At 39.7% G+C, this 288,358-nt stretch overlaps 13 protein-coding genes across 30 annotated transcripts; 8 read left to right on the plus strand and 5 right to left on the minus strand.

The window, feature by feature from the left end:
• Positions 1-10,323: 10,323 nt before the first annotated feature.
• On the minus strand, positions 10,324-38,905 carry mical2a (microtubule associated monooxygenase, calponin and LIM domain containing 2a). Of its 7 annotated transcripts, none has more exons than XM_029497669.1 (24): positions 38,614-38,905; positions 30,341-30,709; positions 26,493-26,700; positions 25,965-26,081; positions 24,642-24,743; positions 23,462-23,617; positions 23,136-23,236; positions 22,593-22,850; positions 22,233-22,348; positions 22,026-22,152; positions 21,826-21,916; positions 21,524-21,671; positions 20,194-20,393; positions 19,341-19,444; positions 19,116-19,184; positions 18,894-19,028; positions 18,333-18,440; positions 17,406-17,672; positions 15,965-16,072; positions 13,921-14,101; positions 13,755-13,831; positions 13,588-13,672; positions 11,737-11,797; positions 10,324-10,465 (listed from the first exon to the last, which is right to left on the minus strand). In XM_029497669.1, exons 2-23 carry the CDS (start codon positions 30,599-30,601, stop codon positions 11,739-11,741), a joined length of 3,078 nt encoding a protein of 1,025 aa, XP_029353529.1. In that variant the 5' UTR covers positions 30,602-30,709; positions 38,614-38,905; the 3' UTR covers positions 10,324-10,465; positions 11,737-11,738. The 7 variants fall into 7 exon arrangements, with proteins under 7 accessions (XP_029353529.1, XP_029353528.1, XP_029353527.1 ...); XM_029497668.1 differs by lacking the exon at positions 10,324-10,465 and adding an exon at positions 10,487-10,884; XM_029497667.1 differs by lacking the exon at positions 10,324-10,465 and having other exon boundaries at positions 11,073-11,797.
• On the plus strand, positions 32,006-41,925 carry dkk3a (dickkopf WNT signaling pathway inhibitor 3a). Its single transcript, XM_029498470.1, has 9 exons — positions 32,006-32,100; positions 32,169-32,246; positions 39,402-39,609; positions 39,825-39,911; positions 39,999-40,061; positions 40,527-40,607; positions 41,270-41,414; positions 41,570-41,726; positions 41,838-41,925. Exons 1-9 carry the CDS (start codon positions 32,006-32,008, stop codon positions 41,923-41,925), a joined length of 1,002 nt encoding a protein of 333 aa, XP_029354330.1.
• Positions 41,926-46,549: 4,624 nt separating this feature from the next.
• On the minus strand, positions 46,550-62,274 carry usp47 (ubiquitin specific peptidase 47). Of its 3 annotated transcripts, none has more exons than XM_029497717.1 (28): positions 61,978-62,273; positions 57,479-57,673; positions 56,602-56,718; positions 56,284-56,437; positions 56,102-56,198; positions 55,862-56,007; positions 55,665-55,744; positions 54,439-54,588; positions 54,156-54,251; positions 53,916-54,068; positions 53,300-53,458; positions 52,647-52,778; positions 52,393-52,469; positions 52,059-52,114; positions 51,847-51,959; positions 51,653-51,754; positions 51,102-51,309; positions 50,894-51,009; positions 50,634-50,753; positions 49,702-50,500; positions 49,314-49,489; positions 49,141-49,221; positions 48,916-49,031; positions 48,641-48,759; positions 47,812-47,942; positions 47,576-47,623; positions 47,345-47,475; positions 46,550-46,724 (listed from the first exon to the last, which is right to left on the minus strand). In XM_029497717.1, exons 1-28 carry the CDS (start codon positions 62,020-62,022, stop codon positions 46,550-46,552), a joined length of 4,092 nt encoding a protein of 1,363 aa, XP_029353577.1. In that variant the 5' UTR covers positions 62,023-62,273. The 3 variants fall into 3 exon arrangements, with proteins under 3 accessions (XP_029353577.1, XP_029353579.1, XP_029353580.1); XM_029497719.1 differs by having other exon boundaries at positions 56,284-56,421; positions 56,598-56,718; XM_029497720.1 differs by lacking the exon at positions 57,479-57,673 and having other exon boundaries at positions 56,284-56,421; positions 56,598-56,718; positions 61,978-62,274.
• Positions 62,275-64,071: 1,797 nt separating this feature from the next.
• On the minus strand, positions 64,072-65,826 carry clec3a (C-type lectin domain family 3, member A). Its single transcript, XM_029497721.1, has 3 exons — positions 65,585-65,826; positions 65,405-65,491; positions 64,072-64,786 (listed from the first exon to the last, which is right to left on the minus strand). The coding sequence occupies exons 1-3, from the start codon at positions 65,694-65,696 to the stop codon at positions 64,389-64,391; spliced, it is 597 nt and encodes a 198-aa protein (XP_029353581.1). The 5' UTR covers positions 65,697-65,826; the 3' UTR covers positions 64,072-64,388.
• A 3,243-nt stretch (positions 65,827-69,069) lies between these two features.
• On the minus strand, positions 69,070-79,262 carry vat1l (vesicle amine transport 1-like). Its single transcript, XM_029498846.1, has 9 exons — positions 79,048-79,262; positions 78,376-78,505; positions 77,913-78,128; positions 77,436-77,578; positions 75,746-75,849; positions 74,555-74,610; positions 74,207-74,401; positions 69,956-70,039; positions 69,070-69,168 (listed from the first exon to the last, which is right to left on the minus strand). Exons 1-9 carry the CDS (start codon positions 79,260-79,262, stop codon positions 69,070-69,072), a joined length of 1,242 nt encoding a protein of 413 aa, XP_029354706.1.
• Positions 79,263-79,881: 619 nt separating this feature from the next.
• bola3 (bolA family member 3) lies at positions 79,882-81,987 on the minus strand. The gene is made up of 4 exons (XM_029498624.1): positions 81,845-81,987; positions 81,630-81,753; positions 80,632-80,720; positions 79,882-80,427 (listed from the first exon to the last, which is right to left on the minus strand). Exons 1-4 carry the CDS (start codon positions 81,911-81,913, stop codon positions 80,362-80,364), a joined length of 348 nt encoding a protein of 115 aa, XP_029354484.1. The 5' UTR covers positions 81,914-81,987; the 3' UTR covers positions 79,882-80,361.
• Positions 81,988-83,312: 1,325 nt separating this feature from the next.
• On the plus strand, positions 83,313-110,836 carry dennd5a (DENN/MADD domain containing 5A). 4 transcript variants are annotated; one of them, XM_029498322.1, is made up of 24 exons: positions 83,313-83,544; positions 91,694-91,765; positions 92,561-92,670; positions 93,121-93,364; positions 93,407-93,805; positions 97,280-97,467; positions 97,980-98,291; positions 99,372-99,587; positions 99,694-99,928; positions 101,163-101,313; positions 101,445-101,538; positions 102,608-102,739; positions 103,061-103,213; positions 103,304-103,391; positions 103,466-103,553; positions 105,671-105,799; positions 106,332-106,453; positions 106,554-106,699; positions 107,039-107,157; positions 107,244-107,425; positions 107,730-107,812; positions 109,033-109,156; positions 109,301-109,469; positions 110,055-110,238. In XM_029498322.1, the coding sequence occupies exons 1-24, from the start codon at positions 83,445-83,447 to the stop codon at positions 110,236-110,238; spliced, it is 3,840 nt and encodes a 1,279-aa protein (XP_029354182.1). In that variant the 5' UTR covers positions 83,313-83,444. The 4 variants fall into 4 exon arrangements, with proteins under 4 accessions (XP_029354182.1, XP_029354185.1, XP_029354184.1 ...); XM_029498325.1 differs by lacking the exon at positions 91,694-91,765 and adding an exon at positions 107,491-107,493 and having other exon boundaries at positions 93,121-93,805; positions 99,378-99,587; positions 101,424-101,538; positions 110,055-110,836; XM_029498324.1 differs by lacking the exon at positions 91,694-91,765.
• A 1,524-nt stretch (positions 110,837-112,360) lies between these two features.
• sinhcafl (SIN3-HDAC complex associated factor, like) lies at positions 112,361-116,794 on the plus strand. 2 transcript variants are annotated; one of them, XM_029498272.1, is made up of 6 exons: positions 112,361-112,408; positions 113,505-113,673; positions 113,840-113,939; positions 114,033-114,147; positions 114,365-114,518; positions 114,652-116,794. In XM_029498272.1, the coding sequence occupies exons 2-6, from the start codon at positions 113,546-113,548 to the stop codon at positions 114,833-114,835; spliced, it is 681 nt and encodes a 226-aa protein (XP_029354132.1). In that variant the 5' UTR covers positions 112,361-112,408; positions 113,505-113,545; the 3' UTR covers positions 114,836-116,794. The 2 variants fall into 2 exon arrangements, with proteins under 2 accessions (XP_029354132.1, XP_029354133.1); XM_029498273.1 differs by having other exon boundaries at positions 114,368-114,518.
• Positions 116,795-117,411: 617 nt separating this feature from the next.
• scube2 (signal peptide, CUB domain, EGF-like 2) lies at positions 117,412-135,392 on the plus strand. Of its 3 annotated transcripts, none has more exons than XM_029497702.1 (23): positions 117,412-117,690; positions 118,169-118,288; positions 118,593-118,718; positions 119,087-119,221; positions 120,096-120,221; positions 120,320-120,436; positions 121,273-121,362; positions 122,069-122,185; positions 122,300-122,422; positions 122,925-123,041; positions 123,209-123,331; positions 123,659-123,775; positions 124,503-124,592; positions 124,718-124,840; positions 125,466-125,633; positions 125,997-126,203; positions 131,122-131,292; positions 132,361-132,528; positions 133,027-133,188; positions 133,310-133,507; positions 133,614-133,766; positions 133,873-133,952; positions 134,155-135,392. In XM_029497702.1, exons 1-23 carry the CDS (start codon positions 117,612-117,614, stop codon positions 134,299-134,301), a joined length of 3,057 nt encoding a protein of 1,018 aa, XP_029353562.1. In that variant the 5' UTR covers positions 117,412-117,611; the 3' UTR covers positions 134,302-135,392. The 3 variants fall into 3 exon arrangements, with proteins under 3 accessions (XP_029353562.1, XP_029353564.1, XP_029353563.1); XM_029497704.1 differs by having other exon boundaries at positions 126,000-126,203; XM_029497703.1 differs by having other exon boundaries at positions 117,413-117,690; positions 118,172-118,288.
• Positions 135,393-135,975: 583 nt separating this feature from the next.
• tmem9b (TMEM9 domain family, member B) lies at positions 135,976-141,310 on the plus strand. The gene is made up of 5 exons (XM_029498035.1): positions 135,976-136,385; positions 137,177-137,268; positions 137,391-137,499; positions 137,693-137,827; positions 139,963-141,310. The coding sequence occupies exons 1-5, from the start codon at positions 136,314-136,316 to the stop codon at positions 140,116-140,118; spliced, it is 564 nt and encodes a 187-aa protein (XP_029353895.1). The 5' UTR covers positions 135,976-136,313; the 3' UTR covers positions 140,119-141,310.
• A 580-nt stretch (positions 141,311-141,890) lies between these two features.
• On the plus strand, positions 141,891-182,261 carry dennd2b (DENN domain containing 2B). Of its 3 annotated transcripts, XM_029497650.1 has the most exons (21): positions 146,119-146,267; positions 154,780-154,878; positions 158,559-159,842; positions 161,006-161,151; positions 163,219-163,227; positions 163,839-163,960; positions 164,673-164,888; positions 165,276-165,372; positions 165,545-165,589; positions 165,943-166,127; positions 167,086-167,195; positions 167,699-167,768; positions 170,387-170,464; positions 172,291-172,431; positions 172,567-172,715; positions 178,126-178,303; positions 178,687-178,728; positions 179,118-179,229; positions 180,556-180,795; positions 181,028-181,114; positions 181,781-182,261. In XM_029497650.1, exons 2-21 carry the CDS (start codon positions 154,805-154,807, stop codon positions 181,813-181,815), a joined length of 3,420 nt encoding a protein of 1,139 aa, XP_029353510.1. In that variant the 5' UTR covers positions 146,119-146,267; positions 154,780-154,804; the 3' UTR covers positions 181,816-182,261. The 3 variants fall into 3 exon arrangements, with proteins under 3 accessions (XP_029353509.1, XP_029353510.1, XP_029353508.1); XM_029497649.1 differs by lacking the exons at positions 146,119-146,267; positions 163,219-163,227 and adding an exon at positions 141,891-142,024; XM_029497648.1 differs by lacking the exon at positions 163,219-163,227.
• A 1,114-nt stretch (positions 182,262-183,375) lies between these two features.
• Positions 183,376-198,517, plus strand: trim66 (tripartite motif containing 66). 2 transcript variants are annotated; one of them, XM_029498828.1, is made up of 19 exons: positions 183,376-183,824; positions 185,785-186,000; positions 186,773-186,986; positions 188,138-188,267; positions 188,590-188,706; positions 188,849-188,963; positions 189,234-189,380; positions 190,033-190,150; positions 190,396-191,222; positions 192,412-192,450; positions 193,047-193,253; positions 193,774-193,900; positions 193,983-194,064; positions 194,146-194,332; positions 194,515-195,428; positions 195,548-195,671; positions 195,779-195,853; positions 196,586-196,738; positions 196,882-198,517. In XM_029498828.1, exons 2-19 carry the CDS (start codon positions 185,992-185,994, stop codon positions 197,116-197,118), a joined length of 3,822 nt encoding a protein of 1,273 aa, XP_029354688.1. In that variant the 5' UTR covers positions 183,376-183,824; positions 185,785-185,991; the 3' UTR covers positions 197,119-198,517. The 2 variants fall into 2 exon arrangements, with proteins under 2 accessions (XP_029354688.1, XP_029354689.1); XM_029498829.1 differs by lacking the exon at positions 192,412-192,450 and having other exon boundaries at positions 183,378-183,824.
• Positions 198,518-203,586: 5,069 nt separating this feature from the next.
• On the plus strand, positions 203,587-216,424 carry stk33 (serine/threonine kinase 33). The gene is made up of 13 exons (XM_029498471.1): positions 203,587-203,695; positions 209,963-210,078; positions 210,626-210,739; positions 210,854-210,958; positions 211,135-211,273; positions 212,894-212,979; positions 213,561-213,648; positions 214,098-214,173; positions 214,297-214,409; positions 214,541-214,626; positions 214,713-214,785; positions 215,106-215,269; positions 216,242-216,424. Exons 1-13 carry the CDS (start codon positions 203,587-203,589, stop codon positions 216,422-216,424), a joined length of 1,452 nt encoding a protein of 483 aa, XP_029354331.1.
• Positions 216,425-288,358: the final 71,934 nt, after the last annotated feature.

Consider the following 288,358-nt stretch of genomic DNA (forward strand, 5'->3'; position numbering starts at 1 on the left):
TGGGTTAGGGAAAGTTGTAAAGTTACAACAAGCTTTATCTTGATACTTTGTATCAAGGTATGTTTACACACACATCAGATCAGAAAATGTTAGTAATTTGTGTGTATATCTCCCATGGAAAATCTGTCTAATCAGCAATCTGACGTCTTTACACACAGCCAATTTGGAGGACTCAAAATATTAAAAACACAAGTTATATTGCATAAAAAAAATAATAACTCAGTACTTTTTCCTGAATTAAAATAATGTGTGGAATATGGGATGCCAGCATTTTACAGTAGGTGCTTAAATGGTGACAGAGGACTGATTTACCTTCTGCTGCAGCTATGACTGGACAATCCATCAGTACTGGTAGTTATCTACAGGTGTATGGTGGAGAGTACAGTCACCTCCTCCATCACCACATAGGATGGGAGTTGCTATATATATATATATATATATATATATATATATATATTATAGACATTTTTTCTTTTCATTTTTTTAAATTTATTATTATATACAGTTCAAGCACAGCACAGCGGTGTAGTGGTTAGTTCCTGGCAGGTTCAGTTCCTGGCCTGAAGCCTTTCTGTGTGGTGTTTGCATGTTCTCCCTGTGCCTGTGTGGGTTTCCTCCAGGTACTCCGGTTTCCTCCCACCATCCAAAGACATTGTGTTTGGGTTAACTGGTAACTCTAAACTGTCTGTAGGTCTGAGTGTGAGTGTGAGTGGTTGTTGGTCTCTGTCTGTCTCTGTGTGTTGGCCCTGTGATGGACTGCTGACCTGTCCAGGGTGACCCCTGCCCTCCCCCTGTGTGAGCTGGGACTGGCTCCAGCACAACGGTGACCTGGAAATGGATAAGTGGTAGAAGTTGGATGGATGGGTATATAGACTTCCTGACCTGAGAACAAATTTAATTTAACATGCATACATATAAATAATAAATGCCTTTAACCACAAACCTTGAACCTCGATAAGCATAATCTTGCTATATACTGAGACCACATTTTGTCAGCTACTGATCCCAATGATGTCTGCTAAATTACAGATTTGTTCATTTTTGGCATTCTTGTTCCTGTGCTCACTGACATCACTGTATTTGATCTTTTTTCCAAATGGTATAGGAGAAAAGCTACCAAAATGTTTGTGCCACAATGGCTCACCCATCACGCCACCCATTGATACATGCTCCAGGAGGGAATCAATGGCAGGAATACAAGCATAATTTTGTGTCATGGTAACATCAATAAAAACACCCCAGCTTCCTCAAATGCAGACCAACAACAGTGTAACAATGAAGCATAACTATGGGTCTTAATAAGATGCTTGCACTAATGGAATATGGTTGCTGTTTTTGTTTTTTTCTTGTTTTTTCAGGGGAGTCTTCTGTGAATGCTCTGATGCTCAGCGGTTTTGCAACAGGCTGTGTTGTTCAACAATGTGAATGGCCTCATATGTAAGATGGTTAATCATATGTTCATATTATATGTTTCCCTTATTAGATAGGTAGTTGCAGTCATTTTGCATATTCGACATGTAATTGGAATGAGTTTAATCATTAGTGTTTTTTTTAACCGTGCAAATAAGTTCAACTACAGTGAGCTTGACCTTTGGCATTTCATTTTTTCCTTATTTTGGTTATGAAACATATTGTAATATCAAGCTGATAACTACACTGTGCCTAGTTTGTGGATTGGAGTTGAAGGATTTGTGGCCCAGTTTACCTTTATTCTTCCCCAACCGACCCAAACCCCTGATTTATCATTTGGTCAATTCATTAAGGAACTTGCCTCAGGGAGCCTGAAAACTAGAGTAGAAAGCTTGTAATCTTTTTTCATTTGCATCTGTTTGTGTGTGCAGAACTACCTAACCTATACTTTTACTCTGCTGTGTCACATTAAACATCCATGCTATTATCAGCTGAGATAAAATATGTCATTTCATTAGCCAATTTAGGAGCTTGGGGACACTGTAGATATTAAGAGCTTAATCACTGAATGCATGCTTCAGAGAACACCAATCAGCTCTTCTGAACCAGCGAAGCTACAGTCTCTACACTGCAGTCCTCATTCCTGACTCCTGGCTTGATAAGGTTGGTCTGTGCAATGGCATTACTTTGATTTGAACCTGCTGCTCCCAGCCTCTAAGGGAGCCTACGGTGCAGTGGAATTAGCCCTGTTTAGTTCATTTCACTCCAGACCTGCCCTGCTGCCTCTGCCTGCCCTGGTCTGGTTCAGCATGGCCTGTAACGTCTCCTAATCAGATAGCTGCGTAAGAGCAGGTGCCTTCTTGGCTCTCTGCTTTGACTGCTTAGCTGGCCACAGTGATTCACTTGATTCAGAGATTAGAAGAAGGACTAGCAAGGGCCACTACTGGTTGAACTAATAGGAGTAGGGGAGCCCACATCCCAATTAGCAGCGTCTGATTATTTCAAAAGCTGTGTCTCATTATAGATTATCTATAGTGTGGCATATTTTATCATTCTGCATATAAATCATACCATCATGTGTCCTGCTCAGATGTTGTAATCCTTTTGATGAATTTAACAAATCATTTAAATATATTGGGCACAAGGGCTTCCAAACAGCCCTGGGCACTTCTTCATTGTCCCCACTGCCTCGCTGAGCACTGATCATGAAACATGTATTTCAACCATTTCTTCACCATCCTCAAACACACTGCCTTTAAAATAAAGTTAAAATTGACACAAAGATCGGTTTCAGGGTGCTATGCTTTTTTTTTTTTGATGATAGAAGGATAGAATAAATTTCTGTACCACAACCAGTCACCAACCACTCTGGCTATTTAACAGGACTCCATTAATCCTATTAAATATCCTGTTAAAATAATAGCAAACAGGTCTGTGGTTGACCATCAATAGTCCTAATGGATGAAAATTAGCGTTGCATAGTGCATTATGCAGACTTGTATGAATAACTGGTCAGTGTACCCTGGCATGTTTATATATTCATATACATTTCACATATTTGAATATATATATTTAGGGTCTTGTCTTTTAATATCCTGGAAGCATTGTCATCTGCACATGTATTCACATTTTGTGTTTGTTTTTTTTTTGTTTGTTTGTTTGTTTGTTTGGGTTTTTTTTATTTCATTTTAGGCTTTACGTAATGACAAATAATGGTTTGTTTTTCCTGGTGTCACAAAAAGCTTTTTTTTTTTTTTGTATGGTCTCCAGAATGTGTCTGTGACACGGTACTTAATCTAAAAAATTAAAGAGTACCTTGTATCACACCTGCATTCTTTTTTTCTTTTTTTTTTTACATTATTATGACTTAAATGAGAGTGAATTATCAATTTCATTTATTGTAGTAAAGCGCTGCATTTTTCATTTGAAGGAGTGGAGTGCGAGTGTGTGTAGTTTATATCGACAAGTCTTCTATCATCACTGGACATCATGCAGAACAAAAATACTTAGAAACTCATTTTTATTTCAAGAACCATCATTCTCATGCTATACAACCACAATGGACAATGAGCAAGGTGCCACTTGACGCAAGCTTCTTCTCCCAAAATCATCACCCAGTTTGAAATGTTTCAGTATGCTGCTGCAGTTGTTTGTTTTTCATAATAGCAGTTTGCATACCTGCTGGTTGCTTATAAAGCTCTTTATCTCTGTGACAGCTCACTTTCCTGCTCTGTGGAGACCACTGCCAGTATGGCACAGACTTTAAAGGCAGATTATTGTATAACCAATGTTTAAAATGTGATTATGACCAGATGTACTTGCAGATAGTATCTGAGGCAGAGGATTTTGTGATATCACACAGATGCATGTTTTTAGAACAGTGCTCTATGTCCTGCCATCAAAAAGAATCAGTGCACCATCGAATCTCGGCCATCTGGCAAAAATAGTTGGACCAATGGTATGATACAAAAAGATCAGAGGGAATTATTCCTAAACCATGGGTTTGGCTACTTTTTCTGTATATATTTCTTAATAAGGCATATGGCTAAAAAGAATGCAAAATCTAATTTCTGGCACACAAACCCAGAAATACATGTTCAAATAAAACTGACTATTACTAATCACATTTGTGCATCTTCAAATACAGAAAGAGGAGTGATAATACTGGAAAATAGATAATATGTGATAGACTCTCCTGTTCTGAGGCCTTAACACAAATCAATAACAAACATATACGTGTTCCCGAACCTCTAATAGACCTAAACTGCTCTGCCACAGTGTCAGTCTCTCCAAGCTCACCATTTTGTGTTTTTATCAGGTGTTTTTCTTAACCGTTGTCAGAACTGCTGTTGGCCTATATAAAGAACACACAGGAGTCTGGCGTTACACTCTTGGTGCAAAGAGGCTTATTTGATATGAATACTGTGGCATATAAAGGCAGATACAGGAGAGTAATTACATCTAATGGCTGGAAATACGCCTGTTCAAGACATCTTGGTGTATGATGTCTGATTAGGGGGTGATCATTTTCTGCTTTTGGTGAAAAAGCAGAGCTCCCAGGTCTGAGGTTTTACTGATGATAGTGGTTCAGGACAATGGGCTGCTGAAATGCATTGTCACTATCCCCACTTAAATGTCAGGGGATAATGCCGCAAAGAAATTCAGAGCTCAGTTTACAGTAGCATCCTCAACCAAAACTAAACACAGTTGATATTAAGCTATGAGCAGGAACAACCTTTCGAGTAGCATTACATCATTGACTTAAACATGAAATATATATATGTTCTAAATAAACATGAGCACAAGTTTAATATTCAAAGAGGTAAATGTTGTGAGCTGTGAAAGGGAGGTGCACGGGGAAAAAATGCTGCAAACCTTATGAGCAGAAATGCACTTCTGTATATTACAGGAGAGCTGCACTCTATTGTGCAATGATACGGTACTGCAGTGAAAGAAATATTCTGATCAAAGTAAGCGGTATTGAAAAAAAAAATCAGGTGAGTAGACAGTGACAGTGACAGGTGAGTAGAAGTATGTTGGCCAAACACCAGTAAGTACTAAAGTCTCAGCACTCAAACCTCTAATCGACCTAAACTGTGTAGAACTCCAGTTCTATGCCCATTTTGCCCACTGTGGATGTAATTAGGTGAAGACCAACAGTCTCAATCCCAAAGTGAGACGAGCAGTGGCTAGCAGTGGCCGAAAAGCCCACTCTGACCATTATTGATAAACTTACATTTGTTTTTATTCGCAGTCTAAGATCTTCATTTCAAAAACTTCAGATGTCTGTTCTTCTTATTTCACCAAGTGGGAGATGTCATTATACATCGCCTCCTTGTGGAAACTAATAAACTAAATAAATAAGTTATCTAATAACAAGTTAGTTAAAAAAAATACATTTGTAACAACAATTTTTTTTAGATGAAGAGATCCCGATAACAATGATTTTACTGAAAGCAATATTAGTTTCATTATTAAAAAAAAGCTATGCCCCCTCTGTTGGTTACGTGCATTCATCCATTCATCCATTCATCTTCAACCGTTTATCCGTTTCCAGGTCACGGGGGTTGGCTGCCTGCATGTGGAAAGTTATCAAAGTTCTGATCTTTGACAATTTTAGATAAATTGATTTCTAACTAATTTATCAGAATGAGGATTTAAGCCTTACCACTTCCTTTTTCTTTGACATATGATTGCATTATATATAAGTTCATGCTGCTTTTTCCTGGAAGAAATCTTCAAATTCCAATCTAAAACATTTACAAATACTATGTGTATAAGACCAACAGTGTTTCCATTCCTTGACATTACGTAGGCTGGTACATTACACTGCTTGATTCAGCTGTACCTTCAAGTGTTTCTTCATTTTTGCTCACTGGTGAGTTTGGTTTCCAGATATATAGAATAACACACTAATACAACACTGCCAGAGCCCCAGACAATATCTGGTCACGGTATCTGAATAGGATGATATCTGGATATATGGATACATAAACTGTGATCCCTTTAAATGGTCAGTTCACCCAAATTACAAAAAAATACCCACATAGTATCTGGCTATGAAATTAGTTTAACAATCGCTACAATTTAAAACGTACCTATACAATTTCAGCGCAGTATGATGAAGATGGACTAAATTTCTGACAGTAAAAGTTATAAATATATTCACAACATGTTGTAAATGTAACAAAAGAAATCAGTAGAAGTTAACACCAAGTGATTATCACACATTATAAACATGTAATTAAGAATCTCACGTAATGTGTAAACATCACATATCAATTAGCGGCATATTTAGCATTGACAGACAAGCTGCAGACTCAATTTGCGTGAGTTGTTGGAATTTGGTAGTTCGGATAAAAGAAAAAAATTAACAATTTTGCTTGTGTTGAAGGTTGTTGTTTTTATACTTAAATTTAGATTAGATTACATTCTTCTTCCCTGGCTTTTAAGGAATGCAATTTCAAGAGTTTGTATTATGCTCTGAGTTCCCAGTTAAACACCACACAGAAAGGGCGCAATTTGTTCAAGGATGTTCAACAACATTCTTCATTTAATACTTTTAGTCAATAAAATGTACACTGTAGGTTTAACTGAATACTTTGTGGCATGGCATTCAGTTCAAGATCCTCCTCACCTACTAAAAAAAACCCTCCACATCACGGCCCCCTCAAAGTTTGACCACCACTCTAAGTGAAACTTTCCTCCACTGATTCAAACCCCTTTTTCTGTCCCTTGAGAGGCAAACACTGGTGGTGATAATATGTGGTGACAGAGCCTGTGAAGGTCTCTTCGTGCATGCGGAACATTCACACAAAACCTCTAAATGCACTCATATAAAGTAACACTAAAGTTTAACTGACTCACTGGCACTGATACCTTTCAGAGAAATATATCAATATTTTTCTCTTTAGACTGATTGTGTACCTACTTTTTATACTGTCTTCCATTACCATCATAATTTACTTCGCAATTTTCCTCAAACATTTTCAATTTTCCCCAGACATTTGCAATTTGCCTCACCTGTCCCATGATGATTATGACTGAATGAATATATTTAAAAAAGACATCTCCGATGTTGTTGCTGCCTGGATAAACAGGACCTTGATGTGGCTGAAAGAGCCTCTTCAATCAGTTCAGGACAACAGCAGGATCTCCAAAATGTGTGCCTCACTTATTTTGTTTGACCTACTCACATAAGATTTGAGCGATTCGTGATTGGAGGCAGATTAAGTAGATTTTTTTAATTTATCAGAGTGAAACAGATCAACACTTTGTGTGGTAGGTGTCTGTCTCCACCAGCATTTTTGCTTTCTAACTTTAATCTATTATGTTTGAATATAAGCTTGCAATGACTTCTTAATAGTCCAAATTCAAACAAATAAAATATGAGGAAAATCTACTAATTGGTGTTTGTGTGTTTGCTGTCTGCTGTAAAGAGGAATATTTTTCTCCTGAGTGGAAATGTAAATGTTCAGAATGCTGAGCACATCTCTTGATCCTTTTGAAGATTTGTCTTTGCCTGTTTAACCCTCGTGCAGTCTTCACTTTTTCTATAGACCCCGTGTCCTCAGGGTCAAAAATCACCCGCCTTCACTAAACCCCTAAAATACAGCAGCTTCATTGAATTTTAAGTCTCAAATCTATTTTGCATGATGAAACAACCTGTCATTCACCACAAACTTCTGGAATATCTGCATTTTGCCTTTTTAATCAGTGGATACCATTATTACAAAACACCTGTCATAATAAGCACAGGTTGATTATTATTATTCTTGCTACTGAAGGTGAACAATAACAGCTGAATTTGAAAAAAATGACAAAATACTTTTCTCATTTCTTCACCACACCCCCACCCATGTCTGCCCATGGTCCTTGCAGACATACTTATAGCATAGCACATTTATAGCAATTGTTTTGTAGTCCTTCTTTGAGGGGCAGAGTTGACCCCTCCTCCTCTTGGGTGCCCCGGCACCTAATACCATCTCCCATTAGTGGTTATTTATTTTATTTTATTGTTATGTTGATGTAATTTTCACAAGAATAATTTGGCAAAAAAGTTTAATCTTGTCCTATTTTAGTAAGCAACTGGAAATATTAAATTATTTAGAAAAAATTTAATTAATTAGAAAATGTCAAGAAATTTTGTTTTTTCCATGAACTTGAGTCATGTGGGGTCATTGGAGGGGAGATGCTGCACATGAAAGTGATAGTTTTGTCTGAGTTCAGTCAGTAGCACACGTTATCTCAATTTCTCATTGTATGTATATGTGTGTGTGTGTGTGTGTGTGTGCTTTTGTGTTTATTGTGGTGTGTAAAATGATTGTATAACTGCCAGATCAAAAATGGCCCCTAGGACAATCCTTTTACCCTTTGTTGTGTACAGCTGTCATGGAAATACGAACAAAGGCAACATTTCACTTTTTCACCAAATTTCAAGATGAAAAAAGATGATTTGGGGGTTTTCTGTGCGGTTAAACATGGACTCGGCTCATTTTTGACCCGAAGACAACGCAAGGGTTAAAACAGTGATTTGCGTAGAAGTGCTAAAATAATGACATTACATTTTTAGATTCATCTCACCCCCTTTCACAGCTTATGTAATTTCAATGCAATTTCCCCCTTTGATTGTACTGTTGCTTGAAAGCTAATCATTGTTGCTGTATAACTTGTTTTGCGCTCTGCTCTTTCTGCATGTTAGGAAAGGTCATTTCACTAAAAACAAAAAAAAAAAAAAAAAAGAAGAAAAAGATAAAGATAAAGATAAAAATGTCAATATACAGATTTTCACTCTTGAGAAATTCATGTACAACATAGTGTAAGCTTCTGGTTTCATATTTCTGTGTTTTATAAAACACAACTTACTTCATGACTATGTCAGAGTGGAACTGTGAGACTAAACTATGGCTCATTGGTCATTCTACCCTTCAACTGAGAAAATATTATTTGTCTTCATGACTGTTATTTTGTCTGAAATTAGCCAGAGCATCTTTGTGTTGAAATTCCCCCAAACACGATTATTTAATGAATAATCAGATAAAGAGAAAGACAAAGATAAGCTCTGTCACCAAACCATACAACTCACTTAGGTTCATTCATTTTATTATAATACTTGTCTATCTGTGTTTATGTTCTGTAAATGTTTTTTTTTACCACTTGAAACAAAGCAAACCTTTTCAGACTTTTCACCTTTGAAAATGACACTTAGAAAAAATTTAGAGAAAACACAAGAAACTTGCGTGACAAAAAATGGACCAGACTCAGTGATTACCTTCCTAGCAACAAACTTTCACCCTGCTCTATGTGCCCTACAGATAATATCCAACTAGGCCAGTGAGCGGTGATAACCATCATGTCTTTGGGGTCATCAGGTGGGAACCTCCTTTCGTCTGTGTTGATTTCTCTAGGCTTGAAAAACGTAAGGGAACATTTGAGATAATTGAAGGGTACAACTTAAAATATATAACAGAGGCCTGGTTCAAACTTAAAAATTTTAATGACAAAATCCTAAACCTTACATTAAGCATTAAGCCAAAGGTTCAAAGGACCTTAAAATAACATTTTCCAAGAATAATTTACAGTTTGTCAGAGAGTCAGAGAAGCAACTTGTATACTACATTACAGATATAGGAACTACCTTGTTTTTGTTTTTTTATCTCAAAACGGACTGCACTCACACTCTTACGCCTATTTTCAATCTTTTTTATCCAGGCTTTTTTATCCACTTCAAAACCTGAAAGTTTAATTGACCAAGCCGTCTGATTCAGAACATGAACCAGCTCTTTAGGCTCAAGGTCTTTTTTTACTTCTATCATCCGACCTCCATTGCATTTTACTGAACATTCTTCAAAGTCAAAGAAGGCTTTAGCCTGTGCTCCCACCAGTAAGTGCATTCCTCAACAGTTTTTAACACAACATGTGAGTTTTCTTTGAAGAGAATTATGTACTTTAAGCAGAAGGTTTTATTCCAGTTGTACCACAGAGCTACATAGGTTGGTGTGCGCACATTGATATTGATTTCTCTTCTGAGGATATCCATGAACTGCTGATGGTGCTATCAATAATTTGGACACAGACAAGCAGTGGATCTTTAAACCTTAGAGATAAAAAAGAAAAACATTTTGAGGAAACTCATACTTAAGTTTCTTAGCTGTAGCTTTGAACGTTTTCTTTAACAACTGTCACTGGCACTGTCGACTTACAGCTTTGATGTTACCAGTTATTGTTTAGTTATTTAGGGGATTGAGAAAAGGAGATTTCTAATTTGTTATTCTTTGGTCAACAAAACTGTTATTTTTACAATTTTTGTAAACTCTATTTTCAAGGTAACACAATAAACCTGAACCATTAAGGTCTCTTTACATCTAATAAGCAAACATAAGACAAAGTTCAGTGACAACATTTATTCGTTTAAAAGCAAAACAGTAGCACAAAAAGCGATGCAGGAACATATTTACTATAAAAATCTTGCATGATCACATCATTAATAATGTTCAGTACAAAAGTTGTACTGCGGTTCTCAGTCCATAAAGCAACCTGTATTGTGCAGCAGCTTCTGAATGAAAAAAAAAAAAAAAAAAAAACATTAGACAAGAAATCTGAATATTTCTGGGGATGTGCTCTATCCATAGTTCTACATGGTGAGTGTTATTATTTAAGTTATTAAGGATCTTTGAGATTAATATTATTATGATCACTATTGCAGCAGGAGTAGATGTGACCTCATACAGTAGAACTATCCATTAGCTGGAATTGTCTCTGTGAACTTTCATTAACAATCAATATGTGTTCTCTCATAGCTGAAAATGTACATTGTGTCAGTATAAACTAGAACTTTCTTAAAGAGATATCGGTCTTCCAGAAAATGGTTTAAATTTAGGTTCTCTGTTGATTTTGCATCGCAACATTGTCAGTCACAGATGTCTTCTCATCTTGTCTTCATCGAACGGGCTATCCAGATTCAGACAGTCCTTTCTGTAGACACAAAATGCTTTACATTCCTCTTTTCACATGGTGTTCTTGTAAAAAAACTGGATTTGTAACAGGAACTCCCCTTCAATTTAAAACTGTGTTATTACACAGGTAATTAAAGATCCTATTGGCAAGTTGTTAAATTAATTAATTACCAATTAACAATTAATAACAGAATAACCGTTGTGTAGCTTTTTTCACTGTATTTTCTGAGGAAGCTGAATTGCTGATGTTTAAAATACTTTTTTTTTTTTTTTACATTTGAAGGATAACTCAAGCATGGAGGCGCTGAATTTAAGATTGGACCCTTTTCACTTGAGCTTGAAAATTGTAGTTTATTAAATTGAATGGAATACTGGAAGAAATCTAATCCACAGAAGCGTGACAACTCAGCAACTCCCGCTGCTGAGGCGGAATTTATTCTACAACCAAAAGCTACTTTATGGCCTTTGTCATGATTTGTTCAAAATTAACAAGATCATTTTTTTAATTGAATTAAAAAGTTGATGTTTATAGAGACATATAACAATAACATTTGAAATCTCATCACTAGTTTCATTAAGCCCTATCGTTAAGTTCCACTTCATTGTTCTTTTACTAAATGATCACTCAAACTAATGACTCTGAAGTTAGTATGTGTTAATGTCCATAGCAGATGATGAAAATCAGTTACAAAGGCTGAGTTTATTTAGTTTAGTTTAGCAAAACCTAAGTGTCACTTCAAAAGAAAACCTTCAATTATTGCAGCACTGTAAATGTTAAGTCATTTGTTCCTTTGGGTCAGTTATTCATCATCAGCATCTGCAGCCACGTCACAGTTATGAAACACAACCATGTGACCATGCAGGTGATCACCTTCAAAAGCTCATTTCTCCTAACCATCCAGTTGTCTCACACACTTCATAAAAGGCTCCAGCTGATGGGAGGAAAAGAGAGACATCATCTAAAGCACACAGCTCATGCAGACAGAAATAAAAACAACAGCAGAAGTCGCATAAAGTGGAGAATGTTTATAAAAACAAAACAAACACTGACATTCATAATGAGAAAGATATTGTTTCTTGCCAGCATTGTACATGTTACAGTTTGCATGGCTGTTGTTGAATCGTATATCTTGAATGCCATACAAGTCCAGTCCGTGTGTATGAAAATAGTTCTTTGGTATTTTGAAACAGAGGTTTTCCACCTATTCTGCACTGTAAACAAAACATTGAGCTCATATCACACGTCAGCCCTTTCAAAAATTACAATATGAAAAATTAGGCAGCAGACAAAAAACTCACATCCATATTGTAGATATCATGTCGTAAACACGTGACATAATGCCTGAAGTTAATACAAATATTGTAAAATGTCATCACAGTTAAACTCTCTGCAACTCTGAAGCGCTCCAGAGGCGTCATTGGATAGTGAATATGAACTGGAAGAAACTGTGTCTTCAAGTCTGAGAGGTTTGCCGTAGATCTTCCAACATGCTTTCAAAAGCTTGCTTTAAAAGCAGCGAGCACATTCAGAACCATAACAGCAAGAGACCCAACTACTACTGTCGACACTTTCATAAATCAGTCATTTAAAAATGTTATAAAGGGAGTGGAGTCAGATTTTTCTTTTTGCCATGAGTTTTTTGGGATTCAACTGTAGGTGGCAGCAACGTAGAAGTAAATGGTCCACACTCCATGCATCAATTGTGTCTGTTAGTTTTAGTGTCACCCATGAAAATAATAAAAAATTCAATAGTTCATTAAAGTAAACAAGGCAGTCCAGAGTCTAAAACGGAAGAGTCAATTGTTAACCTCAGTGTAAATTACATATATTTGCACATATTTAATAAAAGAAAACAAATTTGTAGAAAATCTGTGGTCAAAGCTAATATGTGGCACTTTCCTGCGACATCCACAAGGCAGTTTCCAAAGATAAAGTGCATCAAGTTAATCAGTCATGACCCAAGTTAAACTATTTTAACAGCAGGTTCCACTTTCTAAGATGTTTTTTGAAAGGTTTAATTATACAGCAATGGTTATCGGACGTTTCAGCAGTCTCAAGTCTGTAAGGCACTGGCTGTTCCTTATTTTTGATTTTATTTGCATTTTAACTACTATGAATCTATTTTAGCCCTAAATGTAGTGTACAGTTTCATATCCAACCACAGTTTTCCTTGTCTGTCTCTGTAATGAACTAAAAGCAATTGTATAATGCCTCTTCTTTAGTTACAGCCAACACAGTTAGAGCCAATCAAAATCCCGTATCATCAGGTAAGTAAACTTCAAGAAGGTGCTTGTGCCCAGCAACAAATGACAGCATGAGAACACTTTAACTAATGTGGACCTCAGCCTCTGGTTTAATGCCATGCTGAGCATTGTTCAGAGGCAAATATTAAGAGCTGAGGTCTGCTCAGAGTCTATATGAGCCTTTGCCCAATGTTTTCCTGCAGCCACAGCAGCAGAGGCTGGAGAGAGCTCGGCTCATCGGGCACAGCCTCTGTGTATATCTGCAGGAGTACCTCTTGTAAAACAAACAGCAGAGGCAAGCTCATGCTCAGTAGCTCATACAGCAATGTATAGTCCTGGGCGTTTCCCCTCAGGTGGGCGACGAAGGCCTGTGCTGCACCGCGCACACAGCGGGACAGGTACCAGGGGGCGTTACACACAGTACGAGTCACACTCAGCGGCCAGCTCAGCTGTTTCCTTATGAATAAGCTGAAGGTACCTGCTGCAGGTTGGCTCTGCAGGCCAGCCATGCACGAGTCTCCATCAGCAGGACTTTGCTCCTGATTTCCAACGCCACAACGATTCTAAGACAGAGGATGTGATGGAGAGACATTAGGATTGTAGCCAAAAAAGGACTGGTGGGATCATGAAGTTCAAGATACTCACTGAGCGCAGAGAAAAGTTCCTCCTTGGGTTTGTCCCGTTGTTTCTTTGATCAAAATGAAGTTTGCAGTACAATTTCCCTGTATGATTACAACAGATGTCAGGAGAAGGTACAGCCAGAAAAGAAAATGATTTAAATGCTGATCTTATGTAACATGACAACACAAACCCTGTTCAGAGTCAAAGGCGTGCGCTCCCTGTCGCAGAGCCGAGCTGCAGGTTGAGCAGCGAAAGCACTCCCTGTGGAAGTAGAGCCCCTCAGCACAGACCTTTTCCACCATATAAACACGCCTCCCGCATGAGTGGCACTTGTCACCTGACTGGGAGAAGGTCCGTCGCACTGAGCCGCCCTGGGGAACAGAGGAAAGTCAGTGACAAAGGTGCAAAACAAAAAAGAGAAAGAAATCTTAAAAGCAGATGGTGATAGGCTTTGATGTGACACACCGTGTTATAATACATGCACTATAGTGGGCATATTTCTAATGCACACAGTATTAGAAATTCTTCTGGATTTATTTTCTTCTACGTTTTTCTCAGTAACAAGTCTTTGTGAATGTTCAATGTTGAATCGGGTCTCGATCTTTCTCAGGTTTTTGTCTAGTTTTTGATTTTTCATTTACTTTAAGTGTTTTCTTAATTTCAGTGGAAAGGAATGAAAATTTCACATTATTGTCATTTCTTCTTGCCTCAAGGCCCGCATAGCAGCTTTTCTTTCTTTTTTTATGATTTTTATTCAACCTTGATGATGCTGATATGACATCTTAAAATATAATAACATCATATTTTTAGTTGTCCGCCCATCTAATTATCGCAGTATCTTGGAAACACCTTGACCGAACTTCTTCAAATTTGGCACAAAGGTCCACTTGAAGTAAAAAAAAAAACTGAGTTTGGTGATTAAATATTAAGGTCACTAACATCTCATAATATCTGCTTTTGGGCATAATTTTCAAATTCATAAGAAAATAATGATGAAGTCTATTTTGCAGGTCTTGTGTTGATGACTTTGTGATATTTACCTTGAATTTGCTTCAGTCACTTTTTTGGTTTGTTCGTTTCAGAAGAAATAAAATTTTGTACTTAGTCAGCCCCTTGTGGAGGGCTGCCATGCTCAGTAGAAACAAAAGTGAATATTATGAGCAGGGAGAGCGCTGATGTGAAGCGATGGTGTCAAGATAAGCATCACATTGAGCTGTGTTCATGAATTTTCTTGCTTCGTGCTTAGCTACTATATCATGTTGAGTATATCTTGAGTCACAGAGGTATGGGGCTCCAAAAGCAAACAATATATATCTGCAGACGTTTACTAGGGAACACAAAGTTCTAGAAAGCAAGTGACATAATTATAGAAAGAGGAGAATCACCACATTATACTGTTCATGGTTCTAAATAAAATCCCGGTTGCTCATCAGCAATTGGATTTGCACTAAATTTAAAATAAACACACTGTATATTAAAATAGTCCAAGTCCTGCTCTAACATCTGGTTACTGAGATGGAGCGGGCTGTTTCGGAAGGGTGGAGCAGAGAAACCCACAAAGTGCCACCACAAGAACACACACTTCAGCTCTGTGAGCACTGCTGCTAATTAAAAGCATAAGAGGCAGAAGCAGCAGTCAGTAGCAAAACTCTCATGCAAAGCGCTGATTTTTTTTTTTTTTTTTTTTTTTTTGCTTCAACGAATAAATATAATCTACAATACCCATCTATCAGTACTACATCCAAAACCGTATATCAATAGTGATAATAACGGTGGCTGGTGATAAAGACAGGCTGTAAGCAGCCTGTGGCGAGGACTCACTGTGTTTCATCTGGTCTGGTGAGAAACGGCTCTTACTGTGATTATTAAAAACGTATAGCTCCTTCAACTCAACACTCAGGTGATTTACAGTGTGGTGAGAATGTTATCATCCGGGGACCAATCTTATTTTTATTATTTTACTGGATTTGCTGGATTGGACCAAATAGTGGTTTTGACATTTGGTGCTAACATTGATTAGTAAAGACTGAAATGTTGTGACTAAACTATACTATACTATACTGTTCTCTGCTGCACAACATAATGGATGAATGATATAAGTGGCAACATGCAACCCGTGATCCCAAATGAGTTTATTTGCATATGGAAATATACAAATAAACAAACTGCAGAGGAGCAGGTGGTGCAAAGCAGAGGACCAGGGCGAGGTCACAGATCAAGCTTAAGATAGTCACCTTCACTACAGCAGAGCCGTCTCCTGAGAACAACCCACTAAGGTGAACACCTTTTTCCTTTATACTCTTTGTGTAAAACTCTTTAGTCTGTTGTGCCTGAGCTTTTTTCTGCAGGATGACACAGAGCACAGGTACAAAAGAAAAACCATCACTCTCACCTCCTTAGTGCAGCAAGTTCTCACACATATGTAGCGCTCTCCGTGTGCAGACATAATTAGGTAGATTAATATCTGAATAAGTCCTGCACAGTTAAATGATGAAAGAGCTTTCTGTTCTGCTCCTCCAATGAGACGCAGGATTTGATAGCTATGTGTGCATTTCCAGGAGGACATCAATGACGTAGCCATGTGAAATGAAGGCAGCACGATTACATTTCACATCCCACTTGATGTAGTTACTCATACTGTACTGGGACAGGACTCAATGAATCAAAGTGAAATTTCACAGCACAACAATTACACTGAAGGTTAGGTAACCCTAACCCTACATACTGATAATATAACATTGTGAAAAAAAATGTTCACCCATTCATTATGTTATCAGTAGAGTTAAAGGGTTGGTATCATATCTGAAGGTGGCGACTCTACTTTATCACATAAACAGTGGAGACTGAGGGGGCACAACTACCCTGCCTCTGTCCAAAGTTCCCTCTCTGACCAAAATATCTCACCAAAATAGGAGCAGCAGCACATAAATCTCCCACAAACTGTCTTTCATAAAATGAACTGCGCAGATGAGACCGATTTGGGTGATGTGCAGTATATTTGAATTTTATACAAAGCCAGTCTGCTGCAAATTTTTTTAAACTAATTGTGTTCTGCTTTCAGCTCTATGTGTGAATTTACTAATCTATCCAAACTGCACCTTCAGTAAACGCTGTTGGACTACAAGATGCATTATATAACAATCAGAAGCATGAAAGCAGCAACAGAAGGGGAAAGAGCTGAAAACACCATGGAAAGTTTTCCAGCTTCAGAAAGCGAATTCAGTCATAAGATTAAAGGATGAGCTCAAAAAACACTGACAGGTATCAGATATGTAAGGAGAAGTTGTCCAACAAATGAAACTGCTATTGAAACCACACACATTACCTATTCTCCTCATTTAGTTCTACAGTAAATGACTTGTCAGCATGAAGAATTTTGCAGGCTGGCTCTGACCAGACTCCACACAGACTGGCCAGTAATCAGACGTCTGCCTCAGCTTGTGCCAGGTCTGTAGGCCTGCTCTTTCCATTTTTGTCAGGTTGGATAATTAGGGGCTGACTTCACCATCTGACTACACATTACACAAACCTAAAATGTATAATCAGACCATAATATATAATCAACATTTTATCTGAGGCCTTTTTGGAGATCAGAACATGCAGCAGTAACAGCAGGGTTAGCAGACACTGAGGAAGACAGCAGACAGAAGTTAAAGATATGACAGCAGAGTTCACCTCAGAGATGTGTTCATCCACCTCCCTGAGGCGCTGGAGGACTCTTGACATGAATTGGATAGCTGAGAGGCAGGAGGAAGAAGCAGCAGGAGGGTCTAGACACTCAGGCTGAGCCTGGGACTTCCTCTCAGTGTCATTTTCAGCAACATGTCTGAGCTTCACTACAGAAAATGGATGCTGGGATTGAGGCTGGGTGTGGGTTTTCTGCAGAGTCTTTGGTGGCACAGAGGCTAACTGCTGTGCTGCTTTTCTAATTGTGATTTCAAACTGAAAGGGATGAAATAGAGCAGTGAAAATATGAGCCCTGGCATGTTTGATTGTTCATCAGTAACCAAATAATGAGGAAGGAATGAGGGGTGTAGATAACCTATGTAACAATACAGTTTATTTTATATGTTTCAGTCCATTAACTAGGAATTAGCCATTGAGATTGATCTTCTCATCACAGTTGTGAGCAGGTACTGAGTTGAAAATATTGACCTTGCAAATCAACAGCCAAAAGCTCAATTCAAATTAAAATCACATTATTAACCTTTTTGTCCCTCAGGATCCCTTTAGTTTCTGTTGTGGGTTAGATTTTCCAAAGAATTAGCTCATGAACACAATGCTCTTAATGCAGCACTTTGTGTCAGGTGGGACTGGATTGTGTTGCTACATAAGTTAAGTAAGTTTCGTTCTAGAATTAGACTCTGAGTGAGTCATCACTAAAGAATGTCAAAATAGCAGTATGATCTGTTGAATGTCTATAGGTAATGGTATTTTCCTGCGCCTTACACATGGCTAGGGTGTGCTATTCAAGGACGTGTACATACAGTGTATGGAATGTCCTTCCAAGTGTGTTTGTTTTGGTGTTAAGTGTTTTTTGTGAATTATACATAAGGACCCAATAGAGCTGGTGTTTTTTCAAGCCTAGCTGTTCCTGGCTACCTGTATCTCAGGAGGAGGTCTAGGTAGGACTGGAGGCCTGAGTTTTTTGTGCAGACTCTTGGGCAGATCAGGAGTTTGCTGCAGTAGTGGTGCCGTCTGATAGTCTGACTGTGATTTTACAGAAAATGTGAGAAAGATGGTTAATACAGAAGCACAAACAGAGCAAAGGCTGAGAGATTTAAATGCTGGAAATAACAGACAAGAGAAGACTTTGGTTACATTACAAGAAGGAAAATTTTGTCAGATTAAAACCACAGACCACTGTATGAGTTCCAGCTCACAACAAGCGAAATTTAAAACATATTTATGATCCATGAAAAAGACAGCAAATGGCCCCTTGTAACATTCTGCTGTCAGGAAAAATGTAAAAAGTCTCTATCTGGAGATACGTGACCAGATGAATGGATACATGGAAACTGGCTGAGGAATGGAATGGAAATGGAAACAAAGTATTTTTGTCATACATACATACACATACAGTTTACATCCTTGAAAACAAAGTAGGATAAAACACTAAGAAATATAGAGACTCTTTTAAAACTTGTTTTGTTTTTTCTTTACCTGTGTTCTTCGGATGGTGTGGCTGGGTGTGCTTTCAAATTTGGCCAGTAACTGTGTAGCCATTGAGCGCACTTTATTTTCTTTGGGATCCCGTCCCTCGCGGTCTGAGGGACCTTTACTGGACAAATTAGTGGCCTAAAGAGAAACAAAAGTGTTCTTCAGTGAGTATTATAAGTCTGGATAGCTGTCACTTCTGAAATGTGATATAGTTTATTGACACACCTCCTCCAGATAACATAACTTTCGTCTCCTTTTATAAATGGGATCTGTACCATCTGGCCTCTTTTCTTCCTAAAAGTACAGAGTGCAGATATGATGTAAATCTGAATCCCCTGAAGTCCCAAGACAAACAGTTTCAAACCACCAATAAGATCCTGTCAACTAATGGCGCTGACATTCCATAATATTAATTTCACATGAAAATCAGATTTAAAAATGTGGCGTTACCTTCGGAATCCTTTTCCTGGGCAGCGCAACATTTAGCGCATTATTATTACTTCTGACTTCCTTCGGTGGATAATCCTCATTGTTTTCATCAACTCGTTTGGACCCTGCAGCATAACGTGACCACATTACAGTTTTTACATTTTCCACCGCACGCAGCCGCAAACGTCAGACAATATCAATGCATTGTGTCAGTACAGATTAGGAAAAGACTGGAATGGTCTGGAATAAAAGAGAGTTGCTGCATTTCTGAGGAGGAATGTTCCTGTTAAATAAAAACCATAAAGCCTTGGTTAATCACTCAGCTGTGTGTCAGAGAAGGGTAAGTTGTTATCATAGGACTAATAGCTCTTTTGGTGTTAATGGCGTCTGTTCTTATGTTGTCAAGGATCTCAGACTACTGCAATCCACAGCTATGTTACAACTACACATTCCTCTCATGCCATTATACTTGACAAGTTTTCACAAGAAACCATAAGAGATTTAATATCTTTGACTGAAATCTAAGGTTTTCTTCTTAGTTATAGAACAAAGCCTGAAATAAAAGAAAAATAATATACAAACAACAGGCCTCGGTATGTGCAATTAATGAAACAGAGTAAAAAGAGCTGAGTAGAGCCAAGTAGAGCCAAAAGAGTCAAGTAGAGTCAAGTCAGGTAAAAAAGAGTCCAGATGAATAAAGTTACAATACCATAGATACTGTATATTGAGTGGAACAGAGTCAAGTTGAGTAGAGCAGAGCAGAGCAAAGCTGAGTTGAGTAAAGTCAAGCAGAAAATGGCAAGGTCAGTTAGACAACAGTTCAGTGAAATTAAGTATATCAGAGTTCAGTACAGAGGACAGCCCAGTTCAGTACCTGACACAGGTAGCGGTGTCCCACGGAACAGCTCATAGAACTTGGACAGGTAGGTGATCATCCTGGTCTTATCCAGCTCCTCACCAGAACTCAGCTCCTTCCCAGACACTGATGACTGGATCCCAAATTCCCTCTCACTGATGTCCAGGGCCAGCTGGAGGTTTGTAGCGTGGTCGTCTTCCTTTAATGAATCAAAATCTCTGGCAGAGGCAGGAAAAGTTTTTATTAATCATAATGATTTTTTTTACATACATTTTCTTTTGAAATATTTCAACAGCAAAGCTTTTTTTGTTTAAACTGCAGACTTAATTGATTGACCTTTTTTATTTTTCCATGAATATCAAGACAGGATTCCTACAGTAAGATTTATAGCGAAGACTGTTTGCTATCAGACATTCTCATCTCCAGATGACAGAGTAAGCCACTGATATGAGAACAGCTGGCGTCAGCACGATGGAAAGGCCCCACAGAGAACTATTTCACCCAACTTTCAATGCGACAGAAGAATGGCATTCTGAAACCATAAACCATAAATTACCAATGGGTGAAAAGAAAACAGCTCTGACGTCTTTGCCTGCAGTGACAGCGTGCAGTCAGCATCAGAAATAATGCAGGATGAGAGCAGTGACATAGCAGCAGCACACACAAAAATTGTTGTTGCGCTGTATATTCAGAGACTCCCTCCTCCTTCTCCTTCTTCTCTCTGCAGTTTGCTTATTGAGGAAGGAAGGGGAAAAATGCCAGTGGTTCCTGGAAACTCAAAGCACCACATGAAATCATAGTTGCATGTGGTGAGGTATGAACGCAATGATTGAAGAGAGAGAGGATATAATTAGATGTATATATGTACAAATCTACAGTTGCAATGACAAATTCCAGGCTCTGCAAGTCAGCCTAACCCTAAGGATAGAAACTAACGTATACTTTCTGCTTTTTAGGGAGGATTTTGCTGTGCTCTCAGAGTACACCTGAGGACACTAAGCTCAACATGAGCAGTTTTTCTCCATAGCTCCAGATCAACATTACTTTGAACTACAGTATATGCCACTGAGTAATTAGCATTTTTGGAGCACATTAACGCAGGTACTGTAAAAACAAGTATTCAGAATCGATAACCTCAAAGGAAAGCTGCAATGCAGACATCATTTCACATTCATCAGCACATTTTTTAAAAAACTTTTCCTCAGCCAGTTGTTACGAAAGGTGTACAGACTTCATTCTTCAGTGACGTAGATTTTTTTTTTTTTTCACATGAATGTGGGTGTGCGTTGAAGAGATAAGATAAAGTGAATGAGGTACTGTGTAGCTGTAATCTGATGTGTGTACGCACATCAGCTGAGGGTTGAACCTGTGGATGAGGGCACAGAGGGCCATGCCGCTTTTCCAGGAAGACGTCAGATCTGTGATCATCACATTCCTGTAGCCCTCCGTCTGTTTTTGGCACCATGTAAGAAGCCTTGACGGTCTGATCTCTGACTCTAAAAGAGAACGGATGAAAGTCATGTTATTCATGTAATCTTATGGCATCTTATCAAAAGGGATGCAGGTGTTAAATAATCAGCCATCAGAAAATGAAAGGACCAACAAAGTAAATTAGGTAGCAGCACACAGGACTCTTCCTGTTAAACCCACCTCGTCTGTAGAGATTGACAGGCCGCCGTATGGTAGCAGCACGCTCCAGAGAGCAGGAATTCAGCTCTCCACTAATGTACAAGTGACGCACCTGAAACAAGAAGGTAAGAGGAAAATAATTACACTCAGGACTTTCAAGAATGTGTGCAGATATCTGAAAGAATTAACCAATAACAAAGCCAGGGAGTACTCCTTCCCACCTGATGCGGCCTGACACAGGAGAAGTTGAGGTTAGGGTATCGAGTTCCAGGGTCGATGGTGTACAGCTCAAAATTTTTGGCCATGTTTTCTGGTGTCGTCTGTGGAAGTAGCCTGTAAATGCCCTCCCTGCAGAACAACAAGAAACATATGAACCAGTTTCCTATCATATAATGCTTTTGTGTGTGTGTGTGCGTGTGCGTGTGTACCTTTCTGCCAGCACCTCCAACACTGTCTGACCTTGAGCCCAACTCTTTACCATCCAGGCTGTGTCAAATGCAGCCAGGAAGCCTCTCGCACAGCCTGTCCCCATTGGCCAGAAGGGCTGCGCAGACACGCATCACAAATACACAAAACAATGTCAACACTTAAGTCTAAAAGTGTAAAAAAAAAACAAACAAAAAAAAAAAAACATAATGGAAAATATGCTTGTGAAAACAATTAGTAGCCCAAAAATCATTTTTATTTTGAGGAAGAACCAAGAAATACAAGTGAAATAACACACCAGCAATGCTGAATAACCCTGCTGCCACTCTGAAGTCACATGACTCCAGCGAGCTTCTCCTTACCTCCAGCAGGCTGTCGCCAACCAGCGCTACCAGCAGCTGGTGCCCAAATCTCTCCCTGACTAGAGCAGCGTTCTCTGAGGCATGCATGCTTGTGAAGTCAAACATTGCTACATCTGGCTGCCCGCAGTGGTTCATGGCAAAATCCAGTGTGGGAAGTTGATAGTTGGTGCCAAAGTCAGCTGCCTCTCGGGCGTAGCAAAGAAGAGCTTCCTGGTCAACATTTTCACTGCTCAGCAGCTTCTGGGTGTCTATGTAATCCTGTTGGAGAAGTATGGCAGTCAAGGGGAGTTCAGACAGTGCAAGTCTAACAGACCAAGACTAATTTGTTTATCACCTGTTTCCCTTGAGACTTTTTTTGGGATTGTTGCATACAGTTGTCAAATAAAAGCCCTACAATATATCCTCTGAATAAATGAGTTAAAAAAAGACGCTGAAACACACACAAGTATCCAGGTCTTTGATCTGCAAAGGTCTGCTTCATTTCCAACAATGTTTGGGAATCAAAGATGGACATTTGACCTTTAGACAGCATATTCTGCTTACATTAATGACAACTCCTTTGTCCAGCAGGCTCTGTTTCTTGGCAGTCATCACAAAGTAATGCGTGTTGTCCTTGTAGTACACAATGTTCTCCAGATCAATACCTGCAACAAATGACATGTCTACAACCTTTGAAATGGACCAAGGAAATACCCCCCGTGGTTGACAATACATTTTTTCAGCTGTCTGCTGGAGGTTTGAGAAGTTCCCATGAAAAGTACAGTCAAGTTTACTGATTACAGCAAGAGCAAACACAACAGAAACCCAAAGGATTTCTGAACGTCTGTCTGGAGCACAGACAGCAAAACAGGGCACTGCACATTTCCCACCTGTCTCCTCTTTGAGGTCAAGGAAGAACTTCTGGTTGAAGATGAAGGCCACTCCGCTGATCTCTTCCACTTTGGCCTCTGCAGTTGTGTTCCTGTTGATGAAGTTGGCTGTGATGGCAATTGCCAGTTTACCCCTGAACTCCTTCCTTTTGAAACCTGGGAGAAAAAAAGAAACAGTAAGTGAGAGAAAGACAATAACGTAAAAAAGGGGGATAAGAGAAGACCTTAACTATAATTACAAGACAGTTATTATCGGATAAGACGCAGTTTACCAGAGTGAGTCTTCACAGAACCTCACAACAGCATTTGCCTTCAAAGTTAAAACCAAAACTCCAAGCAGACTTCAAATAGACCGAAATGAAGGTTCATCATTTAACTGCTGGATCACAGATTAGTGCTGTATGCAACAGTAGCAAAGGCTTGAACTGTTGTCACAACCATTGCACACAGTGACAGTAAAATCACAGGGGCGGGCAGGCTCTCTCCCTATTTGTGAGTATTTACAACTGTGTTACCGTAGCTATGCTACGAAAAGCAGACGGACTGCAGGAATAAAATCATCCCCCGAGGTTTCTTCATAATTTGAGAATGAGCTACACGTCCTGTTCGGCCCAAAAATGCCCTTTTTAGGACTAAACATCTGATGTGAATTGGTCATTTGATGACAGCATTTTTAAGAGGCAGACCAAAAACAGTGAGACATAAGCGATGGTTGTAATCATTGAGCCTATTTATGGACAGCACTGGTGTTTTACGTTTCCCATTGGGAAAGGTCAATAGCTTCATACAATTCTAACATTGCAGAAGGTGAATTTTATCTATAGCTCCACAGTAGTACAAGTTATTCAAATGGAAATATCAGCTGTTCAAAAACAGGTCTACCAGATTGTATCTGATTGCACTCCAAAATCCTGAAAGATAAAAACCTAAGAGGATGGTGATGATACTTAAAAATATCTTCAGATGAAACATATATTCAGGTGTATGTCAAAACAGACACATTTACATGTATCTATAAAAATATTTATTTTTTCAGCTATTTTAAATCGTGTCAAACAATGTGGGAGGGATTTAGCGGGAGGGGGGTGACATCATTGCTAATATGAGACTTTGTCATCAGACGTCCTTGAGACATCTGATCACCATACTAATCCTTCCTTTTTTTTTTCGGTCTTCTCACCTTCAAGAGTGTTCCTGCGTCCATCTGCCCCAACAACAACATCAAACTCAAAGTTAGCCACAGGGTGATCACTGGGTCGGATTGCAGCCCTCCACCCAAGCCCTGAGAGGAAAACAAAGACAGAGACGGAGTGAGAGAGGTGAAAATACTCCATAAAATAAATCCAAGGAACCTTGTTTTCCTGAGGCATGTCAGCACATAAGGGTTGGTATTTTGCACAAGTCTCCTTCAAAACACCTTTTCTGCTTCCTGGACCTCTCTGGCATCTGTCATGCTTGGATAATTATTCATTTTTCAGCGCTGACATGATTAATGATGAGAATTCATACTCTCTTTATAGCATTGTCGCTGTTCAAGGTTTCATTGCTGTTGTTCTCGCGTGAGGCCTGCTCTCACTGCGATGCAAAACAAGAGACAGGGCTATGCCCGATCCGTGCCCCAATCAAAATCATCACCCTAATCAACAAAATGCAATGCGAGGAAGCACCTGTGACACAAGAGGAAACGGTGATGGCTGATATTATGCTGATGTACAACAAGAATGGTTCAGATCTGTAACTTCCACTGCATCTGCGCTGGAGAGTGTCAGTGTTGATTGGTGCCCAAATGAAATGTAGCGTGTGTTAACTGTGAGACTAACAATGGCTGGCTCCAGTGTGTGGCGTTTCAGAAGGGCGAGAGCCGCGCAGGAACGGCTCGGAGGTTCGTACGACACACTTTTACCACCATGTGAAAAATGCATTCCATGATGTCAAGGCCTCAGCTAAGTCCGTCAAAGCATAACAGGAGGGAGATTTCTGTGTCTAAACTTAGGCAAGCCTCTCGTTGTTATCAGTGTATTGACATTACAGCCGAAGAGACAACACATGACAACGCTCTGAATGCTTGAGAGTCTCTGTATGCATTTGGGCAGTACGGACATGGAAGTCAAGCAGTACCCTCAACTAACCTCATCTAATATGACGGAAAACTAGCTTGGTGCCAATATTTGTATTGTGTTTATTGGTGAATGTCAAGGAAATTAAATACTCAGGACCAGAAGTCCCTTGCTGCCAAGCCAGCCACAGCCACAGGAGGGTAAATATAGACCCTCCAGGAGGCTAGAGAGTGTACAGTATCTGTCTGACAAACTGACAAAGCAGCCTGATGTTATTTCGAGCATTACGTGTTATAAAACATCTCAGCATCATCCTACTAAATATCTCTGTTGTGCAACTTCCAGCTGTTTCAATCTTCTCACCTCTCTAAAGCGTGCAGGTCAGAAAACAGCTGTCATAGTCTGCTGTCAGTGTTTGCAGCTGAAGTGAATAAGAAGATGAGTACCGTTGTTTGCCTGATCCTCTGGAGGTTCCAGCAGTTTGACAAACTCCACGTTGATGTGAAATTCAACTGCAACGATGAGAGCGACTTTGAGCAGGATCAGCTGCAGCTGCTGGATGCCTAACAGACACACAGGCACACATTAATGTTTGTATACACGCATGAACTCTGCCAAGCTTTTTGTTCTGTTTGCACAAAGGCTTTTTCTGTTGTTGTCATGTTGAACAAATTAAACAGAACCCACCAATGTTCAAATAACACAGATTTAATCTACAGTAGTAGAACCAGAGTGGTGTCCTGTATAATGTGGCTTTTAATCTAGTCATTTTCTGAAAATATATAGTATATTATTTTTCTTTTCTTTGAACTAGTACCTAGTTCAACTATTGTTCAGTGGAAAGACACTCTGTGCAGAAAAAGACTGTGGAATATTTCTCATGCAGAGCACGTCGCTTGTACCATTTTAGTTTCTTGAGGTCTTTAGCCTGTTTTGTCCTCAATAGGACCCATTTTTGTAAGTCCAATACTCACTGATGTGGTCTATGGCCCCGGCACAGAATTTGCCGTGAAATTGTTTGGCTCCAAGGCCCCGAAGATCATGGATGGTGTAGGGCCAAAGGTGCAGCACATTGTTCCTGGAGAAAGAGTCTCTCTTCTCAATCACCACTACTTTGGCGCCCATCAAAGCGAACTCAATGGCTGTCCGTAGGCCACAGGGACCTCCACCAATGACAAGGCACTAAATAAAAGCAAAAGATAGAATGTTACATCTTCGTCAATAAAAACAGAAGGTTGACTTTTCCTGCAGAGCAGTCTGAGCTGATTAATAGTTCATGACCCGCTTGTTTATTAACATACCAGAGAGTATAAAAAGATGGACATACTTTACTACTGGAGAATTTAGCGTCTGAGTGTCTCAATGAAGGACATTCTAGCAGGATACACACTGACTGAGGACCTTTTCGGTCTTGAGACGATTACTCAAGGCCACCCTAGAGAAGGAGTGTGTGGGTGTGAGGGTGAGTGTGTTAGTAAAACATTACAGACGAGGAAGAACTTTTAGAAGCGCAATCAATCAGGAAATTGCCCAAAAGGGATGTTGATGAAGAACTTCCACCCACTAAACCACGATCTCAACCATCACATATCAAAGGGTCTGGTTCACCCAAAAATGCATGAAGTCAGTTGACTGAGGAAACAGCCTCCGTCTGAGAATGTACAGCTCAAACATGACATCATCCTCTTGGATGACGGATGAAAGTAAACCTTCTTCTTCTATACAGATTAAAAGACACAATACAAAATGTGTGTGTGTGTGTGTGTGTGTGTGTGTGTTGGTTCTTTTCATATTGAATCCAGGCCCAAACCACTTCTGAAGGTTGCCCCTGCTGTGCTCAACAAGGTGGACAGTCTCCTGTCTCGAAAGCCTGACCAAATTAGTGCTGAAAATACCCTTTCACTTCTCCAAGAAGGACTTTGATTTCCTGCTCTTCTGCTCCCCCAACAGTTTGTCAGCCAGTTTGTCTGAGGACTGAATCCTTACACGTTTGAGCAGGAGGACTCAGCTCCTGCCACCCCGCGTCCACCAGCAGGTTAACACAGAAGGTTAAACTAGCTCTACCCATGTCCGTTCTGTGAGACAGTCAGACTGGGTGATGTTTACAGAGCGGCCGGTATCAGCTAACAAAACTCCCACATCACAGCCTTACCATCCCTCTGTTTCTGCACCAAAAACAAGACAACTCTGAGTCACTCTATATTCTCCCCCCTCTGAGCGAGTGATGGAGCTTCAGGGAAGTTTCACTGAGCTTGATAACATTGCTTTTCATCATCTTTTGCCAAAGGCAATCAAGATGAGGTATTCTGAGGTGTGAATCACAAACAGGTGGTGGAAGTGCTGCCTGGACAAGCATGCCTGTAGGCCTGTTTTGTTAGTTTTTTGTTTTTTTACATTGAACAAAGGGTGAGTAAGGGTAATTGGTATTTACACAGCCAGAGGCAGAAATACAAGGATGTGGACACTGTCATCATTTATATGCACAATTCAAAAACTGTTTATTCAGAAGTATGTTCACAATGTGCATTTTTATCACCTAAACACATGGAGCGGTTTTTGATCTGTCTATCAGCAATCAGCAGCAATGGCTTGTTTGTCTTAGTACTTTTCCATTGACTGATATATTTTCCAGATATGAGGCTTTTCCTGAGGGTTTGCACCACATCTGCTGAGTCAGGACGAACGCACTTCCTTTCAGTTTCCAACCTGTGATCTTCCTCTCATCCCAGCTCCACCTCATCCTGCTCACATCTGCCCAATGCCTTCATAATGACAGATACCCATCAAAGGTACCTTTTCGGCTCAGCCAGCAGTCAGGCTCTTCAGCATCCACAGCATCTTCAGATAAATTATAAGAAAGTGCTACAAATTCTTATTTCTCATTTCAATTAATTTACTGGTTATTTTCATCTAATACTTTCCCCCAAGAGCCCACATGAGCCTTCATGGTGTTTGTGATGTTTAACCAAAAACCAAAATATATGAAACAACATTTAAATGATTAATTGGTCATGATAATTGTTGGTCTAACCAGCATCTTACCCAGTCATCTGTGTAGAGTACACTATAGCTAGAGCTGTAGAGGTATATTCTGCATACATTTTATTTGATTACAGATTAAAAGTACACTGCGTTGCAAAGTTCTAATAAAGTTTGCTGAGGACAATTTCCAGCTTCATAATAATAGCTCAATCAATAGCTCAATTATTTTTTTTTTGGGGGGGGGCATACCAGATGAGGAAGAAACTGTGTGGTTATGTGTCAGTTCCACTGCTGCCAGCTTTGTCAGGCCATAAAACAGGAATGACCTCACATCCTTTAAAGATTGCTGCTACAGCGGGAATACGAAAACAAGGCGGTCAGTGATATCACATCTGTGACCTCATGGTTCTCCCCGAGAGAGCAAATAAGCAATCAAGTTAAAAAAAAAAAAAACAGATTGTCTTTACTGTGAGTGATTGGAACAGGCTTTATGCTGCGCCCATACAGCACATGTGTGAGCAACTCATTAGATGTCATGGTTTTATGGTTTTTAGTGTTTCTATAACACCCACAAGCCACTGTGAAATTCTTATTGTCAGATTAATGAAATCTGATCTAAAATACTGGGCTCATTGCTTTCAGTCATGTTGTCTTCATAACATTTTAACTTCTTTCCTCTTCCCTATTTTTGACTTAAATTGGGGAGAGAACCTGTAAAACTGAGTTCACACTGAAGACTTTAAAACACAGTTTAATAACAATCCGGGCATGGCTCCAAGCTTTTAGGGTGAGCCTGTAAAGAACACAGCACACCCTCAGTATAACTGCAGCCAAATAATCATAGTTGCTGAGTGATGCTGTCTGTTTCTCTACGCAGTAAAACACTCTCTCAAGCTGGGAGAGTTTCTGACTGAAGGGTAGTCATGCTCCTATGTTTTCTCATCACACAGGACACCATGCAACTGAATATAACCTCTTTGTTCCCCTTCATAGCTCAGTTCAAAAATAGCTCCTCAATAGGGCTCATGTTACATGTGGGAGAGTTTTGCGTGAGAGATATGTTTGTATGCGTATTTTATGTAATTCAGTTGGTTTTATTTGATAATGTGAATATCTGATGTTGAATATCTGCCTGTCTGTATTTCGTTTTTTGGCACATCCACTCTTTGTCAGGACAGATACATATGTGGCGCCAGCATCGGTGGTTCTTTGTGCATTTGTATCATCTATTTATTCATAATGTCGTTTGATTACTGTATTTCATTCTTCACAGATTTTTCCAAGAGCACATGGGCAAAAATGGCAAAACCTGTGCAAATCACAGTATATATCTCCTTAATTTCCTGTCCTGTCTTTTGGGAGCTGCAGAAAGAGTGAGTCATGTGATTGATGGAGTGTGTCCTAGTAGGTTGAAGTTAATGTGATAGCCATGACTGAAAAAAAAGATACTATGAGTCACAACAGACATCTCCTAAATAATGAAATGTCCACCTTTATAATGCATGAACAAACCCTTATAATCTCATTTTACATCTTTTTATACACATATTGTTGATTATAGATTTTGTTTTGAGGTTTCAGTTCTCAATGAAGATTTACTTGCAATAAATAAATAAAATATTGAAAAAAAAGCCGGTCACTGTGATTTTCCTTCAGTTATAACTGTTAAAAACTTCCCCCTGTTGTTGCTGGCAAACAAAAGAAAATTTTCTCTCTCTCTCTCTCTACATATGTACAATGACAATAAAGGCTTTCAATTCAACTCATATGCTTTTTAAATCTCCATCTCTGAAGGCTTTTTTGTGGTATAAACTACAGCTGTACATGTGATTAAACTTACCTTTGTGCCCACACAGGCTTGGCCTTTCTTGTACTCCTTATGGGACATCCTCTTGTCCAGCTTACTCCACAGAGCTTTGGCCTTCCAGGACGTGACCTTTGCCTTCAAGCTGCTGTAAAACGTGGTGTGGTCTGCAGGGTCGAGGTCCAGTTGTCTGCAGAGGACGTTAAAGGCCTGAAGCGTCCCTTTGCAGGTCGAGGCCTGGACAAAGTTCTCAAACAGCTTCCCCATATTATCCCTCTCCTCCTCTGTCTGTCCCATCTTTCCTGCTGGACTGGATGCTTTGGTATGCTGAGGCTCCTGCTCACTTCAGCTCTCCCTACCAGATGTGGCTACACCCTCAGCTTGGCTCGCACCGTCATGCCCAGTCTGAGGAGGCAAGACACATAACAGCTGACATCATTTCATGGCAAAGGATCCCACACAGATGGCTTTGGGCAATGGATGTTTTTCCATATGCTACTATTAAGTTGATAAAACTTGATGAAAATGGCTTCATGTCATTATATATATATATTTTTTTTTTTATTTCTTTTTCCTTTACTGAAACAGTAATTAGAAAGTCACAATCATTTTAATTAGGTATATTATATCTGCCTTCTTGCAACACTTCAAATTAGTGAATTATCAGGAGGGCTCACAGTACCAGTCCTCCATAGGACCAATTATCTACAGTGCAGTTTTGAAACCAAGCGTACACCCACAGTGTTGAGATAACAATTCATGTACAGACAAGGCTGTAAAGATCAAACGTTCCACTCAGTTGTTGTTAAGCACATTTACTTCATGTATTTGTGCGTAGGCACAACAATGTCAGCCTGTAAAAAGAAGCTGTTTTTGGCTCTAAACACAATTTAATGGTTCCATCAAAATGTTCAACAGTTTCAAGGCTTAGTGACGACTTCACCACGAGAAGAGAACCATGCATATATAAACTAAATTACACTGAACTGTTAGACAAGACAAATATAACTCAGTCTTACTAAAACCGAATGTTATTTGAGTCTTAGGCTTTTTCTCCATACATTATGCTCCAGGGAATCAGCAATATACATGATATATTGTTTTATGTTATAAATGGCATGAATAATTAAATACATGTATATACATGGTACGGTTGAGTCCTCATCAATAAATATAATGTATTTAACTGTCCAAACTAAATGTTGAAGTTGTATTTAAAGAGCATCTTTAACACCGGCCAGCGGTAGTTTCCCTAAACCAATGTTTGCTTCTGTTAACCTACTTTTATTTTTGGGGCACAGCACTGAACATGGATGAGTGGCAAAGGTTTACATCTCAGAGAATGTTCACTCCAGCAGAAAAGCCAGACAGCTTTTTCAGCATTAAAAAGGGAGGTCTGTTAAAACACACCAGACTGACACTGGCTGACAGGGTGTGATTGGGTATGCTTGCTTCACAGTCCATCTTCTGCTTCGGTATGTACACTGAGCAAGCTTCCATGTGTGTCTGTGTGAGGGAGACACCGCTACCAAGATACAGGCTCGTGTTGAAGCAGAGATAAACTGGCGGAATTAAATGCAGCATTCTTTTTCTTCCAATCAACCATCAAGCATTTTGAAAACGATGCCAAGAAATATATGCCAGAGCTCAACATCAAAGCAAAATGTGGAAATTTTCTGCATTAAGCATGTGTGTCCTCACATGGGCGGAGACCACAGCTTCCGTGGGATTTGGGAGAAGTCTGTCTTTGATATTCTAATGTCCTATAGAGCAGGATGGGCAGGGTTGGAGGAGAGGTCAGGCTAGCTGTGCAGGATTTAAACAGTGCCCCACTTTAATCCACTGTTACTGTCACACTCCACAGGTGTGACGATGCCATGAAATTGTTCATGCTGTGTTTCAGCCTGGACAAATGCACAGGAGCTGACCATTTCAACGGCCAGTCAGTGTCAGATCACAACACGTTTGCGATTTGAATGCGGTGATATTTTGAATACTGTTCCTACAGCAACAGTGTTTGACTGCAGGCTAAAATTAGCATATAGCATTTACACAAGATCCTGTTTGGTTGTGTTTGCATCCTGTTTTGGAGCTGCTTTTCTTTCACATTTCAGAGAAAGATTCAGGCAGAGAAAAAGAACAGCAGCTACTTCACACCCAGGTAACCCTCGGCCTGATTCATACAGCTTAGCCGTTTCAAAAAGACCTCGTCCTGTGGGGAGATACTATGGGCCACTGAGGCCTTTCACAGTAAACATTCCTCCTGAGACTATGTGAGCTGACATTCCTTTGCCACGTGGCTAATGCAGCTCCGAACTGCTCCATCAGCACGAGTCCAACTTTGCACTAAGCCTCTCGGTGGCTCCACCAGCCACCCAGCAACAGGACCACCTTCATAGTTTCTGGGGAATTTACTCCCTGATTTTCAGTGAGTGAAAGGCAGTGACTGAGACAGCTGTGATATATGATGCAGGTGCTTTCATCTATCATGCATGGCAGGACATTGTGATGGGAAAATTGCTGTGTATTCTTCCATGGGGTATGAGGAGTGTTTGGGGTTAATGTAATGCCTCTGTGGAGTCATTTCTTTCAACAGTTGAGCTAAAAATTTGGGTCTATGAGATAAAGCGATATAAATGTCCTGCCAAAAGAAACACAACTCCATTTTGTTATCAGCAGAGAATTTGTTATATTTTCACAGGCGTGCCTAAAAATAAGTTTATGTTGATATAATTTTATTGCAAACTTTGGTAAGTGTTCAAGAATCTTTCATGGCAATGGTGGAAAGTTCAAATAAAGACATGTTGACTGCACTCATGCTTTCCTATTTCAATCTCAGAAAAGTGCTTAAAAAAAGGTGCAATTATTGGAACCATCTGTTGTATGCAGATGCCTGTGAGGACTAATGAAAAGGTACCATTTACAGTCTCCTCAGCCAGGTCAGCGCTCTACACTCAAACTTCATTGTGTCAGACACAGTCCAAGACTTCACCATTTTAGTCTGACAGAATGGAAAGTCACTTGTGGGCAGACAGATCGAACCCGCAGACCTCCTGTAAAAATACAACTAATGACGGACAAAACAGAAGAAATACCCATGAGCTCTCACAGTCCCAGGCACGCTACACATCACAACCAAACCACGTTACACTTCAGAGGATCACAGAGTTTACTGTGCGTGTTTTTAAGGGCCCATATTGTAGAAAGTGAGATTTCTGTGTCTTTTTCAGTGTAACGCAGGCCAAGCTGTTGGTTTTTGTTTATGTTTACCGTCTCAGTTTAATGAACCACACATGAAAAACTTGTATTTTCTGTGAGTCAGTGTATTCATTGAATGTCAGAAGGAAATCCATTACCAAAAGTTGAACTGGCCACATTCCATTTAGAAGAAATCCAACTGGAAAAGAGGCAGAGAGACAAACACTTAACACCCTGTTCTTCCTGGGGATGAGGAGCAAACCTAGACTTAGATCTACTTTAAAAGCAGAAGTATATATACTCAAGAGCCTAAAAACTAAAATTTTAAAAACATACCTGCCACAAAGGAGCAGATGGGACCTTTATGTATCCTGTCTGCTTAATAAATATGACATGTTTGAGTCAAATGAGGCCAGATTGGAGAATAAATTGCTCAGTAGAGAATTTGTACTGTGGTATAGGTTTTTATTCAAACGATTGTAACTACTGGTAGTTACTGTTACTTTACTTTGACATAGTGCTCAACTTTTTATGCTGTACAGAGCCATATGGGGAAGTTTGGAGGAAAAAAATCTCCGCCTTGTATCAGACACAAAACAAGCCATCACTTTGCAGTATAATAAAGTGGGAATGTTAAGAATGTGAACAATGTACCTGCAACACCTGACAGAAATAAAAAAAATCAAAACATCCACAGACGTGCTTTTAGACACACACATATTGTTTCACGCTCCCTTTTTATGTCAAAATAACTCGTTCTAGTCTACAACCTGAAACAATGAAGTAAATGTCAGGTGTGATAGGGACGATATGATTTCCTAGTCTGTATCAATTGTGGCTGCTGAAGACAGATTATCCACAAATATATAAAAATACAAATACACTGTGCATGAAAGCCACTTGAACTATATATGTGCCAACTTTTTATGAGATTGATGCACTTTCAGTTTTGCAGCTAAATATTTTATTATTTCGGTGCATGTGTGTTGACCATCACCGGCCCTCCCTGGAGGCTAGTTTGTTGGTCTTTATTGAGTGAAATGACTTTTGCGTGGCAGGGAGGGAAGTGCTGCACCTCGGTGAATACGAGGGGGAACAAAGGACAGACAAGTTACAGAAGGATGGCCAGGGGAAGGGAAGCAGGTGGTGCTGGTAGGGACTGGTGGAGTCCTGTGCTTTTCCTGTCACCTCACTCAGGATTAAGAGAGTCCTGAGGGTTTCTGAGTAGATCTTTAGAGTGACGGGAGTTAAGATAGGCGAAGGTGTCTTTAAAAAGGTTACCCAACGCAACGGAGGTCCAACTAACAATTGCTTTAATTATCAGCCAAATTGCTTCCCATTTCTTGAACTCAAGCCATACATTTTTAAATCTAACACAATTCAAATTCTCTAAAGCAAAAATGTTGTACTTTGCCCAACCAACACGCTGAAGATAATTATCTTATTATAACATAAGATGAAGAAAAACAGCAAAATCTCACAATGGAGAAGCTGGAACTAAAGAATTTCTCCTTAAAATTATTAAATGACAAGCAAAGATAGTTGGAAGCAAATTCTTAGCCAATTGACAAATTAGTTAATCAACAGTTTGAACTTTAATGGCAATTATCATCCAAAAATAATACACAGGCAAATTTAATCACCCAAAATAAATATGTTTACCAGAGGCTGCTTGCAACAGACAGTCCCATTAAAAAATTCAGTCTGACAGTGATACAACTGTAAAAGCTCAACTCAGAGTCACGCCAGTGATGTAATGTCTTCATCTTCTTTTTCTTTTTTTTTTTGTTTGGAGAACATATCTTCAGGCTATCAGAGTGAAATAGGAAGCTGACAACAGAGGGAAAACATTGGGAGTGCTGGGAAACGCATATACTGGAGCGTAGTCAACCAGAAACAGTAATTACAGACTGGACTCAGGAAAACCAGGAAGGAACCATCTGTGGGCCTGATAAGGAGGCAGTGTGCCTCAGAAAACAGTGCACTCCTGTGGACTTCAGCCCTGCCAGCTCTGCCCTTGACCAGGCCCCAAAGCTCTGCAGCATTATCTCAACCCTCTGAAGTCTGGCTGCGTGCTCAGGCAGCAGTGCCAAAATACAAAATCTGTCAGGAAAAAGGTAGAAACTCTGGCAGAGTACAGAAAGTGTTAGTCAACTTCAAGGGAAAAAAATCTTTATTTACACAAACAGAGGGAGGCTTTCCAAGCTCCTGAGCTGCTGTCTGATCCACAACATATTAACTACAGTCTGACACCTGCCAGGCCTCACAACGGACTGACTTGAACACTTATTCTGGCCCTGACTACTCTTTCCTACAGGTATACTAAATCAATTTACTAAATCTGTAAGAACGCTGGTTTACATGACTAACTAACTAAAGTTACAACAGACTGACACTAAGGGTCAAAGGTCAAAGGGCATATTTAGCTCTTCCATAACATAGTGAAGGTTTCGATAGTACTGAGTAGCAAGAACAGCAGATTCTGTGAGCCATCAATCAGCAAAGCCAGGCTCAGAATAGAAAAGGGTCATGTTGCAGACAGAAACAGCACATGACATGAAAAGATATCAACATGGTTCGAAACTGTAAACAAGTGAACTTGTGAACAAGACAGTCTCAGATGAGTTCAACTCAATATCAGTCTCACCTTTGTCAAGCTGTTTCTGTTGCTGAAAGCAGCAGACTACAGACCTAAGATGCCTTACAAATATAAAAAATGACTGCTCTATCCAATGCCAGTGTTAAGAAGTCAAAATGAGTCAGCGTGATGCGCTATTTATCATTTCAAAAAGCTGCAACACCGTGTGTGAGCTGCCTCATGTGCCGCCAGTCCAAACTCTTCCTGTGGAGTGTGTCTGGTTTCCTGTCCAGGCCAAAGCCCTGAGCAGGCCTGCCTCTATAAAATTCCTCCTCTGTAATTTTAAAGCTTGACCATGATACGTTTAAAACCCACTTCATGGTGTCCCTGTCTCTGCCTGAGGCAACCCGTTAGTGCAATGCAGGGGTTCATCAGCTAAAGTTTCTCAATCTCCCTCCTCCAGCTTTAACTGTGCTGTTGGTTTAGATGTAATACATTATACAATATCTTTCATTTGTGTTTTGATGCGGTGATAAACTTTTTGCTTAACTACAGACTAGCGAGGAAAATTACCTGCCTGTGAGAGTTCCTATTTCTTTTGTCTAGCTGAGCCATGGGCACATGTGTTCCTTTTTATGCTGTGGAACAAGGAAAGAAACATACTGCAAAGAGGAAGGAGAAAGTTGACAACACCTTCTTGGCAATAACGAGCACAAACTTCCACTCACTGTTAATATATTACATTAGCAGGAGAAGAACATGAATTGGGGTTAAACCTATAAATATCAGATATTTAGAAGAAACAAAAGAGCGTATTTGATAACATGATACATTGTGTCCAATGTTTTTCCATCGATCCATGGACTACTTTTGGTTGGGGGGCTAGAGCCAATCCTAGAGTCGGGATTCTTTCACACAGGCGAAATACAATAAAGCAGCAATAAACATTCACTCACAAGACTATAAACAATATTTGAGTCACCAAGTGACCTACATCGCTTTGGAGCAAACTGGAGTATCTGGGAGGAACCCACACAGAAAGCAAAAGGGGTTCACACCCACAACCTTCTTGTTGTGAGGCAACAGTGCTAACCACTTTATCACCTTGCCACCATGCTATGTCTTTCCATATAATTTAAATCACAGCCAAAGAATAACTCAAAAGAGGCAAACTGAGTGGGAGGAAACCAGTAAGAGGAGACTTATGTGATAGCAGTTGAATGTGTATGTTAATCCCTATGACTAGAAATCACAAAAAGTCCGTTACTGTACGAACAAGTGGCCAGATATCATATATATGAGCCCTGTTAAGATGATAGCATGTTCATGAGCTTGTTTGTGATAAAGTTTGAATCTTAGCGGCTGAATGGCTGTTGCCTGTTTTCAACGGTCGTAAAATACACAGGAAATGATTTCTCACCAATGACTACCACTGTTTATGTGACTCTTTTTACCCTCCTTAAAAATGTTGCTGAATGCTTCTGCATCATCGTGCAAGACATATGAATCACCCCAGACTGAGTGCTCACGCGGTGTGTTGAAACACAGAAAAAAGGACAGACAAAAGTTGTTATGGCGTACTTATTGGTTATAAAATAATTCCTTGTTCCTCACCAGACCAAATTGTGTGTCGGTGCGTCAGTATTTGTGTGTGTGTGTGCGTGTGTGCTTCATGAAGAATGCAGTATTTATTTAAGGTTCAGCCGTGTATTTGATCAGTAGCAGTAGATGCATTAACATGTAACCACAGCAAAAAAAAACAAAACAAAACAGGCAGTTTCTGCAACTCACTGAGTTTCATCAGCAGTCACGCAGTAAAGTCTGTCAGCACCACACCTTCTACTATTATTCAATTTATGTCACTTCAGTCAGAAAAGACTACTGAGCAGGTGGAGTCAGCCTGAGAGGCTGAAAAGAATTAAAACGCCAAGTGGGCTACTGGTGAAAGGCTGCTGGTGGAGGGATTTCAAACTAACCCTCCTTGGGTGAGGGATGATAGTTACATAGCCGTTCACTGTTCCTGCTCTTTAGCCTGCTCCCTCTCATTCCTCAGGACATGTTTGAAAAGCACCTACACAGGCTCCTGTTCAGAAGTAATCTGTGCCATGACATACATACACAACAAAAATTCAGGTTGCATAACTTTTTTTCTGTGTGGGAGTTATCAGGGAGTAGACAAAGAGATCAGGCCGTCTGATTGAACTCAACAATGTTCAATCTACATTTCTATAGTTCTAAACAGATTTAGAAGGTAAAGTCCAAGTCCTCCGTTTTCTCTGAGCCACAAATCTAATTAAAATGATCTCACCCACTAAAGTTCAGTAACTGTCCATGTGACTTCATCATGAGGACCAAAATGTGATTTACATCATTATTTTATCATTTTCCTCTCTGTTGTTTGTTTGTTAGTTTTTTAATGGAAACATCAAAACTGGACTGGACCAACACAGGACTTCTTTCAGGTGTCTCAGCCTCATTCATGCTGCTTGATTGGGAAAAACACACACCAAAGTTGAAGTAAAAGTAAACTCACCTCCTATTCCAGCCCCAGTCCAAACTCTCTCCCTCCCGGTGTTCTCCTGGGCTGAGCCGTGTGAAGTGTGTCGGTCCCCGGGCAGGCTGAGCAGCTGCTTCAGAGTGTGAGGGCGGTGCTGCTCGGTCAGACACATCCCAGACTGACTGGCTGACTCTCAGTCCAACAGTCACCACGAACAGATCACACCTCCTCTGATCACCTGAGTTTGAAGCGCATACACCAAACAGCCCGGCTGAATCTGGGTGGAGTGAAAAGCGCACCCAGCTGGTCAAAGGTGTGAGAATAACCCTCAAGATAACACTAAGATTTAAAAGAATAAATAAAAAATCTGAGTTCAGATAAAGGACGGTTTCTCATTCAGAGCAGAGGTTGATCAGGTGGCCAGGTGATATTCCTCCTTCAGACAACTATTTTTACATTTTCCAGTGTGAGCAGGAGCTACGGTCAAACAGTGAGGGCAGGACGGAGGATGGGCTATTTATTATCAAAAGGAAGTGATGCCATCTTGTGACCAGAGTTAGAAACTACACACAGTCTGAGTTGTGCTGTGCCCACCAAACTGAGACCACTGATCCTAGTTCATAGTTCATAGACACCGCCAGTCATTGAAACTGACTGCTTCAGTTGTACTGAATGAAGTGTGAATCCCATTTGAGTGGGTAAATGCACGTGTGTGTGTGTGTGTGTTGGGGGGGGCTCAGTGATGGGGGGCGGTGTTCAGCACCACCTCCCCGCACCGCACCGCACCGCACCGCACCGCACCGCACCACACCCTGATCTGACAGCAGCAGCAGCATGATGCGGGTCGTCCTGCTCCTTTCGGCTCTCTCTGCGGTCTGCGATGGCATCCTTCCCGAGATTGTGGACTCGGGCATCGGTCACATCCTGCAGGATAACTCGGCTCAGGATCAAACTAAACTGGACCGCATGTTCCTGGAGGTGCAGCAGCTGCCGGAGGATCCGCAGCAGAAGCCCGGCGATACGTTTCACCGAGTAAGCAGCTGCTTTACCTCTCAGCCTGTCTCTATACATGAGCCAGCATTTTCCCCGCTCCCTGCTGAAAACAGCCCTCAGAATAACTTGGTATTGTCGGAATATTTTCAAAGCTCTGGTGTGCTGAAGTCTTAGTGGCAGAGAGCGGAATGAACCAGAAGTTGCCTTCTAATGCGCCCTCTTTTATTTGTTGATTGTGTCTCCGATCCTTTTAGTTGAACGACAACAGCATCAGTCACGACCTTAATCCAGGTCAACACACTGAAACTGGTAATGAACCAGTTCACACCAAAGAGGACCAGGTAGGTTTCTAAGGAGGAAACTCAAATCAGGTAGTCTTTGTGTCCTTTTGGGAATGAAATTTAACAAATGTCCCCCAACTCACACAGGAGACCAACAACATCAGCACCACAGACGACCAATACAGTGACCTCGGAAACAGTATTGATCACGTAAGTTCATACATGGAATGAAATATAACACCTTAAAAAAGAACTCTTGAAGACCTTTCAAACCTATATATGGAAATGAATCATTAGATAGTTAAAATACAGGAGAGGGGAATTATTGATTTCAGGATAACTCTGGAACAACAGTCTGGGTCAGTTAAAGAGGATAAAGATAAAACTGAAGGAGGTCCCTCTTCCATCGTAAACATGTTGCAGGTTTTCTGCCTGTCCAATTAGACTGAGAAGATGCTGATACATTCAGATTGGTTTGACTGGTCTGCAAACTTTCTATATACAAGTAGACCATCAACAGTTCTTGAAAATGAATCAGCACAGCGTTACTAATTTCACACGTTGATCTGACAGCTGGGTGTGTTTGTTAGTGCCCTGATATTTATGGGACCAAAACAATGGAGCTGGAAAAGGCTGAGATACCCCGATGTGAGCCTTCCTCTCTCTTCTGTTTAGCTATGCGTCACTGATGTCGACTGTGGGAAGGGAAGGTACTGCCACGACTCCAAGTGTCTGCCTTGTAAAGTGATCGACATGGTAGGTGATCCCAAGTTACCTTCATGTGGGCGCCTTCACACTCATTTGATTCACTGGCAGTCTTGGGCTTCACTGCAACTGCATTGCAGTGTGTCCACAAGTGTAACACGAGTTTGTTGTTGGTGGACACTGTCCTGCGAGCTTCACATGAAAGAGCAGCACGTGTCAAGGTTGAATGAGAGCTCTTCTTCCTTCTTCTCTTTTTTTCACTCACTGGATGTGAAAAGAAAAGAATATTTCTGTGATGTTTTCATCGGATGAATTGATCTTGGAGCTGCAGAGTAAAAGGTCATACAAAGGGATAAGAAATGGGCAGACTGCCAAAAGGGTACGCTGCAGGGATAATAAATACACGGAGGACAGAGTCTGTGTCTCGTCAGAATCAGCAGGGGCTGGGAGATGATTCATAGGAGAGACCAGTTCTCTGTACCCACCTAGTTAATAATTCATGAAGGACGTAGGAACAGGAACATCTCTCACTGCTGTCACAGACCAGCTGGCCCACTGATTTCATTCATGTTTCTGTTCAATTCAAGACTTTTACATTCATAGACTCATTCATGTCATTGCTGCTCTGCTGAGTTTCTGCCTTGTTAAACTTAAAAAGCATGTTATGTAGATGACGCCTGCTGAAATATAGAAACTCTTTCCTTTCTCCTCAGTCCTGCACTAAAGACAAGGAGTGCTGTGGTGAGCTGCTGTGTGTGTGGGGTCAGTGCACACAAAACGCAACAAAGGGAGAGGCTGGCAGCACTTGTCAGTACCAGACTGACTGCAACACAGACCTCTGCTGTGCTTTCCATAAAGGTAGGCTACAGCACAGCACAGCACGGGACACACTATATGCTCCTTACTCATTCTCTCAAAAGCCTGTGCATAAAGGATAGTGCCCAACGAAATGTCCAATTATTAGGAATTCATGGTTACAAACATGTAAATCTGTGTATTCCATTTGTGTTCAGCCCTGCTCTTCCCAGTCTGCACAGCTAAGCCAATTGAGCGTGAGCGCTGCTTTGGAGCCCCAAATCACCTGATGGACATGTTGTCCTGGAACGCTCAGGACGAGAAACCCAGGAAACATTGCCCCTGTGCGGGAAATCTCCACTGCCAGCACCTGGGGTGAGTAAAGTACATTGCATAGAGCAAAATATGTTACATTCTATGGAAGCTAAACATGCATTTCACTCACCAACTTCCACCCCTGCACTGCTGTCATTTCCTTTTTGGCAGGAGAGGGTCCATGTGCCTTAAAGTAGAAGACTCCAGTGAAGAAGACCTGACAGACACATTATACTCAGAGATTGACTATATAATCTAGACAGCTTGATTTCATTCCCATTGCTCTGGAAATAACTCACCTGGGGTCTCCATAGGCCCTGGAGCTTTGCTACAAAGGTGTAGCACTTTCAGCCTAGTGATGACACTATACAGCATGTAAAATTGTAAACGGTGAATGGACTGAACTACTATAGCCCTTTTCTAGTCATATTGACCTCTCAATGCGCTTTATAATGGCAGCCACATTTACCCTTCACACACATCTATAGAGCACTTTCTACCACCACTGGTACTCACACAGTGCCTCTACCATGCATACCCACACTCCAGCCATCAGAGTCAACACAGGGTTTAGTATCTTGTCTTAGGAAGCTTTGGCATGCTTTTTCCATTAAGGCATCGCTCGCTGTGGTTCCTAAACCACAGCTGCCCCAAATAGACAAAATATATATTTATTTCAATGTAAGTGAGAATCAGGGTTTCTGGGGATGTAGATATAAACATGCTGACAAAATAGAGGAAACACGTTATTTTAAAAAGTCCTGTGGTGATACGCTGGTTACTTGGTTTTTTGCATTTTATTATAACTAGAACGCTCATGTAATACTAATCCCAGCCATGAGGTTCTGTTTAAATCTGTAACCTACATTACATTGCCATCAGCTGCACTGCGGCTCATCCTAACAGACTGATGCTAAAATAAAGTTACCTTTGAATCACCAAATTTGCAGTCTCACTCCATTACCTGTACACTTAGTTTCTAGCAAGGGCATTTACAAATTCTTCACTCTGTCCATGCTAACACAGCAATCCTCCACTCACTGCCCCCACAGGCTCTCCTCATCTCCAGAAGCTTAAATCCCTGTCCTCTACGTCAATTGAATCAATAGTCTGATGAGTCTAATGACTGAAGGGATGTGCTTGCTGAAGTGGGATGTTCTCTGTGAGTTTAAGGCTGAGGGCAGTCTGTATTTCAGGCCACATCAGCTGGATCTGGGCTGAAAAGAGGAGTGCGTTTAAGACGAGGAACAGGGGTGAACTGCGTAGGGAGCACGATTGGGGGGGATGGGGGCGTGAGATTCTGTGACAGGAAGAAGATGGTATTACTGTAAAACCCCCTTTCATTTGAACGATGCACAATACTTTTCTGGTAAACATACTTACAATGTAAATATTGTTTTTTTTTTTAATGTTGATTCTTTCTTGATTTTTTCCTCTACACTTTATCGATGCCCTTATCCATATCCTCCTGCTGTAACTACAAATTCTTCTCTGGGAGACTAATAAAGTTCATCCAATCTTGTCTTGAATACGCTACATTAGTTCAAATGCAACCTAAATATTTATCATTGAAATGGCATACCTTGTTATGCTGAGTGGACACTAATGAAATGTTATGCTGAAGGCACACAACTGTGGATATTTGGTAAAAGAAATGGATAATTTAAACAAAATGAACTATGCGGGCTAAATGTTACATTATAAATGTGTGACCACATTTTTATTAAATTCACTGAAATGGTGGTCACAGAGTTAACAAAATATTAAATTGGCTGAATGTTGTGGTTTATTTAAGTGCCTGAGCTCAACAATGGTATACAGGTGTCGAATTTTCCAAGATTATGTGACAATTGCTCACAGGTTTAGTCAAATATAACTGACCATCACTCACCATCAGCAGTCATTTGTTTATAGAAACTTTTAGAACCCATTTTCAGGCCCCTGCCAGGACAAGTGTCCTCACCAATTAATGGCACTTGGTTGTTCAATTTGGCTGCATTTCAGCCACTTGTGGGCCAATTCTATTTCAATAATATGAATGACAACATGACAAGTGAAAAACAGTGTAGCTTTTCATACCTGTGCCAAATTTGCCCCTGCTTAAGGGATAACAGTGTATTGTACACACAGAAAGGTTCTTCTTTTTCCTTTTTGGGAAATGAAGTTAATTTTGGATCACCTTTTTTCAGTAATACACAATATCAAGTAGTACTTCATATTCTGTGTATATATTTTTTTCAATTCTACTTAAAACTGCATCCCCCGTGGCCACTGAATCATAAAATGGGGCGGATTACTCTCTAGTTTCAAATGACCTCTGAAGATGTAAATATCTCCCATGACAGTGGGGCAAGCGTGGCCTTGCACACTTACACAAGGAGGTGTGTTATCCTGGCTGATCAGTCTTTGACAGGGATGTACAGACATGAGGTCATCAAACTCTCTGTACTGACAGATGATCAATCAACCCAAACACTAAGGTGAAGTGTCAACAAAATTTAAATAGTGATTAAATTATAGATAATGACAAAGTGCATACAAGGTAAACTAATTCAAATTCTTTTCATAATAGTTCTGTTATCTATCAAAAGATGTGGAAGAATGAGATCTTGAGAATTGAGAAATCCAGTATATTTCAAATTTATAGTACTATGGTAAATACATATTAAATTCATTGAAATGATTTTCCATTTGTAGTCAGAGATTTAAATCTTACATTTATCTCTGAAGATATACTTTAAAGATGAAAAATTCTACTTCAAAACTGGAACTATTTAATTAAGAACTTCATGATTAAAAAAAAATATTGCTATTCTTTAACAATCACTTATCAGGCCAAAGTCCCTTTCAGTCAATCGTAGGAAGAATTGTTTTCAGTTTAAGTATTGAATTGTCCCTCCAGCCTATGTTGCACACTCCAATTGTCTGAGCATGACTCTTTCAACACTCCACCTTCTCAGTCACAAAATCGCTTGTATGGGCTCTGAGGTTTTTCCATTTCTGTGAGACTGTGTACGAGAAACAGGGCGACACTGTCCCCATCCAGTGGATATAAGGGGTTACCAAATACTTTAACATTAAAAATAGTGCTGCTCAATTTGTTTGGCCCTCAATCACCAGATCTCAACCCAGTTAAACACCTGAAGGAGCGTTTGGAACGGCATGTTAAACAGCACCCTCCGCCATCAACAACACACCAAATGATGAAACACTTTTAGAAGATTTTGTTCATCCTTCCAGTAGAGTTCAGTAAGTAGCCAGTGCGAAGGAGCAGTGAAGCAACGAAGCAAAACTGTTGGTTCTTCCATCATCTGTACCTAACATCCAGCACTACTGTCTTGTCTACTGCCAGTTCATTGGTTCGTACAACTATTCAAAAAATTGTTTCATAAACACTAAAATAGGAGTTCTTGAAAACGTGCAGTGTATTTGCCATAATTATAATATAGTTAATCTGTTTAAGCTAATTTGACAGTGACTGAAACTTGTTATGGAAAAATGCATTTTAATTCTTCTAAAATCATCTTAAACTATTTTCACACAGGATTTAAATCTTGAAGAAATAAACCACAAAAAAAGAATTTCTTCAGATATTGGCATTTCTACAGTGAATAGCTGGTGACAGCAATGGGAGCCCAGACGGGCTGGAACGCTGGGTTTCAGTCCTCGGAGCAGTTGCCCAGACAGACTGAGAAGTCCAGTGGGCTTTCTACACCTTCTGGTGTCAGTCTATCAAGCAGCAGCAGCAGCAGCAGCAGCAGCAGCAGCTCTACCCCCGAGAGTTCCCGCTCCTCAGTACACCACCGCACACACATACACGGGGATGACACCAGATATATACACCCAGATCACATGTTGCAGAAAACAGACAAAAAAATCCACTTTCTAAATTAAACGTTAATACAGACCACAGATGTGTGCCTTATGCCTCATGAGATCTAATTGAGTGATCAAGTCTGGAGCAAAATAATAATTTACAACAAACAAAAACAAAACAAGGACATTCTTAATATAGTCTACTTGGTTTTGTTTCAGTGTACTTGTATTTAAAGAGCAGAAGCCCATGTCTCACTAAATCTAGTGGAAGTGATATAACAGAGGCAAAGCTCCTATAAAGCACAAAGAGCAGCAGTAAGGACAATCCATGACAACAAATTACTCTGGCATTATAGGAGCATTAGAGGAGCAGAAACAACCTCCCGTTCATAAATTTGCATTTGTTGTTTATCTGATTCATCAAATCTTTGAATGAACAACACCTCAGCTGGTTAAAGTCACCAAGTAAAGTTTGTCTTGCCAGAAGAGGTGAGACTGGGGAAGGCTGAATAAGCAGTTCTTGGTTGTTGTGTACTGTTCAGGGAAGGTGAGCAACGTAAGAATGATTTTTCTATTGGAGTAGTGCTCAGAAGGTGAGAGCATATGGAGTTATGAGATGATCACACATGAATCAGAATCTACATCATTTTCAAATCAGGAAGAGAACCGTAACAGAGAGGAGAGTGACGAGAGATGTAGATAAGACGGGAGAATTAAATACACAGAATGGATGCCTTCCGGCCCAGTTTCACAGTCCTGACATCTCTGCATCCATATCTGGAGCTTTTACTTTCAATTGATTTTTCTATACAGTTCTTGATTCTTTTCTGTATTGAACAGCTTTTGTACTTCCCTTTAGACTTTACAGTACAATACACTATAGTGCACAATAGGATTTTTGAGCCAGTCTTGGGGCTCAGAGTGGAGGCTGAGATAAGATCTCACAGCGCCGCTTCATGTTCGAATCATTATTAGGTCAAACATAGAGACTGAGACCTAAAACCTGGCTGATTATTATTATTTTGCCAGCCAGATGATCCAAATAACCAGAAGTTGTTCACTGGGCCTCAGTCCTGCCCCGGGTCCTTGGCAGGGCCTCCATCCAGGTAGATTTTGAGGGCTTTCTCCTTGCGAGGTGAGTAGCTGACACGGTGTCCAGTCTTGAGCAGACGGCTGCTCTCCTTTTTCATCAGTTCATTGCGCTCATCATCCGAAAGCTCCATAGGCTCTTCAGTACTGTCCCTGCATGGACAAAGATCATAGTAATGTTGATGAACAAATTTAACATTTCATTTTATAAGAGATGGTGATGCACTCCAGTGAGCCTACAAGTAATTTAATGCAATGACTAAATGTGAACTCATTAAGCTGTTCAATTGATATTGAATTGAATGACATATCTGCTTTAGTTTAATTTCAAATAACTTTCCCGGTCTGAGGCCTTTCTGTGTGGAGTTTGCATGTTCTCCCTGTGCCTGTGTGAGTTTCCTCCAGCTACTCCGGTTTCCTCCCACCGTCCAAAGACATCATGTTTGGGTTAACTGGTGACTTTAAACTGTCTGTAGGTCTGAGTGTGAGTTTGAGTGGTTTTTGGTCTCTGTCTGTCTCTGTGTGTTGGCCCTGTGACGGACTGGTGACCCGTTCAGGGTGACCCTGACCTCACCCAATGTGAGCTGGGATTGGCTCCAGCACCCCCATAACCCAGAAATGGATAAAGCGGTTGATGATGAATGAATGAATGAAAGCAACTGAAACACTACTTTCACAGTAAAACATATTGTGGCCAAAGCCACTTATCTTGTGTATTTAGCAAAATCTCTAAGAGAAACATGAATGTGGGGTGTGTTTGAGTTTTGCTTTACCTATAAAAGACAACAGCTCCATCATCACAGATGTACAGAGGCCACACATTAAGAGTTGACACCTTTGGGTTCCAGTCCAAATCCTGATGGATCTCCAACACAGAAATATCACAAGGAAACGTTCCTCTGCCCTGCACACAACAGACAGAAGGCTCACTATTCAAGTTACCCCTTGAATAGAGATGAAAAGATGAAAATTATATCCTGTTACAGATGATTGAATCCACATACCTTTGCAAACTCCAGGTTTTCAAGAGGAATACTACTCATTTCACTGAGCTGCAAAATGAATAAAGGTATTGTAATAAATAGCATCATTAAAATTATGTTATTATTTTTCAGTTTGTTTTTTTTTTCCCCCCAGTTTATGAACCCAAAACTAAGCAAAATTAGGTTAAATTAAATTAATGTAGAAAAGCTAAAGATGGTTAACATGCTTAAGTGTATGAACATAACCAAAACAATACCTTCTCTTTAAGTTCTTCTACGCTGCTGCTCTCCAAAATCACTTCCTGAAATGGCCCTAGTTTCATTGTAGCTGGGCTCCATCGCCGGGTCAGAATAGCCAGCTCCGACATGGACTTCATCTTTTCTGGTTCTGAGAGGCAGATAACAGCAGCATGGATCAGGTTCCACAGTAACTGTACTTTACACCACCTGAAACTTCAGTAGGCAATGGAAGAAGTCAAACACACTCTGGGTGCAATTTCCAGCATATTTATCTGCTGGCATTAACAGTTTTATTCTGAACTTACTTCTGTCAATGTGAGATTGCCTCAAGTTATGGAGGCAACTGATAATTTTTATACTACAAATGCAAGTTGTAGATAATTTGTTGATTGTGTTGTTTAACGATTAATTGATAAGGAGTATTTCTTTTTTTAAAGAGCCTGAATTTTCCTTCCTTTCTAAAACATAAAAAACTAACAATTGCTTACAATATAATCAATAAAAAAAGGCATGTAAATGGAGCAACACTCCGTTTTGATTACGTTATGTTTGTGGGCTGTTACATGTGGATTGCATTTGTGTATGATGGCCATGCAAAATGTTCAACTGAATGAGTTAATTGAATCCCTAACCCATCAACAACGCTATTCTATACATTTTCAACCCTTCAAATTTTTTTTATACGGCTGAATTAATCTATTTGAGGGATGTTATAGCAAGTACACTTAACAAGGGAGTATGTGGCACCACAGCTTTAATTTATAAGCTTTAAGGCGCAAAAAACATTGTAAATAACAGCTGAGTTAATTGTTAGTTAATTGAGAGAATCATCAACACAAATGTTACCATTAAGGACTTCCAGGAAGACTTCCCAATTGGAGGAGATGCTGATGTCTTCTTCATAGACATGGTAATCCAGAAACACTGTCCCTGGATTCTTCCAGGTCTTTTTCCTGAGACGAACCCTGACCACACACATCATTATATAATTTACAAGAATGGTGGTGCCAACTTAACTAAGGATTCTCTACGATGTTAGTAATCAGTAATAAATTATCTGGAACACATTTTTTCCTGAGGATGAATGTAATCTGATTTGTCACTTTTATTCATTATCTTACCTGTCAATGCTGATGTCAAGCTTGCACTGCTCTTTCAACTGAGGAAGCAGCTCCTCTTTGGACTGTCTGACAGTCATGCCCTTGGCAAACACTGTATCCACAAGGAACTTACAGGGCTGATAAACAGCAAAGACTGGATTAATAATTTTCTTCTGCATTCAGGTCATTAAAAAAAAAAAAAAAACTGCGACACTCACTGTGACAAAAAATTCACCCAGGTCTTACCTCTGGTTCATTCACTAGCAGTTGATACACTTTAACTCTGTATTCGCCCTTTTTCAGTGCTCTTCCTAGTCGAATGGTTATCTATGGAAATTTAAAGCACAGTTTAAATATTAGCTGACCTTTCGGGCAAACTGTCAATATCCAATAAAGAATTGTTGCATATTTATCCTGACCTTGTTATCATCAGAGAATGATGAGAGCGTTTCATTCAGCCGTACACTCTCAAACTCCTGGTTGTTGGCATACACCCGAAACACCTTGAACTGGGTTGAGGTTACGCCCACATAGGGCTCCACGTTCAGTTTAAATGCTGCTAATGTTATCCTCTTGTCCACATGAACTACTAAACCTGAAGGAGACCACAACAATCACCAATTTAATATTTTGCCAATTAAGGAAGAATATCTGGTTAATACACTGGTAACGATCCATCCTCTTATCTCTTATATTTAATTTTTAAATGTAGCAAGGAGTTCTAGAAGGAAAAAGTTGAAAATATATCTAAAAGTAAATTTAGTTTTTCAAATCCTTCAAAGTGCATCATAAAGAGAGGAATCCTACATTTCTGTGCGTCCCATGAAGTGTCCTCCTGGGAACAAGGTTCTGCTCTGAAGTAAAGATACTGGGCCTCTGTCTTGCTCTTCCCATTGTCATCGTACTCGCTGTCTGTTCCAGAGTCCTCTTCAGCAGTGTCCCAGGTCTCCTTTTTGCCCTCGTGGGCTTTGGAGCGGCGGCTACTTGTGATGCTGTGTGAGTCCAGACCATTGGCCAACTGTATAGGCCCACTGTCTGCATTACACAGTGTGTCACTACTGTGGCTAGAGCTGAGGATGTCACTATCCACTGAACTGGTGCTGCGGTCATTGTTCACCTCAGAGTCTGAGCGCTCCTCACAGGCAAAGTGGTTCTCCTGGTCAGAGGAGGCCCCACCGCTGCTCCCAGCTGAGGCCCTGATCCGGTTCTCTAACTCTCTGTTGTCTGCAGCCACGCATAGTGAAGAGTTTGAGTCAGCCTCTTGGGTTGGGGACTCAATATGTTCAAAGTCGCTGGCATCAGAGCTTTTCTGGCTGTCGCTGGTGCTGGAGCCCTGCTGTTGCTGCTGCAGAGACAGATTCTTTAATTTTTCTGTGCTCTCCTCGAGAATAGCTTCCACAGATTTCCTGTTGCCCTTTGTTCCATCAAAGATCACATCAGAGTCACCTCTGACTTTTTGAGTTCTGTTGGCCAAGGTACCAGGAGACTGCTCAGGCAGTAAGACCAAGAGACGAATCGTATTACCATGACGATCCAACAGTTTCCACAAAACGGAATCAGTGAAAGCAACCTGATGATCGCTTGACTCAGAGCTCTCTACGAACACCTGATTAAAATAAAATCCAAAGCAGATTCATGGCGTTAATAGTGATCTTTACTCAGTGCTGTGCCAAAATCTGCATAGCCCAATTGTGATTAATGGAATCAGAAGAATTAGAATTTAAACTAAATGTCAAGACCTTGTTACTCCTGAAGAACCCTTCAGCTTTCAGCGTCTTGTTTGGGACATAAAGCAGCCGGAGGTCATTGTAGCAGCGCTCCAGCACCACACGCATGGTTTCTGCAGATAACCCTGTAGCCTGAGAAGGAACACATACATAAGGTTTCAAAGATTTTGTTTCTCTCAAATACAACTTCATGTGTTCACATGTTAAATGGGGAAAAAAAATTAAGTTAAGGGGTGAGGAGAAAGAATAGATGCAATAAAGTTAAGGAGTACCTGTGCAATAAGCTGTTTGAATTCAGTGATCGTCTGGTTCAGGTACGCCCGAACACTGATTGGAGAGGCAATTGCCTCACTCTTCAGATCCACTACATGAACTTTCACCATCACCTCTGTAGGAACCCAAAACACCCACTCAGACACAGAGCAATTATTTCTTGATCTACATGTCTATATCCATCAGGGTTGATCTACTACTACTGACCTCCCGGTTTGTAAGGCTGGAACACTTGCTCCGGTCTGCGCGTCTCTAGTAGCAAGTCGAACATGTATGAAGACTTGACTCCTCCCAGCAGGAGCCCCATCAGTGTGTCCTCCTCACCTTCATAAGAGCGCTCCAGGTACTCGTGGAACTCATCGTACTTGACTAGGCGACAACAGTCCAGAGGGACAATGCCTTCTAGCTCCATCAACTGAGGTGCAGAATATACAAATTAGCGCAACAATACAGTCATGCAATTCATATATAACTAGAGTTAGCCTACAACTATGGATCTCTTTGCCTAATATTACTAATAATTAATATTACTAATATTACAATATAACAATCCTTTACATGCAATATGTATTTTTACAAATGTCACCATAACACCATATCTTTTGGCAGTGTTGGTTGCAAGCAGAAACCTTCTACTTTTTCCTTTGTAAAAATTTAAGGAAACAAAAACATTGAATAATTAATATTTTGCCGCTAAATCACAGTGACCACATTAGCTATGTTTTTAAAAAACAAAACAAAACAGCCAGCTAATAAACCTTGTAAGCCATCTCTGTTGCCTCTCTGAGAGATTTGTCTTTGTGCACTTCCAGTTTGCTCTCCATCATCATCCTTACAGGATGCATGCAGAAAAGCTTGATCTGAAAGTTAAGAGTGCAAGATCATGAAGAGTTTGGGTTGCGGGGGAAAAAAAAAAAAATGCAATGCATTGCAACCAAGATCAACCACGTACCTTGCAGGTATTCCGCTCAATCTCTCTCTGTCGTTTTTCCTGCTCTTCAGACTCTTTCTCCTTTTGAACCAAACTCTTTATGTGCTCTGGGAAGTCATCCACAGCTAAATATTCTGCAGAGAACAAAGGGCACACATAAAAATATAATTACTGGACCTAAGCTCAATACATCATCGTGATCTAAGTTAGATTTAAATTAATCAATTTCTTACTTGCATTCCTTGAGGGATCTTTCAATCTATAAATCAGCATATATGCATTTGTAGAGCTGTTGGGAGAGGAAATGAGGCATGTTGAATGTAGTGGAATATATATAAAGAAATATACAAAGATATAGTTTATTCCATCCCAAGAGTAGCTGCATAATCTTTTAACCCTAAAATGTAAGAACAACAAACACAGAATAAACAAGAATCCTCTTGTTTCCCCCTTGGTACATAAATGGAAATCCCAGGCTCTAGTTCATTACTGTTTCCCAATGCACTGTTAGCATGAGCTATGCGTCAACACACTGAGACATGAAAACATACATGAGAGACAACTGACCTTGCAAAGGCACTGGAATAATAGCCTCTGCTCCCTGAGGACCCCCCATATGTTTTCCTGATATCATCTTGGGTAATCTGTCCAACAGAAATGCACAGAAACATACTGACAATGATGCACCAAATCTTACAATGCTAGTTAGGCAAATGGGAACACAACAAGGCTCTTTGCTTAGATCAGTAAGAGAATTCATTCTGCTCTACATTTGAGTGTTGTAAGGGGACAAAACTAGTAAATCAAAAGCTGAGACTGACCTTGCTCACATGCTGATCATTGAAACTGTACCACTGGCCATCACTGAAAGATTTGATGCAAGCGTAGTAGTGGCCACCCGCAGCGCTCCCAGAATGCACCATGACAGAGAACAGCTCAAAGGTCAACAAACTCTGAGAATAACATGGGAAAATCCTACTGTTCAGATAAAAACAGCCCACAGGTGTTGTTTCACTGTAGTACAACTGATGCGGACAACAGAACGCTATAATACTGAAGCCTTGTGAAATTCGAGAGAGTAACTGTAAATGTGGATTCACACTGAGAAAACACAGTTTGGCATTTAGTTTTATGCAACAATTTCACCATGACCCAAAAAATAGTGGCTACATCATCATCTGTTCACATTAAAAGCCAGAAATCTCTTCTAACAAGCATGACTTTCCAGCTGTCTCTGCCAGCAAGGAAATTTAAAGGTTGGAATTAAGATAACATAATGAAAAGAGCAGTATAGACAACATCGTGCCTCATAACTCATCACATGCAATTTGACATCAGCTGCTGGAATACTTGTTTTTTTATTTTATCTCCTGTTTGTAACTTGTGGTGATGCCTTTTTCACATGCATATAACAAACCAATGTGTGTGAAAAACAATCAAATATATCTGTATGGAGAGTGGTCAAAATAATCACCTTTGGCTTCAAGACCCTCTCTGTGCTGCCGGTGCTGTCCAAGCAGATGCCCTCATCCACACAATCATCAGTGGAAAAATCATTGCTCATCTGATCGCTGTGGCAACTGCCTTCATTCTCTGCTCCACTGTCAGTGCAGCTCTCTGTCTGAGGAGACTTCTAGAGGAGGCCAAAACGACAATCAATGAGGATTTGAAATTAGGGGTAGACTGTGGCAACTGTAATTTATATGAAACATGCATTGTAAGAAGCGTCTGGCAAAAAATATGTCACATGATACAGCTGCACTTATTTTTTTATATGCATAATTTGGTTAGTAAAATACTACCATTACATGCTATCTTTATGGCCTAAAAGGTCACTAAAAGATTACAAAAAAAAAAAAAAATACACTAAGTGAATTCAAGCGAAGATAATGACAAAAACACGCAAGTGGAGTGTGTAGCACATTTCTTTTGTTTTACCAAATTTAACTTCAAGTAATTGGTATTGGTAACTGGTATTAAAAAAAAGAGAAAAACATTTGTGTTAAGGCACAAAATGTTCAATACTTAACATTTAATCTGTTAAAGTCTCAAAGGGTGGAATTGGCAGGAAATGCCATCACTGCTCTTACCTCGTCTTCCACATCAATGAATGGACTCATGTCAAGCTCTTCAGGGAAAGTCATGCGGTCATTCAGTTTGATGCGATGCATAGTGGTGTAGTCAAAATCAAAGCGTTTCAGCTGTAGTGTCAGCAGGTAGGGAAAGTGCAGAAATCTCAGACCCTATACAAAGAAGGATTTATTAGAGGTTCTGATAGCACAACAACTGAACACTTTCTCTGAGTCCCGTGTCACATTTAGTCTGCTCACCTTCCTGGCATCACACTTCTTTTTGCAGCGTTCACAGAAGTACTGGTTGGGCCCATCCAGAGTTTCTGGTTGGATGAATGCCTGCAAAGCCTCTTCCTGTAGCAGTAAAATTTGAGTTTTAGTTACATTTAAAAGTGTGGTCTGAATACTAAATGGTCATAAATGGCCCTAAAATTAGATTCAAGTACTGAATTCAGGGGAGTTTTGAAGAGCCTCTGAATCCTAAATAATGAGCACCAATGTGTAAAATCCTTAAAGGAATGAAATGTGGAGAGAAACACACCACACTGCCATAGGCCTGGCTGGCGCCAAAGGGTCTGATTACAAGGGGGATGTCCAGGTAAGTATCAATCCTCCAGCTCTCGTAACCACACTCCAGACAGTGGACATAATCCTTCAGCTTCCCCTGGTACAGCTGGTTGATCAGGTCAGCCTAAGGGTAGGGAGGCATGAGAGTCAGGCTTCCTCAGATATGTTTCACTACTAACAATACAAGTGTTGTTTAAACTACAAGATTTTTGTTCTTGTAAAGGAGGTAAACTAGTGGAATTATTGCTGTGTGACAGAAAAGTTAGATGGAGTAAACTAAGATAAATTAAATTGTTTAGAATTTGTGGGGTAAACAATAGAAATTTGTACTAAATGAAGACCTTACCATATTGTTATTATAATTCAAAGCGATTATCTCTCATACAGTAGCCATTTTTAGGACAGCTCATATTCCACCAGTACCAGCTCTATGAAATTCAACTTCCATCCATGTCAACTAGATTATGTCAGGTTTATTAACTGTAGGATAGTGGCATACATGTTTCTTTATCGTGTCATGTCTGAACCCACCTTTGCAATGAAGTTATTCCAAGACATTTCCATTCATTTCTTTTTTATACGTAGTTAGTTACTTACTTCCGGCTATACCCGGCTTCAGAGTTGCAGAGGAAATTATGGTTTTGAATGAAGCCAAATGTTTTATATAATTTAATCTCAAAAATCAGTTTGGGATTGCCCAAATGTTTGCTTACAGATGCTGTACTCCATTTGCAGGTGTATACCAGCCTGAGGCTAACCAACAAATGTTTTCACAGGCTTCATGTAGACAAATCATACACTCATAAATTGTAGACTAAGGCCTGTTATCTGAAACTTAATAAAGTTTCATTACCAATTCATCTTAATTTAAAGACACTAACTCTCATGACCGCAGATCAAAAGAAAAAACAAACAATTGTTGTAGTTTATTTATGTCATTTTAAATCACATGCATTGATTTTTGTTAAAACCAAGACCTCATGTGTTCAGACCACATGGCTCTGCATACGCACACGGGACTGAGTGTTTGCAGTTTATCACCGCCTCCTGAGATAAACAGCAGCTAACCCTGAGGCTTACTGGCCCACTTCACTTTCCCCAAAGTAGGTCTCATGTTTCCATTGTGGGGGAAGCTCTCGGACTGGCTGAAGATTTTTGGGGGGGGTTTTTTGCTTAGAAAAACATTTTGCTTTTTCCTACCTGCTCTGTTTGTTTCCACTTTTGCTCCAGGGCATCAAACATGACTCTACACAGCTCCTGGATGTCATGCTGTTGCCAGGCTAAAAACAAGCACAGGAAAAGTGTAATTTAGTACAGATGCAGAGGCACATGGTCTGTCCCTTCAAAACATGCAGGCTAACTGTTAGAGTCAAAGCACACAAAATAAAAATGCTAACCTTCACTACTGTCCCAGCCAAAGCTTCGTGTTACATCAGTGGTCTCAATCGCTCGTTTCTTACTAGTTTGGAGTAGAACAAACAGCCTTTGCAGCTGGTAAGGGATACTAGTGACTGGATCCTCCTCAGACTCCTCAAATTCCCAGCTGAAATTTCACCAAAATTATTGTGAATTTTCAAAAGGTAAAAAAAAAAAATAAAAGGAAAACTCTAAAGATTTTTAAGAGCAGAGTTCCTTACTTGTAGAGTGCATTTCTGAACTCTGGAGTCATGAACAGAGTTTGTAGAAGACTGTTCAAATAACAGGTCATAGCTTGGTTAACTAAGCCCACATAACCTACAGTCAAGGGGGGACAAAAAGCAGAAAGAGGTCAGCTCTTCAAGAAGGGATATCATATATTAAACATTTGACCAAAACACACCTGTATCAGATTTGCTGAGAATGGATGAGTAGGTGTAAGATGGACTACTGTAGTCACCACTGCAGCCTGCAGTGCTTTCTCTAGGAAGGGGCCCAATAAACCGCTCCTGGGAACTGTCATCTACTCCACTGCTATCAGCTGTTCCTGACTCATCCTGTACACACACACACACACACGCCAGGAGAATTCTTTCAATAAAATGTCTTTTGTTTCCAAAACTGTTCTTCTTTCAATATAGTTAACATACAAAAATAAAATCGCAATTTCTTTATTATGAAAAAAATTGAGAAATGTTTCTATAAATTCTTTGCAACTCACTGATGCAATCTGTGGTTGCTCTCCATCCTTGTCTGTAAGATGGAGGAAATTTTTCTTACCACCAGGCTCAAACCCAGATTCTGAGAGGGACATCTCACTGTTATGGTCCAGTGATGCCTTCAGGGAAGCAGAGTGAAAACAAAATCACACAGAGAGCTTTTATACAGAAGTAAACAATCCCTGGAAAATGGTGAATATTAAATCTTCAAAACAGGTAATTGAGAAACAGCAAACCATATGAACTCACAAGAATACTTATACTTCTACTGTATTCATTCTCAGAAAATACCCTGAAATGGCACATATAAGTAAAGTAGTTTGAAACCAGCGTATGAACAATGCTACGTGGTTCTCCTTCTCCTGGACATGCTGAGGACAAGTCAGCAAAGTGCTGCAGTGGAAACATGCACAAGCTTAATCCATTGACCTACTCAGTGAGATAACAACAGATACAGCACCTGGGCTTTGGCCTGGGTCAGCAGCAGGATTAGCCTGGGCTCATTTAAGAAAAGGGAATAGTGTGTACATAAACAAACTACAGAGAACCAACTCAGTCAACACAGAGAGTGCACTGAGAATACATTCATTGTATAGTTTTCTCTTGCTATGCTGTTCTTACCAACTTTGTTTTCTTTGAACTTTTACACTATCAGCTACTTTGATGTGGAGTATTGCAGCCAGTGGACAGTAACTGCTGCAAGCAGGCAATAAACGATACAAAGAACGTCATTATAGTTCACCTAAAATAGCTTTTAAATTGTTTCACATCAGTCCAAAAGGCTCTTGTTCATGTAATAAAATGGCAGGGAAACACGGTTAAACTGAGAACTATTTTCACATGTTGACACAAAGAACCTGACTGAATGAATGTCCTAACCATGTCTGGCATATTTCCCCAGGCAAGGTCAAAGGTTCCATTCACATATCCTGCTTTGTGGGATACATCTTCATAAAGTCTTGAGAGGGTTGTGGAAGCAGGCAGGTTTAGAGTCAGCCTCTCATTGACTGTTTTTGCACTGGTTGTGTCTTGGATTATGCACAGCACTCTGGGCTCTTCAGCTGCATTCTGTATCTGAAATCCAGGAGAAGCAGAAAAAATAAATTATTTTTCTTTTTTTGCATTATTACTCTCTATTTTGTGATTTGTAATTCAATATATATTGGTGAAAATGTAATTGTAATGTAATAGTTCTTATTTTTAGAATTTTAATTAAAATTTATCAACCTTAAATATGTGTGTGGTTGTGTTTACATGTGTATCTTGGAATTGTCTTGATAAATGACCAGACACTAACAATTTGCTGTGAATTTGATCCAAAACAATAGAAATTCCTACTACTGAAATTCATGTGGTGGTTACATGCAGTAAAAGCAGCGTACATCTTCTTTTGTGTCATTGTGGTTCAACAAGATTTACTGGAACAGGGATTCGCTGGAAACAGTGGGAGAGAAAATTGGCCACATCACACAACTGTTATGTTTGTCACTAAAACATCAGCAGGAACTCTGTATACACAAGTGGACAAGCCCGCTTGCTGGGCAGTAGCTCTTTGGTTACATGTACAGAAAATGGAAAGCATCAACAGGCTCTCAAAATTGTTACAAATGTACTACAATATTTCTTAAGTTCTCAACACGCCATGCAATTGCTCTCTAACATTTAATCTTCTTTACAGCACACAAATAGAAATAAAACTTGTTCACCTAGTAGAACAAGCAATTCAACAGGCAGCGAGTCACTTTGTTGCCTGAACACTAGTAGTATATTTTCCAATTTATCTTGCATTTGAACTTATCCAATAAGCATTCAAGCTCAAGTGGTTCACAGACCTACAGTAATCATCCATAGGCCACAGAGGCCACAGCCAGCCTCTTCAAAACAGTGTGCCATTTCTTTTTTTGAGGAAGCTACTTGGTTTTAATCTGGATAAGACACGTGAAAATATTTTACTCTGCTTCTGTTGAATCTGTTCTTTCTTTTCATAGAATGTTTGTTGGTTATCATCTTAAACATCTTAAACTTAGAACAAAAGAAAACAAAACAAAAATACTCAGGCTGCATGTAAGATCTTTTGTGTCAGCCTTAAGAATTCTGGACATGTACATGGGAAAATACCAATTTTCTACATTGTTTTCTTACCCTCATACCTGCCTACCTAAAGCATTAAGTATTAAAAACTGGTAAAAACAAAAAGTCACTATGATTACTTTGTGCCATAAATATTGAATGAAATCTAGACTGGCTTCCAGGAATTATTGTTTTGCACACAACTTCCAGTCTATCATTAACAGCTAAAAATGTTAACTATGGTCCTAATGTTGCTTATTTTGGATAAAAGTGGTACTGAAAGCTGCCCCTTAATTCAAGAATAAATTTTGATCATTGACTGTATGTAATGGTCATCATATTGCTGCTTCATACAAATATTTAACACCATGCTTTATTGGGAGTGCTCTCTCCCACACCATGCATACCGCTACCTAAGAAATCCTCTTCATCGCATCAAAAAAAAAAAACAAAAAAAACTTTGTCTGCAGCTCCAAAACACATCCTAATAATATGTGAAGATAATTTTAGTTATATTAAATATTAAACACACACACACATCAAGTCAAATAAATTGCAAAAAAAGCCAAATCCTACTGCTACATTAGGACTGGGGTGCACTTGAAGGCCAACAACTGGGTGCTGTTTGACTTGCAAATCATTCTCCTGATTGATAACTGGGTAATTGCTACAGAAATGCAAACAAGTTACTCCCATATTTGCAACCATTTTATGTGATTTGTGATCTTGGCAAAATGTGACTGACAGGTCCTATAAAGAAGCTGCAGCTGACACCACACAAGTGTATTATGAGATTAAAGGTTATTTTTACCATGGATATAATCACAAGGCGGTGACATGAAGCCACAAGTTGTGTAAAGCAAAGACAGTATTTCTCTATTGGTGCAAATTATTGCAATGATAATAATAATAATAATAATAATAATAATAATAATAATAATAATAATGCATTTGTACATTAAAACTATTCCTATGCATTTGTATTCCACCTCTAACATTTGGTAAGTAATCAGCCATAAATTTATCTTGACTTTTATTTCCAAAAACTGTAGCAAGAGTGGCTAGTAAATATATGGGTGTCTACTTTCATTCATTCATTCATTTTCAACCGCTTTATTCGTTTCTAGGTTGCGGGGGTTGTTGGAGCCATTCCCAGCTCACATTGGGCGTGGGCAGGGTACACCTAGACAGGTTGCCAGTCAACCACTTACACTCAGACCTACGGACAGTTTAGAGTCACCATTTAACCCAAATATGCATGTCTTTGGACGGCAGGAGGAAACCCATGCAGGCCAGAAACAGAACCCGTGACCTTCATATTGTGGGGCCACAGCACTAACCACTATGATACCTATGACTATGTCATAAACATATAATTGTCAAAATATGAACAGCAAAATCTCTTATTTTTTTACTATCATGTCTCAATTAAATTAACTGGATGCTTAATTTTGGGTTAGGAATTTTTCAGGAACCACTTGCCGCAACTACAAAAGTAAAACTGAAATTAAATAGAAGAATTTATGTATAACTGTCAACTTCAGCTTTCACTTGTGGAAAGATGTTGTGATAAAGCCAAATGTAGCAGAGAAAGAAACAAACTGAAGCAAGATATATATATATATATATATGCGTGTGTGTGCCTTTAAATAGCAGTGGTCAATTCATGAAGATCACAGATCAACATTTAATGTAAAACAATACCAAGCTATGTGATACTATGATTATCATCAATTTTCTCTGCACATGTTTGTAGCTCTGCGTTAATATGCATCCAAACCATTGTGGTTTGAAATCAGACAGAATTTTAAACCAACTCAGAGCAGGAAAGTCAGATAACCACCACTCTCAACCTTTTCTTTATGAGTGCAATGTGGTGTTTGAAGCCCTTTACGGTCTGCTGTTAAAGCAATATGTAAATAATATGAACTTTCCTGCTCATAATTAAATTCCACAAGTTTCAAATAATAAGTAGTGTCACTAAAAATACACAATCACTACATGCACATTACTACAGCGCTTTGTCATCAAATCCCCGTTCCCACCACTCCTTAATATCGTCGAATGACGTCCCATGTTTGACGTGCCTTTGTAGCTGACGTAAGCGCAGACAGCAGAAGTGAAACGAAACAGCCACAATCTAACATAGGTACTCGCGATAGCCAGCATTATGGCTAAAGGCAGAAATAATAAATAAAGACAGAACCGGAATGTGACTAACAAGTTAATAAGAATCCTGTGACCCATTTATGATAAAACTGCAATTACCTTGCAGACAAATTGGAATCTAATCGTCATTACTTGTGTTGACAGCGACCGAGGCCAACTCCTTTCTACTTGTGCGATAAATACGACGGCACAAGACCATCGTGGAATAAAATTTTACAGTTTTTCATACTAAACGTTAACGTTAGCAAACTACCAAGTCAAACATAGCAGAACAAACAAGCGGAAGCTAGCTAACCTCTCATCGTAGATACACGGATTGTCATAAATCCGAAAATTGGAAAGGCAAACTAAATCTAACATGAGAGGCGACCTCATCATTCACATCGACATTAATGTTGTGTATACACGCCAGCACCTGTGAGAACAGCGATAGTTAGCATTAGCTCGCGTGTTTCACAAGCTAACGTTAACGTTTACAGTAAAGCTACAAGTTCCATTCAAAACAACCTGAACTCGGAGAGTACAGGGAACAAAAGCAGGCAAATTTGTACAACTAGTGAGAAGAGTGAATGTCGCTGCAATACAGTCAGGTCCTCCGATGCGGCTGTTTACATAAAGCTTACCAACTTCAAAATATCCAAATTAGCTACAATTGTTGCCGTTTGCCAGACTTAAAAAGCATCCGACATTAGCAACCCAAATCCTGCCAGCTAATGTTACTTGCAAGTTAGCTCACCAATGTTGACAACTGTCGTCTTTGTTTGGTGCGGGATAACATGATGTCGGATACGTCATTTGAAACGGTATTGAGTTATGTAATAGCGGAAAACCACATTAATAGGTTAAATGACTTCATGATAATTATTATAACGCTTTAGCTGCCAACACAAACTCACTTTGTCTGAGATGCAGTCGCTAATCGAAGCTAAAGCTAGTTAGCCTTGTCATGATAGGCCGTTCAAGTCAAGTATAGCTAACTGTTAGCTGCTCGGAGTTCGGCTACAGGCTACAGACTATAATCACAAACTCGTAAAGTGGTGCAAAAGTTTTGCTGTTATTATTTTGAGTAATGTGTTGAGGTGACGGCTGACGGCCGAAGGCTGCTTCTCCGACCTGGGCTGGGTCCGTAACAACCTCACCTCTTTGGGTACGAACTGGTTCTCCTCGCTAGGCACCATTTCCATTTGTGCGACAACTGAGACAAGCGTCTATCCGGACAGGGATGTCAGCGAAAAAACTTTGCGACGGTACACGCAAACATGGTTTGTGTCCTGTTTGTAGCAAGTTTGGATGCTTGGATGACAAAACGAAACTTGTCAGAACTTGTAGGCTTGAAAAAGTGATCTCGTCAACACAGCCCAAGCACAAAGTGTCCTGCTGTAACGGGAGAAAAATGGCCGGTGTTCAGCAGCGCGAGAGTTCACGCACGGAGCTGTGGCGTCACATTCCATTCGGACAGGCGTGCGTGATGTGTGCGGGCAGAATGACGTCGGTAAGTGTCTGTGCGTTTTGGGGTGTGTTTCCCAAAGGTCGGAGATATTGGAAAAACACACACACAAAAAAAAACACAACAACACACGGCATTAATTGTTTAGCTCTTCTGTGACAGCGTCGCTGGTTAGCTGTGGCTCAGGCTGGTGATGTTTTCACTTTTAAAAATGTTCTGCTTTTAGTTTGATCACAAAAATGATGCATTATTCAAAGAAGTTTTCAACGTGGCTGTGATAAATAGTAACACATTTTCATATGCAGTGGACCTTTTTTCTATCCAAATGAGGATGGTAGGTTGAACCCATTTGTTATCTGCGTTTTCTGGTCACAACAATCCTGGTATACAGAGGAGCAGGTGTAGAGATGAAGAAAATTCATTATTGGCTGATTCAACCTTTAAATACTAACTTCTCACAATCAGCCCAGGACTACATAGCTAACAGCAAACTCTGGTGGGCAATTCATTGGTGATTTCAAAAAATCGTACTTCTGTGATATGCAAACAGTATCAACTTACATTGTAAGGACAGGCAGGTGGGTCACCTATTCTAGAGACCCCAGAGCAAAAAGTGAGTTTTTCAACCTTTATAATATTGAGTCTGTGTGTAATCGAATTACCAAAGACCAGTCTTGCCATCCGGTCAATACTGTACACAATGCACAGAGAGAGGGAGGAAATATAAACTGCTCAAGTTTCTCTGGATGATCTGGGTGTCCTCCCATATCCCACAAACAAGTCAGTTGGTCTGACTTTAAACTCCAAATTGCATATAGTTTTGAAGTTACTGTTAAGGCAGCAGTCTTTATATAAATGTGTGATTTGGGGATCAGAGCGGGGAGCTTTATATTCCGAGGTAATAAGGGAGGGTGCAAAGAGCTTGAGAGTGTTGACAAAGGCAGCAAGCAGACAAGTAAATATCAAGGTCCTGTTGTTGACATTGAAATATTTTACGTGCAATGTAGTTAAAATCAGTATCTGCAGATACCTGTTGGAAAAGGCCATGATGAAGTGCAGATCACACATCCCTCCTGATGTCACATTCAATGCAAGGTTTACAGTAACACTTGAGTAGATCGCAATTACTACATTTGAAGAGCAACAAATCTTTCATGAGTCTTGATTTTTTTGTACTGTTTGATATAATACAATGTTTGGGTTTGGAATAATCTTACTTATAAAGAGTGCTGTAATAGAGATGAGACAATAAAGTGAAAGGCAGACACTTTGTTTAGTGCTTCAGAGCAGGGTTTTAACTAAAGGCATCAGTATTATTATAACTTATTTTTTAATTATTTACAGAGATCCAATAAATACAAAAATCCCTGCAAAAAACAGGAGGGAAGACAGAAAGAGAGAGAAGCAAAGGAGAGGTGGGGAGGCAATGGTGGTGGGGGAGGGGGATGGAGAGAGGGGGCACATTCAGCCTGGAGACTCAGGCTGAAAACAAAACAGCTGGAGACATTCGGTGGTTTCAGGAAGATCTCATCGTCAGGACAACCTTAGCTAGACTGAATATGATGATTTTTTGGACTGTTCTCTATTTTTCTGTACTATTTTCATGCTGTTCATCAGCAAACCCATTTGTTCAATGAAATATTCAACTCATCACCAGTTGAGTATTAAACTAAGGAGCTCACTGGTTTATCATTGCATGAATATTGTAAAAGTAAGTTAATCGTATATTCAAAATTGATAAACTTATTACAGAAAAATAATCAACAGACACAATTGAATAGTTGAAAAATATCTGTTTATTTCTGTGTAAATGCATCTATTTCTTACTTTTCAAGCTGTCCGGTTAATACCTCGGGAATTCGGACTTAAAGGTAAGTGAGTAAACACAAACAATAAAGTAAACAACATGTAGCCAGGTACTATTTTGTGTGTTAAATCTAATTAGCAACCAAAATGAATCTATATCAAGACAACTTTTGAGGAGAGAGATCAGGCGTGACCGATAACAAGCCATGTTTCCTCGATGAATTGCCACAGATTTGTCAACACAGTTCTGCACAGTTTTAATGGATGATCAACAAGTTGTCAACAACAACGCGGTATTTAAGGAATGACATATTCACAGATGTACTTCTTGAGGCTGCGACACACCTCATCGTACCATTTTCCCTGTGCAGCCACTGAAAGGGCAACACAGCTTTCCCTCTTCGTTCCTGTGGGCTGCTTTTTGGAGCGGTCCCAGTTGAAATAGCTGACTGGCACGCTGTTGACATCGATATACTGGCCTTCTTTCACAATGTCTGCCACACCGATCCAGAAATCTTTGGATCCTGGAGCGCTCCTTTTCGCGTAGTCGCTCAGCTCACTGTTCTCCATCATGTCTCGTGGTGTTGCAAGAATTCCTCCTTGTGCAATGCAGTCTTCATTTGCTGCATGGTAATGTTTGGGTTCCTCAATTGTAAGATAACACTTCCTGTGAGCTTTGATGCCACGGAGACAAACTGAAAACACAAAGCACTTAATTGATCAGCATCTTAGAAGTAATATGATCTTTAGTTAACACATGGCTTACTAAAATAATCTTTTTTTTTTTTTCAATTGTATATTTGAATTGGTGTATATTTATGCAGCCACGATTTTAAATTCACAACACAAAGAGTTCACAGTCTGACCCGTGAATGACTCAAGTACAAAGGTGGTATGAATAGTAATAAAAAATACTGGGCTGCAATAAAAAAAAAAAAAAACCCACTGAAATGGTTGTTACATGATCAACTAATACAGAAGAATAGACAGGGATGGAGAAGAGCAGACTGATAAAATATAGAGAGTTATATTTTATTTCAAAAGGTAGTATCTTGTTCTCTATAAATTCGTTTCTATCATTCCCCCTCTAATGAATTATAACTTATCTTATTGCGATAAGTGTTGCTGCCCTCTGCTGGAGAATCTACAATTGAGACTGTTTGAAAATCAAGTTGTCAGTGTGTCCAGGAGAGCCCATAGGCCTGCTCAGCACCATAAATTACAGGCAACGCCAATCTTAGGGACATTAAGTATATTAGAATATAACTAAAGTTGCCATGATTGTATTGACCACTAATTTTTAGGCGTTATACCTGTCTGTAACGCTTGCATCTCTTTCAGTGAATTCACCTCCTGCCACAACCTGTCAAGCTGGAACGTCACATCATCTCCCTCTGCAGCTGCATCACCACAAAGAAGCAAAAAAACATATTTCAGATGATCATCTCCAGAGAGCCTGTTATCCTTGAACCATGTGCGGTTTGTGTAGTTACCTCCAGATTGTCGATCTGACACAGCCTTTGTGGTGCGAGAAGGCCGGCTGGAACTGAACTGGAGCAAGGAGAAGCAAACGACAAGGAAGACGGGGAGGGCCAGACGTGCCATGTCAGAGGGCAGTGGATCCTATGGGACAGGACACAGTGGCTCACCTTATGCTGCCGGGAAAGGAAGCAAAAACATTGCAGGCAGCTCAATATATACTACTCATCTGTAGGCCTTTTCTGCCTCTCTCCGTGCATTGGCTCCAGCTCTGTTTGTTTTCGTCCAAGCATCAGGAGGAGGTGAGGGAGGTATAAGGCTGGAGTGAAATAATGATTTACTTGTGTCTGGTTTTTGATAAATATTTACTTGGGACAAGGTGCACCAAGCAGTGTTCCCTTTCACTTCACAAACAAGCTGGAAATTCATTGACGGCTTTGCTATAACAGAGTGCTCTTCATCCATCTTCCCATCCCAGATTTGGATATTCACTCATTTTTTTGCAAGTCAAAAATAATGGGAGACCTTGTTGTAAATCCAGAAAAATTCTGAGCTGTCAAAAGGATAGTTAAAAGATAGCCCACCAACACAACGTATAATCCATTCACACTGGAAGCTTTTATCTTCACTAATAACAGTTTAATTTACAGTTGGCAATGCATGCAAGCAAGTCAATGTTGCTACTGCTTATACACTGCAGATATCTTTACAATGTGTCAGTCACATAGATTCCTACTTACTTAGAAATAAATTTGCTATTAGAGCCAAGTGCAAAGCTTCCAGCTTCCAGCTCTGGTGTGGGCAAAGTTATTTTTAGTGTGAGATGTTGTAAAGGGGAGGCGAAAGCTAAATGAGAAACACCCTCAGGCATATTGGCTGAATATAGAAAAATAACGTCTTAAAGCATTTCTAACAATAATCTTTCAGTTACAGTTGTACATTGAAGTGAGGTGAATTATAAAATTGTGTATTCTGTCCACACAGTGTTGCTAATTCTTTTATTAGTTGAAACATAGACCTACAGTTAAGGCAATATTGTTTTCCAGAAACTTTGAAAGAAAAACACAAGAAGCTAGAAATGAAATAGTGAAATAGTGTTTTTTTTTAAGTATGTAAATGTATGCTATATGTAATATCCATTTAATTTAGACTTTTACTACGGTGGTGTGTCCAGGCTCTGTGTGTAGTTAGCCTGCAAAGAAAACTGTATGACCACATGTTCTTCTAAAGCAATCTGTTCAAACGCTACTCTCCCAACATCTTAAGGCAAAAGGTAAAAGTTGCTTCATTGAAATGTTCCAGATGGCAGAAATAATTTTGCCACCCCCATGTGCAAGACCGATAAAAGGCTGGCCGGTCTTGATGTGCGAGTGATGAGTTCTCAAAGTTCTTAAAATGCTTTTTTATTTATTTATTTTTTTTTTGGTCTTGATTGGAACAATAATAAGAAACACTGCACCTTCATCACAATATCCCATCAGTTGTGGGGCTTTTTTTAATGTCGAAGAATTAAAAACCTACAGGTGGATAAAACTCACGTGAAATAAATTCAGACACTGAACAAAGACCAAACACAATCTCTCATACTTTGAAGATAAATTTAATCAAATAAAGAGAGTTGTACTCAGAGAAAGTACACAACGACAAAAATATACTGTCACAGGTAAACCATAGTCATTTAGTAAATATACTACAATGCCAAACACTATTCTTTTGCAAGGCCATATGTGTGCACACACACACTTAAAACATGCTCACTTGTGCTCATTCACACACACACACACGCACACTCACACAAAAGAACCTGACATCAAAACTGAGATGTCATTTTCAGTGCCTATGCATCATTATCTCTAATTCTAAAAATATTCATTTTAGCACTTCAATAAAACCACTACCATAATCATTCATCTTCCAAGCAGTCAGGTTTTCTGGCTCCAAGCTGACAAATTTTAAATGTCTTGAAACATCAGGATTACTGAACATGTACGCGATTCATTGTGTTTGAGATATGAAGTAGTGTATTAATTGAAGTAGTGAAAATTCAAATCACTTGCACACTGAAGAAGCAAGGCTGAAAAAATGCACAGAATGAAATACAACACTGTTTGTTTTTACTTTTGCTTTACTACAAAATATTGGTTTCTTGTCAGCTGTTGCTCTCTTGCATTACATTTCAAACTGCAGATTCGGAGTAAAGTAGAGGGCATCACACTAAAACAAAGAAACACACAGTGCTGCTCAAAACTACTTCATCTGGACTTTATACAGTAGCTCATAGTAAAAATATTGTATTTTGGGAGTTTCATGGCACTTTTGTTGTGAGGCACCAACAAGAAATCAACTTTGGTCAGACAAGTAAAACAGAGACTCCACAAACCTTGGACTGCAGTCTGACTGATGATTTCATGTCCTTTCTTCAGAAATTTCATAATTTAATCATTTACACACTTGTTCTGAAAAATTTTGGCAGATATAAATTTGATGTTTTTGAACCTGTGAAACAGATTTTTTTTCTGTCACTACAGTGTTTACAAAACTGCCAACTCTATGTAACCTGAAGATAAATGTACCACTATAAAGTGTCAAGTCAAAGCTCTGACTATACAGTTTAGTTTGGAAGTGTGTCCTTACTACAAAATTATATGATCACACGTGGAAGGATTTTAGGTGTATGCATCAGTTTTTGCATTTAAATTACTTGTTCATGTTCATATTGTTCAATATGAATGCCACGCAAGGAAAATGCGTCAAGTATCAAATACTTGTCTGTAGCTCAAAGGCACTGGTGATCCCGTAATACTACAAGGTTGGCACCTATGGATACATTATCATGCAAATATCTACACACTGACTTTTCTACCTCTCCATGCTTACTGCAATATGAGACAGCGATTCACTCCCTTGGTCAGAAGCATCAATACACTGGCGTAATTTCCCTCAAACTTAAGCATCTCTTGTTTGCTTCCATTGTCATCTGGGACCACTGAGGACAGATAAGGACAAAAATAAATCTTTTTTTTTTCCACCCTGTGTGATGCTTGGAAATACCTGTTACGGAATATGACTCTGTTTTGTGCATTTGATTTGAAAGGTACTCATCCTAAGGTCCTGATGGAAAGTCAGCTAATACACAGCAAGTCAATTCTTATTCAGTCTGTTGCTGATTCAGTAAGTTGTAATAGGGCACTAACCTAATCACCTTACCGACTAGCATAATGTTATTCATGATACAGTAAAAAATATAACTATACTATTCTGACAATGGCACTTACACTAGTCGTCTGTGTGACAAACATGTAATTAGACTTCATTTGCCCAATAATTTAGCTTGACCAGCTGACAAACAATAGGTACGATACAAGAGGCACAAACATACACTGTAAATACATACATTCATGCATCCATGCACATAGCACATAATGTACAACACTGGTGTGTGTGGTTGTGTTCCTCTGTGTGAATCTGTGCGTCCTCTGCTCAGAGGCCATTGATCGGTCTAATGGATGAAAGGCATTCGCTCCTTGCTGTCGTTGTCTCCCTCTGGCTCTTCCTCTTCCTCTCCTGCTTCACTGGTCTCTGTGCTGTCACTGGCCATCTAAAGTAGTGATAAAATATTTCTCAGATATTGGTGCGTTTACCGGTGTGGTAAATGTGTAAATGTGTCATTGTTGGCTGATGCGTGGCTGCACACAGGCTACTTCAAATAGTTTGGATTTCAATGTTTTGATGAAAGAAATTTTAAGACTTGGCTGGGCCTGAAACTATTCATCAAAATGTCTTTAGAATTGAACAATTTAACAGGAAATACCAGACTGAAAACTGGCTGTGCGGTTAATACGTTTTAAAATAGCTGTGTAGCTAATTCATCAAAGCATTTCACTGTGAAGCATTTTTACTATAAAGCTTAAAAATGTGCTCTACATAGTTTACAGAAAAAAGGCCAGAGCGACCACAAGGGGGGATGTTTTCTTTACTCCCCAATAATTTGTTGAAACTCTCCCAATATGGTTCTCCACTACATTCTTTTATTGTACATCAACCAATTTATTGCTGATTTATTGACATCCTCCTCCCATGCTTGATGATATACCCTTGATAATCAGTGCTGTTAATTTCATGTTTAGTTTTTTCATTAATAGTTATTTAAATCTTGTATTCAGAGTGAGCAAGTTGGAGGGCATCATCATTCCCTTTGTGTTGAATGTGAGCATATAAAGTGTCTTATTTCCAGTTTTATTCAAAATTTGCATTTTATTTTAATTTTTCCAAAGTTAGCGAAAGCTGTAATCTTTGTAGACTTGCAGTTAAACTTTTAACTCGATGAAGGAATTCTGCTCTCTGATAACTAATTTAACTATGTTAATCGAAGTTATTGTCATTACCAGAGGGGTTGGGGACTTCTCGACATCCAGAATCAATTTTCCTATGTTCCCTCTGTCATGAATTCTCTGCATGGCCTCTTTTACCTGAAAATAAAGTGCAAGAGTCAATATGTTGTAGACAAGCTAGAGGTACAGATATCAACTGTGATACCACCTATCAATTATCATGCAATGCGGACTCATACATTGGATGTCTAAAATTAAATAGCCATTAAAAAAAGGCATAAAACTGTAAAATGTCATCCATTAACATAAACCTTCCAGTGCTGTAACCCTGAAAAAACATTTCCAAAGCGCCAGCTAAAAAAAAAAAAGCCTTGATGTTGACTAGATGATGCCAACTCATCCAGTTGGCCATGTTTGACTTCACACTGAACACCTCATTGCACACAGTAATGATTTAAATGTTTATATTAACCGCAATGATTCAATTTACAGAGGAATTCAAGAGCAGTACAGGTTGTGTTCGCAGTCTTCATTTACCAACATTTGAACAGCAGGGTAAAATGGGCTCTAATAACAATTAACTGACTTGAATAACAAACATTACTGCAGATTCCTGTAGAGCACTACAGTAGAGTGAATCATGTCCTGCCCAAAAAGAATGATTTTGACATTAACATTCTCAAAAAATAAATAAATGAATAAATAAATAAAAAAGCACACACCAACTCTGCAATGACATAATAGCTCTGAATGACTTCCATTCGTATGAAGACGACTGAAACATGGAGCAAGTTTTACAACATGCTCCTCTCCTCTCTTCTTCCTCTAGCTCTTAATAATCACTAGGCCCCCTGTTCCAAATTGGGATGCTGAAAGTTTTAAGGAGCCCAAAAGGAATATTCCATTAGCAAACAAACAAACATACAAAAAATATGGACACTGTTGCTAAATGAACAATAACTGTAAACTCACTTCTGTTATAGTCACATAGGATCAAAATGTTTGATAAATTGAGAACATTTTATCAACATTTTATTCCCTCTCCATAGAGCTTATAAAGTTATTGAACCCTTCTCAGACAAGATAGAGTAATCACAGTCCCTGTCGACGGTAATCGGTTCATGGCTGATTACGTTTCTGAACTAGCCTGTCAGTTCTCTCCATAAGCTTCCTTTGCCGCTCCAGCGCCACAGCCTGCTCTGCCTGCAGCCAACTCAGGTCCCTCTTCGCTATTCCTTCATTCCTATAATACCAACCTGGAAGCCTTTTTGGGGGAACTAGAGAAATACTGAGTATTCCTGCTGTTGTGTGACTGTCCCTACCACTTCCCCCCTCAGAACAGTCTAAAGTATATTACATAACAGGACTGCTAATGGGAAGTGCTTTAGATTGGTCTGAGGCATTCAATACCCGTATGGAGGTTAGTTCACTTTCATTTCCAGATTTTATTAACAGCATCAAAGCTGTGTTTGACCACCTGACTCAAACTGTTAACCCTTCTAATCACCTTATCATCCCACTCCGGATGATTACACCATGAATTTTTGGACCTTGGCACTCAACACTTATTGAAATGAGGAAGGCTCTATAGGGGGCTTTTATCAAAGGGCTACACGATCAAGGATGAGCTAGCTTCTAGAGACAAGCTCATCCATTTATCTCCTCCTTTTGTTGGAATGATGGCTGGAGATGCTATCTCCACCCATTGCGTCACCTGCTAGTACTGTCCTCTCGCTAAAGGTGAAACAGTAAATCTAGCTGGTGTGAATAATTTTTTCATTACAATGGTGTCTGGCGTAAACTCCCATCTGCCTTTGAGACAGCTGAAATTCTCATAAATCAAGTCTTCCGATTACACGGTATCTCCCCAGATATTAATTTCTCACTGTGGACTACAGTTCATCTCACAAGTCGTCTGTCCTCTGGTTTTCACTCCCAGTCTAGTAGTCAGTCTGAGCAGGCAAATCCATATCTGGATCCTGTCCTATCCTGTCCCTGATACTGACCCTTCCACCTGGAGTATCCATTATTTTCAGATTGAGTTTTGTCATAATTCTCATGTTTGCTTTGTCACTGGTTTATCATTTTTTGACGCTTCAGGCTATGAGCTGCCACCTTTTCCTTCTTCTAGCTTCACACTCAACATGGCCTGAAGGTCTGGAGAGCCTTGCCCTCTGATATGGTGTTGTGTGGTGTGGTGCACTAGATAAGAAAAGTGGAACAAGTGAAATAATTTTCATGACTTCCTGTACACTTGAGACCAAATTATTCTTTTGGCCTGCTGTGTTTTAGCTGTCTTCAAAATAACTATAAAATATCAGTGCAACTCGTTACAGCTTGTCTGACACTAAAATGACTCAGGATACCATATCTTTCTTTCCCATTACAATCAACAAAGTTTCAGCTGAATGTGCCCCTTTGTCTGGAAGCCATTGTGTCCCAAGTGTTCATTTGCTAAATGAAATGCTGGAAATAAAGCCAAGAGCAAAATTAGGTCAGAAACTTGTCCAGCACTTGGCTGAGAGGTAGAAAGTTTGCAGATGGGAGGAGACACGTTCTAAAAGCATTTTTGGCTGAATTCAAACTGTGTACAATAACCTATAATAATACAACAACAGGGATGTTAGATCTATTTAACTATTTATCTTGGAACCCCGAGAGATGAAGACAAAATATTATTTTTTTCTCATTGAAATTCCAACTTTTCAATTCCAGAAAAAAAAAAAAAGTTTACCACGGTTAAAGTATAAACTGACACCCTCTGAATTCTTCTCTCTGGCATAGAAACAAATGTGTGCTGTACCCCCGATTGCCATCCTCCCATCTAATGAGATTCTTCATGGGCAATGCTTCAAGTGAAAGGCCCAAGCAATCAGCCAGATTTTACTGACAATACTACAGGGAGAGTTTCCCATGAGAATAAAATCTGAAGACAGTATTCTTGCATCAGCTGTTTCTGACTATAGTTAGAAAGCTAAGAATGAATTATACGCAACTTTCTGCAATGTCGTACCCCCACTGACTTTGTTTTTATTTTTGCAACTTTTGTTTGTGAAACAAAGTCCAAGTCTAAGTAAGGAGATGGATGTTTGTATCACTAATGGGTTAAGGTTAAACACTAATTGTAAGTGTACTGAACTGAACATAGTGTGATGTTGCTGTATTACTAAAATGAAAGCATTCATTGAAAGGTTTTCCCAACACTGTTACAGAATGTGATGCACACCAGTATCCAGCACCCTTCTGGATAATGGGGCTGGTCTTCTATCATGAGCAGCTTCTATCCTGTTGGTCCATTACTTTGCCCTAGGATGAACCCTAGACCTACCAGCCTAACTTCCTTTGTTACTTGGCATTTTCACATATTCTGATATAAGCAGTATATGGCACTACTTTTTGATGTTTTAATAATGAATCATAGTGCATAGTAACACAGTTTGTTCCATTATACTGCCAATATACAGACTTTGGATTTGAACATGATCAATGATTGCATTTAGTTAGGCTTCGTTACTGTCCAAAAATGGAAATCAACCAATTTATTTAATCCCTGACAAGGGCTGTTTTCAGGAATCCAATTTACAAGGTTTTCTATGTTTTGGCGACCTGAACTGTTTCCACCAACAGTATTGTTATGGACAATTTAAACATCCTAAAAGATGATATCCAAAGATATTAGAGACAGATTTGTAGCGTGTCTTCTCTCTGTGGTGCTGTTTGCCATGTAGGTTGAGAGATTAGAGTATCTATCTGAAAAAGTAGCAGCTGTAAAGTGAAGAGCTAAAGTCTCCTCAATTGAAGCATCAAGCACAAATTAAAAAAGAGGAAAACGAAGAAGCAAGTTAGTAAACCTTCAAAGGCAACTGTCAAAACCAATTGTCTCTTTAGTCGTGGTCCCAGATACACAACTACTAATGAGACACTACATTCTGTCTGAAAAAGGTCACAGTTACTGACATCTTTTGAATGTCCCTTAGTATCTCATGTAGGTAACTTTGCCAGTGCTGGGCAAGAAAAGGGGACTTAAAGCAGCATTTAGAAATTGAGAGTGATCAACATTCAGCCCGTCGGGGTTTTGAGTCAGTGTGAAATAAATGTGAAACAAGAAGATGCGACATACCCATCAACTATGAGAAAGTCTCCATGAACGGCTGATAATATTTCAAAGAAAACAGCAGGGGCAAACAAAAGACAATGTGCTGTCCAAGATATTTGCATATTCCTGTTAACACTGATCATATTTTTTTAGAAATCTCACTGACTTCACCATCTGACAGCATCTAATCATTCCGACGAGGCTCTTACCTCCTCCAGTGCCCACAGGGAGTCCACTATCGGCTTGATCTTCTTTTGCTCATAGAGGCACAAAAGTTTGTCCATTACTGATCGCACAAGACTGCTTCTCCCTTGTTTAAAGAGGAGGTTGAGCAGAGAGAATCCAGCTATGACTTTATTCTCCTCATATAGTTTAATAGGATTCACCTTCTCCACCTGCCACCACTGGAGAGAAAAAAAAAAAACCTGGATACATTTATTCTGAATCATTTATTTGTGTGTGGGTGTGTGTGTTTCATTTGCCATAAAATGTTCATTGGGAAATAACAAGACACAATTTCTGATAAATGTTGATGACAGACTGCATCTCTGACTCACAGATTTTGCAAAGCTGAAGAAACTCTTTGTTTCTCCGGTTACCATGTTTGATGCGCCTGAATAAACAGAAAGAAAAGGATTTCTGTATGCTGTGCAAACGGCTAAACAGAAGTGACTGGTCACTAATGGGGAGCCAGAAAGCATGAAGGGTGACATGGAGGAGAAACAGTTGGCACCTTCAGACCCTTAGGTCTGTGCGAGCATGCCTTCGCATATATTCAATTAATGTAAAACTAATGAATTAATGTAATGCTCCTCATTGTTTCATGAGGCTTGGCAGATACTAAATTAATTAACAGAGACCAAGATAAGAGTGGTAGCTTTGAGCATTTCATTTGCAGGCAATAGGGTATTTTATTCAAGTCAGTCTCAGTTAGAGTTAGATATGATATATCGGTACCACTTTTGTGTTTGTCTTTTAACAAGACCATAACAAAATCTTTTATTTATCTGTGCCTGTATGGTAAATGTGCAATATTGAGGCTTTAGCTGAAAACCAAGCAACATACATCATTATATTGTTTTTACTTTCTGCCAGTTTCAGTCCTTCATTTTGCTTCCCTTCCACTTTCTATGCTCACACATACAGTATAATACAGCCAAATCCCCAGTAAAGCTATTCTCATTGACATGTTTTTTCTGCTTAAGCTGTCCAGCTACAAGGAGTATGAAAAATGACGGAAGGCCATTAAGACTACATGTTCACTTCTCATCCATTTTAAAACTGCTGCTCCGCTGCTAAAATCCCAGTTTTATAAGTGCAAGGTCATGTGACAAACTTATCCAACACAAAAATTGAAGACACAGACTGTGCTATGATTTTGGTTATATCCATTGTAAAATTATCACTCAGAGACAATGTGGCCCAGCATATTTTGTATCTTGCATAGTCTTTCACACAGTACACAATCTCACTCTGGGTAAGAAATTCTCTGGAACTGGCTCCGCTTGTCTGCCACTTATTTGAAATTATAAGGCTGGACTTATGTAAGAGTAAAAACAATCTTTCCATTTAATACAGACAAGAACACTTCCCATAGTGTCACTGTATTCCCTTACATAGTAATCGTAACCTGAAGGTTGAAGCACATTGACTAAAATTCAACATATACAATTGGGAGTCTGTTATTTCCACTCTGAAAGTTGCAAATTGATTTCCAGAGATTCAGTTAACATAAATGTTGTTCTCACCATAGAGGATGTAAGTTCCCAGTGGTTTCAACAGACTCAGGCCTTTTCCTGTGTTATCCCCACACAAGCAGTCCAACAAGATGTCAACTCCCTCTGGAGAAACTCTGGAGCATAACAACAAAGAAAAGGTGAATTCAAGCTCCTGTGATGTTTGTATTGCACTTAACCATATTGTGATCCCAATAATATTTTTGATTCATTGTTCAGCCCTGGTCCGAACATTAGATGCAACTAATTGCAATTTTTATCATCAGGTTCTAAAATAAAAAAACATATGACCAATAAAGCTGCCCAGGGGCCAAACCAATGCCTTATTTTGTCTAACCAATAGTCCACACCTGAACGTTATTCCATTTACAATGATACAAAGCTGTGAAAAGCAGAAAGTTCTCACACTGGGAAGGCTAGAATCAGTTCATAGCATTAGTCTCAAAATAGCTTTCGCGGTCATAAAACAGCTTCATTCTCTGCCTATCCACTGATCAGTTAATTATCCAAATGATTCATTTTAACTGTGTTTTAATATGAAGAGTTCCTCCATATGAAATGTGAATGTGTAAAACACATTCTATAAGACCAGATATTCAGCCAAAGATTCATACTATGGAGCAGCAGTATCATGGACTTTTAAAATGAGAACTGATTCTCTGTAGTTTAGTCTGAGGAAAAAGTTACAGCTTGCAGCCCACATTTTACTTTTAACTGCCTACAGTTTTCTTATAAAGAGATTATTGATATTTTGCAGTACTCCCACATTGGTCTTTAGTGATGAGACATTTTATATCATGCTGTGAAAAGTTCATGTGCATTTCACACACAGAATACATTTTAAAAAGTGTTTGGCGTGAGACTCATTAAAAGTATTTATATGAAAGAATGAAAGGCATGTTATTATCAAGGGCACCTTAACTCCTTACTTGTCTGTCTTGTGCCCCTCGACACCAGTTTGGCTAAACTGCTATGTGGTCTTGTGATTCTGGTTTTTGTCTTTTGTAAAAAGATTAATTTAATTGTACTTTGCTCTTGATCCTAAGAAGAATGTGCGGGCCAGAGAGATGAAAGGGATATTAATCCACTACCACTGTTGTTATGTAAGTTGAAAGCATGAAACAAACAGTGCTAATGACCATTTTTCCAATATTTCCTGCAGCATAAATGTAAAGTGGACGGTGCATCTGTCCTGGATTGTATATACACAGATGATAGAAAATGACTGCTAAAGCTTTGTAAAGCACAGGGAGTAGTGTGGTGATGTAGTTTCTCTTTGGAGAAACACACTGTACAGTTCCAGTAAACCTGAGGCAGGTTTTCTGGAGGGTGTTTTCTCAAATGAATGAATTTTGTGGATATCAATCCTCAGCCCTAATTGGCTCAGTTGTTCCACATTGCCGTGCAGACCTCCGCCCTACACAATGTTTCTGCTCTCTTAGATGAGCTGTGAGTTGCCATGAGGACCATGGCCACACAAAACCAAATAAGGCAACGGGTACCAGCTGCAGTCAAAGTCCTCTCTGCTCAGTGAGTTCCACATTATCGCATGTGTTCGCATGTAAAGAAAAGCTGCACCAGCAAAACTGCCTGATGATCACAAAGTCAATCTTACCATTTTCACCATTAACAAATGAGTGTTTCCAGAAGATATCTTGAAGTATTAAATAGACAAAAAAAATCAGCAATATTCTATGCTTACTTTTTGACTTCTTGAGTATAATCGACATTTCTGTCAAATAGGTGAGTCACAGAGTCTCTGATGGCTGCGTGTTTAAAACATGAGGCGATCCCAAACACAGTGACATTGGGAACAGTGGCGCACAGCTGAGCCACAGCTTGACCCTGGAAACAAACAGTTGAAACAATTTATCAGAGTCGAAGAGCCTGCAGAAGTCAACTCTAACTATACCACAAAAACATCACAGTCCCATTAGACACATTGATAGGAAAGCAGTTACACTGATTTGGAGTTGTGTTTTATTAATAAGATATCTCTGTCTAATAATATTAGCTTTAGCTTTAATTCACAATATCAAAATAGTTTTTTTTTTTGTTTTGTTTTTTTTACATTTCTGACTATCATTTCAGATCTTAACAACTCCAACAACTACAGACTTGAATCAATTTGTGTGCCTTTTGTGCCTGTGTTTAGTCATAAAAAAATATAATAACTTACTACACTGCCTCCTGCTGAGTGCACCAACACTGACATCCCCTCACGCAAGTTGGCAACCTCAAAGAGCATCATATAGGCAGCCACAAAGTTCAGGGAGAACGCTGCAGCCTCTGCAAAAGTCATTTCATCTGGCATCTTGTGGACAAAATCCACTGGCGTACAAACTACCTCTGCCCAGGCATTGTAATTCACAAAAGCCATAACTCTGTCACCTATCTGAAAAAAACAACAACAACAACAACAATAAAAACATGTTCATTAAGCAGGATAACTAGCTGACCCTTATGTGAAAAAAAAAGGAGGATCACGTCATTTATGTAGTAGACCACAGATTAATCAAACTAGCATGTCACTTTGGACATGTGTTTTAAAGTAAAGTTCTGCTAATCCAGATTCTGGTTTAATATCTGGAAACATTTAGTTATAGATCATCACAACACTGACAACATGCCATTTCTCTTACCTCAAATCCTTTTGCGTTTTCCCCCACAGCCTCCACTATCCCAGAGCACTCAAACCCAGGGACAAGAGGAGGTTTTGGAGGATTATCAATTGTTCCCTGACGCACCATTAGATCCAGGAAGTTCAAGCCGCTGCAACAGAGAATAAATTTACCCTGATTCAATATCTGGATTGAAACAATGTATTTGAACTGTCTCTGATAATAAATGACAATTTAAAACAAACTACATCTATCCATAATGATTGTTTGTAGATTTATGGATTGCCCAGTGGTATATACTTAATAATTAACAGCGGTGAGTCACTTGCTTTACAGCACCTCAGTGAAAACAAGGCCAGAAAGGAATACACTTTAAATCCCTCTAAACCTGAACAACGCTGACAAAGCCTCCATCTGAAAGGAGCCGATCAATACTACACTGCAAATACAGCTGGTAGAAATTGTACCAAAGCAATGACCGAATCTGCTTGTAAAACAAAAATGCAGCCTGAACTGAGATCAGTTTTGCTTCCATCCATCTTCTCTAGAAAAGGACCTGTGACTTCACGACTACGAATGAAGATGTGAGTCTCTTCATCAACGATCAGACCCGTCAGAAATACTGATGGGACGAGGCGGAGGAGCTCGTCCCTGTTAACATGGTTGTTCTCTTGCTGATCTCGTCATATTCACCATGCTTTGACGCGGATCTTCACTTCACCGCTCAGAGGCTTGGGCATTGCCTTTCTGGTCACCCTGAGTTTGTTAAGACCTCCGAAGCCCGCCAGGATCACCGCTCGCATTTCTTTGGCGTCGCCGGGCGATTCTGCGTTTTCGGCGTCTTTGCCCACGTTTCTGTCTATCATGTACTGTGTTTCCTCTGCCATGTCCGCTCCCTCTTTAGCCATGCCGGAGACCTGCCGCTCGCTCTTCTCCAATCCTCCCCCGGGCTCAGAGTGATGTGGCGAGCTGCCTGCTCACAACTCAGGTGCTGGATGGAGGAGTGGACGGAGAGGAGGGATGGATGGAGGGATGGAAGGATTGTGATCCACAGTGGAACCGTCTCTTGTTTTTATTCAGCCAAGCCAAAATGAACTGGATTTTTTTTTTCCTTGTCATGACGTTGACTGAGATTAATCCAACTAAAGTTTTATTTTGAAACATCATAAATCCGTGTGTATTGTTTTTGCCTACAGCTGGTTTAAGTATAAAGTGCGTCATCTGCTGGAGAAGAGTGCACAAACTTCTCCAGCAGTGTGTGGATGAATTACAGCTTTTTAATACAACTCATACATCACTGACTGGTTTTTTTAAGGGTCCTATTTTCAGCAGATATTGTATACTGTTGAATAACTGCTGCAACTATTATTCTAAAAGTGATTCCAAGCATCTCATGGCTCTTATAGATATTCATTTAACTCGATGTGGTAGTTGATTCCTATATTATCTTGTTCTTTGCAAACTTGATTGTCTATTGATTGTCTTTTCTTTATTAAAAAATATCTGTAGTCAATATATTGAAGCAGCTGCATTTTATTACAACTTCAATCATTGGTGCACAAGCAGTATAAATATATGTTCCATGTACAATCACATGGATTGTAATCATTTTAGATCACCTCTCATATAATACCTTGTACATTGTGATTAAGTGAAATTGGGAGGTTGTACTGAACATTGTGGTTTTATTAATTACGTCCCGAGCTGCTTAATACCAGCATCATTTCAACCCAGAGAAGACCAACATGACTTGACATTTCACTTGCAATTTAGCAAGTTGTTTGTGCGTATTACAGCTTATAACAGTTGCTTATATTCTCTTAAAGGCAAAGATAGCTCATTAATCCAAAAATAATAACAACAGTGTAATCTTACATTCATTACACATCTCATTGTAAATGAGATTAATTTGCTACATAAAATCCTCTTTACAACTGTATGTTCATAGTGGACAGGATGAACTAAAGGAAAAAGATCTGGCTGTACAGTGGAAGGATTTCTAATGCTCTAACGTTTTGGAACATCAGTAAATATTCGCAGCCCATGCATTCCTTGAATTTCATCCTTGAGAGCCTGTGGAGGAAAATGCACAACAATTACTGAATGGTATGAAATATTTTTTTTACAGAATCATCTTCAAATTTCAAGTTTCAGTACTGTTAATAAATAGTATAAAGAGAAACATATTTCTAAAACTGCTATTACAACTAAAAGTTTGGACTATTTTTTTTTTTTTTAAACTGGCACAAGGTAGAATTTGGGATTAATATTATTTACCTGATTTACTAACTGGTGTTGTTGCACTGTCCTTTTTCCTTTGAACTCAGTGGACTCTATGTGGATCTCATACATGGCCCCACAACCACCTAAACACAGCTCAGAACCACAAAAACACTGTCATTTCCCAAATCTGTTGTCTCCATCTGATTTCCATAAAATAATAAGAATAGGTCTGCATAATACCCAATACATTTGTACTTCTTTTAAGATTATATTCACGTTTCCTCAATCTTATGTGATAAGATTAATTGTGTCATGGGCTGTTGGTCACACAAGAAATGGGAGCCTCTCCAAGGATGTCAGCTTTGGTTGTGGAAAGCTGTGATGGGCGTTTTTTTGTTGTTGTTGTTTTTTATTATTCTACAACTATTGAGAAATTAATCAACAAATGAAAAACATTTTTACCAAACCCATAATTACAACCTAAGACTTTATGAGGGCCATAGCAAACAGTAATGTGCAGACAAATATTGTACATACTTAGTTTAGTTTCCAAATTCTAATGCCCAAAGTTTTCCAAGATGCTTTGACTAGTGTTGGCAGAACTGCTCCACTCAGGGATATAGTTTACCGTTTTCACTGAAGCTTATGAGTCCAGAATAGAGTTAAAAATATTATGTGACATATTGATTGGCAAACCAATAAAACAATCATTTAGTAACTAAAAAAATGTTTTGGTGTGCCCTGAAAATAAAAACAATTTGGCTAGAAATAAATATTTTGCTCTGGTGTGTGTTCGGTGTTAACATGAATAACTTTGGGCTTTGTCAAACAATAAAATCTTGCACTCTGAGCTACCAGGGTGGACACTAACTTCTGTAGTCCCATTTTAAAACATTACGATTTAATCGATTCGATGAGAGAACCGTTGCCAGAAATGTTCATCATTTGAATTAATCCTGAATAATCCTGAAGATGTGGCCTGGTTGAATCCTAACACGTGATTGGCTTTAACAGAAAACTACATTTGGCCGGTTGGTTAGGTCAGCCTTCACCTGATATATCCACAACTTTGAGCGACGAGGCTGTCGGAAACTTCTCCTTCAGGATCATGGCTATGCGCTCCTCTCCGTCTGTCTGTGTTGACAGACACCTCCGCGCCGGTGTGCACACAGCGACCTGGGGAGGTGGAGAGGAGGAGCGGTCAGATATGTAGCACTTCCCCGGGACTAACCTCCAGCAAGCTGCGGTGTGAGGAGTGTGAGTTTACCGGGTCAGCGCGAAGGAGCCGAAGGGCGGAGGTCACAGAGATGGTCAGGCCGTATTTACGAGCCAACATGGTGACGATGTTTGTGTTTATTCACCGGAGGCTTGCGTCAACACCGGTCGCTCAACGAAGGATGTCCTCACTGCCTCGTCCCCTGTAAATGACGTCACGCATCCGGGGACGTCACGCATCCGGGGACTTCACGAGTCTCAAACGAGCATGGGTTGGAAGAAGTGTCTGGTTCAAACAAAAATTATATATTAAAAAAACAGCAACTTTCTCTCTTGTGTCTGTACATTTGTCCTCTGATATATTCACAGGACTGAGCATTTATTGTTATTGTGGTAGTCATTAGGAAAAGAACAAACGCATCGGGATACATGGGTCATGAAAATTGAAACATTTTACAAGGATTTCCAGACTTTAGATATTTCTTCTTTCTCACGAAAAGCTGTAAAATAAAAACTTGATGTTACCCAATAAACCATCCCAGCTCATCAGTCATTTCAAAACCGGACGTGTGCTTAAAACACCTGCAGCTTTTACCTCTCAATATGAACATTTATCAATACATTTTCAGTATTCTGTACCATGAGGACACAAAATTGGTCTGAATACGTGAAGACTACATACCGATTTTTATTTATTTATTTATTTGCTATTTGGTAGGGATCATTTCATCTAGGTTAATCACTCATCATCCTCATCAGAGAGCAGGTCCTGAAAGTGGTCTATGCCGTTTTCGTCGTCATCCTCATTTCCCTCTTGCTTGTACTTTATGATATTTTGGCATGAAAAAAAATATTCCAAATGCATAGTAACTGATTTTTTTTTTTTTTTTAACCTTAACTCACTTTCCGTTCTAATTTGTTTGTTGTCCATCCACAGACTTCACATCGGGAAAACGGTGGTTGATCGATCCCTGAGGTGGGTGGCGCTGTAGCGCACGGGCCGAAACCTCCCTCAGCCTCCGGTACTGCAGCTCTGGCTAAGGTTGACAGGAAGGTGTCACTACCTACCGGAGCCACTAGGAGGACCCCGGCCTTACCACTTTCATGAAAAGATCACCATCACTTCTGGTCGTGACTTCCTGTTGTGATGGAAACCTCTGATGAAAGAACTAAAGAACTGAAACAACTGCACATACCTGCATACAAAGACTGCACACACGAATAAATAGTAAACACACATATATACATATTCAAGCAGATAAGATAAGATGATACTTTATACTTTATACAAGGTACATAAATGTAAACATAAATATAAGAAAAACGGAGACACTATAAGACAGTTATTAGTCGGGTGAAATTTCACATAAACAACATGTAAATGTAAGAATTAAATGATCGTGATACTGTTATTACTTAGTTTCTGCTGTTCAGTCTTTCAGTCGGGATCTCTTATTGTGAAGGAGCCTGACCGGAAGTGCACTGACAGTTGCTGTTAGCTTATTAGCAGAGCGTGTTAGCCCTGTGTCGGTTGTGATTTTCGAGCTTTGCAGTGTCGTAGCATCCGTGATGGCAGGGAGAAACCTCATCCCCCGGTTCCTTTAATATGCTCCCTGTTGAGGAGATAAAGGTACCACCGGACCAGTCTCAAAATGACCACCGGCTTCAGCTCCGGTTCCTGCCGGTTCGCGGATTACTTTGTGATCTGCGGACTCGACACCGAAAGCGGACTGGAACCCGACGAACTGTCCGGTAAGAGCGTTAGCCTCCGGGGTGAATATCGGCTGATGATTGAGTAAAGAAGGAAGGGTACGAATGTTCCTGCAACGGCAGATTAACCTTCATATCTTGTTTTTACAGTATCTTAACCTTTGTGTCGCGCCTCCATCGGTGTAAGACACACAGTGTAGGTTATGGAGATTATAAAACAGTATTAGGCCTAGCTCATCTTCCCTGAGCCTGTTTGTTTTTAACGCTAGATGTGAGTCGAGGGGATTACTGGTTTGTTTTTTCTCCTCAACGCACTGACATGCATTTTAATTCAATGTTAACGCTGAAAAACACGCCTCGTTGTGTACATATTACAACCCCCCCCCACACACACACACACCACACACCCTCAGCATCCACCAGGATCTATATTGTGCTTGTAACCATCTTCTCCAAGTAACCTCCTCAAAGGGCCGCCCTTCCCTACACAAACGAGTTCAGTAGGTTGTGTCACACCTGGGACTGTGGCCCTTTCTTCTATAATTTGCCTGCATGAGCATGTGCTTTCAATGAAAAGCAGGACTTGCAAATATATGTGCATGTGAAACCATGGCCTGAGGGTCCCTGGAGAGTCTGGACCTTGAGCATGAATCGTAGGAAATTACAGCATGGCAACTGTGGTGTTTTTTCTCTTATACCACATTTCTGGTCCACAGACATTTTGAATGCATACGTAGAAATATATAGTGCTGTGTTTGTAATATCACGGTAGAGGCAATACTCCCTGGAAAGCCACATAATTTTGTAATAGGAGTGCATGTAAGATAAACGCTTTGTAAATTTATAGTTATTGCTAAATGTTAAGGTACCACTATCTTGGGACTGCTGCTACAGCAGGTTAAGCAATTATGAAGAATACATTTTCAAAAGGTAAAAGAATGAGAGCGAAATATTTACAGAGCTTGAAATTAACCAATGTCGTTGATGGAAATTCATCTGAAAGTTGGTAACAAACTCAGCAATCTTATTTAACGGTCAGAAATATATTTCTAATCCCCTGTAATATGTATCAATCTGTGCTTTTTCTCAAAAACTTTGTATTATAAACACATTAATTGGGGTATTATCCACTTGTTTGTCCTCACGGGCTTCGCTATATCATGGGTGTTGCATATTAAACAGAAGAATACCTCCCTGCTTTGGAGGGTTATTTCCTCTAAACTTTGCCTTTTAGTATTTCCAACACTGAAGGCATTTGGGCCATGACATATAGCTTTACTATCTTTATATTTTTGGATTAGTAAAAATTGAATTGCCGCTGTACAAAGACTCCTATAGATAAGGTGAAACAGTCACTATGAAAATCATCTTGGTTATACATGATGACTGATAGAAGGTGCAGGCATGTGACAGGATATGTTACCATAACTGCAGGTTTCAGCTCTAAAGACTGGGTCAAATAGCCAGGTATTGTTCATGTTTTACATTGCATTTCCTTTGAGGATGGAATCGTGCTACAGACTGAAATATTTTCATGATTACATATTGTCTGATCTGTAGAAGACTGGTTTAGACTTGATGGATATTTTATCATTTTGAGTGTAGGTTAACATTTGACTACAACACTTCCTTCACAATGTCGGGGCATTCCACAGCATCACATATACTCATGAAATATCCCTGGGGCAAACCCTGAATGTTGAAAGGAGCATTAAGGTCAACAAAGACACAAAGTGATAACACTGCATTTGGACTAATCTTGTGTTAATAACAGATAAAGATATAGGAAAGTCCAAATTTTTGTCATTAAAAGGGCAGACTCCTGCTGAAGGTCATGTGTAAATCAAAAGTACCTTTAAGTGTAGTTGCTACTGTTGACCAGATTATTGTTACAACACTCGTATGACAATGAAACATGTCCAGTTTTGTACAGGTTTAAGTGAAGCTCACAGCATTGATTATAGGGATTGACTTTAGACCAATATATGTGTGATTTATTGTGACTCAGGAGGTAGTGAGAGGTTTTTAGAGTTGCTGCTGTGGTTGAAAGAAAGTTTTTTTTTTTTTTTTTTTTTTGTCTTTCCCCCCTCCCTTCTCTAGGTTTTCAAAGACTCAACACCCAAACTTCCTATTTTTACTTCCTCGTATTAATCTTCCTTTTTACAAGACAAGTTCATATATACTTGAATTGTATGACAGAAACAGAAGTCAAGAACATAAATCATGTTTGCTTTAAGCTGAGCACAACCAGATAATATATATATGAAAATGTCAGTCTTACATCACTAAAGGAAAAATACCAGTGTCTACTTCTTCTTCAAAGGGTAATGTGAAAAAATAAAAAGCCAATATATGTTAGCTGATCAGAAGGCTGCCCTGTCTCATTCAACCCAGAGTAAAAAGTTCATAGGTCTGAAAACACCAGGTTTGTTTTTGACTTGGAAAAGACTAAATGCAGACTTTGTAAAACATAGATGTCCCATTAACTAGCCTAACCGTCACCCCTCTTGCCTTCAAAGTACATGAAATTTATTCAGTAGCTATATAATAATGTTCTTAAATAACCAGCATATTTGAAGATTTTTCTCGGCCCATCTGCATTAAAATTTAAATCAATTCAAATGTTGTAAAAACATAAGAGTCTCTGTGGTCAAACATTACCATTGTTGTGCTCCTTACTGTATGTTGCTGCTGTTTACTGCAGAAAGAGGTTAGGGGCTTGCCCTCATTGGCTGTTTCAGTTATGAGACGAAGAGAGGAAACTGTGTGGAAATTCCATTGTTACATATACATAACTCAGTGTAGTACCTGCTATAAGATAATCTAGGTGTTTGCAGGTTTGAAAAAATGCAATAATGTTTCATGTTGTTCATGTTGGTAGGTTGGTGAAATTGTAAATGTACGAAAACCCCATCAGTTCAAAACTCCTAATAAAAATGTTATGGTAAATCAACAGGTAAAGTGCTAATTCTGCTAAATATACCAATACTAGTATATATTATACATATACATGTAGACCATAGCTGGAAAAAACATGACTTAATCATTTAATTAACAGAAGTAAATAATTTGATAATCATTCAATCATTTGGGGTAATAATAATGGTTCACACTCCAATTTGAGGCAATGATGTTGTAATTGTCAGGTAATCAACTGAATATTTTGTCCTGATATTTACATGGGACAAAGAATCTGGAGAAGACACCTTGATGTTGGTGAAATTATAATGGCAAGTTCTCTTAGAGCTATAACAATTGTTGATACAAAACAACTCCTCAAATATTTCCATAGTTCTGTAAGTCAATTTTTTCTTTTCTTGGAAAAAGTGTCCAAAATTAAATTCACTTATTGGTTTAAATTTTCTGCCATAGGGAATTGTGGCAGTGACTTTTACGTACCAAAAATAAATACATTTATTGAGAAAATCCAATATTGTAATAAAATAATAATATTAATTAGCAATAATATAATGAATGGTTAGTTGCCATATAGTTTTATTCTTTTGTTGTTTTTCATTGCCAAAACATTTAATCCACAAGAAAAGGAAATCATTAAAATAAGCACAGTACCGCTTTTAATATAACTAACCTAGTCTGAAACTTTGCACACGATAACAATGGATACAATGAACTGTATCAAACTGAAATTTAAGAGCTTGAGATTTTTAACATGATGTAGAGGTAATTTACGTACAGTGTAACACAAAGAAATGACCAAAACTTCCTTGGAGCACAGTGTTTGGTTGCACAGTGAGGACCTGATTAGCATATGTATTACCCCCCAGCCTCACAGACACTGGAAACACAGGGAGCTGGGGGACAGAAGTACACTTGCACACTGGCTCCAGTCATTCAGATGCTAAATATCCTTTTGAATTTCCCAGGCAGCCTCTCTCCCTCAAACCCTTCTAAGCGAACAGATGAGGATGGATGGCTCAACATGTTAGCTGGCTTTAAATGCCTAATGTGCTTTTTCATATTTTCACACAGGGTGGTTTATCATTTTATATGTTATATATCATTTGTAAAGAGTCTTCTGTCAGTCTTTTAAAAATCAACTTTGTATCAGGAATATTTTGAGTTTGAAGATTCGGTTGAGGATGCACTATATTTTGAGCTGTACACCAAAAATTATTTTAAGCTCAGGACTTGGCTTTAAGTAAGGTCATAGGAAGTGCTTGATGCCGTATCTCTTTCTTTTTCTATTTTTTTTTTTAATCAGTTCGTTATTACGAGGTAGAAGGAGCCATTTCTCATTCCAGAACTGAATGTCCAAGTTTCTTCTATGGGAACATTATGTGGCTCACAGTTGAAGCTGATCTATTGCTTGGATGGAGTTGAATTTGGATGAAACTCTTATGGTTGAAGCATCAGTACAAAAAATAAAAATATATGGTTCTTTGATTAAAAGTCAGATAGAAGCTTGTGGGATTAAGAGCATCAGGGGCCAAAGTTAACAACTCTCCTCATCGTGCTATGCAGCAATAAATATCCAGTCACAGATATTAAAATGCAGTTATGTATGCCACTGATGGTGAGTGGGAGCTGAAAATTACAGTGTTGACAAATCTGGCAGTGCCATCTGCAGTTTAAGTAAATTTTTTAATTCCAGCTAACTATGGATGAATTTATCAACTATGTTGCTTGTCATTTAATTCATAGAAAAATAAAAAAAAAGACATTTTGTTTTCACTGCTTCTCCTTTTAGGCAACGGCAGCTGAAGTGAGAATCTGTACTGTTCAGAACTGTCCAACATAGCAAAATAAAGCAAAACATGATGTCAGCAATTAAGTTGAAATGATTAGAAGGGGGATTATCCTGGGCTAACCTTATTACAGACAATAATGAGCTTGATCCTAATGTTTGTTCTTGGTTCGTTTCCTAACATTTGGTATTTTCATATCCTCACTAAAATTTGTTCCAAGGTTGTTTTGCCCCTTCCAGTAGCATCAGAGGGCTGCTGTATTGAGGGTTGACTTTGCTCTGAATTTTCTCTTTATACAGTGATATTTTTCATTCCCTGTGGAGAAGAAACACTGATCAAGAGCTGGTCCCTATTTGGATTGTAAACTGTGATGTTCTCATTTTAGATCTGCTTTGAACACTTGAGAGTTTGCATTCCATCTGGACATGGTAAAGTGATTAACGTGCACATACTTGTCTGAAAAACTGTGGCTTTCTTATGAGTTACGTTTCTTTGTTGTCCAACCCCGTGGCTGCGAACAGAAGCAGTGTTGTTGGACTGAAATGTCTGGTATTTGTAATTCTATGCTTCGTTTCTTACTAGAAGTTCATGCTTCAAGGCCCAGTCTATGTTTTTCTGAAGAATAATACCCACCATATTCTTTTTTCTTTATTTCTGAATGAGAAGAAGAGGCCTGTTAAGATCATATATAATAGCCAGGTTCAGTGCAATTAAAGTTTGTGTGTTTATTTTCAGTAAATTGGATTTTTTTTTTTTTTTTTTTGTGGATTCTTTTCTTGATGAATCCAATAATCTTGTCTAAAAATGAACATTACAATTTCCTTAAACTCAAAGTGGTGCCATCACACTATTTATTTGTTAGACCACCAGTTCAAAATCTGAAAGATAACCAGTTTGTCATCAGGAGAGACAAAGAAAGGCATTAATTACTGTCCAAAAAAATGGCTCATCCTTTTAGTCAGTGGCTTAATTAATTAAAAGTTTCAGCTCCAAAATAAGTGTCTTCTGAGGAATCTTGTAATAAGTGGAAATATAAACTGACAAACCTTTTTCATAATTTCATAATTGAGAAAACCTCTCATTGTGTCATCTGTATGCTGAAGCTGAGAGTGAGTGCTCATGTTCTGTCAGTGCAGCATCCTCTGGGCGCAAATGTGTTGATGTTTTTGCTGCTGAGTTATATATTAAGAGTCTTCTTCACCACATTCAGCTGCAGTCAGCCAATATGAGTTGTGTATTAATACAGCTTTTGAGTCAGCAATGCATCCTGCTTCTGTCAGAGCTTAGTGGATCAAGTGGGCCAAAGAGGAAGTGAAACACCTCCTGTGTTAGGACAGGGGGACTGCAGACCTGTGATTGGTTCCTTACTTTAAGGATGAAATTTGCAGGATGAAAGTCCACTCCCATTTGGAGAGAAGAAATGAAAAATTGACAGAATGTAATGACTAAATGTCCATGCCTCATGTCAACAAGTCTATGACTCAATTGAGCTGCATACTCAACATTTGCTACATGATCACCATGGTGCATTTAATTCTGGTGAATTCAAAAGAAAATCATCATGTAATTCACAGCCAGATGTTTGTACATCTTGATTTGGTTTGATGTAATGCGCTGCTGTTGTGACAAACATCATTGTGCCCAAAGTCTGTTTTCAATTTCCTTCATGCTCATGAACAGCAGAAGTCTGTTTGTTTTAATTCATGCAGTTAATGCATTTTTTTAATCCATTTAAAAAAAGCCTACATGTCTTTGCAGACAGTGATTAATCGTTACTATCGGAACCTGAATACATTCCCCCATTCCTACTTACCATGTAATAATAACATCCCCGTCTGACCTATCTTTGAGTGCTGACGTGTTTGTATTCTGTGTTGCATTCCTGGCCTTGATTCTGCCCCGTGGGGAGTTTGAATATGAAAGTAACCGACAAATTAAACCACTTAATCCTCAAAACCTTAATTTCCTTAACTTCAGAAGTTCAGTTTACCTAGAGTCTAATCTAAAAATTGCTTGTTTCTGCTCCTCAACAAATCATATCTCAAGGCATCCATTACAGCCTTTCAACATCTTTTTTACTTTTTGAATGGTGACAAATAAACAGTGGAGCTAACAGGATACTCGATCATTAATCTATTGGGATTCAGTACTGTCAGTATCCTACCTGAGTAAATACTGAACTACCATCAGTTAGTCGCAAAATTGTATAACCGGAATTCAGTTGTTTTTCAAGATGAAACAGTGTGTGAAACTGTAAGTATCTTATTTAAAAAAAAAAAAAAAAAGCAACAGAGAAGGGTGATGTAATTGGTGATGCGAGTTCAAAGAGTCATCCTGTCTTGACTCTGTGTGTCACCATGTCGTTAGCTCATTGAAGATTAGTTTTCTTCATCCCTAACCAGTCCACAAAGAGTCCAATAAGAAGAGTCCTTGTTTCGCGTCTCACAAGGCCCCAAAAGCAGCTTTAGTTTGAAGCTGAAATGATGGAGTTAGAAAAGAGATGATGCATGTCACACAGCACATTTGGCTCTTACGTGCCGGATGAATGTGAGTTTCTGCCAGCAGTCGCTTTTTATTGGTGCTAGCAAATGTTTTGCATCAAGAGGACAGCAAAAAGCATTGCATGACTGCACAGAAAGGCTCTTTTTTTGTGCAAAATGTTAGATAATCCAACTCAGCCCCAGGACCAGTCAGCCTGCAGTACAACAGCTGTCATTCACTGCAGTCAAAGCCATGGCTGTCCACTGATTGGTACACTTATTGTATAAATCTGCCAATGCCACGCTTTTATTTTATTTTTTTCCCAACATTATCAGATTGTCCAGAGCAGAGAATTCACCCCTAGAGGCTACAATATGTGTTTTCCTCTTTTTAAAGAAAGATCAATAATTGCCCAAAACATCCGCCCATTGTGATTATCAGCAAATGCTGCTCAAACAGAAGTGGAGAGTATTTGTTGAGGATTATTTATAGCTGCAGATTGATTCACATTTGCTGTGCCAACAAGTATTTAAAGCAAAATGACGTTGTAAGTAGGATTGAATTTAAAATAAACCAGTGCCCATGTTCATGATCATTATGGAACAATTATCATACAAACCTATGACTCATTGACTCATCTGTGGTTTTAAATTATTTTGCACAATTTCTCATTTTGTTGTATGCAGCATTACATGTACACAAGTACAGCATTGCTGGTTGTTTTCCAGTGCATTTGTGTTCATAGTATTATCCATGTTTGAGCAGTATGGATGTGTGTGATCTCCGAAAGAAGAAACTGCAGCATACAAACACTCTCTCTGCGTCATAACACTAACCAGCCGGCTTGCATACCCACCCAGTAAAGACACGGTGACATCCTGTGTCTGTGTGCAAGTTGTTGTGAGAGCAGAGTTCCAAGGATATGTCAACATAAATTGAGAAGTGATGCGCTGCCCATTCAGAACCAGGCTTTTAATTATATTTTTGTTTTATTTGTTGTGTAGCTTTATGCCAGTATATAGAGGCTACTAAATTCAGAGATGGGGCCAGAGGAAAATTGGCGGGGGCAAATGAAGGTAACCCTCCCACCACACACACTCCTCCCCCTCTTCACTTCAGCTCAGCTTTAACCCTTCAGCATCTAACTTGGCACATGTTGTTCCTCCTCCCCACTTCCTTTGTTACCTAAAATTCTGAGTTTTCATAGTTATTTTCTGCACAGGTGTGGGGACTTTTTTGTTTTGCACAGTCTGATTTTTCTCCTCCTGGTTTTTCTTGTCCCTCCTCCCGCTCCCTCATATCCCTCAGCAGTAGCTGAACAATGAGCTGATGTTTGACAATCACTGCTTCTGTTTCTCTCTCACACACACAAATCCAGTGCTTCCTGTGCTGGCATTGCTTGGTCAATGTTTACTCTCCCCTACACTCTGAATGACTTTTCAGTACTGCCTTGGTTTGTGCATCACTTCTGCTTTACTCTGGGCTCCAATCAATGTAATTTTTCCTTTTTTATGATTGATTTATGTTTGTTCCTTGCATTGCCATTAAAGCTGTCAGGTAGCAATAAAGTTTGGTTGACTTCTTAGTCTCTGATAAACTACATGTTGTGGACTTTTAGATGTTCCCTTTTTTGATTTGTTTATTTTCTGCAGCAAGATGCAGATGACAGCTTTATATGATGCAATACAGTCTTCCTCTCAAGACAAAAATGCTGACTTGCTCTTTCCTCTGGAGTTGTGCCTGGCACTTTCACTGCTTCTGATGCCACTGTTCTTCTGCTCTTTCAATTTTGCCTTTGGAAACTTGTGCTAACTCTCTGTCCCTCCCCCCCTTTTTTTTCCCCTCTGTCTCGTTCTGTGTTTGACTTTCAGGTGAGAATTTTGAGCAGAGTCCATTGCGGAGAACCTTTAAATCAAAGGTTCTAGCTCATTATCCAGACAATGTTGAGTGGAATCCATTTGACCAGGATGCTGTTGGCATGGTATGATATTTACACATGACATTTAAATATGGCACAATTAATATGAATATGTTTCCATCATCATAATAAATGTTTTATGCATTGGAAAATTAAAAATTTTAATAAATGACACACCAAACAGCACAGACATGCAATATTAGTAATTACTTGATTTAAACATTTTGAGGAAATATGTTTTTGTATGTTTGCATGATATAATGACTTTAACTTGAACTCCAATAGAGCAAGGATGGTTGGTTACAGGATATCTTTTTTAAAAGCTTGCGATCTGTCCTTTGGATGGAGCCAGTCTATTCGTTTCTTTTTCTTTGAACTTACTAAACAGACATAAGCAGAACTGAATGTTTCAGTATGGCAGAGATATAGCTGCTTTACATTTTCTGTATTCAACACTGAATTAATAACTGATGTAGTCTTTTGTCCCTCTGATGTCCTGTCTGTCCCTCCCAGCTCTGTATGCCAAAGGGTCTGTCATTCAGGACCCAGGTTGATTCGCGGGAGCCTCAGTTCCACTCTTTTATTATCACCAGAGAGGACGGCTCTAGGACCTATGGCTTTGCCCTCACCTTCTTTGAGGAGGTGACCAGTAAGCAGATCTGCAGTGCCATGCAGACACTTTACCACATGCACAATGCGGAGCAGTATGACATCTTGCACACTCCAACCTCACCACAAGGACTTGAGGATCAGCTACGTCAACACACTCAGCCTCGTCCCATGCTCCATGCTGCACCAGCCATTTCCCGACTGCAGCGGTTCAACTCGTATGACATCAGCCGTGACACACTGTATGTGTCAAAGTGCATATGCCTGATAACACCCATGGCCTTTGCTCAGGCCTGTAGGAAGGTGCTGCAGCAGCTTCACCAAGCTGTTACATCCCCTCAGCCCCCACCACTCCCACTGGAGAGCTACATTTTCAACATCCTCTATGAGGTGCCGCTGCCACCCTCGGGGCGTTCCCTCAAATTCTCAGGCGTCTATGGGCCTGTGGTGTGTCAGAGGCCGAGCACATCTGAGCTTCCTCTCTTTGACTTTGCCATCAGTGAAATGTTTAACCTGCTGGGTGTGGAGAATGTTCTGCAGCTGTTCACCTGTGCACTGCTTGAGATGCAGATACTTCTTTACTCACAGCGTAAGTAGCTGGTCTGCTCTTCTTTCACTCAATGCTATCATGTAACCTTAGGCATCCAGTTCCATTCCTCCACTTCCGCTTCTTTGAATTACAGCAAAACTGAGCCCACCGTACCCATACCCTTCTACCTCAGATATCAGCTGTTCTGCGAGGTCATGTGATTCTATTAGCAGTGGGAATCTCAAGAGACATATCAGTGCCCTGATAGTGAGACTAGATGTTTGTCAGGGGATCTGGTTCTTGCAAGCTGAGATAGCCCAAAGGGTATCTTCCCCGTTTTTTAAAATTTTAGGTGGATGGGAAATCACTTACTATTTAAAAGATAACTTAACTTTTCAGTAACATTATAGTTGCTTTGTAGATGTTTTTTCTTATTTTTCATTTAGTTGTTTAACTGTAAAAACTAGTTCATATTCATATTGGTCATATTTTATTAACATTCAGAGGCAAGTCAGTCATCGTTGAGAGGGGCTGATAAGATTCTTTAAAAAGTGTATTACACACTGGTGACCAATCCTGGCAGGACATTGATATCAATGTTAGACCATCTGCTTCAAAACAGAAAAAGTCCATTAGAAACTTTAGCCTTAAGAATGCATATTATATAGCCATAAAAACAAAAACCCAAAGCTACCACGTTTGATATGCATGGCAGAACTATAATCCAGTAGATTACATAACCTGTGAGAGTGTTTCCATTATAGTGATGCGGTGAGAGTACCAGCCTGAGTAAATGTTACTCAGTACCCTCAATAATTAGAGGCAGCACTAACTGCCAGGGCTCACATGTAAGAGGCTTTTCATGTGAAAGTTGCTATGCAAGTTCATGGGCAAGGCAAGCCATTTCTATTGGGTGCAATTTGTCTTGAGTGTGATTCTTCAGGCCAAACACAAAGAAAAGGTTTATCGTGGGAAGTATCTTTTCATGACTAGTAGTTGTGCATTCAGTAGTCAGTCGATTAATACCAACCAGATTAGGATCTTAGAAAAGATGGATTTCATCAGTGTGTGTGAATGTGCGCGAGGAGTATCAAGAAAAACATTCAGGTTGCTGTGTCTGGTGTGGTGATTGGATCCATTACCATGGCAAGGAAGGCAAATGGTTTACAAAACGCCAGGGGCCAGGGGGAGCAGCTCTTAAGGGGGAAAGCTGTGCTGTTGCTAGGCAACCCACAGACAGGGAGGATAGCCGTGATACAAGATGATTATTATTGGTTGGAGGTGACATCATGCTCCTTTTCTCCCCCACGGGGCTCATCACTGCATAACATGTGAAGGATATGCTGTAGAGTTAAGCTCTGGCAATTTTCCACGGAGAAGAAACGAGGGATTGTTAGGAAACGGCACTCCCTGAGAACACATACCGAGGAGAGGGATGCTCTGTAAATAAGGAGACCATGGTGTATTATGTGCTAAAAATAGCTGATCAAAGAAAAAAGGGGGGAAGGAAAAAAACGTTGGCCAGCATGTCTTCTATGGAGGCAGAATATGTTGATGCCTTTGGATGTTTCTCCCTTCCTACATAAACAGGAAGCTCGTCATGTGTCACTCATGTATCAGCTATTGTGACATGCTACAATTAAGCCATTACTTTACCATGATTATTTCACTGACATTTTCTGTTTTAATGTGATTTGTGCCTTTGAGAGTGACAGGAAAGATATTAACAGAGGAGGTGGCACTTATACAATAAACATTTCAGACAGAGCTTAAGAAATTGACTTCAAAAGCACAACTTTGAAACTGTCAGTGTATTTGTCTGTTGCCTTTAGAATCAAGCTAGTCTTTTAGCAGTTTAACAGACAATTTCATTGAATTGTTAAAATGAATCCTTTGTATTAGCTTTAAGTATATTAGAGATAATATTGTTCCAATTCACCAATGTTTCTTCAACTCAGAACAGTGCCTCAGTTTCTTTCTTTCTTCTTGAGGCTGCAAATGCTTGCTTATAAAAATAACTCTTTTGATAATCTATCAACTGTTTATTTATAAAGTGAAAAAAAGTTGTCTGATTCTTTGGTGTTTAGAATGTTCGACAAAACAGGAAATCTGAAGATTTCATCTTGGACTCCCTGATCAATCTGACCAGATTAATCTCTGGTATCTAGCATATCCAATCCAATCCAATCCAAGACCAACCAAATTTTTTAATCATTTAGAAAATTATTTTATGATTAATTAATTTAAAATTAAAGCTGTTCTTTTTCAGTCTTGATTTGGCCTACAAAGGTATGCGTATTTGCTGTCTCAGTACAGTAACATATCTGCCGGAAGTGTAAAATACATCACTTTCACCTCTTGTATTATCTTCTGATGAAAGGAAATTATTACTTGGTCAAAATCAGCGTGTCCATTGCCACCATGGGGTTAGGGTTATTCTATTTAAATGAGCTCAGTACACAATTTGTCCATCTCGCTATTCAGAATAGAGGTGTAAGATCTACAGTCTTAGCTTGCTGTATTGCATATGTTTTCACTCATTTTCTAAACTGAAAACTGTTTTGAGGGTGGACTTTTTGGTTGTTGTTGGTTTTTTTTTTGTTTTTTTTCCCCCCCTTTCTCAAATTGACATGTGTAAGCAACAGTATGTGACTCTGAGTTGCATTGAAGTGTTTCCGTTGCTTGATAACCTAGTTTAAGAGCAGAAGTGTGATGTTCGTATTCTCATCTCTGTCATGGGAGAGGAAGCTGCTGATAGGAGAGGGGAGGGCTGGCCAGGGAGTGAGCCAGCACATGACCAAATGAAGGAATGGTATTTATTTTGTCAACATAACAGGAGACTGGGAGCTGCTGCTCCTGAATGTACAGTAGGTGTCAACAGGATAGCGCAGGAATGTAGATGAGAGCTGGATGCATATTTGCATGTATGCCAGTTGACTCAAGTGTGAAATCCTGAACATGAAGGAGTGTTGTTGTGTGGAGTCATGACAAAGGAATTCAGCATAAGCCAAGGACCAGCTGACTGTAGCTGGAGTCTGAATCTGCCAAAGGGGCTCAGCCATAGAGCTACTTCAGAGGGCCTTCTTTTTTAAAATGAAATGGTTTAGCCTCAGACCAAACTGATAGTGTGTTCATGCAGACACCAGTTTGAAAAATTGAGGTTTATCACACATTTATGTAAGTAGTTCTTGTGCAGTGGTAATACAGAATGGCAAATAGAACCAAAGTTAACACCATAGGAGGTTAGACACAAACCCTGAGTCACACAAGACAGAAGAGAATTTATGTTCCTACAGCCAGTCAGGGATATTCCAGCTGGTCATTCTCTTATTGATCTCATTCCCATTGCAAGAGGAGTCATGTTGCACAACCTTTCTGTCACATGCTGTTGCTGACCCAAATTTTTTGGCACAACGATGAACACTTAAAGAAAGACTTACAACCATTAACAAAATAATTAAAATTAAAGTAAAAAGACGCTGTGAAGGTTATGGTGATTACTCCACAAAGTTCATTTTTATGTGTGTGAAACAGATTACCAGAGGCTGATGACGGTGGCAGAGAGCATCACGGCTTTAATGTTCCCCTTCCAGTGGCAGCATGTGTACGTTCCTATTTTGCCTGCCTCCTTACTTCACTTTCTGGATGCTCCTGTGCCATACCTCATGGGCCTCCACTCCAATGGACAGGATGACCGCACCAAGTTAGAGCTTCCACAGGAGGTAGACACATTGTAGTGTCATCCCAAATTTCAAACTTTCTTTTATCTGGCTAACATAAATATATTTTGCATAGTTTTTCCAAAACATTACCTGTTATTTCATGTCAGTGCTGATGTTGACTTTTTAATTGGTTGTGGAAAAATTCACTATTGTAGGGTTTTCATGTTGTTTCATGTTGTAATTGTGATTTGGCACCCAGACATTTTTGCTTTATCTTGCTAGTGTATTTATTTGTAGTCAAAGCAAGTAGGTTTATCTTTACTGACTCAAGCCAGATTCATCCTTTGTGTCTCTTGTGTATGACAGTTTGACAATCTTGTGTTTTGATAGATTTTCGAGTTATTTTTGATATTTTGACTGAAATATTTTCAACTTTCTACATATTTCAAGGCTACTTAGTACTCTCATTTCTCATCAGTCGTTTGTTTATTAAAAACAATTATTACACTTCTCATTCTTAAGACATGTTAAAATAAGTCTAGTTAGTTATCTTGTTCCTTGTTTTCTTCCAGGCTAACTTGTGTTTTGTGGACATTGATAACCATTTCATCGAACTGCCAGAAGAGTTACCCCAGTTTCCCAACAAGTTAGAGTTCATCCAGGAGATCTCAGAGGTGCTCATGTTCTTTGGAGTATCTCCAGAGGGAAATATCCATTCCAGTGACAGCCAAGCCAAGTTACAAAACCTCAGATCTGTTGATATGGTCTCTGACAAGTGCAATGGAAATTTGGCCTCGCCCCTCAACTCCTTCCTGCTGAGAGAGAATGAAACCATCGCCAGGCTGCAGGCTCTGGTCAAGAGGACAGGTGTAAGTCTGGAGAAGGTGAGAAATGTGTCATACATTGCTCCAAATATTGTTCACACGTTTGGCTTCAAAAGTGTGTTGTAACTGTGATGGTAATAAATATATAATATTAAAGCTTCAATAACTGAAATAACCAAGGTTTAGATGCTCTATAAGACACAATCAAGACATTAAATAAATATGATTTATAAAATGGTTTTGCCTTCAACTTTACACTTGAATATTTCATTTATGAATTTTCAGTGAAACTAAAACTGGTTCAGGTATCTTTATCAATTGGGAATTTTGCATATTAATGTTTTCCTTCATCGTCATCATTTTCAATCATGGTTTTATATGCTTTTTTTTTTTTTTAACACTGTCCTTACATCAGCATAGAGAGCTCCCCACAGTGGAGCTTAAAGGTTATTCAGACTTCATCAGTTCAAAACATCAACCCCATCTGCCTTTAAAAAGGCTGCGAGTCGATATCTTGCCTTTAGTAGATGGCAGAATCTTTTCATAAACAATGACATCAACAAATGTAATTGATATTTCATTTCCATTAGGATTTGTTGTCTTACAGACAGTATAAAGAGAGAGTTTCTGTATGTGCAGTCTAATCAGCTTATACGCTTGGCCAGCAATAGTCTTCCGTGAATGGATTAGCTAATTGGCTGTGTGTAGTTCTCCAACTACGAAGTCAGCCCTTAGTTATATTTATTCAAATCTAAATTCACTGCAGGGTTTGATTTGGAGGAAAACTCAGTGATAAACAGATTCTTGGTGAAAGTTAATTGATGCCAACTTTGTTTGGCAGTAACACTACATACATACAGTGGTTGGCCTGCTTAGTGTGTCTGTCCAGTTGACACAGTCACATGCTAAAACAAATTCTTTCAGTTTAGATTGAGCCATTAATCCCAGATGTCCTTGACTTCCTTTCCCATAACCCTCTTGTTTTACTAGCAGCCTCTGTTAACAATCAGATACAATAACTTGAAAAATATACACTGGGGTGTACTCCCACTTACTTTTTTTCTCACACACCATTTTCTCCTTGTATTTATTTTTTTTTCTATGCATGTTTGTGCATCAATGAACCCTTGTGTACATCAGCTGGAGGTAAGAGAGGATGCCAGCTGCAATAAGGATGCTCGGGTTCAGTGTAATGAGGAGGAGCTAAAGATGCACCAGCTCAACATCCAAGTGCGCGAGGTCTTCGCTAACCGTTTCACTCAGATGTTCGCCGACTATGAGGTGTTTGTCATTCAGCCGAGTCAGGACAAAGAATCATGGTTCACCAATCGAGACCAGATGCAGAACTTTGACAAGGTAAAGTGGTATAGCAGGTTTGTTTATAGGATTGTGCAGAGTGTCTTTTTTCCACAACATGAAGTTATTGACTTTTCCTATCCATTAAATGTTTGTTTTGATGCAGGCCTCCTTCCTGTCTGACCAGCCAGAGCCCTACCTGCCTTTCCTGTCATGTTTCTTGGAGACACAGATGTTTGCCTCTTTCATTGATAGTAAGATCCTCTGTCATGATGATGAGGAGAAAGAGCACACCCTGAGGGTGTTTGATGCCCGGGTTGATAAGATTCGCATGCTGAATGTCCGCACGCCCACACTGCGCACCTCGATGTACCAGAAATGTACAAACATCGAAGAAGCAGGTAAGAATCAAAAATCAGTTTTGGAAATCCTTGAAAACCTCTAGGTGTTTTGCACTAGTTGCACCATTGCTTTGAGTCCAAAATTATTAGTTTCATCATAGTAGTAGTAGAGACAGTTAAAAATGGAATAAGGTTTTAAAGTTTACAGTGAGCTTTTTCAATGTAAGTTGAAATAGAAGTGTCACCCTAAATCAGTTTGAAGGTATGAACTTCGTGGATTCTTGGACATTTGCCTTTCTTATTTATCTGACTGGTAATTGATGGCTTGTTTGCAAACAATCTCCAAAAAAAAAACAATATGACAAAGCTGATTTTGTTGCACCTGAACCTTATACCAGTGGGCTCAAGAACATAAAGGCCCCCATTCGAAATATTTGTTCTCACCACCTCAGATATCCCTGAATAGCTCTGTACATGTGTTCCGTGCATTATGATAGGCACACTTGAGGGCATTCAAGAAATGAGGCATTTCTGGAACCTCTACTCAAGTTCAACATAAGTAGAAGACTAATTGATAATACTGTTACTATGAATAGTAAATATTATGTCCTGTAATTATTCAATTGAGTTCATTATGTATATTATTAAATGTGTCATTATTTACACAGTTTGTAAGTTATATCCTTTCTGAGACCTACATGCATTGCACATGTCGATTTTTCAAACTTTAAGTGTCCTACAACTCATCCCTATAGTGGAACTGGGGATATGGAGCATGCAGATGAATCGGCGATGATTAATTCTTCTTAGCGTATTCAATCTTCTGAATAAAGCTGTGAGTCATAGCTCTGGGCAGTCACTCTGTACTTCTTCACTCTTGTCATGCAACATGATTGCTGCTTATGTATATTTTACCTCTCCTGTTTTAGATGATTACACTGGATGAAGTAACCTATTTAAGGTCTAAACTCATCCACCTGTAGTTGCATTGTAATCGGGTATCAGAGGACTGCTGTCTAAAGCTGAATCCAAAGATCATCTGAACTTTGGTCCTTTGAGGAAAATGCATCGGTTTTGGACCTTTATACAGTTACTTCTTTGACTTCTTTGGGGGTATAGTTTTTTAACGTTAGCTTATTATCTTTTCTTTCTACTTTACAGAATTTATTCAAAACCTGATTACTTGCATATCAGCTGTGGAAGCACAATGATTTTGTTCAATAAGCACATGATGAAGGCACCCTCTAATCTCACCTCATCTGACTCTTGTGCCCATCCTGCATCTCATCCACAGAAAAAGCCATTGAGATGAGAGTATCAAAGATTGACCACACTGCACTCCACCCACACTTGCTAGACATGAAGATCGGTCAGGGTCGCTACGAGCAAGGCTTCTTCCCTCGCCTGCAGTCTGATGTGCTTTCCACCGGGCCAACAAGCAACAAGTGAATACCTCACATTAATGTTACATGAAAATGTGTGCTGATCATCATTTGAAACAAACCTTCAATGCCTGTGACCGATCTGACCTTGTGAGCTGTTAAACTGACTTTAGTTTTGTTCTATTGTGCTACAGGTGGACCAAGAGGAGTGCTCCTGCCCAGTGGAGGAGGAGAGACCGACAGAAGCAGCACGCTGAGCACCTGTACTTAGACAATGACCAGAGAGAGGTGAGAGGTCCACTTTGTGTTTTCTTTTCTCAGCTCATACTGAATAAATTCACTACTGGAGCTTTATTGTCTTCATTTGGCCTGATGTGTTCTCAATTAGCTTTATCTTGACTTCACTCTTCCCACATCCCCTCACACTTCTGGTCACTTTCTCTTTTTGTCTTTCTCCGCCTCTCTTTGCACTCATGTTCAACCACTCTCAGCATGTAGAGTGTTTGTTTCCGGAGCTGCAGCTCCTGCTGTTTCTTGACTACTACTGGCTCTCACAGTCCGTCAAGCCCTGTCTAAAGTCGGTGACTGTGGACGTGGTATGTGTTGGTAGTCCACAGACCGCATGACCTTCCACCCATGTGGTCTTTACCTCCTCCGCTTCCTTCATCACAAGCAGCTGAGCTTTAGCTGATAATCCATGTCACTTACTAGGCCATCTCCTGTCTGGGGTTCTGAGAGGTGGAGCTCATAAACATGAAATGAATCATGCAGTTGACTTTAAAGTGCTAATTAGTTAACACATTTTCCTCCATGTTCATAGTTTGCCATTTGGTTTCATAAACACCATAAATGGTCATCCCTTTCTATTTCCTCTGTTTCTGTTTAGGGATAGTTTCTTTCTTTTGTTTTATTTATATATATATTATAATTTAAATGCTTTCATTTTCATGAGTTTCACCCCTCAGAGGGGCAATTAGTTCAGGATCTGAATCATAATTTCATTATTATAATTATCAGAGCTTATATTTATTGTATACTGTCTGAAGTGTAATGTTGTAACAGGGTATGCAAACCTCCATATAATGAATATTTTAGTACATGGTCAATAACAGCAGGACCCTGGAATCATCAATCAATCAATCAATCAATCAAGATAAAAGTACCCCATTATCAGGCAGTCTCTGTTGAACAAACTGTGTGTCTTCCCTGTATCTCCTCTGGTGACAGATGAACTCGTGTGTTAAAGACTTGTTTGTACCACAACTTGTGACATAGCTCAGCAATTTGCTATGTTGATTTCTCTGACAGTTTCTTGATTTACCTGTTGGCTGACTGTGCTCGCTCTGTCTTTGTTTAGAAGTACATTCAGGAAGCTAGAAACCTGGGCACAACAATCAGACAGCCCAAGCTGTCCAACTTGTCACCTTCTGTCATTGCTCAGACTAACTGGAAATTTGTTGAAGGGTTGCTCAAGGAGTGCAGGAACAAGGTTTGACTGCTTGTGTTATTACTAATACATGCCATATTGTTTAAAATATCAATCAATGATTTAATATAATTGGTTCTTGGATGAGACTTAAATTACATCCTTTCAGTGTTTGGATGATGATTAACTAAAGTAAAAACTAATAAAAAAAAAAAAACAAATTCAACAGCAAAAGATTTTGTATTTGTTTAGATTAGTCATCTGTTTTTTTTAGTGATTTTTTTTTATCACTGCACAAAAATGAAGATTAGAGCATAGATAACAAACAATTTTAAGTAATAGTATATGTGGAGATGCATCCGTTAATGTTTTGTTCCTCTGTAGACTAAGCGTATGCTGGTAGAGAAGATGGGTCGGGAGGCTGTGGAGCTGGGTCATGGCGAGGTCAGCATCACGGGTGTTGAAGAAAACACTCTGATTGCAAGCCTTTGTGACCTGCTGGAGAGGATCTGGAGCCACGGGCTGCAGGTTAAACAGGTTAGGAAAAATAAATCTCTGTTGTATCATTCCACCACAGCTACATGATCCATGGTAACCATATATAATGATACAATTTTCCCATTTTAGGGTAAATCTGCATTGTGGTCCCACCTTCTGCACTACCAGGAGAGCAAAGAGAAGAAGAATGCAACTCCAGGCGGATTAGGACCTCCAGGTAAAGGCTGAAACAGTTGCATACAATAGTAAATAACAAATTACCGTCACACCAAGGAATTTTTCTCTTTCCAGGTTTAATTCATGATGCTGAGCGACGCAAATCTGATGGAGGTGGATCAGCTATGCCACCTCTTAAAGTCTCCCTGATCCAGGACATGAGGTAAAAAGGACTGGGGACATGAACTAATGGATGCTCTCAATAAGGGAATGAAGGATGATGTCTCTAAATTTTATCCAGTGTACCATCAGACATTTTAACGAAATGCATCAACTGCTGGTGACCATCAGAGGGCAGGCTAAGACTGCCCTCCTGTGGGAGACTGTCAAACAACAGTTTGAGAGTTTCCCGTGTTTCCATGATCATTGGTCATTTTGGTACAGTTTAAACATTCATAAACCTTTGAAAGATCAGGTAGCAACTGATGATTATTTTTCATATTACCTAATCTATTTTTAGTGTGTGACAAAAGACAAATAGTTGTGGCAAGCTTCTAGAGCCCAAGGTGATGTCTACATATTTAGTCATTGGTAAAGTTCATAACCTAAAGATATAAAAAGAAAAAATTCAGTTAGATAAAGCAAACAACCAATTTTACCAAGTAACTTTTACATGTTCACATACACACACAACCTCACACACGTCTGTCAGTGAGACTAAAATACATGTAAGTTTTTAAGAGTGGCTGAAAAGAGATGCAGATGTAAGGGAAGAAGTGCATTCAGAGAAAGGGGGGGGGGTTACATTTCATCACAGAGATGTTGAGGTTGGAAATGAGGAGAAAGAGAGAGTCATACTGCAGTCATGTAAACCAGGGGTCACTGCCCAGACCTGCCATACACCCCAGGGTCAGCTTGGTGGCATAACTTTTTCTAGATTTTTTTCCCTCTTTTTTTTTAATATATATTTGTAGAAGAAAATATTAAACTTTCATTGACCAGAGAGTCTCTCTGGCACACATGCATGTTTTCAACACCTGTGTGCTTTTGTGAATGACGGCAGCCATCACTGTTGCTATGTTATCTGTCATATCCAGCCAGCTGAGAATCCCAGGCTTGTGTTGCGTGAAAGCAGTGGAGAATAAGTCTGTGCACGACCACATTACTTCCAGCCTAATTATCAGACCCCCCACTAGTCTGACTCAGAAGAGAGAGGGGTCAGCTCAGGACACACACAGGGCTATTCTGCTAATGCAGAGACCCTCCTCCACACAAATGTCTGGGACTATGGCAATAAACAGAAACATCCTCCAGCCTTAATGAGTTATATTGATAATGTATTATCATATATTGATAATAATCGATGATATTGTCTCAATAGTCAGTATACATATTTTACAAAAAATTTGTTGATGATACTACAAGCTTTCACAATTTTTACTTATTATCAATGATGGCCTCATATTTGTGTTAACCAGTGATTAACACTGATACATTCTAGTTAAAAAGCTAGCACTAATAGATGTATTAGATGTTTTCCTCTGTTGCTGTGGAGATAACGAGCCGAAGAAACTGGGTTACAGTGAGTTTGGAGGGTAGACATGGAGAGGGGGTTGTAGGAGGAAATGGCGAGCTCTTAGCAGACAAGCTTATGGCACAGGTGGAGTGGAAGGGAATGTGTCTGGACATCGGAGGCTTGACAGTGGCTTGTAGGGATGGCATGGGACCGACTTGCACACTCAGACAAACTATGACATACATCTCTATGTTCTTTAACAGTTATTCAGGCTGGATTGTTCTGGAGAAAAACAGAGTCACAAAGATAATGAATAGTTTTCGACACTGACATGGATATATACTGAGGCACAATATATGAAAGGTTGCAGACCATTTTCCAACCCAGTCTGAATGTTACTTAAAGGGTTTTGCTGGTAAATGCAATATTCTAGTTGCCCATTAACATCCATTGGCAGAGTGCTATGAAATCAAATTAATCAGTTTCCTTTAGCATTACCTGGCCTCAGGTGCCTTCTGCATTTTTATCATCCCTTTAGGTTTTTGTAAACAGTGTTCATGGCAGAACTGTTCTTTGCAGCTGTAGAAATGTTTACACAGTTTTTACTGGAAAAATAAATCCATAAAATAAAAATTATGTGTGACATGTTTTTGTTTTTTTTTTTAAGGTTTCAAACTGCAAAATCCAGAATAGATGAATGTACAAAGTTTTGAGATGCTTGCTGTTTTTCAAAATAACCTTTTAAATTTAACAAAATGAGAACTGGGGCAAAGTGTTTTGTGATTTCATTGTCTGACATTCACATTTGTCATCTAATTTTACAGACATATTCAGAACATCAGTGAGATCAAGACAGATGTGGGAAAAGCCAGAGCTTGGGTTCGTTTGTCTATGGAGAAGAAGCTTCTTTCCAGACACCTAAAGCAGCTGCTTTCAGACCATGAGCTTACAAAGTGAGCAAAATAACACTTTGCCAAAACAACACTCTACCATCATTTACTCTCCCAGTATATGTTTACAACAAGGACTTTTAATATAACATTCTAAAGATGGCACAATAATTATTCTTACTTCCTGTATTTTGTTATCCTCGCTTTCTGTGTTTGTGGGGGAATGGCTGTCTCATATAAAATTAAGATGACCTGTGAGGTAGACATTTATAATACATTATGTCTTGAAATTGCAAAGCATCACACGGCAGTCTACCACCACATGAATAATTAAGAATTCTTCATAATTGATATGTGAGTGGTGAACTGGGTCAGAGCGAAGTCTGTCTGCCTTTGTGACCTTACCTTGTCATTTGTGCCACTTCAAACCATGAACACACCTAATAATGATATAATATAGTGTTGCTACAGATACCATTGAGGAATTAAGCCATTTTAAAAAGTAATGTATTGTTTGGATTATTTCTCTATAAACTTTTTTTTAATGAAATAAACATGTGTTCTCTGTTTTTTGGGGTTTTTTTTTTTTTTAAAGAAAACTGTACAAACGTTATGCCTTCCTCCGCTGTGATGATGAGAAGGAACAGTTCCTTTATCACCTCCTCTCTTTTAATGCTGTGGACTACTTCTGTTTCACCAACGTCTTCACAACTATCAGTGAGTGCAAATTTTAAGCCAAACGGCTTGACATTAATTTTCACTATTATGAAGTGATTTGAAATTTTCTTGTTAAATTTCTTTCCTCTCTGTCTCCTAGTGATACCCTACCATGTGGTGGTTGTTCCCAGTAAGAAGCTCGGTGGCTCTATGTTTACCGCCAACCCTTGGGTGTGTGTTTCTGGTGAGCTGGCAGAGACTGGAGTCCTACAGGTGCCCAGAAATACTCTGGAGATAACCTTTGAGGTTGGTGTTTGTTCTTTAATAAAGTCTCTTAGTGTGGAAGTGGCCAACGTAAAAAATCTTATACCAGGACCAACATGACTAAAACTAAGATTTATTATCCTTCACCATTGTTTTCTCTTCCCACTATGTCTAGTTAAGTGGGTTTTTTTTCCTGTTGGGTTTCACTTCGTGTTTTTCAGTCAACAAGCTATAGTTTAGATAGATGTATGAAATGTATGATTATTTGAGTATGAAAGTAAGACCAAGTTCTAATAAGCAACCTTGTTCTTGAATAATAAGTGCAGAAAAATTTTGTGGGGTGTTTGACACTGACATACAACTTCCCTCTGTTTCTCTCAGTGCCAAAACCTGGGCAAGCTCACCACAGTACAGATGGGCCACGATAACACAGGGCTCTATGCAAAGTGGCTCGTGGAGTGTGTTGTAGTCCGTAATGGAATTACAGGGCACACGTACAAGTAAGCATACATTGTGAAGAAATGTAACCAGCTTTATTTTGACTGGACAGTTGTCAAAAGGGGAACTTGCTGTGTCTCTCCGACAGGTTTCCATGTGGTCGGTGGTTGGGGAAGGGTGTAGATGATGGCAGTCTGGAGAGGATTCTGGTGGGAGAGCTAATGACCCCCAGCACAGATAATGATGAAAGGATGTGCCGGACACCCCCAATGCAGCAGTCCCCAGGGATGATGAGGAGGTTTGTTACCATTTCGCCAAACAGCAAACCAAGTAAGTCCCTAAGCCTCAAGGACGGGAGTCATCCATGCAAACTCATGAACAACAGCAGAGTGTAGACAGTTTGTTACATTGTTACATAGTTACTCAATTACTCCTCTTCATTTTGCTAAATTTGAAATTTCTGAGAAGCACAAGAAGCAGTTCTCAGAATTTTTGTGCTCATTGTTGCTTGAAGAATTGTTCTGAAAATAAAAGGCACAAATGAAAGAATATACTTAGAAGATAGAACCTGGATTAGGTGTTTTTATCTGTATGTTTTGTCTTACTGCATCACTCTCTTTTTTGTTTCTGCCAGAGTTAAACACAGGTCAGATCCAGGAGGGAGTGGGAGAGGCTATCAATGGAATTGTGAAGCACTTCCACAAGCCAGAGAAGGAGGTGAGAGACAGCAGACCAGACATTCTCCAACATGTAGTTCTATTATTCATCACATATGAAGAAAAGCAGCTGTCTGCTCTGAGGGTCCCTAAACCCTTCAGTAACTGTGGGCTGTGTGGTATCTTTCATATTGCTAACAGATTTTAAAGGTGAATTCTTATTAGTTTTCTGACATTGACATCTTTTTCTGGCCCAGAATGATGTTATATATTTTTCTTGTTCTAGAGGCATTTACTATGAAACACCCACACAGATAATGATTACTTATTAAAGCAGTTAGATAATTGTAATTTAAAGGAGATACCTATTGAAGATTTTTGAAGTGGGTTTTTTTTTATTTTGTTTTGTTTTGTGTGTGTACGCCCGCTTGTGTGTGTTTATTGCTCATACTCTTTGCAGTACTAGCATCATCCTTTTCATTACAAACAACCCAGAACCTTCTTAAAACACCTAACTAGATGCTGCATCACTCAGTATCTACAGACCACTTTAAAATTACCCCTCACTAACCAGGATTCTTGAAAAAATTATTTCATCTAAACATAGCGTACTTTGACTAAAACAAAATCTTAGATACATTTAAATCATTCTGTGCTACTTTAAGTTAATCCTAACTTTGAACACAGAACTGATTGTGTATTAACAGTCAGCCTCCAGTCTAATTGAATAGATAAATAAATATACAATTTTTTGTTTGCTTTTGTTTGTTTTTGTGTCCATTACTGTTTCATGACTGATTTTAAATTTAGACTTTTTTTCTTGGATGTTTACAGCGCATTTGCCTTATTCTTAGATTTGCTCTATATATTTATTTGAATTGCATTGACGGAATTGAACCAAAAGGGCTGCCAAGAAAGAAAGAAATCTCTAATTTGAATGCATTCCTGTTGTGTGCAGTTGTGTTTGTTTGTCTGTCCTTTCATAGCAGCCATGATTGTGTTTTGAAAGCTGCAAATTCTCTTCACAAAATCTGAAAATAAACACTCAGCAGTTTAATTCAGTTGGATTAAATTACAAATGTGAATGCATTTTCCTTTTGTCATCGCAGTAAACTCTTTTAAATGTTGTTGTTCCCTCTTGGATAAAATATGGCCTGAGAGACAGCTGTGTGGAGAGCACTTAAAATGTTAAAGCTTCCTTCCTCAGTGCTCTTCCTGCAATGAAATAACATCCTTTAATTTCTCTAACTAGGCACTTTATGTTGTTTTTGCTCTCCACAGAGAGGCAGTCTGACACTTCTCCTTTGTGGGGAGTATGGCCTTGTTTGGGCTTTGGAACAAGTTTTCCAGCATGGTTTCAAATCACCCCGTCTCTTTAAGAATGTCTTCATCTGGGACTTTTTGGGTAAGGGCTAAATAATATTGCTCCTTAAATCCTTAAAATTATATTCCAACCAAAGTGTAATTGTTTTGATTATCAAGTGCAGATCCTTGAAATATAAAATAGGTAATGGACATTGTTTTGAGATAATGCTAATCTCTTTAACAGAAAAGGCACAAGTTTACTTCGAAAGTGCAGAGCAGCGGGAGGTGACGCCAGATGAAAACTGGCAAACCAGAGTGCGCCACTTTTGCCGCTTCATGCGTGCCATCAACAACACACCCAGAAACATCGGCAAGGACGGAAAGTTCCAGATGCTCGTCTGTCTCGGTGCAAGGTATTCAGGCAGCACTAACAACATAAAGACATATTAGCTTGTACAAAGGAAAGTGTTAACATTTGTTTATTGGCATTCACATTGCAGTGCAGTGAAATTTAAACAGAAGCTTTAGTGATAGAAATCAGTCCTCCCTGCTGAAATGTATTTAGATAATATGCTGAATCCTTGCAACAGTTGTGGATGAGCTGTTCTGTATCCAGCCGTTCATCCTGACCTACAAGGAGTCAGGTGAAAATGATATATCCTCAGAGGATTTCAGTAGTATCAGATATTTTAATGATTTCCTTTGGTTCTTTCTCCCTGCAGAAAAACCTGTGTCCTTGTATTAAGTGCAGAATATAATATAAACCCTAACCCTCTAATCATGCAAGACACTCTATGCACATAAATATCATTAAATTGTTTGCCAACTTATTGGAAAACTGAGTGACATCAAATTATTTTGATAATCAGTTACTTGTTAAATTGTGAGTAAAAAATAAAATGAAGTCCATCCCTGAATTTTTTTATTTTTTTTTTTCCCTTCTCATGTTGCCATGATTGGCCATGTCATTCATTCAGTGTGTTTTCTGCTTCTTCTAGGGACCATTTGCTGCATCACTGGATTGCTCTGCTTGCAGATTGTCCAATCACTGCACAGATGTACGAAGATACTGCACTGATTAAGGACCGCTCGTTGGTGAACTCCCTGATCAGGGTATTACAGACTCTGCAGGAGTTCAACATCACCCTGGAGGCTTCACTTGTCAAAGGCATTGGTATCTAAACCAAAACAACCAACTTCCCACCAGTTTTACTCAAACAGGAAGCTCACTGAGGACCACTAAAAAAAAATAATGGAACATTTTATATGCAGACACAGACATGAGGAAGGGACATTTTCTGGCTTATATTAAAGCTACCGTTACATTTGCCATATATTAAGTGCAATGAGGCTTTCAAGATATGTTGTTATTTTTATCCTCAATGATGTTGCCATTAGATGTTAAAAATATGTTTTTTATTATGAACCATGATTTTCACATTACTGACAATGGCCTACTTGTGCTATAACATTTTACTGAAAGCTAAATATTTTCATTGTTATTGTGAACTGCTGACAATGGCTATATTTAAGGGAGTGAGAGGATCAAAGGTGTTAATATATTTTCAGAGAAAACAGTATTATTTTGTTAAATGAGTCAAGTTGCTTGCTCTGTTGTTAACTCAGAATCCAATGTTATAATGCAGAGCTGAAAGCAAATAATGTAGAAGTATGCTTTATAAGTACGTGTATGACAGGGAGGTTTTGTAGAGTGGAAGGTGATTCACCTACATTAAAAAAAAAAAAAAAAAAAAAAAGGCCATCACATTTGGGCCTTTCCCTGAGAAATGTACAAGTATGCAAATCTTTTACATGAAATACTTTCTGCAGAGAAAATGACCCTACTTGCATGATAGTGAGATCTGGCTCAAGACTGTATCCAATAATGGACAGTAATATTTAGTTGGATGAAGGGGAGAAAAAAACGGACAAACACGTTTTTAGTTTGTGCTCCAGACACAAGTCCTCCAAGTGATGCTTGTCCCAACAAAGTTGATCACAATGACAGCCTTTGTGTAAATGCCTCCAACCAGCCCTTTCCCAACCCTGACACATCTGTCCTCTACTCAGAACAAATGCAGTGTGATCTGTTCAGATTGCTCCAAATAAAGGATGATCCCTTGCATCCGTGTAAGAAGCAAAAAGGACTGCTCTTTTCCCCTCCAGATTTTGTCATCATGGTTTCTTGCTATGCAATATTCACAAGAGAAAATTTAGCACCCTATGGACTCCATATCATGGTTTCTTGAGGTATTAGTGGACCCTCCTATGTCAAATACATCAATCTTTATTGTGCAGAATAAGAGTTTTGATATGGAAAGGACTTCTTTTCTCTGCCAACAATGTCTGGAATGACTGTGTTGTACTCGTCTGTGTACGACCCACACATGAGCATCTTGGAAGATATATATTTTTGTTTTCCAATACGGTTGTACATTTATTGACATAGCTGTGTAATGTAGTGTTTACTAAGTGAGCAACAGTGTACAGTGTAAAAATATATGAAGAATAAAGCATCCACAATGCAGTAAGAGGAATTTTATTGTTAACCGAGTGAAGAAGTAGTTTGTTGATCTATTCATGTTATCCACTGAATTTGCTTTTAAAGATGAAAAAATGTAGTTCACTTTTTCTGTAATAGTGCTTTACTGGTCTTAAATGATAGTAAATTGAATACCTTTGGCTTCTGACCTTTTGATCAGACAAAAAAAATAACTGAATAAGTGAGTTTATGCGTAGTAAATTAAGATAATTTTTTTTTTTTTTCAATATAATTCACATTAAGTTAAGACTGTAATGTTAGGTACATCTCCAAGTATCATCTTAACCTTTCACTCCTATTTGATAATCTGTGCGAGAATTAATAAAAAGCCCAGACTTCATCCCCCATTTAATAATCAAGCCACTCCTGGAAATTAAAGTAAGCGCTTTGATTGTAATGGATGTAACTGCGGTAACAAGCAGAGTGAGTGTGCTCAGATGAAAAAATGTAAACAAACTCATTCGCGCCATGTCAGGAGGCTGTTTTTCTTTAAAGCCTCAGCCTCGATGCTTTGTGGGAGTTTGAGTTTAATATAGAGCCGTTAGCGACTGGAATGACGCGGGGACATTCCAATCGTTCACTACATCTCCCATGACGCACTGCGTGCCAAGAATACGCGACCACGGTGGTGATTGGTTGGCTCCAGGTTCAAACCCAACGGCTGCATTCCATATATGGTCATTGTGCGCTCAGCCCTTTCATTACGGCTTTTCATGCAAATGAGATTCTAATATCCAGCTGTATGCAGCAGTAGTAAGAGCATGCGCAGAACGTCCAAAGAACACGGCGAAGATTCAAAGTTTTTGTCCAGTAAGTACGTTGTTATTTCTTCTCGACAGAAATTACATGAGTGAAATTGCGGTCATTTGTTATGTTCGCAGAGACTCGCCATAGTGTGTTACAACATCACCTGACGTGTGTGTTTCTAGTTGCAGCGGGTTAAACGTACAAAGTCGAAGCGACTCAACAATGGGATAAGGTTCAAGTGAACGAGAGCGTGGCGTGGTGCTGGTAGCGGAGCAGGCTAGCTAGCATGCTAACGGCTAACAACAATGAGTTGCGTTTGGCGCTCTAGCGGGCTAAAGTTTAAATTTAAAGGGAAGGGGGATTTTATGGCAACTCTTTGTATATTTTTTTGGAATATTGACAACACACGTCCGTTGTATCAAGTCGACAGTTGCGTGTTTAAACAACACGCGCCTTACACATGATTGAACGAGTAGCCCGGTAGCTTTTTGTTTCTTACTTCAGAAAGCGCTGCTGCCCGCTTTTTGTTTCGACTTCCACTGCAGACAGGTCCATGGACAAAATATGTCAAAGTTTGTCGACTTAAAAGGATTTTCTATAGTCATTCTGTTCGTTTATGGCCAATGTTTCCAATGCACTGATCGGGGGTCAGAGAAGTAACATTTACGATAGTAAAGCAGTGTGCTGTGGGTGTATCGTAACTGTGTTGCACCTCATGTTGATCAGACGGAGTCTTTAAAGAAAGTTTGGGAGCCTTTATCTGAAATTACAAAGCTGCTTCTTGTGCTTTTAGAGACAACCTATAAAACAGCTGCAAAATAAGTGTTCATGTCACAGTTATCTTTATTTATATCTCTATTTGTTGTTCAGGCGAATTGGCTTAAAATTCTCAAAGATACTCGCATGTTGTAGCTTTTGTCGAAGTGAAAGCGGTTTTTCGGGAGCGTGTGCACAGCAGATGCATTGCACAGCCAGCTAAGGGGTCATTTTCATGCAGGTTATGTCGAAACTATGGCTTAAGATTTGTTCGTGTATATCTCGCTGTGTGCGCGCGTTGGGACCGCCCCCCTCTCTGGAGTAGAAAGCACAACTCTGCAGACATCCACCGGGCCCATCGTGGGAGTGGGACGATTACGGGTCTTTGTTTTTACGTTTTCAGGTTGGGTTCTTTTTGCCACATCGCCCACCAACAGACAGACTATGTTTGGATTTCACAAGTCAAAGATCTATCGGAGTAACGACGGCTGCTGCATCTGCAAGACCAAGTCCTCCAGTTCGCGCTTCACAGACAGCAGCCGCTATGAGGAGACGTTCAGACTCTGTTTCGGGTAAATTTCTAACAGAGTATTTATATTGTGCGTTTGTGTGGTGGATGTGATATTTTTTTTTTTTTATGCTTGCTTGTTCCATTTATGTATTTTTTGCTTGCTACCGGTGACAAACTTTGCTGGTTACTTAGTTTGTGTTATTTATGTGTGCGCATTTACTTGACAGGCTATCGGAGGATCGTGTCGGTGACATTTGCAACGCCTGCGTGTTGCTGGTGAAGAGATGGAAGAAGCTTCCTCATGGCTCCAAGAAGAACTGGAATCATGTTAGTCCCAGCTGCTGATTAGGATCAGTCATATTTGTCTATTTGACAGGTTAGACTTTACAATAACATCTCATTTTGTCCGATCTGACTCAGGTGGTGGATGCCAGAGCTGGACCAGGTTTTAAGGTGACAAAACCTAAGAAGATTAAGAACAGTGATGGGAAGAAGAAAAGCAAGCTAAAGAAGCTTCACAAATTAAAGAGACAAAGTAAGTAATTTTGAAGTGTTCAGGGTTCACACTGTACCAAACTATTCATTTTTTTCCCTTTAGAAATGGTTATTTAAAAAATATTTAGCACTGGTCATAGATTAAATCAATAAATTTTCTTTTTACTTTAAGTTATCCATGTCACTAAACTGGACCCTTTTGGTTTGGGGCAATTAGTCTGACGACAATGTTTAAATGTTTCTTTTTTGGTTCCAAGCAGACTCTGATGCCCACAGCACAACATCCAGTGTGTCCCCTGCCCAGTCTCCCAGTTACAGCAACCAGTCAGATGATGGCTCAGATATTGAGTCCAAACAAAGGCGCTCAGCTCCCTCTATCTTCTCTTTTTTGGATCGTTCTTACTGGAAAAGGCAAGCTCCTTCATTGTTTGACAGCATATTTGGTTGGTTGTTGTTGTTTTTTTTTTTTTTTTTTTTTTTTTTTCTCGAGTAAAATTCATTCATTAATTTATATATTTTTCCCCTGTGTTCTTTCCTCTTCCAGGCAAAAGGTATGCTGTGGGATTGTCTACAAGGGACGTTTTGGAGAAGTCATCATTGATCCTCGTCTTTTCAAGCCCTGCTGCAGTTCCAAAAAGCAGAAGACACTGGCGTCCACACAAGTGGCCACACACCTTCCAGACACACTTCCTCCACAACTTCCAGAAGACACTCAAGAAACCTGGTGATTGCTTTTGATGAAATCCCCCTGTAGGGTTATCCATGGCATCTACCTGGATTTGTCTCCAGTGGCAGACCTCCATTCCCACCTTCCCTGTTAGATCAATTAGTTAGAATTTCCTTTTCTATGTAATATTCTTTTCTTTTTATCAATATTTTTTTAACTTTTGTATAGAGTTAATTTTCTTTTTTTATGAAAAGCTAAAAGAAAAAAATATGTATGGGCATTAGGGTTATTTATAGGTTGAGGAGACAAATTTTGATGATGCTCTTTTTGATGATTTTGTATTATGTGATCAAATGTTGTCCACCTTTTGATACATATCATTGCTTTTCTTGGGGGGCGGGGGGGTTGTCATTAAGTGTGCATAACGAAAGACACCAGCTTTTTCTAATACCAGCCTTTCTTTTGTGTGTGTAGGAACGGGTCTTTGTTGATGGAATGTTTTGTCCTTTCTGTTTGCTCCTAATGTGCAAATGCGCAACTTTGTAGAATTTGTAGTACCCAGAGAGCTTTTGGTGACACCAGGGATCAGCAGTACACTGTCCTCCATTAATTTAGCTGTTATTGTGTGAATAGATATGAACAAATACTCTGACATTTTCACAGATTAAGCATGACATGAGTTTGAAACACTCCATTGTAATTTGTTCAGCAGTTTGTGCACATTGACTCAGATGTGGTAAGACCATGCATGCTGCACATTCCTCTGAATTTTCTGGAATAACAAAAGCGATATATTTATTTCTTTTGTACAGTTTCCAATGAAATGACAATGCATGTTGTAAAGCAAATGTTTTTTAAATGGATTTTGTAAATATAGCATTTTGGCTCTTGATCCATTCAAACTTTTAAATGACAGGAATGGCAAACCACTACTTCTGTTTGTGTCTGAAGGGTAAAGGAAATTAGCTGTTTTGCTAATTCTGTCACATTTTTAGCACATTTTCATAATTAATTTGTCTCAGACACATTTCTCTGAGATCTGCAAACTGTAGTCTGTGCTCCATGCAGAAATAAATTTACACTGCAGAGAAAGTTGGATACTTTTTGCAGCATCATCAATGTGTAATATTCCTCATTCATTTTCCAATAGAATGATTTGGTAAGAAGCAGAATATGAAACACGTGGCCTATGTTTCATGGCTACTCTACATTTTTGTCAGAAAATGCTGTGGGAGAACATGTGTTTAGGGTTGTCATTGCCATGATTTATTCAGATGCAATTGTCCAAGTTCAAACTATGCAGACATTATGAATGTGAGAAGTGCTCTGGGGCTGTTCATCACTTTATTATGATGTTAAGTGGTGGATCTTTATTCAACCAAATTGATTTTTGAAAAGCGTCAATTATTTCAGCAATAACTGAACATTTTCCTAATCACAGCTCATAATTGTCTCAAGATATTTCTTGTTGTAATGCTCAGATTGCACTGTTTTAGCCATGGTGTGCTTACTGTCTCAAATCAATACTGCAGTGACAACGGTTGTTTTTGGGTTTTTTTTTTTTTCCTTAAAACTGTTACCATCATCAGACTTCATGAATTGACAAACAATGCTCTGTAAAGTGTTGCTTAATATATAAATTCTTCTGCGGCAGGGTAGTTAAATGCTAAACTTGTTCTTTTATTCTTATTAAAAGGAAAAATGCTGCTTCCTCTTAAACTGGAAAATAAGCTTGTTTTTTGTCCTTAGGTAGTTGCCATATTGTTTTTACGAGGTACATTTTGGAATGTGAGATGTGCCTTATAAAATAACCTGACCTTTTCATTATGATTCTCTTGTAATTTATATTTATTTATTACAATTTTTTCTTTAATTTTGAAACAAATGGTTGAGAGCATTTTCTGAAAATCTGGTTTTAATTTGTGCACTTCCTTTGAACATGCAATGTAGATGTTTTTCAATGCTTTTCTTTCCTTTGTTTACTGTATCACGAAGTAGAATTGTAACAAATAAAATGAAAATGGGGGAGTGTGGTTGTAATATTTATGTCCGCCGGCAGGTGGTGACCAAGAGCAGCAGGAATGAGGGTTTGCACTCAGAAACACCTTAAAGCAGGAGGGATTTACTTTAATCTTTTTTCTGTCTTTGATCTATTTTGAACGATATTTGTGAAACATAGACATTCCTTTTTTTTTCCTGCTCGTTTTTATTTCGTTCCTTATATATTATGTACTATACTATATTGACAACTGAAAAATGGGATTACACGTTTTGGCCAAAGCAAAACTGTAATGAAGTGTCACGGTTTCCTTTAAAATTGGGGGGAAAATCGATTTAATGGCATGTTTAAGGAGTAAAACTTGACAACTAGATTAAGATACTGGCTAAGCTCATTTACGATGAGTGTGCTAAAACCTAAATAAAAAGGTAAAACGGAACAGGCCCATGTTGAAGATTTATCTGAATTTATAGAGATCATTCAAATCAGGTTAATTAGAGTATTTCCGGTCATGGCTTTCAAAATAAGAATCTCCTTACTGGTGAGAAAAGCAGGCGTTTTCACAAAAGGTGCGACTCTTCCGGTTTGCTCCCGGTTAATGACGACTCGATGAGATTTTCCACTGACGTGTGCGCGCACGCACGCTCTTGTTCTAGCTCTCTTTCAAACACACACGTGCACACGCGCGCGCACAGACACACACTCGCTCTTTTCTCTTTTGAAAAGCCCCTTGTGAGGCAGATTGACAGGCTAGAATGAAAATGAGGCGGACGCTCGGTCACGACTTCAGTGCGTACGCGTCCTTTTGAGCGGACCTCCAAACTTGGATCATATCACCATGGGAGCTATTCGGGACTTTTGTTTGTTTTTGCTCTTGTTAAATAGTCGCCAAAGCGCAGCACTTCCAGAGATTCGAGGTGGGACCGCGGAGAGTGTGTGTGCGTGAGTGTGTGTCTGTTGTGTTTTCTGTCCTGGACGCTGCTTCTTTACGCACGCTTTGAAGAGTGCGCTCTTGTTGCCTCCCCGATGGTGATTTTTAAACCCTGCTGTAGTTTTTGGAGCTTGTGGCTGCATGAAATGACTGTTGCTCTAAAAAATTGTGCGCTCCGTTTACACTCCAGGTTTTTGGCCCACATGTTTTATTTTTATTATTAAATGAGCTTCTTTTACTTTTAAATTCGTTTTCACTGAATCTTTCAATTTTCCAACCATTCACCTATCACTATTAATAGGGAAGTTCATCTTTTAGTGATTATCAGGTCAATCTGATTTTTCTTTCATTCTAACAAATCCTGCCAAAGCCAAATGTCTGCCTACATGTTATCTGATTTTAATGGCCTGATTGAATATGTGTGTGTTGGTCATCGTGACCTCTAAGACCTGTGTGGCTCTCAGCAGATCCATGTGCAGAGGGGAGTGATGGCTGTCACATTGATGCTATTTGTCAGACTACTCAAGGCTCATACAAGTGCACGTGTAAAGCAGGTTTTAAAGGAGATGGAAAACACTGTGAAGGTAAAGTGTCCGCTTTGTTGAGTTGTTCCTCATATCGGCCCATTGAAACCAACTATGTCTCAAAGTGGCACATAGTCTAATGCAGGGTGGGATATCAATTGTAAAATGAACTCTCTGTTGTAAAAATGAGTTTGTAAAAATAATATCAACAATGTGCAATCTGTTGTGGCATCACCTCAGAATCAGTTCAGACGCATTCCGTTTGTGATACCTATACCCATATATTCTTCTCCAAGTTCTTCTTCTTGTAAAAACTTCTCATCGGAACTCGTGATCTTTAATTTTTGTTGTGATCACTTCTCAGACACAGATGAGTGCGACTTGGAGTACAATGGTGGCTGTGTACATGAGTGCAACAATATACCAGGCAATTACCGCTGCACTTGTTATGATGGATTCAATTTGGCACACGATGGACATAACTGCCTGGGTAAGGTCAGCTGAACACCACAAATAATATATCATAATCTTCTGTGACAGGCAGAAAGCTGCAATGATCAGCTCAGTTCATATTTGTGAACTGGATATGAAGTTTCTCACACTCACTCAGCCTTCTTTTCCCAAGCTCTCTTTTTTAATCTTTTAAATGTAGTTTAATGCAAACAGTTTTGATTTTGTTCATGCACTGATGCGAAAGATTAACAAATATTTACGTCTAAGAATTGATTTGAAATACCCTCGATTGCATTTACAATGTTTGCAGTTGGAGTTAAAAGCTAATTTCTGAAAATTCTGGTGGACATAACACACATCTTTCCAGGGTTTTATAAACACTGTAGCCAATCTGCTTTCCTGTAGATGTGGATGAGTGCAAGTTAAACAATGGTGGATGCCAACACACTTGTGTCAACACCATGGGCAGCTACGAGTGCCGCTGCAAAGAGGGATTCTTCCTCAGCGACAACCAGCACACCTGCATCCACCGCTCCGTGGGTGAGTGTTCACTGTTCACACTTCACACATCTGTAAACAGCAGCCATATCTGCATCCGTGAACATGACAATACAGAAGTGAAATATGCTGAATTACTGGAGATACTCAAATGAGAATACTTTGTAAAATTTCTTGAGGAAGATTTTTTTTTTTTTTTTTTTACTGCTTCTAATTCATTTCTAAAAGAGGTTGCAGTTATTAGTCTTTGTGCTGGTTGTATTAAGTCATGAGAAAAGATCTAGCAAATTCTCCAATATTTACATACAAATCAGTAACTGACGGCACAATGAGGGGTGGCAGGTTCAAGCTGGCTCCGGTCACTGAGCTTCTATCTGCAGCAGCAGCATGCTGTCGGAAAAGGCTCTCTGACTGCCAGAGAACAAAGTGAGCTAATGTAAATGCAACACTCTGGTCTATGTGGTCTGTGTCGCACATTTGTCTGAGGTGCCTTTGTTTTATCTTCTTGATTGAAGTCAACTTAAATGCAAGTACTTTCCACTCCATGGGGTCTTGACAACCCTTTTAAATCTCTCGGCGCTATCCACTCAGCTGTGACCCAGCTATATAAATGGTACTTCAAACCATCATTTTTTTAGCAGGAAATATTATGGAGTAAGTTGCAGGCACTAAATGTCTTTGAAGAGCTTTGATTTCAATAAAAATTTCAGCAACAGCTCAGAAAAATCTTTTTCTCCTCCCTAGAAGTGCTAGAAATGACACAGCGGTCAATGTTTTTGAATTGTGTCAGGCGTGAGAACAATCAGTGTCTTTGAGGATGCCAGACTAATCTCTCACTTTGCTTGCCTTTGTGTGTAGTCGGTCAGTCACTGTAGGAGAGTTTCATTGTGTACTTCTCTCCCTCATTCTATCCCAGAGGGCCTCAACTGTATGAATAAGGAGCACAGCTGCGCCCACATCTGCAAAGAGACGTCCAAAGGAGGCGTGGCCTGCAAGTGTCGTCCAGGGTTTGAGCTGGCCAGGAACCAGAGAGGCTGCATCTGTACGTGCTCGACGGCACACAGCTGACATCACACTACACACCTACCCAGTCACACAGTGATACATTGGCTCATGCTTACATGTTGTTAAACCCTTCAGTAACCTGTAACCATGGCAACGGAGGCTGCCAACACACCTGCGAGGACACGGAGAGCGGTCCAATATGCAGGTGTCACATCAGATACACCCTGCAGCCTGACAAGAGGTCATGTGTAGGTAAGCCTGCTGTTTGGAGACGCGGTTGTCCCTTAACACCAATTTATAATGAACACACAACGTAATAATAAACTCTAGGGATGACTCAAGTCTACCAAAAATTACCAGAGATATCAGATTGAATGTTGAGTAAAAGGATGTTGAAATTATCGGGAACATTTGAGTTTGATTTAATGATGCAACCATAAAAAAATTTAACTTCTTGAGGAAAAAAGGAAGAGGCTAATTTGTCAACTTAAGGTCCATTTAACTGCTTCTTCTACATCTCTCTAACTAAGTCGTGTTCAGTGGTTGTTTTTAGATAATGGGTGACAAGGGTATGATTTATATTTTGGATTATTGTTTACAATTAGAAATGTTTCCTGAGGAGAAAAAAAAAAAAAAAAAAAAGGGAGCGTATTGTCCATCTTGAACTTTCAAGAATTGTTTTCTCAGTAACGTGGAGTAACTTAGTATCTTGATGACTGAACGATAAAACTGTAACTGGAAACATCTCAGCCACTTCTAGGCGGTGCACATTTTTCCACACAATGCTTGTAAAGGATAAGGATCAGCCATCAGATATTGGGTAATATCTCTCCTTCCAGCAGCAGTGTGTGTGAGGTCCACTCATATCAGTGCGCCGTTGTCTCCAGATTCACTTTAGTGATGTGCTGTGTTATCTTACGCATGCCAAGCCACTACAAGCTAAATACCACAAGTGTTAACATGCATCCGGTGACTGAAAGTTGCCAGCACAAACACACAGCACTGAAGGTGACGTGTTGTTTTGTGAATGTAAAGGTTTGGGGTGCCAATACTTACTCTGTATGTGTGTGTGTGTGTGTGTGTCACAGAGCGAGATGAAGCCACCACCGAGCCCTCAGACCACAACGCCACATCCTTCACTGAGGTGGACAAACGGGTCAAACGAAGACTGTTAATGGGTAACGATCAGTCCGTCTACGTTCAGAGGATACCAGCTCAAATCTGTGTTTTACGTGATGGTGTGTTGAGCTGCCTGGAGCCACTTAGGGGTGTTAAACAGGAGGCAAGAGTAATGTTTGGCGAAATAGATGCATTCCTCTGTCTTTTGAGCAAACTGTGAAATGACTGTGCGCTCGGTTTCTTGCCCCCAGTTTCCACCCTGAAAAATATGCATTTGTGACAGTGTGGTACATTTCACGTTTTCCTTCCATTTGGGAGGAGCAGAGTGTGAATCTTTTTTTTTTGTACAGTCAGTATTTATCAGTTGTGTGATTCAGGATTACTCCATACATGAAAAAGGTTAGGGTTGTCTTTGGCATTTTCTTAATGTGTGGCCTGCACACCAGCTGTGGCAGTGTTGGCCTGTCATGAATGATGTATGTTATTAGGATGAGCCTGTCAAAACATAACTAACCTGCTTATGTTTGCTCTATTTTTCATGATAAAGGTTGTGCATTTAGGCATTAATGTTTAAAACTATTTATCTTAAATACAAGATGAATGAAATCCTCAATAATTAAAAATATTTTGAAGAAACGTCTAATATTACTTTGACCTCAGAGTCCTGTTGCAGGCTAGCGTCCAGTATTTGATGTTATAACTTGGCATTTTTCAGAAGGGAGAAGGTTATTCACATACCTTGATGTTAAGTATGATGTTTTTCAGAAACCTGTGCAGTGAACAACGGAGGATGTGACTGCACCTGTAAGGACACATCGACTGGCGTGCGCTGCAGCTGCCCAATTGGCTTCACACTGCAGCCGGATGGAAAAACATGCAAAGGTCAGTTTGCCAGTTGTCCACAGAGAGGAGCATGAGACTCGTGGTGATGTTCAGCTCGGTGCTTTTTCATGGGAAGTCTTGCTGAAGTGTCAGGATGTCACCTGTTTCCCACAGATATTGATGAGTGTGAGCTTCACAACGGCGGTTGCGATCACTTCTGTAGGAACACGATCGGCAGCTTTGAGTGCAACTGCAGAAAAGGCTTCAAGCTGTTGACAGATGAACGTTCATGTCAAGGTACAAATGACCCCAGACTTGTCCTGTCCACTCTCCTGTCCAGAGACAGATTGGGACGACATGACATAAGGTGTTTCTGACATCCAATATCCCCATTTCCCTTTTTCTTTACCAGAAAATCATTTCTCTCTTGATTAATTTTTAAAAAGTCAAGTTTTTTTTGTTAATGGAATTTCTATTATTATTATTATGTATTGAAAGCTGTGCTTTATTTACATTGGGATCGTGGCTTATTTTATCTTATCTTTAATGCTGCTGACCTAATGCAACTGCAGTTACATTTAAAACACCTTAATTAGCACAGCTTTCTGTTTGTTTTTTGTTTTTGTTTTTTTACTTTTAATCTCTATCAGAAGCCTGTGGACTTTTACGAGATTTACCTGTCAAGGTGGGAAAGTTCAGGATCAAATGCTGGTGTATGTCTGTGGGTGGGAAATCCCTCCTGATGAAGATTGCGACTGACTGCCCTGCTATTATGCCATCTGTCTGATTTTGATTACAGATATAGATGAGTGTTTTTTTGAGCGGACATGTGATCACACGTGTGTGAACTCCCCTGGTGGTTTTCAATGTCTGTGCAACAAAGGCTACACCATGTATGGACTGGCCCACTGCGGAGGTGAGACCGAGTTAGGTGGAGGGATCTACACATAACAACTTGAGCATAACACACATATCCCCAGTTTAGAGACGTCAGGCTAAAAAGGATACAATTGTGAGAACTTGCTCATTGATGTGATTGAAAAAAATGGACCCTGCAATTATGGTTTCCCTTTTTCCTCTTAGATATAAATGAATGCAGTATGAACAACGGCGGTTGTGAGCAAGGCTGTGAGAACACCATGGGTGGATATGAGTGCTTTTGTCATCCTGGCTATAAGCTGCACTGGAACAAAAAGGACTGCATTGGTAAGATGGTGCCTCTTCCTATATTATTGGCACATCTGTCCAGTGCTGTTGTCCTGTCACTTTGGAAATTGTATCATCAAAGAGAGTATGACATCCAACATATGGGGGAACAAAAACAGGAGATACTTTGGATTCTGTTCTCTTTTTTCCTCTTTTATTGTCTGTCACCTGGTTTTCTTGTGCTTGAGTAAAACATCTATACGATACTACGATGCCATCGGTGCCGTCAGGATGTTTTATGCCTCCTCCTCACGTGCTTCTTCTTTTTTGTTCAGTTCGAAAATGAGCTTTTTTTCACTTTGGAGTCTTGTTGTGGTTTCTATCTAGAGGCTGAGGGTTTACCATCTACAAACCCCCCCTCTAAACCCACCTTGAACTGTAGTAAGCAGGAGGGAGGGGACCGCTGCTTCCTGACATGCCAGTCTCAAGTTCACATCAGCAGTGGTGAGTTACTCTGGGCCTGGTCTCTGTGTAGTGCCATGATGACAGCTTGTTCATACGGTAGAGGAAATAGTTTCTCTTATTGTAATTGGATGTTCATAACTTCACTTGCAGGTCAATCTTCTTTCTCAGTTTTTTCTTTTCTGACCAAAGCTGAGCTACAGAATTACACACAGCATTGGATTTACTGTTACCTCTGTTATGTCACTGCTCTTATCAATAATCAAACAGATAAAAGCTCGTTATCACTGTCTGAACTGTAATCAGGTCCCTTTCTCTCTTACAATGTTTCAAACAAAGTGGAGTTTCTTCAAATATACAGATTTAGATGAAGTATGAATTGAACGCAACAGAGCTCTGGCAAAGCAAACAGTAGCATATTTACTCCTCTATAGTATCTCAGGAATAAAAAATGTCATTGACCCTCATGAATGATTTATCATCTCTGTGGAATTCCTCAGTCAAATATACCTTTGTGCTTCTGGTAAATAAACCTAAGCCCAGAGCAGCTAATGTATCTCCTGATGCCACTGTACATTTGGAAATGTGGTGCACTACTCTACAAGTGAAACTTTTCCTGATCTAGTTGTGTGAACTTTGGTCAACATTGGTCTGCAGACTTGCGACTTGTCGTGTTTCTACATGCTTCCCTTTTACTCTCCTATTTGGCTTTTGTGGCCCGAACTTTTGTCCATACTGGTCTGTGTGTCACGGCCTCTTGTGTTTTCAGGGACGGAGGATTCCTACACGGTGACCTGTGGAATGCCACTGCCCTGCTTGGCTGACGCACAAAAGAACAACAGTGGCTTACATTGCTTAGGCAAGTACAAAAAGATCACAGATTTACATCTTTACATTCTGACACACAAAACTATAACTTAGGTACAACTTCAGGCTTTCCTTGTTTTTGCTGAAAAAGTTTCTTCCTATTCATCTGTCCTGCAGGTCCAGAAATGGCCAGTGTTCCACGTATTAAGACCACAGCCACTTTTAAGTCAGGCACTGCAAAGTGCAACTTAAAACGATGTCAGGAGACACTCAAGGAGAGCTTAAACTCAGCTCGCTCAGGTACAGAGGCTGCCAAACAACAAGCCTGACAATCCATCCAAACACAAGACAAATTACAGATAAACAAGGCTTAAAATTACAGCTTCCTGGTTAAAAAACATTTTGGGTTTACCGAGAACTGCCAGCATCTAAAGCCACAGCTTTAAGAGGATGAAAAAGGCCTAATAGCTGCTTCAAAGCAAAGCGAAAACCAAAGGCAAATATGGAAAAAAAGATGCGGGGAGCATGATGCGGCTTTGAATGTCTCAGCGCAGCACTTTGACTGGCAGTGACAGGGGAGGATGTAATTAGCCATAGCATGCCTTTCAGTTAGGCCTGTCCCAGCCATCAATCAAATAGGGTGCTGATTGTGAGATTATTCTGTTTCTCCAGAGGCACTCGGCCTGTGGAGGGACTCCTCCAGAGGGCGATAGCCTCTGAAAGGGAACTCTCACTGAAAGAGAACACAATTGTTTCAATTAAAGGGAATTATCACAGCGACATCCCATCCTTTTTTCTTTTTTTCTTTTTTTTTACATTTTTGCGCAACCTGGTCTGCTAATTTGTTTAACAATTTTGCCTTTTGTATGTGTGTCTGCTGGCTGTTGTGTTCCTCTGGTTGGGTGTTTGTCTCCCATGTCCACAGATAGCAGGTCCCTCTTCACTGAAAATGTCCAGTTCAGCTATGTGAGCCTGCACTGCACCTCGTCTGGACAGCGAATGCGTAGCCGCCATGGCAGGAAGGCTGGCGAGGAGGATGGCTCCTTGATCACAGCTGAGTTTGAGCTGGATGTGAACCTAGAGGAGGTAACAGGTTGGTTCGTCTCTCAGCGTTTCCTGCCTTGCTGCCTGTGAGCTTTGCTTCATGTTCTTCAACTCATTCTTTCACCGTGTCTGTTCATCACTAAACAAACCAAACAAATTGTTAAAGTATCTCCTGTTTTGACTTGGCTCTGGTGATGGTGGGTTCTAGGTCTTGGACATGGGGCATTTTTGTTTTATATCTTAATTTCTATGTGAATGTTGGCATGGACTTATTCATTCACTGATGTGTAGTGCTCTTTTGAATGCCTAGGTAAGCATGTATGCATCCTGGGGTGAATTCGCAGTTTACTTTTTGCTGCATGAGCTGAAGATTTGTACTGGAAACAGCTGTGGTATCAAGTGCTTCTCTCAGCAGAGAGCTGTGACCTGAACTGTGCGCGACGGCGCTCTGAAAAGCGGCTCCGAAAGACCATCAGGACGCTGAGGAAGTCCATCAATCGGGAGCAGTTCCACCTCCACTTTGCCGGGTCAGACTACGAACTATCCAAGAATCAGGACCAGCCGGCAGAGCTGACAGGACACTGTGTGGGAGGACAGGTGCTGGTGGGGAGGAAATGTGGTGAGTTTACTTTTTCTGTTGAACTCACCATTCAGTTAGACACCACTTCTTTGGATATTGATGGTTCCCATCTCACGAAAGTGCAGATCGCCTGTGTTACACTGAACAAATCAGCATTGGCTGTGAGTCAGCCCCATCCACACAGTGGTCTCATAATCTTGACTTCAAGTCATTGAAATAGTCCATGCCAGTGAGATATATTTAGACAAGCTGGTTTAATGATTGAATTTGGAGCAGGTGCGGGCCAGATGAGTGCCATATTTGGTTTATAGGCATTCTGAAATGGTCTGGTTGAGCCCGAACGCTAGAACAGAGAGGCTGTTGTCGATTCCTCCAAACTGTGAGATCTTCTAGCATCTTGATCGGATAAGAGTCCAATCCGGGGGCTGAAGGCAGGCCTCTTGTTGGTCGTTGCCTCTTGGTTGAGTTTAATATACAGCTTGTGACAGAGAAAATGTTTATTGCATCTGACCGCAAGCTGTCATTGTTAGAGGGCTGAAGGCTGACGTTTGTTTTCTCTGGCTGCTCGACTCCAGTGCCCCTAATTTCAGGCCTCACAATAAGTTTGCTGCCTGCACTTTTGATATCGGTGAGAGGAAACTGGTGCCTTTCTTCTGTTGAGATGTCTAAATATTTGTTCAAATGGTATGCGCTTTGTTCAATCTGTGCATGTTTACTGCCATCGTTCAAGACGTTTGAACCCAGGTGTTTAAAACATTTCACACAACTCCTCAAGTTTGTTTAAGATTTCTCTGTTTGCCTGTTGAACCACCGAGGAATATGATGACCAATAGATTTGTTACAGTTTTTTGAATCAAAACTAGCCTGAAACTATAGATACCCGGCAGTTTCTCGGAATCATGTTTGACAATGAAAATCATTGGCCTTTCATTAAACACATCTTCCTGTAACACAATATTTTTCACCCTGTACATCAACATCAAAGTTGTTGTTGATATTGATCTGTGCTGACAGGATTTGAACCTAATCTGCAGCTGTGCATTATTTCTATCTTTCAGTAACACAGGTCTTAAGTGTCCTGATTCCTTAACTCCCCCGCTACGGCTTCTGGTCAACATTAAGCAGTCTATTGGCCATGGCAGGGGTGTAGACATGTAATTTGGGAGAGGGGGTTGTGGGGGGCTGAAAGGCATTCTTCTTAACCTCCAGCTCTTTAAAGGAGCTATATTTTCCCCTCCTCCCCCACCTCCCAGTCTAGCTTAGTTCGGAGCACAGTTTAGTCCTTTTCAGTTTGCCCACTCCATTGAAAAGCCCATTTGGGACTTTTTCTCACTGCCTCAGATGAACGCCAACGCAGACTCTGGTGCATTTGCAGAAAATATGCTTTGACTTGCTAGACTTTTCATAATCTTTATTCTGTGATTTGTTTGAGTTACTGGCTGCATCTTTACTTTCTAGGACACTCTGTGCTCAGTAAATAATAAATGTATTAGAGACACTTAAACACACTATCTGTATATGGATACATACACACACACACACACACACACACACACAGCGCATCAGTAAAGATACAGACCCAAAGCTGCTGTGATCGTGCATGTCTGCATGTTGATGTCTGTTTGACCGTTGTAATCAACTTGTTTGTGTGTTTGTTTTAACATTGAAGCTGTTTAGGAAGTGCTGTTGATTCAAGATGGCAGTTTGAGTGCTGTGCCCCCCACCTTCCCCCCAACTGGGGGCCACTTTGCATGACCCCCAGCCACTAAACTGCTAAAGAGAATTGACTTCAGTCACACCATGGGAATCAATTAGCATCAGCTGTTTGGGCCTCAGCTTGATGAGTGCGAGCAGTGATTGGGCCGAGCAGAATGGGGGGATTCAGAAAAATGACCCCTTTTATTGGGTTCAGCTTCTAACCACTGTGATACCGTAGTGTTTTCCTATGTCATCAAGTAGGCAAAGACTGAGGACTTGAATAGAGGTGAAAGGTCTTTTAAACCTCTTTGGGGCCATCAATTCGAGGACTCTATAGAAGCGTTCTTTGCATTTGAAAGGCTTCAAGTTTTTTTCTCTTTCACCCTCTCTCTCTCTCACTGCTTCCCTCTGTCAAATAAAAGCTGTTAGGGGACAATGCAAAGATGGCTCCTCGTGGTCTTTCAGAATAAACAATGGGCCTCAAAAAATGAACTGCTCTTGAGAGAATTACATTTTCTTTCTTTAGAAGAAAATCTAACAATTTGCTGAGCTTCATATAATGGATCTACAGCTCAGCTTTTATTTGTTGAGATTTTACTGTGGTTTCTCTGCTTCCAGTGTAAAGGCAATGGCGAGGCACATCTTGTGCTAAACGCACAAGATGTATTTAATTGATTTTTTTTTTGTGTAGAATCAGTTTGATTTTTCAAGTCAAGTTCTTAAGACCATCAGACAGACACAGTAATTCCCAAATTAATTACAGGCATCACTCTGGATGGGAGGAACCAAAGCAAAAGTTGCTGTAGCCCCTTTAATCAGGCCTCTGTGCCGAGATAAGAGGGAAATAATCACTTTGATTTGAGTGTGTTTGCTGTTAAAATAGGTGAGGGCGCTTATAGTGGTGTTTAACGTTCCTCCCTGATGTACAGCTGTGTTGTATCAACTTCAGGATGCGACAGAAGCAGGATACTGAGGCAGTAGTGGAATGGCAACTTCTCTTTTGCCTCACAGTTTTTGTATGGCTGTATTAGGTTACAAAAGCATGTCAACATTAATGATGGATTTTTTTTTGTGTCTATCTAGAGTCCAGTTTAACTTTAATGTGCCAATTCAGTACAACTGAGAAGTAAACAACATTAAGAGGCAAAAAAAATAATAATAATAATATCAAGACTTAACATTTGACAGACATAACTGGTAAACATAGTCTTAAGTACCTTTGAATACTCTGTAAAGTGTATTATTTTATGTAATTAGATCATTAACCCCTTTTTTTTTCACAATTTCTCAATTAAAAATTATTCTATGATTTCATTTGAAAATCTTTAATATCCCCAAAGGGCAATTTGGTTTGCAACAGAAGTTTAAAACAATCATATCTCACATGACAACACAATAAATCTTACTTCACAATAAAATAAATAGCAAACATAAAACACATAATGCACACTTTCATGGGTGTATCGTTCCCAACAAGCTCGCCTACAGCTTATTTAAAAATCTAATAGCAGATGGAACAAATGAATTAAGATATCTGTTTGATTTACCCTTACAGGGGAAGGTGTACCTTCTCTAAGAAGGGAGAAGCTGAAACTCTCCGTGGAGAGGATGGAGAGCATTCTCCAGAATGGCCTTTGCCCTCTGAGTGGCTCTAGCTTGATACACACTTCCCAGATCGTTCAGGCAAATGCCATTTAGTTTTTGGCTGAGTTTGACCACATTCCTCGTTCCTATTTGAAATGATGAGGTTACCAAACCAACAGATAAAAGCAAAAGTTAAAATGGACTCAAGAAAAGATGAATAAAAAAATTTAAGAAGCTTTTAACCAGATAAAACAGCCTCTGATTAGCCTTCTTACAGATGGCATCTGGGTTTATCTCAAAGGACAGTCTGTTGCCCAGGATGGTGCCTAAGTACTTGTACTGACTCACTATTTCCACTGCTGTACCTTTTAACAAAGGTTTGGGCTTTGACAAGAGGGTTCTTGCGGAAGTCAAGGATCATGTCTTTTGAACACGTTAAGCTGAAGGTAACAGTCGTCACACCCTTTTACACAACAGTCAAGGAGAGGTCCATGGCCCACCTCATGGTCCTGCAGGAGGCTAACAATCACAGTTAGCATCTGCACATTTTATTATAAACCTTGACTCAAACATGCGCTTACATTGCTAAATACCTTTAATTAAACACACTAAGAACACAACAGTCACTGTGTGTTGTTAACATTTATGGGTATACTCTTGTTTATGATTAGTTATCTATCAAAGATTATCTCACTGACATCCATTCTGTCTGAATCACAGCATTAAGCTCAATGCACCTTTTAACGCTGTGCTGAAATATATCAAAGCCAATGGTATTAATTGTGTTCATTACTGTGCATGCAAAGCGCTCAAACATGTCAGGCAGAAGAGCAGTTAATGTGTTTGTGTTGCTTTATTAAAAGTTGGTGAGTAGTTAACCAGCTGCTCTTGAAGGTGTTTATCCATTTCAAGTATGTACATGGCCCCTTTTCATTATATTTAAAGAGTCAACTGATGAAGTCTGGGTTACTTTAATGGTCTTGTCATGCTATTGAGCTGATTTATTTACAGTGTAAACTTACAGTGCAGTTACGACTCTGTTTGATTATATATGGCCACAGGGCATGCTGCTATATTTGTTGATTCATGTCTGCGTTTTACACTGTCTATCTCCACTCATACGGCTTTTGTAGCTGAGTGCCACCTGACTAGGACCTGTCTACTAAATTGATGTAAATTACAAGTTCAGACACACCAGTCTGTTTTAAGGATCTTAAGTGTTTGTTTTTGGTTTCAGGGGAAAATCTTTCATGTAACAATCCGTGGAGACTTAAATTGGCTAATGGTTGGTCGCACTGTTTATTTATTTATTTATTTTTTGAGTGAATAATAGATGTGTTTAAGTCTTAGGAACACGAATCAGCACAGCACCAAAGTCCCTTTATCGTTTCTGTCAATAAAACCACTAAGGCCCACAAACATCTGGCCTTTGTTGGAATTGGAAAAGGGTATAACTGACATTCATTCAAAAGAAGAAGAGGGTAAAAGATACAAAAATCCCCACTCAGATACGACAAGCAACCAAAAGCTTGACCATTCATTCCTTTGAGAAACATTGGAAGCCGAAGCTACAGTTTGCTTTTTTTTCATCCTCAGGAGTGTATGCTTGAATCTCACCACCTATAAATAATGGAGCTCTATTTTGTCTTGTTGTCATTCCCCTGTTGCGGTTTAGTAAGCTGCAGTGTGGGGACTTACTACAACGGAGACCAGGGAAGGTGTGTGCTGTGTCCAGCTGGGACGTATCAGGATGAGGAGGGGCAGATGTCTTGTGAGGTCTGTCCCGGACCTGAAGGAAGAGAAGTCTCCAAGGTGGTTGGAGCTCGAAACATGTCAGAGTGTGGAGGTAAGATCCTGTGTTCAAAAAAATAAAAGCTATGTAAAAAAACAACAACAGGAAAAAAAAAAAAATCATTTAATGTAGCTGCAAATAGCAACCGCCCCATGTCACGTTCTCATGACCATAGTTGTAAGGACTCATGGGGCACAACAGTGTTGTCTCAACCATAAACTCTGATTGACACAAAGAACCCATTGTTCATATTTGAAAGTTTGAAATATCCACCTTTCCATTCTTTTCAAAGTCACACCCAACTGTTTTTTTTTTTTTTTTTTGAAAATTACATCCAACTGCAACCTGCTGGTGGCACCAGAGCACTTAAGGCACAGACATTAAACTTGGTGAACAGCATAATGAGACTCTCCTCTATCACTGTAGCAAATTTCTAAACCTTTAAAAGTTTTTTTGGGGGTGCTGCCTTAGAGTTCTGTGGCAGAGAGAGAGGAAAATGAAGAAGAATTCGAAAACACAATGGGTGTATAATGACATTTAAAATGAAAAAGATATGAGTGAAACATAATTGAGTAAAAACCATGAAAAGCAATAAAAGCCCAAAATGTAAATAACTGCTTTGTGTATATGACCCACACAGGAAGCAATTGTGGCTTGATAGAGATCTCTCCCAGACAGATGTTATGCTTTGTTAAAGCCAAAGAGGCTCAAGCTAAGATTTTAAAGATGTATTTGAATTCAGGAGGTGAACTCGGCTGAATGAAAGCTAAAGGAGCCACCATATTTTGGTCTCCTCCTGTGCTGTTATCACAGTCACTTTGGGGCTGAATCCCTCATCCCATCTCCCCTGACAGACTAAACAAGAAGTGCTATCAGCAGATTCCCACTGGCAGCCAGTTTGTATTCGTCACCCAGGAGTGTCCACTTGGAGACGGCATCAATCCATTAATGTTTGGTTTAGTTTTGCCTCTTACTTTAATCGAGGGGCAGATAAATTCTCCTTTATAAAAGCTCACATCTTCAACATTTAAAATGTTTTCTTTTCTAAGAGACAAAAAAAATTGTTGTTGCTGTTTTTGGCAGTTCACAGTTGCCGTGACTGAACATTTTGTGTGTGTTCAGGTCAGTGTTCACCAGGTCAGTACTCTCATGACGGCTTCCTGCCCTGCCTGCCATGTCCGCTGGGAACTTACCAGCCAGAGGTCGGCCGCACATCATGCTTCCCTTGTGGAGGGAACCTGGTCACCAAGCGCAGCGGTGCTTTTACATTTCAGGAGTGTGAGACTAAAGGTGTGACAATTGAAACGTTGGTGTTGTCAGAGTATAAAAAGCTTTTTTCTCTTCTTTTATCATAAATGAATGTTGTTGTTAGCCCGAGAGATCACACAGTTCAACAAATCCCATCTACTTTTTTAGGGTGAAGTTGAAGTGAAACATGGATGTTAGTTATTCCTCACAGGAAATCTTAATAGTATCGTGTGTTTACTGTGGATGCTGACATGAACTCTGCAGCTCTCTGCAGCTGTTCATAATTTGCACATTAAAATCATAAAACTACTCCCCTCCAGGATATCATTCATTAAGGAAAGAGGCAGGAATTGGATGAGTTTAGTCCTATAATAATACAATTTTATGTGTAATGTAATTTGGTTTGAAAGGGTTTGTTGAACACAGCATGGCAGAAGAAATTTTGAAATCTAAAAGATGCAAATAGGTGAAATGTGTAGAGAATACTTGGAAGCATTATAATAACTGATGGCCCCCTATCTCTGCCCTTGGCTGTTGCAGTCCAGTGCTCTCCAGGACATTACTACAACACCAGCACACACCGCTGCATCCGCTGTCCCATGGGCACATATCAGGGGGAGTTTGGCCAGAACTACTGTGTGTCCTGCCCTGGAAATACCACCACTGACTTTGATGGCTCAACTAACATCATGCAGTGCAAAAGTACGTCTGTATAGAGCAACAGCCCTGAGGAGAAAATGAAATGATTGTGACTAACTTTCCAGAAAGTTAGCTTGATGCAACAAGCAAAAAATACATTGAACACATCTGTGTGACTTTACAGATCGCCAGTGTGGAGGAGAGCTGGGAGATTTTACTGGTTACATAGAGTCCCCTAACTACCCAGGCAACTATCCTGCCAATGTCGAATGCACTTGGACCATCAACCCACCACCCAAACGCCGCATCCTTATTGTTGTCCCAGAAATCTACCTGCCAATTGAGGATGAGTGTGGAGACTATTTAGTCATGAGAAAAAGCTGTGAGTTGTAACTTTAGTTGTTGTGGGGTTACATCAGACATTGAAGCATTAAACTTGTCAGATAGTTATAGATGTTGTCCTGTTTGTTGGTATCTTTACTTCACAGCTCTGTCTAACTCTGTAACAACCTACGAAACTTGTCAGACATATGAACGTCCTATCGCTTTCACCTCCCGCTCAAAGAGGCTTTGGATACAGTTCAGGTCCAATGAGGGAAACAGTGGGAAAGGTTTCCAGGTGCCATATGTGACATATGATGGTAAGAGAAATAGAAGCTTTTGTTACATAGATGTGATAATGCAGCCTAATTTTGTTGCTAAAGTCAGATTACATTTGTCACATTGATGAGCTGTTATCTGTTTCAGAGGACTACCAGGAATTAATAGAGGACATAGTCAGAGATGGGAGATTATATGCCTCAGAGAATCACCAGGACATCCTGAAGGTATTTATTTTTTGAGTTATATAAACTTTACCTCTCTAAGTTGTTATTTAAGTCAATGTTTCCTTTACCCGTTTGGGCATCTGTTAATCCTGACTTGGTTTAAGTGAGTATGTAACGCCCTCTTTTGGAGACAAGTAGAAATACAGGCTACTACTTTCTTTGGTTCTCTTTTCTTGTATTGCATAATGTGTTTTCTCCTCAGGACAAGAAGCTCATGAAGGCACTGTTTGATGTGTTGGCTCATCCACAGAACTTTTTCAACTATACAGCTCAAGAGTCAAGAGAAATGTTTCCTAAATCCTTCATACGCTTCCTGCGTTCCAAAGTTCTGAGATTCCTTCGCCCTTAAAATGGGTTCCCACAGTTTTTCTGGATTATTCATGATAAACCTACATTAGATACTGCTCACAGGATGGTTTTTTTTTTCCACTGACTTATGTCAGAGCAGTCAGTAGTAATCTGTTCGCACATGGAGTCATTCTCGAGTGGACCACACACTTGATAGAACTTATCCTGAGGGGGAAGTCAACAAGTCAAGAAAATGACCTTTTAACTGGAGCTTTAAGACGAAGGATATGATCAGCGAAGCGACACAGAGTATAGATGTATACGTATATCCTTAGAAAGGAATCAGCATCTCTTTGCTTTGGAGATTTGGAAACGTGTATTAATTAGCAGCAGAGAAATTGTAATGACTTCATACCCTCTTTTAGATTTTAAAGTCACCATCTCAGTTAAATCCATACTGCAAGTCTGTGTATTTCAATGTGGCTAAATAGTGTACATGCCAATATGAGACTTTTGTTAATAGTATGATAATAAGATATGAATACAGTAGCTAAGCAGAAGAATACTGAATATTTGTGATACTGTATCTAGTAACATAACATAGGCTACTTTCACAGGTAGAGATGAGTTGTTGACAGAAATACTGCTAAATGTCAGAAACAAATACAGCACAAATGTTTTCTTGAGAGAATGAGCACTACTGAAGAGGTAGTGGAACCACAAAAGCAATTATTCTGATGAATCTTTTGTATATGATGTATAAAGTTTTAGGTGAAACGCTAATGTTATGTAGCAGCTACATACATTTTGACAGTATAGAATTGCTGTTGGCCAATGTATTTGATATTCTGAGGCATCTAAATGAATGCTACTCTCCTGGAAAAAGAAAAAATAACTTTTTAAAAAGAAAAGTACATTTTATGAATTAATAAGACACCAACCATTCAGCAACATGACACCAGTAAATGTCAGTACAGTTTGTATTATGAACTAGCAACCAAAGATAAACACTCACTCCTGGAGTGAACACTAAGAGGTCAGACTCCCTGAAAAGTTCTGTAAAATAGAACTGAGCTGTTCACCTGTCTTAGATACATGTATGTATATTGTTTATGGTTTTGTACATCTAATATGCTGTAAATAAAGATAGGTCACTTATGTTGTGTGTTTTTTTTTTTTTTAACCTCTTTCACTTTACTGCATTTCCATACACACAGTAAATACTGACAGCATTTGGATGGAAACAATGCTCCATTCCGTCTACAGCTAAAGAAAATATGACTTATTTGCCTGAGGTCTCTAAAATCTCCTGGTTGATGCTATGCTGACTTTGGACTCGTAGCGGACCAACACCAGCTGTGGTCCAAAATGATCAGAGACCCAGGAGGAAACTTCACACTGGACCTCAAACAACTTGGACTCTTTCTCTTCTTCCTCCAGATCTCCAGGTGAAATGCAAAATCAATAATTAAAATATAAACTAATCGCAACTAGTGAAATACTTAACATTGAATGTACTTTGTAGTATTTTTTTCCTTTGCCTTCATCAGAGAAATGTTGAAGTAACTGTACGTAGTTTCCTTTACTGCTGAATGTAAACTGTATAACTGCTGTCTGCTCCTCCTGCGCCACATTAACCGGATTGTTCCTCTCAGTGTCCGCGAGCCGCAGTTTGATTATCAATCCTGTCAAACCAGTGGATGCGTTCGTTTTGTTCTTCAGGTATTTAGCCGGGCGGAGTCGGGCCCCGCATGTGTGTGTTTTCGCAGAATTTATAGATATGAATCAATTAAATTTTGAATGAATCATTTAAATTCGAAGTCAAAATCTCATCCGATCTGTTATAAGCGACGTTATCCAACATTTCACCGCGCCGTGTCCCAAACCGGAGATAGCCGGCGCGGTCTTGAGACCTGAACCAGCCGCCACATCCGTAAACTACAAGTCAGCTGCTCGGAAGCGGACGGTGTTTATCGTCGGATGGCTAACCCTGTCAACCTCTGAACCTTGTTTCATTTTAACAACAAGGCCGCTGCTGCTTTGGACAGTGGAAGTCGGTGACAGGACGTGAAGATGAACACCGTGTTTGCTATCGAGGTTTTTTCTTTGGTTTGTTTCGTGCTGTTGAGCCAAGTGACAGCGAAGGTAAGCTAATGTTAGCCAGGCTAGTTAGCATTACAGTGAGAGAAAATAGAGCAACTTAGCTCTAATATATTCTCTCAAAGATAGGACAATTAATCCTTAAGAAGGATTAATCATGTCGAATTTGGACAGCTCGGTCTAAAATCAAGCCTGTTAAACTAATTGCCGTCATTTCCGAGTTTGGGACAGCTGTGAAAACGTCGTAGCTGCTGCTAACTAGTTTTAGCTTTGGACTTTCAGCATTAAAGTCAAAAGCCCGAAGTCTGAATGTATTAAAATACTGCTCTACAGGAATGTAATGATTTTAGCTCAGTGTACACAATGAACATTTGAAGTGCTTCATTTAATCCTGGGCAGCTTCTAATTTCATTGGTCATATGGTACTGATTCTGCAACGTAACTAAAGTGACGAAAATAAATTTAGTGCAGGGTATTTGTCTCGGAGCTGTTGTGGAGTAAAACTTTAAAATTACCAAAAAAAAAAATAAAATAAAATAAAATAAAATAAACGTACGCAGTGTTTGTACTTCGCCATAGTGCTTGAGTAGATGAATCTTCCAACACCTGCTATTTATAGTAATGAAATACTGATACTACCAAGATAAACTACAGCAACAATAATGATAATAATAGGTTTACCTCTATAGCACTTTAAAACAAAGTCAACAATCTGCTTCATATGATTTAAATTAGAGAAGACAGCAAAAGTGAGGACAGGAAGAAATGGGAAAAGAAATTCATAAAACATATTCAACTATATGTGTACATGTTGAAATATAAGAGCTCTCTTACAGAAATCTCAAGACATTCGCTGTAAATGCATTTGTCCGCCGTACAGAGAAATCGAGGGGCAAATCTACAAACAAAATGTATCTCTCAAAGACTGGTACGTTAATAATAATGTGTCACCTAACATTTCTGTAAAAGTGTGATTAAAATATGTAAAAATATGAGATTTTAATTACTTGCTTTCCTCTACCTTGATCTTGTAATTTGCTTCTTCCTTAGTAACTGTCTCCATGTAGTTGACCCTATGCCAGTAGATGGGAAAGATGTTGAAGCATACTGTTTACGCTGTGAGTGTAAATATGAGCAGAGGAGCTCAGGAACCATCAAGGTGAGTTGAAGTGTGTGTGTGTGTGTGTGTGTGTGTGTGTGTGTGTGTGTGTGTTTGTGTGTGAGGGATTGTTGGAGAGAAACAGAGAAACAACCAACTAATATATTTGAATTATAGGATTAATATATGTTTGGATTTTGTGTGTGTGTGTCAAAGGAAGTGATACTAACCAATAGTCATTGCATACCTTTAGTTTACCATCATAGTGTACCTCTCCATTCTGGGCCTGCTCCTGCTCTACATGGTCTACCTGACTCTTCTGGAGCCCATGCTGAAGAGGCGTCTATTTGGACACTCACAGCTCATCCAAAGTAATGATGATCTTGGGGTATGTGTTTCACATAATAATACTGCATGTCAATGCAGCTGATACAATGTATTATGGAGATTATATACTAATAATCCATAAGATAATAAATCCTTGTTATATAGTAATTTTCTCAACAAAGTTTTGCAAAGTGTTTAACAGACAGAAGAGAGCAGTTAAGTTTTGTTGTTTTAAGCTTTTCAAGCATGAATTACTCTGAGCTGTGTAAATGACTTCCCTTTGCACAAAATCTCACAAGTGATTCACCATTGGTGGGTAAACATTGTTATGTTGCCTCCAAAAACTTTGAAACCCTTGTCTGTAGGCAGGATGTTGAATGTGCTGTGAATTCCACTAAAGTCTAAATTATAACACAGGTCACTTCTAACTTATTATTAAAAACTTGAGCAAACATGAAAATGTCAGAAGACATCAGTTATGTTGGTGGCTTTTGTGCAGCATCGCTGCACTTGGTGTGTGCTAACATATGTTCCGAATACAGGGAGTGGTCTATAGTCTCAGAAAATGCTCTCTCATCCCATATCAGATTTTTGTGTTCTGGGAGGCTTCACTGCAGAATCCATTAGTGAACACAATCACATGCAGCAGTCTGCATCAAGAGAGCACTCAAACAAGTACATGATGCAAGCAGCTTTATTTCAACAATTTCAACGGCTTTGCTGTTCGTATTCTGAAAAATAAAAGTTGTCATTAACAGAATAAAAGATATTTGGGCAATGCTGCTAGATTTCTGCTGGAAAACTTGCTTATTGGAAAATGGGACCTGAGAGAGGGGAAGAATGGATTTGACAGTTGTGCTGTGGGACAGCATTCCTAAACCTAACTATAAAACGGAGCCCAAGTGTTTTTTTTTTTTTTTTTTTATTTCCTAACACTAGTCTGCTTACAAAGTGTAACAGTCTGTCATGTTGCTCACTCTGCCAAGACTCCTAAAATGTATAAATCAGTATGGCTCTTCTGTTCTAATTGTGGTCAAAAAGGGAACAAAAACTGATCAGCAGGGAAACTGGGATAATAAGGTAATCTTGAATAGGCAACACATGCAAATACACTTGGATTTCTTGCCTATACAGCAATTTTTTTCATTTTTCATAACTTTGTTTGAAAAAGAAAGAAACAATTTAAGAACAGAAACCCAATTCAGTCTTCATCAGTTCAGTATTTGTATTTAGATATGTTACAAATTAAGTAAAATGAAATATTGACTGTCCTAGCCTGAGGGTAGAAGGTGAACTGCAGCTCGCTCACTGAGCACTGTTTTCACTGGCAGAGTACAGGCAAGAGGAAATGTAACATGAGAGGTTTCTCTTAGAAATCTTTTGCTGTATAACAGTGTGACTACACACAGGCAGTTTTATAACAGCCAGCATGAAAGTGCTCTGTTATGTATAACTTCCTTTACTGTACTAACCAATGAAACTGGACGTATTGCTGCAACATTAACTACAGAGAAAATGGTGGGCTTGTAATGTTTACGTTTGTTTCTGATGCACAGAGGCTGCCCACTAATAATTCCCCTGAAGGAGCAAAATAAGGGAAAAAATCCACTTTTCTATTCTCTGTGACAGGGATGCCTCTAATCCTTCCCTTATGTAGCACTTAAAGTTATAAAGTACTCAACAGAAAGATATAAAACCAAGAACATTCAAAGATGAGTGAAATGAAGTCAAACTGATTGAAATACAAATTTAGTGAAATTATAAGTATGGTTGCAGCATAAGTGAAAGAGTAAGGCGAGGCTTTGATAAAGAAGAGGAAGTAATACAATAAAAAGATAAACTCTGTTGTTCTTTTCATCAGTTTGGGTCCTTTTTAAAATACCTTTTGGCTCATAGAGTGCAAGGCAATGTCCTTAGAGCACTCTTTTTAGAGGGGATTTTAAAATCCCCCCTAAAATGCACAAAACTGTGGACCTGGTTCTCAGGGGTTGAAGAATCTTGTATTCCAATAGGATCTTGAATCTCACCAGTCAAAAGATGTAGGATCGTGTATTTGAAATTTCCCCACTGTGAGACAAATAAAGGTATTTCATTGGAGTCTTCAAATATAGACTTAAGTGTGTCTCTGATACTTAAGTTTGACCGACAGTGTGTTAGCCCTCTGCAGCTCATATGTTTTCCTTTCTATGTTTTCAGGACCAGCAGCCTTTTGCCAATGCTCACAATGTTCTTTCCCGATCCCACTCTCGACCCAACATGCTGAACAAAGTGGAGCATGCCCAGCAGCGTTGGAGGAGGCAGGTCCAAGAACAGCGGAAGTCTGTGTTCGATCGCCATGTTGTTCTCAGTTAAACTGCCCTGTGAGCAAATCAAAACAAACAAACAAACACAAAAAAAGAAAAACTTCAACAAAAAACACTGTGAAGAGACCCCAATTTATATCACTCTCTTTGTCTCATTTGTGGTTTTTATTTCATTAAGTGTGATTCTAAGGTGAACATGACGAAGAAGCTCTTGGCAGACTTGGGGGGGGGGGGGGGAGGCTGGGAACTCTGCAGGTAGCACAAGAGATTGCAATGAATTATTTTTGTTTTTGCACAATTGATACTGGGCACTCTTAAATAGTGTTTCTGAAAGTGAAATGTACTCTCTGCCCGCTGTCTAGTTTGCAGAAGTGCCAAGTCACCAGAGAATTAGCAATGAAAAAATTGGCAATACTAATAAAGATGCAAGATGAGTTTTATGACATTCTCTAAATCTTCCTGGCTGCTGTCAGACAGAGCCGCATCAGTCCAAAGCTGACCAGTCTTTCAGTTTTTACAAGCCAATCTGACTTTTAGAGTAAAACGTCCAGATGTTAACTGGAGGATAACTGTCCTTCTGGCTGCAGCAGTAATCTCTAAGCATGTAGCTGGTTGGAATTTTCCTCCCAAAAACAGATATTAGTCGGAACTGCTGCTCTCACCATAGGAGAAAGGAGCTTGTGTAAAATATAGATCCTTCAGCCTTCTTTGAAAATGCATGTTTTATAGTAAATCTTTTATAAATGTGTTTTCAATCCTGAATTCCTACCATTATGTTTAATGTCTGATAACTTTTCCAAAATCCATCATTTAATGCATTACATTAAATTTGACGTTTGAAAGTAGTTTTACCTAATCTACTACAGGAATTGATGCCATTCGTGGTTGATGTCATCGTAAATGTAGCTGTGCTATTGATCCTCATCTGTTAAAGACCCTATTGAAATCAAGGTCTCTCTCCAACTGCCTAAACAGATCTAATATATCATTTTTGATTTTGTCACTTCTTTGTGCTTGGCTCAGCATCAGTTCCATAATAAAAGTCCCCATTGACTAACAGTCCGCATTTATTGTGACGGCAGTGCGTTGTTTCTCTAAGCACAAAGAAGTTTAGTTTGTGAATAGCTGGGCTGTGTACATGAGCAGAACGGCAAACGGTTGAGCGATATTTGATGGCATTCATAACTCTTGTATATGTGATACCTTTAACTTTGAAATAAATGAATGTAATATTTGTGATTCTTGCATTTTCCCTTTTTCTTGCTTTATGTCCGTTGGGTACCGAAACAGTTACCTGACTTTCAGGTGAAGTGGATTTTACAGGATATGGCAGTTCTTTCTAATTATGCCTCTGTGCTTAGTATTATAAATCTAAAAAAATGTCTTCATCAAGAATTAGCCACTGAGACAAACATCTGGGTCTCTGTTGATGATTTGTGCTCATTGTTTTGGGGACAGTTTCTCTGAGCTGAAACTCTTAAACTCTCAGACTTAGTCTGAGACACTGTGACGCAGTTGTTTTCTGTTGTATTTCATCTGAAGAAATTCCAGCTACTGTTCTCAGACATGCTGCTTTTTCACCATAGAAGTCCTGGAGTTATAGTAACTGCTGGAAACATCTGGAAAACCTCTGGCAAAGGACCAGTTGTAGTCGTCACTAAAACTGATTGCATCTATTAATAAACCGTCTGCAGATATTTCGTAACCCCGAGCTATCATCTTTTTTCATTTAACTAAGTGATTTCCATATAGCCGCGTCATCGTTTCCTGTGCAGTCCCCTTTTCCCTTTTCCCCCTCTCATCGCATGCAGTTATACGGAGGAGACTTTTTCCGCAAGGAAAAAAAAAAAAAAAAAAGAAAAAAGCAAAACTTCAGTTTTGAGTTTGCACAGAGACAGCGATACGGGCTGAACAATGGACCAGTGAACAAACAGTGCAGCGCCAAACACAGTCAGGTAGGTTCTTTGTTTCTGCTCAGGAGCATTCAGCTGGAGCCACATCCAACCTTTTCACTAACTTATTTGTAGCATCTTTAGATGGTTGGGTCCACAAGAAAAATAGAAACCTTTGTGTTTCCTAAATTGTACTGTTGACATGATTTATGTGACTGTACTTAACTTTATTCATATACGCTTACTTTGATCGCTTTGGGGCAACTGTCCCATTAAATACACTGTTTGATGACTGGGTGGGAAAATTTGTTTTTCCTTTCAGCTTCAGTGGAGCATTTATATTGATTCGCCTATAGGAGGCGACTTAACCTTTGAATTTGATCTCAGACAAATCTGTACTTTGCAGAAACTAATTTGCATTTTTTTTTTCTCCTTCATGTTGCAGCACATTTCACAACTTGTTTTAGTTTTTCTGTGGCATTTTTCCCACACTCTCTCTCACACACACACACACACAAGTCTCCTGCACATAAACTCCACAGTGTGAAACATTACACCATCACACTAGATTGGCCTTCAAGGTTCAGCAGACAGATGTTGTGGCTGCTGGGTGGTGAAAAGCTAAAATGTGACCAGATAAAGGATTGTCCTTGAGTTAAACTTTGATCCTCGCTGCTCCTCCAGCTTAATGTGTTTAGAAAGTATTGGCAGTAGCTAGTCAAATTATTTTAGAACTAGTAACCTGCTATTTACTTTATTTTGAAGGAACAATAAAAGTCTCAAAACATACAACGTAACTGTGGAATAACTCATACCATTATTCTTCTTCACTTCATTATCCATATATTTTTGATCACTTGGTGAACCAAGTGATTTTTCAAGTTCAAAAACCATCATCCTTGCAAAAAATTACACATAAAGTCAGTGTCAGGACAGTGATAGTTTTTTGTCTTGTGTGACTCACAATTTTTACAGATTTTCTCAAGGCACACTAACTGAAAAATTAGGTATGTACTAAAACTTGGGAAAAAAATAGTTTTATTTGTGATTGTGTCAGAAAACCCTTAAATGTTAACGAATGAAAAATCAAACAGCTTATTCCATGTTATTCTCCTCGAACAACGACAGAAAGAAACACTTGCCGTTTATCTTTTTAATTGGGAAAGAGAGGAGGACGTGTTTACCAGAAAAGCTGTCTTCCATTTTAGAGATGTCAGCCTCTATCTCAGTCCCATGAGCACAAGTGTTGTCTAGACACGTCAGCCTGACTCAGCTTAATGCTGGGTTTTAAGAGCTGTCTCAGGTCTGTTTCTGAAAGCCAAAATGGTTTTTATTACTTCTAATATGTGTGTGAGTGTGTGTGTGCATGCATGTGTATGTGTATGGGAGCAGATAATTGAGCAGTGACTGTGACTTTGCTGTTCTTCTTCTCAAATGGGTTCAATATTTCCACGTTTTTCTCGACCTTTCGAACTTGTGGAATGTGCAGAAGCTGAAGGAAAATATCTGAAATCAATCTTTGGAGCATAGGTGGCAAAAACCCCACTGAGCTGTGGATTTGGGATTCACAGATGATCCTCAACAAACATACACATGGTTTTGTGATTTAACATGAGATAATAAAACATTTACTCCTTCGTGACTGTGGGTATAGCAGGTGAATAATCCAGAGAATGGGAGAGATAGTGAAACATTTCCAGCCCCTAAATTCTGCGGTTAGTCCTGAAGCTTTTAAAATTATTTAAGACGTCTCTTTAGGGGTCACTTGGCTATAAGAATCTCATGAATGCATTCTAAGTATATCCTTGGAACAGATGAACGGTATGTTTTGATGTGAACTTTGTTTGATGCTGGTATGTCATGCAAGAGGATGTGGCTTTTAATGACAAATCCAGATGGCAATGTGATCAATGGAACAAAGAATTCCACAAGTTTAAACTAAGGTTAAATTCTGGTAACACATCCCACAAAAAAGAATTGAGTGCCCCTGTGTTTTGTGTTCAGACACACAGTGGGGTCCTGCAGTGTTCTCAGGAAGGACAATCTTTATGAGACCTTGCTGGGTTTGGAGCGATTCTCTGAGAAAATCTGCACTTTGGTGGAGTTGTAGGCTTCCTGCTGACTTGATGCTACGAATTGTGATAACGGATGTCTGGGTTTTGTGACTTCCTCTGTTCCCAAGTCTGTGGGATGATAAGACACCCCAAGAGACGTAAGAAAGGGTTTTATGGATCTGTACTGCTATAGCATTGCGTGTAAAGAAGTTACTTGAACATAAACAAATGGCCGCGAATGGAAAAAGGATTGTTCGCTATCAATGGGTTTTTGATGGGGTTTCTTGAAATAATGATTTCGATGGTTCAATTTATTGTAAAATAAAACATAAAAACAACAACATGTAGTGTTGCTCTTGATGGTTCAACTTTGACCTTGGAGTATTTAGCAGTACACTTAAGATGAATTTTCTTGCTAAGTTTCAGTGCAGATACGTTTTGACTGTCGATCTGTGGTGTGTGTGACACCAATGATACATTCAGTGTATGAAAGATAGCTTAAAAAAATATAAAAAAAAATTGCAAGATTTAGCAGTTTTATTGAAAACTGTAATATCACATTGATGTATGCATTCAGACTCTTTGTGATTACACATGTAATTTAGCTCAGGTGGCTCCCATTTCTCTTGGTGGTCTTGATATGATCCTTATGACTTGATAGGAGCTCATCATTGTTACATTCAGCTGATTGCTCATGAATAGGAAGGACACACACCTGCTTTTACAATGTTTTGATACTCAAGTAAAGCACAAATACATAAAAACACAATTGATGTTTACCAACCTATTTCCATACACCTTTGCTGACTTCAAACCATGTTGAGGTGATAAAATGCTTTCAAAGTCATTACAGGTACAGCAAAGCACAAAATTCAATGCAACAGTTTTTCAGTTAGTGACTCTTAAATTTATGTTGCAATCTGTTCATGCTTCACTTGAGTATTATCTTATCAATGTTACTTTCTACTTCACTGCATGCTTGAATTCATCTGACAGTTTTTCTCTGCAGAAAATGTCATATTGCCAAGTATGATAAGTGTTTTCTATGACAAAGACTCCAAAAATTAAACCAAGTTCCCAACCAGCAACAGCATTAAAATGTCTTTTACTTGCAAGTGTATGAGAGAAAATAACACAGGACTTAGCATTCATAATAATATATTACCATACCCCATTACTGTGTTTTTTTATCTGCTGCATAAAACACACTAGTGTACTTTTTCTTTATTATGGTGTTAACTGCAGAACCAGTGAGGTACTGAAGATAAGTATTTACACAAGTTTTATAATGAGACACAATCAAGAGCACTTGTACTCTATACAACATTTGAGAGAAAAAATATTGTACTCTTTACTTCGCTACATTTATCTGATAATTACATTGAGATATTTTTCAGATTAAGAGTAAGATTCCCAACCATTTGTAAAGTAGTGCAAAATTAGCCTCACTTTGACTGTCTACAGTATTAAACTGCGTACATAATGTAGAGTAATATAAGGCCAAACTGAGCCATTGTACTGTATAATCAGTGCTCTAAATGTTGACACTTTAAATACACTATGTCGGGAAAGCGTTGGGCATTAGACAAGATCTGCAATGTAACTGCAGTGGATAGATGTGCTGCAGAAAAAATACAGTATACCGTGAAGTAAAATGATAGTGAAATGGTGAAGTAAAGTAAAACTATCTTGGAGCTCCTGCCTCCCCCTGCTGCTTGGTCACACATTCATCTTGGACAAATGAAAGACATCTTTGTGTGTCTGAATTGTGTTCCCACTGACCGCTGCAGGATTTTCACCAGGACAATGTGCTGCAACATGGATCCTTCCAGCAGAAACTCGTGAATATTCATCCCCAGTCCTGAAGCCCACCAGGACAATAAACAAGAGGAGAGAGGCTGAATGCCTGTCTGAGAGGAGGGTGGGGGGGCAAATCCCAAGAGAAGTGAGGAGGGGGGGCAAACAACCCGTTTCCATGGAGACAAGTCCTGCCTTCCTCTCCACAGCAGCTCTCTCTGAGAGGGGAGGCAGGAGTTTTTTTTTTTTTTTTCTTTCTTTCCCCCACTTTTTTTTTTTTTTTTTTGTCGGTTTTGGTTGGAAAGACATGAGTCGGAGATTACTGAGGAGGGCAGGTATCCGGTCAAAGCAGCCAAACTTTTTCAAACCATAAACCCACCGGGATTTGTACAACGGCGCGGAGGGATTACAATCTGAAAATGTCAACTGCCATGGATGTGAGGAGAAACTCGGAGGTAAAAGAAGCCGCCTGCTCCTTTTCAGCCGAACATTGAGTAAAACAAGGAGGTGAAACTTTTTGGTTAGCGACGAAAAACCAAGCCTCCGAAAAGAAACAACGGCGCAGTAAAACGAGGAAATTGGTTGAAATAATCTGAATAATACTATGAAAGAGTGGCAAGGTGCGGTTAAATGTAGTCCTAATCTCCATGTGGCCATATTTGGTCATCGGCATGGTAAACGATGAACTGCAGTAAGCAGGCTAAAACAACGCACTGTGTGTGTCTGTGTGTTTACGGATTTACTTGAATGGAGAAAAATGTGCCAGTGGACTCAGGCACTGACTTCGTGGATTATAATTAGACCAAACTATTGTCGTTTAAAGGTCAAACGAGCAGATAGGTCGAAACAGACCGGATAACTAAACTCAGCTCATTGCTGGATTTCGGATTTATTAAACCTGGTTATTTCACTGTACAGACTGGAGTTATTCTGCTGATGGGCACATCACGTCACGTTAGTCCACTGAACATTTCATCTGTACATTTTAAGGAACTAGTGATGCCTTTACGCCATTTCGCTTAAAGAAAAATCCAACCACCAATGCAGACCGTACATTTATGGAAACTAAATTAAGATGACTAAAATAAAAGCAGAAAACCCGCAGGTTTAAAAATGAAGCCATAAGTGGAATGTTACTGTTTTTAAATGAGAACAGATTTTAGAAATGCTAACAACTCATCATTTTAGCTCTACTTTGGTCACATACTTTTTCTCAACTTTGTGTCTGCTGCTATGCTTATTTTGATGTCTAGGTCCAGATGCTGATTCAGTCCTGCATCTTATACATTTCTAATTAATTAAACATTAATTAATTAATTAAAGCAATTTCTCAACTCATTCCCATCGTTAGAGCATTGGCAAAACCTTGAAAGCTCTCACATCAATGTTTCTATGTGTTCTTATCAGGTCACATCTTATATCTTCATGGTTTTACTTTTTTACGTATACTGCAAACCCTGTGATTTGACTGGTTTGGTTTAGCTCTTGTTTTTCCGAAAATCTGTTTCTATTGTGCAAGTCCAACCATGACCCTCCCTTTGCACTAGAGCTGTCAACATGGCCATGTCCAGGAACTTCTTTGTTATCCATTGATTCTAACAGGAATAAATCTGGTATATCCCCAAAAACTTTGAAGGTGACTGTAGAAACCATTTTTATTTGTCCTCAGCAAACTAAGACTTTACTAATCATGTACTTTACGAGAATTGTAAAGTATTACTGATGCTGGTCTTTACACCTAGCTGGGAGTATCATAGAGTGAGGGTTTGCCACTGTTGTTCACAAATCAGCCCTTGGGGAACTGTTCCTTCCTCAGCAACAGACCTTCCAGACCGAGAGGTGCACTTTTCTGGTACATATGGTTTTAGCAGATTTCCCAGACAAGGATCTTAACCAATGTGTTCAGACCACAAGATCATCTCCCTTAAATTTGCCCCAAAGCTACTGAAGGGTATGATTCATTGAGCGAATCCTGCCTTTGATACCATTTATCCATTTTTCATAGCTTATTATGGGGCTGTTTGAGCTTACATACAAGTACATTCACACATTTCATGTGTGATGGAAGATTAAAATAGCATAACTTTGTAGATGTTGTATTTTATCTTCTAAAAGGATAATACCAGTGCCTGGCTGTACTATATAGCAGTAATTTTTCAGTTCACTTTGAGTTTCACACTGATTTTAAACCTTGTACCTGTCGTCACACCTGTTATTTGGTTCCACAACAGCTCTATTTAGTGAGTATGAAGAATACAGGATTGTCTTTACCTACAATTATAACCAAACAATGACTCACTGTCCATGATGTGGTGACAGTTTCAGTGTTGATATGAACAAAGCCGGTTCCAAAATTTCTCCTTGAAATGTTGTCAACCTACATTAAAACTAAAGATTCTAAAATTGCGACAGAAACAGACTGACATCACATCTTCATTGTTTTGACACTGCCGAACTCCTTATTAGGCTGCTCTCATTTACACGTCTCAGCATTTCCAAGCTGTTTCACTGCTAAAATCTTGATTTTTAGAATAGCAACTTTTAACAAAATAACTTAATATATATATAAAACAATGTTGTGGTCAGCAGAGAGTGGTGATAGAGAGAACATGAACTTACGGATCAATACTGAAAACTCCAAAAAGCTGTGAAATTATCAGGAGGTGCTGTTTTTGGACAAAACAAAACAAAACAAAAAAGTCCAAATGTTGATATAACAAATCTAGCAGCAAAGGCACTGGGTTGGCAAAGCTTGTACTGTGCCATATAATTCTGAAAGGGCAACAACTAATAGAGAAACTTAACACACAGCCAGCCAAACAATGGTGTAACTTCTCCACTCACTCAGTCATTAACATTTGGCTTAGATTAGTTAAGCTGTGGCTTTGAGACAGAGGAAAACGAGAATATATCTCATCTTATGTCCTTGAGAAAGACTTTTGTGTCAGAGGTCAGCTCTCTGACACAAATTCTAGACCCCCTGCTGAAGCTCAGATGGATGTAAGCTTGTTTTCCACATGCCTGCTTCTGCAGCTGTGCATGCTCATATCCAGGTTACACAGAAGGGGTTTTCCTCAAAGATAAAATATTCCCTGATTACTCAGAAGAAAAGCTGAAATAGCTGTTAAAAAAAGAGATACAGAAATTATTCCAAGAAATAGTGCCACTTGGTCAATTGAACTTTACATTGGCAGCATGACAGAGCATGTGGTGGAGTATGGGGCTAATTGGACAGGTATGACTGCACAACCTTGGTGATTTTGTTTTACACACGTAAAGGCTGCAAGAGCCTTCAACAGCCCATCAGAGAGAAATTTATAATACAGGATAGTGACTCTGATTGGAATTTTTGCTTTTCTACCTCCTTTGCAATACAGTGCAATGTTGTATGTGTGCATGTTTTACATGCTTAGTTTGTGTGATAAATATGTTTATGCAAACAGCATTATCCTGGGTTAAGTAGTGTTGTGCTCCTGACTACTGGGATATTTATGCAACTCTAATCCCACACTGCTCTTCTGACGTGGTCCAACTCAACCAGCTCAAGTCTCTTTTTGTCCATAGGGGACAAAACTGGTCTTTTTGCAAATACTGAAACAATCCTGTGGATCAGTGTGTGGGCCCTTGCTCTCATGACTGCCAGTGAGATGTGACGTGTGGAAAGAGTTGAGAATTTGCAGAGATTTTCACTCCTTCCTTTCTCCATTGCTTCTTGGCCTGTTGGCTTGTAGACTTTGCAGTGGTTTTCAAAACCTTGAAGTCAGGTCTCACCAGCAGAAACAGACAATGTCAGCAATATGAGCAGAGTAGCAAGAAAGAGAAGGAAACAGTGCTGACCCATTTTTGGAAGCTGTTGTGTCTAACGTTTCAGGATTAACAAAAGATCTTAATGCAAATCCAATCACTGGTAAGTTTGTTTATCATGATGCCACAAAATTGTTACAAGGAAATGCACTGTGCCCTTGTAGGCTGAATGCCATGGGCCAGGTGCTGAGAGAGTACATAGTTCTGATGTGGTCTTTGTTGAATGAAAAAGAGGCTCTTGGCATTAGGCCCAGGTGTTTCTGCCCCTCTCCCATGTTTTCTTTCTCCCTCTGACACATTCTTTAATATTTTAAATGCAGCCACAGCCTGATGGATAGAGCAAATATTAGTACATTCCTCCATGTAGTGAAGAAAACTGTGTATCAGATGATCTGTCAAATGTGACAAGGCCAAGGGCGTACAGACTAGTTTCAAAGATATTTTACCTAATTGAGCCTCTCCTTTTCAGGCATGTGGACACAAACAAACACACATGCACACACACACTTGTGCTGATAAAGTATTTACTTTTTAACCACATGTCCCTCCCAAGGATGTGTTGAACACAAAGGGTTCTTTTATTCCAGCAAAAGTAGCTTAATGGAGACACTGTTGTAGTCCCATTGAATGAATATGCTCTTGTTGCTGAGGAAAATATGCTTCATTGATATACTTCTCATGAAATCAATTAGTGCTTCTGGACGTCATTTTAGAATTTGTTTTTCCGTCAAGTCTAAAGCCAAGCAAAGTCACTTTATATCAGTGTGTTGAGTTTGAAGCAACTTCTCTTCTGGAAGTATAGGGTTTATTATTGTGTGTAAATGTGATGACATACGTCAAAATACCTTGTGTGTGTGTGTATGTCTGGGATTAAACAGAAAACAATGGCAGCTTAGTTTAATGAGTCATATGGTGCCAATGTATGATGCCCCTCACTTTATATTGACTAATTTTTCTTACCTGACCTGATAGCTTAGTCACATTTTCCGAGAACAAATACATTCATGATGTATAAATGAATGACTAAATTACTTTTTTCTTATTTTGCATATGCAAAATAAAAAAGACTACAAAACAGAAAATACAAACAATAAGAGTCTTTGCAAAGGAAAACTATGAACTATGTGTTCATACCTCTTTCGCACCCACCCTCCATCAACTCATATTCATTCATTCATTCATTCGTCTTCAACCGCTTATCCGTTTCTGGGTCATGGGAGGTGCTGGAGCCAGTCCAGCTCACTCTGGGTGAGGGCAGGGTACACCCTGGACAGGTCACCAGTCCATCACAGGGCCAACACACAGAGACAGACAGAGGCCAACAAACACTCACACTCACACTCAGACCTACAGACAGTTTATAGTCACCAGTTAACCTAAATATGCATGTCTTTGGAAGGTGGGAGGAAATCCACACACGCACGTGGAGAACATGTTGACCGAACACCTTGTTGTGAGACAGTGCTGACCACTATGCCGCCACGATGCCAACATTAACTCATATACAATTCATAAACAATGATCCCGCGTTGTTTATTCCAAAAAAGCCCAGTTCATGACACTTTTGTTCATTACTTCTTTATATTATAAAGCAAAAAATAAATAAATAAATAAAATCTACATACCCAGAGTTGTTCTAATCAATATTTTATATTAAGTGTCTAATTAGTATTTATATGTAAACATTGGATAAAATAGGTAAGTATAATAGAATTGGTTGTTCTTTTCAAAATTGCCAGACAACTTTGCAGTTTAGCTCTACTGTTTGAACTCACTGTTACATTTATGGCTTAATTTAACTTTCCAATGTTCTCATCACTGTTGATTGCTTTCTGCCTTAGTAGCATCAAACACTCCGATGCAGTTATCAACAAGCTGGTGAACATAGTGGAGTGAGGTGTTTCCCTTAGGAGTTGGTGAAGACCTAAAAGAAAGTTAAAAGGAAGAGAATATTTAAATTAAATTATTCCTTTGGCCAGAAACGCCAAAGAAATGTTAATGTTGTGATATATCCATAACAACCTTTTAAAAAACTGCTGAAGAACTTGGTGCTTTCTGCGTGCCAATTTCTTGATAAACGACAACTCCAGCCAAAGTGCGTCCTCTCTTGACTTATTTTCCAGTGTCATTCGATAAAACATTGATCAAAATCAAGTGTATGATTATTACTGAAGGAACACTACCCATCAAACTTGAAGCTGCTGACTCCTCAGAGTTGACCGTTAGCTTGCCTTTGGCTCAGACATCTCAAGAGAAAATTTGTGTTAAATCTGGTTGACTGCACTCTAAAGGTTCTCCAGAGCTTTCTTCAAAGTGGCTGTTTACAGGCTGTAATTTTGTGTCAGGAGATGGTATCAGACGTCAGGAAGTCAGTTGGCTAACGCCTTGGTGTTTACACTGTAAAGTCCATTGGGCTTCTGTGACCCATTTCTATGTGATATGTTTTAGATTTCTCGGTCGAAAAATAAAAATCATGGCCACAAACAAATAAATATTGTTTGTTACTTCATAATATAATTGAGATGTGTAGAGCTGGCTCAATCAAATACAGCAAAATTTTTTTCGCGAATATCTTTCTCCAATACTTTTTAAAATAAAAAAAACATTTTTAAGCAAATTAATGGAAAGTATATTTTAGACAGATGCCTGTGTTCATGAATTTCATCCAAGTAGAATATTGTCTTTCCATATTTATTGTTGAATCCAACAGTTTTGTGTGCATCACACGGAATATTGGTTCCTAGATTTCCATTCCTGCGAAAATTCACTTTAAATGCGCTTTCAATGTTTTAAATTTTCCTACAGTCTTTTGGAACACAGAATGACAACAGTAAAGGACAAATGTAAACTGCACAGGACAGCTTTATTCTTTGTGTCTGATGAAAATAATGATGCATGTCCACTCCTCTTATTAGCCCCACATGTTACGGGAAATAGCTGACAGCAGGAATGCATCTATCTCTATTGGACACTGCTCCACTACTGGTTGGCTGGTTTCTTCATACAACAATTTCCTGTAAACAAGTCATGCTGCCAAGCACCCTCCCATCCTCCACCTCTGATGTCGATGAATGTGTGTTTGACCTCCTTGTGCACCAGAACAATGGCTTTGAGCTCTCTTGAAAGGGTCAATGTTGCATTTAAGGGCAAGTGATTTTCAGGGGCATTGGCCTTCAGTTGGAAAGGATTGGTGATTTAATTTCAAGTTTAGTCTAGGAAATGCTTATGATGAAGAATACATCTTCAAAGGGGCAGCACGGCGGCATAGTGGTTAGCGCAGTTGCCCACAACAAGAAGATCGTGGATTCAGTTCTTTAGGCCTTTCTGTGTGGAGTTTGCATGTTGTCTCCATGCCTGTGTGGGTTTCCTTTTACTTCGATTTTCTCCCACCATCCAAAGATGTCAATGTTTCGGTTAATTGGTGACTATAAATTGTCCGTAGGAGTGAGTGTGGGTGGTTTTTCATCTGTGTCCCTCTCTCTGTATGTTGGCCCTGTGATGGACTAGTGACCTGTCCAGGTTGTAAGCTGTCATTGCCCAATGTGAGCTGGATTGGCTCCAGCAACCCGGAAATGGATTTTAAATAAAAAGGACACTTAATGAAACTGATATACATCATTCATCTGGAAGAACACACTTTAAATGATGATATTAGATGTTATTAGATGTTGATGCTCTGTCTTCTCACATGCAATTGTAATTCAGTAAATAAAATTCCCAATGAAACTGTTCTCAATTCTATATTTTTCTATTTGAGGAAGAATGAAATATTGACTCAAATAAAGCCGATCAAGACTACATGTTGACTTCCAAGCCATGTGGAAGCTGCTGCTAAAATCCTATTTTTATAATCACAAGCCCCAATATTACTAAAAATGAAGTCAAACACCTAGTTTTGTAATTTACTTCAGGTTCAGGGATTAAGTTAGAAGTGAGTATTTGTCTTATTTACTCTGCTTTGTCTCTCTGCCACTTATTTAAAAGTAGATGAGATGGTCACTGAACACTGGTCAATCTTGCCAAATCATAGTTTGCCTAAAAAGCAGCTGAAATTGTTGGAGGGTGCTTATTTGATGATATGTCTTTTAACCTAGCAACAAATGTCTGTGAACACCCCATTAATCAAAAACAGTTAGTTCCAATTCATCTTGCAAAAGCAATTGCTGGTGGGAAAACTTCCACTCAGTCATTGGGCATTTGGCTTTTCTAAACTTTCCAATATTAGTCTGCCTAATATTAAATATCAACAGGATTGAGTGATCTAATGGGATTTGTTTTGATTAGTTTGAAATGTAGAAGAGTCCTCCCTTTCTGCACACATTAAAGTACTCAGTTATGTACTTTGTTGGTTTATGTGACGAAGAAATGTCAATTGGGTAGCAACTACATGAATAATGGCCTTTTCTCCAAATTTCCTTCACAGCTATGATATAAACATGGATCAAGACTTTGTTTAAGTATTGTGTGTTTAGCCAATTCTGTTCCAGTAACTTAAGTGCTGTATAATGTGAAAACAGATGTTTTTTTGTGTTGGAATATCTTCTTCTCAGACAGCAGTTTCTCTGGTGCAACAGTGTCTATGAGGTGTTAGTTATGCCACTTACTTTGGGCTTGTTGAAAATTGTCTGCAGTGTTTACACTGGAGATTCGACATGGCAGATGTGAAATTAGATAGTCTGTAGGATCTTTTATTTCATTGCCTTATGAAAAGTTGTCAAGTGCAAAAAAGTTACCTTTCTCTCTAATGTTAATGTGGTACTAGGACAAATAAATGTTAATTATATTTCTTTGCCATTATCTCTTTGGTATAACAGGAAACCTAGCTTACCTACACAAAAAAGTCCAGGTGTGAGTTAGGCACACATGAAACTAAAGTGATAAGCAATCAAGTTGGGTAATATGATTTGACCTGCTCAGACTGATGGCACTCCTAGTTTTGGCTTGACTGAGGTCTTGGAAGAATGTAGGCCATCGTGTTTTTGATGTGGGAATGGATTTTAGTCATCACAATTTTGTCTCTGATCTGTCAAATATACTGTCATTGAGCAATTTCCAAGTCATGCTTGCAGAACACCATACAAAGTTAATTCCATAGGACTTCACGTTTTAAGTATTTCATGTTTAACATTTCAAATGTTTTATACCCATGTGTTTGTTCATCAGGTGAGCGGGCAGCTTGCAGACAAACATGACTGCCAACAAGAGTTCCAAGGCTGCGCCTCGTGCAGGAGGGGGTAAAGCTCCCCAGGACGTACCTGAGAGGTCAGTGACAAGTTTGTCAGGGCTGGGTTGGTAGAAGTGTGCTTCCAGTCACATGATTACAGACTTCTATCTTAACCCATATTCCCATCAGTGATTAATCTTCAGTATTTTTCATATTTTTTCTCATGAAAAAGAACAAGCAATGATTTTCAAATATGATAATTCTTCCAAAGCCTTTGGAAGTACAATCTTGTATGCTGGACAAGGGCCCCATCAGCTGTGATCTGTGAGCTGAAGCTTGTGTTAACATGTAGAGATGACATTGTCCTGCTGTTAGAGAAAAAACAAACTTTGTGAACATTATGAGATATTTGGACTTCTTTCTCATGGTCTATCATCCTGTTCATTATTAACAGGCTCAACATTTAAAAGAAACAAACATTTCATGAGAGACAGGCAGCAAATGAAGCATGATTGTCCTCCCTGTAGCTGTGATGTGCAGTGGGTGGCCTAGTCACATCAGTTTTGTAATATTACTTAAAACTCTGAATCTGCTGCAGCTGCTTAATGTAATAGCTTGTGGTGTTCATTAGGACTGCTGAAAGTAATAACACACACAAACGGTAATCATAGTATTGCTGCCATGGTCCAGATGAAGTGCATTCATGTTTCAGTAAATTTTCGGATTTACTGAAATGGTGATTTTAAATATCACAGCACAAAACTCTCTCACCCTGCTAGTCCTGATCCTTCAGCATGGCAACTGTGTATTTATATCTCTTTATATCTATAGAAACTTTCACTCTAGTAGAGCCTTATTAACAATTTACAGTCCACCCAATCTCACATTGACTTAGATTCTGCACTGAACTCACACTCTTAACTATTAACTCTGTTTTAATGCTATGAAAAGAAAATGTTACATTAATTAGCTACACAATGTGTGCCCTGAAACTAGGGATCTGTTTTTAGGACAAATTACACCCATTGTGAACTGTGTTGCCCCAAGAGGCACGGACAGAGACATGCACCAACACGATGGGAAAAAAAAAAAACAAAAAAAAAAAACAACTTGTGATGTGTTGAATTCTTGCTCTTTGGTCTTATGAAAGAATAATTGAGACTTTACCAAATGCAAGACCTTCTTTGCCAAGCTTTTCATGCTGTTATTAACCTCAAAGAACACAGTTAAAATTAAAACTGAGAGATGTTTAGGTGGCAACAACAACAGCAACAAAAACATAAAAAAAAAAAAAAAAACTCAGAGAAAGACTTCATACTTCATGCTACTGTGATTAATGTTTTTTATAAAACAAGACATCCTCATTTATGGGAACTTATTTGCTGACATATAATTAGAGAAAACCCTTTGAGTAAAATGATTGCTGGACCAGAGATACAAGTTAGAATTATATATCACCATCAATTAATAAGTGCTGCTATGGAGATATAGTGCACATATGTTGAGTGATAATAGTGTTGGTCCTCTGAACAATCCACTCTCTCCATTCTGGTCAGTCAAACAAAGTGGCTTGCGGCTGGCATTCCCTGGAAGCCTGAAAGAAGGCCAGAAGCCAGGTTGTGACTGGCATTCAGCTCGTTGTACAGTATAGTATGTGTGGCCAGCCCAACTGAAGCTGACTAAACTGGACCTTTTTGTACAAAAATTATCCAGACCACTATAAACCCCTAAAAGTCCCCAAACCCTAAATAGACCAAAGTTCTGCAAATGTGCGTATAAACAGAATTTTGTATTGTGTTGTACTGCGCTTAAATAATTTAGCAAAAATCAGGCTTTATATCAGAATAAAGCACACTGATGTTTGGGATTAATAGTGACAAACCGTAGCAAGCAGTATATTTTAATGGTCACTAAACTTGTAGTAGTGTGTTCTTTTATATATCTCCTTGAAACATTCACAGAATCAGTTTTAATGCTTTTTGTTTTCTCGTCTTTTTGCTATTTGTTTATTGTTGTGTTGGTGAAGTCACGGTTGAGCATGGTGACACTCTCCCCCAATTTCTTTTGTGTAGTGAAAAAATGATAGCCCCTGTGACTACCAAACCAAAGAGGGAAGTCATTGTCATGAACTCAATAAACTTTAATGTTACCGGCAGTGGAATTGTATTACTTTGTGTTTGGTCTTGTTGGTACTAAAAGATTCCCGCTGATATTGAGCTTCTGTGGCACCGATCCTGCTCTGGTGTCTTGCATTAGCTGTTCTCTTTGGCAGAAGTTTGGTTAGGAGTTTTGCCAGGCAAGCAGTAGGGTTTCAATTTGCCAGAAAAACTCTGATAACTCCCCAATGAACCACTGCAACATGTCAGACTTTGTACTGCTGATTTATATCAAGCAGTGCTCAAAAAGTATTCTCCTTGTGAAGCAAATGGTCTGTTTGACTAATCCTTGGGTTTCACATTCGAAGTGGTAGAATTTAACTAAGTAAGGACTTGGAATTCATGACAAACCTGGAATCCAGTGTGACATTTGGAGTTGCTTTGGTTGATCGGTTGATTAAGATTTTACATGGAACACCCCCCCCCCTTCCCCTCCCAAAAAAAAAAGCCCCTTGAGAAAAACAGATTCCGCCCATTTCTTTTCACGTTTGTTTTGTTATAGGGGCTATCAAAGTGACAAATTCTCTCAGAACTTTTCATTTGGCTGTATTTTGAATTATACAGATTTCCAATACTATATGTACATGTGTGTATGTATATCTATAGATATAGATATATATTATACACACAGACACATACACATCATATTAATCTGCCAGTGTTACTACTACTATTTCAGCCTTGCAGAGAAACAGCTCCAGGCATGAGCAGTTATCCTAAAAGCTTATATTTCTTTAAGAAAAGTGAGATAAGATGCAGGTTACAGGTTTCTAGCAGTTGTAAAAGTTTCCCCACCCTGGAGCAGGAGGAGTGAAACCAGGGAAGGGCAGATAGGTGCGAAGTGTGATCTGTCCAAACCTGCAATGTTGGATCACAGTCTGCAGCCCCCACCTTCCTCCTCCTTCCTCAACGCTTGTTATTTTAACCGTGGCTATGACATCAGATGCTACACTGTTATGCTTTCGCAAGAGTTAATCTGTTTCCAAGTCTTGAGAAAGTTCCCTTGAAGACTATGAGTAGTAAGGTGTCGTGGAATTAGAGGAAAGCTTGTCTCTTTGGAAATGTTTAAGGAGGTGAGCAGTGTGAGAAAATGTGTGTGTGTGCTGAACAGTGATACAGCCAGCAGTGAGAGTAGAACTTCTTTAGTACCTAGTGGCACTAGCCATAGAGATCAGGAGAGAACAGGGAGGAGCAGTGAGACTTTTGCAGGTAAGACCACTGCCATAAATGTTGCTTTCTGTGTGAGGTCTATGGTGGTTCTCCTGAACTTATTTTGATTATGTGGAAAAGTCTACAGTGGTATTTTAATGTAGTCTATTTCTCTTGGCCTTCGTTACTACCAAAGACAGAATACTTTCCTGTGGTTATTCTAAGTAAGTGGCTCAGGTTTTTATTCTGCCTTTGATGTTGGAAGTGAAGTCAAAACCAGCTGATTCTTGAAAGTTTTCACCCATCTGTTCCATATTTAGTTTCAGTTACTTTTCATGCTGCAAGGTTAAGTGGATTTATTGATAGCTCTTATTTTCAACTCTTCTATAAATAGCCTCAAATGTATTTCTTTCCTTCAGAGAAAATAGGAATGTCTGCAATTAAAGTTCACACCTTTCTTTGTCCTGTTTCAGGTGCCAGTCGACATCACCGTGTCCTGTTCTCTCTGCCAGCCAGGGGCAGAGCCAGCAGCCACTCCTCAGCGATAGTGAGAGCCCTGGGAAGCAGAGCAGGTACATCCGCACTGACGGCAGGTTCCTGGTACGTGCTGGGTGGAATAGCAAGACAGCGAGCCTCTGCAGTGGTGCCTCTGGCACAGGTGACACTGAGCCTCGAGGCTATCTCACCAAATCAAAGAGCATCAGTTGCCTCGAAAACAGGCTCTCCATCTATAAGCCCCCAGCTCAAACCAAATGCTGTCAGGAAAAGCAGGGTGAGCAGGAGCAGAAGGACAAACAAGGGGAGTTTTCTGCTGGAGATGGACTTAACTGTAGGCCGCTGAGCTGGAGCACACTGTCCCTGGGACCTTCCTCCAACCAAAGCCACAAGCGCACCCTCTCTCTCACCTGCTCAGTCACAAGTGTTCCCCCTACCACTATCCGCAAAAAGATCTCAGAATGGGAGTGCAGAAGGGTGGCCCTGCCTAGGATGAGCTTGTGTCTGGATAAAAGAGGAGGGGAGCGTGTAGGTGGCAGTGAGGGCTGCCCAAGTCTGCTCTCTTCTCCCTGTAGTGAGAAGACTTTTGACTTTAAGGGGGTTTGCAGGATGAGCACATCATTCTCCGAATGCTCTTACACGGGGACAGAGGAAGAGGAAGGAGTTTCAGAAAAAGACGGACTAGGTCGCTTCCAGAAAAGGATAGGTAAGACAGAGTCCTCAGGAACATTTGTACGTTCCCTGTCTGCTCGAAAGGAGACATCAGCAGTCCTTAACAGGATACAAAAGATAGAGCAAGCCCTGAAGGAGAATCCCAGCCCACCCCCACCACGTTATCTGAGTAATTGCTATGCTCCAGACAAGACAAGACAAAAGTCTTTTATGATAAGTGACGATTTGGACAGTACATGCGCCAGTAAGCGCAGCAGCATTTGCTCAGTGGCCACTGAGCCAGATGCTTCTTTGGTGCCTGATAAGCTGTCTAAACTCAGACAAAGATTTAGTGTGAGCTCAGCCAGGTCTGAGAGCCCAGAACCACCCAGCCAACAGACCTCTGCTGGCACACCAGTAAACCCCTTACCTAAACCCAAACGCACTTTTGAGTATGACGCCAAACAGGACCAAAAGGACGTTATGTTACTCAATGGACTATCTCCAAACAGAGCCTCAGAGTCGCCCCCACCTCTGCCCTCCACCCCTGCACCCAGCATGACACGAACTCCTAAGACCAAGGGGAGCGTGCCCATGAGAATCCAGGACAGGTAAGGACACCGGTGTACTTTGTCTCTCCTTTAACTGAGATAAAAAAAATTACTGAACATCTTTGAAGATCAGTTCAAGCATGGTGAACTGCATCAGTTTGATTCTTGCATTGCTCTTGTAATTCGTTTGTGACATTTGTCTTGATTCTTCATATGTGTAAGCATTCAAGCTTGTATACAAGAGATGCTACCGCTGAGTGAAACATATGACCAACTATTTTTGTAAAGCTTAGCTGTTGGGGGGGCACTCATACTGTTCACAGAAGCTGTATCAGCATTAATTCAGCCTACCAACTCTTTTTAATATCTCATTATATAGGCCTGTATCAGGAGAGAAAAAAAATTACAATGTTTTTTTTTTTTTTTTGGTTTGAAAGTGTGTTTTTGTTACAAGTTTCCTGTGCAACATATCAAATAAAATCTCCTTTGTGTCTAACCGATAACACTAATTTAGTCCACAGTTGTTTTTTTTTTCTTTTATTCTTCACTTATAGCTGTCAGAAACAGACATCCTCAGTTTTTTGTTTGAAGGTGGGGCCTTTTCAGATTGCCCCTACGTGAAATGGGGATGAAATCCTTAAACAATCTTTCCTCGGACTCTGTGTTTAACATTCCTGTGGCTCTAGCAATTTCAGACCAAGTCTAAAAGCCACAAGCTTTTGATGTCACAACGTGACTGTAGATCTCTGCGCTAATGTAGCTCAGCTAAGCTGCTCTGCATTGACTTGACAAGTGATTTGTGCCTCACACTGTACAAAGAATGCAGAAATAGGAAGAAGTCTGCATGCTTACTTGTGACTTATCCAAAGTTTCCGTTATAATTTGAGCACATTTTGATTGTAATATTTCGCTTTTTTTGGTATTTCATGACAATTACTTCTGATTTCAGGTTTGAGGAATAAGACAGTATTTTGGACATGTGTTTATAACCACTAGAAGTATCTTCTCCACCTGTTCAGCATTTCTCTGTTTCCAGATGGCGATGGGAGACTGTTGGATATCAAACTGTCTGTCTGAAGTATTTTTAAAAGCATCTGGACCTTTTCTGTTTACTCTTAACTGACTACCTTTTTCAAGTCAGACACTGGATTCAGTCTTCTCATAGCGACTTTGCCGCTCTCCCTCCCGTCCTGATCTATTTTAACTTTCTATATTTTTTCCAGAGAGTCATGTGAGTCGGAAGACGCTGTGAGTCAGCCATCTTCATATCCTTCGTCACCTACAGAGAATGGCACATTGACCACAGACCCACAGATACGACCCAGTTCCAAAAGCACTTTAGAAGAGAATGCCTATGAGGACATCGTAGGTAAGTACATCTTCTTCTCTTAGATGCAGTTTAGAGAAACTATAGCTTGGACAGTTTAATCCAGTACTTCTCTGTGATAATGTGTGCATGTGTATAGTGTGCAGCCAAATTCCTTTCCACTACCAAATGACCCCAGGCCTTCTGCCCAGTCCAGCTGCCAGCTCCCCTAGTGCATACTTAATGTGGTGAAAATGTATGTTAATGTAGTCTCATGATGAAGCTTCAGTTTCACATGCAATAAAAAGTTTTCACACTGAAATATTTTTGATTACAAAGAAATGCTCAGCGATGACCAAATAAGGGGTGATTTTCAACTGTAACTATTATATGAAGGGCATGGCTGATTTTTGTGTGAATCCCAACAAAGCCCTCATTGTTCATCCAGCACAGTGAATGTGGAGTTTGCGATTGGGAGACGCACTTCTGCCAATTCTGGTTTGCTCTTGACAAAGACATTGTCTTTCTGTAAGCTTTTGAAATCGCTCTAGCTATTTAAAAAAAAAATAAAAAAGCTTTCAAACTAGAGACCGAAGGGAGGAGAGCAATTTCCACCACTACTGCGCAGTGGTTTTACAGGTCAGATGATATATTTTACAAGCAGCCACAGAAGCAGGAAATAAGCCATGTTTTCGTCCCTCTGTGCCCTTATTTTAACAAGCGTCACAGACAGACAATCCCGCGTATTTTCTGAACTCCGATAGGACATCTTGTCTTCCTAGGCTTGGAAGCTCTTGGGAGCTTGGGAGGACATTCATTCATGTGTTTTGGCACCTGCATTTTATGTCAGACATTTACCTCAAGAGTTGCATTTTTGATGACTATTTTTAAGTGCTTTTTACTTGTGTAACTGATTAATGGAGTGCCATTGATTGGTCTTTTTACACCTTGGTGAATCATACCCTGTGCATAAATGATTCAGCTGTCTGTATCATTAAGCCCTCGAGTGTTTTGGAGATACTCATAGTTTGGTGCAGTCTGGTCTTAATCATTCTCTGAGACTTGTTTATGTAACAACTGATTAAACTTCTAATCAAATTACAGTTAGACAGCTACATACACAGTTGGACCTGTGTTTTTGTTATTCTTTGGTGTAAAAATTGCCAAAAATACAGTGTATTTCTTCTACATAATTTAACCAGTGTGGTCAGAAGCAGACTGGATTCATGACTGACACTCTGTGTGGTTTGTTGTGCTGCCAGATGTTCCTCCAGAACTGTAACCCATGTTTTGAATGGGAGAGCGATGCCATTACACTGTAGCTTGTCCACTTTCCACAAATACTAATAGCGATGCTGTTGGTATAGTTTGTTCTATACCTCACCTGCCCAAGAGGCCATTGTGCCCCCTCCCTGTATAATGTTGTGTCTGGGGGTGTGTTAAAGAGATCTAGATGTTAGTAATCAGAGGAGTAGATTAGTACCCTTCAGTATATAAGCAGCTATATAGACATATCATTTTCCCAGCAGGCTCTCATTACAGTATTGCTTGAGTTTAATGGGGTAGCGGCACAACATGGGGTCAGACTAAGCCCTTTTATTCTGTTCTTTTGTTTTAATGACACACTGAAAATCACTCCAGTCACTTAATTTACTGTGTGAGCATAATGCCTTGTACATCGCTGGCTGTGAATGTGAATTGAGTATGTTTCCGTGGATGTGTGTCTTAACCTTAAGAAGTTCAATAATTAACCGAAAAATTGATAACAGGACAAAGCTCTCTCTTTAGGTTAATGTTTGAGGATTTAAAATATTCACTCAATATTTGAGGAGTGAAAGTTCACTGGTATTTTCACTGATGTACTCAGATAGAAGGAACACAGCTACCACATAGATTTTTGTTCTTTTCCTTTCTGCTGACAGATAACGCTGCTTTTCTTTCTTTCAAAAGTTCCCCTCATGCATTTCGACACCATCTGGCTATGTTTTAATTCTTCACTGTGGTTTCTTCACTTTCTCACAACCTTTTTTCGAACCCTGCCAAAAAGCTATTCTCAGTGCACATGTCTGAATAGACATGGACTGTGGTGTTGCACAAGTTTTTCTTTTATTGAAGTTGGCCCTAGGCCAGGTGACATCAGTAAGGGCAAGCAGTGTAATGTGCCCTTTCTTTTCTTTTTTTTGCTACCATTTATTGACTCAAGTGGACAAGTAACAAAGTCTGTGCTTATTATAATATGTTGGAATAAATATATTTTTTTATATTTTTTATTAAAGACAATGAATTTAGTATGAACTGCGTATAAACTTCAATTATCTAAATATATTTTTTCCTGCATGTTTTACAAAAATATGTTTCAGTAAACAAATGACAAGCAAATTATGTTATATTTTACTCTCAGAATTAAAGTCTACGAAGAAGACCTTGTCTTCATCAGACAGTTTGCATGCCTGGATAGTGACTCACCAGAAGTGTTGTGTTCAGAAGTTTCAGCAGGGCCCACTTAGGCTGATGGGGCCCAGTGCCAACAGTAAAAAAAAAAGGGAGTTCACTTGAGCCAGCTCGTAGTGACCTTTCACTTACCTTTCATGACTCATCTCTTCATAGACTAACTACAGACACCCTTTACTGCCCTCTCTTTAAACCTTTTTCACCCCAAGCCTTATATATCTTCTATTGAAAGAGGATCTGTCCATAAATATTTGTTACCTGATATTTTGTCTGATTTACACTGAATATTTACTCCACAGAGAAGGAGAACCCCTATGAGGATGTTGACCTGAAGCGGAAGAGTTTGGCTCAGAAGTCTTGTTTATTTGAGAGCAGCAGATCTTTGACCACAATGGACCGGAAGCTGAACTCTCCACCTCAGGTAAGTCATAATCCTGCTGGGATCAGCAGCACTGATGTGTTTTCCTAAAAAATATGGGTTTTTCTCTGGTAATATAAATGCTCTCACTAGGTTCCTGTACTAAAAAGCTTTTCAAGAATCACAACTCATTTATGGCACTACAGGGAATAGTTTAATATGTTTAGCCTCATGATGTTTCCCAGGAAGGCGCTTCAGCAGATTTAGTTTCCTGTCTTCAATGATTAAGGTCTTGTCTCGCTAAAAAAGGGGGACAGGGGCACCCATGAATGCTGATTGTCACATCAAGCTCTGTTTGCCCCCACAGTATTGAACATCAGCTGCTGTATCTGTTGTGGTTTAGCTAATAATTTTGAGTTTTTTGTGTTGTTGCAAGTTTGAAAAGCAATTGATTGTTTATTTTCATTTCATATTGTCAGAATAAATGTGAGGCTGTAACTACGATATGAAATTAGAAACAGTAATATTAAATTCCATGCATATATCATCTCCTGTAAATCCCTCCAATATAGGGAGGGATTTTGAAGCCAGTACAGAAATGGTGGAGCCTTCCATTAACAATGAAAACTGCTATAAAATATGAGGTAATTACCTCAAAGATTAGGTTGCATTCATCTTAGTGATTATAACTTGTATACATTGACATAGTTCCATGAGTATCTTAAAAAAACAAATTGATCAAACGTTTGGTATTATTTAATTTTTCTCTCACTAGTTGCCTTCTAAACCCAGTTGCCAGTCCCTACGGCTCCCTAGTTCGAGTGACAGGAAGAGCCACCGGATGTCACAGTTATCCAAACGCTACAGTCATGATGAAATGCTGCTTCTTCCCCAGCTGGGTGTATCATCTTCAACTTGTGGCCTGCTGGATGATAACATCTGTAGAACTAGTAGCACCCTTGCCTCACACAGGCACTGGAGGATCCCCAAGGTAGACACAGTGAGAGCAACACCTACCCCACATCCTAGCAGAGCTCTGTCTGTGATATCTGTCCTTTCCAGTTTTAGAGACCAGCTCTGGTTTCTTCGTTATGGTCAGAGCAGCTCTGGATCACTGACAACTTCTCATCGTGACAGAGATGTTTTTAAAACACATGGCCTTGATGCATGCAATTTACTGCGTGGGTTTCAGTCCCTGTGGTACCTTTTCTGTAGAACTCTACTTGAGGCCTTTCAGTTTTATTTTTCTGCAACCCTTAAAGCACTCACTTAGTGTTTTATAGTATTACTTTTGGCCAGGTGTACCACCTACCTCCGTTATATTTAGGAAAACCACAAATTCTTCAATGGAGAATTTTCCTCTTGTTTCTGTTCACAGCTGGTCCAGAGGATCAACTCCATTTACTGCACTAAACGTGGGAAGAAGAGGTTGAAGAAGCTGTCCATCTCCAATGTTGAGACTGCGTCTCTGAGAGGTAACAGCTCTCTTTGTTCCCATTATCCACATTAGTGACTAAGTATTTGCTTCTTGCCACCACATAGCCACCACATCACTTTTGCCCCTTTTGAGACATGTACAAGAGGGGCAAAGTGAACTTCCCTTGGATATGTAGAAAACCTTTTTTTCTGTCTCATGTCTATCTCCAGATGACAACAGTGAGAGTGAGAGCGACTCTGATGACAGGTTTAAAGGTGAGCGTTTATCTGCAGGGGCGAGTGGCTACACTTCTGCAAACTCTGAGCCCCTTTTCTGAACAGTTTTCCTCAGTTTTTTCTGTGTGCAAATTTGTAATTCGTGCGGCGATAATCAACAGACCACACATTTATTGTGTCTGCAGTCAGTGCCAGGAGGGAAGTCTAATGAGATTTTGTGATGTTTTGGAAACTCCTGTGGTACCAGAAATAAAATTGTTACACCAATGTACATTGTCTGACTGGCCAAAGGTTAATGTCCAAGGATTTTTGGATTCACATATTGATGTAAAAAAGTAGCAATTTTGATTAGACAATTAATTTAATGTATTAATGTTCCCATTCCTCTTCAGCTCACACCCAGAGGCTATTAAAACTGCAGTCCATCCTTCGACGGGCACCTAGCTACCGCACACTGGAGCTGCAACTGATTGAGTGGCAAGAGAGAGAGCTCTTTGAGTATTTTGTTGTTGTTTCACTAAAAAAGAAACAGAGCAAAAACACTTATTCACCAGAGGTCACCTACCAGTTCCCCAAGGTAAAATCATGAAAGTTGTAACTGAATTGTACATCTGACATAGCAGAAATCTATAGTGACAGAATTATTCTTAAAAGAAGCAAAAATACAAATCCAAGTTGCAGCACCCCTAGACAGCTATTAAGGACCGTAAAAGTGGTTTAGCTCCGGAAGTAAAAATCACAAATACTCCACAGACATGTCACTGCTTACTACTTTCGTACTTGTACGATGGTCAAAACCACAGTATTATCAGTGTCTGCAGTAAAGACAGTTATGTTGGTCATTCATCTGATATAGTTAATATTATCTCAAACTGTTGACTTTCTGTTTTCACAAGCAATGTAATCCAGTTAAGTCATTTTTAGTAAGTCTTAAGGATGTAAATGTTAATGCCACGGATAAAGCCTGTTGGAACAAGATCTCATTATGTATTATAGGCTTTGCAGACTTTTCCCACTGTGAGATTTAGTTATGGATTGCTGCAAGTGTGTTTGCTGGAAATATTCTGCTTGGTAGAACAAAAAATCTTTTTCATAAACAGGTACCAGTCAAAGCTTTGAATAGGAAAGTGTGTTCAAACGTTTCACATATACGGTATGTTTTTGAGTGTTTGAATTTAAAACCCTTAAAAACATATTCACAAATTAATATTTCTATAACTTTTTCACTCTTACTGTGTAGACTGTATACAGTTTAAGATTGCATTGTATTTATTTATCAGTTACTTGCACTGATGGACTGACCAGGATCAATTTATGTGGGAAGGATGTAATTTTATTCTATGTGAATTATAAGTTTAGGTTTTGAGAAAATACATCTCATCCAGGCAGGGGAAACATTTATCCTGTTGTTGAGTTAGTGGACAGGGATAGTCTGGTCATTTACTCCTCAGGCTCACCTCTCTGGGGATTTGGGGGAGAATGAGTTATCTGAAAGAGACAAAGCTGACTGAATCTCCTCTCCTCTCCTCTCACAGCTAGAAAGGCTCACCAAGCAGATGAGAGAGGCAGAGCAAAGGCTCAAAGCCATTCCTCAATTCTGCTTCCCAGATGCAAAAGACTGGAGTCCTATCTCTGAGTACAACAGGTAACACAAACAGTTAAAATTTTCCAATGATAAATTAACTAACTGCAAAATTAAAGGTGGACTTCATTTATGTAGTATTACAAACACAGCAAAACAGCAGAGATATTTTTACTTTTAGCAACAGTAAACACTGGATGTACACTTATTCTCCATAGAATCCATATAATTTATCCTATATTCAATCTCTATCATATAAGTTTTCTCTGACTTTGAAGGACTTCTCATAGTTAACAGCAATGAACAATGTCCAACACAGAATGTTTTGAGACTGTATTATCATTAATAATTTTATCAACTCAGCTGTGTTTATCTTTCAAACACCTCCACCCATGTTGCTGGTGTGGTGGATAAAATCTTTGATAAGCCGTGCTAACGCAACAAAAATTCAGTGCCCCATATCTATTATTATTATTATTGTTATATTTTTGTGTGTGTACAGTTGTCTATACATGTAGATATGATCTTGTCCATTCTCATGTGCACACATTTGTTTTCTACTGCAGCGAGACGTTCTCATTCATGCTGACTGGAGAGGATGGCAGCAGGAGGTTTGGGTACTGCAGACGCCTACTGGTAAGCCACCGGTTAACTGTCCATCCTCTGTGCTCTGGTCATACCCTGCTGAGCCCTGTTTGTTGTGACTGAGCTTTATATGTGAACATGTGATGCGGTTTTCCTGTTGAGTGTGACCATCCACTGTGGGAGCAGGAAAGGGGTCATAGAGACATAAAAGGAGGAAAAAACATGACGAAAAACCTTGCTCATGGCTTATGGTTTTTTTATTGGTTAAAGGGATCAATGAAGGAAAACTTCTTTTGAGATTTGGCTCTTTATACATTAAACTGGCTTGACACAGACATCCACTTGCTCATGATTGGAGCAGCCAATCAGTATGAGCTGGGGTCGCTCATGCTTTTACTGTTGTTCCATTTTTCCCAGGAAATAAATGCATTTGATCCATATTGAGTTGTTTATGTTGACATTCAGTAATAGTAAATTAAACTATCGAAGAACATAATGAACTTATACTTGGAAATGAAAGCTTTCATCAACTCATTCCATTTAACAAGAATTTTATCAGGAGACCATGAAAAATCCACACTTTGTCATGTTGAGAATTTCACTTTCATAATGAGACTTAGAAGTTTTTTTTGTTGAGTTTCTCATTTAGTTCATGGGTCGAGAGCATGACTCTGTGGGATTCTGTGGATGTGGTGGTTTATTTTGTTCGCCATTTGGTTTTTTTAGAGTATGTTTATAGTACTACAATGTGTATGTTCTCAGAGGTTTAGTAGGCATGTCTCCAGCACTGTGTATGTATGTGTATATCTGTTGGATTATAGCTAGCCATCTTGACCAGACAAATGTTTTTTCTTTTTTTTGTCGTTGCTCTCATGCTTCATCCATTACGTTGATCTGAGATTGATAGAATTTGTAATGAATGCAAAGGAAGAGGTGAACTGCTCTTCTGCAGTAACTTTGTTTCCTCCCTGCTGTCTGTCCAGCAGTTGGCAGTAACCAAGCATTCCAGAGGACTTGAATCAAGCACCACATAGTTGATTTAATCATCCATTTGGAAACGTGAAGGAGAAACAAGAGGAGAAAATTGTATACCTAATATGGACAAGTGGATTGGCGTTTTTTAGGGCTTGTGTTCACTTGTGTCTGTGTCTTTGAGTGTCTGTGAGCCTGGGGTCTGGAAGCACATAATGGTCTCTGAGTGTATAGAGGAAGGTAGATATGATCAGCACGGGCTGATAAACTACCTGTGTTTAGGAAGTCAGTATCCACATGAAAGACTTTCACCTCTGATAACAGACTAGATTCATCCACTATATTTAAGCAACTTACCTAAATATAATATTATCGTGGCCAGACGGCTTCATAGATTTATATTAAAATAAATTAAATTCTGTGTTATTCAGCAACAAAAAATGCTTACTAAAGCCTGGAAATAAAAATAACAATGGTTCAAAGACCTGTTTTTTTTTTTTGTTTGTTTTTTTGGTTTTTTTGTTTGTTTGTTTTGTTTTTTTCAATGGATTGGAATTCAGACCAAGATGAAATTACTCTTCTGTAGGCGCAGTGACGGTACTATTGATATAAGCACAACACCCAGGTAAACTAGCAAATGTTATGCTGGAACATCTTACAGTGTACTAAACAGACCAGTCGCATGCCCAGCAGACTGCTGATAGCCATAAATACCATGGCAACAATGCACTTCAGCTTGAAGACAAGTATAAGGGCGAATAGGAGATTCTGAGAGTAAAAAAATTGTGAGAAAAAAGTGATAATATGCCAAAAAATCATAATTTCACAAGAAAAAGAACATAACTTTTCAAGATTAAAGTTGAAATATTCCAAGAAGTAAATTATTTTAGAAGAGATACCAGATGAGCAGTCTGCTGCATTAAAATGAGGGCCATGGAGCTCTTTGTTAACTGGACAAAGGTTACAAATTAGGAAATACTTCATTTTGACTCATTGGCACCATACTATCATTAGTATCATGACTTTAACAAGAATATGCAGGCTAGACCTGACCGTGTGGCTGTTCTGAGTTTGTTTACTTCTCACACAGGTAAAAAGAGGAAAGAAATTCTGCAGTGGGCAGAATACAATACCCCTTTCTTGTAAAATCACAATTTTATTCTTGTAAAATTGTGATTTATTTATTTATTTATTTATTTATTTATTTATTTTTTTTTTTTTGAAGTTGCATATATATATTTATATATATATATATTAATATATATACCACTTAAAGTGGTCCTAAAACTGTCACAGTCGTACAGGCTAAACATGGAGGGTGACATAAAACACTCCAGTTTCTCAAACAATCAGAAATGCTAAGCACTTCTGGCTAGCCCCACAAATTTCAGGGGCCTTTGGAAATAACTACTGTCCCAAGTGTGGACTCTTTTGAGGGTAAATCCAAAGGTAAAACCTTTTTATAACCTAGGAGTGCCGCATTTGAACGTATTGACCATTTGGATGGTCAGTATTTTGAAGGAATGACTGATTTGGGAACTCTTCCGAACCCGTCTTTTGTTAATCCCCTAACTGTATGGCATTGCTCCACTATAAGTGTGTTTATAGTCTGTTTTCAGAATATCTGTGCCTGTACAAGCAATATCTCTTCATCAAGTCTATTAACACGTGACTAAGTCTGCAAACTCCCCTTACAGCCAACTGGAAAAGGACCCCGCCTTCCGGAGGTGTACTGCATCATCAGCAGACTGGGCTGTTTTGACATGTTCTCCACGGTGAGCTCAGTCTTGTCATCGAGCTACACAAATACATGCATGAACACATACGTAGATATGCAGTTACAGCCAGCTGCTGCCAGCTACTGTGGTGTTGTACCTGTGGTTAACTCTGCTGAAGTAAATGACTTTCAGCAGGGCTTCTGCAGAATGCCTGTTCATTTGTCACGTTATTTCTGTATGTTATTGTTTAACGCTAGGATTTCCCAGAGTGAATGTTCTTTTCTTTTGTCTTTATGGCATCAACTTGAAGTAGAACTGGCATTCTCTTTGACTTTTCAGCCTTATCTGATTTCTTTAATAAGTCAGAGTTAGTGAACCCAGCCTGTGGAATCAAAGTTGGTGCTATATGACATATGAAAATAAAATAAGGCTGGGGGGATTTCAAATATACTGTCCATACCTTGTATCTTATATTTTCTAATCATTGGGGTCTAGTGAAGCCTTGTGAGCCTGCTGCTCTGCTGTAATTAAATCCTGTGCAAAACATTGGCAGCATATGAAAGACCCGAAACCTGAAATGTGAACTTAGCTCTTGCGTAAAGCAGAATAACAGTGCTTTTGAGAATAATGATCATGCACTGTAGCTGCAGGTCCATTAATTTGCTGATTAATTAAATGGTAAATGGTTTATCTGGATTTGTGGCATGTGGAATTTCAGGGCACTCAGCAGACACCTCAGATCTCCCCTTCTTCACAGTGCTAACCTGAAATAAAAAAGAAATTAAAACAAAATGAATATTGACTCCTTCTGTCATGGTAAGAGAGGGAGGCAGTGTTTGGTTTCAGTGGGAGTTGTGTATGTGTGAGAGAGTGATTTCATATGATGAGAAAATCTCCAATGAACTGTGCAGACAGCACAGAGTTTGGATCAAAACAGATGGGCAGAGATACTAGGTGGAATTTTCCAATCACACAACCATAGAAAGGCATTCATTTTCTATTTTTCATAACAGAAAATGAGTGCAGAAACAGTTGCAAATAGTCAAACACATAGCAGTATGCATTGATTGTCAGTTGGGGTGTGGCAATCTTGACTTTAAGTCAGATATCAATTGGAAAGATATCATGATTTAAACCTTCTAAATGAAAGGTGGGAACAAGGATGTAGCCACACCCTCAATGTTATTTCCCGCAGGTGTGTCAAGAGAGAAAAAAAACACACAATTGTGTTGAAGTGTGGCCAGTCAACATTTCCTCCCCCAACTTGAATCTGTAGCCGGTTAAGACACCATGACTGCTGCTGATATAGAGGACAAACCGCTTATTAAATCACAGGTGTGGGAATATTTTGCTTTCCTCCTGAGTTATATCAATGTTTGCATTGTCGACAAAAAATTACAGTTTGTAAGCTTTATGTGTGTGTCAAATACTCCACACAGACAATATAACAAATATGGCAGGATATGTCCACAGGCATCAATAAGAAATAGACCTAACCCTAAAATCAACACTGTTAACACAGTCAGCTCATCCATCCTCATTTAGAGCTAAACTCACACTAAAACACTAACTAGTATAGGGAGTTTTGTAGCGTCAGACATGAAACCTTGTTCAGTGGTGGAAAACTCTGGATTAAGCATTTCATTTTTGATTAATATAGTTAATAGGTATGTTGGATTTGTTAATAAATAATTTCAATCTGACAATAAAATCTGTAATTGAATCTAAGATTTGGATGGTGACAATCCTGAAGAGAGAGAGAGAGAGAGAGAGAGAGAGAGAGAGATTGATTTCATGCTAAGTAGAATTCCACTGAAGCTTGTGCCATGTTGTTAAAACTGGTGGACATATGTAAAGGAAACTGCTTTTTCTTCATCATTCAGATCCTGGATGAGGTAGAGAGACGGAGAGGCGTGTCTGCTGCCTTGGTCTATCCCTTTATGAGGAGTCTGATGGAGTCACCCTTCCCTGCACCAGGGAAGATAATTAAAGTAAAGACCTTCCTGCCTGGTGCAGGAAATGAGGTCAGAACACAGCAAAGCATAACTTCTCTTGATCATCCCTCTATTTATGCACAATTAATTGGTCAATGTAATTTTTACATGGATTCGTGTGATGACTTGAATTTATTCTTTTCTGCTTCCTTTTTGGTCATTCAGGTCATTGAGCTGAGGCGGCCCACTGACTCCAGACTGGAGCATGTAGACTTTGACAGCCTGTTCAGATGTCTCAGTGTACGGCAGGTGATACGAGTCTTTGCCTCGCTACTCCTGGAGCGTAGAGTCATTTTTGTGGCTGATAAACTCAGGTGAGGCTCTCTGTCACACAACATCTCCATCATCTCTGATATATTTTAATTTAAGAGAGCTGTGTAATTTGTGCATATTTTGTGGCCAATTCACAAATTGTGTAATATCAACAGGTCTTAGTACCATGAGACCAACCTTTCACAGTCACCTGCCTAGGCAGTGTATGTCCCTCACCCCTGCAACATTTTCTTCGATATTGTAAGGACTGTAGTAGTAGCATTATGCTGTGGTTTGGAGGCCAATCAGTCAGACAACTGGTTTGATAGCAAAAAGTAGGTCACAGTAATGAGAGTCACCATCATAGGAAAAATAGGGTGGGTCTGATTAGATGCAAAGTCTCAAAGGACCATGTGTCCCTCTCTGTCCTTTCACAGAATAGAGAGATGTACTTCATTGGAGGACAGGGTGGAGTGGGAGGAGATCTGAGTGGAGAAGTAATCTCTCTATGTATCAGAGTCCAGTTTAAACAAACATCAGCAGGGGCAGTGACTGTGAGGGGAAGGAATGCACTTCCTGTGGCCACAACTCTGCCCTCTATGATCTGTGGCCCAGCTGTCACCATTTGAATTATGATGGCACGTTCACTCCCTCTATATGAGTGGCACCCTCTGTGTCCCTGGAGAAAATCACATTAATCTCCTCATTATCTGTGGGGATAACATCAAGGAGTCATTGGGTGGGAATCTTGAATTACAATATTATCATGATATATTGCTAAGTAACGGGCAATTATGAGGGATTGTGATATCTTGCAAAAATATCAAGTATGATGCATCCTAACATAAGTGTATCCTAAAGGGGTGAAACAACTATTTAAAAATAAAATTGTCCACTCACTTAGAACATATTTCTGAATGACCAAATGCTTTGGTCATTCAGTGAAATATGTTGTGAAATATTCAGTGATTTGATTTTGCACATTGAAGTATATTCTCAGGGTTCCCAGAGGATGAGCTCTATTGACTTTGGTCCCTGACTTTATCTCTTGTGCCGTCACAGGCAGTGACTTATATTTGTAAGCATCCATGTATGCATGCAATACTGTATTTTGGTTTCTTTTGAAAACATTGACAGGGCCTCGCTGCAGCATTAATGACAATGATAAAAGGGCTGCTCCCTCAGGGAATGTGGTACATAATCTATTCCCAAAATACCCCACCAGTAGAACATGATGTATGCGTTTTTTCCGTTAAAATATGCAGTATATTTAGTACAAAAACATGCAGAATTTCCATTTTGGTAATAGTTTTGTTTGGGGTCTTCTGCTGATCATGTTCTTTTTAAAAGTCTGCAAGACAATGTCTTTTAAATGGTCATAAGCCATCTGATGGCTATAATAAGTTGGATGTCTAATTAGATCAATTAATCAACAACTATGTCATGCTATAAATGCTTAACTCAATTGAACTGCAGTTGTTGAATGAGCTTTGTTAGTTTTGGAGGCTTACATAAATAACCTGTCTCCTCAGGCTAGACTTAAGGACTGTTGCCAGATTGTGTGTCCATGTGTTCATTTATCTTTTTGCATGAGAGTGACATACTGCTATATCGTGTAGTGTGCCCACAGTGGTACTCCCTTGTTAAAATTTGTGCCCCTCTTTAGAAATCAACAAAAGCATCATGCCATACTGTTCACATCAACACAATAATCTCTCCATCTATCCATTATCTATACCACTAATGTGGTCACCTGTTGTCTTTACCTTTTTTCCTTCTCTAAAAAGCTGCCCACCTTGTACTAGCTGCTCTGTATATCAGATTCTTACACATGTACATACTTTCTACTTTTTCTTTCAAGCAGTCTGCCTTCATTCTTTGTCTTCACCACCGAATTTGAGAGCCAAAAATTCAGGTTATTGAATCCCAGCAAACTTCTGTTCAGTTAATTTGATTTAGCAGATTCAAATACAATCTAAGATGGGGCGTTAAGACTAAGTTGATGTCTTACACAACGATTTGAGTGTATGAGAAGAAAAAAACATATAATGAAAGATGATAAGTCTGTGTTTGAGAGGAAGAGAGAGGGTAAGAGTGAAAAGGGAGGTGACTGTAGAAGGAAACTAAACAATGGCTCATGAATGCTTTTTGCAAAGCCACAGTAAATTGATCAGGCTCACTTTTCCATGGTGCTTAAGTTTCACTGGAGTCTTTGTCTCCTTTCTGCAAGTTTAGTTTAAGTTACTAAACCACAAATAACAGGTAGAAGACGATGTTGAGTATGTTGAGTATGTGCAGTCCTGCTTTACCTTCGTAGTAATCCAGTTGTTTCTGGCAGTGAGGTGGAGCCATATGTAGCCTCTGAATAGGCTTTGATTCTGCAGTGTTAAGATCCTTTGACAAGTTGAATTATTTCTGCTGCTGGTGGCCTTTTCCTAATCAACAAGTATGGTGGCATGGCTTAACTTAAGATTGGTAAGCCCATACACTCTCTGTAACAAGCTCTGCAGAACTGGCATGAAGACTCAACTCAACCGGTTTCCCATGTGGTATTTGACTATAGAGAAATGGAGCCACTGTAAACCTGTGAAATGTTTCTGGCTTTTAAAGAGTCACAAAATCCTTGGCTATTGCTTGTAGCCTCACCAGCTGATTTTTACATCAGTGTCTCTTTTGTGAATGCTTGCAGCCAGCTGTAGACATTCATATACACAAACACCTGCACACATTCATCAGCTCCATAGACAGCCATGATCAAACTCAGACACTATGGTGGATTTAATAAGAGCACGTATAGAGTTTCCCATCAAGAAGCCACTTCTCCTTGTGAAATGGCTTTTGCCTTCTCTGGAGCTGGAGAGCTGGTGGCTGGAGGTGCTTAAAGACAGGAAGTGAGGGAAAATCATTTTGGGACTAAGGTAACAGAGAACATACTGTTGACGGATTGAAGTGCACCATGTGCAGCCTGTCATAGAAATCCTACAGGTCAGTGCGTATTCTGCTGCCTCTATATTTGATTTCTAGGTATTATTTTGAGCTTGGGAGGAGCTTTCACAGTGGTTTTGCAGAGCTTTGCGGCACAGCAGTGTCTGACAGCTGTGGTTCAATCCCGTCGTCTTTGTCCTCTGTCTATGGAATCAGTTTTAGCCACGCCAGGACGGCTAGACACAGTGCAATGCTTTAGTAGGGCTGTGAAGCATGTGGTGCTACAAGCTTCTGTCTCCTGCCCTCTGTCTCTCACTTTTCTCTCTCTCTCTCTCTCTCCCGCTCTCATACAACTGTGCTTTTCCCTCCTCCTCTGGGTTTCACAGCCTAAGCCTCTCGATCCCATGTTTCCTGCAGTATCTGCCAGGTCTGACATACACACATTAAACCAAACCGATGAGAGCTAATATGTCAGGATTAACTCCCAAACCTCAACACATAAGAGCTCTGCTCAGACTTCACTTTCACAGAACTGTTTCAGAACTGTCTCTTTTCTAGAAAGTGGAGCCAAATATGTATGTGCCTTTTTTTATGTGCAATCAAATTGAAGTTAAACAAAAGAATCTTACTTTATACTTATGTAGTGTAATTTTTATTTTCCAACCAGTTCATACATAGTTTTTTGTTTCATTAAGGATCAGTCTAAACCACCTTCATTCATAAACGATCAGTGTAAACCAACTTTGTTCCACAAAAGGCCACATAACTGGGACTGAATTTGTTCTCCTCTGTGGCTAAAAACTACATTAACATAATCCATTGCCATATCCACCCACTTGTAACCTAAATAGATATCGTCATATGCAAACCCAAAGCAATTGGTACTGTCCAATTAAAATTACTCAGGGTGTTTTTTTTTTGCTGTTTAATTATTAGTCTCACCTGTAAGTGGACAGCTCTTTTTTTATTCCATGTTTATGGCCTAGGGGTCTGAAGTATTAGTCTAAATCTAAAGGAATGTCCCTCTTTCCAAAGTTGAGTGGCAACCTCTGATAGTGTGAAGTGTTTTCATTGTGAGTACATTGTCTCCCAAGAGTGTAATTGATCCTTTTGGTATCAGTGATATGCAGGGCCATGTGTAGCCTGTGGCAAAGGTTTTCTGAGATCTGTGCCCCATCACTCCCTGTTGGAACTCGTCAGACCCAGGAGATGGGATCTGGTAGGAATAATCAAGCCTTCCTCAGGCAAATGGAAATCATACCGGCCAAAGCAAAGATGAGAGTGCTGCATGTGATGAGTGAACTGGAAAAGAACTAAAAAGACTAAATGCTGCTGGTAATAGTTGCGTTAGAGTTTTCACTGCTCTGATATTTCACCCTGTCAAGAAAACACATTTTAATCTTGGCCATTTGACTCATGTTAAGTGCTCATAAACTGAAAAATATTACTGGATATTGTGTGGGAGATTCCATATATTCATGGTCCAGATCTCAGTTGTTTGTATGTTGCTCTAGAATGTATCTGCTGAAGTTTCTGTGGTCTGGTGTACAGTGTGAATGAGGTCACATAAAAGGGAGTAACTTCTGTTTACTTGGATGTTCTGTCTGCTGTTGATGACAATGACCGCGGAAAGCATTTCTCATTAAAAGTGTGCGTTTGCATACCATTTTTGATCCCTGGTCTTGTACTTGAGCCATACCGATTTAGTGCCTGTGCGTGTGTGTGTGTGTGTGTGTGTGTGTGTGTGTGTGTGTGTGATTGGACCCACAGTTTATATTCACTCTCTGTGTGTACATGAACCGGACAGTATGTAGAGGACAGAGGGGAGGAGGGTCAGCCACTGTCAACAAGCGACGGATCGTGAGAACGACAGGCTGCTATTTGTGATCTCAATATTATACACCAGCTGTTGAAGTTAAACCAAATTGGTTCTTTTTCGTGTTGCGTCAACAAGCCTCAAGCTTAACTACAGCAACATGTCAGAGTCACGCCACCCCTGTAGACAGAGGAGAGTTATGCTGCAATAAGGCATTTTATTAGGTTCCCCCTTCATCATTGTGGTTTTTAGTAGCTGGAATTTAACTCAGAGAGGGAGGCGGAAGGGAAACAGATAAAATAATTCATTTATCAGAGAAGGACAGAGTGTCAAAGCCAGTGCTACATAGCTGAGCTGGTATGCTTCATAAAAGCAACTTTGAGGGAAAAGAGGATCAGTCACTCAAATACCTTGTGGTTGGAGCTCAGAGATGGAAATACAGTTTGTGCTCGTTTGGGTCAATTTATTGCCTAATTAAACATTTTGGGAAATTATTATATTTTTGTGCCTTTACATGAGTTAATGACAGAAGGCAGGAAAAAGTTTTTCCACACAGCCTACCACCCTAGTTTTTAGCCTTGAATCATAAAGTTACTCATTATTTCTGAAACATATGCCCTGTTTTGCCCATGCTTAGTTTAATCTAGTTTGTTCTTTGCAGGGCGTTGCTTTGTGTGTGTAAAGATGATTGATGACATGTTGTTTTCCTTTTTTTAACCTCTTGTCATCAGCACCCTGTCCAGCTGCATGCTGGCAGTTGTGGCACTGCTCTACCCCTTCTCATGGCAACACACCTTCATCCCTGTGCTGCCAGGCTCCATGTTGGATATTGTCTGTTGTCCTACTCCCTTCCTGGTGGGGCTGCTGTCCAGCTCACTGCCCAAACTTAAAGACTTACCTGTGGAAGAGGTGAGTGGATCATCTCTGTCTACAAACTCCATTCAGTCTCACTGAAATTTCATTCCATACCATTCCCTTTTAATTGACTGCTTGACCGTATTTTATTTTTTCATAAAAATAGTAACATTTCACTTTCTTTTGTGAATATTTATTATGCTTGTGTTTGGACTGATGGATCAGGAAATGTGAAACACTGTCCTAAATGTTCATGTACCTGCCCTACTGTAGGTGATTTATGTGAAAGGACCCCTTCAGTCACAGTTAACACTGAAGTGTGCTGATGTTAATGACTAATGTCATTCCCCTGCAGCTAAAATAAACAACTCCTTTATCTGACCTTTATCAGGTCTGAAGAATAATTTAATGATATGGTTCTGTTTTTTATTTCCCAGGCTTTAATGGTTGACCTTGGCACCGACAGATTCATCCGACAGGTTAGTCTACAAATCTCGTCTTAAAGCAAATCTAGAATTTCTTGAGCTTTAAAAGAAAAATAAAGAGATGCTCTGGTGACCTATGGTCAAAAACAATACAAAAAGAAATCCATATCAGTTCTAACAGGGCAACAAGTAGAAAACACATATGTCTGCCTGGGAAGATAAGGTGTACAAGGTTCATTCTAAAGTTTAACTTTCTAAAGATAGAAAACATGTCGTTATTTCATTTGAAGAGGAAGATTTTTTTTTTCTCAAAAGGTATATAGTCTTGTTTTAAACAGGGTTGTTAAATATGTGGTTGGTTCACTGAAACTGGGCCTTTGAAAGTTACTCCCCAAACTTTGTTGTTTATCTCTGGTGACTGCAGTGTTTTTGGATGTTTATAGATGGATGACGAGGCCTCACTATTGCCGCGGAAACTCCAAGCGGCTCTTGAGCAATCGCTGGAGCAGAGGAATGACATCATCAATCAGGATTCTGACAGCGAGTCAGACGAAGGTGAATAGGTGACAAATCATGTCTCTCGACAAAGACGGATGTTTTTTTGTTTGGTTTTGATGAGATCAGCATGTCAGCCCATGTCTCAGTGAAACTCACTGTGAAATTACATCTTCTGTTCAGACTCCCCATGCTGGTGAGTCACAGAGACTGACCTGGCGATAACAGGGCTTATGATGATGACATGTTGTTGAGCTCACTGATGGCAGATTATGCTTTTCGTGTGTTCTACAAGCAGTTTATTGTTTTAGTAATTCAGATTTTGACTCAGTGTGATAGTTTGTTTACATGCATGTACTGTAAGTCTCCTTAATGTGTTTCATTTAGGTCTTGTGGTTTTCACCCAGGCGTCCTGGGTTCAACTTCTGCTGTGGGAAATGGGTTTTTATGTACCTCTTAGGGATCAATAATAGTTTAACAAGTTGCAAAGTGTTTCACATTCAACAAATAATTAGAAATTAAATCATACTCGGATCAGGTCTTTGCATTAATAGGTGTCAGACTTTCTGTCTCTGCTTTTCAGTAACAGTTAGCACTGTTAACTCTGACAACAGTTAACACTTTCTATGGTTGTGTTCCGTCCTCAGTATGTCAGTCACAAGCTGTTCTCATTAATGTGCCAACCAAAGCAAGAAGCACTGCAACCTATTCAATGAGAGGAACTCTTAACTTTTACTTTTAACACAATTACGGCTGTACACAACTTATTAAAACTGCCTTTGATGTTTTTGATAGTGTGCCAAATTTACAAGCTACTCATGATATTTACTGTATGAAGCAACTAATATGACAGGACAATAATAAACACTCTCTCTTTGGCCTATGACTTACAATTCTGGCTGCGCTGAGCTTGAGTTTCTTGCTTTTTTCCCTGGAACATTTACAGAGTGTCTTAATGGTTTCTTCTGCTTACAGTCTCTTCAGCTCAAGCTCAGACTATGAGTTTTTCAAGTATTCACCTTCTACATGTGTTGATTTGGATTGTATTTCGCCATGGCACTCTCCTAGCCTTTCAACAGCTCTTGTCTAACTCGTTACTTTTGTCTTACTTTGACAGCATCATTGTGAGAGAAATGGAAGCAATTAGGGGCAACCACAGTCTTATTGTTATGTCATATCAGGTAGTTATTTTTCTTCAAATTGACCCCATGAGTAAGGGGATAGGTCCACAAACCTGCACAAACGATGGCTGAGGGTTTATGTGTGAATACTAAACCATTTTCAGTAAAATAATATAGGCTGGCAATATCTATGCACTGTGCCAATCAGGATGATGTGTCTACTTTAAGCAAACAATGATTTATGTCCTTTCATTTATGTCCACAGAGTATAATTCTTTGAACAGCCTGGTGTCAGAGGCCTTCATCCGCTTCTTTCTGGAGACAATCGGCCATTACTCCCTGTTCATTACTCAGAATGACCGTGGAGAACGTGTTTTCCAAAGAGAGGCCTTCCGAAAGTCGGTGGCGTCTAAAAGCATCCGTCGTTTCCTTGGTGTTTTCATGGAGTCTCAGATGTTTGCAGGGTTCATTCAGGACCGAGAGTTGAGGAAGACCCGGGCCAAAGGTACACTGTATTTTATTATTATTTTTTTTTTTTTTTAATGTCACTGGTTTATGTGAATGTTGTCTTTTAAATTTTTTGCCCCAAACATCCTGATGAAAAGTTTCACTCTTATCTATGGATTCCCAGTCCTGTGTATTTCCTGCCTGTTGCTCAGCAGATGATACAGCTCTGATACTGACCTCTGGTGGCTGAAATCTTTCATCAGCATGTTTTCACCTCACTGTTCCTCCAGGTCTGTTTGAGCAGAGGGTGGATCAATATCTGGAAGAGCTACCAGACACAGAGCAGAGTGGAGTCAACAAGTTCCTTAAAGGCCTTGGTGAGTTTCCTCAGCAGACATACAAAGCTGACCTCTGAGTGAAATTGCAATTATTTCTTTGCTGATTATTCCCTCGCAAGTTGCACAATTTGTACATCATGCCAATTGCTGCTGCTCATCTACTCCTACTGTCCCCATTTTAACTCCTGAATACCAAACAGGATTGCAGTAATCAAACTAATCTATCTGTCTACATTAATTGAAAGCTCAAAAACATTTTTCTTCCCTTGAACTTTATTTTTATACTTGAAGCTGTTTTCACTTTTCATCAGCTGGAGGGGGAATGTTTCTCTGTACCCACCTGTCACACACATTTAAATATGATTTTGTCAGATCAGTTTTGCAGTTTACCATTTGAATCTTCTGATGCACATAAGAACTGACTTTTCCATGAGGCAGAAAAGCCACGATGGACACATTATTCCTCAGAATAATGATTTCTTTGTCTTAAAACATGTCTATTTCTGTGATTTATGATTTGATCAGAAAACCACACATTAGCAGTCTAATTCAGAATGATCGGGAATCAGGATTATATCAAATTTAATTTTGTGCAATCTGATTTTGACTGAATCCCCAAATACTATATAATGACCTGAATTAAATTGATCCTCTCAGGTTCAGTGCATTTTATATAACTTAATGGCTTTCTTCTAACCTTTTTAGGGAATAAAATGAAGTTTCTCCACAAAAAGAACTGAGTGGAGCTGATGACCGAATGTCTCACATCTCTGCATCACAATGATTCTCACCTTTTTGTCTTAAATCAACATTTTTTTACGTAAATATGTACATATTATTTCACTGTAAACTGACTGTGATACCCTTCAGTGTATGTTTATAATCTTATGAGATAACAATAGCAGGACGGTACACATTGAATGAGCTGTAGGCTAACCACTGATGTCTGAGCGTGCTTGTATAGAGTGTTATCAGTATGTGTGAGTGTATATGACTTGATATTGGCATAGATGTACAGTTCATATGTATTCATTTTGCATTATTTCACCGCTGTGTTGTCCTCTGTCTGAGGAGTGTAAAGCCTATTCAAAAACTGTACATGCACCAGGACGATGAAGAAAATGATTGTAACTCTTCATAAAGTCTGTTTGCAATCTTTTATTAAAATTATCATTCGAATGCTGAATTCACAGCTTTTTTTTCCCTATTAATATACATTTTCAAACACATGGTGGTTAAATGTAATTAGATTAATCAAACTCATCAGATATGAAATCAAACTAAATCAGGAACAGATCAGCTCGAAGTAGCCCATAAATGTAAGTGCTTTGTTCTATTATCCTCCGAAAACAAAGCCCAAAGCTATGTGTATTACAATTGAAAACATAAATGTGTAATTCGTTTTGCCAGATGACATAAAATCACCTCTTTTTTTCTACATCTTGTATCTCAGTGACAGCTTACCCCAAAGCAATGTTTTAGGAAAAGCTGGCGAGATCCCAAAAGGCAGTTAGTCTAGCAGCAGCTACCACATGTTGCTGGTAACCTAATTACATTTGCACACATCACTCTGGTGGCTGTCGGTGCCATGCTGCTATCAGCTCTAACCGAGGGCCTCATTTTTGACTCCTGCCACTTTGATTACTTTTTCTCTGCTTGTGTCCTTTGGAGTCAGTAAAGGTGACATTTAATATCAAGAAATTGCTTTGTGTATTGGTTGTAAACCTTGACAACCTTCCATTTTCTCTGAGATGTAATTTTGCAACATATATAGGCCCAAAACATTCAGTTTGTGTATTTGCTCCCTCATTCAATGTAACATATTGCATTTTACGGGAAATATTTGTATTATACAGTGAATCATTCATAAAAATCACCTGTAGTTGTAGTCTGCAGTAACATTTCCCTCAGATAATGTCCTATTTCAAGCATTGTACTTTAATTTACATTTACATTGTGTGTAAGTGTGTATATATATACATACACACAAAAAGACACACTGAGGTCATTGTGATGATCGAGACGCTGCATTAACTCCTTGATTGTTTTGTTGTTTTGTTTTTTTTTTTATCCACAATGCAGATTTGTGCCATCGTTGACATGTATTTTCTATCTAAACTGTGTCCTCACATTGGCAGCAGAGAAATTCATTCAAACTTCTCCAAGCCGCCGATTGTCTCACTGCCTCTTTGAGAAACGTCAGAAGTATCGCAAGAGAACGGACATAAAATCTCACGATTAACTGCGAGACTTGGAATCTCCCCCCAAAATTTTTTTGGCCGGTCCAAAGAGCAACATCCGATCGGGGAAGATCTACCAACAGTCTGGGGGGGGGGCACCCAGGTCAAGGTAAAGGACAGACGGACCGTAGCCGCCCAGCTCCCCAGGCAGAGAGCGTCGCTTCCCGCGGACAGTGAACTGCAGCCTCCTGATGTGGACCCGGCGGGATGTTATCCGTCAGCTGCTCACTTCAGCGGCCACAATCAGTTGTTTTAGTGCACAAACGCGGCTGCGTGCTTCAAACCGATCCGTGCGCTGAGTTCGGTCTGCGGGCTGCGCTCTTTGTGTAGTTGCGGGTGAAAGCGGGGTGCCATCAAAAGGGCGTTATCTCCTGCGCACTTTCTAAAAAACAGTGTGACGCTCGGTGATGCGCGGGAGGTGAGGCTGCAGATGCAGAGGCAGGCTGGGGGGGGGGCAGCCTGACTGACGTGCTTCTCATTTACTGCTGTCAGACTGACAGAGAGAACAGGTGACCGACATGTTTATCCAGGATTTTAGTCTGCAGTTTATTCTAAATTGAATCACTGGGTGGTTTCACGTGTGCTGTGTTGGAAACTTTTACTGGTTGTTTTCTTTATCAAGAGACTGTTGTTATTTGTGTTTTGGGGCCACATTGATGATTTAGACATTACCAAAAATGAGTCAGGTGAAAATGAGGCTTTTAGAAAGTCTAAATGTTTGTCTGCCCAGTGACCAATAATATCATGGACGAATTTGCACCTAGATAATCTCTAAATGTAAAAATGTGTGATAAGAAAAGCATTTTCTAGTTATGGCAATAACTTGGCATTTATTCTAAAAGTCCCCAGAATCAGCCTTTGTGGTTTTTCAAACAGTAAAAAAGCAGCTTCAGTCATGCCCTTAATGTTATGTGGTAACCACAACACTGAACTTGCTGAGTATTTTACATGCAGTATGGCTTAGTGTGTCCGCTATTGTTCAAACAGGTATTACTGACACTTTAAAGGAAATAATGGGGGTTCATCTCTGAGCATGTCAAATACGAGAGGTTGGTTGTGTAAGAGTGAACTCGCAGCAAACAGAAAGTAAAATTGTTGCAGATGGTTATAGGATGTTTTTCAGGAGGGGTGTGTTCAGATCCCATCAGCTGCAACAGTTGAAGCAACACGTAACGAGGAAATAAACTGAAATGGGCAAATAGCTCTTAACAGGCTCACTTTGGTGTAACTCTCTCAGTCTCTCAGTGATTGATGCTTCTTCTTTTTTTTTATTTAACCAAGAGAAACGTTTCAATTTATTTACAGACAACGTTTCAATTTATAAACACGAGGGAAGCTGACACTACCGTTGAACAGAGGATAAATCAATTGAGGTGATACACAAACAGCTGCTGTAATAATTTAAGAGTGGTTGGACATAATCTTTGTCGGTGATCTCATCTCCTCAGTGTTAATAGATGTTGCATTGGGAGGCTCTTTCAAGGGAGAGATCACTGCACGTGTTTCTATTATTGTGACATCTCTTGAGATTCCGTGTGTATCTAAGTGCCAGCTTCGCTAAGCAGGGCAGAGAAGCTGACAGGAGGTTTCACACAGATGCTACTGAAATTCAGAAAAAAGTAAGTTCACAGTTGGAAAAAGCTACAGATCTGTGTGAATAAGAGGCAGGGTGTACTGTGACTGACTAATTGTGTTTCAAATTGGCCTTTGAATGCACCGTGGGGAATGGGATTGCTCTGAGCTCCCCACTGAAGCACCCAAGGATGAGAAAGTTGTCAGATTTGTAGGTCAGGCTGCAGGGGTTGTTGTTAGGCAGAATTAGTCTCAGCTCTAGATGTCACGTTGGTTTGATTCTGGGTTTTATTTGGTGGGGAGTTTTACTCTGTTCCATAATTCCTCCTTTCAACAGTCTCAACATTGTGCTCCTCTTTCTCTTGCTTTCCTCAGACTTTCTCCATGTTGTTAATTTTCCCAACATGTTGTGTTAAAATCTTAATTGATTTCACAACGTTGGAGAGAATTGCAGGAGTCTCATCTGGAGCTTATCAGAGCCTGACCCGGTTACAGTGTGCAACATCAGTGTGAGGTTCCTCCGGGATATGTCCCCTCCTCGCGCTGACAAAGGGATGAAGGCCACAGCCGGCCCGCCCCAGCCCAGCCTGACACCACCGAACATCACTTAATCTTGCCTAACAATGTCTGCTCCAAAGAACTTAAAGTTGCTTACATTACAATTTCTCCCTCTTCCCTCATTGTAGGTCACTTGGTCCTCCATCTTCCATTTTGGAAAGTGCTTCCGGGGATATTTTGCCCTACAAAAAAATAATTATCTTATCTCCCTAATTCCCAATTATTATGCACAGGCTTATTTAAGAAAAAGGATTAGATTTTTCTCTTCTTTTTTTTATGTTGGCTACACCAGCGAGCAGGGGATGAATTTGAATGTGACACTCCTCTCCTCTGCTGCAGTGAGGGGGTCCTACACATGGATGAACTGGGGGAGGAGAGAGCACAGTGAGGCTGTCATGTAAGCCGTCTCCTCTGGGGCCACCTCTCGGTGCGCACTGCTTCCTGCCTCAGCTCTAAGCCTCAGTGTTACTGCAGCTGAGGCGTCAGACTGCTGGCTCTCTTCTCCCTCCCTTTAAAAAAGCAACAGCTCCGCTTCCAAGCACTGAAATGGAGAAGGTAAGGCGCTTCTATCTTGATTTTTATTCTTTTCTGACATGGCCACAGAGATATTTCAGCAGGAGATGTTTGAATTAACATTGTTCAGACTGTGATTGAACCCCTTCAGTGAAGTTTGAGGCCTTTCTGTGTAGGGCTGACAACGTTGTCTATGTTTGTGTTGCGCTCTTTCCACTCCAAAAGATATGTTACATAAAAGGAATCCCCCCTCATTTGTCTAAGGACAACACACAGGTTTTTAAAATGGGATTTGGTCCTGGGGCACTGTTCACTCTTCCTAAATTCGCCGCAGGGGTCAGCTGGAGGGGATGAACTGCCCCATGAGGAATAATAAAGTGTTACACAGGTGAAAATAGCTGTACTGTGCATCATTTCTTGTGCACTTCATTTGCTCATATCTGAGACGAAATTAAATGTAAACACAAGGGAGTAAAAGGAGTTCTGTCCTGGTCTTGTAATAAAAATTTCAAAATCCTTATTTCAATAGATTTAGTGTCATTCCTTTTTATTGTTCACACATTAAAATGCTTAAATGGTTTGGAAATTAAACAAATGTTTGAAGAAATTGCAACTTGCAAGCATGAAAACAAATGCCACCTCTAGTGCAAATTAAGAGAGCAACAGAAATATTTCAGTCAGATGCAACCTCTTCTTTGTAACACTGCACTGTGTGCATATGTGTTTGAGTGTGTGTCTGCATTGTATTGCAATTTAAAGAGCATTTTTTTGTTTGTTTGTTTGTTTGTTTTTTGGTCTTTGTGTGTCTTGTCAGAGCTGTTCAGAGTGTTCTGAGCCAACGCTTGCTCAGAGTCTGTGCACACTCTGCAACAAGTGGTTGTGTTACCAGTGCACAGATGTGCATCAGCATCAGAGAGCTCCAGCCACATCCCAACACGCAGATGTGCACCAACAGCAGAAGCCCAGTGCCACCCAGTGCCCTGACCTGCACCAGAGAGGCTCCAGTTCGCTCCCACCAACTGGACAAGGCAAGGCTATTTGTGTATTTCAGGATTTTGTTACAGCCACTTCCTTGGCCAGTATAACAGATTATTAGTGCCTCTTTCTGTCTCTGCACAGCCTGTATCTCCCTGACTCTGTCAGCTGGAAATCTGTTTGGGTTTTGTTTTCATTTCTGTGCTCTGTTTGTTAATCATGTCTCAGTAGGAACCATCGCAATGAATAATGTATGACACTTGAGATGGCTGATAATAGTTCTGGAGATCCCTGTGTTTTATTACACCCTTCTTCAACACATGGCCCAGATTCTGAAGTGCTCGCACAATTTCTTTTTTTTCTAAGATTAGTGTGTTGCTATTTAAAGGCCCTCAAGTGTGCCTGGCAGGTTCGTTTCCATCTGCTTTTGCAGGTCTGCCTTGTACAGTTGTCAGATCATAACGAACAGATCGTAGATACCTTTATTACCATGTGAGAGTTATGCAGTTTAACTTGTTTACTTATGAGAAAAGCTGTGTGACTGCGTTGACAGGATGTGGTCAGTGAGATCAGGTTGATGCAGAGAGGGTGATGCTCGGCTCTCTACCACAGAGATGTGTTATGATGTGCCTGCAGGAAGGGGTCGGTCGAGGTGAGCTGGCCAGCAGAGAGCAGCAGGGCTGCGTTCATTAGCCGTATCCTGCTATACTTAGGACAGCAGCTTTAGCAGTGTCCTATTTAGACATTTCTGAGGGATATTTTTAACTGTGTGTGTGTGGATGGTGGTGCATCAAAGGCCTATTGAAGAGCACCGAAAGATCATTCATCACTTACATCGTTGACACCCAACAGTTCACTGTTTACCAGTCCCATGGTAACCTCAACCTGAAACTGGTTTTTCACAGTTGTAGCTTGTCTGTGGTCAGTGGTGAACGGGACTTTGTACTTTGAATATTTTCATAAACATGAAGGTTTCATTTGTGTGTGTATGTGTGTATTCTCTCAGTCATTGTGTCTTTTGGAAATGAAATCCCTGTTGTAAAAACAAATCCAAGAATAATGCATGGCGCAATCCCCCCCCCCCACCCAACACACACACACACACACACAAGCACCAGCACTGTGGTGTGACTGAATTTCCTGACAAGAGTTGCTAATGCTATTCTCTACCTCCCTCTCCCTCCTCCCACCCTCTGTCTTTTAGGCCCGGGGTCGTATCCTTATTCCCTCCTAATGTGCCACTCTCACAGACAGGAGCCCTTGGAGCTGTTTTGTGAGTCATGTGACCTTCTGTGCTGTAGCAGCTGTCACCTGTCCTCCCACAAAAACCACAGGTCAGTGCAGAGATACACAGCACAAGGACACTCCGGGGAAGGGCTAACTGCAGGTTAAAAACTTCCTCTGAGTAACAACGCTCTTTAACTGCCTTGTCACTTTTATCATCTGTATCTGCATACACTACCCTTGGCCAGCCTAATACCCATTAAGTATTCATGTGCTTTTGTTTTCTGTGATGTCACAGTATAGTAGCTGCCTCTAAGGTCACCAGCACATTGCTGTGTCCCCGGGGTAATGAATTTAATTCTGGTGTTCTGCATGCCCAAAGAATAAATTAATCAACTTTCTATCTGGTGCTGTGATCTCTCACGTGCTCAGAGTGGTGCAGATCAGGAAGGCCCTGCAGGATCAGCAGTGGCTGTTTGAGAACCTGATGGTGCAGGTGGAAGAGAGGAGGTCTGCAGTAGAGAACAATGCGAAAAAGATCGAGGGCAGGTTGGTTTAGACGAGCAGTGTTGCAACTACTGCCAGAAACTGAATGTTGTGAAGCAAGCTAATGGTAAAATTAATGTCTGAAATGCTGCTGGAGTTTTCTGCCAGGTATGAACCATTTATTTTCCCTTTTATGTCTTTGTAGACTTCATGGAGTAAAGATTGCGCACAGGAAGGCAGAGAACCAGATTAAAATGGCAAAGATGATTATGATGAACGAGCTTAACAAACGAGCCAACCTATTAATAGAGCAACTGGAGGTAATTACTTTCTCTTTCTTTCTCTCCTTCTTATCGTTCTGCTAGCCATGGGAGTACATGCAAAGAATCTGAAACTGCCCTGATGTAATCAGTCCAAAAAAGCGAGCCAACGGGAGTCCATAATAATATGTCAGAGCTGCTTAAGGCGACATCTCAGAAACAACATCCGTCAGAGAAGGACTCATCAATTTAGCTCGGTCTCGTACCGATGCTTTCTGTCTGGCAGCCTTTAAAACATAACCATACGCATATTTATGGTTGTCTTCGCAGAAAATCTCAGAGGACTTCCAGCATCGTCTGGAGGACCAGCTGCAGGGGGCAATAGAGATCTGCAGCCAGCTGGACCACGTTCAGAAGTTCATCACCTGGGCTACGACCCACCACTGCAGCGGCCCGGTGCTCTTCAGCAGAGCTCTAGTAGGTGATAGGACTGTCAACAGATGTCCACTGTCTTACTAAAACACACACACACTTATGACTACTAATGAAGTAACTAGTAATTAATTGCTGTGAGGAAGTAGAACTAGAAGTTATATGCCTTCTTTCATTGTATTTGAAAATGTAAACCCACATTTTTGTTTACTTCTCAGATTATATACGCGTTTAGTGAACTAGTCACAGGGATTAATGCTGAGCGAGTGAAAGCAAGTATATAATTTCCTCTGCGTTTGTTTCTTATCATAAACCTGAGAAAATTTGTGAAGTTGCATGGCAGATTTGGTTTGGCTTGCACAGCCTGCATCCAGAGCTGGGAGCATATTTTGTATCAGTTTGGACCGTTATTCTATAAATGTGTCTCGTGCATTACCTGCAACCTTTTGAAAGAGCAACAGTAAATTGTTTGAATGGCCTTTTGACCTCAACTCAATTCCACCGGTGTTAAAATTGAGTATGCTTGTGAGTTTGTGTCATTTGAACTTTGAACAGCTCAGAAAAATGTCAGTCTTTATTATTTAGGGATAATTTTGAGTACATCTTTGCAATTTTTTAATTATTTTTGGAAGGTTAAGTCAAACCAATGTGGAGAAATGTGTCCTTTTCATTCATCGACTATCCATTCTACCTGCAGATTTCACTCCAGATGCAACAACTGCTTGAACCATCACTTCACTCAGACACATGGAGTCCTGTCAAGATCAAATTCAACTGGGACGCTAGTTACTGGATGAAGCAGATGTCGTCCTTGGGTAAAATGAAAACTACAGAAGAACGATGACTATATTACAATATTTTAGAGAATTGCAATTAAACCTGTTAATACCACCTGTGGCTTTAAAAAAATATGATGCACTGGAATGAAGGGTTCACTTCAATCTGTTTTCAGTTTATGTTTAGAGTATTTTTACAGGGAGACACGAACAAACAAAGGATTGCCATGTCCATGAACTTTGATACTGTCAACACGTCTTACTGTGACTTCATTGTTCTGCAGGTCATCTGACTGTTGAAGGGGGTAACTGCACTTATCCTCAGGGTTTTGCCTGCTCCAGTATTATGAGGCCTCAGCCAATCACCTGCTTGGCCCTGCCGTCCGTGTTTCACAGAGGACGAGACCCGGGCTGTGGGTATCAGGCCTGCTGTGAACCCCAGATGTGTTGCCTGCATGCCCTTCCTTCTCAGCCTGATCGTCCCACTTTGGACAAAAGTCAGGTGGAAGCCACACTTTATAACTCGAGCTGCGTTGACCCTGCCCTCATCTCTGCCTCCTTGCACCAAAGCCAGCAGCTCCAGAGGTGTTGGGACACTGACAGCTCCTCACACTGCCCTCCCACTGCATCACCTGTCCCCATTATGGGACCCATCCAGCTCAACTGCAGCCAAAGATCTCCATCTCAGCCACAAGCTACTGACTCCCAACCCCACTCCCAGTCTAAATCTTATCTTTCTCACCACCCACACCAGAGAGAGATTCTTTCAGACAGCCAGGTGCAGCTGGGTGCAGAACACAGCGGGCCAGACCAGTGTCAAGGGAAGTTATCAATTAACACATCTCTGACACAGGAACTCATCCACACAGCTGTGGACAGAGACATGACGACTGAAGAGAGCTGGGAGGAGAGATGCAGAGCGGAAGAGACTCGCGGTCACACAACGCTGGTTGAAAACAGAGAGATGTTGGATGAGGAGCTGCAGCAGCATGACAGAAGTGAGCAGAGTCCCGTCCAGCAGCAGAGCCACATCCCTCCTGCAGCAGAGCTGAGACAAGAGCAGCAGAAAACCAGACCTGCACTGACAGTCAGAGACCACAGAGACGGCAGGGTGAGAGAAAAAGCTAACACCAGAGTGATTTTTTTTTTTTTTTAAAGCAGAGCTTCGTCCTAATTTGAATTTTAAAATGTTGACAAAGATACATTCATGTTGACTCAAAGGGTTGAGATAAAAAAGTTGGAAACAGCAGCTGTTTTGGAGGTCAATCACATGCCACTAAAAAACAATCAGAAAAAATAAATGTAGATACTCTTTAATACCTTCAGCTAAGTCAAAGTAAATTGATGGTAATTGGGGTTAATGTACATTAAGGAAAAATTTGCATAAATATATAATAAGATAAGCAATATAAACAAAGCATTTACTTAAAACAAAACAGTTGTTGAAAATGCAACTTTGTTGTTCGTCAGTATTTGGACATGATGTGATTTTAAGTGTTGGGTTCTTTCAGTTCACATGTGGTCCTGCAATGTTTTTCTGGGGCTCAAAAAAAAAAGTTCAACCCAACTCATGGCTCATGACTTCGTAAACCGCAGTGCTGTTTTCACACATCTCTCAGATGCCACAATATGTCCGTCAGTAAGATCTATTTCCCTTAAAAACACTTGTTCAGAGAAACACAAAGAGCAGACAAAGGAAACAAAGCCAGATTGAAAAAGAAAATCATGAAGTTAAATCAAAAGCCAGCAGAAAAATATTTTACATATGGGCAGAGGCTAATTTGTATTTCTGTCATTTCTGAGGGGAACTAAAACTAAAATGAGCACTGTTCATTTTAATGCCAGAACACTTCTCACAGTTGACAGCTTGCCTGAAAACAGATGGTGCAACTGAAACCTGCTCTTGCTTTTATAAAGAAAGGATGATAGGAAAACAAAGAGCTGCTCTGACAATTAGAGCTTTTCATAGCAATGCATACTAAAACTTAGGGGAGCGTTGCTCCTCATAGTTAAACTTGATGCCAGATGGTTGAGCAGCCACATAATCTACTCTCCAAGAAATTCTCAAGATGCATGATCTCAAGCACAAAGACGTATCATTTTTACATTTTCAAGTTGCAGCTTCTGGAAGTGTCATAAAGCCACTGGGGAGCACTCATTTGTGTACTTAACCTGTCATTAATGAGTCACTAAGGGAACAGGGGGAATTTGAATTTAGCTGGTTTGCACTCTTAGATAAATTCCTACACCCTCCCCAAATCATTCCAGAAAGAAGGATTATGGTCTATTTTTCTCCACAGTCTGAATCCTCCAAACCTCTCCCAAGGGGCACGGATCAGGTAAGTGTTTTAATCGCATGATACTTAGGAGCATGTGCTCCGTGTCAGCCTGGCATCAATTTGTAAGATGGTGCACTAGAAAAGAAGGGGGAAAAAAGAAAGAAGAAGAGAGGGACGTGATTAAAAAGAACTGGTGTTAAATGATTCCCACCCCTGCTTGCATTAACTGCAGACACAGCTGAGGTGTTAAAGGAGCTTTTCAGGACACTGGCATTAGTGAAATTCTAATATAAGAGAGTGATTTACAGTACTGGCTTAATCAAAGGGCCACTCTGAACCCCTGATGGTGAATTTACATATGATAATTGGCGTTTCAACTAAACCTTTTATTTCAAGTGTATTATACGCAGCTGTGGGCTACTCTCCATGTTTGTTGAGTTGTTTTGAATCAGACCCAGAATAAGCACTGAGTGATGTTTTTGTTCATTTAGTGTTTGCCAGTGTGCGTTCATGTGTGCCACTCAAGGTTTTTTCCAACAGAATCCCACTCCCACTTTTCTTTCTCCTTTCTGTCATTAATGGCGTGAACAGCTGCAACTGTGCATGTGATCTCAGTTGAAACCCTGTACAGATCTGTATGTTTGTGTTTCTAACAGAGATCTACATCCCTGGGGGTATCAGTGACAGCCCGTGACTGTGCATCTGATGTGCAGAGCAGCAGGCTCAGCCCTAGTTCGGTGTGCATGAGGAGAGAAAGACGCTCCCAGAGCATCCCTGCAGAACTGGCAGCCCCATCCTCCGGACCTGCCACACAAAGACCCACAGGATGCACCCACAGCATAGAGGCAGGAGCTGCAAACAAGGTAACCCTGCAGATAGTCACACATGTCAATGAACTGAGGATCTCTCAGCAAATACAACAGGGCCATTGTTAACATGCCTACCTCCTAAATGTGAGCTCTCATTGCACATTGTACATAATGTACCATCAACCATACTATTGTCTCTCATAAACAATTTTACATTAAATGGGTCTTGAAAATTGGAAGTAGTTGAAAGACCTTATATCAAGAGCCATCTAGTAGCTGGCGTGGAGCTTTCTATCATATTGCATGATTATTGTCAATAGAAGTAGTTGCTCAGTTGTACACTTTTAAGTTTCCTTTATTCATTTTTCACCCATGTTATAAAGTTTTAAGAAGCACCTTGTGGCTCCAAGAAAGGCTTTGTAAAATTGGATGCTTTGTTCTGAGGCTTTGTAAGTTTAGAAAATGGTCAAATTCCATGTATTAAAACTGTTCCTTCTTCCGGTTTAGGACTAGGACTAGGAAAGGTTTACCTACACAGTTTGCATTTACATGATGTTTGTTTTTTTTTTCTCAGTATGCTAATATAGATGCCAGACAGAGGAGAGCTTCAGATGGGGTGCTTTGTGTTGTCAAAGAAACTTTGTCTGACACAGCCACCCCTAGAGGCCACCGTCCTCTGCTCTCCTATAAGACGGAGCCAGGTACCAGATATACAACTTTATTTCTTAGATAATACAATGTTTGCAAATAAATGAACATTTTTGTTACATTTCTCTTTTTCAGATAATTCTTTGTCTTATGTAAATGAAGCTGTTCATTATGAGGCCAAGGAGAAGTGTCGGACATCAAGAAATGCCCGCAACATGTAAGTAACCACTATCAAGTTAAACCTCCGTTCACACACATCATGAAAACATGGTCATTTATTCTGTACCTGCCTCCTAAGTAACAGAGATGCTGTGAAGGACTCGGGAAGGCCCAGGGTTCCAGTGGTTTGCTTAGAGCGTCTCAAAATACTCGTCTCTCAGCTTCCCCCACACGGACGACGGCAGAGCGACCCTTTACCGGCCAGCACCACCGAGAAGGGCGAAACTGTCCCACAGCAGAGAACCTGGAGTGATGCAGCACCTCAAGTATGTCTCTTTTCTTTTCATGCTGTAGGGGAATGCCGAAGCCATCTGATTACAGAACATTTCTAAAATTCAATATTTATTTATTTTTTTTACCTGTACATAGTAATTTTCTTCAATATGCTGTTAAACAGAAAGATTAAGCTTCCTTCCTATATGCTCCTCTGTTCTGTTGTAAAACACAGGGGATAGCTGGAAGCTCTGATACCAGGAGGAAAACCTGCTCACTCACAACACCACCATATGCTACAGAGCAGCCAACTCTTTATCAGTCAACCACACAGTCAATCAACAGTGAATTTGACAGCCGAGGGAGATTCAGCTCCTCTAAAGCAAAGACACTGTCCCCCATAGACCCTAAATATGTTCTGCAAAGTTACTCTGTACTAGATCTGGACTCCGACTCTGACCCAAGGTCAGCCTCAGAAGATGCAGTTGTTTGTCAGGACGATCCAGACCGACAGTTAGACTCAGATGCATCACGAAGTTCTGACCCCAATGTGGAGTCCTCATCTGAGACTGAACTTGAATTTCTGTCTGAAGAGAAATCCGTGGTTGCAGGAGAGATTGGGCTCTGCAGAGAAGCTGACAATGCAGGGGATTCTGAGCCAAGTTTTGAATATGAGGCAGATCCAGAATCGGATGCAGGAGCTGGGTCAGAGGATGGACAAGACCGGGATGCGGATGCAGAATCAGATGATGCTGAAACAGAGTCTGACGTCCAACTTGAATATGATCCCAGTTTTCAGGCTGAGACTGATTCCAATGCTGTTTCCGATCAGGCTGCAGACTATCAGGGCTCCATGGAGTCGGAGCTTGATATCGATTCTGAGCCTGAACTGACAACTGATGACCCACAACCACTTCGCTCTGACCTGGAAGAGGAGTGCAACATTGGAGCTGTTCAGAGGCCACTTCTAATTGCTAACCCTTCAACTGAGAGGAGGGCAGAGGATGTCCCCGAGCAGGACAGTACAGAGATAGAGAGTGAGGACTTTTGCGCTGTATGTCTCATTGGAGGAGACCTGCTGTGCTGTGACCGCTGTCCCAAAGTCTTTCATCTGTCCTGCCATATCCCGTCTTTGCTAAGCTTCCCCTCGTAAGCTACTTTTACTCCAACTTCCAATGTATACATTTAATATCTTTCTCTTTCCTCCTATCAGACTGTTAATTTAGAGCTGGTATGGTTGAAGTCATGCTGGTTTTTCTCCTGATCAGAGGCGACTGGGTGTGCAGCCTGTGCAGAGATGTTGTGAGGCCAGAGGTTGATTATGACTGCGAGAACGAGAGAACATCAGGAGAACACAAACTGGCACATGGACTATCTGCATGTGACCAAAGAGTAATTCATTTAATATGCTGGATTAATAACAATAAGTGTTTATTTTAGTCTTGTTGGTGAGTGTGTGATCTGTAACAAATTTCTCATGTTTGGTTGACTATTTGTAGAAATGTGAGCGGCTGACTCTTCTCATCCTCAGTAACATCCTCAGCGCTCCCTTCCATGAGCCCGTCAGTCCACTTGTGAGTGAATTTACAGTGAAAGCTGGTTCATTTTAATTTATTTATTGGTAATTGTACATAGAGTAGACACATTAGCATCAGTACAGTTTTACTTGTGTTTCTGCATGCATAAATACAATAACTCTATAACAGTGGCTATATTTGTGAGGCTCAGGAGGTTTAAATGTACCCTGTAAGTTAAAAAACAAAGAAATAAACAAAAGAACCTCTCAAAAATAAAAAATAAAAGAGCACCAAAACAGTATCTTCTGGGCTTGACAAGTGAGTTAAATACATTTGCTTCCTCATTAGAAATGTATAAAGCTGAATTTTATATTTATTTTTGTATACATTAGCTAGCACTTCCTGGCCATTTGATGGTGTTACACAGCACTTCCTGATGTGTTACTGCTACCATCTCAATGTGAAATGTTTAGCCTCATGTTCATTTTCATACACCTGGACTTTTGCATGTTGGAGACACACAAATAAAAATAATGCAGTTCCAGAATCCCATTAGTTAGGTTGAACACTTCTGCTGAAGGTTACCTCCTCGAGTCCTTTGCAGCAAGACCATCATTATTTAAGGATATCCAATGATATATGAACTAGGAACAAGCATCATGTATGGAGGTGGAGATACATTTGACTGTTATTCATAATGCAAAGCATTATAATATTTATTTATTGAGGGCAAAGGTAACCAAATTAAAATGACTTCAACAACAGATCTAAAGCAGCTTTTTCATGCAGGCTCGCCATTACTACCAGATCATCAAGAGGCCGATGGACCTTTCTGTCATCAGAGCCAAGCTCAATAAGAGGAACCCCCGACATTATAACTCACCTGATCAGTTTGTTGCTGATGTCTGTCTCATGTTTCGAAACTGTGCAAAGTTCAATTATGTAAGTCAAAAAAGGGATGTCTTCCAAGTTTCTATCAAATGTAGTGTTTCATATGTAAACAAATACAGATTTAAATACAATATAAAATAAATATAATTATCATCAGTACATCACAAGTAATTGTGCTTTATCTCTGACCTTAGCCTGACTCAGAGGTGGCTCAAGCAGGCCACAGCCTCGAGATATTCTTCACCTCCAAACTGAAGGAAGTTTTCCCAGACAAAGTGTTCGTTGCAGCTGAGGCAGACTCAGACAGCGATGAGTACGATGAGGCCTACAAAACAGCTGAAAGTGGTTTCCCGTGGCCTGAGAGGAGGGAACAATGCCACAGGAAAAGGAAGCGGAGACACTCTCTCAAGTCAAGGAGACATCACTTCTAGCTTGGGTTGACCAGGGTACAGCCATGGATGCAAATATATTTCATTTGTGTGTATTCAAACCATTACTGTTGAGTAGCTTGTGGAGCTTTCAAAGTATTTCCATTTTGTAAGGTGAAACCGCCTCTGTTTGGGATTTACAGTAACATCACAGTGCTGCCATCTGATGGCATCTGAGCACATTGAAACAGTCATGTATTTCAAATATTTCAGCAGTTCAGCATACTGCAAACTTCAGCTGATCATCGGCTCAGACTGGGTAAAAAAACAACCCTAAAGTTTAAGTTATGTACTATATGCTACATTTTGGGAAAATTGAGTTTGTTGAGTTTCTTCTGCTTAAGACTTAAAATGTTGTAGTTGAGAGGTGATGCCATAATTTTTACTGTATCATATTTTGGACATTGATGGTTTGCCCTTGATGCACTGGAAATTACTTAGAGTGTTTACAATTAGACCTCCTAAAATATTATACTTTACATTATCTTCTCTATGTATATTGCTCAAAGAGGATTCTGTAATTGGATGTTCATTAATCTCACTTTGCATCTTTATTAAGTGGTACTTTTTTTTAGGAGAACGTATTCCTCAGTATACACAGCACTTTGAACTTTGATATTAGTAAAGTCTGTATTTTGCCATATTCATAAATGTTCAACATATTTATACATGTATGACTGTACAGAATTTTATTTTACTATATTTCTCATTTTAATTACTAAATGATTGCAGGCAATTATCATAGGTTTGATTATTGATATAATTATGTGTCAGTAGCTTTTTTTGAAAAGCATCTGTGAAGCCTATTGACTTTCTTTCTGAGCAGAGTGATAAAGAATGTGAGTGAGGGCAATATAACCAGGGCATATGTATTTTTATCCCGTTAGAAGATGAAATATCTAGATTAAAACATAAAATTACAATTTTTTGCATCTAATCAAAAATATTGTACTATTCCATTATCTGAATATCTCAGGCTGAATAAGAGTTTAAGGTATTGATATAATTCACTATGGATTATTTTAAAAAATGTCCTTGCTTTCTAGAACCACAGTGTTGAGAAAAATGGGTAATTTTATAATGTGCACCGTTGAAGTGCATTTCCTGTTTTTTAATATGCTTTACTTGTTTCCTGCTGCTTAAGCTAGCCTTTACTTGTCTGTTATAATAATTAATGCACAAAGTATTATCTGTATTTTCTTTAGTCATTCCAAAAATTTGTGAATATCCAGTATACCTGCGTGCAACGTCACTTCCTTTTCAATCAATAGATGTAATAATATTTACTATTGCCAGAGGGAAGACTGCTGAACTATAGTTACTGTCATTAATTTTTTTCATTTTTTTACTGTAACAGTAAATGGTAGATGTCCATATATAAGTATCAATAAAAGACATTCAAGAAAAACACTATTTGTGATTATTGTTAAATGATATGTGTTGTTTTTAAACTGAAATCGCAGGACCACCTCAGTGGTACTGTCCAAGTCAGCTCAGTGCAGTCACGTTCTGTAAAAGATAAATAGCTTTCTTCACACATTATATGACATTACATAGTTCATTTTCCTCTTTTAAAGTGCACACATAGCAAAAAAGGCACAGGTGTTAATATACACATTGTTTTGGTCAGGGCGGCATTTTGCTGTTTTACTCCTGAATAGGATTTGTGACCTTTCAGTCAGCAGCCTTGGAGTAAAACATTACAAGATGATAATGAGACACTTCTGTGACCTTGGGTGAACAATGTAAAGGGCAGAGAGAGAGGTTCTGATGGTACTGAATCAAAAGCAAGACCGGCTGACCGGTGAAGCAGTTTGTGAAATCAGAGTTTGGAGTGTCTGTGGGTAATAAGAAGGCATGCTGAATTTTAAGCCTTTTGGAGGTCAGGAGGCATGTTTTTAACATGCTTGAAAACATACTGGCACCAAGCCTGTGTATTCAAACCTGTGCCTGTTGTGTTGACTGGCATTTTTGCCATCCCGTTAACTGAGAAGGGGCAGAGACCTTTGATGTTCTCAGTTAAGGGGAGATGTTTGGCAGTATAACGCTGGAGTGGTCTTTAAGGGTTGTATGTAGTGAAGACTAAAGAGAGGAAGATTTGTTTGTGGACAGGCAAGACCAGGCAACAGAGCTACACTGGGGGGTTGGTTAACACAGACTCACATGCTCATTTTAAAGTCTATAAATAAATTAAATAGTACGGATAAATTAAGCTTCTTTGTTGCATAAAGATCTGTACACACCTAAGATGAAGTCTCTGTGACGACCAAGCTGTTGCAATGGAGAGATAGATAGATATAACTTTATTTATCCCCAAGGGGAAATTCACCTCGTCAGGAGCTCATCAAAATAAAAATAATAACAAAAAATTTAAAAAACAATAGGTGTTATTGAAGAATTAACTTCCAGCGCCAGAACATGATATACTCAATTAGAAACTTCATCACCTGATCTCTGGCTGGGTCCTCAGATAGTAAGCTTCAGCAATAGCATTACCTGGCATTAGCATTAGCATTTAGATCGGGTAAGCATCGGTTAGCTGGTATAGCCCCTTACTTTTTATTAGCTTCAGTTAGTTGCATTAGTTACACCCATTAGCCAATTAGCTGGAGTTAGCTCCCATTAGTTCAAATGCTTTAGCTTCATTTAACTTGATTTGCTGGCATAAACTTAAGTTAGCAAACATAAATTTCCTTCGGGTTAAATAAAGAGTATATCTATCTCTCGATCAATCCATTAGCTGACTTTAGCTGGAATTAGCTTTATTTAGTTAGTTCAACTACCTCACATTTGCACCCTTTAGTCTTCATGGCTTTAGCATCATTTGAACCACAGTAGCTTCAGTTACCTCATAATAGGTTCATTTGGTCGGAATTAGGTTCAGTTAGTTGGTGTTAGGTTGAGGTAGCGCTCATTACTAGTCTTACTTCCTTTGCTTTAGCTTCAGTCAGCTCACTTTGACGGCATTTACCGCCTATAACCTTCAGTTAGCCGTCTTTAGCCTCGGTTAGCTGGCGTTAGCTCCCTTTACCGGTAGCTGAGTGATTATTGAAAAGCAGAGGTCAAACTGAATATGGCGGAGCGATGAATGCAGGCAGTCGACAGTCTGATTAGTGGTTTCCATGGTGACAGCGCCGGACACTTACACGCACAATGGCTCTCCAAGATCAGACAGGGAAACACAACCCTCAGACAAGTGACTATAAAACAACAACCATTTGTACTATCAGCAAATTGAGTAGAGCCAGGCAAAGAGCGATTTATCTGGACGATTTCTGAATAAGCCTGACAGATTGCAGTATGTGTTCTTCATGCATATTAGGTTACATATATCAGGCAGTTTAAGAGTATGGAGTCAGAACACACTCATAATGAATCTCGCGGGGATTTGCGTACTCGTATTTCGCAGTTACGCTGTCATGTTTCGTATTTTGGACTTCGCAAATGTAATTTTGAGGCACACTTGTAATATAAATTTGCGGAGCATACGAATTGCTGAATGTGTATTTACGAAACCTGTACTTTGAATTTTGAGACTGACCTGACGTCGCAGGTCAACCAACGTCACCACTGGCTGATAAAGCTGTCAATCAAATGTATGATTCTGGTTGACAGATTCATCAGCCAATCAGATGTGTTTGCTTTCAGCTAATCGCAGACTTAATCAACATCAACTGTCAGCAACATTTATCTGACTATACCCTCGTTGTACATCATGCAATGCCATTGATTTGGTTTAAGCTAACCCTAACTCTAACCCTGATAAATGTTAAATGTTTGAATTAACATCAACTATATGACTGTACGTTACATGCCGCTTTTGCAGAACGTGTTGTTTATTGTTGCCATATCTACGACAGCCGCCAATAGTTTAAAGTGGAGAAACGTATGATTGGCTGACGAATCTGTCAATCAAAAACATACATTTTGTGAAGTTGGTTGACCTGCAACGTCAGATCAGTCTCAAAATTCAACGTACAGATTTCGTAATTGCGCATTCAGGAATTCGTATGCTCCGTACATTTATATTACACATGTGCCTCAAAATTACGTTTGCGAAGTCCTAAATAGGAAACTGCGAAATACGAATACGAAACTGCAAAAGACGACTACGAAACCCCCCGCGAGAGTTCATTCATTATGAGACTGTTCTGACTTCGTGTAAGGGGACTCCATGAAACCTCATTTGTCTGTTGTAGTCTGTTTTATGGGGGGTTGAAAACAATGATGTGCACATTTGACCAACAAATGTTGGATATCTGTAATGTAATTACAGTTTGGGGTGGCTATAACAGTTCGAACCTTTTCACTTCTGGCATAGATCAGTTAGCTTGTTCTCCCCTTCTGAGCAATCATGCACCATTTTGATTATTCCATGGTTTGACTTAACTGTCACCATGCTGTGGTCACTGACTGAGAAAGCGCTGGGCATTTTCATTTGCTGTGATTATTTATTTATTTTTTTTTTTTCATAACAAATGTTACTTTAACTTAGTAAAATGCATATTTTACTTTGCAGGTTCTTGACAGTTCACGTTGGAAATGTTTGATTCATGTTTATAAGTGTAATAATACGTCACATCTCCTCTGGATAGCATGTTTGTTTTCTTCTGTTTCTTTTGTTCAGATAAATGAATATGCCATATGCTGTCCCTGATTTCACCATCCACCTTTGCTGTGTCAGAGTGAAGGCCACGGATGCATCCTGGAGGAGCCTGTGAGCTGGAAAGATGAATTTGTGGTTGTGCAAAACATCAGTCCTCCACGCCAAAAGCATCCTGCAGAAAATCATACAGGCCCGAGAGGAGAGTTGCAGGAGGGTGTGACTATAATCAGTTTGGCATGAAGCCGAGTTAAGGGATTATTTGCTTTGTTGAGTTAATAAGTACCATTCAGACTAATGTTTGCTTTGCTATCACAGCGAAGATCAATGAGGTATGCCACAAGTTTAGGGCCATATGCTAACAGACTGGACTGGCTGGGATGCACAGACGTATCCCACTATGGAGTACAGTCTCACTTTGTAGACACCTCATCCATTTTAATTAACAGGATTATATTCATTCAACTTTACTTTTTCATGGTATTTGAAATGGAATAAAATGAGATGAGAAAATTTCATTTTATTAAATGGTTATGAAGATGGCAAAAGTGGGTGGCACCACATTCCTCAGGGTCCAATTCCTTCAGTTTCTTTTGCCAATATACTATCAGTGGATTCCAGGAGACCACTTTGGTTGGTTGGTTGTCAGCGTTGAGCAGGTACTTAAGGAGGGCCGATCCTTGGCTAACGAATACACCTCCCACTTCCAGAAGGTGTCTGCGGCAGAGGACTACTTAGAAAAATCCAACCTCTTTACTAAGCTCATTTCTTGTGTAATGGAGAGCCTTAAGCACCATCCAGACTGCAGACATTACACTGGCTCCAAGTCCATGGCAAAACTCATCAATTTTGTCTTTGGTAAAAGGCGGAAGTCTGTCTGATGGAGGAGATCAGTGGTTGCTAATTGTAATTTATGTCCATACTTTGGACTATGTGTCTTGGTCAGTAAAAATATCTCAAATCCTCTTCTTGGGGAATTAAATATAAATTGTGCCTCTCAGAGACTATGACAAGATGAAATTTTTCATTTCAGTTAATACAGTAATTCATTAATTCATTCATCTTCAAGCGCTTATCCATTTCCAGGTTGTTGGGTCATTTAGAAATTCCTTAGTCAAATTTATTGACTCCACTTAGTGAAAACAATATGTGTAGTCAAATGTATTTTTCTTACTTTCCTCTTTGTATGATTGATGAACAAGTGTTTTTGTTGAAGCAGAAACTTTCTCATGAAATAAACATTTTCAAATTTGCAGTTAGTAGCTGCATTGCAGTTTTATTTGAGAATTTTACTGAAAAGCAGATGTAAGTCTTAAAACATGGTTTCCTATTTTCTGGGGCTTGCCCAGATTGAAATTTTTTTAATGTAAAACCTTTTACAGGTTACTCCCCCTCCTCTGGTTTAAAAATATTTCTTTTTCTTAAAAGAAATTCTAACTCAGCTCGTCTTATTTATATGAAAATAATAATAATAATACATTTCATTTATAACCACCTTTTGAAGACACTCAAGAACCAATATACATAAAACAAACAATGGCGAATATAACAGAAATTTAAGTAAGTGGTCAGTCTTATAGAGGTACTTTTGAATTTGGACTTGAAGATGGGGAGATAGTTAGATGTGGATGTGAGGAGGCAGAGGGTTGCAGAGGTGGCGCTGTGGCGGGCAGAGGGGACAATCAAAGGGAACAGGCTGGAGTGGCAATGTGAAGAAGGTTGGACTGATACGGAGGGGCAAGGATGTGGATGACCTTGAAGGTGTACAGGAAGAGTTTGAATTCTCTATGTTGCTTGACCAGGAGCCAGTGCAGTTGCTTCGTGATGTGAGGGTGTGAGGGGGGTTTTCTGATGATACCGGCAGCAGAATGCTGAACCAGCTGGAGTTAATGGAGGCACTTTTGAGGGAGGCCAAAGAGAAGAGGGTTGCAGTAGTCAGTCTGGGAGGTCACAAGGTTGAGGGCAGTATGGGGCTCAGTGAGGGGCAGAGTCAATTAATATTACGTAGGTGAAAGTATGCAGACCGGGTAATGTTATGGGTGTGGGATTATAAATTATTTATTTCTTATTTCCAGATTTGCTGTTGTCCAACACCATTTGGAAAATAAGCAGCATTATAATGGGAAGTGGAGAATGGGGATGGAAGTTTTGTAAAGATATAAGAAAGAACATTGAAGCAGTGACAAATAAGTGTGGCTGCTTTTCTGAATCTGAAAAAGTAAATGTTTATTGAGACCTTTAAAAAGTAAAAAAAAAAAAAAAAAGTTTTATTTCAGACGTTGTTCAGAATTGAACCATAACAATGTATTTACCAAGGCTTTGTATTTAAACACAAATCTGAGGTACAAGTTTGGTTAACTGTTATTTTTACACTGGCACATTTTTGCAAGCTTACTTTTTACCTTGAAAATAAAATGAAGATTTTGGAACTATCCAATGTTAAACTGATAAATCAGTCGAATAACTGACTTTAATTTACAGAAATGTAACTGGATAATCATTCATTTTAGTTTGTTAGTTTTTCCTGGATAAATGCCAAATGTTTGTGGTTCCAGCATGCAAACAGGAGATTTTAGTTATTTATTTATTTTGCATTTTTGTTTTCACAAACAAGAGTTGTTAAGCTATGATTTGGCCTTGGGCAATAAATAAGTAGTTCTCGGATACAAAAAAACTACAGCAAAAACGTGTTAGTAGAGTATAATCAAGATATTGGTTCTTTATGAAGACAATAATTGCAATAGTTACATAGTTGCAATCTTATAGCCTCGCAAAAGGTTACAAACATGCCACCTTAACCTACTGCCACAGTACAGCTCTGCAGCAAATCCTGAATAATACCAATATATCATACTATACAGTTACATTTGCTCTTGAGTCCTTTTTCCAGATTGTAAGCTACTATACTTGGGTTTTCAAAACTGTTATATGCGGATTTACTGTATACTTTCTCTCAGTTTTTTTTTTAGCTGTTTTATTCATACGAATCAAATGTTTTCAGGGATAACTTAATCTCCTCCTTTCCTTTAAAATTCCGTTCAACTCCCTAGGTAGTATATTTATATATATTCAGATTGAACCTCAGTCTCCATTAACAACTGCGTCCACTAGATGGTGACACAGAACCAAACAAAATACCGGCTGTCACTGGGCAAACAAACAGCTCAGGGTTAGTGGGCAGGTTGGAGATTCAGTGGAGGTCCGGCCCTTGTGAGGATTATCCTAAACTCTGGTCTACTTCACACCAGGTCCACACACACACACACACACACACACACACACACACACACACACACACACACACACACACACACACACCACACACACACACACTCCAGCCAACAGGGACACTGCAATCCCTCGAATCGAGAAGACGCCTCGTCCAGTCATTGAAGTTTTGTCCCTCTTCGCTTTCCCTACTCACTCGCCGAAAAAGTTTATGTGAGGAGACGCTACCTGTCAAATAACAATGCTCTCCTTTAGAAGGTGAGAAACTTTCCTTAAACTCATCCAAAGGCGCCTTTCTGGTTTTCTTCACTGTATTTCATTATCTGTGTCGTTTTAGACGGTTTTACCCGCTATAGCAAACGTTCGCGCAGCTTCTTGTTTCGTTGCCAGGACAACGAGTCGGCGCAGAGTGAACGCTACCAACAATTCACGTCGCTCTCTAAGCTAATTATCTGTGCTATTTGAGTTTTTTTTTTTTTTAGAATAATCAGATTAATTAGTTACTAATCGTTGTAGTTGAGTTAAATCAGGAAATTGGCAGATAAGATATATAGCTGTAAAAATATATACATCAGAAAATACCCCCACAGATCAGTTTAACACGCAAACCTAGTCAGTTTTAGATACTGGAAGCCGAGCAGCCAAAGTGTGAAGCTGATTGAAAAAGTCCAAAATCAGCTTTGCAGGTGGACAATGAATGATTTATAACGGAAGGTGTGGGCATCTGTGTATTCTGATATGAATGTGCTGACTTCTCACGTCATCGAAATGAATACGATTTCTTCTTGTTTCTTCCATGGCCTACATTTTTATAGATGTTTGCCCTCCTAGCTTCGCAAAGCTGGGCCCAGCAAGGGCAGAGATTAGCTTTAACCAGGATTAAACCAATGAAAAAATTTGAATTTGTTGGCCCTTATCTCCTAGCGACATGTGGAGTGCTCTGAGCAAATAGCAGAATTTGATCTTTTGCTTCCTTTTGGCAAAGCATGTTTTCTTGCCAATAGACACTTATCAGACATGACCACTGAAGACAGGAGGAATTCTTGGAGGAGCCGGTGAAACGGTTTGTTCATAGGGACACAGCATGCATTGATTGAGTTTTTTTTTTTCTCCCCTTTTTTTGATGTAGAAGTAGGAATTTCAAGCATCCTCTTCTACAGTATGTCTCAAACACAAGCAACTTACAGGCGTGTTTCAGTATTTTTGTAAAACAAAGAGATATTTTCAGATCTACCTACAGCTTTCTGGGTGTCAAAAACCTTGAGTTTACAAAACACATTTCAACACATCTGCAGTGCATCAAAAATGTTGCAAATTATGTATCACATATATATGATATTTCCATTTTCAGTTATAGAGACTCAACATGTATTACTTGTTTGCTGAATGCAGGAATTTTCCAAGTCCTACAGATCATAAATTTTCAGGTGTCTTTTGCTGTATGTATTCGGTGTGTTACATGCAATAATGACTTAATTGCATATGGACCACAAGCTTTGATAATCTCTCTGCATAATATCAGGGTTCATCCCATAACTTACCCAAGTAGATGAGCTCTGTATTTGCATTCTAAACATGCAATTTCTTGCCTCATCAGGTAATGTAATTCCACACTTCATTAGGACTGTGAAGTTTATCATTTGTCATCAAAGCCAAGCTGTCAATAAATGATTAAGTTTCACGTAGAAAAAAAAATTATATTTGGCTCAAGCAAAACGGAGAATAGTGTACATTTTAGTTGCAGCTTATAAGAGTTTATTGTTGTTTGATTTTTAAAGTACATTACAACGGCTACTTGTTACACCTAGAGGCATTAACACTAGAGAAATGCTTGAGCCCATTAAAGAAAGCACACTTCTAATGTAAATTGTGTAAGATTCTAGGATTTGGATGAAAGTAGTAACTGGGAACTATTGTGCCACTGTAGTTTCAGCAATAGGTGCCATTTCTTTTTAAACCGCTGACCTTTTCATGGTTTTTAACTTGCTGCAAATGCAACCTATAAGCATCTCTGGGGCTACTCATAACTTTAATTGACATAATTGATTAATAGGTCTGTTGCTGTTTCGAATCTAGTTTATAAAATGTAAGAAATAGTAACTATTTATTTCCCACAATCAGGCTATATTAATATATCTTATTTGGCCAGAACTACACTTCACTAAACTCAAATATGTTAAATTTAAAATTGGTTTTTCTATACAAATAGAGAAAAGTAGACATGTTCACATTTGAAGAGACAAAATCAAAATCAAAATTATATTATGTTTTTCAACCATTTCTGTTTTGTCTTATCAAGAAAAGGAAGTGGTTTCTTTCTAATTTTATATCTGTCAAATGAATTGCATTGACTTATATAATGACCACTTGCTTCAGCATAAAAATTTTGTCCATCGTTAAGAACATTGCAGCCTTTGGAAGCTAGTAAGGGTGGAACTAAGAGTAAATATCCATTATCTTGAGTCAATAAAAGCCAAGCATGTTTAAAGGAAGAAAAGGTACACGGGATCAGATTCAACCTTTGTACTTCCATTCTTTCTTTGTTCCAAATGACATTGATTTTGCGTGCTTGGTTCTCAGACAGTATCCATAACAGTCTGAGTCATTAGGTATAATGTATATTTATCCACTCAGGAGAGTAAAGAAACAGAAACTGCTGTTTGACAGAATGATGGAGGGATGAGGCAAGTATGGACTTGACTTGTGATGAACCGTCAGCTCTAATTACTTCCTGCTGAAAATGGAGATGAGGCAAACTCTTCTCTCCTTGGAGATGGTAGATGCACACTGATGTTTGCTAATTTTTCAGGGTCTCTGTGTGTGAACAAAAACAATTATGTTTTGACATTGGTCATTTGCGCTGTCAACTACAATTTAGTTATCCTTTGACCTAGTTAATAATTATATATTTATTATTTGGCCTTCATCTATGAGATGTGACGAAAGACATCTATAGAATTTGGTAATACTCTAAGACTGATTTTATCAAGACTTGAGTTTTCAGAAAGGTTTTCACATTTCACATGATGTGCTGGTACATGGACGGAGAACTTGTTTTGTTATATTTCCAGACAATTGTTCATAGACTAAATACAATTAGTCATGCTTTTCAGTTGTAAAAGGTTCATGTCCGAACGACTTGAGTGATTTTTGGGGGAACTCCACAGTCCACCCTCTTGTTAAAGGTTGTCACTGCTGGGTGGCCATAAGAATTGGTTGCTTTGGCATTTAGGATATACGAGGTTTCTTTTAACTGTGCAGGAGAAGCAGATTTTTTTTTTCTAACCCTGATCTATATGTTATCTGTGTATGAATCAAGGTTTAAAAAAATACAGTAATTCCTGTCTACAGCCCCTCAGGTCAGTGTGGGATGGTGACCAGGTGCAGTGTAAAGGTTTTGAGTTATTAGGTTACAAAAGAGAAAATATAATAAAACAAAAAAACAACAAGTAACTTATTTTGTGTTTTGACCTATAGTCTTAGAAACATGGATGTAGAGATTGCAGACAGACAACACCAGGCCTAAAGCAATTGGTGTCCGTTAGTGACCCTTTTTAAGGTCGGGCTTCCTGCTCTAATCTGGCCCTGATATCCTGTTTCCTTTGAATCAGAGAGCTGGGGCAAAGGCCCAGACACCTCTGTCTTGCAGGCACATGCGGTGCACAGGACCTTTTTCCTCAATTTACTGTCCCCAGCGATTCACTCATCACATGCCTCTGTCTTCCACAAATGAGCTGTGATTGAGGTGATTGAAATTTCCAGAGACTGTCACAATCGTTTTGATTTGAAAAATAGACAGGAGATAATGGGAGAGACAGGCCTGTTATGAAAGCCCTGTCAGGGCTAAAATAATGCGTCAGAGTGAAGAGGTTAAAGACACCGTTTCCTTGTTAATAATTAACTGCTGTGCGTGTGGTGGATCCACTTCATCGCTCCCAGTCATCACTTGATAATTGCTTTACATTTAATTTGGCTTTAGAGGCTGTTTTCAAGCTGGGTAAATTGTGCTTAAAGTTAATATGGGCTCAGACAGAGACAGCAGTTTGGTCATAAACCTCTGATAAGAAGTGACAAGTTAGAATAAGTAAAGTAGTAAAGATTTACAGACTCTGTTCACTACTTGCTACACCATGGAATGTTTTTATTTTACCATGACAAGCTAACTGAAAAATGATATCATCAGTTCTGGTGAACTAGCTTTTACCTGAAATTATTTTTGTTAGTTGCTTAATTTTTTCAGTTTCATGGTTGTAGTGCTTGCATTAGGGAATATTTGTGTTTGAATCAGTGCTATTATATTTTAGATATGACAGACTGGAAACAAAGCTGTTAATTTAGTGCAGTGGACAAATATTAACTTCACTGATGCTGACGCACTTAGCGAAAATTGCTATCATTGTTGCAATAATAGACAACAGATAATGGTATTTAGGTAAGCTTTTATAACAAATGTCAAACTGCAAATGCCATGTCTTTAGGTGTTAGACTAGTCAGCCAAGACTTGCAGTGGCAATGGTGCGATTCCCGCATGAATTGTTAGAAATATAGTATTAGTTGGCCTGTTACAGTATGTATGTATGATTGCAATATGACTGTATGATTACATAGATGGTAAGAAAGAAAAAGGGAACTTCCTATATTCTTGGTCAACCAGGAAATGGCTAGTCGATTCCTCCTTTTAAGATTGAGCATGGGCTGTTAGTCATCAGTAATTACTGTAAAATGATAGTCACATCATGCCACAGATATGGTACCATACCGATGTCCAAAAACACACACTGGTCTTTAATAAACACTAAATTTTAAGATATCCATTTCAGTGACTACTTTAATCTCCATCAAAATGTTGAAAAATAATTTCATCTGATTTTTCCAGCAAAAAGAGTAAAAAAAAAAAAAAAAATGCTGCTACTATTTTTCAACAAAGAATTCCCTTTGTCATAGATAGCCCAATTATATCATGGCTTGATGAGGAATTTCAGGGCAATAATGACTCACCTTTCCTTCAATCTCTAGATGGAAGAACAGATGTTAGTGGATTAGACATGGACATGGTGTCCCCGTGGAACAACAAGGACACATCAGAGAGGGATGTGCCCGTGATACGCCTTGAGAAGGATTCTGATCTTAGGGTATGGACAGCCCCTATACATGATTCCACCACAGTCCTGTGTTGTGCTACGAGCCCACCGGTAATGGAGCCAAACATGCTCATTGGTGACCTCCATAGTACAATCTATCTGCAAAAGAAGAGAATCAAACTTCACTTTGCTGCAGTATAGCCCCCCTTCACTGGGGAATTTGACTGCTCCCTTTGCCAAATTTGAAACAGCCAGTGCTCAGCCTTGCATGCACACAGATAATGATCAAGTTAATTAGACCTGAGATTGAAGGAACTGCAGCAGCAACTTAATCATTTGTAACTTGATTAGAAATACTATATTCTGCAACTCCAGGGACCAGAAAGCTTTCAATTTTTTTCCAGAGAGCTTGAAATTAGGATGTACTTCAGATTTCAGGTCTTGAGCTAAGACATAATGTTTTTGTAATCCAAAACAGGGAAATTATCCTAAAGTCCTGAACACACGCTCAAGGGAACTCCTCTGCTGTGTCTGGCTGACAAGAGCAGGTGTAGATTTCAAATGTAGTAACGTCTTCTTTCTTTACTATCCCCCATAGAAAATTTATGAATTTGGAAGAAAATTGGGTCAAGGTAGCTTTGGAGTTGCTTATGAAGCCACCCACAATGAGACACAGACAAAGTGGGCTATAAAAGAGGTTTGCAAACCAGCAGTAAGTATATTTGGCACCCCTGTGGCAAGCCTGTTTTTCAGTGGGTTAAAAAGTAACGTCAAACAAATGGCCATACCATGCTAAATCACCACCAGTGATCTTCTTTAACTTCAGGCAGGAAGTTCAAAAGTTGAGATGCTGGAGCATGAAATAAACATTCTCAAGCAAGTGAATCACAATCACATAATATATCTAAAGGAAGTCTATGACACACCTAGGGTGAGTACTGCTATCTCTTATGTCACAATCTCAAAATAAGCCTTATTAAGAGAGTAGGATGCAAGTTATGCATTTAGTATATAATCTCCTTTTATGGTCTTCATATAAATATTTCCTTTAACCACAAAGAAATTGACTGCATGGTAAAATGTATTTTCTTTGGGTTTTTTTCCTAGATGATGTATTTGGTTACTGAGCTGTGCAGTGGTGGTGAACTGAGGCAGCTGTTGCAACGGAAAAGGTTCTTTACAGAGGACGAGACAAGGCAAATCATCCGTAACTTAGCTGATGCTGTTGCCTACCTTCACAAAAAAAGTAAAGTCATGTTCGAGGTTGACATTTTAATAGAATTAAAAAAAAAATCTAGAAAATCCATACTATCTTTACATGTAGTTTTAATGCTGCTGTGATGTAGATGTGTACATGTGGGGCTACAGCCTGAAATCACTGATGGGGGTTTTCACAGGTGTGACACTTGTGTCCACTGCCACTGTGAAGTATGGAACGGGTAGTACTGGATAACGTTTTACTCTAAGGTATTTGAGAGGTTTAAATTAACTACACCTGTGGAATTGGAAAACCTTGATTCACTTAGATTATTACAGTTCTACTGCACCATTACTGCACTCACTCAAACTGTGTTGCCCTCATTGACGTAAGACTTGCCATTATAATTTTATAATCTTTATAACAGCATGGTTCATTTTGATAAAAGAGAAATAATAACTAACTGCCAGGAAACAACATAAAAAACATTTTAATTAAATCTACGTGTTTCATTTGGAAATACCTTTTCCCCTTCCAATGATAAAATCTGTGGTTAGTAGTAATTTAGGACTGGCAATAAAGCATCATTATGTGTGGCTAATGACTAATTTACAGCAAACTAGGGAGCAATACTGATTAATAGTTGTCTTTTCACATGGAAAGTACCTTGTGGTTTCGCTTACCTCAGTACAGCGAAATGACACTAATGAGAATGCATTGACTGGGTAGTCAGAACCTTTTTTGTTCAATGGCAAATCATAAAAGTCCCTCGTCTTACATTTGTTTATGTAATCTGTCAGTCTCAGTTGCTGTTCATCATTTTATAGTTGTTAGACTTTGCTGTCCTTAGGCTTAGCTGTGCTTTGCATGCTAACACATGCTGCTAGCATCATAGTTCATTTCACATGTTCATATAGATTCTTTCATGAGATTCCTCAGTCATTTACCAGAAAACTGAGTATTCAAACATTATGCACTAAAAGAATGTAATAACTGGTTGTTTTCTCTCATAATTATTTCATTAAATTACTCAAAGAAAATTGAAACTTGTGTATTTTAAAATTGTTATTTATAATTAGCAAATAACCTTGATGAATATGAGAGTTCTGCTGCAGTATCAAATGAAAATTTTTGAGGTACTTGTTTTATGCAGAACAGTTTTTCTGACTTAGTTTTCACACACCATCAACACTGTGGTGTGTTGTGTTATATAATTAGTTTTGCATCAACCAATGCAGTGAGAAGGACTGCCAAGGGCAAATAATTTTTTTCCTCCCGCTTTCTCCACCAAGTTTTGTTAACCATGCCCTTCATCCTGGACTACTGTAAAATAAACACCATGTTAGTGTGAATGAAACTGTTTACTCTTGTGACTGACCAAAAAAAAACAAAAAAACAAAACAATTTTATTGCTATGCTTTGCAATATTTTTTGGTAACTTTTCAGAAGATAGGCTTATTCCATCGACCAAGTCCATGAAACTGTTTTGTTAAGTGTGTAGTCACCTGTGTGGAGTACTGAATACCCCATTTTCACAAATTTTATCCATATTGTTCTTAAATATTAATATAAATACTGGTTAAATGTGATCATCACATATGTCCATGTTAAAACTATGTTCAGTGCCATGATGTCTGTGTGATAGTCCTTTGTCCTAACATCTGACAGACATAATGCACCGGGACTTGAAGCTTGAGAACATTCTTGTGAAAAATTCTCCTGATGTGGATGATAATGACAGGATCAATATCAAGGTAAGAGGGTGACTCAGACTGTGAAGCATTCTATCTCTTCCTCTTATCCACTTGCTTTTGAACAGAGTGCAAAAACTAATCGGCACGTTTTCCTTCTATCTCCTCTGTTCAGTAAAGGCTTTAAATACTACCTTATTATGACAGACTCCCTCTGGTCTCTTTTTATATTGTACATTTCTCAAAGAGAAACTCCACTGTATCTTAAAACTAATTACCCGCTGAGCACAACATGTTTTGTGCATTTACAATGAACCAGCCAAACAACTTCCTGGTATAAGATGTAAAACAAGCCTAGGCCACAGTCCCTGTATCTTTCTCTTTTATCTTTGTCACATTTAAGAAAGTGTTGCCATGGCACAGCATAAATTACTACATCACAATTCTAAGTCTCTCCTGGATGTTTTTGCTTTTGCAATGATGTGATGTATTTGTAAATATGTGTACCTGCACAGCCATAGCATATTCATGTGAAAAGCCATTGGTCATTTATCGTTTTCTTGAAATTCAAAATTTAGTATGACCAGGGTCTGCATATCTAAATAATGTTTATTTGTATCACATAAGTGCTATTTTCTACCTAGGTGACAGATTTTGGCTTGTCGGTGAGGATTGCTGGTGTAGGGCTTGAGAACATATTGAATGAAGCCTGTGGGACTCTAAGCTACATGGGTAAGACACTTGTATCTGTTGAGATATGGGTACATATGTACATATGGTTACACAACCATGCACACGCACACCAAGGGTCCTCCTTGGTCTCATGCTATTCCACCGTCAGATGAATAGTGGAAGTAATTTGCTCGGAAAAAAAAAACAAAAACATCCAGCAATGTGCAGGAAAAAGTAGAGAAAACAGTCTTCTTGGTGTTGGATATAAAGCGTGGATATTAGAAACCTGACTGTATGAACAATGTTTTTGACACATTTTTGAGGCATCACACATGCATGCAATGGTTTTCTTGAGAAACACAGCAGATAACCTGGAAAACATCAGATATTTTGTTAAACCTGCATTTTTCTGGCTTGCAGTTTTCATGTTCTCCCCTTCTCCCACTTTCTTTTATGCATTGTTATTATTTGTGGCTCATTTCTGTGACCATTTGTGGACAACTGTGTAGCACCTGAAATGATGAGTGGTCGGGGTTACAGCCTGTGGTGTGATGTTTGGAGCATCGGAGTTGTTATGTATATCTTGTAAGTAGACACACACACACACACACACACACACACACACACATATATATATATATATATATATGTATTATACAAACACACATACACTTTGAGTACACGTGTCTGATCTGTGTGTCTCTGAAGGCTGTGCGGGGAGCCTCCATTTGTGTCAAAAAAAAAGACAAACCTACTTCAGGAGATTATGGAAAAAGAAGTCACATTCACTCAACCCATCTGGGCCACAGTCAGTGATACAGGTGATGCTTAGTCTTCTTTCTCTTTCTTCAATAACTATAATAAGAAAAAAGCTTTCGTTTGTGTTGTGAATGGTGTGTACATATCTTTATTTTTTTGTAAACAAACTGATTGGTAGAGTCTGTCTCAACAGCAAAGCATGTATTGACCTGTCTCCTGAAGGCAGACCCTGCCTACCGCATGTCTGCTAATCAGTTACTCGAAAGTCCATGGATTACAGTAAGGCGCTGATTCTTCCTCCTGCATTCATAAACTTTACAAAATGAGGCACATGAAGAGCACTTATGGGGTGCTTTGTTCAACAGGGTGACACTAATGTGCCTATTATACAATCCAATGTGCTGGATTTGATGCGCACCCAGCTGGAAGAAAAGGAGAGTAAGACAATGACAAAGATTTATTTTACATCAAATCATTTAATCCAGGTCACAATTTGATAATTTACTGTGCACAAATATCTTCTCAATATATGAAGATTATATATGAATTGAAAACAAAAGGGGAGCACAGTATTAGCAATTATGCCAGTGTTCCAGCAAAACATACACAGCAACAGGTTGTTATATATAAATATGAAGTATTTGCTAATCATACAGTGGATTTTAGAGACGAACAGAATGTGGATTTAAAGATTAAGTGGAAAATTAAAGCCACGTGAATTCTTTGATATCACTGCCATTTCAAATTGTCCACAACAGGATCAAAGACTTTGGACAACTTATCCCTCACCTCCTCGAATGACACCCTGGCCCCCAAGACAGCTTCACTAGAAACAGAAATCAACCACAAAAAAACTGCTAAATTCAGATGTGAGAAATACAGTAACTTCTGTGGAACCTCCACATCCACTATTCCTTTACAGGTAAATCACATTATCAAAGCTCTGCAAAATATTTAGTCTCTAAGTACTTATGAAAGCACAGTATTGTACGTGGTTAAATTTCTGTCAATTACACATTACTTACTTCATGTACTTAATTGTATTATCCAATTAAGGAAATAATTTTGTACTTGCAGCAAAACAATTTCTTTACACAGGTGAGTAACACAAATAATCGTGATCATATTATAATACTGTATTGATATCACTGGGTAATGTTAAGGTTTTGACTCAGCTATCTATATTAACTGAAGCAGTGTATGGCCAAGTAAGTAAGCAAGTTTCCTAGACACACAGAAGTTCTACATAGTTTTACATTGCTGAGTGAAATGGTTACAAATATTTTGGATGGGCTCATACTGCACCCCTAATGTTAAAATATTTAGACTTTATAGTTACAAATATCAATAATTAGGAGTGTAGAGCTGACATAGAATGTTCCTTAAAAGTATAGTACCATCCTATAGGTGAACCATTATCTATTATGTATGGTCATAGAATCCAGGTACAGATCTCTCATGTTTCTCTTTGGGTTACTCTTGTGTCTTGGAATAAAGCCTAAAAACAGTGGGGGCTTAACCCAGCAAAGAAATGGCTTTCAGACCTCAGGACCATCTCAAACTGCTGCCACACAGGTTTGTTCAACCTTCTTCGGCCTTTGTTGTTTTTTCTTTTTTTTTAAATATATATTTCCATTATTTTTTTAAATAACTTACTGTTTTTCATTTTTCAGGATTAGAATGTAAATTCAGCATTTTAAACACTTTTTTATGAAACAGCTATTGTGCATTCACATCGCCATGTGATGCTTCTTATATTAAACCACCACTAGATGGTGGCAGATTTACCTATTACAGACACGGTAATAAAAGTAGCCATGCATGATTTTTTTTAATACATGAATTTGACTGTTAATTCTGTCATATAAGATGAATATGAGTACAATTCCTCCAGTGTCATGCCGGTGTGAAAACTGCCATCCAGTTGACTGCAAAGCAGCCCAGGCCTCAGGAGAAGAAGGACCTCAGCAATGCACAGAAAGCAGTCTCTGACCCTAGTAAGACAGACAACCACAGAATAAAGACTGTGCCCCGCAAACCATCAGCTGGGTCTAGGACAAGAAACAATAGAGAATGAAACTAAATTGTGTGGGCATACATAAAAAAAACAATACACTACAAGTGTACTTTGTTTAATATTGATTTAATTTATTGTAATTCTGTGATTTAGAAAAAAATTTATGAATATAACTATTGTAAATGGTATAGCCTTTATGGTTATGGCAAGACCTGAGCGGTGATAGTAGTGCCAAATTGGATTTATATACAGGTATGAAAACAGAACACAAGTCCAAGACCACTACAGCTGAGAGACCAGCTGCAGCAGGGCCTCATGCCAAAAGGAGAGACTCCCAATCTGAGGTGTTTTTCTGGATGGGGAGACTAATACTTAATGTTTGAGCCAAATACAAACTCATATTTTTATAGTGGCCAGCAGCAAACAGCGAGTGAATGAGCTTATCAGATATTGCTAGTGGCATCTGATTGACGACTTCAAATAAAGAGCTACACAGGAAATTTAACAGCAGCACAGGTCATTCCCTAACAAAACTATTATTTAGTAATTTACTTACTCCTAGCATTATATTTTATTATTATGAGTGATCTCCTTATTTATATACACAGTGAATGTGCCCTCTCCATAGAGAAAGTAATAGTTAATTGAAAATAATTAAATCTTAAAAAATTAAGAGAGAATTTAAATTTAATACACTGGGTTTTACAAGTACTAGGTAGGGGTTAGGCAGGTATTAATATGGTCAGAAATGTTTTTAAACATTCAAAAAGTCATATTTGCAAAAACAAATGTACCAATGAATTTCCTTAAAATTAGCATTTGCCGAAAATTTGTGATTAAAACTTCTGAAAGCTGTTTTTCTTTGAAAAAAAAAGTGCCAAATATCAAAACACAGAGTTCTTTGCATATTAATATGCTATACAAATGCAAAACATTCAGTATTGTTTTATGATAACTCGCTAAATTGCCTCTACACTTGTCAAGAGTAGAGGACATTGTACTTGTTAGCGTTTCACAACACCAAAATAAGCAATAGGGATTCTCTTATTTCTGCACTGACCTCTTATTTCGAAAAATGCCCTATATGCAGTGACTGCACCCACTCAGTGTCAAAACAGAAAAACTGTCATACAGGCTGGTTACGCTCCATCTGAATGCAGAGGATTGGGACTGAGGGCAGCCACGGGTCTAATCTCATTTGGAGGCCATTGAAAGCAGTAGGAGCTACTTTGAGGGCACTGCCATTCAAACACAGGTTTTTTCCGCTGTAGAGAGAATAATTCCCAGCATAGATACAACATTTAAGTAGCCAAGCAGAACACACAAAGACTGAATTTCAAATTCACCCATTTGCATCTTGAAGTGAATGAGTGCCAACAATGGGGCTCTGTGTTCATACACAGGCTCTCCTCTTAAGTGTGTGCATGTAAATTCAAAAGCTAATTCTGCAATTCAAGGAAAAGCCTTAAAGAGTGAACACAGTATTTTATACTTCCTCTCCAGGTAAATGTACTGGTTTTGGACAAAACTTTTGGAAAGATCTTTTGACAGTTTATTTTTAAACAAAGACTGTTTGTTAGAATGAACAAATGACATGAATTATCTACGATTCAAACTGCTCGCCAAAAAGACTGCACCATTACTGCAACATTATTGATATACTGTATCCCTTCGGTTCACTCGGACTGGGATAAACAGCAGATGGAGCTGTAGTGAGTTGCTGAATTCACTTCCTGCTGTTAATCTGACAGGAGAGTGCTGTCCTTAAAGCTTCCTACCTAGTTTTGTGCATGAAGAAGTGTAATTAGAATTGATTGATTAAATCACTACCCATTAAAACTGCAATGTCCATGTCATGTGTCAGCAATTAATATGTTGAATGGCACTGTATAGATGGCATTCAACAACAAAATGAATGAGACATGCTTAATTTTGCAGTATGTCTTCACAAACAAATTCACAAACAGGATTTTGTTGGTAGATAATTTGAGAAACAAAACACACAATTGTTGGTCTAGTCAAACCTGTTTTCCTTTTAGATTACTAAACTTGATTTATCTGGTCAGATTACCTCATATATGGCAAATTTTTTCCAGAAAAAGAGATGTAATTTCAGCATATGGTCCTCATGGTCTGGCGCAAGACTTTTAATTAATTAAGGGGGAAGAAAAAAAGAAATTCCAAATTGATTTGTGCAAGCTGAATGTGACCTACTGCAAATTATAGGAGTGCTTGTTCATTCCTTAGGGTGGAACAAATTCAAAGAAAGAGAAACACATCATGAAAATATGGACGAATTGGTTACTTCATATATGATGACTGCTGGCTCAGATGCTGTTAAAATACTGTCAGCTCCCATTGCTGGAAGAAAACGGGAGCGTCCAATTCTACTTTTACTCCTTTGACCAAAACAACAGAGAAAAGAGGTGTAAGGAGGGAGAACAGAATGAAAGCGGCTGGTGGATAGGTTTGGGGCGTGAATTTGGGACAAAGCATGAAGGCAAAGGAAATTAGAAAATTCGCCGGGTTGGAACAAGGGATGCACCCTCTGCACCCCCCACCCCAAAAAAAAAAGAACCATCCCCCCTTTTCCTCCAGCAGTTCTCCTGACAGATGGAAGTAAGGGTGGGTGGGTTGACGGGCTGGAGGGATTAAAACTCTGCAGTCCCATTTTGGAGCCTGAAGAGAGTGTGTCACTGCTGCAAAGGTGGGGTGTAGAGAGGCACTTGTGGTAAGAGTCACGGGGTGTGTGAAGAGGGTGTACGCAGGCTAATGTCAAAAGAGGTAAGGATGCTTCCTGTCCATTGGCCCCCGTCTGCTGAATCCACCCTTATACGCTGAGGAGTGTGGAAGAGGCTGCTGGGGGAGGAGAGGGGGTCCTCTCAATAACCCTAATAGAGCTCCCTTTAATTAATCAGCTCATCTACAGAGGCCCAATACCTGCAGCTGAACCTCCCTCCCCTCATTTCCCCCATCCTCACCCCAAACACAACATCCTCACTCTGCTGCTGTGACATTGTGGTAATGAGGTAACACAGCTACAATGTCATGGAAATGTTGCGGAGACGTTATCTGTGGGAGCTCATCAAACATGCTGATGTTCCTGATCCCCTTCAGTGTTTGTAGTGTGTGTGTGTGTGTGTGTGTTCATGTATGCTGCTGTATCACGATGCCCCCCCCACCCCGTGCCAACCCCTCCTCCCCAACACCCACCACTACCACCAACCCCCACAAAATAACAGATACATATGGCCAAATGGCAGGAAGAAACCATGATGCCTCTATTTCCACCAGAAGAAGAAGGGGGGGGGTAGCCTCAAGTAAACATTTGAAACAGATGGCAATTTCAAAGCAAGCCTCATCAATCTTAGTTGACCTTACCCCTTTTTAAAACTACTCTTATTTAGGATATTTGCAATTATAATACATACTGTAAGCTCATTTGAATATCAAATTAATTACTGAACACACTGCTGTAAATACCTCTTTTATAAGTCCTTGTTAAAACTGAAAAGTTCTTGACTATGGTTGGATGGTGTGTTAATTTACAGTGATATCTAATCCCAAATTACTTCACATAAAAGGCATTACTATACATATTTTAATGGGGAGGTGGTTGTTTTCATGGCAATTTTCTGCTAGAGTACATTTTTAATTTATTCATATTTAATTTATTGGTCTCTGCATACCCGCTCAGTAAAACTAATCAACACCATGTATGGGCCTCTTAAAGCCACATCTCTTGTGGCAGGCAGACAGGCAGCTTCTGCATTAGGATAAGCTCTGCTCTCTTGTGCACAGAGCTGGGTGAAATGCCCTGCATTCAGTCAAGCAGGAGGATACCACCTCCAAGGAGACCATTCAGTTCTCACAAACAACCTTTTAATCAGATGAGAAAAAGGGGGGAAAATGAAAAATGTGCCCAGCCTTGAATGATCCAAAACATTTCAATTGCTGTGGATAGTGACCACCATCACTGCTGTCAGAATATGGTCCTCTGGGGACAATGCCTTTCGCCGCGCTTTCTGTTACTTCCTGCCCTCAAACTCCTCCACCCTTGAATCAGTTTTATGGGGTTTCATCATTTCAATCATTTAGTAAAGTATGACTGGAGTTCTTATCACCTGACTACACTATACACTCCAAATATCTATCGACCTATTGACAAACCTTGAGGATGGTCTGCACAACCTTACACATGGAAATGATTTCAATTAATTATCATTCCCCTTTGACAAGGCAGAGAAGAGGGGCAAACAAAGGACCCTAGACAACAGGAGCATTTCTCTGGTGTAATGTGCACCATTTGTAATGAGCAGTGGAAAGGTCATTTGACACATTTCTGCCAGAATGAATTCATTTATTTCAAGCACTTAATTCTGTAGTCACCTCGTTGGTGCACAGCTTGGCAGTGCACTCAGAGGGTGCATTACCACAAGTACAGGCTTTGTTTCTTCCCAACAGCCACTGCTGACCACAGGTCTGTGGGAATGTCTGAAGAGCAGAGAGATAGTGAAATGGAGTGTGGGAGATCAAATCACCACTTCTATCATAGGAAAATTGCCTCCATCACCTTCATGTAATTGGAGCATTCATTACAGTTCAGTAAAAATGCAGGTTGCCATTAGATGGGCAATTTAAAAGTCGGCTCCTGGAGAATGAGAGACTTGAGGGGTCATGATATGGGGTCACAGTCAAGTAAATAATGGGAATTGGTCCCATGAGGTTTGGAAAACCACAAAGCCTGTGGTCACACACCAAAATACAACCCAGTGCACGAAGAAAGGCAGGAATTCAATCATCAGACAGAAAATAAAATGCCCCTTGTGCCATCTCAACAGCACAATAATTACAGCTGGAAAAAGGCCAAATGTAATTCGCTGTCACATATTTACTCTAACCTGATGAATTTAGAAAGTTTTGTGATGCTTATGTGAATACTGGAAACACATTTTTGACATTAACCCACCCACTCTGATGCTGTGTCTGCACACACTGTGTAAGATATAAAAATAGTCAGGTTGACTAACAAATTCAATAATCATATTTAAGTCACTAGTCATAAAGGGAGTCATGTAAAAGTCTAATCTAAAAAGAGAAGTTTTAACGGGGAGGATGTTGCCATCAGCTGCCACTAAAGGCCTCAGTATGGCTGAAAGTTGGACCGCTTTGTTTTTCCAACTGCTGTTTTGCTGCTGCTTATATTTTGTATAACATTTTCCTGGTTGGGGAATATTCGACTGTAAGCTAAACCATGATGATGATCAAAGGAATTTATATTATTTAATGTGTTTAGGTTTGAAAACAGAGTTGTTACTTAAGTTATAATGGTTATTTTGTAAAACTTTGTTCTAAACAAAGAAAGCACAACAATAGCTTATCGGCTTATGTGCCACAGTTCTTCGCTAACTGCAAACACGCCTGAAGTCAATACTGATAACATTATTTTAGATTCTCTTTGAGAGATTTAAATACTCCCACAACAAATCTGGGCATTCATTTCTCTCTGAACCCCACTAATGACCATGTTTTTGCAGGAGAAAGTGCCTCTTCATTAAATATGAATAAACACATCATGATGAAACAATTAAGCAACGGCCTTCTGTGGAGCTAGTTTAAGTATTTGCATGTCTAAAAATCTGGAATAACACAAACAAAAGCTGGGAGGTTGTACTCACAAATGAGCTTTAGTGAGTATTAGTGGTAGTAGTAGTTGTTGGCATTAGTAGTGAGCATTGCATTGTGGAAACACATGTTCCCTCTTGTTAAGACTAAACCTTTAAAATTCATAAAAATGAGATGATAATCAATCAGGTGGATGCTTTGCTACTGGAGAGGATGTTCAGGGGTTTACAAGGCATCAGAGTGAGAAGCTCTCACACAGCATATGGGTGTGCTTTCCTCTCAGTCCTTTTACCACTCAGGAGTCAGATTGGACTTCTCACTCTCAGCTACTTCGCATTATTGTCCATTATCACACCGTGGTCCATGTGTAAGGTGACAGTGGTGCTCTGATGGAGAAGCGACAGGGGGACCTAGACTGCAATAACATATTATTAGCTTTTTTCACAGCTCCACTGGGCTGGATTTACACTGGGTATCCAGAGACCTCCGAGGGCAGCCCACTGTCACAGCGGCATCCACCAGCAGAGCAATTCCTGGAGATGCTCAGGTGTGTGTGTGTGTGTGGGGGCTGAATAGCCATGCACCCATGCAATACGCACACGGGTCACGTGAACACAAACATACAGACTGTGTGTAATCAATGACGGGTCTTTTTCAGTTAGCCTCAATGTGTTCTCATTTCTTAATGCTATTGCAGTATTACATGTTGTACATATAAACAGCTCTCCTGCCATCAACACGTGGATGGATGGATGGATGGATAGCTAGATAGATAGTCTTTAAATCCACTTTACCACTCTGGATCTGAGGCATAGAGCTGCACATCTGCTTTTGCTGTTAAATACGTGACGCTCTTGTCCTTGGTAATGTTAACAGTCTCCCTTGTGACTGATGCCTCTTGTCCCAGCCCTGTTTATAAAACAGTCAGAACTTCGTTAAGGGACAATAACATCAGCCAAGCTCAATTATGGTGACATTTTGCTGACGTGCAGATTGCCTCCCCTCAATCTTTTTTATGTAAAATACTGATGTGCCAGTCACATATGGATGGATGAACTTTGGGAGAATCAATGGTATTGATGAATCATAGATCATACAAGTCAACAAGACTGACAACGGGAAAGTGAATTCATTACACATGGAAAGTCAATATTAAATTGTAATCATAATCAGACAAAGTGAGTTATGTATAATCAATAGCACAATTATGATAGTACGTGGGACTTGTCTTTGAAATAGAGACAATAAGTGCTTTCAAAAAGGCTGCACGGTGTTTAATACATGCACAAGTTGGTTAGATGACGTATCTTCCTTTTATTTATGGTGCCACACATTATCTCACTTAGCTCATTCAATTATAAAACATGGCGTATTTGCAAGAAAAACTTCTTGTCACAACTTTTTAAAAACCACAGAAGTTACCAGTTTTGTTCTGAAGTTTGTTGTACCTTGAACTATTTGGAGAGATTGCCTTGTGTTTGAGAAAAGTAACACTGAGCAGCTTCATCTGTTGGTGGTCTCACGGTGTTGGCAAAAGTAACACAAAATAAAAAACCCAAAAAATATATATACATAGAGAAAAGTTCTCCATGTACTTATTATTGATTAGTTTCTTTACTTGTCTTTATTTCTGTGTCATTTGGCCTGCTGCATTCTTTGTTTTCTTCTATATTGGGCACGACCTTTCGTTGCCTTAACAGTAAAGACCAGAGCTATAACGCAGGGCAAATTGTCGTCGGATTTCAAATAAATATGTTCATCGTCTTCACTTGTCCCCTAATTCAGATACAAACATACCCAAGGCCAGAAATGAAAACAATTAATTTTGTGTCAGTTTTTTGAACTGCTTGCATAGACTTCCCATCATAATATTCGTGGAGGGAAATGATTTTTATGGAAAACCCTTTTCAAGTTTTTGATCTGTGGAACCTTACATAATATAACAAGTCAAATAATTGACCGATAGCGATGCATAATTGGACTTCATGACTGCTTCAAAGGTAGGAAGTTGCTACTTTTTCACCATCTTGCTGGTTTTTAATGCTGACCCAGATTCATTTCACTAGCAAATCAGTGCTTATACCCCTGGTTCCCCACTGATGCCTAATAACTTTCACATTTGACATATATAATTGGATGACATGAGTATCTTTTACAATCCTTACATATATTCTCTCATGTTACATTATGTTTTCCATTTCATTGTTGCGCTGTCTGTCTATCTAGAATATTGACATTTCATAGCTGTTGATATTGAAGCAACTTCTGCTGCTGATTTTTAGCACATCCAGTTAATTTGATTCAATTTCTTTTCATTCACACATTTTAAGAAATATTCACTTGCATAATATCTCATAGATGCACCGTTTTACCGCAACTTCTAGATTTGATGACAACTTAAGTAACAACTGTAGGGCAACGTGTTAATGAGTGGTTTGCATTTTGTTCATATCTGTAACTCTGTAGTTTCATCGGCAAAGGTGTGATCGAATGAAGATTTCGGAAGAACGAAGAGAATGGAAATCTGTATATACTCTGCTGGGCAGCATTGAAGCACAATTAAAGTAGCACAATTTATTAACAGCAATGAAAAGCTAAATTAAAGACATATTCAAAATACAAGTAAATTAAGTAAGAAATTAATTTTCCAAGTTGGAAAAGCTGTTATGGTAGAACAAAAACAAATTTAGGATGTGAGACTATATGAAAAATTGCTGCATTACAGTTAACTTGTAATATGAAATGTAGCACGAACTGAGACCAGATACAGTGCTGTAGTTCAACATTTGCGTTCTATGTGTTGTTCACTCTATCCTGGGACGTCGTGTTCGATGGGAGAGGAACATACAGTAAGACAGAAGCTATCAGGGTTTAGGTGAGCAGATGATGGATTGTGTTTACATAGTTTAGCATGAGCGGGTTATTCAACTCCATCCTCACAGTAAATGTAACTGTTTCATCCTCATGTTAAATCATTTCTGCTGGTGAGCAGAAGCGCAGACAGTTTCAAACTTAAGTTTTCCTCACCTCTACATTTACTTGTCATGCAAAGTGGCATGCAAACTGTTGGAGGACATTTCAATCCAACCAAACAGCTTGACACATCAAACTTAGTTCAAGAGCAAACTATTGGCCAGACGGCAGACAATGCTATACCTTTGTATGAGTATGATGTTCTTGGGTGGTTCATCCATCCCACTCTGTCTAACACGGGGAATTTCTACAAAATTGGCGCAATAATTCACCTGGACTCTAAAGTGAACCGATTAATTTAGGTAGGAAAGGGTCGAGTTCACCGTGTTCTTCTGGAGTTAATGGTAAATGCATTCAGAATTATTCATCAAATTTGTTGCAAATATTCACCCAGTATCAAGCACGAACTGAAAAACACGACACGTAACAAAGGCCCAATTTAACACAAATTCATTCATGTTCAGCTGCTTTGTCCATTTCGCGGGGCTGCTGGAGCCAATCCCAGCTCACATTGGGCGAGTCCAAGACACAAAGACAAACAACCACTCACACTCGCATTCACACCTACAGACAATTTAGAGTCACCAGTTAACCTAGACATGCATGTCTTTGGATGGTGGGAGGAAACCCACGCAGGCACGGGGAGAACATGCAAACTCCACACAGAAAGGACCGAGACTGGCAACTGAACCCAAGACCTTCTTATTGTGGGGCGACAGCGCTGCCCTAATTTAACACAAATGTAGGACAAAATGATGAAGTGATGACATTTAATAGCCAAAGATCATATTCACTGTGACATCATAACGTTCTGCAAAAACAGTTCCAACACTTCTCACTTGTGACCATATTTTCTGCAGCTTGGCTGGTTGGCGTTGGCATTCAACCACAAGCTGTTACTTCTAGTTCCCTAAGCAGCAAACAAGCCTCTTTCCATTTCCAGGGATTTTCCCCAATAGCTGGCACATTTATCCTACTTCTGCTGTTTAGTTTTTGTTTACATTCAATTTGAATGTTTAATTAAGTTTAATGTCCGACTACAGATGTTCATAGTAAGTCCAAGTCTTATAATAATCGTTGCTAATCCTTGCATGTGTTGTAACAGCAGAAGCACCAAGCTCTGTAACCCAACACAAACTTCACAACTTGCAGGTTATTTCTGATCACTTTCTTTATTTGAGTCATATGCAATCACATAAAATTCTTCTACTTATTGAAATGTTCGCGAATTCATGATGTGGCTACATCACGCCCATGTGCAATGTATTATAAACACACGCACACCCAAAAAGAGATAGAAATATTTTCAAAAGTTAATATAACCATCAAAACAAGCTCTCTCTTTCTCCCTTTCCAGCCTTTGACTGCAGCAATACAAAGCATTACATATGACTCACATGATGTGAGGCTTGCCTGATAAATTTCCCGAGGGGGGGGGGGGGCACTCTGTCATCTTCATCATAAGATGCCATCTTTTCTCCATCAAACTATAATCTTAAGGACACTATAATTGCTGAAAAGTCAAAACACACAAGGCTGTGTACGGACAATTTTCAATGAGGTCTTGTTTTTCATTGTGTTGACCGGATTTAGCTACAAGGTCCAATAACTTCACAGACCTGACAGGTGCTACTGCAATGCTCACCTCCTTCTCTTTTGTCAGCTTTTCTCTTCATTATTTCCACTTAGCGATTGAGAGTTTAGAGGCCACAGATTTTTCCTTCACACTATTAGAGGGACAACCCATCAGCTCAACAACATAAAATGAGTGTAATACCCTTTAGATAAATGGTATGTGAGGTTGATGACCTACACCTTGGCTTCCCTTTATTAGATATCCCTCCGCCCTTCAGTCTGTTGTCTTTCATTCCCTGCCTTTTGTTGATTAACCATAATTAGGTGACTTACTATAGACCTTGGGCCAGCCCCCTCCTTCAGTGATGTGTTACAGATAAAAAAAAAAAAAAAAAAAAAAAGTCCAATCCCAGCGCCTGTCATAGGGGGTCAGCACAAATCAGATGCAGGGGCTTTCTCGTGTCTGGCAGCCGACACTTTCAAATGTTGGATGGGGGCGAACAAAGTTGAAGTGGGTCTGAAAATGCTAATTATCCCTAATTCATGTAAATAGGTTTCTTAATGGAGGAATTAAGCATTTTAAATATGCAATTGGAGGCAATCAGTCCTTTCATTTGAAGGGGTGGCACAGGTGCAGTGGATTGAAATTCATCTTTCACACAGGGTGGCTCATTTGTCATTTGGCTGTGTTCAGGCATGGATGACGGGGACTGGGAGACAGGTCCTTCTGCACCATTATGTGCAGATATCGGGGAACGAAACACACTGCAAAACCTATGATTGTGTTCTTGTTGTCGACCATATCAAGATAGAGCGAAAAGCAATTAACACAGACCCCAATCAATACTGGTAAATATAGCCGGAGCAAAAATATAGCTGATTCTCTCCACTTAAAGAAGTAATATCCTGAAACATTTATCTATTTTTTATTAGGAATTATCTTTATTTTTATCTACACCATATATTAAATGTATACATGCTCGTATATATGAGATAAACAATATATGTAGTGTCATGTTTGTATGGAAAAAGAGTGTCGCACACAACAATGAATGGAGGCCAACCCACCTACACATCACAGGCAGAGAAGCAGCAGAGTAGACAGCTCTGACTTATTATTCTGATCATCTCAAACAGACAATAAACCAGGAGGTCATGTTTCAGCATGTAATAACACGGTGTAGCAGCAGGACCGGAGACAGAGGGAAACTCCTGCACATCGAGTATGGGTTATGAATCAAATGGGCAATGCTTTGTCCCAGAAAATGACTTATTAGTCAATATAAAGGGGGGGATAGTATGTCTTTGAGGTGTAAATAGCCATGGCTCTGTAGAAAAGTGGAGGCAGCCCTGGTTAATGAACGAGACAAGAAAAACCTTGTTTAAAAGGACAAAGCAGATCACAAGATTTCAAACCCATTAGCTGCTACTCACAGGGAATGATAGCAATGATAAAGGATGGTAGGGCCTTTTGATTTCGAAGTAGCAAACTGTGTTGTCTTGGGAAAAAATCTTTTCCTGGAGGAGAATCAAAGAGCAGTTCATTTTCACACTGACCTTCAGGGCTCAAGGCGGCCAGACAAGGGCACCACCAGATTGAGAATTAATTGGTGCAATTAACATTTTGTGATTATAAGGACTTCAGATCAATATCCTATGCAAATAACGATATTGATGTGCAGCAGAAACCTTGTTAATTGTGTTTGGTGAACAAACAGGCCCCTGTGTTACTATTCCATAATGGAACAGGAGGAACAGACAGGTTCAAACTGCTGACCACTTTAAATGCATGAGGACACCCGGCTGTTTCACTCTCCATCCTACCAGTCCACCCCTTCACCCTGCACTCTGCCTCAGACACTTCAGGAAAGTTGCACAGTTTGATGATCTCAGTTACTTTTAAGTTAGCCTTTTAATGGCTCTTTGACGAGGCTCTTAAAGGCTGGATGAAGATTCTCCAGTGTTTCTGTGATCACCATGCTCATGTCAGGCAGCAGCAGATTACACAAAGGGCCTTCTGCCTCTTCTGCCTTTTTTTTTTTTTTTTTTTTTTAACAGTATTTAACAGTGGGAATGGGCAAGTGAGGAATAATGGAAACACTCCGCGCTGACAGCCATTGAAATGAATTAGTTTCAGCTTTATTGCTTTCGACTGGATTTTCCACTCTTGTTATTAAACTGCGTTAAAAATGCACTTTCATTTCAGATAAGTACCAGTAATCCTGTTTGCAGACCACAGCAGATGAAGTTAAATATAATTTAAGCAGAAACGGAAACGGGTGGAACAATGTAATCACTGAAAGTGAGATTGAAGTGATGGTATTCTTATCATTATTATTATTTTCATAACTGTTGATTTGAAAAGACACCGGCGACGGTAACAGCAACAGTAAGAAGAAGGTGAGAAGAGATGGGGGGAAAAAAAAAACACCCATCCAATAAATATCAGACCCAGTAAATCCCTGCTCACTGCTGCCTGTCTCACTTTTTCTTTCTGTGACAATTGACTTGCAGATTGTTGCTGGGCTTATATCCTGTGGCCTTGAGGAAACACGCAGTGCTGGCAGCGTTCAAAAACCATGAAGCTCCTGTTAATTAGTTGAGTTTACAGGCCGAAGGGACAGTTAGCAGGGTCTTTTGTGTGCCATACTGCATGCTGCAGCCCTGTTGTTCATGTGATGATTGTGTGCTTGCTGCAGGCATACCTGTTTTTAACTTGCCACAGGATGTAGCATAAAAGGTAAAGACCTTGGTGGGAACACAGTAAAGCCATTTGGATTTGGACCAATTGAAATGATAGATGTTGGAACCCTTCAAAATGAGATTCTCAGGACCAAGATTACTGGTTATATTATAAAAAGTATAACAATTGTCATTGTATTAGACATTTGTTAGTGTGCTAATTGCCGTTAATTCTTTTCAATTTTTTGCTCTGCTCCTTTAGGCATTAGCCTTAATCTCCCTGGTGATGAAGTTGGTATATTAAATAGAAAGCACTAGAGGGAGGCAACAGTGGACATGGAATTAAACCATCATACTCAAAACTGTGTTTAACAAACACTAAAACTTATTGGGCTATTTAATAATGACTTGAAACTAATAAATGCGTAAAAATGTCTTAATGTGGTAAAATGTGGTACCAGACCCTCATTTTAGCCACTTTTGTGAAATATAGTGTTTGAGCGATTGATGCCTTTATTTACACTAAAATAAAGTTAGATTTTAACAAACCCACAAATATGCAGATGGCATACATTTATTTTTTTATTGGAATTCTTAGTGTAATTAATATCGATATTAGACTCATTGCTATGGCTCTGTGGTTTTGTAAAATCCATTCAGTTGCTGCCTGATGAACTTCCTTTTACACTGGATCAATTAATGTCAATGGTCAAGAATGTAAAAATCAAGATATGTAGAGCTGCAAATACATGAGGATGAAAATCAATCCTCAAATAAACACGAGTGAAAGAGGACTGGTGGGGGGGCTGGAGGTGGAAGCTGAAGCTGGCTTAACAGTAAAATAAACATTGCAGAGAGGATGAAAGTGATTGTGGTGATGATGACATCAATTCTATCTGTTATTGCACCTGTTATAAAATTGATTGTATCACCGCTGCTGCAGTGAATTCTACCTAAACAATCAACATATAAAAGATACATAATGATGACATGTGAACCATTTCCCAAACACTGTAATAGACACAAAAATAATGCAGATAGTAAATCATAAAACTAGCAGTCAAAAGGCCTATCTGTGGTCAGGCCGTGGAGAGTGGATGAAAAATGTACAATAGTATTGCATTTTTAGACGTGGTTCAAAGAGACCTTGTCAAGATTGATATCCTTCCTGTAGCTTTAGTTAATAGTAAGGCAACACCCCTGAAATTAGAATCCACTTCTTTCTAAATGCGCCACCTGTGAATCGAAGGCATCCGAAAATAAAAAAAATAAAAAAATAAATAAAAATGGAAGGGTGCATTTGTGTCATTTCTATAGGTTTCCAAGACACAGGGAAAGGAGAACAGCCAATCTGTGAGGTGTAATGGATATGTCAAGAATTGCTAAATCATAGGTGTCTGAGGCAGAAAGACAACTAACCCAAACATAATGTCATTCTTGAGGCAGAAAAAGAGACAAATGTGAAAAAGAGGAGATGAGGAAACAGGAGTGGATGTGAAATGTGGCATTTAAATTTGGAGACCCAAAATGAGAAAACTATTAACTGTATATTTTCTTGTGTACTGTTCTTGATTATTACCTATTTGGCTTCTCTGTCTGGGTGCATTATGGAAATGAAGTAATGCTACTTTGCTTAACAATAACACACTGACTTTGAATCCTCTTACTTAAGGTTTGATTGCTTCTTGACGGTGGTTTTAAATGAATTGTGTGGAGGAGTGATAAAGAGCTTATTGCCAAGAATAAAAGCCCAGAGCAATGAAGAAAAGCTACACATGGAGTGGCTAGGCGATACAGGCTATTACGGTGAGGGAATGGTGTCCTTGACTGCCAGGACGGCTTAGAATTTTATTTCATCTTGTTTTGCTGGCTGCTGACAATGATGCGTGACTCTGGCACTGGAGGAAGAGGGCAAAGCATGAGAGTCATTTTAGATCTCATTTACATATAGTGTGTCTATAAGAGCATGAGAATGGCCATGTTTCGTGCGGATACGCATTTGAGCATTTTAAGTGCATGTTGCAGTACATTCAGGTGCATTTGTGCATTCAAGTGTTTTAAGTTAAGTTAAGTTTAAGTGTTAAGTTTGCTTTTTAAAAGGATTTACACGATAAGATTTGGGGAAAAGTTACTGTGCTTATCATTCTCCTTGTCTCGAGTGTGTTTGTGAATACGCACTGGCTCTGACCTCTATCACTCACACACTGGAGCCCCCAAACCTCATGTAAATTTGGACAATGGGAGACCCTGGGACTCTGGGAATTGTTGTTTATCAGCACAATGAAAAGAATGGTTGAGCTGTAATGGCCCTTCAGTGAGTTCAGTATGCAAACTTCTCTGTGCAGCAGCAATTTGAGGCCTCCCCTCTGAGCTGCGCATTAGTGTTATTCTGGTTTGTTGCTTGTTTTGGGACCAGTTCATTTGGGGGTTATCACTGCTTTTGTCAAGGTGAGTCTGTGCTTTCGTTGCTGGTTCAATTTAAGCAGCAAGATCTCCAAAGAAAACTTGTTCTCCCCTCAGAGTCCATTCAGCCTCCAGAGTTCTAATTTTAGAGATGGATTTTATAAAATGCACACTTTTTTACCAAAATTGTTGTTACAAAAATAAAAGTTACATTGTGTGTAATTATTACCTTCTAGGTACTGGGACATAACTGCCCCATCCTTTAGTTACTGTTATTATCATCCTTTCTACTTTTGGACATAAAACATGCGCTTAATGTTAAAAAGGGCGCAGCTGTACCGTTGCTTGATTCGGTGTAAATTTTAAACAAAGGGTCCTTTAATTCACACAGTGGCAGACAGAAGAATTCAAACCTTCAGGTGGTGACCTTTTACTAGCAAAGAATGACAACTGTAATCCTTGACTTTTTGCTTCTTGGCTCATTAAGCTTTTAGCTATTAGCTAGAAGAACTTTAAAACTACAGTCTTGAGCTGACCTTTAATGTTTTCCAATGATCTTTTCAAAAATAACAAAAAAACCCCAAAATTGTCAGAAGGCTGAATATATTTACAGAAGAGTTAATAGCTAATTATGTTAAAATTAATGCTTCATGTCCCGGGTAGAAAGTCAGGTTAATGCTAATAGAGGAAACAGCATTATTCTTTTCACTGCTAAAGGTAGGTAGAGGAAACTAGGCTCTATTGTGACAAGATGGTGTTTGGCTACTTAGCATAGACACTAAAGAGCACTTTGTGTTTTGAATTTTAATGGTTGCATTACTTCAGAGAGTTGATTGGAGATGCTGGGGCTGTAAAAGATTCATTGTTATGGTCATGATCACGGTTTGGTAAATTTTGGTCACAAAAACTATTTGGTTAGTTTTAAAGATCATGAATTGGATTCATTGCTTTTTACATCACCCAATCTTCTCATTTGCTCCCATCCATATTATTCCAGACACTAGGGGTCGCACAATAATAAAACCTGATTACAGGTGATTATAAGTTGCTTGCCCTGATGACCTATAGTGTCTTTGACCAAATACTTTAGTACAAAGTCACTTTGGTGAGTTGCATTTAATATTCACTAAGCTGAGTGCTGCACAAAGATTCTGTCCAATATTCAAGCGAGCATTACAATTATGCGTAAGAATAAATTACAGTATGCTGAAAAGGTTAAGTCGCTGACCAATGGGTCCAACTGAGGCTGAAAAACAGGAAACACTATACAGACAATCAGACATACATAGGAGAGAACCTTCACACAGAAAAATTACCACAAAAGCAAAAAAACTCCAAGCGACTTCTTGCCAAATGCAACAACCACCACACTCCCAATCCGGCTCATGAGATTCATCATCGCCTAAAACACCAGCCTTGACGATGGCTCTGTAGCTGATCAGAAGCCCTCCGTGCATCGCTTCCTCCCAGAAGTTCATTCATGGAGGAAGTTTTGTGGTGGGTGTTCAGGGGTCTCATGTCAGGCCTGAAGCAACAGTGGAAGCGCTTTCATAAACCATGGGCGAACGAATGGGATTTAACACACAAGAGGCTCTGATGGCCTATTAATTCTGCTCTGGCATCCAAAATGAGCCAAGCCTCTCTCCTAATTCATGGCTAATTTCTATCAGAGGTATCAGGAGACTTTTTTTCCTCTGTGCAAGATGCATCCACATAACTTTAATGGATTCATTCAAGGGCTACGGCATGCAGACATTGATTAGATTGCCTCTGAGGCCCCGCTGCTGGTCGCTTGACATAGGCAGCAAATGAAATGTGACCTCTGGTAAAAGGCCTGAACCAGCCATCCCCAGTCTAATCCATTAGCTCAGAACCTTTCCCAATCCCATTTAATTAATGAAGTGATTTGTAAAAGGGTGAACATTTACCAATCCCTGGAACTGTAAAATAGTGGACCTATAAAATAACTGAAACAACAAGAGTAGCAACAGAGTCAGTCCAAAAAAGAAAAAAAAAACTACATGAAGTGAAAGCATGAGAGTTTGTAATTGTTTGCAATGAGATGGAATATTATTTCAACCCTGAGACAAGATGATCCAACCACAAAGCACATACAGATGTGAGATAATGAGTTGGGTTAAGGGAAATTGCCTTTCTTTGGCTGGATTGCTTAAATATTTGTCAGAAAGAGAAAAAGTCAGTTTATTCAGATTCATCAAAGTCAAACAGTGACAGCGGGGGAGGGGGGAGTTAATCAGTGAAATGTAAAACATAAGAGAAAAATATTTTCCACTTCTGTCTGCAGGAAGAATTTACCAGCATGTTCATCTTGACTGTGCAGCTGTGATCGGCACGCATGAGCACCACCTCAAATCTGCTTTCCGGAATTCACATTCACATTTTTTCCCCTTTTAGAAAGAGTCCCCTTTCTATACACAAACTATTGTAAAAAGAGCTGGAGCACTATATTTCTCGATGTGAAAGCAAAGGCAAACACCAGATATCTGTTGCTGCATATGTTATGTTGCTTATTTTTCTAATTGAATTCATTTATTAATCATTTATTTATCTACAATTAATAATTTATGATGCAACACAGTGGTATGCAAATGAACAATTTAAATTTAATGAGTTTTTAATGACCAAACAAATAATTAGTCCAGTGCGGTGTGGTTTGCATATAATTTGAGAGGGAATGAATTTGAGAGCTTTGTTCAACGTTTGAGTAAAAGGCTAATTTGCTTATAGAGCAGTTCATGCAGCAGAAGAGCTGTGTGGTACATACAAAAGCCTTGCAAATACAGTACCTCAAGATATTTAAGAAGTCTCCAGAAGGTTGTGTAATGGACATGCAATTCTAAAGAAATAATGTGAGTCATTATATTCCACATAATCTTAGCAAATAGCAAAATAGAGGCACATGCTCCGAATATAACACAGGCTGTCAAAGGAAAAATCCACTGTGGATATCCTAAATATTCTAAATATTCCCATTGGTGTGAGAAAAAAAGGTAGAGGGTTACATGCCACTGGAGCCAAATGGCATTTGATAATGGCTTTTTTCTGCAAACCCAAAAGACATTGTTAAGATTTACATTTTCAAATATATGCTGACCTTTTTCCCTCCTTTCCCTTGTTCGCTTGTCATCAGCACTGTAATTGAATCAATATATTTCCTGATCAGCCCAGAGATTGAATAAGGTCACAGGAAGCCATGTGTGGACATTAAAAATCATTATTTTACTCAAATTGAGCAGAGATGGCATACACCATTCAGGGTTCAAAATGAAATTATATTAGAGTCTATTACACTTTTACAATTATAGAGACGTTCCAATATCACAACCGAAATGAAGTCATAATAAAAAGCCCACGGGTGTATTACAAAGAAATGACCCAACTATTTTTTTCCCCACTTTTGCACTTTTATGGAATTGATGAAGAGAACTTGGTGACTTTACATTTACTGATAAGTGACCTTACTCATGAAAAATAGAGGAGCCTGTTTCAGTTGCTCCATTTTCTCCCATCAGGTTTGCTGTGGAGCTGTGTTTTCCACCTGCAAGATATCAAGTTAGTAACAACATATGCAGATTTACACTTCCACACAAGGCGCTTTCCAGTGGCAGTTAGTGGTACTAATGTGGCCGCTAAAATAGTTATTGCTTTAATTGCCTTTAAGCATACATTTATTTTAATTATTCACTTATTTTCTGGGATATGGGATTTTGCTTTATGCACATGTCTGACTACCAAAATGGCTAATTAAATAGCCCAGTAGAATTATGCAATTGGAAGACAAAGTTTCAATCCTTTTAATTCCATACTCCATAAAAAGGAGGAAAATTAAATTAAACCCCACTATTAACTGAGAGTCTTCAGTCTAAACTCTTGCAAATTATGTCTAACTATCAAATTAAATAAATCTCCCTTTTTAATTGGCTTACTTACTGAAATGAATAACATTTATCAGTGATCAACGTATCAACCCCGAGTGAACTCAGAACGAGAAGGAAAAGGAAAAAAAAAAGTCCTTCCAGCTTTACTGTCACTTTCCTTTCCTGTAGTTTGCGCTTTTAAAGAGATAGTTTCAATATTTCAAGATTACGCTCAGTGTTTCCAAAATTAGCCAGTTACGTGGCTCCACACATTAAATGCTGACCTGTGATTTGTCCGTAGTGTTGCATCAATCTGCAGAGGAAGAGGTTCATTTCTTCAGTTGTTATACCTCTGTTTCACTTAAGGCGCAGCCCCTCTGGTCAATTAGGCATGATGGTCACAATGTCTGCAGAGTTCTAACAGTGTGCTCCTTAAAGCCTGCCAAATGACGGTGTGCGAGGATATCCAGTCGCCTGGAAACGATGCCGGCTCCCACAGCCATCATCATCATCGGTGGATGTAAATAGCCTTTCATCTCAGGTGGAACAGAGCCGCTGAGTGAACACATCTACATTGGCTGTTTAAACTCTGCATACAGAGGGATGAACAGTAATGGAACACTGTCTATTCCACCTCTCCAGATTCTTTGAATATAAAACCTCAGAGTGGAACGTCTATGAAATACATAATGACAATCTAAATCAGGGGGCGGCTTCAATCTACAAGGATTAGTGGGCTTGATGTGGTTCAAATCGTGAAGGCATACTTGTCGTCTTATTACTGTAAGAGCTTCAGAAGTCCTCCCTGGAAGAGTGACGGAGGGCGGGGGAACACTCAGCTATGCCACAGATCTCTGGCAGCAAATTAGGGACTGTGTTATCTGTTCAGGATGGAAAAAAGAGGCTGTGAGATACTTGGCCTGTCACATTTTTCAGGTAGAGGAAAATAACTCTAGTGGATTCTTACTTTAATGATATTCCCTGAATATTACTGCCTGAACACAGCCGTGCAACTCTGCAGACATGAACTGATATGAATGTGCGGACCTGTACGCCGATGTGTTGGAAACAGACACCTGTGTTCATTAGAAGTCTGCAGTATGCGTCGTATAAACATCTCTGTCATTTGTGAACACTCAGCAGTAACAAAACTAAAGGTGACATTTAAGTAATAGCAAAGGTCATTGAGTGTGCTTATGCTCCTTGTAAAGGTAAGTGAAAAATTCAAGACGTGAAATAACTGAAATGTGAAGAGAATTGTTTTGCTTTGTTGGGATTATTGGGAGCGGAACTGCGACTCATGGCGCTCAGCATTGGATACATTTAGATACAGAAACTTGGTCCATTAGTATATTTAATGGACAAATTTTCAAACAAATAAATATCCTTTTTGAGAAGGCAATTGCGCTTGAAGCAGTTTGTAAGCTACTATTGTCTAGTTGCTAGCAACTGATCAGAAGTCTGCATTTAAAGTATACGGTATTTAATTAATGACTAAAACCGACTATACATTGCAATGTATGTAAATGAATCATGCAACTTAAACTCCCTTTTATGCCTTTGATAGATGAGAAGACAACTATGAACCTTTACGGACTCACTAAACTACATTCACAGCAGTGTTTTCTGGTCACAGCACAATAATACACTCAATAATAAGCACTTTCCGTTATTAATAACATAGCTTACTTAAAATGCCTCCTTCCTCTAACTATTTTCTGCTGGCCTCTTCACTGAGCATGTTGATCACAAGCGCTCGATCACAATGTTCCTTTGGTCCAGATGAAGCCACTCTGAAAACGGTCAAGATACCTTACCATGGCAGACTGAAGAGTGACATCCAAATGTCTATTCTCAGTCACAGATGAATTTAAAATCCAGAAAGGAGATGTTTTTCTCCACCTCTACAATAGCAGCGACAATGACCACCTTGGCATTAAAGTGTCAGTGGCACTCGTATCATGTCCTTTTTGTTTGTACGCAGGAATTTAACAAAAAACTAGCTGTCAAGGTTCATCTTGAACACCAGGTTTCCAGTATAGATTTTTACTATTGCCGGTCCTCTTCCAGCCCTAAAACTATTGTGCAGTCAACTTTCATGTCTGTCCTTGACTATGGAAAACTCTGTATTGACATGCTGCCCCATCAGCACTCTCGCAGTTAAACCTGTGTATCATAAATACTTTATCACAAATGACAGATGAAGAGCTCATCATTGTTTTCTGTGTTGCTCTGTGGGTTGTATCTCCTTACAGTCAAGAAGAAATACCCTTATTGGGCTATTCATTTACAGAACTAAACCCTTAAAGCCTTCAAACTACCTCACATCTCTACTCTCATATAAAATCTAGTGGCCATGGCATATAATCCTGGTAAACCTTAATATCCCTCATATCCACACTAATGTTGGCAGAACTGGTTTCAGATGCTATGAGCTGCTTAAATGAGATGAAATGCAAATTATCCTCAAATTAGAGTGTCTTATTTCCTTGGTAAATTTTATCATTTTATATTTAGTGACAGTTTTAAATGTTACTGCCATTCTTAATTTCCTATGCTGTGAGTTTGTCTTGTTTATGTGTTTTGAGATTATAGGCGTGTTGATGCATGAAATAAGTTTGATTTATGTGTTCTGTGTGTTCTACCTTAGTCCTACAAACCTGCAGTGTTTCCAGTGGCCTGGGCGTACTGCACTTTCATTGTGCGTCGTTGTTGATCTCAACACATGATCACAACTACCATCTGCTCAGCTACGGAGACACAGTAGTCTTACCTGGCGTATTAAGCCATAGCCACATATGACAACACAATCGCCACAAATGACGTTGGACCCATTGAATAATAATTTCGAAATATTCATAAAAATCCTGCTTCAAAGGAACACTGATCATAATGGGCAGTGCACCTCAGTCTCGCCCAATGAATATCCTTAATATATCAATAAATCAACATGCACACGATGGTACTTGACGGTCACATTGCCATATGAAGATTAGGATGAAATAAATAATGAAAAATAAAAGTGTGGCATATGTCATTTCAAGGCTAAGGGGGCTAGTGTCATTAATTCATGACTCCAAGAATTGATGATTACACGTCTAATGCAAAAAGTATAGAAGAACATGCACATTAACTCACATGCTTTCTTAAATGTGCTCGAGCTGTTGTGCTTTGCAGTCTGATCGTCTCCTTCTGTAGCCAAACTGGCTGGCTCGCACTGTCACCATGGCTTTTTGGAGACCCGATGGTGATGAATGCCTTTTCCTTTTTGTGAAGTTCCCTGTACCGCTACAGCATGCCAGGCAGAATGAAAAACAGATTAAAGAGGCAGGAAACCGACACAGAGAGGATGTTTGGCTGTTGGCTATTGAGTTATCAGCCCTTTTCACACCTAATGAAACAACTTTCAGCACTGCAGCTTATTAAATATCCCCCAGTCACTGGGCAGAGCTGCAGAGTTGCTTGGCCCTGAGAGTGGTATATTAGATTTTAATTAAAAACAAACAAATTACCAAGAGCACCGTGGATCCAGGAAGTTTAACTCCATCCAAACAGCACCCAACTTTTAACAGTGGAATGATTCCTGTGAGGTTTACAGGTACGCTCTTAAAAGCTCCTGACTATCTATTAATGTGGAGAGTGGAGTTAATACATCAAAAGACTTTCATAGATGAAAAAACATGCAAATGGCACAAAGATAAGATAGCAAGGAGACTAGGCCCAAACATCAACACACACACACACCCTGTGAGCTGAGCAAATAGGAAATCATCACTGGCTGATTTGTTATTTAATAATCAAACTAATCTCTGTAACCTTCACCATGGATACTTCAGTGCATCCAGTGATTCTGAAAATCAAACTGAAAAGAGGTTAATAATGATTTCACTATCCTTTGTTCTTGAAGAATTTGAATAGAATTTAATTTAAAAGCTAAATATGCCCTTTCAGGTGTAAATCCTTCTATGAGATAGGAATCTTTTTCTGTGGAGGTCCACCTTTAAAATAGAAATATAATCAGCTCATTATCCCTGCCTGTGTTTATAATGATGTTTTAAAAAAATTCCATTCATTGCTTCATCACTTGGCTCAACAGATTTTCCGTGTGTCAAGTCAAGTTCTATTATTATCCTTAGATTTTTTTTTCTCTGCCTCCGGTCTCTCTAAAGCAAAGCTCACACGTTGGAAGTGCTTTCTGCTCACAGCGGGGCAGTGCTTGTTTTAGCATTGGACAGCGAGTGGTCTTCCATTTGAAAAATATCCAGCTCATTACTGAAATATAGATGTCAGGTGTATGAACATCTGGAATACATTTTTGTATTTGTCACTCCTTTGCAAAAGGACACAAATGAAGACAGAGTGGAGGAAAGGAAGTGACTGGGAAACTGAAGGGGATCTGTCCCAATGTGGACTACTTCTTCTTCTTCACTACGCCTTTTCCTCCCAATGTGACTTCTCTTCTCCCTCTGGATTTCTGCTGACCTCCAGCTGTACACATTGCACGCTTGTTCGTTTCATTTGGATTTGACCCGTGCTTACCTTACTTCCGAGTGGGCTTCATTAAGTGTCTTTCTGGCCCTTTCAGGGCCTTCTATCCGTGTCTCTCTTTCTCTCTGAGACACTCACTAAGTGGGAGAACTGTAACAAAAGGAAAGCCTCCAATGGGCAATTCTCAGTGGAGAGGGTGACCCAGCCTTTAGGGAGAAAAAGAACCTGAGGATAATAGCAAATGAAGCCAAGGGCTGCGTTAATGGGCAGACATAGTGCACTGAGTGAGAGAGACATAGAGTTCCTTGGACTGCTTCAACTGGCAGACATGTATATTAATACTCAGCACTTTTTTATCGGAATGAATATGAATATTCATCCTCATTTATATTTCAAGGCATTTCCATTCCTGCGGGGGCCTTGGTTGGTTTTGACCAATTTCCATCCCCATTACGGAAATGACAGCTCTCACTCTCGGGCCCTGACAGAGGTCTGCCCAATGCACAGGAGGTCCTACGAGGAGGGAGCCTGCGCCTGTTCCCAGCTGTCCACAAACACTCATTAACAGAGGAAAATATCCAACGGAATCTCTGTGAGAATTTTTAATCACACAAAGGCCCTGCTAATTAGGCAGCTGATGGGGCATGGAGAGCACAAGGACGAATTCTTTAAACAAAGGACTAGAAACTTTAGGAGCCTTAATTACTCGGGCAAAGAGTTCATTCCAGAATGGCAGAGCACATCATTCCACTAATGAGACCAAGTGGCAGCACATATTAGTGAGAAATAATGTGGAAAGTTCAATTATATTGTGCTTTTGGAGCCTTTTCCCTCTTTCCCTCCCTGCTACTTATGCACACACATAAGACAAAGCTCGGGCCAGCACAGGAAGGAGGCAGGGGCGGAGGACACGTAATCACTGGCACCAGCACTCTGTTCTTCACGTGTATCTTGGCAGGCTTGATCATCTTAATTGCCCATTAGAATGTTCTCCTGTTTGAAAATGAATATCATTATGGCACTGAGTTCTGGTCTCTGCTGGAGAAGGACTTGCTGCAATTCCACCATTCAATATTGCATTTGTCTGGAATTCCAAACACACAATTGGCTACCATTTTGCAGTAACTAAACCCTTAAATACGCTATGAATTGAAAGGGCAAAGGCAGAGTTAATTACCCAGAGGTAAGATTAACGCTTTCTTTCTTTTTTCTATTTTTTTTTTTTTTTCTTTTTCTTTTACTACAAGGACAAAATGGTGTGTGGCCTTGTGGTTTTTGCCAGTTTGTTGCTGAACTCAATCTTCAGGAACAAGAGACAAGAATAAAAATCACTGTTGCTTTTTTTGGCTTAATGTGTGACTTTTCATAGCAGGTGGGCTCGTGCTGATGCTGCAACAGCAATATCTTTTGGTGAAGCATGCAAACTGTGCTGCTTTTTCGGATTTGGTTCCATTTCTAGTTCCGTTACTGGAAAAAATCGCACCAAAGTTTTTAAGTGTTCAGATTATATTATTATCACCATTGTGCAGTAAGGGTGTGGAAACAGAGTTATGCTCACTTGTATTTAGCTAATAACATTAGTAACATTTGTTTCACACAGTGAATGGGTAAATTATTGTGAATGACAATGAAATAATGTCCAACTGAAAGGGTTCACACCTGTAAGACTGTATTAAAAATCCTAATGTCCACATCAGGAGGTGCCGACATACCAGTTACAGCAAGCAGGAAGCAAATTTCCTGTGAAATAGAACAGCTAATGGGGAAAGGAGGGTGGCAGGCAGCTTTTCTTATTTCCTGCTTAGCTGGAACAAGGAGGTTGGGGTCGGGGGGGGGGGGGTTAGAATAACCAACACAGACAATATGACAAGTATGTCAGGATATGTCAAAATATATAATTTAGAAGTAGACTGAACCATGAAAACAACACTGTTAACACAGTGAAATTATTTTGAGCTAAACTCTCACAAAACTCAACTCAAAAACAATAACTCACTTCAGAGAGTTCTGTAGCATCAGAAATGTTACCTTGTTCTGGAAAACCCTGGATTAGGCATTAATTAGCATATGAAAAACCATGCTTCAACTAAGATTTCCGAAAGTATGTTTTCAGTTTACTGATGAAACAAGTTATTGTTACGTTATTTATATTACTAATAAACTATTTAATTTTGAGAAAAAGGCCCATCCATCTGACCTAACCCCCCCCGCCCCACGCACACACACACAAAAAAAGATTGAGAATTGAATCAAATTGTGGCCTTAAAGTCGAAATTAAACCAAGTCAAAGATTTGGAGAATCCTTACACCCCCACTAACAAAACAACTGCGTACTTCCTTCACTCTATTTATTCAGCTAGCTGAGTATCTGGCTAAATGTACTTAAGCCTCAGTATAAAAAAAAAAATTGGGAATCAAGAGGATGTGTGCTCTGCTCCTCACTGCCTGCAGCCAGCCTAACCCTCAGAGTATAGTCTGACCAGAGAAGACCCACCGGTGAGGCAGCATATTGATTTTTTTTACCCCCATGTTGTTTTCGCTAGATTTGCTTTGTTTCTTTTTGCCCATTGCCCCTTTTTTATTTACAGGCAGTGGGATCAATAGACACTTCCTAACTTGCTTGTATCCAGCTTTATGAAAATACATCTTTCAGCCTTTTCTAAGCACACTTGCAGATCTACATCATCTCTCCAGTGGTTCAAATGATTTGACTTCAAATGATTGACAAGTGTAATTCTGCAAAAAATGTGACTGCATAAAATGAGATTAAATGGTTTAGCAATGAAGTAAACTTTTAAAATGTATGTTTGTTGAGCATTTCTCTGAGCTGTCATGAACTTTAAAAAACATCTCCTGAATAACAGGCCTTGCAGCCTTCAGTTCTTTGGAGAAAATAAGTAAAACATCCTGTGAAACTTCGTAAGAAAAGCCATGGGACAATCTTTCTCTTACATTTTGTGGAGATTTTCAGAATCATGGTCAATGATGCTCAAGGTCATATTGTAATGTAAAAGCAAAGAAACCCAATGGGGCACTTGACCTTTACACACTCATCTTTCCTCCTTGCCATTATTTTGCTCTCTTGCTCTGAGTTGCAGGAGTTCCACTCAGCTCTCTTTTCCTTCTTTAAAGTAGCTCACGTGTAATCAGTTTAAATTGAAAGTTTCTGTTTGAGTTTAGCTCAGAAGTGTCAATTGCTTTAGATTTTAAAAAAGGTTGTTTAAAGTTGGCAGCGCAGTGATATAGTGGTTGCGCTGTTTCCCCACGAGAAGAAGAAGGTTGTGGCTTTGGCTCTTGGGGCCTTTCTGTGCAGAGTTTGCATGTTCTTGCTGTGCCTGTGTGGGTTTCCTCCAGATACTCCGGTTTCCTCCCACCATCCAAAGACATCATGTTTAGGTTAATCGGTGACTCTAAACTGTCTGTAGGTCTGAGTGTGAGTGTGAGTGGTTGTTGGACTCTGTCTGTCTCTGTGTGTTGGCCCTGTGATGGACAGCTGACCTGTCCAGGGTGACCCCGCCCTCCCCCAGAGTGAGCTGGGATTGGCTCCAGCAACCCCAGGACCTAGAAACGGATAAGCAGTTGAAAATAAATGGATGGATGGATGTTTAAAGTTGTCACTGCGTTTTTTTGATCAGTCATTCAGTACTTGCAATACAAAAAACACTAAATGGTTCATCCTTTGGAGAGTAGTGAATTAAAATTACTTCCTTATTGCTCATTGTGTCTACTGGCATGTATGGCAGCAACAGAGGATGGTCACTTCTGTCTCTTCAGGGCCAATGTCTTCTGCCTGCAGCGCTCATTCTGCTGTGGGATGGCAGGTGTTCTTGGGACTAGGTCATGGCCTTTGCAGGAGGGCCAATGTACTGCTGTGGGAAATTTTGAGGTTGCTTTGTAGTAGACAAAACTCCCCACTGAATGTGAGTGATTATAGAACCCATAGAGAAAACACACATTTGTAGGAAGTTGGTATTCGGTAATTCGGTAATTCCCAGAGTTTTCATAGCACAGAAACATAAATGATAACAAATACATAACTGATACGATGATTTCATGTTAGGTGGCATAGTGGTCAGCTCTGTTGCCCCACAGGTTCGATTCCCGGCCGGGTGCCTTTCTGTGCAGAGTTAGCACGCTCTCCCTGTGTCTGTGTGGGTTTCCTCCCACCGTCCAAACACATAATGGTAAAGTAGTGACTCTAAATTGCCCGTAGGTCCGAGTGAATGAGGGATTGGCTCCAGCACCCTCTGCAACCGGTAAATGTATGTTTGAAAAATATATTTTGAAGTAAGTTACAGTATTGATGAAGCTGAAATAATGACATTATATCATCCACATAAATGTAGTGGTGGACATGTTTGAAATTAGATTTTTATTGCGTCTTTAGAGAGTTGACTGCTACATGTTTGCCAGCAAATATTATCTGTCTCATGATTCTGAAATTTAGGAGAAATAGTGTTTGCATTCTACAGGCCCTCTCCCACCGCCTGTTGACAGGAAGGCTGTCCCTGCCCTGATGCACAATGCTTACATACTTATTCTGGAGCAGAGGGCGCTACACATTGAATTAAAAGAGTTCTGATTGATAAGGTAGTTGAAGGCAAATCTGCTCCCACTAATTGTCTTTCAAATGCCCTCATTAATCAAAGCGGAGCCGGGCCCAGTGACTGGCGGCGCTGTCAGCAGCTCTGCTATGGGCTCTCCTCCGGCCACTCACCTCTCAGCATGACGCCTGCTTCCCCTCTGTCAGGCGCCGCTGTCTGAGGACTACAGGAGCACAGGCCATCCGTCCGTCCGCTGCACACCTGCCTTCTGCAAGACAGGATCTGACCGCCCCCTGCCACTAGGACGGCCCCAGAGACCAATTTAGCAGCCACTTAATGATTCATGACTTCAAGTGGTGGAAATGAGGGCAGCATATGATAACAGGAATAAACACATTTAATTAGCTCCTCATATGCATTATTTATTTATTTACCTGCACTCTGGTTAATTTATATATTTTGCATTTGTGTTGCAGGGATTTTTGTTATTCACAGCATCTGGCAGAGAGCCTTTGTTGTGTGGTTGAGAGAGTACCTTCTCCCACACCTATCTTTTTTTTGTTTGTTTGTTTTTTCTGAGGGTGGGAAGGGGTGGGGGTGGTGGGGTGGGTTGCGTGTAGCCATGTACTTTCTCCTTATCTGGGGACCTTTGGAGAGGGTGCAGTGGGGTGGGGTACCTGCAGGGATTTGGCAAACCCCCACAATGAAATGAAACGATATGGCGGAGAATATTAGACATTAAAATATACAGTTCGCTGTAGTCTAAGTAGCCTTGTTTGTGAATTTCCTGACAGGTAGTTACTCCCCCAGTTTTCTTTGAGCATAGGGCATACATTTTCATGGAGGCACTAATCAAAGCTGTGCTGTGGCAAACAGCACAGCCACAGTAGGCCCAATCAAAGCCGCATACCTGGCTCTCTTCCATAAGGCTCCGGGAACGCTGATGACAACTCTTACCCTAGCATCTGCCATCGCATCCATCACAGGTTGACTTCCTTCAGTCTCACTCCCCAAATGTCTTTCCCTCTTATAGACACATGAGCACAGACTGTACTATGTGCTCTCACTCAGCAGAGTGAACTTCATGTTTTTAGGAGCTAAGTAAACACAGAGGAGTAAGTTACATCTTTTTCTTTGCTGAGTTTGGCAAAGAAAATCATTAAGCAAATTATGCTGTCAGATTTTTATGCAGAATGTTCTATAATTGTCATTTTTGTGGATTTTGTGAATTTGTGCTGAGATTATCTCAGTCTTACACATTACTGAGGGTGAAAGGAGGAGGAGGAGATGCATAAAATGCTTTAGACGCTGTCACTGCACAGAGTTCTCTTAATTAGCTGTTGTTGAAATAAACTATAATTGTGTGCATGGCAGCAAATTAAAATGTCTGGTGTAAAACGAGCTCAGAAACACAATGTGGAAGTGACCTCTAGAATTGTGTCCTCGAGGCTTGCTCTCTTTATGTGCAGGAAAATCAGTGAGAGCAGTGTTAGTGTAACGATGACAGTTGAGGAGGTCACAGAGGCCTACGTTCAAAACAGCAGCTGCAGAGATTTCTGCTGCTCGCCCACCCGCCAGCCTGCTCCCTCCTCTCCCCTTCTTCATCCCTACGTTCCCTGTCTAATCCCTGGCCACTGAAGACCTCCAGACGCCCTCCTCTCATAATGACATGGCTATCAAACCCAATTGCTGTGGTTCAGACCCAAGGCAGTGCATTAAACCCCGAAGTGTCTGATTGCTTCTCCAGAGTCAAGTGGTTGTGTCCTCCCTGACGTTACCACAGCCACCGCCATCGCTGCTGAGACGAGAGCCCTCACCCAGGAAAGCTTGACCCACTTACCCATTTGCACTGACAAGAGACATGTAATAAAGGTGGCCTTTCTTGAAATGCTGAGTTGACTATGATGGAAGAATTCCCTGTAGGTTTAATGTAATCTCCCCATTGGCTGCTGCTATTATTGACGGCATGGTCAAGTTGATTCAAGTAGGAAACGTTCAGATTATACTTTTCAACAAACACTGAAATAGTGCAGTAAGACACAAAGACATCAAATGTTAGCTGCTTTCTTTCATGGGAAAGCAGTGGGATATGGGAATGAAGCTGTGTTCATGTAAAAGTAAAATGACATGATTTGATTGTCTCTTTGGTTTGTTTATCTGACCTAAAAGTGGTCCACAGTGTGAGGGACTACAATGTTTTCACTTTTCTTGGTTCTAATGGTGCAACCTGTTTATTCTGTCTTGCCTTGAGATAATGACCTAACTAGATCATTCTTAATTTGCATTGGAAACAGGCTCAAAATAACTCTCAGTACACTGGCAACTTTCTTCACTTGATCAATAAAAAAAAAGACTTTTAGAGCTCAATTATAAAATTCTAAAATAAGTTCCTGTTAATATGTGGTAAAGGCTGTGCCGGCCAGTTTATTACTATAAAATGATATCTGTAAGTGACAGATGTTCAAGGGCTTCAATCAAAGCGAGTGAGTACAAAAGCAAAAGGCTGAAGACTCACTACCAGCAGAGGAAAAAAAATCGAATACATAAAAAAGTTGATTTCTGAAGCATTCAACAGAGTTGAGCCTTTATGACACAGCAAACGTTGGCTCAGTTTGTCAGGAAAAACGATGAAAATGCCCTTTTTTCACTTTTGTATCTGCGGATCTTCACATGTCAAAAACAATACTTCAGTACAAAGCTCTTGGCATAGTGACAAAGGTTAAATGTAGATATTTTAAAACAACACATCTTATTATTAATGAAACGCTTACTGTTGTGAACTTACGCTGCAATAATGACTTAGCTAGTCAAATGGCTTGGTATCATCCATGGAGATTGCATACATGGTTGCAAGCAAGGATAAAATAATGAGAATGAAAGAGCAAATATCTGCAAGTATTTTCACTGTGTGTGTTTCCATATGAATGTGTGTACATGCTCATGAGCACTGGATGTGTACGTGCCTCGGTGCCGGTGTGTAAGATAGAGTGCAGTGTCGGAGTTTGGGCAGAAGGTGAATAACTACAGTGCTTACAGTGTAATCATGGTTCCTGTCAGCCTTGCTGCAGGAGAGGAGGGCGCGCCCAGCAGACTGAGCTCCAGTGATGAAGTACAGGCACCGAGGAGCGCTCTACACCTGGATATTTATTAACTCAGGCCTGACAGTAATGAGGCCTGAACAGGTGGGCTGGGACACACATATCAGAGTGAGGAGCATCCGCCAGGAGGCAGTGGGGGACACGGCGAAGACGTGTGGGAGAAGTTCACCCTGAAGGAATGTAGCCCTACAGAGAACTGAGGCTGCACACCCACTCTCACCGACATACACATCTGACTAGAAACAACAAGAATAATTAAAGGTTTACTTCTCATATCCTGCTCGAACATGTGCATTGCACCCTGTGTACTGCATTTAGATTTAATAAATTAGCCACACATTGATTGTAGATTTGAGAAACATATTATACTGACCATTTATATGGAGAATTTTTAAGGTGGGTTTTTTGTGGTACTTTTTCGTGTCACCAAACGTGATGATGAAAAAAAATGTGAATACAGAGAGAGGTACTGTATAATTTGCATGCTAACAATCCTTTTATGGAACCGTCTGTGAATATCTGGAGCGATTTTGTGCTCAGTTTACAGTTTAATCTGATGAGAAAACACTACTGTTCTATTGTTATTTCCAGAAAACACAACTTTACTGTTAATAAACACACAGCAAAACTTTCCTGCTGTCGTTTTTAAGCTTAATGACATATATTTAAATTGTCTGTAATTCAGGCAAACATTTAGTAAACACAGTTGCAGACCAGAATGGAGAAACACTGAAAGCAGCGTTAACTAAAGCACTGAATTCGCTCTCATTAAACTTGGGCATGATCCAGAGACTGTCATCAGGAGAAAGTTGTACAGATGTGATACAGGAAATGAAAATCAGTGACTATCTGCCCACATTGTGTGGATTTTGGGAAGATAGGCTGAAACGCTAAGACTGGAAAAGCTGGACAAATCACCAATAGAAAGAACTACTGTCCAGAACTCCTCAGGGTTAAGAACAGAGTCACAGTTAGGTCAAGAGTGAGGGAACAGGCTAGGCTAAGCATAGAGGTTGGGCGTGCAGTGATTACAGCTGGGTGATTCAGTGTGTTTGCGTGTCTGTATTCGCCTTGTGCTGCTTTTCTCTACTTCAGTTGTCTTATTAAGACCCTGAGTGAGGCTAATCAGTGCTGTCATCTCACACTGAGCAGATGCACCAAACAAAGAAAGAGGAGGAGATCACTGCAGGACCAAGGTGCATCTGCGGGGGAAGAGACAACTGTAATGCCTGAGCTGATGCTAGCTGATGGCACTTCCTGTCAAATACCCCTCTCAGAGACTAATGGGTGGAGAAAAGGTAGAGGGTGACTACGTTCAACATTTCATGTCAAATCCACGTTAATAATTCGTCATTTCTGGCTGTGACTGACACAAACTGTGGCTGAGACAGCTTTTTGTGCCCACCCAAAAATGGCACATCGGGAAATTCACTTAACTAATGCAGTCGATTGCAGACACAGTGTACGGCACTGTGGGTAATCTGGCTTTCTGTTTGGTGAATGAAAAGTGAATCTTGAGCCCTACAGAGGCAACATGAGTTGAAAATGATATGGGCAAAAGGGACAGATGGGAGTATAACACATCAACACTTATGTCTCTCTTTTACAACCGATTCTGTCTTCTTTCTTCTTGTGTCTCTCTCTCTATGCTGCCTGTGGACAGAGAATTAAGAACTCAGACTGGGGGCAGACTTTAAAACCAGAGTAGTTACGATTAACTAATCTCTCCAGCCTTCCAGTTGAATCTGCTGGGAGCTCGCGCTCATTTCCTATGCAGAAACTCCTAACAGATGACCTTGGTCTTATCAGGACAGGTCTAGATCTCACCGAAACCAGCAAGACACAATATTGCCATTACATATATTTGTTGAAAAGAGACGAATATCATTGTTCATCCGTCATTGTGTTCAAAGTTAGCCTCCATAAACCACAGTGTGCAAGCGGTAATGAGAAGGCAGTGATCTCTGCCATCTAATCAGCCACAACAATAGGTTTAGATAGGTCTCATATCAAAATGTGTGATACAGTAGCTTTTGGTTAATCTACACAGATGTGTATCTACCACAGTGAACTATAATCTTCTTCAAGGGCACGCTACAGTATGAAGTAAAGACCACTACGTGTGTAATTGGAACGGCATGCACTTGGCATGGTTTAGATGAATACCACACATGTCCTGCCTTAGACATCAGTAAAAAAGCGAGCTTTCGCTTGTCCAATGGGCTCTATTTTTAGCCTTCCAGTCAAAACCAGTCACAAAAGCATACAATAGGGCTTTATTAGCCTATCCCCCACACTGCTGTGCAAGGAGGACAGATCCCCAATCTGAAGAGAACAAGCAGTTCCCTTTAAAGATCCTGTGTCTGGGACTAATCTGGTAAACTCTCATAAATGCTCTTCAGCAGCCCAGATGGAAGGAATTAGCAGCCCCAGACAGTGCAGGGAGGCCTTAAGCCTGTGATATACCTCCGAGATTAATTAGCTTCCAACTTTAGATATTATTATAGAATCTTAGGTTGCTACAGAAATTACCATGTCTTCAACTCCATTAGAGAGTTTTGTGCTGTGGACCAGGCGGCGAGCTGAGGTGCTTAGCAAGGCACCGTCCTCCATAATACATGTTGGCCTCGTCTGTACTCTGACAGCACTTAAGAAACCTACAGCCATTGAGTGACAAAGGGCTCATCTATTTTTTAGTTTTGACTCTCACTGTATGAGGGAAGATCCTGTGTGCCATAGTGCTACTGTGAGTGCATGTGCGCAAATATGCACAACTGTATGTATGTCTGTTTGAGTGTGTGCAGGGGCAATTAGGAATATGTTGTTGGACAACAGCCTTGGAGTTACTCACAAATTATCTCAAGTCTGTGCAAGCTGTAGTGTCTGCATGCGAGTCGCCGTTTTAATGAGTCCTTTTCATGCAGTCTTCCACCGTCTTGCTTGCCGGAGCTGCACATTCACTATTTTTTCACTTACAAATCTGTATGTTCGAAATATATGTGTAGGATAAAGCCTCCAGTTGTAGGAAGATGAGGGATACATGCAAAGAAAGTACTAGACCTTTAAGAGGAGGAAAACAGACAATCTCCTGCCAGTAAGAAATCTGTATCAAATTGTTTTGTGGAAATGACCTGGAGTGGGGAGCTCAGACCTCCATCTCTGTCTGTGTCAGAGAGCTTAAAGAGGCTCCCCAGTCATTGCTTCTCCTGTCTGAAAAGAATTTGTACTTGATGTGGTTAAAAATATATTATTAAAATACTCAAGCACACTGCGCTGGTAACATAGAGAAAACACTATGAATAAATGGGTGGTGAATGAGCAAAACATCAGCTCCTTTTAAAAATAGTTTTGATTGCAAAATGTCTCTCAACATGTTTTATGTTGCATCCCGTAAAAGCTGCGTGTTTTGGATTTGTTGCGTGGCTGTAAGCTGTTCAAAGGAAGCCATCTCTATTCTTTGGCAACATCTGAGTGATGCATCAGGAAACACTGTCAGAGATATGTGTCCTCTCATGGATGCCACTTGTATTGATTTTCATTGCCTTTTAAATGAAAACACTTTCACTTAAGACCGAGGCAGATGTGGAAAAAGGATAGCTGCATATTTAACTGTACAATCACGTTCAATTAAATACGCATGAAGCCTCCGACTTGAAGACTTTAAAATCACTTTGTGTTTGAATAATTAGTCTTTGTAAAAATAAACGAATAAATGAGTAAATACATAACACAGGGTTTAAATTACTGCAATTGATTAGCAAAAGCCTTAAATGAAAGAGAAAAATTTCAGATCAGTTTGTCAAAGACCATGAATGCAAGAGTGAGGACAATTAATCCCTCAGAGGCTTCGATTTTCAGACCGAGGCGATGCGGCCCATGGCTAAGCGCATGACCTTTCTGAATGGCCCTTAAAAAGCTCAGGTTGCCTGATAACAATTCCTTGGCATGTGCTAAGTGAAATTGCTGTTTTCAGCTGTGGATTTGTTCAGCAGCAGGTTGACGGCATGCAGAGAGTGAAGAGGGAGGAGTGCAAGGTAGCTCTGTCTGTTGAGCAGGCAGAGGGTACCCGGTGTCAAGCTCGTTAACCTCAGCAAGAGAAATGTTAGAGTGAGACAGAAGATAAGTATAGCACTGGGTCACATCCTGAAGTGGTGCTCCTAGTAAAACCTAAACCCGCTCCAACTGACACGGTAGTTGTGGCATTTTTCTTTTTCTCTGAAGTGCTAGGATAGGTTTATGGGTATGAACTGTATAGGATACTGTAGGAATATTTAGATTATATAATAAGAAGGTCTTGGGTTTGTTTCCTGGCCTGGGGCCTTTCGGTGTGGAGTTTGCATGTCCTCCTCGTGAATGCCTGGGTTTCCTCTGGTTACTCCGGTTTCCTCCCACCGTCCATCATGTTTGGATTAATTGGTGATTAATTGTCTGTAGGTCTGAGTGTGAGTGTGAGTGGTTGTTGGTCTCTGCCTGTCTCTGTGTGTTGGCCCTGTGATGGCCTGGCGACCTGTCCAGGGTGTACCCCGCAATCACCCACTGTGAGCTGGGATTGGCTCCAGCAACCCCGTGACCTGGAAATGGAGCAGGTGAAGATGAATGAATGAATGAATCTCTTAACATAGTGCAGTCCAGTAAATCACCATCAGTAACTACAGACAGTAATTGTAAGGGGGTGGGAGTGCGGGTCAGTATGTATGATATTTCTGACTGACAGCGTCTGTGCTCACCCACTGGGGCAATATCTGTATGAAATAAAAAAAAAAAAAAACACATGCAAGGAAATGGATATGCATTGCCATCACTTATAAATGAACCATTTATCTTAACACAAGCAAATTTTCTGTAAATGACTCAAAACCTTGAAAAAAAAAAGAAAAATCTGGATTAATATAAATAAATGAATACATAATCAGTATGATGCACTAATACCTTACGGTGACACACAAGATTTCTGATGTAATCATTTGTCCATATTTTGGGGAAGTGCAGCTGTCAAATGGCTGTTACTCCAACTTCCAGTGTAGAATAATTGAATTTCTTCAGCCAGATCAAGCTACTTTAGATAGAGAGCCACATAAAAATGAGCAGTAATGACAGGACCACAAGTGATTAAGGAAGGATGCCAAGCAGTGTCATGAGGAACAGCCCCTAATGTGCTTCATGGCCAAACCCAGTTAAAGATGTTTTAAAATGTATGAATTCAGCAGTAGATGTTTCATGGATCAGTGGTGGGATCGTTAGGCTTTATGCTTGTCAATTTAGGATCCTTCATAAAATCTAGGATGGATTAGAAGGAAAAAACAAACAGCAAGTGTTAAAAACAAAAAACAGAGCCTAAGAAGAGGTGTAGGGTGTGACACTCTGAAGGTGAATATTCCATGACATTTCATTTGCAGTGGTATTAAGGTGTGGGGCGACACTGGCCATGCGGGTAGCGGACTGGTTGAAGCATGAAATTCATTGTCAAATACTTTTACTTTTACTCATCCGGTTTAGGGGAAAATACCCGATATGTGGAGACAATAACAGGAAACATGGAATGTGAAATTACCATCTTATTTAAAACACATGACATTAAATGCTACAGAGCCTGACAAAAGGCATTTCTCTTATTATCATGACCACTTAGTTTTATTGAAATCCATCATGTCATTTTCGATGGCTCAATTCATGTAGGTTTATTAATAGAATATCACCAAAATCCTATTACTCTTTTGAATATCAGTGTGAAATGCATAAATCGCAAATGGGGCGTGGGTTGGTGGAACGTGCCAAAGACCTGTTAATGAAGGCCTCTGATTAGCATTTGTTAAAACTCAGTGAAGTTCTTGCATGCTAAAGGTCAGACTGCTGTTCTGACAAGGGGAGATGAAAACGTTCTACTTTTTGGGGGAATGTCATGATTTGAATTAAGATTGTCAGATTGGCTGTAAACTCGTATCACAGTGCAGGCGTCTTGTATGACCTTTTCAGGGAATTGTCATTTTCCGCCCCTGTGATGCCACCATGGCTCAGCAGGGGAGATGCCCCTCTTCTCTCGCCATGTAATTTGTCCTGGGTGTTACCATTCACACTGCACTACTCTCAGCCACTCGCTCAAATGCCTGTGTATATACAGACCAGCAGGCTGCGACTACAGAATAACGAGAATATAGCTGCTCAGGTTCTACTCTATGCTTTGTATAAACCAGCAAAGGCCTCGGCTCTGTGCTGCTGATGGCCTGTGCATCAGATACTTACATCCGTACATGGCTCCAGCAGTGGAGCAACCACTGGGCTAAAGCAAATATGATCGCAGTAAACGATATTAACTAGACTCACTACAACAACTGCATTCATGAGTGATCAAGCAGTGAAGCTAGCTGTTGAAAGTTGCTCTGTGTACTTTGGAGAAAACTTTTCCCCCTCAACAATGTTTTTTCATAGCAGACAGCACAGCAAATACAAATGGTCACATACATAATGAAAACCAATTTCCCTGTTGCCAGGATATTATCACAATATGCACTGGCTAAAAAAGAGACACATTCTGTGGAAAAGGACATTTCAGACATCTGGTTAGAAAGAATGACAGTTTGAAGAGCATGTCATAAATATTTCTGTCAACGTAAAAGGCTCCCAATGATGCATTAAAATAATATTTAAAGAAATGGGGTTGAAAAACATTAACGTTACAAACATTCTCCTTTTTAAACAAATTTATCTTGGTTTTAATCTATTATTAACAGCCAAACAGAGAAGGCAATATCCCCCCATATCCGCTGTCTTATTTGTAAATTAAATGAAGGAATCCCAGGCACTAAAGTACAATATCAAATGAAGTGGGTTTGGTGTTTGGTGATTAATCCTGTGGCAAAATCAAAATTCAATATCTTTCTTTTAGTAAATATTGTGCCACAAACTAACCCTAAATAATAATTGGTGCCATCATGCTAATACAACAGCAACAGGCCACAGGCATGCTGCCAAGACGGCAGCAAATGGACAGGTCAGTGGAAACCGTGCAATGCAGCTGGAGTTTCAATTTGCAAGGTTCAAACCTATTCACTTGTGGCCGAACCACAGGGTTTTGGAACAGTCAGCTTCCCATGAGGGAGGAAATACTGGCAGCTGCAGAGAAGCAGCTGTTTGGGTATTTGTAAGAGTGACGGCAAGATGGCAAGAATCATCTACCAAAAACACTAACCAGCTTTCAAAGCTCCCCAGAATGGGGTTTGTTGTGTTTTGTTTGCACCTCAGCACTCAGCACTCATCACTTAATCATTAATCATCATATGACAGACGCATGGTTCATTCAGTCAGCTGCCAGGTTCCCTTTAAAAGCAACTCCCCTTTCTAAAGGAAGAACCGTAATGAGGAAAAACAGAGTCTCAAAAATCTAAATACATCAGTTCCCTAATTGTAGGAAATTAGGTTTCTTGTCTTTTTATAATACAAAGAAAATCTTGGTGTTATATAAGGGCAGCACAGCAGCGTAGCGGTTCTGGCTCTTGCCTCACAATAAGAAGGTCGCAGGAGTTAATTGGATTAATTGGCGACTCTAAATTATTTGTAGGTGTGAGTGGTTGTTGGCCCTGAGATGGACTGGTGACCTGTCCAGGGTGACCTCACCCTCACCCAGCGTGAGCTGGGATTGGCTCCAGCATCCCCTGCGACCTGGAAACAGAAAAGCGGTAGAAGATGGATGGATGGATGGTGTTATAGAAATACTGGGAAAGAAAAAAAAAAACTAACTTTATGGAGAAATGCATGCATCTAGTTTTCAGAAATTATACCTTAAAAATTACCATCCAGGACTTCCCTAAGTTTGTTATGTCACAATGAACCAGCCAAGCCTCCAGCAAGAGTTGACTGAACCTACAGTCCAGATGGCATATGTCTGCCCCAAAATCTGCATTTATGCTTTTCTTAGCCTATATAACGATTCTCATCGCACTTGGATTACTCACTATTATTTTTGGACTGAAAATCAATGATTGTTGTCAATGCAAAGGTTCTTATTCACAGTTTAGGGATGATAAACTGTGGGACTGTTGGAGCTCTGAAAATAAGATAATCTGCTTGACTGCTTTGTCACCTCGGCTGCTATCCAGGTTAGGAATAATTCTGCCATAACTTCCTCATATACACCACAATCACACCTTCCATCCACATCCCTGAACACCCGTTAGTCTCTTCTCTGCAGTCCCTATCAATCCCAATCACAACTCCACTCAGTCTGGTATGGACTGTAAGGGGAAGACCGCTCCATCCCCTGCTCCGAGAAATTCACTCACCATTTCAACATGTTCGTTTCCCTAAATGATCCAGATGCATGCTGACACTTTATGGTCAACCAAAGGGCCTAGCAACAGGACCTCAGCTGAAGGATGTGGTCAATGCAACAGTGTGGCTGGATCACCCATTCCAACAGAACTCAGCCTAAGTGGTCTTTTGTACAGAAAATCCAGCCATGCTACTTCACTCCAAATTGGACTATCTGTTCAGCTCTTTTCAGCACTGACTGACCATCACAATAAAAATCAAGCTATAATCTGTGTTTGGCCTGGCTGTTTGTCACCCAAAAAACTCTTTTGATTGGCTGATCATCTATTGTTGCTTGAGCTATTTAAAATGACAATTTACTTCAAATAAAGGACCCAAAACATGTAAAATATGTGAAATTTTCTTTCGAATGCAATGAATGGAGAGTCATTATCCACGAGGAAACACTGCCAAGATGCTGCAACGTGGCTGCAAAAGATGTTTCAGAACCATTATAAGAACCTGAAAGATACTTTGGCCTTTGTAGAGGCTTGGGATCAACACATTTAGCTCCTGTGACATGACTTTTGAAGTCTGCCTTCAGAGATTTGTACCTACAATGAAGATCATGCAGCATATCATCTGTATAGCTGATGTAGCACTGCTGCCCTTTCACAGCTAATTGGTTACTCTGTGCTCATCATCTGGTTATCAGCGGTGATTGGCTGATGGTAAGCTGTGACTGGTCATTCGAGTGTCACTACCCTGTGTTCCTGTAATTAAAATCTTTCATCCAGAACCACATCCCTCGTCGCAAGTAAACCCTTTCGTCAGATGGCAGAGCTCAGATAAACTGTCTTGCAACCATTTCTCTGATGACTGATTCGTACATTTGCAGTATAAAGATTAAGAAACAGAGAGAAACTGTTGAGATATTTCCTGAAGATGTCATAATGAATGTGCAAATCAAATTAGCAAAGACAATATTAATTTTCCCATTCATGAACAGACGCAAGAGGTACTATTGAAGATGAACTTATTGTTTGTGACTGCGGTTAGAAGACAGTTGACTTTCTCTTTATATTGTCATTATAAATGTAATTTAAATCATACGTGCACCAGTGAGGGATTCGTTGGAAAAGCAGAGCTACTGTAGACACTGTCGAGAGCAAGAGGATGAAGGAAAAGATACTTGATATTCAACATATGTTTGGGGCTTTAACTAGTGGAGGGCACTTCACTGCTGGATTTCCACCGGACCAGCCTTCAAGAAACATGGACAACAGAAATCTTTGGAAATTAATTAGAGACAAATCCCTTTTCGCCACCGAAGTGTGGCATTTAAGGCATTGTCCTTGGCGCTTGTATAACACCACCTTTCACTGTCGACCCCTCTCCTTCCACCGGCTGGATAATGGAGCCTAATCCACATTAGCAATCACTCCAGTCCCTGTTGTGTAGTGGCAGTCCTTCCTAATTGCTTGGCATTATTAGGTACTTTACTTGTAAATTTGAAGAGGAGGAACATCATTCTACTGCATCCAAGCAGCAAATGATCCAATTTGCTTAATTTCCAAGAAACACCACTAGTCTGTTTTTCCATTACTGCTCCCCTTATTGTTTGCTGAGAGGAATGATAGAAGAGCACATAAGAGGAAGTTTAAGGAAGTGGAGATATTTTTTATGTAACGATTAACAGATAAAAGTAATGTCAGAGATGAAAGAGACTAAATATATAGTCATGCATAAGTGAAAAAATTCACTGTATCACCACTGACAAGAGCAATGAACAGTAAGAGTTTCATCAGATATGCTTGAATCCTTTGCGGGCCGAAAACAAATGGAGGAGTCTGCCTGAAATCAACTTGTATTTAAATGAACTAGTGCCATTGTTTAGACTTTCCAAGGAGGCAGAAGGAGAATAAGAAGAGTACCTTTGATCTAATATGATGTTTATCCTTCAGCACTGCAGCGTTGTTTACTTAATTAGAAAGGGGCATTTATTTATAAATGGAGTGAGGCAGCACCAAGGCAGCAATGAATCCCACAGACTCACAGCGATGATTTGCTATTGGTGAAGAATGTCAGCTTTAAATCCTTACAACGTAAATATCTGAGTGTCCTAATCTGAAACTCAGACACTGGCCTGGGGAGGAGAAGGGAAATGGTTCTCTAATTTGTAAACCACTCATTCTTTATCTCTTTTCTCAGAGTTGTCTTCACAGACTGAGACACAGCCGGGTTTTCACTTTCTCTCAACCTCCACGAGGCTCTTTTTAAAGTGTCACAGTCACCGTATCAGTGTTTCACTTTCTTTTAAAGAGATTTACTCATGAGTTGTTGACTGCTGGTCTCTCTGTATTTCTCTGACTGCATTAAGGGGTATATTCAGCCCGATCCGGCTCATCCCTCCCTCTGCTTGTCAGTCAGCCAGACGTCCAGAGTCCCTGGACTGCATGACGAGGGAGGGAGGAGGAACATTGACGTGGCCCAAGGCATGCTACCACACACCAAGGAGGAACAAGGCACACATGACAGCATGATGACACTTGCTTTTGTGTATCATATCATTTTACCAATCATCTGCATTTCATTTATGTGGGACTCTCTACTCCAACGCAAAATGTCAGGCCCGTTGGCCTGGTTAGGTTGAGAGAGGAGTTGGCTGGATAAAAAAACGGGCTAATGAAACCCTCCTGTCCGTGGCCAACTGACAACCCTGGCGCTCCAAATGAAAGTGGAAAGGCAGCCTTATTACTGTATGTTTCATACAACTGGAGAAACTAATGTGACTTGATATCCCAGGATTCCCTTTGTTGTTGTTATTACTGCTGTTGCTATTGTCAATAAGGGTGATGGTAACACCTGGTGTTTTGTTGCAGTGCTCTCTTTTGTTGTCTTTTTGTTGTTAAACCCAATCAGAATTTGTAGGCAGAGGAGCTGCTTCAGATGGGAAGAAACACATTTCTCGCACAGAGGGTTGCATCTTGTTATTGTGATCCTCTCTTTTTGAATTTAAAATTCAAGATGAAACCTCCAGATCATCATCTGCCTTGACAAAAGAGCGACTAAAACATAAAGTACACTTTTGTTTGCCTTTAGATTTCAGTCTTGCAGTATTTATCTATGCAGCATAGATGCTATAGTCAGTTTGGACATCATGTGCATTTAAGGTGTATATGACACTAAACACAATAACACACAATGACACAATAACGTTCCCAAGTTTTCATAATTTATAATTTGTCTGACCAGCCAAACTCTTTGTGGAATATTTACCTCAAACCTGCTTCTATTGATAATATCAATAAGTAAATAGTGTTCTGGAGCTTTAAACTTAGTAGATTTGTCCTTCAGATAATAACAAAAACTACTCAGGCCCTTCAGCCTGAAAATAATTTGTGCCGTTACTTTACCTCCTCTTTTTCTCACATATTGGATATTTTACATTGAGTTTTTACAGACACGCACCATGTTCTGCTGTACTCCTGAACTTGGATGGAGCAGAAATTCGGTCCACATTCACTCTTTGTTGGCACCACTGTCAATTTTCCACAGAGCCAGAAACACTTGGAGACAAACATTTAAAAGCTCTTTATGTAAAAACAGGAGGAGAACTAAATACAGAAATGAATAAATAAATACAATAAAATGTGGGCACTGCTCTCATTTTGCAGCTTGGATGCAGCCTTGTCAAATGCCACTTAAAAGCAAAGGAGCTGGTCTTGGGGGAAGTTGAGATGTTTATTCTAATGGATGCCATAATGAATGCTTACGAAATCAGGCCTTGGCTTCGATAGGGGGCTCTGTGCCAGCATGGTTTTAAAGCAGAGCAGTCACTGCTGCAGCCCTGGGCACTTGGCACGCCGAGTTCTCCACAATCTCCCGGTACACACAGAAATGGCAGCAAGGACCTGGAGATAACCACCCGTGAAATCTCTCATCACAAGCCTTTGATTACTTGTCCACTATTTACTGTTTTTAAAACCTAAACTTCAAACATAGCAAATGAAATACAATTCCTGTGACATCTCCCTGCTCACTGTGTTTACTGAAGATGTCTGTCCACAAATTGCCCCGATGTCACGTAACTCACTTGAGACGCTTTTGGAGCTAGCAAAATTTAAATCAAATGCTGGATTGTCACCAACTATCTAATTCTTTACATGTTTTCATATAATAATGGGCATTTCAATAACATCTGACCAAAACATAAGCAACTTTCTATAGATTTTACAAGTGTGCCTATTTCGCCAGATGAAACACATAATGGCGTGTTGGGGTTTTCTTTTGTTCTTTTTTTTTTTTTTTCTTGTATGGCCTATGCATGTGCGTATGAGTGTGTGTCTGTGTCTGTGTGTGTGTGTGTGTGGGTGTGTGTGTGTCTGCTTGGGGTGAAGACTGAAGCGCTTTATTAAAATGATGAGAGCAAGTTCAATTTGAATCATGCAGTGCCTGTCAGTGGCTTCTCGAATTGCAGAGCTGATGAAATTGCTCTTGCGGTTATTTAAAAGCAGTTGTAATCCATCTGAAAATGCTGTGATATAATCCATTTAATTTCTTATTCCTTGCAGCAATAACATTGAGTAACAAAAATCTATCAAAGCAATGTAGCCTGGTGATTTAGTAATTATCTTTATTTTACATTATTGCAATTCAGTCAGGATTAATTGGAGTCTTATCTGAGCAGAGCGGCAGGTCACTTACCTCAATACACCACAATGTGTTTTTATCTTAATCATCAACCTCCACAAACTCAATTGTGACCCACTGTGCCAAGAAATGATTATTTTCTGATGCATAAAATCAGCAATACATACAGACAAGCATACTGAAAAGAAGAGCTAGTGAAGACTTTCAACAATTTTCTATTAAAAAAAAAAAAAAAAAGAACATTAAAGCAATACAATAAAAACTGCACTACGGCAATGATCTTATCGGAAGATGTTACGAGGTCTGTAGGAAGAGCGGCAGGACGTATCACATGGTAAGTGTCATGTGGTGATTCCCAATAACCAGAACTCACCAAATATCCAGTACTGATCAGCTCTTTAAATTCAGTTAATGTATGAGTCATGTTAAATATATTCCCCAGTACAACTTGCCTGTAGGCAGTGCCCTGGCAATAAGACCTCAGGCAGCCACATAACTCGGTGTGTCTCTGATTCCGCCACCTGGGCCATCTCACTCACTCCCTCATCTTCTATCGCTTATCAGTTTCCGGGTCACTGGGTGCTGGAGCCAATCCCAGCTCACTCTGGATGAGGGCAGGGTCGCCATGGACAGGTCACCAGTCCATCACAGGGCCAACACACACAGAGACAGGCAGAGACCAACAACCACTCACACTCACAGGCAGTTTAGACTCACCAATTAACCCAAAATTGATATCTTCGGACAGTGGGAGGAACCTGGGATATCTGGCATCTGATATTAGTGAAATCATCAGCGCTGTGGAAGGAGGAATCAGATGAATGAAGGAAAGGCAATAGTGAGAGAAGTTGAAGTAATTAAGGCTTTATTCATAACGAAGACATCAAAGTGTCTTTGTTTTTTAACATTCTATAATGTTTTTGCTCAAAATGAAACATGCTGTGTTTCGGTACTGAAAAATATCAGGAACGATCAATGTCAGCGATCTGTTCTGGTGGTAATGAGCCAAAATTTGTATTTGAGCGGCTTTAAAGAGGAGCGAGCAAAGTAGCAGAGTAGCCAGAATTGCAGAAGATGCTACTCCTTATTTTCCCATTCAGTATTTTCTACACTTACTTCCTCCATTTGTAACGATACCCATTTTTCAGCAATTCATAGCCTTTGTGTGTACACAGTGGCTTGCAAAAGTATTCATACCCCTTGAACTTTTCCACATTTTGTCATGTTACGACCACAAACTTACATAGATTTTATTGGAATTTTATGCGAAAGACCAACACAAAGTGGCAAGTACAAAGAAAATTATCCATAATTTATATATATTTTTTTTTTACAAATAAAAAACTGAAAAGTGCAGCGTGCAAAAGTATCCAGCCCCTCTGAGTCAATACTTTGTGGAACTGCCTTTTGCTGCAATTACAGCTCCAAGTCTTTTGGGATATGTCTCTAAACAGCTTTGCACATTCAGAGCTACCAAGCTAACTTACACACAACCGCATTACAGCACAGCCAGAATGCAAGCGGCTGCTTTGTCTAAACATGTATGGCCTATTTACTAAAACGGTTGCTTGTATCGTAAAATGATAACAATTTGGAACAAGGGGGCTGAAACATAAACAACACAAATTGATGCATCTTGGTTGTGTGCCATCCACAATGTATCCATGTCTGTCCTGCCTCATATATGTTGACTTTTCAGCACAATCTACACATTCACCACTATTTCAAGGTGGGCAAACAAGATTAGTGTTACCAATTCATTATCCAGTCAAATGAGAAATATGGTCACAATCTGCCCTTCTCCTGAATTACAGCGCTGAATCATGGCCATGTAAGCCTTTACAGAACCTCATGCCACCGTGGAAATGACATTTGACCTTTCAGATATAAAATGTTCGTACTTTATTGTTGTAACCTATTAGACATTTCTGCAAAATTGTTTAATAACTGCCCAATGAATTTTTGAGTTATGGCCAAAAACGTGTTATAAGGACACACTGACTTTGACCCCTTTACTCCCATTTGACCCAAATTTGAAGCCATTCTCACAAGGTGTTCTTGAGACATCTAATCCACCAGATTGTGTTGGACATACAGATGGACAACTCAAATAAATAATGCCTTTGGTCACAGCTGTCACTGGTGTGGCAGCACAACAAAGGTATGACCCTTTAATATCTGTGCCCTCGTGGTATTAAGGACATCAGCAGTGGTCTGTTTGTTTCCTGCCTGCTGGTGGATAAAACACATAAAGACTGTCCTCACTAAGATTAATTGATTCCTTCACATTTGGATTCAGTTCAGAGAACCAGAGAAATTGGTTGTTTTGACAGTGGCATGGCTCTCACTCACTCACAGCCAAAAACTCGCACAATACCTAGACATGTATGGTATAGACATGGACACCTCTTCATCCTGATGTAGAACTTTTTCTTCCACAAATATTATGATTGTGATGAATCAAAGAAGCCTCCCATCTAAATTATAGCAATAATAATAACAATAAAATAAATAAATAAATCATATCATATTTTCAGGTCTTCATAAAAACAACTCTTAAGACATTACTCATGTTGTTTAAATCACTTAGACAGCGCTAACACAGCGCTGTCTTCTTCTGAAACATTTTTCCCATCACAAGAAATAAATACATCACAGGCGCTCAGGCAAAGCAATCATTATTTTTGATTTGAATTTATCTTGCCTTTAGGTATGAGTGTATTGATTCCGTAGCAGAACATGCACAACAGGCCAAAATAGAAACACGTAAACCCTTGGGTGTGGTGGGACTTCATGATGGCATTTTCATGTATTTTGATCATAGCCTCTGTACTCCTGGAAAGCCTCTCACATGTTCTGCAGCATAAGTGCTCATGTCTAATACCCTCAGAGGACATTTTGGTCTGTCTCTATGAGTCTAATTTACGGATATCTGCATGAGTTAGGAAGGCCTGGGGCCAACCATCTCATGTCTTTTTAAGGGAGGCCGTGGGTTGTTGCATTAGTAGGCCCTTTCGGGACAGGAGCAGCATTTCAGATAAGATCGGCGGTGGGATGTGGTGAGCCGGGCCGTTTGTTCTCGTTGGCCATCTCTCATGTTGCACCGCTGATTGGGAGGAAAGCCAAAATTGCTTTCACCGGGGCTCACTCCAGCAGTAGGCAATGATAACTAACAATGCCCCCGGGACCTAGTTAAAGCTGCATCACACGCGCTGGAAAACCACTTTAATGTGGCAGTATTAGGAAGCTGTCAGTTGGGTTGGTGGGGAAAACAGATTCCAACTCATCGTGGATTTTGAAAACATTTGTTATCCTCACTTCAAAAATGCATATCATCAAGAAGGCATTTTTAATTTCATTTCACTCAGCTTAAAGAGAAAAAGGTCTAAAGCGAGGATACATAACAGGAAATTACCATGCTTCATCTTTTTTTCTACAACTGCCTTGCTCCGTCTTTTGGATTGCAGAACTCTTGTCATGCAGATATTCAGCAGGTCGTGCATTCTTCTTGTTTTACTCTGATTATGATTCAGGTACTGCTCAGTTCATGTGTTTTGCACTACTTTCATTATAAATCCACATGTGCAATTTCCTTAAGTGGTACTTGAAATTAGTGCTCCTTATAGCTGCTGCTAATTACACGAAAGCTTGCCCTGTCAACTGTACAGCAGGAAAACAGTGTGAATAGAAATTTTTTTTTTTTTTTTGCTATGATGGAGCTGCTTCTCAAATACCTCTTTCACTAAAAGGATATGTTACACATTTCCCTGAATGGCATCCACTATCAGAGTAAGAGGATGATCAAGACTGCTTTACTTCAAAAAAAATATATTTGCATTTGATATCATCATGTCCTGAAACATTGTCATATCTTTATTTGTGCTGTTTGACAAAAAAGGCAACATTTCAAGTATGAAGTCTCAAAAATGTACTAAACCTTTTTAAAATTTGAGATTACAACAGTGCTGGACCAGGGAAGCACAACATCTTATTTCACAACTGATTAACATCTCAACTGGTGTGATGCTGACAGAGAAGATCCAAGAACAAAAATGAAGGCAAGTGGAAAAACGACATTGGTCAATTTTACCATTTGCTGTATAAAATGATGTTATCCTTCCTACGCAAACCCATTAATTTTGTCATAAAATCTTCTATTCAACAAAAATTGCTGACTAGAAAATCTGTCAGTGTGATATTCGTAGGAACTTGTAGATGTTTGTTAGCTTGGAGCTGGCAGTGGCTGATGTTAGAAGTAGCGTTAATGCTTCGGCTCTCTGTCCTGACAAATTTTCAAGTTTATTATGACTCCCCTGCACTGCTGGCTCCTTAGAGTGTATGATGGTGGTATGAATGTATTTTTATACAGTAGTTCCAAGGTGGAAATGCCCAGACATCACTTAGCTGTTTATTTTGTAAGAAAAAAGAACTTGTATTTTATAAAAAGCACCAAATGAGCAGGTTAGAAATCCGATTCTCAATAATAATTTTACTATCTATATAACTGCTATATATATAATCTGGTCATCAAAAATGTAGTAAAAGTCATTTTCAAATGTTCGAAAAATACTGGGAAATACAAAGACAAAGAAATTCTAAGAACCTTAGAAATGTTCTATGAGAGGGAAGATTGAGTCGATAAGAGAAGCTGCCGGTTTGAACTCTTGTATGAAATTTTCAGTTTAAATATGAACCAAAACAACTTTCTTTGTTGTGTCCTCTTGAATTACACAACCATTGGTAGAACCTTGTTGCCCCTCACAATACAAAATGTATGCAGCGCACCACAGAAGACCAACAATGCACATTTGATCAAAACAAATTTTCTTCCCATTCATTGTCAAGTGAACAAATTCAAAAGACCTGCTCAATTATGTCTCAACATAAACCTTTATTGATGTCTAAGAACACATTTCTGAAGCAAAATAAATGTCATCAATAGCGGTGAGGCAATGATTTGGGTGAATGATGGACATCAAAGTGATCACTGATATGATTTGGTGTATTGCTCTGCCGCAGTTTTATGTGCGTGTCCATATATAACTGATACTTGCACAGTGACGCATGAAGGCACTCAGACTGTGACCAGCTGACTGTCACTGAAGCTGCTTGTTATATAAGTGCTGCGCTGTGATTAAACGGAGTGGAAGAGATCGGCACAGACAGAATACGTTTTGTCTGAGTTCTTTGAGCTTTGCTTTTACCAGTTGTCGCACTGAATATGAACATCCTTTCAGCCTGTCGTCTCTGAAGAGCGTATTTTTTCAACAACTTGGCAGTCAGTGTGGTAATAACATGGAAACACCTGGTTTGTTTTGGCATTGTAGCCAACTACTCACATGATTCCCCGGCAACCAGGAAACGGATAAGCAGTAGAAGATAAATGAATGAACGAATTCACATGATATATGATAAATTATAATCTCAAGCTTTTCTCACCTCGGGGGAACAAAAAATTGCTGCTAATGCTAATTCTATGTGGTTTTTGAGTGAAGTGATAGACATCTCAGTAATGACCTGCCTCTGCAAACCAGTTAGAAGAATAGACTTGTGTAGGGTCATAAATTTCACCCTCTCTCTAGCAGTTAAAGCACAGAAATTATTTATTTTAAATTTACAGCCAGCATGTTTGAGGAGTCAAAGAAGAAATGTCATCACTAAACTTGTTTATATAGTTTGCCTGTAAAACGAATATGTCAAAACTAAGGTAACACATTATGTACATACACAGGCACATTCTTGACTCTGATCACTCAACAAAAGATACCCTTTCTTTGCTTAATGCCTTCCCTTCCTTTTGGCAACGCTTTCTGAGTGGCCAAGAGGTGTTCTTATCCATTTAATATATGCTCCCAGTGTATCCTGTCGAATATAGATTTGAATCAATAGAACTCTGGAGTGGCTCGTTAAACTTAAATCAGCTCGGAAGTGGTGCATGCCCACCTCACAGATGTTGTCATTAACCACCACCTTGCAGATTATTGGAGAAACATCCTTGTGTGAGCAGATTCACCAGTTTACCTGCAGACTGTCAGCTGGAGCTCCAATGTCAGGTGAACCAGCACTGAGGAACAAACATATTCCCATCACTACACCTTAAATGTATCTTTTGAGTGTCAAACATGTCCAATTAAGGCTTCAAGAGTAGTATTGAAAAGTTAGAAATGTTGTCCTTCGGACAGTATGATGGTTGTAGTGAATACATCGGTGTCAGTTTCCATGATTTTCCAGTGACCAGTTTTTTGTTCTGGGCTCGCAGGTGCAGATTAGAGAGCTTTCGGTTTTCATTGGTCAGATCTGTTCTATTCTAACAGACAACTTGATGTAGTTCACTGAGTGGCTCTCACGTCCAACACTCAAACTGTTTCTTTCCCAATAAATAAAACACTGGCCTGAGGACAGCTCATGTCTCCCGCTGTTTGAGTCAAACTAAACAAAGAAAAGGGAGAGACAGAAGTCTTTCAATTGCAAGGGTGAATACTGGTTCAGAGAGTTTTAGCTACAAGATTAAAAACTAAGTAAGCTGCTGTTATACCAGTTATGTGCAAGCTAGCTAGGCAGAAGATACCCTAAAAGGTTGTACTGAAGACATATGTGAATTTTACCCAACCCTGATTGAGAATAACATGGTGGGCAAATATCATTATATATCAAAATAGAAAATCAAATCTCAAAATCTAAAATCTCAATGTGTAGTTGTATATACAGTATGGATATGAAAAGAACTAAGATAGATAGGATAAATACTGAGAATATAAACCAAAATGTACAGAGTTATATGTTTGGCTATGTACAGAATAAATAATAAATATATTGCACAGGGTGACATTGTTTTACATATTAAAACTTAAATTAATGGCTGGGGTTGTGTCTTGTGAGAGTTTAGAGTGATGATGGCTCTCTGTTTCTCAGTCTGTGGGTCCTTGTTTCCATGCACCTGTAGCGCCTGCCTACATTGTCCACACTGTTTATCTGTGCTGGGTCATGAAGCTTCTTCTGTCAAGTTACAGTGCTGAATAAAAGTCAGAATGAAGTTGAACTTCATTCTGACTTTGACCTTTTGCATGCAAACTATCGCAACTCCATTATTTTATGCTGTTATTCATTATTAAATTAACTGTTTCATGTTATGTTCAAAAATGATTCCTGATTTTACTGTGACTTAGATCAAAAAATTCTTCATCCAAACAGCCATTCTTGATATTCACATTCCCTTTTGAGATATCATGTTCACAGGAATGGGACAGAGGGTAAGATTTATGTTCAGAAAGAGAACCTGAAAACACACTAAAAAAATAAAGTTAACACATACAGCAGTGTGGTCCGTTTAAAACTGCGCCCCTGTTTTTTTTTTTACTAGCCTTGCTTTAAATCTGCCTACACATTTTTCTCTTTGTATGGGTTCTCTGTTTTCCAGCTGCATGGATAGATAAAAATAATAAAGGGAAGTGACTCATCTGCTTTTCTGTAAAGAGTGTATTGCACAGCCACGCCTTGTGGGAAAGGGTTAACTGCAGCAGCAACAATAATGAGTGCGCAGTGAGACGTGTGAAGTAATTAGTCAGTCTGCTCTCTAATATTTACCCAGTTAATTATTTGTGAGTATTACTCTTGTCTTTCCTTCAGATGGCTGCCTGTGTTTTTTTTCCGCACCATTTATCACTGTCCACCTCTTGTTGGTTCTCATCCCTACTTCCTGTCCTTTTCTTTTCTTTTCTTTCTTTCTTTTTTTTTTTTTTTGCATTTTTTCCCATCGTTGGCTGTGGCAGGAGAGTGGCACTTCAGTGAACCCATGTCCCTGGTTGTACAAGGTCAACTATGATTATTTATTCATCTGCTGTTTGTCTTCGTAGCAAGATGTGAAAATGGGTGCTAACTTTCCAGATTGGTGCACATCATAAAAAGGTCACAGTGAGGACAGATTTAACACTGTGAATGAAGGGCCTGTGAGCTGAGTGTTGAAGTGAGGAGGACTCCACCAGAGCAAAGGTTGCACTTGGCCACAGTACATAACACATGTGCTTCATGGAAAATACAGAAATATGGAGATGAGGAGTAATCAGATTGACAGACATATTTTGGGAATGAAACTGTATCCAAAAAGCAGCACAAATGCACTGGCAGAGGGATGGCATTAAAATAACAAATTTAGAATTAGAATAAACTTGAAAGAATATACCAAAAAGGTAAAAGTGACCGTGTATGATTTCCAAGTGGGTCATGAGTTGGACTATTTCTCATCACTGACTCCTGAGATTCCTGTTGTAATGTCACCATGAGATGGCCAAAGAACCAAGTGAGTCTCCAGCAAGATGTTATTACATGTGGACAAAGGCAGTCTGGTGATTCCCTCCAGTTTCCGCTCCTTCAGCACGGGCTGCTTGCTGTGACCTTATGATTGAGGTATACATATGAGAAAAAAAAAAAATCGTCTCAGGTGACTCTCAGCATGAAAACGAATGAGTTCATATCTCTCAAAATGTCAAACTATTCCTCTAACTCCACGGAACCATCAGTGCACGTTGGCCACTACAACTGATGTGAATGGATACAAGAAAAGGACAGAAATGCATTACCCTCGTCATTCTTTAATTAATGTTCCACATGTGGAGGAAATACGTCTCCAACCAGTGGGGGTGGGGGAGGGGTCAGGAAGGGGAATTGGGTGGGCCTGGTTCATTGAAAGAAAGACAAAACAGTAATTATTTCATTATGGCATGACAGCAATAATATTAAAGTTGTGCAGCTTGCAGTGTGCTTATCTGTGGAACAAATGAGCTCTCCCCCAGGAGAGCAGACTGCAACACTAAGCCTAAGGTAGGGTTTGCATTGCTGTCTTTCTTTCTCTCCCTCTAGCACACACTTTCTTTCCCCTTTTGCAGCTACCTTTTTAATATTCTCATTCATAGTACATGCAATTATTTAAATTTTTTTTAGCACAGATAAAAAAAAAGGAAAAGAAAAAAAGGGCCTCTTGGGTGACGCAAATGACTTCCTTCTTTTTATTAGAAGACAAGGTGTTTATTAGGGGGCTTGTTGGCTTATTGCAGGAGGTTTCTGAGTTTGAGTAATTGTCCAATTAGGTGTAATTTCAGGATTGGTGCTAACCCAGGCGATTGTGCTGTAAGAGGAAGACTACCACCGGGACACACATTAATGAATCCCACTGAGACCTGTCTACCTTTAAGAAAGAGAGACTGTGTCTGCTTCTGTTTCGCCTTCCCAAATCTTTTTAACGAGGCATTATAACTGGGATTTACAATTGAGTCATGGCACTACTTCTCCCTCCCCCACTTCATTGTTCCTTATTCTTCATCGTCTGCGCATTGGGTAACAAAAATAATTTATCATTCATGTTATTTCAGTTCTCTGAGCAATTGCCTCTTATTCAAACAGAAAGGTTACCTTAATTGTTATGTAGCTCAGCTGTTTATGCCCTGGCATAAAAATGCATGTTAGCTGCTTCATGGAAAGGTCACTCATTACAACCCAAATAACTTTTTCTCTGTTGGTGTGTGCTCCTCAAAGTGTGTACTGTCCACACAATACCAGTTTTGTAGTTTTGTTTTAGGGAGAGCTCCAGGTTTTCAGGAGCTGCTTGCTGTCTCTGTCTCATGTGATAAACTTGCTCTGTCTCTGTCTTGGTGTTTCTTTTGTAGCAAATCATTCTCATTTTCCCCCTTAAAAAATACTTTGACTTTTTGGGAAACACACTCATTGTCTTTCTACTAAAGCGTCAGATGTGAGAATAGCAGCCACTCTCATGTCAGTCTGTGAAACATGAAACTATAGCAAAAACACAGAACTGGATGTTGGAATACAGTGGAAAGAGAAAGTCAGGCTTTGAAAAAAGAAAGACAGCAGCACCTAAAGAGCCCACTAATGAACATTTGTCTGAGGGATTTGTTATATATATATATAATTATAACAAAAATATTATGCTAATGATATTTTGAAATGCTGCTGGACAGATTTTGTAACGTTTGGAAAGAGACAGGAAAGTCAATTTTTTCCTGCCTTGATGCTCAACTGGGCTGACTGACTGCTGCCTTTATTTCCTTATTTATTATACAGGTGGTAAACACTGTCTCATCTAACTCTGAAATAAAACAACTACACAAGTTACCCATCAAACTGGGATCCTTCATTTTCCAACAATCATGATCTTTACCAAATCTTGGCCATGTGCCTTGAGCGGTCCGAGCATTAACCATGCTTTTATGTTGTGAGGAGCAGCCATTGTAGGAAATAGTTCTAACATGAGACTGCTGGCAAAATAAATGCTGAAAGAAAAACAGACAACAGGAGAAGGACAGCATTTAGGTTGACAACTTAGAGGACTTGTAATAGACACGCAGAACCTGAAATATTAATTAGGTAGGGGGCTGTGATGTTTAAACACTTGGACAACATCCTCCTGTGTGTGTTTACAGGCCTGCGCTTTGTGGACAAAAAATTGGTGTTGGGACGGTCTGAAAAATTAATCACACTGCATAATGTACAAAGGTCTGGCACGGAAACACAAAAAATAGGAAGGTGACTCTATCATCAAAGGCCTGGTCCTCACAATATGTCCATGCACGCTCTCTGTCCCACTCTGCTCTTATATCTGTACGGGCTTAATGCTCCTGCAGGACCGAGGGTGGAGATGAAAGAACTACACACAGGGAGAGTCTTCATTAGCTCAAAACTCAGTGCAACAACACTTTACTTTACACCACCTGACCCCGGGGTGAACAGAGCACGTGCCCTCAGAGTGGATATCACACGGGCACACTTGTTTCCAGGCAGCAGGGAGATAAAGCACTAAGCTGTTCATATGACTGCTCACAACATCAGGAGAAATGTGTTTGAAGCTCACATCTAGTTTGGGTTCACGTCAAGGTTGCATTACACCCACCCACCACCAACACCACCCTCTGTTTCTCTCTGTGTCTGGTTCATCCCTTCTCACATTAGAGCTTCTCACTGTCTCACTACAACCACTGACACCACCACCAGCACATCACATCCCTGCAGCAGCTACCCACTGCTCATCTTCACACTAAACCTTGTCCTTCTTGAGGCTTACGTCTCAACACTCCCTCAGAAATAAGCCATTTCAAAAAGATTCACGAGCAGCTGGAGCTGCCATGCTGTATAACTGCAGCCATCACAGGCTTCTTCACTGATACAGGCTGACGTCTCAAAAGGCTGCAGGATTCAAAACAAAATCAAGTTTCCTGATCCAGCGACAAACTGAGCTATTGCAAAGGCGCTTTTACTAAGACTCTTTGTGACATGATGATTGGAAGACAGACTCAAATTCCCAATGAATATGGATGCAGCTGTTTATGCCTCAAGGAGAAAAAAAAAAAATCAAGCACATACTTGACTGGTAAATATTTGTAAAAATCTTAGAATGCTTTTGGCAAGGTAGGCTATATATTTTGTTTTGTGAGGGATAGATTATTTCTTTCCAGTGTGTGGGCTTGGACTGTCAGTTCATACTATCTTAAAAAGGATTATCTGATGCACCTAGGTCTGATTTCAATTTGAATAGGTGTGAATTTATTTTGCAGTTCTCAATATCACATACAAATAAGTCCTCTATAATCCAATTCCACCCCCACATGAGAAAAAGGATGAAATAAGAATCTCATTATACTGTCCTGCTTTATGTTGGCTTGTTCCCTCACGAACAATCTTCTGAATTCAACATCACACTGTTCACTTGCAGTCCTTGAATGGACAGAAATGTAAGTGAACAACAGGTGATGTTTCTCTAATTTCATAAAATTCAGGTACACAAATTCATTTCCAAGTGTTAATCCATCTTGAAATACCTGCACCCCATGTGTTATTTACCAACCCTGTGATACTGAATCGTAGTGATTGAATGTGATGGTAAGAAATTAGATTGCATTGTGTGTCTTTGGCTAATAGTTCCAGATGGAAGAGCGCCTCACTCTACTTGACATGATGCACCTTGAGAGAAATATGGAGGCTAAGAGGAAATGTTAAGGTTGCTTAGGTTCATTCAGAGGCCTTAGAAGCACAATGAATCAAGCTTTACTAAACCTTGGGACTGGTGAGGACCTGTGTAATTTGCTCTGAGAAGTGTCCTCTAAGGAGGTGTGTGGTGCTTCTGGCCCCAGGAAGATGGCTGCCCTCTTCCGTGAGTACAGTGTGATGTGATGATAAGATGAGGTGTCCTGTTTAAGAGCTTGATTAATGGTGGAGGATGAGATGGCCTCTCAGCACAGATACTGTTTGGCTTTACTGAAGCACACTTGTGTTCTGGCAGGAGGAGAGCGCCGGGGATGCTTCACTTCATCCCAGCCCGAAACCCCAAATTACCAACACCACTGTCACCACAGCTCATCTTTACTTAGGGCGTAATAGCAAAGATCACGATCAATTTTCACAACTCCACTGGAGCAGGCTCCTTCATTATGTTTAAAAATGATTCACACTGATTGATCCACAGTGAGTGCATGGTATTGATAAATAATTAAAAAGCTCTCAGTTTAATTTGGGGGTAAGTAGAGGATGAAGAGTGTGGGGTGGGGGTCAGGCCTGGGGTTGTGTCAGGCTAGTGGGCTCTTAGATGGTGTAATGAAGCCTGGCCCCGTGCTGTGGCACGCCCAGCCTCAGCTCCCTGTCTGCCTCCCCACTTTGTCCCAGTGGACGCACAACCAGCTGGATTCGTCTGCCATATTTGCAGCAATCAATGCAGTCTAACTTGAAAGAAAATCAATAAGATGTGTCCACTTATGCTTCAGAGTGTAGGAGAAGATCCTTCGCTGAGGCAAAGCTGCAAAACAGACACTTAAGGTTTAATAAAATATGCTTGTGGTGTTGCTGTGCTTCCAATTTTTATTTTTTTATTTATATTTAGGCACATCTTGCTTCGAAACGCAGTGATTTCATGAAGCAATGAGAGAGGTTCTCAATAGATTTACTTCAAAGGACACAACAATGATAAGAGGGTTTTTGACAGTGTCTCACAGCTATTAGTGGAGAGGATATAGTGACCAACGGTTCCCATCAGACAAATTACAGCAAACAGCATGTGTTTGGTCATTCACAAAATGACATGTTTACTTGTTTAGCACTGAGGATGTCACTGACAGGTTGGGGTTATCTGCTCTGTCCTGTGACTGATTATAGTCTATTGCTAATGGTTTGTGATCATTTATACTTTTTGTATTCGTTTTTGTTCACAGAACCCCTGCTGTTTTTTTTTGTTTTTTTTTTTTTGAGTGGGGGGCAATATGTGCACACAGTGTTTTATTTGAAAGTATCAGAATGTATTTGGCATTTTTGGAGAATTGAGTTTGTGTCTGGCAAGAAAAAGGTGTTGTCCTATACTCTGGGGTTCATCAGCTCATGGGGGTTTTTAATGCTCAGCCCACCAAATCATCCACCCCCCTGCTATTGCCACCTGGCTAAACCAGTTAACACCACAGGCTTGAGGTCATGGCTCAGTGACCCTGGTGCAGACAGTTCCTAGAGGTGTGATATCAAGCCTCTGGTGGTGTCTGTCCTGCAGCCTCACTCATAGCTGAATATCACTGCATGGCAGTCATGGACTCACACCTCAACTGAGGCGCATGATGACTGTAATTCTGAAACAAAGCAAGGTCAACCCTGACACAGACAGATGGACACACACATGCACAACGACAAAGTGACAGGCAAACACAGCCAAACTGGATTTCTGAACGCACACACTGTGTCTGAGGTGTAGAATATTATGCTGTGTCACACTTTTTAGTGCTGATATCTGTCTAATTGATGACTTTGTGCCACATCAATCCATTATGCATAATTTAACATGGATCAAGTCCCACATTAACATAATCACCCATTGGATATTCTGCATAGTGTGACACGCTGGTGAGGCGCAGAACCCCAGCCTGAGAAGGAGTGACAGGGGAGATACACCCTGCATGGGTTGGCAAACACACATACATTTTCCATCTCACACACACACAAACACACACACACATATGTGCGCACAAACACACACACCAACACTGGGATAGGGCTGATGTTAAGATGTCAGATCCTTATTCAATTTGAGCGAATAGTGGGAGTCCAGTCTGAGGATTTTGTGTTTATGCAGAGCCACATTTGAATAAACAGCCACACACATACACACACACACGCACACAAAGTGAACAGCTTGGAGAGTGAGGGGTGTAGAGCCGCCTGCTTAGACGCTGCCGTTTGCAATCACTAAGCAGCTTTAGTGTCTCCTACCACAGTCCTGATTTAAAATTCATAAATGCTAATCCTTCATAATTTACAGTTTAAAAAGCAGCCCTGCTCGCAGGCCCTGTGGCCACAGCTCTGTCAGAGTAATTATACCAAGGAGCTGGGAATGGACTACTAGCTGAGACTTTCAACAGTCAAGGAAATCCCCCTCACTGGCACCAGACCCAATTACTCCAAATACCTAAACAGATTATCGAGTCATTTTCCAGTTCAATCTGGACATAGGTGCCAAATCAGTGTTATACTTCAGTCAGAAGGGTAAATAGTATTAAACTTGGGACATGCCTGTTCCTTATTATAAGTGGACGCTATGCCAAGTGATTTTATTAGCCTTTTCATTTAATTTGTGGCATCAGAAATTGTCTTTTACAAGGTTACTAGGCTCTCTCTCTCTTCCGTTGGTGTCAGAGGGTGATTTGCTGCCCTCCCACTGTGCACTGACATTACAGTGCACATGTGTATATACTGTGTATACGTGTCCGTGCATGCACGTGCGCATGTCACATGAACACATGACTCTATCTTGAAAGGTGTCAGTTTCTAAACTCAATTATTTGTCCTTGTGAGGACAAAATACATTAGTTTAGAAGTAGATTATCTGTGATTCCTTCATCCAAGGTCACTAATAGAGAACCATTATCAAAATGGTCTGATTTCACTGTAATGGTGCACAATGACACCACAAAACCATCGAAGCTCTTCTGCAAGCGCTCTGCTTTGCAGTAGACCCTCTGGCTGCAAAATGGCTAACCATTCTTTTATATGCATAATTTGGTAGCTATCTCAAATATTGATTCATCTCTCATCCCAATGTACTATATAATAGTCAGAGAAATGTACACATATGTAAGATAAAGAGATGTTAAGCCATTTCTTATCACAAAGTCCAGCAACCAAGTCAATGACACTGTTTTCATCAGTGCCAAGCCAGCCTTCGCTTTTACATTATATCAAATATTGAAGGCTGAGACACCATAAACAATAGCATTTTGTGTTCCAAATATTTATCAGTTTCTATAAAAAAACAAATGTCTGATATAGTGAAAAATAACAGCCAGTTAGACTATTATCATTATCAGTTAAGCTGAAGATGAATAGTTTTTTTTTTTTTGGTTACATAAACTATTTTATGTAACCAAAAAAAATAAAAAATGAGGTCCTCATTGCCTAATTCCCCCCTTCCATCAATCGACTAATTATTTCAAAAATGTTATTTGATGAACATTTATAATGTCCTTTAAATAATCAACTTTATACTGAACGTTTTATTTCCTTTTACGGATACTCTATGTGATTAATATTGGAAAATCTGCCTCCTTCAGCTGAGTCTTTCAAATATCATAAGTCAATCAAAACTAGTGCAGTAAATTACACCAAAAAATATTGTATGATTCCTTCATTTTACACTGCAAAGGCTTGGAAAGTAATTTTTGTCTTTAAGCTTGATATTACTCATATCTGTCAGATACGGAAACAACCCCGGATGATGTCTGAGCGACATCACAGCGACTCTCATCTCTAAGTGAAAGAAATAAGAATTCTATTAGAGCACATTAGGATGACGGCGTCGGACATCATTTCACTAATCCCAAACTCTAAAGTTTTTCTGTCTTCTCTCTGTAACCATCAGCCATGAGGAATTACTTACCATCACTCCCCTTTCTCCTTTTTACATTCATTCATTCATCTTCAACTGCTTATCTGTTTCCGGGTCACGGCAGGTGCTGGAGCCAATCCCATCTCTTTTTTACAGTGTTGCTGAAAAAGACTACTGATACACTGATGCCTGCATGTGTGACAAAAGCTATTAAGCTGTGTTTTTGGCACAAACACACACACACAAGTCACCAGTACTTCTACTCACTATCTTTGTACTTTTCTTTTTAAATAGGAGCCTGTATCAAAAAGTGGATTACTCCATCAGGGATCAAACTTCCTGAAAACAAATGAAAAACAAACCTGTTGGCTGTCTGAGTTAACATCTTGATAAGTTAAAATTTACAGGCAACACCTGGAAGCAGGACTAATAGTGTCGGGGAAAAAGAAGAAAGATGGAAGGAGGTCAGGTTCAGTCTCATGTTTGACTGTTGTTTTTTTAAACCTGCTCTGATGCTGTGTGGACGGCGTTTGAAAGGACAGTGTTCCTTTAAATTCCCAAAATTCAGATCAACAGTTCGGGACATCCTCACTTTCTTTGCACTTTAGGATATAGATGAGTGCAATAATCACCACAGGCTTTCTCCATTTCAGCCCACCATCACATGACCCACACCCACACAAACTGTCGATATCCCTGTTGTTAGTCTTGTCCAGTTTGGAGCATTTCCACTGTTTTGCATACATCTTATGATGCACTTGGACACATCATCAGTGTTGCGTCCTGGCTTACAACAGACACCCTTGTGGCTTGTTGCATTTGACACCAAAATGATGTCCAGTCTCAGCACACACTGGGTGATGTAGGTTGCCGCTCTATGTTCGATTCTGCGATAAGCAGGCCTCCCAGGATGTTCTCAGAATTTCTCTTTGGCTGCTCTCCTGCCTTGACAAACTGGATCGCTCTGGCTGTGATGCAGGTATGCCTGCTATCGCCGATCCCCTTGCTGATTGCCTGTGCGATGGACTTGAGGACCTGGGCATGTCTCCAGTGATAGTACCCTTCTCCCAGTGTACTGCCCCAGCGTTCTCTTGCTCTAGCTACAATAAACTGTTGAGTTGAGAGGGAACCTGAGCTTGTTGGTACTCCAGAACAGAGCAATGCTGGACAGGCTGCGTGTCCTAACCCTAACCCAGTCATGGGTACCATAGATGAGCAGGGCCCAGATGATTTTTGGAAGGATACCATATAGGTGGACCTGTGCCTTCAATCACCCAGGGAGGCCTGACTTGTCCACCACCCTCATCCATCCCTTCAGGTCAGCGGTGGTTGCCTTGATGGAGTCTGTTTCCTTCAGGATAGAGTTGAACTCTAGGATCTGGTCTTCTCCTAGCTTGAAGTGGAAACTGTCTGTGACTTTCCCTTTCTTCAGGAACAGGGAACCGGATTTGGTAGGTTTATAGCTCATGTGGGCCCAGGACAATCCACCTGGCACCAGCTGTTGTTATTACCGTGATGTCATCCATGAAGGCTCTTATTAATAAGTTTGCATCGACCTTATACTTGTAACCTGGTTACCTATTTTCAAACTGCTGTACAAATACATTAACTGCAGGGTGAAAAAATAAGCAGCAGCCAACAAGCTAATGATATAGCAGCAAGCACTAGCCCTCAATAGAGTGTGTAGTTGTAATTACCAATATTTCTTTGCTCCTTTCCCCTCTTTGGTGCTCTTCCAGCCCCAAATGAACACCTGGTCTAAAAACATGATTCATAAACTACACTATCTTGGAAAGTAATCTACTCTCTTTGGCCAAAGCTATTATTATTATTATTTCGATTATTTTTCAAGTTTTGTGATTTTTCGAGTTTATTTTATTTAAACGATCTATTATATGTCTCCTAAAAAGGATTTTGCACACTTGAACTGAATTCTTTCAGAAACAAAAATAACTCTCTCAGGGTGTTCAAAATGTCAGCAGCATTCTCTTACAGTGATGAACACTTCTACCATTTCTATTGCTTCCTTGTACAGTCATTTCATCCTGTGTTATAACATCATACAACATAACATCAGTGCTAATTCAAGTCAGTTTTATCATCCTAGCTCACATTGCGCATGCTGTCTCTGGTCATGTTGCTTATGATTGTTGCGAAAGACGCCATTAATCCAGTTAACCATCATGGCAATCATCCTTTAGTCTTCCAGTCTGACGATGATAAACTAACTTCAAAAACCAGGCCCGAGGTCTATTACTATCAGTGTTCAAAGAAGGTGTCAGAATGACAACACACTTGCACATGCAACCATATATCTCATCCAAAACACATCATGGCTTCTAATGTGTCAGGTTTGTGGTGCAGCAATTTCACAACCAAATAGCTCGCAGGAGTGATAAGAGTTTCATTACTGCATGAACAAATCAAAGGCAACAAGCAACATCATTCATAAAACCGTTTTCAATATTTCACCTGTTTTAATTTAGGTGTTCAACAAAGCGACAGAGAGATGGAAGACAGGGTAAGAAATAATGGAGAAGTGGGTATAAGTACACAAAGAAAGCAACACTCCGAAGGATATTGCTTTTAGTTATTCTAGTGGTGTGCTAAAGTCTGCACTCTGTGTTGTGCAAATTTGAACACTAAAATCTAAACAAAACAGTAATGCAAGAATAAAAGACCTGCTTTTATGCCCTTCTTCCAATTTAGATGAAAACAAAGTGATATTTCTATTATCTTAGCTTCGAAACAAACCAAGTAGCCTACGTTAAATTCATATCTAATGTTAAATCTTTGAAGATTTTATAGCTAGAGAAAAAGTGAGACAATAACTGAGGATTTTAGGTTTTTTTTTTTTTTTTATCTGGTTTCAAGAGCTTATTATTGTGTTGGCAACCTGGTTACAACCTACTAGATCAATTCTTGTAAATTTTACAAATAAAACATGGGAAGAAATACATATAGTGGAAACAATTTTGTTCAACTAAATTCAATTCAAAGGGCTTGATTGTCATGTGTATAATTTAATAATGCGGAGAATATCTGTATTTCATTGAAATACAGGAAGCTTTGTAATAACCCTTTATACTCATAATATTATGAACATTTTTTCAATGTATGTTTGTAAATGTGATATTGCAAAAGATTTAATACTCAAACTTTCCACAATAACAGCGAGTGTGTTTCACTTAGCTTTTATTTCATGGAATTCATGGCATTACATCATATTTAATTTGTTTACCTTAATATTATTTGATCTTGGATCTTGCAAGACAATATCCTCTCTTAGCATCATCAGCATAATAAAATTTTTATGGTTATGTTCTAATACTCAAAAGACTTGGTTAATGTAAGCAAAATTGATTTCATGGATTATTGTTTAAATTTTTAACAAAGTGCCTTCCTTGCATTGACCTAAAATTTCCAGCAACATGTGGAAAAACATCCCAGAAGTCCCCCTGTGGCAGCTCCTGCATTCTCCATTCATCCTTACACATGAATAGCATGAAGCTACAGAATGATTTTCTTTAAGAATTAAAATTGATAAATAGATTTACAAAAACATGTGAGAGGTTGCTGGCATACTGATACCTTCCTTCAACACTTACAGTTGAGGACCCCTGGCCCACTGATCTTCTGCTGCCTTACAGCCGAAGACATGTAGTTTTGTTTGGTTTACTGCAAACTCTGAATTGCCTGAGTTGTTGTCTGTTTGCTGACGATAGTGTCACCTCCCATTTTCTCACTTACTTCTACCACGATCCTGAGATGGATAAGTGATGTATAAAATGAATGAATGGTTAGGCTGCTCATTCATCAAATCTGTGGTAGAAACATTCTTTTGAGAAATTCCCATGATACTTGTCGCAGAGATTCTGCCCACAAGATTGAAGACATTATTTATTATGGGTGTAACAAATCGGTTTTGATTTAAAAGATGCAAGTGCATCTATAAAAGGACTCCTGGATCTGCCTGAATGTAGCATGAACCGACTGAAGACCCAGTTCTAGGTGAAAGTCATGAATTGATTTTAGGTTGTTGCTGTGCTGCTGAATCCTCCATCTGCTAAATGTCTGCAGTTCTCTCTCCCTGTCTTTCTCTCACTCTCTCTCTCTCTCTCTCTCACACACACACACACACACACACGCAAGTACACACATAGTCATAAAACCCTCACGAGACTTGTAGTAATGTCAGATAGCGCTCTGTTTGTGAGGGAAAGACAAAATGTCCGACCAGATTCACAACGCACAGTAAAATTTGTTCTCATTGTCAGAGGAGCTTTGTTAAGTTCTTAAAGTGCAAAATGTTACACTAATAAACATGACATTTTTCCAAATTCATGTATCAAACATAAATATTTGTCTTCTGGTCTCTGATAAATCAATTTCAAAGCAAGCAATGGCACATTATTGACTTCTGTTAGTTCATAATGTATTAAACAAGCAACAGTATCATATTGTATCATGTTCCATCAAACTGTACTAAAACGAACCAAACCAAACCGTTCCATTTTAAAATGAATCGGCACTGAATCATATCATACCTCATATATCTAGATACGTATCGGAAGGTCTTTTTCAGAGCTGGCTGATTTCCTTCTATTGGCTCATCATCATGTTTTAAGGAACTCTTTTCTGTGTTTTCTAAACCTGAAACAAGGGCGAGGCTCATTCACACGCATTCTTACGAAAATACTTTGTTCATAAGAGATTGTTTATTAGTATAATGGCTCAATCATGAAAAGCAGTAGCAGCGGAACAGCAGCTGATGTGTATATTCAATGCAGATGGAGCTGTACCTTTTTTGATCCAGTTAGTCTCCTCTGCATTTGTAATAGACCCATCAGGACTGGAAAAAAGAGAAACTGCAGCACATTTCAATAAAAGTAATTGGCCCTCATGCAGACAAATATAGCCACACATTTGCTGTCACTATGTATACGAATGCAAATGTAATTACCTTGCCTATGACGCCCATCTCGCTCTCTCCCTCCCGCTCTCTCATATGATTATGTTTTCCTGACTGTGTTATCTGTGTGCGAAGTGTGCTGCTGTGCTGATTAACAAATAATTCTGTGATGAGCCCCACAATGTCCGGTTAGGCATAAACTAGATTCAGTATGTTTGGACAGGGAGCTGGGTTCTTTGGGGAATTGAAAAAGTGCAAATCAAGTGATGTCATTTTACAGCCAGAGGGCCTAGTTTTGATGTTATATAGCTATTTAAGCTATATTTCCTCAGCAATACGGTTTAATACTAAGCACCAGCTCTCACATCATTTCAACATTAGGATTAACCACTGCTGGTGAATGTGTATCAGGCTATTGAGAGCTGCATGGTGTGACTCTCATAACATAATTAGTCTGTCTCTCCAGGAGGTTTTTTCCAGCTTTACCTATATGCTAAAGTAAAGTGCAGTCACTTAGATGATAAAAGGGATAATAAATATGACGATATGGTGAAATGTTGAGCAGAGTGAGGCCGGTGTGAGCCAGCCAGCAGAGGTCTAATTGGATGAAGAAACACTGTTGCATGACGCGTACTTCCCTGAGAGCACACAGACATTATGAAAACCTCCCACACTGCTTTCATTTGATTCAATTAATTTACAGTGCATTCAGCCCCCTTCGCTTTTTTCACATTTTGTTACATTGCAGCCTTACGCTAGAATCAAAAAGACTTAATTTTTCCCTTATCAGCTTATGCTCAATCCCCCATACTGACAAAGAGGAAACTGAATTTTAAAAAACTTTGCAAATTTATAAACAAGGAAAAACTGAAATGTCTTCAACATTCACACTCTTTGCTATTACACGGATGGTACGGTGGTGCAGTGTTTAACACTGTCACCTCACAGCAAGAAGGCTCTGTCTCTGTTTACTACTTTGCAAAAAAAAAAAAAAAAAGCCAGCTTTAGCAGTGGAGATGTGGCCTAAAGTCTTCAGCTCTAAGCAATTAATTTGAATGCATTTTGCTCGTCGCCCTATCCCTGCCCTCAATATGATCCAAAAAGGAAGACAAGAAATCACCCGGTCTCCGCGGTGGCCCAGCACAGACTCAGGCTGTGGTCGAGTGAGCTCACTCAGTGTTACAGTTCCCCTTTTCCATGTTTGGTGCTGTGGTTTTTGTTTTGACAGGGCCGAGAGTGAGCCTTAACTGATCGCCATGCGTTAGTGTAGCTGAGGAAAAACATTGGTTCAAACAATAGGCAGAGGATCAGAGAGGTGGGAGAGTGAATAATGTGTCAGGTGCTCCAAATGAATTAAAGTGCAGAGCAGGGCAGTGGAAATACCTCTGTGTGAGGCCCTAATCAGTTGCAAACAAGGGAGGGAGAGGAGGAAAAAAAAGGGCTTTCATTCCTGTAACTAATCATTTGCGGTTTCCCAATGCAGTCAAGCCAACGCCAAAGGCAGAGACTAATAAACTGGGAGGCTGTGTAGATTTATAAATGATTAATTAAGGGGCCTCCCATGGGAACTACAGCAGATATAAGCAAAAATATTAATTAGTTGAGATGAGACTTAAACTAATAGGAAAGCATCCCGGCCATGTTGGAAAGCACAGGGCGGGAGCAGCTCGTTTGAGTCTGGGCTAACAGAGAGGGCCCTCACCACTGCACCACAGCGGGCTGAGGGAAGGGGCTGTGTTGAATTTGGCTGGAGGATAATGAAGAGTTACAAAGAGTGTCAGACAGACAGGCACACAGGTCCTTAGCGTTGAGTTGTAACAGAGATGACTGAGTGACTTAGAGGGTTAGGATCGGGTCTGAAATGAGTTCTTCACCGCCTCAAGGACCCACATCCCCTCCAAGCACACACACACACAGCTATGTTACCATCTCTTGTTGCCTCTCTACATGCCTGCCCTTCTGGGAGGTCTCTAAAGCCTCTCTCTGCTACTTCTTTTCATGAATGTCAAGATGCTGAGTTTAAAGTCCTGCAGATTAAATGGGAAGCGTTGAGTTTATTCTGAATCTAATGAAAGAACTAGATAATTTCATGCACAGAATCTCAATGACACGATTCTTATTTCCTGCTGTTGAATGCAAAGGTGGCAGCTGATTTCACCATTTCTGATGACTGCAGCATCACCTGGGATGATGCTGATGACCCAACATGACCCGGCCTAAAGAGTCAGTGTAGGTGTGATACAGTACAGCACAAAGAGATGTCTCCAAGGTCTCCTGTTGCTAAAACTATTCATGGCAAGTGTCAAGTCTGATGGCTGATCTGATCCAGCTTCTATGTCACGTCTCAAGTCAGACACCAACAGTTAGAGAGCTGCAAAGTCAAGCAATAATCTTGTCTCCGGTTTCATGTTTGCTGATAAATGATAAGTTCTGCTTGTGTTCTTGGTAAACCCACATCAAAACAAGGGGGGAAAAGTGTTTTCCAGAAAGATGTAACTGACAAATTTGTGGCAGGAAAAAAACCCACACATATTTATTTCATGAATTCCTCAAACCCAATATTAGTTTCTGGCAGAAATCCAATTTCGTACAAATTAAAATCACATATGAAGTCTGAGGTAGCACATCTCAAGCACATACTGTGGTGGTTAGTGCTGTTGTCCCAGAATAAGAAGGTCACGGGTTCGGGTCCCAGCCTGGGGCCTTTCCCTGTGGAGTTTGCACGTTTTCCCCGTGTCTGCATGGGTTTCCTCCAACCATGTTTGGGTTAACTGGTGACTCTAAATTATCTGTAGGTTCTGAGTGTGAGTGTGAGTGGTTGTTGGTCTCTGTCTGTCTCTGTGTGTTGGCCCTGTGATGGACTGCTGACTTGTTCAGGGTCTACCCCGCCCTCACCCGGAAACAGATAAGTGGTAGAAGATGAATGGATATCAAGTCCCTGAAATATGACCTCTCCCATCTGAATAATATGCCTAGCCTCTGTACAGTTACACATATTGTTCACCACAATACAGACTAGTGAGGAATGGCTCGAGACAGTAATGCTTCCAGAAATATAACTTTTTTCCATCACTTCAAATATTGTAAAGTGAAAACAGGATAACAAAATTGAGGGCATCACAGCACTAAAGAGCCAGCATGAAATACGATTACAGAAATATGAATTCATTCATATAGGTTGTGCAATATTTTTTTACAGTCTTGGCAGTGAAAGCAAAACCCACAGTGAGCACAAACTGCCTTTGGTGAGTCAAATATTTGAGAGCGAAATAATAGGGCCTTATAGATAGAGCTAGCGCTTGTGTCTGGATGAGATTAAGAATCACCTGACTATACTGTAGATTCCTCAAATGTAATCCATCCACAGAAAAGTGGAGGGAGGAATCGGCCCTAAAGTGACTACATCAAAACTCCCTATATGTCAATCTTGACTTCAGTTTCGTGCGCAGGTTAAAAAGAACTGGCCTTGGCTGTTTTCATGTTTTCAACACAGAAATCAGATGAAAAGAGCCTGAGATGAAAAATTACGGCCAAGTACACACTTGAAGAGAGAGGCAGACATTCCTTTAAGCCATCATAAATGACTCACTGAAGAGCCAGGCTCTTGTGGCGGGGAGGTGCTTCAGAAGTCAATGTTTCCTAAAATCTAGTGTCAAGGGTGAATACATGTTTATAGATTTCATAAATAAATATTTCATTCTTCTAGCAGTGGCATGTATGGGGTGGAAGAGAACCCTTTTATGTCAGTCTGGTTTTTGGATGGGTTGGAGGTATGTGTACAGAAAATTGAGGTTACTGAAGGCTACAAGCAGGAGTGAACTGAGAAGGCTTCCATTTGAGCGATAGGCAAAGAGTAGAAATATTTTTTTACCCCTGATGCCATTTCTGAGGGTGTCCAGCAGAACCGCAGTGACGTTTGACAACAATTAGTGGTGCTGCTTTGAGATGTGACAGGCAGGCACATATGCAACACAAAGCACACTGTGACCGCAGTTCAGCTTCACAGAGGATCAGATCAGCAGCCCCATCACAGCTCCAGACAACAGCGATACTGGAAGGCAACATCTATCATAGGAGTCAAGAAAATTCATATATGTGTTTAATATAAAACACTGAAAAAGGTTTAGAAACTTAAATTACATAACAACAGGCCGGTCAGGCTCAACATCACACTGATTTGAACTGAAAGTTCTCCACGCTAAATAGTACTAAAATGCAGCAAAATAAAATTGAATGCCAAAGCCTTTTATAGTTAAAAAAAAAAAAAAGTCACCGGTACAATAACAGCTAATTTGATACTTTTCTGATCTGAGTCACACTGCTTCTGTCTTTGTGCGTGACATTGGTAATTATGTTGGGAACAGAGAAGTTAGGTGTTATTTTTAGACCAACAATATCCAATTTTGGAACAGGGGAGAGGAACCTCAAATGTTGTAGCAGGACAAAATAGTTATAATAGTTTTAGTTATTTTTCATTGCTAATTTTACAGTTTTAGGAAACACACTTCACATTAAAGGTCAAAGTCTACGTCACATTTATAACTTTCATCCTAAAAGAAGAAGAAGAAAAAAATGCATCAATGTTTATACAAGCATAAAATGCACTAACAACATTTTTCACCTCAAGGGACCTGGATGTATTGTATGTCTGATGAATAACCTTTCATGTAACAACACACTCTATCCCCCATCTGACCCCATAAACACACAAATCTTGCGGTTGTCATAGGTGTTTGTGTGACTTAAAGGTGAAGGCAGTACCGTGGACAAACAGAACAACTATTGTGTTGGCAACTAATGTGAGAACTGCTAGGAGAACTTGTGACAGAAAGTTTCAAAACATTTCCACAGTATCGGCAGATAAGTTGACGATGGCAAAAATAATTTGTTGCTGTTGGATTCTAAATAGTTAAAGCAATTCAGAGTATGCTGATCTGAAAAAGGCATTTAAAGGTCATAACAATACATATAATAATATTGATAATAATAATTGGGAAATAAAATATACCATAACACTGGGCTATTTTCTGGGAGACAGTATCTATCATACAGTGAAAATCTGATACCACTGCAACCCTAATCATTGTGGGGATTTACTCCCACTCAGCTATAATGGCTTTAGCAGGGTCAGCCACTAGGGCCTGCTGAGCCGACAGTGTTATATAATTCAAAAAAAGGAAGTTTTTGTTGTTTTTTTTTTTTTTTCCGTGTCTGGCCATCTACATGAGACATCCGTCTTTATATATACAAACCCCACCTAACAGCACAATCTAGTGTCATTGAATTTAGAAAAGTCTACATTTAGTGTCCCAGGAGATACTCAACAATGGAGATTACACACACATATATATATATATGCAGACACACTGTTTTTCATTAACACAAGCACAAGATTGATATGTACAAACAAGCAAAATGGTTTACATTTATGTATCAGTCCCTTTACACCAAAAACATGACTTGTTCCAAAGAAGTCTGTGGAGTCAACCTATACAATGACAAATGGGAAAACACAAGAAGAAACTGATACATTGAAACAAGTTCCTTCCTGAGCTGTCAGAAAGTTTGACACAATGTTGTTAAATATCATTGTATGATGTAGCATCAAGATTTCCCCTTACCTGGAACTAAAAGGTCTTCCTCAAATCTTAAAAAGCAACTGCCGCTCTCAAACATATAAATTCCACGTATTTGGGCACAAGCAGCACAGGCAGCAACTGTATTAACAATATCTTACAGCATCAGGAAGCAATTCAATAAAAACCGTTTGTATCAGAAGAAAACACTGGCCTATATTTGCTACAATCCGTACAAGTTCAAAATGTTGCTGTAACCCCCTTGGATTGAAAACACACACAGGCACAAATCCATGATGAAATTGTGTGGGTTTGTGTGGTGTGCGTATCTAACTGTTTGCGCCTTGTGTAAATTCCAGGTAGAAGGAATGACTTCAGGAACTAAAAACAAATTTTGGCAATAATTGAAGTGTAGCATAAAATTGGCCCTGCAAATAACCACAAGCCATTGTGTGAGCGCACTCTCTCACACTTTCACTAACAACTAGGAAACCAAACCTCAGACACACAAAGCAGCATGCACGCATGAACAAACACATACACATTATACAAGGTGGGCGAGACCTTTGAGGATTTCACAATAGCACATTTATCCGCAAAATTAAAAATGGTGATTGATCCGTGGAATATTAACGGTCAACAATATTTTTCATTAAGTTGTGAAGGGGAGCAATGGGAGGCATTCTGGTGGAAGAAAGGAAGCAGGAAGAAGAAAGAGAAAAAGCTTTATTTAATGCTGATCCTGTATTGTAAAAAGGCCCAAAGAGAAATGTAAATACTCGACTCCAATAACGCGACAGCGCACTAATCATATTTACAAACTGTATTAAATATGCCCATTGTGTTTGCTTTGCTGAGGATTGGCTACCATGTAATTGTCACAGTAACCCATGTTGGCTTATGGGAAAATTTAACTGCAGTGATATAAGGTGACTGGTAGGATTATTATTACTTTATTATGACCCAGTATATGTTTATTAAAACAATTTGTCATGCAGAACAGGAGTGGGGAATGGAAACATTAAATCCTCCTCCACTCTGGCCACAGAAATGAGTTACAATAAAACTAATGGTGGAGACGCCTGGGCTGAAACCAGAGTGGTACGTAATAACCCGCTGCTCCGTTTCATTTGCCGATCATTTCCTGTTGGGCCCTCACCATTAACCATTCATGCTGGGGATTAGTGAAATGGTCCTGTGACAGCTATTGTTGTACGGGCTGTGTGTGTGTGTGTGTGTGTCTGTGCAACCATCGATGTCCTTGTATGTATATCTGTGGGTGTGTGTTTTGGCTAGGAATGCTGCTTTTATACTGGTGGAAATTTGATCTTGAAAACACCAGTGCTGTGGCAATATGCCATGGTGTGGTTATATTTTCAGGTGGTGCTGTTATGGGAGGAAAGATATTTGGAGAGCGAGGCAGTAAGACTGGGATCTGAAGTCTTAGGAGGAGGTGTCATTTTACTGAGTGCCTGGGAGGGGCA

This window comes from Echeneis naucrates, chromosome 3 (genome assembly GCF_900963305.1).
Source record: "Echeneis naucrates chromosome 3, fEcheNa1.1, whole genome shotgun sequence".
Lineage (NCBI taxonomy): Eukaryota > Metazoa > Chordata > Actinopteri > Carangiformes > Echeneidae > Echeneis > Echeneis naucrates.

Bases quoted from the DNA above. Each gene is read 5' to 3' on its own strand.
- mical2a (XM_029497666.1), bottom strand. From the start codon at position 30,601: ATGGGACAGACAGAGGAGGAGAGGGATAATATGGGGAAGCTGTTTGAG. The intron at 21,917-22,025 runs GTGGGAAGGAGT...TTCTTGTTTCAG, and splicing joins CCTGTGTCAGGCCGCATCAG to GTGCGTCACTTGTACATTAG. The intron at 19,445-20,193 runs GTACTGAACTGG...GTTATGCTGCAG, and splicing joins GACACCGCTACCTGTGTCAG to GGTCCAAACGAGTTGATGAA.
- dkk3a (XM_029498470.1), top strand. From the start codon at position 32,006: ATGGGCGGAGACCACAGCTTCCGTGGGATTTGGGAGAAGTCTGTCTTT. The intron at 32,101-32,168 runs GTCAGGCTAGCT...CACACTCCACAG, and splicing joins TGGGCAGGGTTGGAGGAGAG to GTGTGACGATGCCATGAAAT. The intron at 39,912-39,998 runs GTAGGTTTCTAA...CAACTCACACAG, and splicing joins TTCACACCAAAGAGGACCAG to GAGACCAACAACATCAGCAC.
- usp47 (XM_029497717.1), bottom strand. From the start codon at position 62,022: ATGGAAATGGTGCCTAGCGAGGAGAACCAGTTCGTACCCAAAGAG. The intron at 56,199-56,283 runs GTGTGTTTTGGT...CCTTGACTGTAG, and splicing joins TCTCAGCAAATCTGATACAG to GTTATGTGGGCTTAGTTAAC. The intron at 49,222-49,313 runs GTCAGGATAAAT...AAATTTCCATAG, and splicing joins CATTCTCTGATGATAACAAG to ATAACCATTCGACTAGGAAG.
- clec3a (XM_029497721.1), bottom strand. From the start codon at position 65,696: ATGGCACGTCTGGCCCTCCCCGTCTTCCTTGTCGTTTGCTTCTCCTTG. The intron at 65,492-65,584 runs GTAACTACACAA...GTGGTGATGCAG, and splicing joins GTCAGATCGACAATCTGGAG to CTGCAGAGGGAGATGATGTG. The intron at 64,787-65,404 runs GTATAACGCCTA...TTGTGTTTTCAG, and splicing joins GATGCAAGCGTTACAGACAG to TTTGTCTCCGTGGCATCAAA.
- vat1l (XM_029498846.1), bottom strand. From the start codon at position 79,262: ATGGCTAAAGAGGGAGCGGACATGGCAGAGGAAACACAGTACATGATA. The intron at 77,579-77,912 runs GTAAGTTATTAT...GTTTGTTTCCAG, and splicing joins ACTCAGCAGGAGGCAGTGTA to GGTCAAGCTGTGGCTCAGCT. The intron at 74,611-75,745 runs GTGAGAACAACA...CTGTTTATTCAG, and splicing joins GGGAACTTACATCCTCTATG to GCGCATCAAACATGGTAACC.
- bola3 (XM_029498624.1), bottom strand. From the start codon at position 81,913: ATGTTGGCTCGTAAATACGGCCTGACCATCTCTGTGACCTCCGCCCTT. The intron at 80,721-81,629 runs GTGAAGGCTGAC...AGCTGTGTTTAG, and splicing joins CAAAGTTGTGGATATATCAG to GTGGTTGTGGGGCCATGTAT. The intron at 80,428-80,631 runs GTAAATAATATT...TTTCCTCCACAG, and splicing joins AACACCAGTTAGTAAATCAG to GCTCTCAAGGATGAAATTCA.
- dennd5a (XM_029498321.1), top strand. From the start codon at position 83,445: ATGACCACCGGCTTCAGCTCCGGTTCCTGCCGGTTCGCGGATTACTTT. The intron at 102,740-103,060 runs GTTTGACTGCTT...GTTCCTCTGTAG, and splicing joins TCAAGGAGTGCAGGAACAAG to ACTAAGCGTATGCTGGTAGA. The intron at 106,454-106,553 runs GTGAGTGCAAAT...TCTGTCTCCTAG, and splicing joins CAACGTCTTCACAACTATCA to TGATACCCTACCATGTGGTG.
- sinhcafl (XM_029498272.1), top strand. From the start codon at position 113,546: ATGTTTGGATTTCACAAGTCAAAGATCTATCGGAGTAACGACGGCTGC. The intron at 113,674-113,839 runs GTAAATTTCTAA...TTTACTTGACAG, and splicing joins ACGTTCAGACTCTGTTTCGG to GCTATCGGAGGATCGTGTCG. The intron at 114,519-114,651 runs GCAAGCTCCTTC...TTCCTCTTCCAG, and splicing joins GATCGTTCTTACTGGAAAAG to GCAAAAGGTATGCTGTGGGA.
- scube2 (XM_029497702.1), top strand. From the start codon at position 117,612: ATGGGAGCTATTCGGGACTTTTGTTTGTTTTTGCTCTTGTTAAATAGT. The intron at 124,841-125,465 runs GTACAGAGGCTG...CCATGTCCACAG, and splicing joins CTTAAACTCAGCTCGCTCAG to ATAGCAGGTCCCTCTTCACT. The intron at 132,529-133,026 runs GTGTGACAATTG...TGGCTGTTGCAG, and splicing joins TCAGGAGTGTGAGACTAAAG to TCCAGTGCTCTCCAGGACAT.
- tmem9b (XM_029498035.1), top strand. From the start codon at position 136,314: ATGAACACCGTGTTTGCTATCGAGGTTTTTTCTTTGGTTTGTTTCGTG. The intron at 137,269-137,390 runs GTACGTTAATAA...CTTCTTCCTTAG, and splicing joins AATGTATCTCTCAAAGACTG to TAACTGTCTCCATGTAGTTG. The intron at 137,828-139,962 runs GTATGTGTTTCA...CTATGTTTTCAG, and splicing joins AAAGTAATGATGATCTTGGG to GACCAGCAGCCTTTTGCCAA.
- dennd2b (XM_029497650.1), top strand. From the start codon at position 154,805: ATGACTGCCAACAAGAGTTCCAAGGCTGCGCCTCGTGCAGGAGGGGGT. The intron at 159,843-161,005 runs GTAAGGACACCG...TATTTTTTCCAG, and splicing joins CCCATGAGAATCCAGGACAG to AGAGTCATGTGAGTCGGAAG. The intron at 180,796-181,027 runs GTACACTGTATT...CTGTTCCTCCAG, and splicing joins GAGGAAGACCCGGGCCAAAG to GTCTGTTTGAGCAGAGGGTG.
- trim66 (XM_029498828.1), top strand. The intron at 188,964-189,233 runs GTAATTACTTTC...TTGTCTTCGCAG, and splicing joins TATTAATAGAGCAACTGGAG to AAAATCTCAGAGGACTTCCA. The intron at 192,451-193,046 runs GTAAGTGTTTTA...TGTTTCTAACAG, and splicing joins TCCCAAGGGGCACGGATCAG to AGATCTACATCCCTGGGGGT.
- stk33 (XM_029498471.1), top strand. From the start codon at position 203,587: ATGCTGAACCAGCTGGAGTTAATGGAGGCACTTTTGAGGGAGGCCAAA. The intron at 210,740-210,853 runs GTAAGTATATTT...CTTTAACTTCAG, and splicing joins AAGAGGTTTGCAAACCAGCA to GCAGGAAGTTCAAAAGTTGA. The intron at 214,627-214,712 runs GTAAGGCGCTGA...TTTGTTCAACAG, and splicing joins TCGAAAGTCCATGGATTACA to GGTGACACTAATGTGCCTAT.